This window comes from Scyliorhinus canicula, chromosome 9, assembly GCF_902713615.1.
Source record: "Scyliorhinus canicula chromosome 9, sScyCan1.1, whole genome shotgun sequence".
Classification (NCBI taxonomy): domain Eukaryota; kingdom Metazoa; phylum Chordata; class Chondrichthyes; order Carcharhiniformes; family Scyliorhinidae; genus Scyliorhinus; species Scyliorhinus canicula.
The window spans coordinates 47,835,747-48,116,596 of record NC_052154.1 but is presented as its reverse complement, the minus strand read 5'-3'; the positions used below and the strand labels follow the sequence as shown (position 1 = coordinate 48,116,596).

Sequence of the window (280,850 nt, the reverse complement as noted above, 5' to 3'; positions counted from 1 at the left end):
TGATGCACTATCAATTGCACGAAAGACTCAGATTGGTACAACTGTGGCTTTATTACAGTCAAATGCTGGCCTCCTGCTGCAGCTGGCAAAATGGCTGATCAGGAGGAGTCATGCCTATTTATACGGCTCCTTGTGGCCGGAGCTAGCCGGCAGAAGCTACCGGTGAACCTGTAGTGTAGGTCCTACTGTACATCCCCTAATACAGTGCACACAGTTAACACAGTGGATCACCACATTCACACTCTGTTAAAATGAGTCCGGCGGGGGTGGCGTGGAACTATATACAGAGTAATTTACAGAGGGGAGGGGGAAAAAAAAGTGTCCATCTTGTAGTCTGGTGCCCGTCAGAGGTTAAGCCTGTCCGGTGGTTTGACGGTTTGCTGGGAGCGACGTAGCGGTGGTGGCGAAGTTGGTGCTGGCGGTGTCGGCGTCGGCGCTGACAGTGTTGGTGTTGGCCAGTAGTTGGATGACTCCGGGAGCGTGCCAAAGTCTTCCTCGTCCTGTAGCGTGGGCAGGGGAAGGTGGGATGGACCTTATGGGGCTAATGCTGGGAGCTCCGGGGGAGGGGAGGGTTGCGCATGGGTGGGGAAGTGTGTGTGAGTGGAACCTGAGGGAGCCAGGTCCCTGAGTGAGACCGTATCCTGGCAGGCAGTCAGGGAACTCCACATAGGCATACTGGGGGTTGGCGTGGAGTAGGCGCACCATGTCCACCAAGGGGTCCGTCTTGTGGAGTCGGACATGCCTACGTAGAAGAACCGGTCCTGGAGCTGCGAGCCATGTCGGGAGCGACACCCCGGATGTGGACTTCCTAGGGAAGGTAAAGACACATTCATGGGGTGTGTTTGTGGCGGTGCACAGTAGAGACCGGATGGAGTGCAGTGCATCCGGGAGGCCCTGATGCCAGCGAGCGGCTAGGAGGTTTCTGGACCATAGGACCAGCTGGACGGCCCTCCAAACAGTCCCGTTCTCCCTCTCTACCTGTCCATTTCCCCGGGGGTTGTAGCTGGTCGTCCTGCTGGAGGCGATACCCCTGCTGAGCAGGAACTGACGCAGCTCATCGCTCATGAATGAGGATCCCCTGTCGCTGTGGATGTAGTCGGGGAAACCGAACAGAGCGAAGATGGAGTTGAGGGCCTTGATGACGGTGGCGGATGTCATATCGGGGCATGGGATGGCGAAGGGGAACCTGGAGAATTGAGGATATATGTGTTGCGGTCGGTGGAGGGGAGGGGCCCTTTGAAATCCATGCTGAGGCGTTCAAAGGGGCGGGACGCTTTCACCAGGCGCGCACGGTCTGGCCGGTAGAAGTGCGGCTTGCACTCCGCACAGACCTGGCAGTCTCTGGTGACTGTCCGTACAACCTCGACGGAGTAGGGCAGATTGCGGGCTTTGACGAGGTGGTATAATCGAGTGACCCCCGGGTGACAAAGGCTGTCGTGCAGGGCACGGAGTTGGTCCACATGTGCGCTGGCACATGCATCTCGGGAGAGGGCGTCTGGGGGCCCGTTGAGCTTGCCGGGGCCATACAAAATCTCGTAATTGTAGGTGGAGAGCTCGATTCTCCACCGCAAGATTTTATCATTTTTGATCTTGCCCCGCTGCGTGTTGCTGAACATGAAAACTGATGTGACCATCAATTCACAAGACACGTGATTGGAAGTGAACAGCGGTTTTAATAATCTTACAACAGAGCCTGCCTGCGACGAGATGAACTGGCAGCAGGCTCACGACTGCAGAGTTTTATACTTCCGGTTAGTGGGAGGAGCCATGGGTGGAGCCAAGGGTGGAGCCCAGTACAAACTCCTCATCTCCCCCTATGGGCAGAGCCACGCAACGGCTCGTATACAGAGCCCTTAAGGACACAATACATATAGTGGAACACGGTGTGACTCTGTTTGTAATTCACCACATTCACCCCCTGTAAAAAAATCAAGTCCGGCGGGGGTGAAGGGTCTACAAATTGAGCCGGTCCGGCGGCCGAGTCGTCCTTTGGGATTGGCGAAGCACCGGGGTTGCAGCCTCTTCTGGTGGCGGTCGGTGAGGGTACGATGGTGGACTCGGGGGGTGATTCGGTCCGAGCTTCGTGCCCGACTGGTTCGACTGGCATCGGGGAGCGCCGGAAACCCATAGGCGCGGGGGCGCGGAGCACGGGCAGTGAACCTGTAGGAGCGGGGGCGCAGGGCGCGGAGGGTTGTGCAGGGTGTAGTGTGAGGGGTACCTTGGCGGTGGTGGTGGTGGGATTGGATCCTGCAGGCGCCAGGTCCCGGAGGGAAACAATGTCCTGACGGCCGTCAGGGTATTCGATGAAAGCGTATTGAGGGTTGGAGTGGAGTAGGAGCACTCTTTCTACGAGTGGGTCAGTTTTGTGTGCCCGGACGTGCTTCCGGAGGAGAACCGGGCCTGGTGTCTTCAACCATGCTGGGAGCGAAACCCCTGTGGTAGTGCCCCTAAAAAAACAAATAGCCGTTCGTGAGGGGTCTGGTTGGTGACTGTACATAGGAGGGACCTAATAGCATGGAGCGCGTCGGGGAGGACCTCCTGCCAATGGGAGGTCGGGGGATTTCTGGACCGGAGGGTCAGTAGGACGGTCTTCCAGACCGTCACATTCTCCCTCTCCACCTGCCCGTTCCCCCTGGGGTTGTAGCTGGTAGTCCTGCTTGAGGCGATGCCCTTGTCGAACAGGTACTGACGCAGCTCGTCGCTCATAAAGGACGAACCCCTGTCGCTGTGTACGTAACTGGGGAACCCGAACAGGGTGAAGACACTGTGCAGAGCTCTGATGACTGTGTGTGAGGTCATATCGGGGCACGGGATAGCAAAGGGGAAGCGGGAGAACTCGTTGATGACGTTCAGAAAGTACACATTCCGATTGGTTGAGGGGAGTGGCCCTTTGAAATCGATGCTCAGGCGTTCAAAGGGCGGGGAGGCCTTTACCAGGTGGGCCTTGTCTGGTCTATAGAAGTGTGGTGTGCACTCCACGCAGATCAGGCAATCCCTGGTGATGGCTTTTACCTCCTCGGTGGAGAAAGGCAGATTTTGGGCTTTGACGTAGTGGGCAAGCCGGGTGACCCCCGGATGGCAGAGGTCATTGTGGATAGGTTTCAGGCGGTAGTCTTGCGCGCTGGCACACGTGCCGCGGACAGAGCATCTGGGGGCTCGTTGAGCTTCCCCGGTCGATACATAATATCGTACTTGTAGGTGGAGAGTTCGATCCTCCACCGTAGGATCTTATCATTTTTAATTTTGCCCCTTTGTGAGTTGTCAAACATGAAGGCAACCGATCTTTGGTCGGTGATGAGGGTGAACCTCCTACCTGCGAGGTTGTGCCTCCAATGTCGTATAGCTTCCACGATGGCTTGTGCTTCCTTTTCAACTGAGGAGTGTCGAAGATTCCGAAGCGGAGAAGGTTCGGGAGAAAAAGGCGACTGGTCTCCCTGCCTGATTTAGTGTGGCTGCGAGAGCGACCTCTGAGGCGTCGGTCTCCACCTGAAAGGGGACGGATTCATCCATCGCCCGCATGGCCGCTTTGGCGATGTCCTCCATGATGCAGGTGAAGGCCTGGCGAGCCTCATCCGACGGAGGAAAGAGTGTGGCCTTAAATAGTGGGCGGGCTTTGTCCGCATACTGAGGGACCCACTGGGCATAATAAGATTAAAAAATCCCAGGCACCTTTTCAGGGCCCTGGGACAATGAGGGAGAGGGAGTTGTAAGAGGGGCGCATACGGTCCGAGTCAGTTTTCCACGACATAGCCGAGGATGGCTAGCCTGGTCGTGCGGAAAATGCATTTCTCCGTGTTATACGTGAGGTTGAGTTTCTGGGCAGTCTGGAGAAATTGATGGAGGTTAGCGTCGTGGTCCTGCTGATCATGGCCGCAGATGGTGACGTTGACCAAGTACGGAAACGTGGCCCGCAGCCCGTACTGGTCCACCATTCGGTCCATTTCTCGTTGGAACACCGAGACCCCATTCGTGACGCCAAAGGGAACCCGGAGAAAATGGAAGAGATGGCCATCTGCCTCGAACGCCGTGTAGTGGCGGTCCTCCGGGCGGATTAGGAGATGGTGGTATGCAGACTTCAGATCCACCGTGGAGAAAATGCGATACTGGGCGATCTGATTCACCATGTCTGCAATCCTGGGGAGGGGGTGCGTATCGAGGAGCGTGAACGGATTAATGGTTTGGCTATAGTCCACTACCATTCGGAATTTTCCCCCGGTCTTGACGACCACCACCTGAGCTCTCCAGGGGTTATTACTGGCCTCTATGATCCCCTCACGTAGCAGCCTATGAACTTTGGTTCTGATAAACACCCTATCCTGCAGGCTGTACCGCCTGCTGCGAGTGGCTACGGGTTTGCAGTCCGGAGTGAGATTGGCAAAGAGTGGAGGGGGGTCGATTTTTAGTGTCGCTAGACTGTAGATAGTGAGTGGAGGTGGGGCCCGCCGAAGCTGAGTGTGAGGCTTTTGAGGTTGCACTGGAAGTCGAGTCCCAGTAAGAGTGGGGCGCAGAGTTTGGGGAGTACGTATAGCTGGAAGTTCGAGTAGCTGCCGCCCTGAATCGTTAGGGTCGCGACGGTGCGCCCTTGGAGGTGAACAGAGTATGAGCCCGAAGCGAGGGAGATAGTTTGCCGTGCATGAAAGATAGGGAGCGAGCAGCGTCTTACCAGATCTGGGTGTACGAAGCTCTCGGTGCTCCCGGAGTCGAAGAGGCACGGTGTACTGTACCCGTTGATTTTAACGGTCATCATCGAGTTGCGGAGGTGTTTCGGATGCGACTGGTCCTACGTGACCGCGCTGAGTTGCGGGTAGTCGGCGGCTCGATCAGCTGTGCTGGAGTGGCCCCGTGATGACTGTCCGCTGAGGTCGTAGTCTTCGAGGTGAGTTTCAGTGTTTGAAGAGGATGGATCACAAGATGGCCACCCCCGTGGATCGCACGTGGCGGGCGGCGAGGAAGATGGCGTCCAAGATGGCGGCCCCCATGAGTCGCACGTGGCCGGCCGCGTGGAGGAGGGTTGCCAAGATGGCGGCCCCCATGAGTCGCACGTGTCGGGTGGGGCGGAGTCGGCATACAGGCCACAGCATTTCGGGGCCTGCGGGCCTGCGAGTTTTGGAAGCGAATGCTCTGGGCTGCGGGAGAGTTTGGAGAGGGGGATTTCTTCGCTAGGCAGACCCGGGCATAGTGTCCTTTTCGACCGCAGCTGCTGCAGGTCACGTTGCGGGCCGGGCAGTACTGCCGTGGGCGCTGGGGCTGCGCAGTGGGTGGGTGGCCGCGCGGCGCAGGCCTGGGGCAGTCGCTGGTCGGGGGCCCAGGATGGGGTCGCTTGGTCCGCGGGGAACGAGGTGAGGCTGCGGAACGAGACCTCCATGGTTGTAGCTAACACTACAGTGTCCTCCAAGTTCTGGGCCCCTTTTTCAAGCAACCGCTGGCGCACATAGTTTGACCTGAGCCCTGCCACGTACACATCTTGCGCAGCAAACCCCATGTGCTGGGCGGCTGATACAGTTTGATAATTACAGTCCCGAGCTAAGGCTTTTAAATCGCGCAGGAATTCGTCCAGCGACTCCGCGGGGCACTGGCGGCGGGTCGTAAAAATGTGGCGCGCGTAGACCTCGTTGATGGACCTCACGTACATTCGATCGAGCATGGCCAGGGCCTCCGTATACGAGGAAGTACTGTTAAGTTGAGTAGAGATACGGTGGCTCACCCTTGCGTGCAGTAGGCTGAGTTTCTGCTCCTCCGTAGTTTCTGAAGTGCTTGATTCAGCCAGGTAGGGCTTGAAACATCTGAGCCAGTGTAGAAAGATTTATTTCGCCTCTGCAGCCTGTAGGTCGAGTTCTAGTCAGTCAGGTTTGAGGGCTGATTCCATAGTAGTTTTCTTCAAGTTTCCTAAGATTATGAAATTGATGTGACCATCAATTCACAAGACATGTGATTGGAAGTGAACAGTGGTTTTAATAATCTTACAACAGAGCCTGCCTGCGACGAGATGAACTGGCAGCAGGCTCACGACTGCAGAGCTTTATACTTCCGGTTAGTGGGAGGAACCATGGGCGGAGCCAAGGGTGGAGCCCAGTACAAACTCCTCATCTCCCCCTATGGGCAGAGCCACGCAACGGCTCGTATACAGAGCCCTCAAGGACACAATACATATAGTGGAACACAGTGTGAATTACTCTGTTTATAATTCACCACAAAAGCTACCGACCATTGGTCAGTGAGGAGAGTGAATCTCCTGCCGGCCAGGTAATGCCACCAATGCCGCACCGCTTCAACGATAGCCTGGGCCTCCTTTTCAACGGACGAAGGTCGAATTTCAGAGGCATGTAGGGTGCGGGAAAAGAATGCCACGGGTCTGCCCACCTGGTTTAGAGTGGCGGCAAGGGCGACATCTGAAGCGTCGCTCTCTACTTGAAAGGGCAGTGTCTCATCTACTGCGTGCATCCTGGCCTTGGCTATGTCTGCTCTAATACGGGCGAAGGCATGTTGTGCCTCGGCCATGAGGGGAAATTGAATGGACTGTATGAGTGGGCGGGCCTTGTCCGCATAGTTTGGGACCCACTGGGCGTAGTAGGAGAAGAACCCAAGGCAGCGTTTGAGGGCCTTGGGGCAGTGGGGTAGGGGGAGCTCCATGAGGGGGCGCATGCGCTCGGGATCGGGCCCCAGAAGTCCGTTTTGGACTATGTAGCCGAGGATGGCCAAGCGGTTGGTACTGAACACACACTTCTCCTTATTGTAGGTGAGGTTGAGGAGAGTGGCGGTGTGGAGAAATTTGGCAAGGTTGGCGTCGTGGTCCTGCTGGTCATGGCCGCAGATGGAGACGTTGTCCAGGTATGGAAACATGGCCCGCAGTCCGTACCGGTCAACCATTCAGTCCATTTCTCTTTGGAATACCGAGACCCCGTTAGTGACGCCAAAGGGAACCCTAAGAAATTGATAGAGGCGACCGTCCGCCTCGAAGGCAGTGTATGGACGGTCCGATTTACGGATGGGGAGCTGGTGGTAGGCGGATTTAAGGTCGATCGTTGAGACGACCCGGTACTGTGCAACCTGATTGACCATATCAGATATGCGAGGGAGGGGGTACGCGTCAAGCTGCATATACCGATTGATGGTCTGGCTGTAGTCCACAACCATCCTGTGTTTCTCCCCAGTTTTAACCACAACCACTTGGGCTCTCCAGGGGCTATTGCTGGCCTTGATTATACCCTCCTGAAGCAGCCACCGGACATCGGACCTGATGAAAGCCTTGTCCTGGGCGCTGTACCGTCTGCTCCTGGTGGCGACGGGCTTGCAATCTGCAGTTAGATTGCAAAGAGGGAGGGGGGGGGGTCAACCTTGAGGGTCGTGAGGCCGCAAACGGTGAGTGGGGGTAGGGGCCCGCCGAATTTGAGGATGAGACTCTGGAGATTACACTGAAAATCCAGACCCAGCAATAGTGCAGCACAGAGGATGGGGAGAACGTAGAGGCGGAAACTGCTGAATTCCACGCCATTAACAGTGAGATTGACCATACAGAACCCTCGGATCGGGACAGAGTGGGATCCGGAGGCCAGGGAGATCCGTTGGTTGGTGGGGTGGACCGCGAGGGAGCAGCGCCTTACCGTGTCTGGGTGGATGAAGCTATCGGTGCTCCTGGAGTCCAGTTGGCAAGAGGTTGTGCGACCGTTGATTTCCACTGTCGTCGAAGCGGTGGCCAGATTGTGAGGACGGAACTGGTCCAGTGTCATAGAGGCAAGCAGTGGGTGGTCGTCCGAGGATTCAGATGTGGAGCGTTGGCGACCCAGATCCAGCGTTCCAGTCCCGTGGGGAAGACCAAATAGTGGCGATGGCGGCGTCAGGAGGACCTGTGGAGGAGAAGGTGGTGGCGCCCATGCAGCACACGTTGTAGGGGCGGGGCAAGATGGCAGCGTCCACTGAACGCACGTTGCGGGCGCGGGACAAGATGGTGGCGCCCATGGAGCGCACATTGTGGGGGCGGGGCAAAATGGCGGCGCCCACAGGCCGCATGTGGACCTGGGGGGAGACGATGGCGGCGCCCACTGGTCGCACGTGGCCCAGGGAGCAGCGGAGAGCGGAGCCCATTGTGCAATTGGCTGGGGGAAGTGAGCGAATTCGGGCGCGATAGCGGCAACTGTGCGGGCCTGGCACACCGCCGCAAAGTGGCCCTGCTTACTGCAGGATTTGCAAGTGGCGGCGTGGGCTGGGCAACGCTAGCGGGGGTGCTTCTGCTGGCCACAGAAGTAACAGCGGGGACCCCCAGGGTGCGTGGTGTGGCGGACGGCGCAGGCATATTGAGCAGGAGTGGCCCCAGCCGGGGGGGGGTCGTTTGTGGGGTCCAAGAGGAGTAGGAGGGGTGGGCAGCGCAGCGAGCGGGGTAGGATTGGACGTTGCGAGATGTGACCGTCATGGAGAGCGCTAAAGCTTTCATCTCCGCTAGGTCGAGCGTGGCCCCTTCCAGCTGTCGTTGTCTGATGGGGACCGACGCAATTCCTGTCACGAATGCGTCTCGCATGAGGAGATTGTTCCGTGGCCGTGATGGCCTGAAAGTCACAGTCCCGTACGAGTGGAATAAGAGCCCGCCAGAAGTCTTCGATCGACTCACCAGGTAGTTATATGCGTGTGGCGAGAACGTGCCTAACAAAGAGTGTGTTCATCTTCTGAACGTAGTTCTCTTTAAGGAGAGCCATAGCCTCTGCGTAATTCGGGGCGTCCTGGATTAGCGGGAACACACTGGAGCTCAACCTGGAGTAAAGCACTTGGATCTTCTGAGCTTCCGTCGGCGCGGGGGTCGCAGTGTTGACATAGGCCTCAAAGCAAGCCAGCCAGTGATTAAAGTCCTTTCTGGCGTCTGGCGAGTGCGGATCCAGCTGCAGGCGATCAGGTTTGATCCTGGTGTCCATATTGTGGAAAATCTGACTGTAATAAATTGATGCACTATCAATTGCACGAAAGACTCAGATTGGTACAACTGTGGCTTTAATACAGTCAGATGCGTGGCCTCCTACTGCAGCTGGCGAAATGGCTGATCAGGAGGAGTCATGCCTATTTATACGGCTCCTTGTGGGTGGAGCCAGCTGGCAGGGGCTACCGGCGAACCTGTAGTGTAGGTCCTACTGTACATCCCCGAATACAGGTGCGCACAGTTAACACAGTGGATCACCACATGCCCCTAATTATCTACTCCCGAGAATTCATAACTAAAATCAATTAGCCCTCTCCTTGTAAACATAAGCATGATTTGAAATAACGATGATCTCACTTTTGTGATATCATAATTGCCCCTTTCTGAAGCCAAAGAGTCTGGTGTCTTTCAAACCAGGATTTAAAAAAAAATATTACTGCAGCAGATACATACACACCCTAACCCAGGCTTTAAAAACATTACTGCAGCAGGTACACACAATCCAAAATATGCACCAATTTCTTAAATTCATCACAATATGTAGCCTTGAAAATTAAGTCCCACACTCCTCACAGATTTTCAGTAGGTTGCCCTCCCCTATCACACCAGTACAAGTCACTGATTGTGCTTTAAACATGGTTTTACTCAGTACCATGAATTTCCTTTAACCAGCATCCAACATTAAGCTACCCTCCTGCGACTCCATGGTCCCTACACATCCACATGTCCCATTACTTTGAATACCAACCTACTCTCATTCATATCCTGCTTGAAAGCAAACATAAAACAGTCTTTCCTCTGATTTTCACAGCAGTAGTTGTCTCTGTCTCCCTCGCTAGATTTCTAGGTCTTGTGTGGCTAGAAAAGCAGATACCCTTCATTAGTATCAAGATGTGAAATCTGGCACTTGTATTTTACAGGTTTCATTCTGGGCTTCTTTCCCATAATAACTAAATCACATGGGCCTGACTCCAGGCAAGGCTCAGTATGACTTCACCAATTCCCCCAATTCTGCACAATCTATTTCTATTTAAATTAAAGGAAACATTTTAAAATGATAATCTTTATTATTGTCACAAGTAGGCTTACATTAACACTGCAATGAAGTTACTGTGAAAGTCCCCTTGTCGCCACACTCCAGCGCCTGTTTGTGTACACAGAGGGAGAATTCAGAGTGTCCAATTCACCTAACAAGCACGTCTTTCGGGACCTGTGGGAGGAAACTGGAGCACTCGGAGGAAACCCACGCAGACATGGGGAGAACATGAAGACTCGGCACAGACAGCCACCCAAGGTGGGAATCGAACCTGGGACCCTAGCATAGTGAAGCAACAGTGCTAAACACTCTGCTACCATGCTGCCCTCAACATGTCTGTCTTATAAAGTCTTGCATTTGTAACAAGTTTTATTGTGATTATATAGGGGCTTGAGGTCACATGTGAGGTGTTGTATGCAAGTTTGGTCTCCTTACCTAGGGAAGGATTTATACTTGCCTCAGCATGTGAGGAATGAAGTTTCACTAGATTGATTTCTTGGTTGATAAGAGATAATGAGAAGACTACGCTAATATGGTAGCAATGAATCAAACCTGGAAAGCTGTGAGTATGCTTCGACCCAAAGGATCTAAATAATGTGCTGAAGGGATCTCACTACCCCATGCCAACCATTGAAAACATTGAAACTATTTTACTGCAACTTGCCAACGCAAAGATTTTTACTATCCTTGATGGATGGGTGGCTACTGGTAAGTGATGCTGGATGAAAACAGTAGCTTTCTAACCACATTCTGGACACTGTTTGTGAGATACAGATGGTCATGCACAACATCTGGCATTTCCATGGCTCCAGAAAAGTATCAATGGAGACAGCATGAGATAATCAATGATCTTCTCGAATTGGAAGCATAGTTGATGATTTCCGACTTTGAAAGTGAACCCTCGGAAGGTGACGGGCCCGGACGGGATCCCTGGTCACGCACTCAGAGCCTGCGCGGACCAGCTGGCAGAGGTGTTCGCGGACATCTTTAACTCCGAGGTCCCCACCTGCTTCAAGAAGACCACCATCATAGAGGTGCCAAAGAAGAACCAGGCAACGTGCCTCAATGACTACCGTCCGGTGCCCCTTACTTCATTCGTAATGAAGTGCTTCGAGAGGTTGATCATGAAGCGCATCACCTCCATACTCCCAGAACGCCCTGATCCACTGCAATTCGCATACCGTCGCAACTGGTCCTTAGCAGACGCCATTTCCCTGGCCGTACACTCATCCCTAGAGCATCTCAACAATAAGGACTCTGACATCAGACTCCTATTTATTGACTACAGCTCCGCCTTCAACACCATAATCCCAGCCAATTTCATATCAAAGCTCCAAAACGTTGGACTTGGTTCATCACTCTGCAACTGGATCCTCGATTTTCTGACCAACAGACCACAATCAGTAAGAATGAACAACAACACATCTTGCGCAATAGTCCTCAATACCAGGGCCCCGCAAGGCTGCGTACGTAGCCCCCTACTCTACTCCCTGTACACACATGACTGTGTGGCAAAATTTGGTTCCAACTCCATCTACAAGTTTGCTGACGTTACGACCATGGTGGGCCGGATCTCGAATAACGACGAGTCAGAATACAGGAGGGAGATAGAGAACCTAGTGGAGTGATACAGCGACAACAATCTCTCCCTCAATGCCAGTAAAACTAAAGAGCTGGTCATTGACTTCAGGAAGCAAAGTACTGTACACACCCCTGTCAGCATCTACGTGGTCGAGGTGGAGATGGTTAGCAGTTTCAAATTCCTAGGGGTGCACATCTCCAAAAATCTGTCCTGGTCCACCCATGTCAACGCTACGACCAAGAAAGCACAACAACGCCTACACTTCCCCAGGAAACTAAGGAAATTTGGCATGTCCACATTAATCCTTACCAACTTTTACAGATGCACCATAGAAAGTATCCTTTCTGGCTGCATCACAGCCTGGTATGGCAACTGCTCGGCCGAGGACCACAAGACAGTTCAGAGTCGTGAACACCACCCAGTCCATCACATGAACCTGCCTCTCATCCATTGAGTCCATCTACACCTCCCGCTGCCTGGGGAAAGCAGGAAGCATAATCAAAGACCCCTCCCACCCAGCTTACTCACTCTTCAAACTTCTTCCATCAGGCAGGAGATACAAAAGTCTGAGAACACTCACGAACAGACTCAAAAACAGCTTCTCCCCCGCTGTTACCACACTCCTAAATGACCCACTTATGTACTGACCTCATTAACACTACACTCTGTATGCTTCATCCGATGCTGGTGCTTATGCAGTTACATTGTATATCTTGTGTTGCCCTATTATGTATTTTCTTTTATTCCCTTTTCTTCCCATGCACTTAATGCTCTGTTGAGCTGCTTGCAGAAAAATACTTTTCACTGTACCTCGGTACACGTGACAATAAACAAATCCAATCCAATCCAATCCATTTACTGACAGCAAGAGGTCTCCACCTGGATCCTGATAAGGTGAGAGTTGTAGCAGTAATGCAGTGACCAACAGACATGAAACCACTGTAAAGATTTGTTTTTGCCCAATTTGTCTTCAAAGTATGAACCATTAGCCAAGCTCACTACCAAAGAGTTGCTGTGGATAATGGGGCACAGAACAAGAAGCAGCATTCACTGAAATCAAACAACTAATGGCGACAATGCCAGTGCTGAACTACAATGGCATCAATGATGAGGTCACCTTGCAGTGTGACAATTCTTAGAGCAACCCTAATGTAGCAAGCCAACCAGTCACATTTGTATCCAAGGCATCAATGCAAACTGAACAAAGTTGTGCTCAGATTGAGAAAGAGTGCATGGCTGTTGTTTTTGCTTGTGAGCATTTTCGTCAATACCTGCTTGGGAGAGACAAAGTAACAGTAGAGTCTGATGACAAGCGATTCAAAACATTTTTCTTGAACCACTTCTTGCTGCTCCAAAGGATCTGCAAATAATGTTTACAGAAATATCATCTGGATGTGACATACAATCAAGGGAAACACATGTACATCCCTGACATGTTGCCAAAAGTCGAAATCCATAGAAACAAATTGAGGTGCTACAACAGAATGTGAAATCTTCCAGATTCAATATGAAGCAGCAGCTCGATGTGATATGGAAGTCATCAACCCAGTGCAGACATTGAATCTGGCAGGCAACTTGCTCAAATCCAGTGATTTGCCCAACGTGATGAAACTCTTCAAGAAGTAGTTATGAAAGGATGGTCTGAGAGCACCAAGGACAAACCTGTGGTCACAAGAGAATATTGGGCATACTGTCATGCGAGAGAACCTTTAAGAAATGGATGGTTAAGCAATGTACCTTTAAGAAATGGAGCAGCTCATATTACTGAAGTGATGTCAGAGGGTGGGGGTAGCTGAGTTGAGCTCACTTCTGCTTTCAGTTTCAGTTTGAGATCTGAAAAGTGCCTGGCTGGTTTTCTGAGAGAGCTGCAAGAAGAAAAAGAGCTTGGGGTGCGTCTGTGTTTGCAGTGAGCTGGATCTGCGGTGATCTCTGCCAGGAAAGACTATCTATGAATCATTTGGGTGATTTAAACACATGATAGTAATGTCTTTAACCTGATGTGCTTCTGTTTAAAGGTGTTAAGTCTTTTGGAGGTTTGAAGGAACATTTTGAGGGATTATTTAGTGTTGTATTATTTTCGGGGTTATCTTTGAAGTAAGGGGTGTTAAGGGACCCAATGTTTATTTAAAAAGGTTAAGTTGAATTCATGGAATAAACATGGGTTTTTAAACACAAAACAATGTGTCCATAATTGTAATACCACACCTGGAGACCAAGCCATGTGCTTCAAAAGCAACAATACATTAAAGGGAGAGGTTGGTTGAACTCCATGATACATTTTGGGGTTCTGGAAACGCCGCTCCCATCACAATACCAGTATGAATTAACAGCCCAAGATGGCAACTTGTACCAAGGAAATAGAGTCATCATTCCTAAGATGAGAGGAGAGATGTCAAAGTACATCCATACAAGCTATCAAGGAATTTAATCAAGCCTGATAAAGGCAAGAAAAATTCTCAACTGGCTAAACATGAGCAATGAAATTAAAGACCATGGGCTGGATTCTCCGCTGCCCAATGCCAGCAGTGAGAATTGCGATCGGGTGGAGACTATCAGATGCAGAAAAATCAGGATTTGCGCCCAGTGCTGATTCTGATGTGATGCTGCGGCCTGGTTCAGACCACCATTGCTGCAGTTTGTTATTTAAACCCACCACTTTGGTGCAACTTACAGGCCCCTGGTTGTTCGTACTGCTGACTGCCCACTGCATCTTCTAAGTGCTTTGAGAGCCTCTGGTCATGTAGGAAACTACCCAGGTCGCTCCTCCAGAAACCCTCAAACCACACCAGTATCATCAACGTGATGGGGTGGCAAAGCACAATCACCAGCCTACCAGGTGTTGGCACTCAGTGCATTCCTCATAAGTGCTGCCCCACTGCAGGGGAATCAGGGAATTATCAGAGCTCACCGCGCACAAACGACACATGCACCATGGCCTTTGGCACCATCCCTGGCACACTGCCCGTCTCAGAGTAGAGACCTCACCAGTGATCCTATCAGCTAGCCCACCCCTCAGGACCACAAGCTGTTTACAAGCCCTGCCTGTCCACTGTGCTCCTCCTCCCATTCATCCTGCCCCAGCCAGGAAACCTGGCCAGCTCTCTGTCACAACTGATGCGGCCATCAATTCACTCAGAGACACGAGTAGAAGTAAACTGTGGCTTTAATCGACTTACAACTGAGCCTGCCTGCGACTAGCTGAACTGAAGGCAGGCTCGCAACACCGCAGCACTTTATACTTCCGGTTGTGGGCGGAGCCAAGGGCGGAGCCCTGTACATGCTCCTCATCTCCCCCTGTAGGCAGAGCCGTGCAACGGCTCACAGATGGAGCCCACAGGGACACAGTGATATACAGTGTGAATTTATATTATACATTCACCACATTCACCCCCTGTTAAAAAAATCAAGTCCCGCGGGGTGACGGGTCTATAAGTTTAGTCGGTCCGGTGCTTGAATCGTTTGCTGGGACCGGCGGAGCACCGGAGTTGCAGCCGCTTCAGATGGCTGTGCGCAGATGTTCCGTGTGAATCCGAGGGTGGACTCCGGGGGTGGTTCTTCCAGAGTTTCGTTCCTGACCGGTGTGATGGGTGAAAGGGGGCGCAGGAATACTGTAGGTGCAGGGGCGCAGGGCGTGGGGGGTCGGGTGGGGTGTGGTGTGAGGGGTACTTCGGCGGTAGTGGTAGTAGTAGTGGTAGATCCTGCAGGTGCCAGGTCCCGGAGGGAGACGGTGTCTTGTCGGCTGTCGAGTTGCTCAATAAATGCGTAGTGGGGGTTTGAATGCAGGAGTAGGACTCTCTCTACCTGCAGGTCTGTTTAATGTGTCCGGACGTGCTTCCGAAGGAGGACAGGGCCCGGTGTCCTCAACCAGGATGGAAGCGAGGCCCCCGTGGTAGTGCCCCTAGGGAAAACAAATAATCGCTCGTGAGGAGTCTGATTAGTGGCCGTATACAGGGGGACCTAATTGCATGGAGCGCGTCGGGGAGGACCTCCTGCCAGTGGGAAGTCGGGAGATTCCTGGACCGTAGGGTCAGTAGGACGGTCTTCCAGACCGTCACGTTCTCCCTCTCCACCTGCCCGTTCCCCCTGGGGTTATAGCTGATAGTCCTGCTCGAGGCGATGCCCTTGTCGAGCAGGTACTGACGCAGCTCGTCGCTCATGGAGGACAAACCCCTGTCACTGTGGACATAGCTGGGGAAACCGAACAGGATGAAGACACTGTGCAGGGCTCTGATGACTGTATGGGAGGTCATATCGGGGCATGGGATGGCAAACGGGAAGTGGGAGAATTCATCAATGATATTAAGGAAATAGATATTACAGTTGGTCAAGAGGAGGGGCGTCGCTCTCCACCTGAAATGAGACGGATTCATCCACCGCCCGCACGGCGGCTTTGGCGATGTCCTCCTTAATGCAGTTGAAGGCCTGGCGGGCCTCGGCTGACAGTGGGAAGAGTGTAGTCTTAAATAGTGGCCGGGCTTTGTCCGCATACTGGGGGACCCACTGGGTGAAGTAGGAGAAATATCTGAGGCACCTCTTGAGGGCCCTGGAACAGTGGGGGAGAGGGAGTTGTAAGAGGAGGCGCATACGGTCAGGGTCGGGTCCTAGGACCCCGTTTTCCACGACGTAGCCGAGGATGGCTAGTCTGGTTGTGCGGAAAACTCATTTCTCCTTATTGTATGTGAGGTTGCGTTTTTGGGCGGTTTGGAGAAATCGGTGGAGGTTGGCGTCGTGGTCCTGCTGGTCATGGCCGCAGATGGTGACGTTATCCAAGTACGGAAACGTGGCCCACAGCCCGTACTGGTCCACCATTCGGTCTATTGCTCATTGGAACACCGAGACCCCATTCGTGATGCCAAAGGGAACCCGGAGGAAATGGAAGAGGCGGCCATCTGCCTCGAACGCCGTGTAGTGGCGGTCCTCCGGGCGGATTGGGAGCTGGTGGTATGCAGACTTCAGATCCACCGTGGAGAAGATGCGGTACTGGGCGATCTGATTTACCATGTCTGCAATCCGGGGGAGGGGGTGCGCATCAAGGAGCATGAACCGTTTAATGGTCTGGCTGTAATCAACCACCATTCGGAACTTTTCCCCGGACTTGACGACCACCACCTGAGCTCTGCAGGGGCTATTACTGGCCTCTATGACTCCCTCACGTAAGAGCCGCTGGACTTCAGCTCTAATAAATACCCTGTCCTGCAGGCTATACCTCCTGCTGCGAGTGGCCACTGATTTGCAGTTAGCGGTGAGATTAGCGAAGAGTGGAGGGGGGTCGATTTTTAGTGTTGCTAAACTGCATATAGTGAGAGGGGGCAGGGTCTGCCAAAGCTGAGTGTGAGGCTCTTGAGATTACACTGAAAATCGAGTCCGAGTAGGAGAGGGGCGCAGAGGTCTGGGAGTACATACAATTGGAAGTTGGAGTAGTTGGCGCCCTGTATCCTTAGTGTTGCAATAATGCGCCCTTATATCTGGACAGAGTGCGACCCCGAGGTGAGGGAGATAGTTTACTGTGTTGGAAATATCTGGAGTGAGCAGCGTCTTACCAGGTCTGGGTGAACGAAGCTCTCGGTGCTCCCGGAGTGACAGAGGCATGATGTTTTGTATCCGTTGATTAGAATGGACATCATGGAACTTCTGAGGTGCTTTGGCCGCGACTGGTCCAAATTGACTGCACTGAGCTGCGGGTAGTCCGTGGCATGGTCAGCGGTGCTGGAGCGGCCCCGTGATGACTGCCCGCGGAGGTCGTAGTCGTCGAGTGGCATCTCGGGTGATGGCCAAGATGGCGGCCCCCGTTGATCGCACGTGGCGGGCGGCGAGGAATATGGCGTCCAAGATGGCCACCCCCGTTGATCGCACGAGGCGGGCGGTGAGGTAGATGGCGCCCAAGATGGCGGCCCCCATGAATCGCACATGGCCGGCCGCATGTGGGAGGATTGCCAAGATGGCAGCCCCCAGGAGTCGCACATGTCGTGCGGAGGCAGAGTCGGCAGACACGCTGCCACATTGCGGGGTATGCGGGCCTGTGAGTTGGAAGGGCGAGTGTTCTGGTTAGCGTTCGAGTTGGAGTATTTAGTTTTAGCCAGGCATACCTTCGCAAAGTGTCCTTTCCGCCTGCAGCTGCTGCAGGTCGCGTTGCGGGCCGGGCAGTGCTGCCAGGGGTGTTGGGGCTGGCCGCAAAAGTGGCACGATAGCCCTCCGTGGTGGGCAGGTGGCCGCGTGGCGCAGGCCTGAGGTAGTCTCTAGTCGGGGGTCCACGATGGGGTCGCGTGGTCGGCTGGGAACAAGTTTAAGCTTTGAAAAGCGACCTCATTAGAGGTCGCTAAGGTTACCGTGCCTTCCAGGTTCTAGGCCCCTTTTTCGAGGAGGCGCTGGCACACATAATTGGACCGGACCCCTGCAACATACACATCTCGGACGGCGAGTACCATGTGCTGGGTGGCTGTCACAGTCTGGAAGTTACATTCTCGTGCTAGAGCTTTCAGGTCACGCAGGTAGTCTTCTAGCGACCCTACAGGGCGCTGGCGGCGGGTTGTAAAAATATGTTGCGCGTAAACTTCATTTACGGGCCACACGTACTGGTGGTCGAGTATCGCGAGGGCCTTGGTGTATGAGTCGGCACTATCAAGTTGAGTTGAAATACGATGGCTCACCCGTGCGTGTAGAAGACTGAGTTTCTGTTCTTCAGTAACAGCGGAGGTAGTCGACGCAGCCAGGTAGGCCTCGAGGCACCGAAGCCAATGCAGAAATATTTCCTTTGCTTCTGGGGTCTGTGGATCGGGTTCCAGTCAATCAGGTTTGAGGGCTGATTCCACGGTAGTTTTTGAAGTCGATTAAATTGATGCGACCATCAATTCACTCAGAGACACGAGCAGAAGTAAACTGTGGCTTTAATTGACCTACAACTGAGCCTGCCTGCGATTAGCTGAACTGAAGGCAGGCTCACAAAACCGCAGCACTTTATACTTCCGGTTGTGGGCGGAGCCATGGGCTGAGCCAAGGGCAGAGCCCTGTACATGTTCCTCATCTCCCCATGTGGGCAGAGCCGCGCAACGGCTCACAGATGGAGCCTACAGGGACACAGTGATATACAGTGTGAATTTATATTATACATTCACCACAACAACCTGTGCTCCATCCAGCCCCGACATCACACTGCAGCTGAGGTCCCAGCAAACACACACTTTCCTACCTTACCTCCATCCGTAGTACCTGCCCGTACACAAGCTTCTTAGCATGGAGGCGACTGTCAGCACTGTGGGTTCGCTGACTAGCCCAGAATTGTTGCCCATCCCAAATTGCCCTTGTGAAGATGGCGGTGAACTGCTCTCTTGAACTGCTGCAGGATGGTGAGTGACTTGGAGGGGAATCAAAAGTGGTAGTTTCCCATGTATTTGCTGCCCTTGTCCTTATAGATGATGATGGTCGTGGGTTCAGAATATGCTGCCTGAGGAGCCTCGTTGAGTTCCTGCTGTGTTATGTTATTTTTATGTTTCAGTTGTTTCTCTTGATTCCTTGCTCGGGAACTGACTCCTATAACATCAGGATGTTGGTAGTTTTAGCAAATTTTCTTTTAAAAATTCCTCTTTTAGCCACATAATCCAATCTCTCTCAAAGCGTTGTACCCTCCTATGTTCTCAAGCTGTAGTCAATAAATAATTTACATTGAAGATGTTCAAAGTCCAGCAATATGATGGTTGCCTGTTGCATCAATGATACTTTTTGAAATTCAGTTTCTTTTTCTCAATTTCCTCATTTTCCTCCTTTATTCAGGAAAATATGGTGATCCCCATTTGGGGAAACAACTCCAGGAAGTGACATTAATGCACTGCAGAGAACTGATTCTGATCAGCCGTGTTGTGATCAGCGTGGCTGACCCACCATTGTCCATCCCAAGATCTATCTCTCTTGGCCTTTTGGTGATAAATGAATGATCCAGCTCTGGGTAATTTGGAAAACACTCTAACAATACAAGTGGCAGGAAATCGATCTATTTGCATGTCTGAGGGGATGGGATTCTCCAATAATGGGGCTATGTCTCACTCCCCCATGAAAACGCAGGCAAATCACTCTGGACTTTCCTGAAGAAAGTCCAGAGTGATTCTCCTACCTGGAGGGGGTTAGCAGGGTCCCGGAGTAGTCCTCGCAGCTCCGGCTGGCGTTACGAAGCCCTGCACTTCCGGTCTGGGGTATGCGCTTGCGCACGGCGGCAGTCTGCACGGCTGTCCCGCGCAACATTGCGGACCCACACCGCGGACCGGCACCAAAAAGATAGAGGCCACCGAGATCCCGCGCGCACGCGGATTGGTGGCCTCCGATCGATAGCCTGGTCGCCTGTGACACCCCCCCAGTGAACAATCACCCCACCTGCCCCCCACAGGGCGTCCGTGGCCGCCATGCCGAGTTCCCTATGGGTGGGACCACGAGAGAACCACGCCATCGGGAACTCGGGCAGTTACACTTGGAGAATCGTTACGGGGGCCTCCATAAATACCCGCACCGCGTAGACCACAAGCGCAGGATTCGCGGAGATTCTCCGGGGGCCGGAGAATCGCGGGAGCAGCGTTGCGCTGGATTTCGGTGTTGAAGCCCATTCTCCGCTCCGGCACGGAAGTTTGGAGAATTCCGCCCCAGCTTTCATGTTCTTGCTCCAAATGAATATGGTCACATGAATATGGACCATAAATTCAATTATTCATTTCCTTACTTTCTCTTGATCCATATAAACAAAGAAGAACAAAGAAAAATTACAGCACAGGAACAGGCCCTTCAGCCCTCCAAGCCTGCGCCGATCCAGATCCTCTATCTAAAACTGTTGCCTATTTTCTAAGGATCTGTACCCCTCTGCTCCCTGCCCATTCATGTATCTGTCTCGATACATATTAAATGACGCTATCGTGCCTTCCTCTATCATCTCCTCCGGCAATGTGTTCCAGGCACCCACTACCCTCTGCGTAAAAAACTTTCCACGCCTATCTCCCATAAACTTTTCCCCTCTCACCTTGAACTCGTGAGCCCTAGTAATTGAGTCCCCCACTCTGGGAAAAATGTTCTTGCTATCCACCCTGTCTATACCTCTCATGATTTTGTAGACCTCAATGAGGTCCCCCCTCACCCTCCATCTTTCGAATTAAAATAATCCTAATCTACTCAACCTCTCTTCATCGCTAGCGCCCTCCATACCAGGCAACATCCTGGTGAACCTCCTCTGCACCTTCTCCAAAGCATCCATATCTTTTTGGTAATGTGGCGACCAGAACTGCACGCAGTATTCCAAATGTGACCGAACCAAAGTCTTATACAACTGTAACATGGCCTGCCAACTCTTGTACTCAATACCCCTTCCGATGAAGGAAAGCATGCCGTATGCCTTCTTGACCACTCTATCGACCTGCGCAGCCACCTTCAGTAACCTGGGATAGATCCCATCCGGACCTGGGGACTTGTCCACCTTAATGCCTTTTAGAATACCCAACACATCCTCCCTCCTTATGCCGTCTTGACCTAGAGTAATCAAACATCTATCGCTAACCTCAACATCCGTAATGTCCCTCTCCTCGGTGAATACAGATGCAAAGTACTCGTTAAGAATATCCCCCATTTTCTCTGACTCCACGCATAACTTTACTCCTTTGTCCTTGAGTTGGCCAACCCTTTCTCTAGTTACCCTCTTGCTCCTTATATATGAATAAAAGGCTTTGGGATTTTCCTTAACCCTGTTTGCTGAAGATATTTCATGACCCCTTTTAGCCCTCTTGAATCCTCGTTTCAGATTGGTGCTACAATCCCGATATTCTTCCAAAGCTTCGTCTGTCTTCAAGTGCCTAGACCTTATGTATGCTTCCTTTTTACTCTTAGCTAGTCTCACAATTTCACCTGTCATCCATGGTTCCCTAATCTTGCCATTTCTATCCCTCATTTTCACAGGGACATGTCTGTCCTGCACTCTAATCAACCTTTCCTTCAAAGCCTCCCACATATCAAATGTGGATTTACCTTCAAACAGCTGCTCCCAATCCACATTCCCCAGCTCCTGCTGAATTTTGGTATAGTTGGCGTTCCCCCAATTTAGCACTCTTCCTTTCGGACCACTCTCGTCTTTGTCCATGAGTATTCTAAAACTTACAGAATTGTGATCACTATTCCCAAAGTGATCCCCGACTGAAACTTCAACCACCTGGCTTGGCTCATTCCCCAACACCAGGACCAGTATGGCCCCTTCCCAAGTTGGGCTATTTACATACTTGTCTAGAAAACCCTTATGGATGCTCCTTACAAATTCTGCTCCATCTAGATCTCTGACACTAAGTGTATCCCAATCAATGTTGGGAAAATTAAAATCTTCTATCACCACCACCCTGTTGCTCCTACATCTTTCTATAATCTTCCATAATTTCCATAACAGGGGCTGTTTAGCACAGGGCTAAATCGCTGGCTTTGAAAGCAGACCAAACAGCCCAGCAGCACGGTTTGATTCCCGTAACAGCCTCCCCGAACAGGCGCTGGAATGTGGCGACTAGGGGCTTTTCACAGTAACTTCATTTGAAGCCTACTCGTGACAATAAGCGATTTTCATTTCATTTCATTTTCTGTTTACATATTTGTACCTCTATCTCACGCTCGCTGTTGGGAGGTCTGAAGTACAGCCCCAACATTGTTACCGTACCCTTCCTATTTCTGAGCTCTGCCCATATCGCCTCACTGCTCGAGTCCTCCATAGTGCCCTCCTTCAGCACAGCTGTGATATCCTCTCTGACCAGTAATGCAACTCCTCCACCCCTTTTACCTACCTCTCTATCACGCCTGAAGCATCTATACCCTGGGATATTCAGTTGCCAGTCCTGCCCTTACCTCAACCAAGTCTCAGTAATAGAAATAACATCATACTCCCAGGTACTAATCCAAGCCCTAAGTTCATTTGCCTTACCTACTACACTTCTTGCATTAAAACAAATGCACCTCAGACCACCAGTCCCTTTGCGTTCATCATCTGCTCCTTGCCTACTCTTCCCCTTAGTCACGCTGACTTCATGATCTAGCTCCTTCCAGGCTTTAGTTACTAACTCCTTAATGTCCACTAACCTCCTCATTTGGTTCCCATCCCCTTGCCACATTAGTTTAAACCCTCCCCAACAGCGTTAGCAAAAGCATCCCAAGGACATTGGTTCCAGTCCGGCCCAGGTGTAGACCGTCCAATTTGTAGTAGTCCCACCTCCCCCAGAACAGATCCCAATGTCCCAAAAATCTGAACCCCTCCGTCCTGCACCATCTCTCAAGCCACGCATTCATCCTGCCTATTCTTTCATTTCTACTCTGACTACCACGTGGCACTGGTAGCAATCCTGAGATTACTACCTCTGAGGTCTGACTGGCTCCTAGCTCCCTAAATTCTGCTTGTCGGACCTCATCCCGTTTTCTACCTATATCATTGGTGCCTATATGCACCACGACAACTGGCTGTTCACCCTCCCCCATCAGAATGTTCTGCAGCCGATCTGAGACATGTTATTGCATAAAGCACACATGAGCCAGGTCAAATTCATTCAGGCCACTGCTAGCCCGGTCAGACAAAATGCTTCTTGATATTGGTGATTCTGTGCTCACCTGTCTCACAATGGACCTACTTTTTCTAGGGCATCGCAGAGTTTGCTTTCAGAGCTGGATTATTTTCAGATGTTGGCATAGTTATTGAACAACATTAACTTCTAGACCAAGGTTTTTCTGTATCAATGGTTGAAATTCACTTCAGATCTTGGAAACTTTCAGCTAATTAAACTTATGTCAAGGTGATGAATGTTTGCAGGATGATGTTGAAGTCTATTATCATTACAATGCTGTCTGTTTATTATATATCTGCAGTGCTTGCCCAAACTGGGTCAAAAGGCCAGTTCAATTGCAATGACTGCCAACACAGCCTTTTGCAAACAATTATCCACTCCCACTTCCCTTAAAACAAGTCATTAGTGACGGATCAGGTGGAAGATACTCATATAGTATCAACAGCTGCGATGGTGGATGAAGGCTGAACCTGTTGCCCATGAACTCAGGTACTTAAGCATTGATGTCATTGCCTTGCAAGAGAACCGAAGAGCAGGCATAGAGCAGCTGAGCGAAGATGGCGGTGACTTTCCTGGAGAGGAAATTTTGAGGATCGGCCCAAGACACTTGGAATTTGATTCACCATCAAGAGCAAACTCATTAGCTGACTCTTGGAGTTCCCTATTGGCACCAACGAGCGCTTCATGACCCTCCATCTACAACTTGTCAAGAACCAGCAGGCAACAATCGTGAGTGCCTAATTCCCAACCATTGATGCCAATGACAAGTCCAAAGAAAGTTTCTACTCAAACCTTGACAGCATACTCTTCAACATTCCAAACGAAGATAAGATCATCCTCCTTGGGGACTTCAATGCCAGGGTTGGAAAGGATGCCCAAATGTGGAAAGGAACCATCGGAAAGGAAGGAGTTGGGATTTGCAATTCCAATGGTGTGCTCTTGCTCAACAAATGCGCGGAGCACCAGATTGTCATCACTCACACACTGTTGCACCAAAAAGAGAAGTTGAAGACTTCCTGGATCCATGATCAAAGCACTGGTACATGTTTGACTTAGCCATCACCTGATCCTGTGATCAAAAGTATGCCTTCATCACCATAGCATGACCAGTGCACATGGTTGTTGAACAGACCACTGGCTCCTTCACTCCTCAATGTCCATCAAACTCCACTAGAAAAAGTGGAAGATGAAGAAACAGCTCAGAAAAAAACCCAACATTCAGCAAGAGCCAAGTATGTTAGTGAACATCCAACTATGTCTTCTCCAAAATCTCCCAAGTGTCCATTCTAATAGAACGGAGGAAAACTAGAAAGAGCTGAAGATGGCCATCATCTCAAGCTGCAAAGAAACCATCGGCTACAAGACCAGGAAACACCAAGGCTGGTTCGACAAGAACAACCACACCATTCAAGCCTACATCAACAAGAAGAGGAAGGCTCTCTGCGCCTGGCAAAATTACATAATCAGCAAGGCAAAGAGGTGAGCACATCAATCAGCCAAAATGGATGTATAAAGAAGGACTAAGGAAATCAAGAACAAATGGTGGACTGAGAAAGCTAAGGAGCTGCAACTCCTCGCTGACAGCACAACACCCAGGACCTCTTCAGTGCCACCAAGGCAATATATGGACCCAACACCCAAGGCTTCAAATGAGGGAACCCTCTTGGCAGACTGACAAAACATCAGCCTCTGATGGAGAGAATACTTCAAAGAACTCCTAAACTGTGATACAATCATAGGATGCCATCATCTTTGAAAAAAGGAGATAAAATGGACTGTGGGAACTACTGAGGAATCTCCGTATTCCCAATTGCTGGGAAGATCATTGCCCGAATCCTCACTAGCCACCTTCTCCCAGTCTCTGATGAAATCCTTTCGGAAAGCCAGTGTGGCTTCTGACCAAGCCACAGAAATGATTTTCACTTCAAGGCAACTTCAAGAGAAATACCAGGAGCAACATCAATTACTCTACATGGCCTTCATCGATCTGACCAAGGCTTTTGACTCAGTCAATTGAGAAGTGCTATGGAAGGCCTTGTCAAAGGCCGGCTGTCCAGAGAAATTAATCAACATCCTCCGATTCCTCCATGACAAGATGTCGATGATAGACCTCACCGACAGAAGTAAGACTGACACCTCTGTGGTCAAAACTGGAGTCAATAAGGAATGTGTCATTGCCGCCACCCATTTCTCCATCTTCATCACTTCCACCCTTCACCTTGTCAAGAACAAGCTTCCCACTGGAGTGGACATCATCTATAGGATGGGAAGAAAACTTTTTAACATCAACCAATTGAAATCCAAGAAGAAAATGACACTGACATTGCTCATGGAACTTCAGTATGTGGATGATATCGCCATTTCCACTTTCTCAGAAGAGAATCTCCAAGCCATGCTTGACACCTTTGCGGAAGCATACCGAAGAATCAGTCTCAGCCTCAACCTCAAGAAGATTCAAGTCCTTTACCAACCCACCCAGGGCAAGATCCAGTTTCTGTCTCCATCAAGATCAATGGAGAAACACTACAAAATGTGTAATATTTCCCCAACTTTGCCATCTCTCACTAAAGACTGACATTGATGTGGAGATCCAACATCGTATCCAATCTGCGAATGCCTCCTTCAAATCCTAAGGCCAAGAGTCTTTGAAGACCGCAATATCTGTGCTGACACCAAGATCTTTTTGTACAAGGCAGTCGTCCTAGCAACTTTTCTATACGGCTCTGAAATGTTGACTACGTACATACAATGCTGTCTGAGTCGGAGGACAGGCGTACTAACATCACCATCCTTGAAGGAGCCAAAAGTACCAGCATTGAGGCCATGGTCATCTGAAACCAACTACACTGGACTGGCCATGTGCTTAGGATGTCCGAGTCACAACAGTCAAAAGAAATCTTCTTCACCAAACTCGAGGAAGGCTCCCGAACAAGACGAGGACAAAGGAAGTGTATCAAAGACACCCTGAAGGCTTACTTCAAGAAATGCAACTTAGACATCAACGCCTGATAGACCGTTACTCAGAATAGACCTACTCTTGATTGAAGGGATACCAGCCTTTGAGAACATACAACGGCAAGAGGAAGCCCGGAAAAGGAGCCTGAGAAAGGAATACCAATTATCTAGAGTCCAAGGACTGACCCCACCTCCCTGAAACACCCGCCAAGTGTGCGATCAAAGATGTGACTCTAAGATCGGGCTCATCAGCCATGAAAGGACCCACATAGCCTATGACCAGTAACACAGTTTTTTAGGGGAACAGACTCGTTATTGAGTGATCACCGAAGAAGAGAAGACATCCCTCCGAACTTGATACAGCTTGCTCTCTCTCCTAACTTATATCAGGGATGTCAAGAAAATGAGAGCAAGATTGGCAGTTATGTAGGTCACTGTTTAAAATGGCAAATTATCTTGCACATCATAATCTTTCCAACGGGCCTTGCTATGCGGTTACCTGTTTTAGGTTATAAAGCTTTTCACAAAGTTATTTTTCAGTAGGGTAGGTTAAAAAGGACTGGCCTATTGTGCAGTCAATAGCCTTTTATTTAATGAGTGAATAGGGTTGTACATGGAGGATGGCCCTAATGAGATCATGAGTGAAAAAAAAGAAACAAATGTCTGCAGCGTGTGAAGGCTACTATCATCTGAAGAATATCAACAGCCATATGAGGTAGTTGATCTTAATTATCATGTTCTTTGTTCAGAATCAAATGTACCTGGCTGCCTTTAAGTATGGCTGCATTACGTTAAATAATGTTGCTGTATTGTCTAGTTGTTACACAACGTTCCACAAAACATTGGGCGGATTCTCCGCTGGCAGGATTCTTCGTTTTGCCGGTGCCCTGGTTTTTTCCGACAGCGTGGGGCTGCCCCACAATGGGAAACCCCTTTGACCGGCCGGCGTAACGGAGAATCCCGCCGGTGGGTCGAGGCAGAAATGTGGTGCGGCAGAGAATCCAGCCCATTGTCTTTGTTTACTTTAAATTGTCACATTTCCTGATCGAAATTACCTATAAAATCACATAGCTGATGCGAAAATATGGAATCATTGTTGGACTAAAGTTTCTGGGATTCAACTCATTGAGCGCGTTTCACCACCACAAACCAAAGATGTGCAGGCTAGGTGAATTGGCCATGCTAAATTGCCCCTTAATTGGAAAAAAATAATTGGGTATGCTAAATTTATTTAAAAAAGCAAGCGGCCGGAATGTTGGGGTCATGCTTGTGGACGGAGCCATGATTTTCCACAAAGCGGTCACCCAGTCTGTGTTTAGTCTCCGCACTGTAGTCACTGTGATTTCAGGGGAAGGAGCCATGGGTGGGGATGTAGGGTTTGTGGTAATGGAGGAGTGTACCAGGGTGTCATGGTACTCCCTGTAGAATGCTGGCAAGGGAGAGCAGGGGAAGATGTGTTTAGTGGTGGCATCATGCTGGAGTTGACGGAAATGGAATGCGGAGGCTGATGGTGTGAAAAGTGAAGACAAGAGGGATCCTGTCATGGCTGTGAGGAAGAGAAGGTGTAAGTGGAAAGTAGCGGGAGATGTGTTGGACATGGTTGAGTGCCCTGTTAACCACAGTGTGGGGGGAATCCTTGGTTGAGGAAAAAGGCAGGCATGTCAGAAGTGCTATTCTTGAAGGTGGCATTAATGGAACAGATATGGTGGAGGCAGAGAAACTGGGAGAATGGGTTAGAGTCCTTACAGGGAGTGGAGTGTGAGGAGATGCAGTTGAGATATCTGTGGGGGTCAGTGGGTTTGTAATGAATATTAGTGATCAGTCTATCATCAAAGTAGAGGCAGAGAGTTCAAGGAAGGTTTAGATCTGAAACGTTAACTCTGTTTCTCTCCGCAGACGCTGCCAGACCTGCTGAGTTTATCCAACATTTTCTGTTTTTATTTCAGATTTCCAGCATCCTCAGTATTTTGCTTTTGCTAAAATTAACTCCCTTCTGCATGTTTAGATGGGTGTAAAATATCCTGTAATGTAACTGGAAGAAGTTCCCCCAGTGTCCTCATCCGCATTTATCTCTCAACCAACCCTGCCAAAAACACATTAGCTGGTCATTCAACTTGCTCCCCTTTTCTGGAACTTGTTGTGTACAAATGGGTTTCTCTTCTTACTATATATCTGACTACACATGAAATTTATTTCAATGGTTGTGGAAACAGAGAGTCTTTAACTGTCAATCATTGTTAAAGTCAGTGTCAGTACTTCTGGATGTCTGGAGGAATATGAAACAGCTCTATAAATGAAAATCTCTTTCTTTCCAGGTTACAAAGAAATTTATCTCAGTTAGTTGTGCTTATGTAACAGAAACATGCTTGCTTATTTTCTCTATGTCACATATTTAAGTAGTACATCACTGCTGGTGGAACGTCACGTGATCTGTAGTGACCTGTAGTGATGTCAGCAGTGTTTGCACAGGCTTTGGTTCTCCTCTTAGACTTGTCTGAGCAATATCTCCTGAATAAACCTTGCTTCGTCTTTTGAAGAAATCCAAGTGTGTGGCACCTCCATACTTCTTTCTCTTTGTGGTGATTTAAGAACATGATAGGATTAGTACAAGGATCCAGCAAAGAGCAGCCAGAGAGACTGGAAAGGTGACAGGATTTGATTATGAGGAGTGATTATATAAATTGTACAGGTTCTCAATGGAAGCAAAAAAAATTGAGAGGCTCCTAAAGCTCTTCAACACTGACATTTTCATTACATTATGCCTAGGTCTGTCATAGAGATTGATTTGCTTCGATCAGGCATCTTTATTGTTGTGTTCTGTAACCACAAGGCTCGAAGAAGATGAACCAGACGGATTGTGACATTTTTTCACCTGATAATTCCAATGGTTCTTATAAAAACAAAGTAAATCTTTATAAATTCAGAGACATATCTGATGTTATAACATTCATTGATTGGGCTTAATGAACCTAATGGAAATAATTAAATAGGTAAGTATAAAGGGTGTTTTGCAAATAATTTACTTTTTTATTTATTTACATTTAGGTTCCAAAGTTTGAATTCATGCTCAGTACTCATCACATTCAGTTTTTATCTTGCTTATTTTCAGGCCCTGGTTTTATTTCGGTGTGAAGGAAAGAGTGAAATTATTTTATTCATTTATTTTTTTAAACGTATTTTATTACAAACTTGTATCAAAGCAGGTTACAACAAGTAAACACACTGGGAAACATACTTCCCAACAATCAACTGTACAACTGTACAGATTTTTCTCCTTTTTCAGCCTCTCCTCTCCCCATCACCACTGCCCCCCCCCCCCCCCCCCCCCCAACACCGAGACAAATAGCTCCTCAAACAAGGTCACAAACATCCCCCACCTTTTCTCAAACTCCCCTGCTGAGCCCCTTAACTCATACTTTATCTTCTCCAACTACAGAAAGTCATACAGGTCACTCAACCAAGCCGCTACCCCCGGTGGCGATGCCAACTGCCACTCCAGCAAAATTCGTCATCGTGCAGTCAGAGAGGTGAAGGCCAAGACATTGGTCTTCCTCCTCTCCATGAGCTCCAGCTTCTCTGAAACCCCAAATATCGCCATCAAAGGGTCCGGGTCCACCTCCTCCTCCACTATCCTGGCTAAGACAGCAAACACTCCCGCCCAGAATCTTCCCAATTTTTTGGAACCCCAAAACATGTGGCCGTGATTCGCTGGCCCCCGGCCACACCTCTCACATTCATCTGCTATCCCCTGAAAGAACCCACTCATTCTCGCCCAAGTCATAAGCACCCTGTGCACCACCTTAAACTGTATCAGCCTCATCCTTGCACAAGAGGAGGTCCCGTTTACCCTTCGCAGTGCCTCATTCCATACTTCCTGATATAATTGACTTTTCCAGTCAGAGATAAAAGGTTTAATGAAGAAATCCTGGTTGGAAAAATCCTTAAATCCTTAAGAGTAAGTAACTAAATCAATATATTAACCATGAGAGTGAGAAAAGCTGAATGGCTGGGAATTGATCAGGTAACAATTTTCAGACTTTGTAAGTTGAGCAAACTGCTAGAGTCTACAAGGGCAAATAGCAGAAAGACCCTTTGTGTTAAAGAGCTGGGCTGAGATTCCAGTTCCATTTCCATGGTAATGACAAGTCAGCCCATAGAGATAAGTCCTGGTGGGAAATGTGTTTCACTCAAACATTGTTATGGAAAATTACGCCAAATCCTTTATCTCTTAAATTGACAGACAGACAGTTCGGCCAAATTGAATGAATTATAAATTAGTTAAAACCAATCACAATCACACAGTGGATGAAACTTTAAGATAGTAATCTCCTTAAAAGATTCGTTGTCAGGATGGGAAATCCATTCCGGAATCACTTTTACCTATTTTCTGAAACCTATTCTGCTTGATTTGCAAAATTGCCATTTTCTTTTCTTTGAAATCTTTTATACTATGCATCTTGATTCAAAGAAATTACCAAGAAATATAACTGTACTTTGAATTCAACTACTGTATTTGCTAAAGACAATCGATCTGACTAGCTTGCTGCAGGGCCAGTTGGAACTTTCTAAAATGATGTATTGAAATTGAATCACCAGTAGACCCTACAAAAGCTGACAAATAAAGTTTCAAATGACTTTGCCAAAAAGTTCAGTCTGGAATCTCTATTATTTGGGAACTAAGAGGGGATAACGTGTATCCAGGGTTCCGAATAGACACAGAGATCCATCACCCCCAATTGATCTCCATTCCCAACTCCGCTTCCCATTTTTCCTCATCTTCACCTCTCGCTCACCTCCCTGCTCACCAGCCACTTTTATATATCCTCAACTTTTCTCTCCCCTTCCACATCCAGAAGCAGCAGTCACTCCAGCAAGTGTATCCCGGCAACCCAGGGAAACTCTTCCAGATCTTTCGTGCAAAGTCACTAACCTGCAGATACCTGCACCGACATCCTTCCACCCTAAAATGCCTCCTCAGCTGATTCCATATCTTCACCATGGACTGCACCTCTGAGCTCCCTGAATACCTACTCAGAGACATTGGCAACCTTGCCGTCACCATAGCCCACAAACTAGACCCCTTGCAAGATGTCTCCTCCATCCTAACCCACTCTACCCCTTCTCACCATCGCCGCACCTTGTCCACATACGCTGCCCAATAATAATGAAGCGAGTTCGGCAACCCCAATCCCCCTGCTCTCTCTGCCTCTGTAGCAGGGTCCTTCCCACCCTCGGTACCTTCCCCGCCCGTACAAAGTCCGAGATGATCGCGTCCACTTTCCGAAAAAAGGCCTTTGGTATAAAGATTGGGAGAGCCTGAAAGATAAACAAGAACCTCGGCAGAATATTCATTTTCACCACTTGGACCCTCCCCACCAACGTTAAGTGCAGTGTATCCGACCTCCTAAGATCCTCTCTGGCCTCATTACCAGCTTTGTTAAGTTCCACTTATGGAGCCCCGACCATTCCCTCGCTATAGGAATCCCCAAATATCTAAACCTATCCCTCACTAGGGGCTGGTTTAGCTCACTGAGCTAAATCGCTGGCTTTTAAAGCAGACCAAGCAGGCCAGCAGCATGGTTTGATTCCCGTACCAGCCTCCCCGGACAGGCGCCGGAATGTGGTGACCAGGGGCTTTTCACAGTAACGTCATTGAAGCCTACTCGTGACAATAAGCGATTTTCATTTTCATTTTCACTACCGTAAATGGTATCCCCCCTAAATTAGCCCGCTGTGCCAGCTCATTCATCGAGAATATCTCGCTTTTCCCTACATTCAGCTTGTATCCCGAGAACCCTCCAAACCTCCCCAACAGGCTCATAATCCTTCCCATATTCTCCAACGGATCCGAAACAAACAGCAAGAGGTCATCGGCATAGAGTGGCACCCGATGTTCCCTCAGTCCCCTCATTATCCCCTGCCACTCTGCCGACTCCCTGAGAGCCATCGCCAATGGCTCTATGGCCAGCGCAAACAGCAGCGGCGACATCGGGCACTCCTGCCTCGTACCCCTGTGTAAGTCAAAGCTTCGTGAGCTCATATCATTCTTCCTCACCCTCACTCTTGGTGCCGCATACAGAAACTGCACCCTTTTTTGGGATTAGTGTGATTACTGCCTGCATCATCATCTCCGGCAACTCCCCCTTCTCCAGTGCTTCATTAAACGCCCCAACAGATGTGGTGCCAGGTCCGCTGCAAATTCCTTATAAAATTCTGCCGGGTACTCATCCGGCCCAGGGGCCTTCCCCGACTTCATACCCCTGATACTATCCAGCACCTCCCTCAGCCCCAGAGGTTCCTCCAACACCTGCCTCTTTGCTTCCTCACTCCCAGAATACAATTCTATTTGTTAGAATACTGCCTGGAAAATCATGTGTGCAGAAAAGGCCAATGTATGAGATATGGGCCTGCATTCTCCGATTCTGAGGCTATGTCTCCACACCAGCGTGGGAACGGTGACGTTTTACGCGGAAAAAATGGCATAGAACGGCCACCGATTCCCCGTTTTGCTGGGGGTTAGCAGGAAGGCAGCACAGAACACCCAGCTTGAGCTGCAGGAGAATTGGCATGTCCGTGGCCGCATATGCGCATGGAGGCGGCCTGCAGTGGCCATTCTGTGCAACATGGCGGCGGCCGCTCCCGAACCCGGCCCTCAAAATAGACCCCCTTTCAGCCGGCTTGCATGACCCGGACCATCCCCCTACAGTACCCACAGCCCTTGAGGACCCCCCTTGCCCGTGGATCGGCCCTCCCTTGACTGTGGCGGCACTGGACTGAGTCCACAGCCGCCACACCAAGTTACCAACGGATGAGATCACACGTGTTCCACGCCGTCAGGAATTCGGCCGGTCGGGGGCTGAGCATCATGGGGCGGGCATCAGGCAACATCCTGAGGCTGTTGATAAGTGGTGCGGTGGCTTTGGAGGGGGTGGAGCATCACGAAAGCAGCACCGCCCCCGATTTGGTCGGGAACTTTGATTCTCCAGCTGATCGGCGAACGCGATTTTGGTGTTCGGCGACCAAAGAATCCAGCCTATGGAGTTCATGAGGTCAGAGATTTTAGCCCGGAAGAGGGATGTTAAAAAAAAAAGGTGAGGAGGTCTGTTTTGATTATGGATTGTTCTACAGAAGGATGATATATGCTTGAAAGTTAAAAGACGGTACAAAAGCTCAGGAGCCCCAAGAAAATAAATCCAAAATATGTTTAATTTGAAAACAAAAGTAAAGGCCGCAACACAGCTTCTGGCTCCAAGATCCCAAATGGGACTACTGTTATCACCGCTCCCAGTCTGGGCTGGTTTTTATCAGATGATTTCTACAAGCCCCAGTTTTCAGTAGCAGGGGATCTCATATTCCACAAGTCCAATGGGGAGATCAATATGGGGGTCTCCGTGGGGGCCATGAAGATTGTTTAGACGGAATCTCTTTGGTTAGATTTAAGAAACGGAGAAAGAGGTATTACAATTTTGTTTACTGTAATTCCCAAACAGTTGGGGGGGGGGGGGGGGGGGGGGGGGCGCGATTGAGGAGCAAACCTGCAGGCAAATGTCAGAGAACTGTAAAACTAACAGACCAGTAACAATAGATGTTTTCAATTTCCATTTTACAGACTGGGGATAAAAAGAAGAGTAAAGAACAAGGAGGTTAAAGAATTGTTAAAATATGTACAGGACAATTTTCATAAACAAGGTCAAATCAAACGTGAAAACTCTCAACTGTAAGAGAATAGATTTCAGGCCTGGGAAGGGATCTAGCACATGTGAAACATGAACGGACAAGGACTGGCCAGGAAAACAGTAAATGAGCATTGGCAAGTATTCAAGTGGAGAATATTTGGGGACAGAGCACAATTATTCACAGGAGGAAGACAGACGCTATGTTAAAAAAGAGAAATAAGGTTTATGATAGATGTCTACCGCAGAATACAGGAAATGTCAGGCAGAATACAGGACGTGTGATGAGAAATTGAAAAAGAATATAAAAATGCAAAGTGAAAATATAAAAGATTATCAGATAAAATAAAAGGGAACTTAATGTTTTTTTACAGATATATAAAAAATCAATAATAGTTAAATCGATGATGAAGCCAATTTGTGACAAATGTTGTGGAGGCAGAGGACATGACTGAGATCATAAATGATTACTTTGTACCTATCTTGTAAGGTCCCTTCCTTGATTCCCTTATTTCCTATTTATTTTACTTTGTCGTTATCGTTTTTGGTTCATGGATCTTCAATGAAGACTTACCTTTAAGTCAAGCAGGGGAAGGGAGTAACTCAAAGGTTTCAGAATAGTCGACTATGCTATGAAATTTTAGCTTTTAAATAGAACAAAGAAAAATACAGCACAGGAACGGTAGAACAGTGGTTAGCACACTTGCTTCACAGCTCCATGGTCCCAGGTTCGATTCCCGGCTTGGGTCACTGTCTGTGCGGGGTCTGCACATTCCCCTTGTGTCTGCATGGGTTTCCTCCGGGTATTCCGTTTTTTTCCCATAGTCCAAAGATGTGCATGTGAGGTGGATTGGCTGTGCTAAATTTCCCTTAGTGTCCAAAAAGGTTAGGTTGGGTTACTGGGCTACGGGGATAGGGTGGAGGTTTGGGCTTGGGTGGGGTGCTCTTTTCAAGGGCCGATGCAGACGCAATGGGCCGAATGGCCTCCTTCTGCACTGTAAATTCTCTGATTCTATGATTAGCAGGTCCTTCGGCCCTCTAAGCCTACACCGATCATGTGTCCTATCTAGACCACCCACCTGTATTCTTCTATACTCCGTCTGTTCATGTGCCTACCCAGATAAGTCTTAAAGGTGGCCAACGTATCTGCCTCAACCATCTCACTTGGCAGTGCATTCCAGGCCACCACCACCCTCTGTGTAAAAAGACTTCCCCCACACATCTCCACTGAACCTTTCCCCCCTCACCTTGAACTTGTGCCGCCTTGTAATTGTCATTTCCACCCTGGGTCAAAGCCTCCAACTGTTCATCCTATCTATACCCCTTATAATTTTATAAACATCTATAAGGTCGCCCCTCAGCCTCCGTCTCTCTAGGGAGAACAATCCCAGTTTATTCAATCTCTCCTCATAGCTAATACCCTCCATATCAGGCAACATCCTGGTAAACCTTTTCTGTACTCTCTCCAAAGCCTCAACATCCTTCTTGTAGTGTGGTGACCAGAATTGGACATAGAATTCCAAATGTAGCCCAACCAATGTCAGAGTAACTGACACTTTCTGGAACCCAAGCGATCAGAGGGATTTGGTTTGACTGGTTGGCTGATGGCCAATGGATTGGCCAGGGACAATATTCTGCCAGATTGGGGTTTTGAGAGGACTCAGCAGAGAAAGCTCCTCGACGTTGAGAGCAGTGGCTGTGTGTTGCTTTCTCTCTCTCACTCTCTTTTTATCAAATGTTTCCTGTCTGCTGTTTCTGAGTCTGCAGAGAAATCTCCCTGATGAATCTACAGCGAAAACCATGACAGACTAAAAGCAAAGACATCCAGCTAGAGGTCTAAACTGAAGAAAGATCTAACAGCAAGATGTCCATCTGAAACAGAGACTCTTGTCCTTTTACTTTTTTTTTTACACCTCTCTTTCCCTTCTGCGTTTGTCTGTCTTGTGTGTGTGTAGCAGGTGGCACAAGTTAAAGGAGATGGGGTTGGAAATTAGGTAGTAATTAACCAGTTGTATTTGTTGTCTATTTAATTAAAGGGTATGATTTAACGGCCTCATCGTGCCCAACATGGTATCATGACGTGGCCACTGAATCTCGCGCTAGAGACATCTGCCAAGATTCAACCGAACCTCGCGAGACATCACGATCAGGGTCTCACCCAAAATAACCGTGGAAAACACCCCGATAAACTCACCCAAAATGACACTTAGAAATGTTTCAGTTAAATCGGGGCCATAGTAATTTTCATGAATGAAAGTTAAGTTTACAAACCTAATGACAGTAATTATTGGGCAGCCAATAACTACCATTTTTTAAATTAAAATTTTATTTCAATTGCATTGCAACTCCGGGTCAAGTGAAGCTGGAAATGACCACACACAGCCCAGGGTGTCATAACAATAAAAATGGATCAAGTTAATATCACAGTAGGGATATTGGATAGAAAGGAGTTGCTCAATAGTTTTGTATCGCATAAAGGTAACAAGTTACCCAATCCAGATATGGTGAATTGTAGTTTGCTGGAGGAAGCAAAGGCAGAGACACCACAAATTTCAGATAACAATCTTTCAATCTTCCTTGGATTACCAAAGTCAGATGACCTTAGGAAGGGGATCCCAATTCCTGACTGGACCCACTCTCATGCATTATATGCAAGCTCACCTGGTGGGAGGAAAAAACTGAGAGAAAGTTGCATGCAAAAGTGAAATACTTGGGATGCTGGAAATCGGAAATGAAAAGTAAATGGAAATATTCAGCAAGTCAGGTAGCATCTGTGGAGAGAAACAGAGTCAATTTCACAAGTCAAAGACATTTAATCAGAACTGGGAAAAGCTAAGGGAGTTTAAAAAAAGGTTAAAGCAGAAAAAAAGAACAAGAACAAGAGAGTGAAAACCACCCCCAGCAAAGCTGGTTCAAGGTGAGGGGGGAAAGGTTCAGTGGAGATGGCGGGGGAAGTTTTTTTTACACAGAGGATGGTGGTGGCCTGGAAAGCACTGCCAAGTGAGATGGTTGAGACAGATATGTTAACAACCTTTAAGACTTATCTAGATAGACACATGAACAGACGGGGTGGCATAAAAGGTTACAGGCGGTTGGTCTAGATAGGACACGTGAGCAGCACAAGCTTGGAGGGCCAAAGGGCCTGTTCCTGTGCTGTATTGTTCTTTGAAACAAAAGGGGAGGTTGAGTTTACTGTCTGAAATGAACTCAACAATGAGTTTGGAAGGCAGTGAAGCGCCCAGTCAAAAGCAGAGATGCTATTCCTTGAGATTGCATTGAACGTCATTGGAATAGTGCTTTATGTTACATGGGTTGCTTAGTTTGAGATAATTATTTTCAGGAATTAGAATTTTGATTTCAGCAGGAAACAAAGCTGTAATTTTCATCAATTGGTCTCTGTGAAATGGTTGGCCTGGATGTTTGTACTGGGGTCGGAAGCATTTCCTGGCTCTGAAAACCCGAGGGGGGAGAACTTGGTCCAGAAGGTCATTTTCTTTCCCGGTGTGGTGTCAGGCTAGGCAACCCCGGAATGACCATACATGACATTGGGTGTGAAGGCCTGCCTTGGTGCATTGGCACTGTATCAGCCCTCCGGCCGTCATTCCCCCCCCCCCCTCACACTCCCCATGCCCCACCCATGCCACTCATGCTCGCACCCAACCCTATGGCCTCTCAAAGGTTCCATGACAACATATTCTCCTCTGCCTTTGCCCATTTCACCTCATACCTTCCAATGACTCCACCTACCCCTTATGGTCCTTTATAGCCCCATGCCAACTTAGTGCCAACTCATGTCAACCCATGCCTCCACCCCTCAATGTTTGTCCTTAAAGCTACCCTGTCAAATATATCAGTATCCATAATGACCTCAGGATCCATGCTGAGATTTTAAAAAATGTTTTGATTGTCTGTTGCATTATTTATTTACTTTTTAAATATTATTTATAAAAACCCATTTCTATATTCATATTCAATCGTAGAATTTACAGTGCAGAAGGAGGCCATTTGGCCCATTGAGTCTGCACCGGCTCTTGGAAAGAACAACGTCCACACCTCCACCCTAACCCCATAACCCAGTAACCCACCCCAACACTGAGGGCAATTTTGGACACGAAGGACAATTTAGCATGGCCAATGCAACTAACCTGCACATCTTTGGACTGTGGGAGGAAACCGGAGCACCCGGAGGAAACCCACGCACACACGGGGAGAACGAGTTATAGTCCTATAACTACACTATCCCTTATGAGAACAAATTTCATTCAACTGCATAATGCCTTGCAAAAACTAGCATTGGAATTTATAGTACCATTTCGAAGAGTCCAAGACCACTTAGAGCTGTCAATCTAACTGCGTAATGCTAAGCATCCAACTGAGAGAATGGACAGTTCTGAAATCAGTCATGCAGTTTTGAAGATAGAATGGTGATTTTATGGACAACAGCATCAGTTACTTTTTGCAGGTATTTCTGGAGCAAGTTTGACTTACAGTTTTACTGAACTACTATTTTTCACTGATTGCGGCTGGTGAATATTTAGAATATTTAAACATTTAAACCTCTGTTTAATCCACATATTCCATAGAATTACATATTCCATAGAATTACATATAAAGTACAGCACAGAAATGGCCTATTTGGCCTAACTGGTCTTTGCCAATGTTTATGTTCCATTTAAACTTCCTCAACCCTGTTCATTTAACACTATCACTAAATATCTCCTTATATTTCAATTTCTCTCATGTCTTTGTCTAGCATCTCCTTAAATTTTGGTTGCCTTAAGATCTCCATCTGATAGTGCATTCCACATTCTAACTGTATGGGCCAGGTTTTAAAAAATTCCAAAATATATTATGGAGTTCACCTGACCTACAACTGGTTATTGATTTTGGTTACAATGAGCACAAGAGCAGAACAGGTGTTATGCAACAGAGTTCTTAGATGCTTTTAATCAGAAATAAGCTTTATTCTATGAATTTAGTTAACATTTGTATAAATATCCACAGTAAGAAGTATTATCAACTACAAACATAAAGGCTCTACACTGTTACAGTAATCTATGTATAACCCTTAATGCATTCCTCCTTTAACTGTTCTAATTCAGTAACAAAATCCAAGTAAAACCAGAAACCCCTTTTCAAAGGTGTGGCCCAGCACACGGCACTCTTACTGGAATAAGACTCGTGAGTGATACACCCTGTTCCCCTTCTCAAATAGAAGGTTTAAATTCCTTCCAGTAAGCAGTTATCTCTTTTAAGTTATCAAATAGTCTGGAAACAGCTTTTAAAATGAAGATAGAGAAGCACTTCTTTCACCTGTGCAGATCAAAACCAGTCCAAACTCAAAGCGAAAGTAAAACCCACAGAGCCACAAACCAGCTCCACCCACACAATGACATCACTGAAGCCATGTGATAAGACAAAAACATTTCTTAAAGGGACACTATCCAATCTCTGAGAAAATAAACATCCCCTGAGCACCCCATTGGACTTATTAATCACTATCCTATGTCTCCTAATTCTGATAATCCTTCCAAGTGGTCAGGTATTGGCTAAAAGGATGATGATGCTCTGTGATATTATTTTCACTTAACATTGCAAGTTAAGATAGTTAAGATAGTGTACCATCGGATCTATTTTAATCACAAAACATTGTTAGGAATGTAATCTCTGAATAAGGAGCACTACTCTTAGAGACTAAGAGGTCTTGCAGCACAGTAGATAACATCCCTGCCTCTGAGCCAGAAACTCTGGATTTGAATCCTACCCCAGGACCAGATGGCCAAGGAAAGTGCATTCATAATGCAGCCAGACAAGTTAAGTATCAACCTACAAAATCCTTTCAATGCACCAATGACAGGCGACAAGAGTGGGAGAGGCTCCTGGTCATCCAGAATTGATGTAGAACGTCGCACCTCAGGCCTCTGGTGACGGGCTAGTGCCCTGTCGCAGGAAAATATGGCCCAGTGCACCATTAGTTGTGGGCAGTGCAATAATAACACTTGGAGATTAACTAAATTGTGCAACCCGATCTATTTGACAATATGCAGTTTGAACCGCAAGGGTAGGCATGTTTCACTAACACATAATGAAAATACAGTACTGCGGATGCTGGAAACCTGAAATTAAAAGAGAAAATGTTCCCTGACCTACTGAGTGTTTCCAGCAGTTTCTGATTTTACTTCAGACATGTTTCACTGTTCAGCTCAGAAGACTAGTGAACTGAAAATGTCGACAATGCCAGCCTTCAACATTTAATCAAAGCAGAGCCAAGCATCTCAACGTTTGATTTGATTTGATTTATTGTCACATGTACCGAAGTACAGTGAAAAGTATTTTTCTGCGGCCGAGGGAATGTACACAGTACCTACATAGTAGACAAAAAAGAATAATCAACAGAGAACATTGACAAATGGTACATCGACAAACAGTGATTGGTTATAGTGCGGAACAAGAGGCAAAACAAAGCAAATACATGGTGAAGGGCAGCATAGGGCATTGTGAATAGTGTTCTTAGAGGGAACAGATCAGTCCGAGGGAGAGTCGTTGAGGAGTCTAGTACCTGTGGGGAAGAAGCTGTTCCTATGTCTGGCTGTGCAGGTTTTCAGACTTTTGAACCTTCTGCCTGATGGAAGGGTCTGGAAGAAGTGGGAGGGGTCTCTGATAATGCTGTCTGCCTTCCAGAGGCAGTGGAAGGTGTATACAGCATCAATGTGAGGGTGGAAAGCTTCAGTGATGCATTGGGCTGAGTTCACCACACTTTGTAGTTTCTTGCGCCCTTGGGCCGAGCAGTTGCCATACCAAGCTGTGGTGCAGTTGGATAGGGTGCTCTCTATGGCACATCTTACCATAGAAAGCATCTTATCTGGCTGCATCCTATCTGGTTGCATCACTTGGTCCAAGACCACAAGAAACGTCAGAGTCGTGAACACAGCCCAGTCCATCACACGAACCTGCCTCCCATCCACTGACTCCATCTACACCTCCCGCCACCTGGGGAAAGCAGGCAGCATAATTAAAGACCCCTCCCACCCGGCTTACTCACTCTTCCAACATCTTCCATTGGGCAGGAGATACAAAACTCTGAGAACACACACGCTGTTACCACAGTCCTAAATGAACCTCTTATAGACTGACCTCATTAACACTACACCCCTGTATGCTTCACCCGATGCCGGTGTTATGTAGTTACATTGTGTACCTTTTGTTGCCGTTTAAGTATTTACTTTTATTTCCTTTTTCTTTTCATGTACTTAATGATCTGTTGAGCTGCTCGCAGAAAAATACTTTTCACTGTACCTTGGTACACGTGACAATAAACAAAATCCACAGAATCCATCTGTAGAAGTTTGTGAGAGTCAATGCAGACATGCCGAATTTCTTTAGTTTCTGAAGGAAGTATAGAAGTTGTTGGGCTTTCTTGACTGTTGTATCAACGTGAGTGGGCCAGGACAGACTGTTGGCGATGGTGACGGTGACCCCCAGGAACTTAAAGCTATCGACCATCTCCACTTCGGAGCCATTGATGCAGACTGGAGTGTGTGTTGTGCTGCACTTCCTGAAGTCGATGATCAGTTCCTTGGTCTTTCCGACATTTAGAAAGAGGTTGTTTTTGGTACACCATGCAACCAAGTGATCTAACTCCATCTGTAGTCTGATTTATCGTTGTTTGAGATACGACCCACCACAGTCGTGTCATTCGCAAACTTACAGATTGAGTTGGAGTTAAATCTTGCTACACAATGGTGTGTGTACAGGGAGTACAGTAGAGGACTGAGCACACATTCTTGCAGGGCCCCGGTGTTAAGGACTATTGTGGAGGAGGTGCTGGGCCGGGATTCTCCCCTACCCGTTGGGGCGGGGGGTCCCGGCGGGATGGAGTGGCGAGAACCAGTCCGGCCTCGGGCCGCCCCAAAGGTGCGAATTTCTCTCTCTGCACCTTTAGGGGCCAAGCCCTCATCTTGAGGGGCCAGGCCCACGCTGGAGTGGTTTGCGGCCCACTGGCTGGCGTGGAAGGCCGGCCGGTGGAATTCCGCGCATGTGTGGGAGCGTCAGCGGCTGCTGACGTCATCCGTGGGGGGGGGGGGGTCGTCACTTCCGCGTCGGCCATCGCGGAGGCATGGCCGACGCGGAACAAAAAGAGTGCCCCCACGGCACAGGCCCGCCTGTGGATCGGTGGGCCCCGGGCCAGGCCACCGTGGGGGCTCTCCCCGGGGCCAGATCGCCCCCCCCCCGGGGCCAGATCCCCCCCCCCCCCCCCAGGCCACCGTGGGGGCTTCCCCCGGGGCCAGATCGCCCCCCCCCCCGGGGCCAGATCACCCCCCCCCCAGGCCACCGTGGGGGCTTCCCCTGGGGCCAGATCGCCCCCCCCCCCAGCACCTCTGAGCCCACCCCCGCCGCCGGTAAGGGAGGTAGTTTGATTCACGCCAACGGGACAGGCATTACAGCAGCGGGACTTCGACCCTTCGCGGGCCAGAAAATCGCCGGGGGGGGGGGGGGGTCCGCTGACTGGCGCGGCGCAATTCCCGCCCCCGCCGAATCTCCGGTGCCGGAGAATTCGGTGGCCGGCGGGGGCGGGATTCACGCTGCCCCCCGGCGATTCTCCGACCCGGCGGGGGGTCGGAGAATCCCGCCTCTGTTGCCTATCCTGACAGATTACAGTCTGTTGGTGTGGAAGTCAAGGTTCCGGCTGCACAGGGAGGGGTCAAGGCCAAGATTGCAGAACATAGAACAGTACAGCACAGAACAGGCCCTTCGGCCCTCGATGTTGTGCCGAGCCATGATCACCCGACTCAAACCCACGTATCCACCCTATACCCATAACCCAACAACCCCCCCCATTAACCTTACTTTTTTTTAGGACACTACGGGCAATTTAGCATAGCCAATCCACCTAACCCGCACATCTTTGGACTGTGGGAGGAAACCGGAGCACCCGGAGGAAACCCACGCACACACGGGGAGGACGTGCAGACTCCGCACAGACAGTGACCCAGCCGGGAATCGAACCTGGGACCCTGGAGCTGTGAAGCATTTATGCTAACCACCATGCTACTGCAGAGTTTGGTTGTAAGTCTTGTCGGGATAATGGTGTTGAAGGTAGAGCTGTAGTCTATGAACATCAGTCTCACATAGTGTCCTTGTTGTCAAGGTGTTCGAGTGTTGATTGTGGAGCCAGGGAGATAGCATCTGCTGTGGACCGGTTGTGGTGACAGGCAAACTGCAGTGGATCAAATCCGTTTGGGATGCTGCCGTTGTCTCATGACTAGCTGCTCAAAGCACTTCATGATAATAGATGTCAGGGCCACCGGTCGGTAGTTGTTGAGGCAGGCTACCTTCTTCTTTGGTACTGATATTATAGTAGACTTCTTGCAGGAGATGGGAAACTCGGAGAGGAGGAGTGACATGGTGAAGATGTTTGCAAACACACTCACCAGCTGGAGGATGAATACATCCTGTCACCTAATGTTTGTGTAAGTTCAGTTTGGGGTTTATATCTTGATTATGCTATGTAAAGCAAAGTGAAAGAACAGCGTTGATACCAAATGATGATGACGTTTTTGTTTTTTTTCCTGATTTACAGTTCTAACTGTCAAACAAATGTATTAAATGAGCGACAGTAATCCAGAGATCCAGGGTAATCCTCTTTGGACCCCGATTCAAATGCCACCATGGCAGAAGGTGGAATTTAAGCTCAATAAAACATCTGGAATTAAAAGTCTAAAGATGACCATTAAACCATTGTCGATTGTCGTAAAAGCCCATGACCACTACCATCTAGAGACAAGAGCAACAGACTTGGAAATATATCGTTGCTTCTTCACTGCTGCTGGGTCAAAATCCTGGAATTACCTCCCTAACAGCAATGTGGGTGTACTTACACCCCAGGGACTGCAGCGATTCAAGAAGGCAGCTCACCACCCTCTTCTGAAGGGCACCCAGAAATGGGCAATAAATACTGGCCTAGCCAGCGATGCCCACATCCTGTAAAATCTTTTTTAAATGTCTCACAGAAGCTTGAAGTCTACGATGTTCAGCCTATGCTAGTTATATTCTGAAGAAATTCTAAGCTAATTCCACTTCCCCAGCTTTTCTCTATACCCAATATCTTCTTCCTCTTCAAAACTTTTCTAACGTTCCCTTAAAGTGTCCAATGGTCTCTGTCTCAACTATCACTGAGCTCCACAATATTCCAGAAACAATACTGCCTGTAACCTGCCTCCTTACTCTTTTGGTGATCATTTTTAGATTAATGATTCCTTGTTACTGACTCCCCAACCAGAACTTCGGCAAAACAAGCAATGACTAATCATTTTTGCAGAAGAGGTGCCAAGTGCAGAACCTGACAGGAGAACATAAAGTTCAGTTTTGGGGACTAATTTGCAGAACTTTGATATTGAAAAGAATCTTGCTCTGTCCACCCATACAACCTCCAATCATTTTTTCATTTGGGCTCCCACACTCAAAACAACCTTCGTGAGACTTCACGTAAGAAAGTCTCATTAAACTCGGGCTTATGTATGATGATTACTAAGTATTCCATTCTGTGATATCCAGATTTCAAATTGAATATCCAATGTTGGGATTTAATTGGGATTTGAAAAACTTGCAAATTAGTTCACTTTTATATCGCTTTAATCGAAGAATAAAACAGAGAATGACAAAACAGTTTTAACTTTGACCTTTTGCTTGTAAATTTACAATGTGAGTGCAATTCAGATAAATAATTTTCCAACTAAACTCCATGAACCATGTTTTCAAATCACAGTTATAACCCTTGGCCTAATTGAAAATAAGTTCTGTAACTGGTAAACCTACTGAGATGCTTATTGTATTGTGCACATCTTATTCTGTGAGCAGAATGATTTGGAAGGCCGATAAACATCAATCTTGCTGTGCTTGTTAAGAGTTGTCAAAGTTCATTCAACGTTGTTCAACTTTGTACATATTTCAAAGTAAATAATTCACTTGATTTTGATTGAAGTAATATTACCAGTAGATGCTGGCAACAGGGAACCTCACCTGGTACCAATGTATCCCAGAAAATTGTGGATATGCAATGCATAATTGTTTTGTCCATTGATTTGGACAGAATATGGTAATCCGTCCATGATTTTCCAATATGGTGGTAGGCAAGAGTCTTTACTGCCAATACGTTACATTGACAATAGATCAGAATAAACCTTCCATTCTTGTAGAGTCACAAAATAAACTTTGTTGTGCTCGTTGAGTTAATAAGTAACTTTGTTACTGAATGAAGCGGGGTCGCTTCTAATGACCCAAGTCTGGAATTTCCTTCTGTTGCAACATGATTTTCAATCATTAATCCAACAGGCAAAGTGGAAAATAGAGCAGAGGTCTGTTATATAACGGGCAGCTTGGTTATGAACCCTTTATGAGCTGCATGTGTGGGTATCAGGGTGGGATAAAGGGAGAAGGCACCCATGTATACTTTTCTTGGAGGCAACATCATGTCAGTGCATCTCTGTCATATCAGTAATGTTGAGCACTGGCTCTGTGCAGCTGCTGATCAGTGACGTCAGTGAAGCTCTGAGAGACATTAGCCGGGATCCTCCGAGGAGCAGCAATCATCTTCAGATTGTCACTCCACTCAGAAATTTCTCTTACTCAACACTGCTCTTCTTCGGAATCTTCCACACCCAGCTTTTCCAAAAATCTGGAGTGCGGTGTCCATCGGAGAACTCAAAGTGGAATAGAGCTGGGAGAAGACAGGGTACTCCTCCTTTTAATGGCACGAGCTTCTATGCAGCTTTAAATGTCCAGCCTTTCAGTGTTAATGAACGGATGAGTGAATTGGTGAGTTCACCTGAACAGTGCCAGGTAGGTAACAATAGTTTGTACCAGAACATTTGCGTAACGGCAGCAAGTTGTGTCAAATGGTTGTTTTTATGACTTAAATTTGTTCAAGAGTTGTTTCTTTTATTCTGCTCTAGGATATGGGCATCACTGGCAAGGCCAACATTTGTTGCCCATTCCTAATTATCCTTCAGAAGGTGGTGATGAGCCGCCTTCTCAAACTGTTGCAGTCAATCTGGTGTAGATACAGGCGGCACAGTGGCGGAGTGGTTATCACTGCTGCCTCATGGCATGGTGAATCCGGGTTCGATCCCGATCCCGAGTCACTGTCCGTGTGGAGTTTGTGCACTCTCCCCATGTCTGCGTGGGTCTCATCCCCATAATTAAAAGATTTGCAGGGTAGGTGGATTGGCCACACTAAATTGCCCCTTAATTGGAAAAAAAGAATTGGGTACTCTGGTGCAGAAACACCCACAGTTCTGCTAGCTTGGAGTTCCAGTGAAGGAACAGCAATGTAGGTCCAAGTCAGGACAGTGTGTGACTGGGAGGGGAACTTGCACATGGCGGTGTTCCTATGCGCCTGCTGCCCTTGTCCTTCTAGGTGGAAGAGGTAAGAGGTTTGGAAGGCACTTTCGAAGGAACCTCATTGAGTTGCTGCAGTGCATCTTGTATATGATACACACTGCTCCCATTGTGTGATGGTGGTGAAAGGAGCAAATGTTTACGTTTGTATCTGGGGTGCCGATAAAACGAGCTGCTTTGTCCCGGTGTTTCCCAAGGGTCAGTGCTAGGACTACTGCATATATATTACTTGGATATTGCTATACTAAGTAAAATTATAAAATTTGCCCATGATTCAAAACTAAGAGGTGTGACTAGCAGTGAGAATGATATCAATCTACTGCATAAGGGCGTACATCAGTTAGTAGAATGGGCAAGCAAGTGGCAGATACAATTTAACACGGAGAAGTGTCTTTCAGAAGGAACAGAAAGCAGAAATGTAAACTTAATGGTACAGTTCGAATAAATGTTCAGAGACAGACGGACCTGGAGGTTCATGTCTTTAAAGATGGCAGAACATATTCAGAGCGTAGTTTGCAAAGTTTATGGTATCTTGGGCTTCATAAATCAAGATAGTGAGTACAATAATAGGTACATTATGCTGAACCCGTATAAAGCTTTAGTTAGGCCACAATAAGAATATTGCCTCCAGTTCCAGACATCACTCTTTAAAAAGGATGTGAGGGCCCTTGAGAAAATTAAAGAGATTTACTAGAATGGCCAGGGATGAGGGATTTTAGCGACAAGGTAAGGTTGGGGTTGCTGAAGTTGTTCTTCGTAGAGCAAAGGATACTGAGGGTAGCAAAGTGATGGAAGAGGTTGTCAACAATGTAGTGATCTCTATATATGTTAATACATGATTAGTTAATGTGCAGTCAGTACAGACAGATGATCACTAGATGGCAACACTAACAGGACCTATATAAGGAGTTTCCTGCTCTTTCTGTAGGTTAGTGTGTGTGTGTAGTGCAGCTAGAGTAAAGACGTGACAGATCAGAGTGTAGCGTATCATAATTGTTAGTTTAATCTAATCTTAGTTAATTATATTACTAGTCAAAGTATTAAAGTGAAAGAACTCTCAAGTATATTATTTTGTCACTCAATAAATAATTTGTCATCAATTGTTTATCATCAAGTTGAATACAAGTCGGCAAGACAAATGAGTAATATTTATATTACATTTCGGTAATATAACAAACAATATTATCAAATTACACTTACCGAGCAATAACCTGCTCACTGACACATAGTTTGTGTCCTGCCAGGGCCACACAACACCTGACCTAATTAGAGCCTCCGTCCAAATATGGACAAAGAACACAACTCAACGGGTAAGATAGAGTCACTGCCCTTGACGTTAGGCAGCATGTGACCAAGTGTGGCATCAAGGAGCACTATCAAAACTGGAGTCAATGGGAATTGGGGGGGGGGGGAATGCTCTTCGTGGGTTGGAGTCAAACATAGTACAAAGGAATATCATTGTGAGTGTTGGAGGTTAATTCATAGAATTCAAAGAATCCCTACAGTGCAGAAGGAGGCTATTCGGCCCATCGAGTTTGCACCGATCCACTCCGCCCTGTACCCTCAACCCCACAGCCTAACCTGCACATTCCTGGGCACGAAGGCGGCAATTTTATCATGGCCAATCCACCTAACCTGCATTTCTTTGGACTGTGGGAGGAAACTGGAGTACCCAGACGTAACGCACACAGACACAGGGAGATTGTATAAACTCCACACAGTCACCGACGGCCAGAATTGAATCTGGGTCCCTGACACTGTGAGGCAGCAGTGCTAACCACTGTGCCGCCCAGGCTCATAATCATCTCAGTCCCAAGGCATCGCTCCAGGAGTTCCTCAGGGTAATGTTCTCGGCCCAAGCATCTTCAGCTGCTTTATCAATCACAATATTCATTCCCTCCATCACAATATCTGAAGTCGGAATATTTGCTAATGATTGCACAATATTATGAACTATTCGCCACTTCTCAGATACTGACGCAGTCCATGTCCATATGCAGCAAGAGGTGGACAACATTCAGGCTTGTGCTGATAAGAGGCAATTAAAATTTGGACCTCATAAGTGCAGACAATGACCATCTCCAACAAGGAAGAATCCAACCATCTCCCATGATATGCAATAGCATTAACATCGCTGAATCCCCCAGAATCAATGTCCCGCGAGTTAGTATTGAAAAAGAAACTGAACTGGACTAGTCATATAAGTGCGGTGGAAACAAGAGAGCAGGTCAGAGGGTGTGAGAAACTTGCATCCTGACTCTGCCAAAGCCTTTCCACAAGCTACACGACTTCAGTCAGGAACATAATAGAATTCTCTTCATTTGCCAGGACCAGTGCAGCTCCATTAACACTTATGAAATTTGACACCATCCAAGTCATAGCGGTCCACTGCATTAACGCCCACCACCTAAAACATTCACTCCCTCCACTGCCATCACACAGTGGCAGCAGTGCATACCATATACAAGATGCACTGCAGCAACTCAGCAAGGCTCCATCAACAGCACCTTCCAAACCTGCGACCTCTACCAACTAAAGGATAAGGACAGCAGCTGCATCAGAAAATCACCACACACAAGTTCCTCTCCAAGCCATTTGGCATCTCGACTTGAAAATCTATTGCCATCCCGTCACGATCTCGAACTCTCTCCCTGAAAACACTATGGGTGTACTGAAACCAAATGGCCTGCAGTGATTCAAGAAAGTGGCTTTCCATGACCGTCTCAAGGGTAATTAGGGATGGGCAATAAATACTGTCCTAGCTAGTGACATCCACACCACACAAAAGAATGAATTTTCAACACTGATAGAGATGTATAAGATTATGACAGGTTTAGATAAGGTAGAGAAAGAAAGTTTGTTCCCATTTACTGATGATACAAGTGACACAGATTTAAAGTTTTGAGCAAGAAATATAATGAGGGAGGTTCTGAGGAAAAACTTTTCAATGCAACTAATAGCAAAATTCTGGAACTCGCTGCCTACAGGAACAGTGGAATGAAAGATAGTGAACGATTTGACATTAGATTTGATGTTCTCTTCATCAAAATAAGATTACCGGTCTATGGAGCTGGGAAATGGGACTGTTTGGATTGTGCTCGACAAAGTGCCGATTTGGACTCAATGGGCCAAATGGCCTCCTTCTGTGTTGCAATGATTATCATTTATGACTCAGTAAGATCGCTATTGACACACCAAAGAAACAACACAGAAAAATATCACAATCAGCATTTTTAAAAGTATTAATGTCTGAATCCGGGAACTTCCTCCGAGCAGTGGGTGTACCCACATTATAGTGGATCGAGAAGGCGGCTCACCACCACCTTCTCAAAGGCAACTATGGATGGGGAATAAATGCTGACCCAGCCAGTGACGCCCACACCCTCTGAAATGATTTTTAAAGAAGAAAATCATAGTAAAGGCTAATGCGTCCACAAAATAAATGTTTACTTCAAAAGACATGACACAATGATATAAATCACATTTTTTATGAAGACAAGGACCGGGATTCTCCAATCCTGCACCGGGTTGGAGAATCGATGGGGGGGGGGGACGCGAAAATCACGGCACACCGCTCCGACGCCGGGCCCGCGGGGTTGCCGCTACGTGGTCTGTTGAAGCCCCCCCCCCCCCCCCCCCGGCGGTTCTCCGCACATCAATGGGCCAAGTGCCCGCCGAGTTCAGCCGAGACCCGCCGGCATCGTTCGCATGTGGTTCTACCCGGCGGGACATCAGAGTTCTGGCTGTGGGGGCTGTCCTGGTGAGGGGGGCAGGGGGATTTGACTCCGGGAGGGGGCCTCCACGGTGGCCAGGCCCACGGTTGGGGCCTACCGATCAGCGGGCGGGCTAATTCTGGCCGGTGGGGCTACTGTCAGGGCTGGGGGGACTGGTGGGTGGGGTGGCAAAGAGGTGGGCTGTTGGGTCGGGGTGAGTGGGTAGGCTGTCCAGCAAAGCAGGCACCATCTTTTCCTGCACGACCGTGCGTGTGTAGAGGGAATAGGCGGACGCGCAGCCGCAGCTTGTCAGCCCTGCGCATGTGCAGCATAGGACCTTGTCGATTCTCCAACCGTTTTTCACACATTCTGCTGGTGTTTCATGTGGTGCCAGTGCTAGCGCACACCGGTAGCGAAATTGGTGAGGGTTTCACACCGATTTTCCCTTTGTGAAAGGCCACGGATCGTCCATGGGCGTCGGCACTTAGCCTCACGAACGGAAAATCCAGCCCATTATTTGAATCTTTAGTTGGATTTTGGTGCGTAAACTTGTATTTACTTGTCGTAACTCCTGCAAATGAGCTTGCTGCCTTAGAGAATTGCAAATGTGTACAGTTCCAGGGGAAAATGTGATGTTGCCATATTATGTTTAGAATAAGAGAGATATGAAGAGGAGCCTTATCTTTTCAGTGCTGATAAAGGCATCAAACATTTTCAGGCACTGCAACCAGGTTCTGCAAGTGATGCGGGAGGCGCTAATCCACTCCCCCCCTCTCTCCTTACATGCCAGCTTCTTTGTTGTGGCAGCCTTCAGGAAAGAAAGTTTCATTTCCAACCCTGACTTCTCACTCACACCTCCAGCAATGTATCAGAAAACAAGGATGCTCTGGCCATTGGCACTGGTTCTGCTGCTCCACAAATGTGCTGTCAATAGACCAACAATCAAACCTATCCCTAATCTTCAAGTCTGGCTTTAAGCAGCAGCACGTCTACTGGATTTTCCTACTCAGGCAGTGGGCTCCCTTTAAGCAGCATGATTAGCACTGGCACATTGCCATTCATGTTTAAATGATGTTTGATTACAAAAATGAATTGGGCCACCTGCCCATGTCAGTAAACAGCAGGGATTCCTCATGGGCAGAACAGTCTGCTGTACAATTAATTAATAAACTATGTGAATAAAATGCCATTCTCCTGGCACAGTATGGGTATCCACCCCCGTTACACCAGCTGGCTTGGTACGCTTCAGCTGCTTCATTCTGTGAGCTCTGGATGCACGGCCATATGTTCTCATACCTGGGGCAAAATTCTCCGACCCCCAGCAGGGTCAGAGAATCGCCTGGCGCCGCCGAAAATCCCGCCCCTGCCATGGCAGAGATTCTCCGCCACCCGGGAAGTGGCGGCGGCAGGAATCTCGCCACTCCGATCGGAGAGGCCCCTGCAGTGATTCTCCGGCCCGAATGGGCCGAAGTCCCGCCGCTGGGTGGCCTCTCCCGCCGCCGAGGTGCCGGCGAGCTGCCGCTGACGTCACTGCCAGCGCATGCGCCGACCGGCGAAAGCCTTTCGGCCAGCCCTGCTGCCGGGGACGCCGGTTTTTTGCGCCAGTCTTCTGGTGCCAACTGCTCCAGCGCGAGGCTGGCCCCCAAAGGTGGGGAGAATTCCCCACATTTGGGGAGGCCCGACCCCTGAGTGGTTGGCGCTACTCCCCTACGCCGGCACCCTCCTTCACGCCGGGTAGGGGAGAATCCCGCCCCTGATTCTCAAGTAATGTCTGCCTTTTCATGGCCGACTTCGCGATTTTCCGCGGGTGCGGAGAATCGCGCCCATAGTTTCCATTTTTGGACCAAAATGAAGTCCTCGCTGTGCACATAAAGTTCAGGTGTGGGCTGTGGTAGTTGCAATTTTGGGTAGGTGAGTGGTGTGGACATTAAGTGGGACCTGCACCAGGCAGATTGTGACATGTGCCAACATGCAATGCCGATTTGTCTCTCGAGGTTCCATTTACGACTTCAGTCCTCTTGGTAGTGCTGTCCCTTAACCTTGCACATCTGAAAATGCATTCAGCATCAGGAAAGATCACATGGATTAAGCTGTTGCTGCTGGTGCACAGCTCATTGTGTCTCCTTCGCCGCCCCCCCCCCTCCCCCCCCCCCCCCCCCCCGCCCCTTTTGTTGCACAATGATGAGGCTCAAAGGCCAGTTCTAAACTAGGTGGTAGTATAGTCCTGGAAACTTGTGTTCCGTGTGCTCAGACACCCTGAGCATGGTGGTGCTGTTGTAGTCTTTCCCAGACTGGTGTCCTCAGTGTGGACAACCTGAAGTGTTCCGTCAATTGGGGAGGCAGAGGCATAGTGGAATTGCCACTGGTCTAGTTAAACAGAGACCCAGAGTAATGTCCCGGGGACCCAGGTTCAAATCCTGCCACTGCAGATGGTGGAATTTGAATTCAGTACAAATCTGGAATTAAAAGTCGATTGATGACCATGAAACTATTGTTGATTGTCGTAAGAATCCATCTGGTTTAATAATGTCAATTAGGGAAGGAAATCTTCTGTCCTTACCTGGTCTGGCTTACATGTGATTCCAGACCCACAACAATGTGGTTGACTCTTAACTGCCCCCCTCAAGGGCAATTAGAGATGAACAATAAACGCTGGCACAGCCTGCGACACCCACGTCCCATGAACACATTTTTTGAAATGTAATCGGTGGGTTCAGGGCTCACTGTGTTGGCTTCTGGAGGAGTCTGAATGTCCACTGATGTAGGGGGCCTGTGTCGTAGGGCATGTGTGGCAAAGAGTTTCTTGATCTTGGTGAGTGTTCTAGTATCCGTTGGTACTGGTTCTGATACCTATAGGAGGTTGCGTATGTAGTGGCACCATCTGAAGCTACCAGCTAACTGTTCAGTTATGGGGCATGACAGTGTGCCATCGCCAAATTGTCATGGCCACTTGTGGTCTGAATCCTGACTGTTTGACCAGCTGTGAGAAGGCCGAATCTGTGAGCATCCTGATCATTATGCGTTTTGCTTCTCAATCAGCATTGCATGAGTGCATCATTCACATTGGTTTGGGCTGCCGCAGGGGGTTAGCAGTGGGAATCCTGGTTCTGGGACACCTGGAAAAGGGTCGTTGTGCTGATCAGGGCAGGCCCTGTCAAAGAACAAAGAAAAGTACAGCACAGGAACAGGCCTTTCGGCTCTCCAAGCCTGTGCCGACTGAGGGAACCATCAATTCAGCGAACACGTGTAGTTGGATCTGAACAGAGACTTTAATACACTTACAACAGAGCCAGCCTATTAATCGTTGAACTCCAGATGAACTGCAGGCTGGCTCTAAGGCACTGATGTTTATACATCGGTCCCAGGGGGAGGAGTCCTGGGCGGAGCCAAGGGAGGAGCCCAGTACAAACTCTCGGGTACTCCCAGAGCGACTCCCCCTGGTGGTCGGATAGTGCAACTGCACTTACAATGGTGGATAGTGAACATATATACATGGAGTTATATTGGCAACTATATACAGCATTGATCTTAAAACGGGTAGATAACGAACATATATATATATGGAGTGATATTGGCAACTATATATAGTATGAATCACATTCACCACACCGACCATGCTAAAGTCTTCTACACTTCCTGGGTCCGTATCCCTCTATTCCCATCGTATTCATGTATTTGTCAAGGTGCCCCTTAAATGTCACTATCGTCCCTGCTTCCACCACCTCCTCCAGCAGCAAGTTCCAGGCATCCACTACTCTGTGTAAAAACAATTGCCTCGTACATCTCCTCTGAACTCTGCCCCTCACACCTTAAACCTATGCCCCCTAGTAATTGACCCCTCTACCCTGTGAAAAAGCCTCTGACTATCCACTCTGTCTATGCCCCTCATAATTTTGTAGACCTCTATCAGGTCGCCCCTCAACCTCCGTCATTCCAGTGAGAACAAACCGAGTTTATTCAACCGCTCCTCATAGCTAATGCCCTCCATACCAGGCAACATCCTGGTAAATCTCTTCTGCACCCTCTCTAAAGCCTCCACATCCTTCTGGTAGTGTGGCGACCAGAATTGAACACTATACTCCAAGTGTGGCCTAACTAAGGTTCAATACAGCTGCAACATGACTTACCAATTCTTATATTCAATGCCCCGGCCAATGAAGGCTAGCATGCCGTATGCCTTCTTGACTACCTTCTCCACCTGTGGTGCCCCTTTCAGTGACCTGTGGATCTGTACACCTAGATCTCTCTCACTGTCAATCCTCTTGAGGGTCCTACCATTAACTGTATATTTCCTACCTGCATTAGACCTTCCAAAATGCATTACCTCACATTTGTCAGGATTAAACTCCATCTGCCATTTCTCCACCCAAGTCTCCAAACGATCTAAATCCTGCTGTATCCTCTGACAGTCCTTATCGCTATCCGCAATTCCACCAACCTTTGTGTCGTCTGCAAACTTACTAATCAGACCAGTTACATTTTCCTCCAAATCATTTATATATACTACGAACAGCAAAGGTCCCAGCACTGATCCCTGCGGAACACCACTAGTCACAGCCCTCCAATCAGAAAAGCACCCTTCCATTGCTACTCTCTGCCTTCTATGATCTAGCCAGTTCTGTATCCATCTTGCCAGCTCACCCCTGATCCTGTGTGACTTCACCTTTTGTACCAGTCTGCCATGAGGGACCTTGTCAAAGGCCTTACTGAAGTCCACATAGACAACATCCACTGCCCTACCTGCATCAATCATCTTTGTGACTTCTTCGAAAAACTCTATCAAGTTAGTGAGACACAACCTCCCATTCAGAAAACCGTGCTGCCTCTCGCTAATACGTCAATTTGCTTCCAAATGGGAGTAGATCCTGTCTCGAAGAATTCACTCCAGTAATTTCCCTACCACTGACGTAAGGCTCACTGGCCTGTAGTTCCCTGGATTATCCTTGCTACCCTTCTTAAACAAAGGAACAACATTGGCTATTCTCCAGTCCTCTGGGACATCACCTGAAGACAGTGAGGATCCAAAGATTTCTATCAAGGCCTCAGCAATTTCCTCTCCAGCCTCCTTCAGTATTCTGGAGAAGATCCTATCAGGCCCTGGAGACTTATCTACCATAATGTTTTTCAAGACGCCCAACACAGACTTTTTGGATCTCAATGTGATCCAGGCTATCTACACAAACCTTCTCCAGACTCAACATCCACCAATTCCTTCTCTTTGGTGAATACTGATGCAAAGTATTCATTTAGTACCTCGCCCATTTCCTCTGGCTCCACACATAGATTCCCTTGCCTGTCCTTCACTAGGCCAACCCTTTCCCTGGCTACCCTCTTGCTTTTTATGTACGTGTAAAAAGCCTTGCGATTTTCCTTAACCCTATTTGCCAATGACTTTTCATGACTCCTTTTAGCCCTCCTGACTCCTTGCTTAGGTTCCTTCCTACTTGCCTTATATTCCACACAGACTTTGTCTGTTCCCAGCCTTCTAGCACTGACAATGCCTCCTTTTTCTTTTTGATGAGGCCCACAATATCTCTCGTTATCCAAGGTTGCTGAAATTTGCTGTATTTATCCTTGTTCCGCACAGGAACATGCCGGTCCGGAATTCCTTTCAACTGACATTTGAAAGCCTCCCACATGTCAGATGTTGATTTATCCTCAAACATCCACCCCCAATCTAGGTTCTTCAGTTCCCACCTAATATTGTTATAATCAGCCTTCCCCCAATTTAGCACATTCACCCTAGGACCACTCTTATCCTTGTTCACCAGCACTTCAAAACTTACTGAATTGTGGTCACTGTTCCCGAAATGCTCCCCTACTGAAACTTCAACCACCTGGCCAGGCTCATTCCACAATACCAGGTCCAATACAGCCCCTTCCCTAGTTGGACTGTCTACATATTGTTTTAAGAAGCCCTCCTGGATGCTCCTGAGAAACTCTGCCCTGTCCAAGCCCCTAGCACTAAGTGAGTCCCAGTCAATATTAGGGAAGTTGAAATCTCCCATCATAACAACCCTGTTTGCTTTTATTCCCTTCCAAAATCGGTCTACCTATCTGCTCCTCCATCTCCCACTGGCTGTTGGGAGGCCTGTAGTAAACCCCCAACATTATGACTGCACCCTTCTTATTCCAGATCTCTACCCATATAGCCACGCTGCCCTCTGCCATATAGCCTCGCTGCCCTCTGAGGTGTCCTCCTGTAGTACAGCTGTGATATTCTCCCTAACCAGTAGTGCAACTCTGCCACTCCTTTTACATCCCCCTCTATCCTGCCTGAAACATCTAAATACAGGAACATTTAGCTGCCAATCCTGTCCTTCCCTCAACCAGGTCTCTGTAATGGCAACAACATCATAGTTCCAAGTACTAATCCAAGCTCCAAGTTCATCTGCCTTACCCGTTATACTTCTTGCATTAAAACATATGCACTTCAGGCCACCAGACCCACTGTGTTCAACAACATCTCCCTGTCTGCTCTTCCTCAGAGACATACTGGCCTATTCCGTAGTTCTCCCTCAATGTTTTCACTTTCTGACCTATTGCTCCGGTACCCACCCCCCTGCCATACTACTTTAAACTCTCCCGTGTGACACTAGCAAACCTTGCGGCCAGGATATTTATGCCTCTCCAGTTCAGATACAACCCGTCCTTCTTATACAGGTCACACCTGCCTCGGAAGAGTTACCAGTGGTCCAGATAATGGAAACCCTCCCTCCTCACCAGCTGTTTAGCCACGTGTTTAGCTGCTCTGTCTTCCTATTTCTAGCCTCACTGGCCGGTGGCACAGGGAGTAATCCTCAGATTATGACCCTAGAGGTCCTGTCTTTTAACTTTCTGCCAAGCTCCCTGAAATCCTGCTGCAGGACCTCATGCCCCTTCCTGCCTATGTTGTTAGTACCAATATGTACAACAACCTCTGCCTGTTTGCCCTCCCCCTTCAGGATGCCCGCTACCCATTCGGAGACATCCTGGACCCTGGCACCAGGGAGGCAACACACCATCCTGGAGTCTCTTTCATGTCCAAAGAAGTGCCTATCTGTGCCCCCGTCTATAGAGTCCCCTATGACTATTGCTCTTCTGTGGTTTGACCCTCCCTGCTGAACATCAGAGCCAGCCGTGGTGCCACTGCTCTGGCTGCTGCTGATTTCCCCTGATAGGCTATTTCCCCCAACAGTATCCAAAGCGGCCTACCTGTTCGAGAGGGGGACAACCACAGGGAATTCATGCACTGACTGTCTGCCCCTTCGGATGGTCACCCATCTCTCTGCCTGCACCTTGGGTATGACCAAGTCTCTATAACTCCTATCTATGACGCTTTCTGCCACCTGCATGCTCCTAAGTTCATCCAATTGCTGCTTCAACTGAACCACGCGGTCTGTGAGGAGCTGCCATTGGTTACACTTACTGCAGATGTAGTCGATCGGAACGGTGGAAGCATCACAGATCTTCCACATCTTACAGTTGCAGCACTGCACCCCGCTGAGTGACATTTAAGCACTAGTTACTTAATTTAAAATAAACACTTGAATTATTGTTAGATTGAGTTACAATTAACTATATGGCCCTGACGCTAGATGATTTTGACTGTAAAATTAAATGCTAAATACCGATCACTGCCCTCAGGTTTAGTTACTCCACTATCTAGTTAATCAATTAGATTTGTTTTGCAATTTTTTCTTCTTCAAATTTAACAGATTCCCAACCACCCAATCAGGTCATAGCTTTACTGTGATGTCACTTCAGTTTCCCACCCACACAATTTGAAAAGGCAATAAAAATTAAAATAACTTACTTTCCCAGGATGCTCTCTGGTTCTCTCCCTGCAGATTAACAGTTACAGATCAGAAGAAAGAGGACAAAACAGTAGGCAAAAATCACCTTCTCCCACTCTGCACTGAATTACCTCACTGCACCAAATTACCAAGTTCCAATTCCAAATCTGGATGTGTCTCACTCACTCAGGATGTGTCTCCTTCACCTGCGCAAAGCTTACTGAGTGTGCTTTCTGTCTGCCTTTTATACAGACCTCAGCTAACCAGTATGACTCAGACTAATTAAGCTTCAAACAGAAGAATACAATATACACCCTTGTGCCACAAAACAGGGCTCAGATGACTGACAGTTATCTTCCTCTCAGCAATTCGGGTGGGGGCAGCTTCAGCCAATCAGACACTAAGCTACACATTGCGCTTTTAACTGAAGAACAGCAAAATTAGACTTACCACTTACCTTTCCTGATTACCTCATTGCACCAAATGACCAAGTTCCAATTCTCACTCTGGATGTGTCTCACTCACTCAGGATGTGTCTCCTTCACCTGCTCAAAGCTTACTGAGTGCGCTTTCTGCCTGTCTTTTATAAAGACCTGTCATAGTGGATTTCACAGGCTGAGCTGTGCAGCATAGGAGTCTGCGCAGTCCCGAGCACATTTTTCTAGAAGGTGCTTAGCTGAGTAAACCGCCTTATCCACCAAACATTTGACTGGATATAGGGGGCTGCAGTGATGTGCTCAAAGTTCCACGTGTGTGCAAAGTTTTGACATTCAGTGGAGGTGAATTGGCAAACATTGTCTGTCATTAGTCTCTTTGGGATGCCATGGTGAAGTGTCTTTTAAGCTTGATGATTACCGTGGTACCTATCCTTTTTGGCAGGTAATCAAGTTCAAACCATCCAGAATATGCATGAACTGAGATTAGGTGGTATTTAACATTCCATTCAAAGATATCTGCTACTGTAAATGACCGGGGGGGGGGCTCATTTAAATGCAAAAGGTTGTTGTGGCTTGAATGCATTGCATTGTGAACATCTGGAGACTTCCCATTCCATGTCAGTGTACATGGAGGGCCAACATAGTGATTCCTTAGTCTTATATCTGGTTGCTTCCAACCCAGGGTGCCCCGAGTGAAGTTGTTGGATGTGGTATCTCTTTTTTAACAAAAAAAAAACACGTTTCCAGTTATTAATCGCTGGCTTTTAAAGCAGACCAAGCAGGCCAGCAGCACGGTTCGATTCCCGTACCAGCCTCCCCGGACAGGCGCCGGAATGTGGCGACTAGGGGCTTTTCACAGTAACTTCATTGAAGCCTACTCGTGACAATAAGCAATTTTCATTTTCACTTGTATCGAAGTAGGTTACAGCAAATTAACCACCCCGGGAAATATTCTTCCCATCAATCAACTATACAGTTTGTACAGATTTTTCTCCTTTTTCATCCCCCCATCACCCACCCCCCCCCCCCCTGCGACGAACAGCTCCTCAAACACGGTCACAAACATCCCCCACCCTTTCTCAAACTCCCCGCTGAGCCCCTTAATTCATACTTTATCTTCTCTAACCGCAGGAAGTCGTCCAGGTCACCCAACCATGCTGCTACCCCCGGTGGTGATGCCGACCGCCACTCCAGCAAAATTCATTGCCGTGCAATGAGAGGGGCGAAGGCCAAGACATCGGCCTTCCACCTCTCCATGAGCTCCGGCGTCTCTGAAACCCCAAATATCGCCCTAAAGGGTCCGGGTCCACTCCCTCCTCCACTATCCTGGCTAAGACCGCGAACACTCCCGCCCAGAATCTTCCCAATTTTTCACAACCCCAAAACACGTGCGCATGATTGACTGGCTCCCGCTCACACCTCTCACACTCATCTGCTACCCCGAGAGAACCCACTCATTCTCACCCGAGTCATATGCACCCTCAGTACCGACATCCCTTCCACCCTAAAATGCCTCCTCAGCTGATTCCATATCTTCACCGTGGACTGCACCACTGGGCTCCCTGAATACCAACTTGGAGCCATTAGCAATGCTGTCATTAGCATAGCCCTCAAACTAGACCCCTGACAAGATTCCTCCTCCATCCTAACCCACTCTACCCCCTTTCCTTCCCACCATCATCGCATCTTGTCCACATTCGCCACCCAATAATAATGAAGCGAGTTTGGCAACGCCAACCCCCCCCCACTGCCCCTGTAGCAGGGTCCTCCCCACCCTCGGCACCTTCCCTGCCCATACAAAGTAGGAGATGATTGTGTCCACTTTCCGAAAAAAGGCCTTTGGTATAAAGATCGGGAGAGCCTGAAAGATAAACAAGAACCTCGGCTGACTATTCATTTTCACCACTTGGACCTTCCCCGCCAACGTTAAGTGCAGTGTATCCCACCTCTTAAGATCCTCCCTGGCCTGGATGTGGTATCTCTGAAGAGAAGTAGGAATATCAACTTGCTGGCCATGCAGTATCACTTCTATATGGTTAGTTAATCTCTGATGGTGCAGAATGTGCAGAGCTCTTGGGGGAAACTCCATTGAGGATACTGACCAGCACTCGTGATGAGGTTGTACAATTGTCTGATGTCCGTCTTTCAGGCATCTTTGAGTTCTTGGAATCTACAAGCGGAGAGCATCTCTATCGTCATGATGTCTATGTCTTCCTCACAATCTGCCTGGTCTGTAGTGGGTAAGAAGGCTCTGGAGATGGATCAGCCAAGTACAGCTCCTTACCACATTTGTAGACAACATTAAAATTGTACTGTTGCAGCTTTAGCATTATCCGTTGCAGGTGCAGTGTGAAGATGCTTTTTTCAGATGATTATGAGTGGCTCATAATCAATTAACAGCTCTACGATGACCATATATGAAGTCATGAAATTCCTGACAGGAAAAGGCTAAAATAGTTCCGTTTCAATTTATGCATAAGAAGTCTCATTGTCAGTGGAAGCGCTTGAAGCAAAAGTCTGCCAATTTGGATGCAGATTGCACCATCTCAGTGCTGGGAGGTGTCTGCTGATGTAAATGTGGGTGCTTCAATGTCAAAGTATTGTAGCATTGGTGGGGTTGTGACTGTCTGTTTAAGTCTGTTAAAGACCATTGAGTGATGCACCATTCATCGTCTTGGTGGAGAAGGTGACGAAGAGGTCCAGTGACCTCACTATAACATGGATGAACTTTGAAGATAATTTGCCATACCAAGGAAGCACTGTATCATGCACTTGCCCACAGGGATGGGTATCTGACATATAGCCATTGTTTCGTCTGAATCTGGCTTTACACCATCAGCTCTGAGTAAATGACCCATATAGGGAACCTGATTGAACCTGTATCCACATTTTGCTGAGATAAGGCTCAGCTGTATGGTCCTGATTCTGTCAAAGATAAGACAAAGACGTGTATCATATTCTTGCATAGTACCAACTCCAAACCAGGATCATCAATGATTTTACAGGGTTGACCTGCAAAGAATTGCTCCATGCACTACTGGAAGACCTCGCTGCCAGTGGAGATTCCATAAGGCATACAAAGAAAACAAGGTCTGCCTACCAGGTTCTGGAATGTAGTTATTTTTGAAGATTCTTCATCCAACAGGATCTGGCAGAACCCACATTTTGCATCGAGGATACTGAACACCTTAGCATTTGGCATGTCTGCTAAAATCTGTTTCACTATCTTCATAGGATGATGAGGTCTGAGCAGCACTTGTTCAAGTGCATTGGATCAATGCATATCCTGATTGTGCCATCTTTCTTTACTGTGGCCACCATTGCTGAAACCCATTCTGTGACCTAATTTATAGACGTATTGACACCTGGTGTAGCCATCCAATGCAGCTCATTGACTACTTTCTATTTCATGCCAATGGTACTTTCCTCAGAGCACAAACTGTTGGTGGTACCAAATCATCTAGTCTCACATGATATACAACTGGCAGCTTACCAATGACATAACAGTTAAAGAGGTCTTTGTATGCAATCATTTCTGGGTCTGATGTTGTAGAGGATGCAGTTCTGGATCACGTTGAATGAGCCCCAATGAAATGTCCCAAAGACCGAATAGTGGCCTTACATCCTGGTCAATTATATGACACCTGAAACTGCCCTGTGTGCAGTGGACTGTGACTACACCTTTGGTGTGGCTGGATTACCCGCCATAGGCCACGAGGTCCACTTGCATACTGGGGTCTGGTGCTGCATATGGGTCGGTTTTCCATAACATTCAACAGGACAATGCATTATGCTTTGCTCCAGTGTCAATCTTGACCTTCAGCTTTGCGTTGCTGCAACTCATCTTGAGAATGGTGAAGATATCATCCTTTTCTGTGATAGCGTCAATACTCTCACAATATTGTTGTTGGAGACTCTGTAGTTTTGCTGCTTTGGATGAGCATTCACCTTGCTGAAACTCCTACCCAGAGAGGACTGACTGGATGCCGTGTTGCTGATAGTAGAGGAAGGCTGCTGTGGTTAGTGAAATGAGTCCACTTTCCATATTTGTTGCATCATTTACTGAATGCAAAACAAGCTGTTTTGTTCTGAGGGTGATGGCCACTGCCATTGGAGCAGGTTGCACCTTGTACTGTAAATACTTCTGTTTCCCACCTAAAATCTATTTTCCTAATTGTCTGTTTAACATGGAGCTACTAATGGCTGTTTGTAATGTTAAATCTTTCTCTCGCAGCAGCTGTTTGCAGACTAGATTTCTGTGGACAACATAGACAATTCATTCTCTATACTGGCTCAACAGTGAAGGACCAAATGTACATTTCTTTACTAAGATTTTCAAAGTGGCACAGTGGTTAGTGCTGCTGCCTCATAACGCTAACGACCTGGGTTCAATTCCAGCCTTGGATGACAGTCTGTGTGGAATTTGCATGTTCTCCCTGTGTCTGCAAGGGTTTCCTCCGGGTGCTCCAGTTTCCGCCATGCTAAAATTGCCCCTTAGTGTCCAAGGTTGTGCAGGTTAGTTGGGGTTAGAAACATACAAAATAAGAGCAAGAGGAGGGCATTTGGCCCTTCAAGCCTCAACCACCATTCATCATGATCATGGATGATCATCCGACTCAATAGACTGATCCTGCCTTCCCCCATATCCTTTGATCCCCTTTGGGCCAAGTGCTATATTTAACTGCTTTTGAAAACATATGGGCGTGAACCATTCCGGCGTCGGGCCGCCCGGAAGGTGCGGAAACTTTCGCTGGACTGGTTGGCGCTGCGCTGGTGGTGCACAGGGCCTCCGTTTGCCGGCACGAATTGACGAATGCGCAGGAGCGTCAGCATGTTCTGGCACATGCGCAGAACCGCTGGCGTGATCCCTGCGCACGTGCAGGGGGTTTCTTCTCCGCGCCGACCATCACGGAGCTTTACACAGGCCAGCGCGGAGGGAAGGAGTGCCCCCACGGCACATGCCCACCTGCAGATCGGTGAGCCCCGATCGCGGGCCAGGCCACCGTGGGCCCTCCCCCCACCCCGGGGCCGGATCCTCCGGCATTCCCCCCCCCCCCCCCCCCCCGGAGGACTCCGCAGGCCGCCCTCAGAGCCAGGTCCGCCGGTATGGACCTTGTCCATTTCACGCCGGCGGGACCAGCCGAAAACGGGCGGCCGTTCAGCCCATCGGGGCCTGGGGAATCGGCGGGGGAGGGCCACTGCCAACGGCTCCTGACCGGCGCAGCGCGATCCCCGCCCCCACCAAAAACCAGCTACGGAGAATTCAGCAGCGGCGGAACGGTGGGGCGGGATTCACGCCGCCCCCGGTGATTCTCCAACCCGGCGGGGGGTTCGGAGAATCCCGCCTATAAAGTTTTGGCTTCACCAACTTCCTGAGGTAATGAATTTCACAGGCTTACCTCTCTCTGAGTGAAGAAATATTTCCTCAACTCTATCCTGAATGGTCTACCCCGTAGCCTCAGACTGTGACCCCTGGTTCAGGACACCCCCATCATCAGGAACATCCTTCTTGCATGTACCCTGTCTAGTCCTGTTCAAATTTAATAGATTTCTATGAAATCCCCCCTCATTCTTCTGAACTCCAGCAAATACATTCCTAACCGACTCAATCTCTCCTCATATGCCCATCCTGCCATCCCATCAGCCTGGTAAACATTTGCTGCACTCCCTCTGTAGTAAGAACATCTTTTCCTCAGATGAGGAGCCCAAAACTGCACACAGTATTCCAGGTGTGTCCTCATCAAGGCCCTGAATAATTGCAGCACGATATCCCTGCTCCTGTATTCGAACCTTCTCGCTATGAAGGTCGACATACCATTTGTTTCATTTACCGCCTGCATGCTTACCTTCAGCAACTGGTGTGTAAGGATGTCCAGGTCGTATTGCACATTCCTCTCTCCTAATTTAGAGCCATACAGATAATAGTTTGCCTTGCCAATTTTGCTACCAAAGTGGATAAACCTCCAATTTATCCAAGTTATAATGCATGTTTCATTCATTTGCCCACTCAATCAACTTATCCAAATCACACTGAACGATATCTGCTATCTCCTAACAGCTCACCGTCCCACCCAACTCTGTGTTGCGGTGATAGGGTGAGGCTTGGTGGGTGCTCCTTTGGAGGGTTGCTGCAGACCCAATGGGCCGAATTGCCTCCTTCTGCACTGTAGGGTCTCTGTGAATTCAATGGATCGGCTTTTTGGTTTGTTGAATTATACTTCTTACCGGAAGACAAATATTCACAAACTATTTTAGAATTATTTCAGAATCCTCTTTTTCCTCCTCCATCTGGAAAGCAAATGAGATGATGCTCTCTGGGCCCACAAAGTTAAATAAGGTATAAGCTTGGATCTTTTTTGACTAGTCAGATAATGCAGCACCACAGTAAATACATCACTCCTTCTCAAACTTTTCCCAATTGTCTGCAATATTTTCATCAAAGGTGAGCGGGTCGATGCAACAAAATACTTAGAACATAAGAACATAAGAACTAGGAGCAGGAGTAGGCCATCTGGCTCCTCGAGACTGCTCCGCCATTCAATGAGATCATGGTTGATCTTTTTTCAGCCCCACTTTCCGGCCCGAACACCATAACCCTTAATCCCTTTATTCTTCAAAAAACTCTCTATCTTGACCTTAAAAACGTTTAATGAAGGAGCCTCAACTGCTTCACTGGGCAAATAATTCCATAGATTCACAACCCTTTGGATGAAGAAGTTCCTCGTAAGGTCAGTCCTAAATCTACTTCCCCTTATTTTGAGGCTATGTCCCCTAGTTCTGCTTTCACCCACCAGTGGAAACAACCTGTCCACATCTATCCTATCTATTCCCTTCATAATTTTCCATGTTTCTATAAGATCCCCCCCCTCATCCTTCTAAATTCCAACGAGTACAGTCCCAGTCTACTCAACCTTTCCTCATAATCCAACCTCTTGAGCTCTGGGATTAACCTCGTGAATCTCCTCTGCACACCCTCCAGCGCCAGTACGTCATTTCTCAGGTAAGGAGACCAAAACTGAACACAATACTCCAGGTGTGGCCGCACTAACACCTTATACAATTGCAGCATAACCTCCCTAGTCTTAAACTCCATCCCTCTAGCAATGAAGGACAACATTACATTTGCCTTCTTAATCACCTGTAAACCAACTTTTTGCAACTCATGCACTAGCACACCCAGGTCTCTCTGCACAGCAGCATGTTTTAATATTTTGCCATTTCAATAATAATCCCTTTTGCTGTTATTCCTACCAAAATAGATAACCTCACATTTGTCAACATTGTATTCCATCAGCCAGACCCTAGCCCATTCACTTAACCTATCCAAATTCCTCTGCAGACCTCCAGTATCCTCTGCACGTTTTGCTTTCCCATTCATTTTAGTGTCGTCTGCAAACTGGGACACATTGCCCTTGGTCCCCAACTCCAAATCATCTATGTAAATTGTGAACAATTGTGGGCCCAACACTGATCCCTGAGGGACACCATTAGCTACTGATTTGCCAACCAGAGAAACACCCATTAATCCCCACTCTTTATTAATTAACCAATCCTCTATCCATGCTACTACTTTACCCTTAATGCCATGCATCTTTATCTTATGCAGCAACCTTTTGTGTGGCACCTTGTCAAAGGCTTTTTGGAAATCCAGATATACCACATCCATTGGCTCCCCGTTATCTACCGCACTGGTAGTGTCCTCAAAAGATTTGACTAAATTAGTTAGGCACGACCTGCCCTTTATGAACCCATGCTGCGTCTGCCCAATGGGACATTTTCCATCCAGATGCCTTGCTATTTCTTCCTTGATGGTAAATTCCAGCATCTTCCCTGCTACCGAAGTTAAGCTCACTGGCCTATAATTACCCGCTTTCTGCCTACCTCCTTTTTTAAACAGTGGTGTCATGTCTGCTGATTTCCAATCCACTGGGACCACCCCAGATTCTAGTGAATTTTGCTAAATTATCACTAGTGCATTTGCAATTTCCCTAGCCATCTCTTTCAGCACTCTGGGATGCATTCCATCAGTGCCAGGAGACTTGTCTACCTTTAGCCCCATTAGCTTGCCCATCACAACCTCCTTAGTGATAACAATCATCTCAAGGTCCTCACCTTTCATAGCCTCATTTCTATCAGTCGCTGGTATGTTATTTATGTCTTCCACTGTGAAGACCGACTCAAAAAACCTGTTCAGTTCCTCAGCCATTTCCTCATCTCCCATTATTAAGTCTCCCTTCTCATCCACTAAAGGACCAATATTTACCTTAGCCACTCTTTTTGTTTTATATATTTGTAGAAACTTTTACTATCTGTTTTTATATTCTGAGCAAGTTTACTCTCATAATCTATCTTACTCTTCTTTATAGCTTTTTTAGTAGCTTTCTGTTGCCCCCTAAAGATTTCCCAGTCCTCTAGTCTCCCACTAATGTTTGCCACTTTGAATGCTTTTTCCTTCAATTTGATACTCTCCCTTATTTCCTTAGATATCCACGGTCGATTATCCCTCTTTCTACCGTCCTTCCTTTTTGTTGGTAGAAACCTTTGCTGAGCACTGTGAAAAATCGCTTGGAAGGTTCTCCATGTTCCTCAACTGTTTCACCATAAAGTCCTTGCTCCCAGTCTACCTTAGCTAGTTCTTCTCTCATCCCATTGTAATCTCCTTTGTTTAAGCACAAAACACTAGTGTCTGATTTTACCTTCTCACCCTCCATCTGTATTTTAAATTTCACCATATTGTGATCGCTCCTTCCGAGAGGATCCCTAACTATGAGATTATTAATCAATCCTGTCTCATTACACAGGACCAGATCTAGGACCGCTTGTACCCTTGTAACTTCCATTACATACTGTTTTAGGAATCTATCACGGATACATTCTATAAACGCCTCCTCAAGGCAGCCTTGACCAACCTGGTTAAACAAATCAACATGTAGATTAAAATCCCCCATGATAACTGCTGTACCATTTCTGCATGCAGCAGTTATTTCTTTGTTTATTTCCTGCCCCACCATAAAGTTACTATTTGGTGGCCTATAGACTACTCCTATCAGTGACTTTTTCGCCTTACTATTCCTGATTTCCACCCAAATGGATTCAACCTTATCCTCCATCGCACCGATGTCATCCCTTACTATTGCCCGGATGTCATCCTTAAATAACAGAGCTACACCACCTCCCTTACCATCCACTCTGTCCTTCCAAATAGTTTGATACCCTCGGATATTTAACTCCCAGTCGTGACCATCCTTTAACCATGTTTCAGTAATGGCCACTAAATGATAGTCATTCACGATGATTTGCGCCATCAACTCATTTACCTTATTCCGAATACTACGAGCATTCAGGTAAAGTACACTTATGTTTGCTTTTATACCTCTGTTTTGAATCTTAACACCTCGATCAGTAACCTTTCCTAAGTTATATTTCCTCTTAACTTTTCTCCTAATTTTCCTTGTCGTTGAACCCATATCTTCGTGTAACAACCTGCTGCATCGCTTACAATTTATGTTTTTACTTCCCGTTTTATTCCTTTTAGTATTACTGGGCCTATTCACTGAGCTCCCCTCAGTCACTGTACCTTGTACTGTTGCCCTTTTTGACTTTGGCTTCTCTGCCTTACACTTTCCCCCTTACTTCCTTTTGCTTCTGTCCCTGTTTTACTACCTTCCATCTTCCTGCATCGGTTCCCATCCCCCTGCCACATTAGTTCAAACCCTCCTCAACAACTCTAGAAAACACCCCCCCTAGGACATCGGTTCCAGTCCTGTCCAGGTGTAGACCGTCCGGTTTGTACTGGTCCCACCTCCCTCAGAACAGGTTCCAATGCACCAGGAATTTGAATCCCTCCCTCTTGCACCATCTCTCGAGCCACGCATTCATCCTATCTATCCTGACATTCCTACTCTGACTAGCTTGTGGCACTGGTAGCAATCCTGAGATTACTACCTTTGAGGTCCTACTTTTTAGTTCAACTCCTAACTCCCTGAATTCAGCTTGTAGGACCTTGTCCCGTTTTTTTACCTATATCGTTGGTGCCTATGTGGACCATGATAGCTGGCTGTTCACTCCCCCTGCCCCCCCCCCCCCCCAGAATGTCCTGCAGCCGCTCCGAGACCCCTTGACCCTTGCTCCAGGGAGGCACCATACCAGCCTGGAGTCTCGATTGTGTCCGCAGAACCGCCTGTCTATTCCCCTTACAATTGAGTCTCCTATAACTATAGCCCTGCCATTCTTCTTCCTGCTCTGCTGTGCAGCAGAGCCAGCCATGGTGCCATGAACCTGGCTGCTGCTGCCTTCCCCTGGTGAGCCATCTCCCTCAACAGTATCCAAAGCGGTATATCTGTTTTGGAGGGAGATGACCACAGGGGACACTTGCACTGTCTTCCTATTCTTGCTCTGTCTTTTGGTCACCCATTTTCTATCTACCTCCGTAACGTTCACCTGCGGTGTGACCAACTTGCTAAACGTGCTATCCACAATGTCCTCAGCACCGTGGATGCTCCAAAGTGAGTCCATCCGCAGCTCCAGAGCCATCAAGCGGTCTAACAGGAACTGCAACTGGACACACTTCTTGCACGTGAAGGAGCCAGGGACAGTGGATGTGTCCCTGAGCTCCCACATCGCACACGAGGAGCATGACACGGGTCTGGGATCTCCTGCCATGTCTTAAACCTTAGGTTAACTTATACAACTACAATTCCGAAAAAGGAAAGAAAAAATAAATAAATAAATTAGACAATGAAAAGAAAAACTACTTATCAGTCACTTACCAGGGTTAAAAAGCACCTCCTCCCCACCCAGCTTCGAATTCCCAAACTCACTCTTTGCTGTGTCTCACTCTGGCTGTGTCTTCTCTGGCTCACTGGGAGAACTCATTGGGAGTGAGTTACAAGTTGCTCTTTTAAATTGGTCTGAGTTGACTCCCCCATCTGCTTTTAGAATCAAAGTAAATTAAGGCAACCAGTTATGTGAGTGGGTGTGGCAGCCCGTGTTAACCTTCAGTGCACAATTTTAGATTAATTTAAAGTCCTGAAATTTAAAACAGTCTAAATTTAAAAAATTTAACAGTCTTACCAATTGAATTTAATTCAATTCCCACCTTGCTTCAAATTCCCAAACTCACTCTTTGCTGTGTCTCACTCTGGCTGTGTCTTCTCTGGCTCACTGGGGGAACTTGTGCCGTACTGCCAACTCAATCAGTCTTCAGCTGCATTATTCACAAAGGGAGTGAGACAGAAAATGGGAAAATACAGGCCAGTGAGCCTAAAATCTGTCGTACGGAAAATGATGGAAACTATTATTAAAGAAGTTACAGCAAGGCATTGAATAAGCTCAAGGTGATCAGGCAGAATCAATGTGGTTTGTGAAAGGGAAATCAAATTTAACCAACTTATTGCAGTTTTTTGAGGAAGTAACATGTGCTGTTAATAAAGGGGTATTAGTGGATGTACTGAACCTATTTTTCCAGAAGGCTTATGGTAAAGTGCCACATCAACGGATATTGTGGAAAATAAAAGTTCATGCTGGAGGGGACAACATGGATAGAAGATTGGCTGGCTAACAGGAAGCAAAGAGTAAGCATAAATGAGTCCTTTTCAGGAAAAATGTAACGAGTGGTGTGCCACAAGGACCAGTGCAGAGACCTCAAACGTTTACAATTTATACAAATGACTTGGATGAAGGGAGTAAAGGGTTGTTTGCCAAATCTGCTGATGACACAAAGATCGGTAGGAAAGTAAGTTATGAAGAGGGTATGAGGAGGCTACAAAAATATATAGATAGTTAAGTGAATGGGCCAAGATCTGGAAAATGGAGTATACTGTGGAAAAATATGAAATTGTTCATTTTGGCAGGAAGGTTAAAAAATAATATTTTTAAAATTATTACAACACTCTGGGCTAGTCGTGGTCAATTCCAGCCCCATTTGACCTGGAATTGCAACACAAATGGAATGAACAATTCATTTTTTAGAAATACATCCACTAATACCTGAAGTCTCTGGTCTTTGGCTGCCCAATAACTACAAAAGCAAGATTTGTAAATTTAAATACAATTAAATTTTATTAATAACAATAACTATGAGTAAATAGGCAGAAAATACAACTGGTTAACTGTCAGCTACTTCCTACCTCTCCCCCACCCCCACCCCTCACACCCTCTACACACACACAAGGCAGACAAACACAGAGGGAAAAGAGAGGTGAAAAGAAAATAATACGAAAGTGAAAAGGATAAAAAGTCTATGTTTCAGATGGACATCTTCCAATACACCTTTCTTCAGTCTAGACCATCAGTTGGAGGTTTCTGCTTTCAGGCGGTAAAGGTTTTCACAATATATTCATAAAAGTCTCAAAGCTTCTCTGTCGGTTCAGAAATCAACAGATAGGCAGTATTTCTGGAGAATGAGAGAGACAGTCACTCACAGCTGACCCATCCAGGACCCAACTATCCTTTCCTGGGTTCTTTGAAAACCACCCCACACGGGTAAGACTCAATCGCCGCCTGTCACCCCGCAGAATGTAGCCTTTGGCCAATTCATTGGCCACCAGCCAACCAATTGAACTGTATCCCTCTGATTTCTTGGGTGCCAGAAAGTCTGAGTTCTACTGTCCAAAAGCTAAATCATCAATAGCGTAGCGTACTGCTGGGTTCCTCGTTTCCTCTGCTCCACTTCAAGGTATAAGTCCATTCAATGTCCAGGGATCAAAATGATGACAACAAAGTAAAAGAAATGAGAAATAAGAAAATCAAGAGTAAGGACCCTTACAAAATAATGAGAGATTACTGAGCTCTAAGGCGCAGAAGAATCTGGGTGTATGAATCACAACAGGCCAGTATGCAGGTACGGCAAGTAATTTGAAAAGCTGATAGAATGTTATCATTTATTGCAAGGGGAATTGACTACAAAAGTTGGGAGGTTCTATTTCAGTTGCACAGGGCATTAATGAGACCACTTTTGGTGTACACTGTACTCTTATTTAAGAAAAATTGTAAACGTGTGGGAAGCTGTTCAGACAAGGTTTACCAGACTAAAACCTGGAATGGATGGGTTGTTCTGTGAGGAAAGGTTAGACAGGCTATGCTTGTATCCATTGGAGTTCAGAATGAAATGTATAAGGTCCTGAGGGGTCTCGACAGGGTGGATGTGGAGAGGATAATTTCTTTAGTGTGAGTTTCTAGAACTAGGGATCACTTTAAAATAAGGGGTTGTTTATTGGAAAGAAATGCAGAAAAATCTTTACACTCAGAGAATCAGAGTCTTTGGAACTCTCTTCCTGAAAAGGTTGTGGAAGGAGAGTTTTGTATATTTTTAAGACGATAGATTCTTGGTAAGCAAGGGGTGGAGTGCAATAGTTTATTTAGGGTTTGCAAAATGCAGATTTGAGGTTATGATCAGGTCAGCCATGACCTTAGTAAATGGCGGAGCAGGCTCGAGGGGGTAAATGGCCTACTCCTGCTCCTTGTTCGTATGTTCATCCCTAAAGCATTCTTCATTGAAATTCAGGTCGGACAATTGCTCCCTAAAGCTGCAATAAACTGGTCCCCTTGATCTAGTTTATCTTTATCAGTGTGTAATAATGCAAAGTGAATAGTGAATAGGACACAGATGAATAATATTGATGAAATCCATGATATGGAAATTAAGATTGCTATTCATTAAAACTGTATTATAAATGATCACAGTGTTCCTGGGTAATCCTCCTCTTAAACAGAAGGCAGCTGCCTGTAAAGTACATTGGCAATTCCGCAGAATTCTGCTTCCATGGCCACTTTCACGACCGCATGTTTGGTATTGCTTTCTGACAAAATAAATTGTTTTGAAAGTAGGTGATTGTGTGATGAATATTAATTTGAAACTGAAGAGATCAGGAGGAGAATGAGTAGAACGTGCATTTGGTAAAAAGGATTATGTATGGAATGTTGCTGGGAGGCAGAAAACTATTATAAAATTGATTTTGGTTAAGTAGAATAATTTCAAGACCATAGTTATTACCATAGTTTTTACCCTGAACCATAAAACTCCTTAGTTCTTCATGTGAATCTCTCATTTAGGGGTTCAGATTACTTTCTTTCCATCCACTGTTTCCCAGGAGGAGAGGGCATTTCTATTGGTTTACCTGCTGCCACCATACAGCTGAACAACTTTCCTGAATCCAAGATTCCTGTGGCTTGGTGTTCATTAATATTGATACTGTAATATCCAATATACTAGCAATTAAATATACAGCAGCATTATTTCATTTAATTAACTGAAAAGCCAGATCAAGATCTCTGCTGTAACACTCAATCTGCTGTAAATTTTAAAATTTAAATAATCTTCATTGTCACAAGAAGGCTTACATTAACACTGCAATGAAGTTGCTGTGAAAAGCCCCATGTCGCCACATTCCTGCACCTGTTTGCGTACACAGAGGGAGAATTCAGAATGTCCAAATTATAACAGCACGTCTTTCGCGACTTGTAGAAGGAAACCAGAGCATCCGGAGGAAACCCACACGGACACGGGGAGAACGTGCAGAATATACACAGACATTGACCCAAGCCAGGAACCAAAATTGGGACCCTGGAGCTGTGAAGCAACAGTGCTACCCACAGTGCCACCATGCTGCCCCAAGGGTGTAAAAACTATGATATAAGATACTTCTTCTATTTATATCAACAATTAATCTGTGACTCTTTAACCTCAACAGCAATCCTCCCAATATTATAATACATTCCCAGAAATGGAATTTCCAGATTCCCATGGTGAAGATCTACAGAATAAATACCACAAGTACTCCCAGAGTTTGAAAACAATAATTCCTTTTCGTCCACAGCCAAAGTAAGTGGGAAAAGAATATATTCTACAATGCAAAGTCTTCATGATTTTCAGAATTAACCATCTTTTATCATGTGCATTTTGCAGGAATCCATCTCCATCCCCAGTGGATGATGCTGGCTTATTTTCATTCATCTTTTTCTCATGGCTGACACCAGTAATGATAAAAGGGTTGAAGAATGAACTGAATCAGGACAACGTGCCTCCCCTGTCCCAGTTCAATTGTTCAGACGTGAATGCCAGAAGGTGTGTCAATTTGGAAAGATATTTTGGGTGATCAGAATGTATATAATTATGCATAAAAACAAAATAAAAATTATTTTGTCATTTTGCTGAAAATATTTACAGATTCTTGCGTCTTTGGGAGAATGAATTGAAAAGAATGGGCAGTGAGAAAGCTTCCTTGGAGAAAGTGGCTCTGCAGTTTCAGCGGACAAGGCTTATTATAACTGCAATTTGCTCAGTTATGAGTATGATTTGTAGCTTTTTGGGGCCGGTAAGCAGTCACATATATCTATTAGTTTAAATTAACTGATTGTTTATTAGCTGAATGCTTTATTTGCTAATTTCAATAAACTTGAAATAACATGGCGTTTAGATAAAGAACTGACGCATGATTAATAAACTACCATTTTTTCAAGCAAACCCTCCTTATGAAAAGAACACAATCTCGATCATATCTGCATATTATTTATCTCTCCCATTTTCTGAAAGGATTTGAAACATTTTCTCTGTAATATGACCTTTACAATAAGGCCTAGTTTTAAAGGTCAAACATAAAATGAAGGTCAAAACAGTTCCATGAAGTCACACAACCATCGGGTAAAACTGCCATTGTTTGGCACTAATCTGACAATGTCACTCACAAACAAAATCAATGTGAAAAAGGTAAATATCACATTAGTGAAACAGACATTAATGTTCAGAATTATGACTGTAAAATACATTGTTGAGACAGAGTACTGAGATTGGTTCTGCACAACTATGGTATACCAAACATGGATTGGCATGGTAGCACAATGGTTAGCACTGTTGCTTCACAACGCCAGGAACTTGGGTTCAATTCCCGACTTGGGTGACTGTATGGAGTCTGCACGTTCTCCCCGTGTCTGCGTGGGTTTCCTCTGGGTGCTCCGGTTTCCTCCCACTAAGTCCCGAAAAGAAGGGCTTGTTTAGTGAATTCTCTCTCAGTGTACCCGAGCAGGCACTGGAGTGTTGGCAACTGGGGGATTTTCACAGTAACTTCATTGCACTGTTAATGTTAGCGTACTCATGACAATCATAAAGATTATTATGATTATAAATCCTGTTCAAACATCAATGCTGATCTTGACTGCATTGGATCCCCATTCCCTTTGCCTTATACCTAAAATCCTTGCCACCTTTGTCACTAAATGGCCCGAATCCAGCGTATTTCTCTGAATGTCCTCCAGCTTGATGTTCCTTCTTCCATGAACATTCCATTCCACTGACACCGGCCTTTTGTGATGCTCTGCTGTCTGCTCCAACAGTAATGGTCCAGTGGTGTTTAAAGGTTTGGAACTCTCTTCCTAACTTTCTACCTCTGCTCCCCTGCCCTTTAAAAGCCCTGGAAACTAACTCAACCCAAGTTTTTGCTCATCCCTTTCAATGTCCTCTTTTGTGCCTGTTATCCATTTCCTTCACACTCACTGTCACTTGCCTTTGGAGTGTTTTTTCACATTCAAGGAATTACATAGATGCAGGTTACAACTGTTATTCTTGTAGAAACCTAAAATGGACATGTCCCATTCAGCATCATATTGAGCACAAAATGTCATGGTATTATTACTGCTTAACTGTTACTTTTATTTCTTATTTTGCAGGCAGTGCTAGTTCATGCCATACTCCAGTATGTTGAGAAAAAGTCAGAAAATCTTGTTTACGGTGTTGGTCTGTGCTTTGCCTTATTTACTACAGAGATGGGGAAAAGTATTTTCTTCTCTGCCTCCTGGGCTATCAACTATCAGACTGCCATCCGACTAAAAGGTGCCATTTCTACATTGGCATTTGTTAAGATGGTTCATCTTAAAAGTTCAAACAGCATTTCCATTGGTGAGGTAGGCATTTATCTATAATGTAAGATTATTGTAGTTATCCTTTGTTGTTTTTCCTCATTGCTCATTCCATATTAAACTAGCTGGAGCAGATATGCCTTGACCCAACTTTATTCTGGCAGGCCTGTGGCTGTGTTTAAAGTTAACAAATACAATGTGATTTTATGTCAGGGAGGATTTTGATAGGCACCTCCCACATATCACAGTGACTACACTTCGCAGGTATTTCATTGGTGATGAAGCATTTTGGGATACTTTGGTGTCATGAAAGATGCTATATAAATGAAAGACTGGTTTTATTTTTTAATGAGAGGCAGGAGACAGATTCTGAGCAAATTCTGTTTGGCCTACCTCCCCAACCTAAGTACTTTTGGATCCCAGGACTTTTCTCACTGCTTCCAGAATCAGGGAGCCTCAGGTAAAACCTTCTAGGGACATGCACAGAAACCAGTGCAACCAAGCTCCAAAAGCCTGTCTTGTGCACAGATTCAGCAGTAAACTGACACCGATGCTCAGTTTGGGTTCTACCAGAGCCAGTCAGCTTCTGACCTCCTTACAGCCTTGATTCAAACATGGAAGAAATAGATGAATTCAAGAGATTACAATAATTGCCATTGACATCATGGCAGCATTTGACTGAGTAAGGCATCAAGGAGCTAAAATAAACCTCAAGTCAATGGGTATCAAGGGGAAGCGTGTCCACGGGTTGGAGGCACACCTCATACAAAGGAAGACGGTTGTGGTTGCTGGAGGTCAATCATCTCAGGCCCAGGATTTCGCTGCAGGAGTTCCTCAGCGTCCTCGGCCCAACCATCTTCAGCTGCTTCATCAATGACCTTCCTTCCTTCAGAATGTCAGACGAGGGGATGTTCGCTGATGATTGCACAATGTTCAGCAACATTCGCAACTCCTTAGATACCAAAACAGCCTGTGCCTGTATGCAGCAATCAACCTTGGACTGAACATTGCCAAGTAATATTTATGCCACATATGTGTCAGGTAATGAGCATCTCCGGGTGGCACAGTGGTTAGCACTGCTGCCTCATGGCGCCGAGGATCCAGGTTCGTTGCCAGGCCCCGGGTCAAGGTCCATGTGGAGTTTGCAAATTCTCTCCATGTCTGCGGGAGTCCCACCCCCGCAACCCAAAAAAAAAAGATGTGCAGGGTAGATGGCTTGGCCATGCTAAATTGTCCCTTAATTGGAAAAAATTATTGGGTGCTCTAAATTTAAAAAAAAGATAATGAGCATCTCTAACAAGAGAGAATCTATCAATCTCCCCTTGACATTCAATAACATTACCATCGCTGAATCCCCCACCATCAACATCCTGGGGGTTACCATTGGCCAGAAACTGAACTGGACTAACCATATTAATACTGTGACTACAAGAGCAGGTCAGAGGCTGGAAATTTTATAGAGCAGAGTTTTCCATATTTTTTGCTGGGGCCCATTTTTACCAACTGCCAACCTTTGTGACCCATGCTGACCGAACTTCGTGACTGACTATTTCGCTTATGCGACAGGTGAGCATGCTTTGTCATAAATCAAGTGGTTCATCCTCGAACTCACCATGCTTATTCTTGAGCTGCTTTTGAAGTTTTGAATGTCTAATCTTTCATTTACCAGTACTTCCCTGCACACAATGCACGTGGGCATTGCAACCTGATTTGCATTGGCACAATTAATAAAGCTATATCTCAAGAAATTATCTTTATAGTGCTTTGTTTCTGATTTCAGCTTCTTCTTAATGGGTTGTTTATCAGAGGACCTGGAGCTCACACCAGCACTGCTTTGTCCTGCCATAGAGTCTCCTGAGAAGCTCTATCCAGTAGATTCAGTTGTGAGGTCCTGGCCTGTTTGTGTCTCTCATCCTGTCTTCCTTAATTCAAACTGATTCATTTTCAGTTAGTTTCATACTCTTGTTGCTTGCTTGCTGGCAGCTACAAAATGGAGGAATCTCTTGTTTAGGATTTTGCGGCCAAAGCACAGATTGCATGACATCAGTGTATATGCCGGGCGCGTGACCTGCTCGCTAACCACTTCTGGTGTTAAGATTCTGCCATTTCTAATAGGGAATTTGGTCCTGGCTCAGCACGCTGACGTCAGGAGGCAGTACAAGGCCAGTGGGCTGATATTCGGGTGAGATGGTACGGGGATAGCGCGCTGACATCAGGAGGCAGAATGAGGCCAGTGCGCTGATATTCGGGTGAGATGGTACGGGGATAGCGCGCTGACATCAGGAGGCAGTACGAGGCCAGTGCGCTGATATTCGGGTGAGATGATACGGGGATAGCGCGCTGACGTCAGGAGGCAGTACGAGGCCAGTGCGCTGATATTCGGGTGAGATGGTACGGGGATAGCGCGCTGACGTCAGGAGGCAATATGCAAGTGCGCTGATATTCGGGTGAGATGGTTCGGGGATAGCGCACTGACATCAGGAGGCAATACGAGGCCAGTGTGCTGATATTCGGATGAGATGGTACGGGGATAGCGCGCTGATGTCAGGAGGCAATACAAGGCCAGTGCGCTGATATTTGGATGAGATGGTACGGGGATAGCACGCTGACGTCAGGAGGCAGAATGAGGCCAGTGCGCTGATATTTGGATGAGATGGTACGGGGATAGCGCGCTGACGTCAGGAGGCAGAATGAGGCCAGTGCGCTGATATTCGGGTGAGATGGTACGGGGATAGCGCGCTGACATCAGGAGGCAATACGAGGCCAGTGCGCTGATATTCGGGTGAGATGGTACGGGGATAGCGCGCTGACATCAGGAGGCAGAATGAGGCCAGTGTGCTGATATTCGGGTGAGATGGTACGGGGATAGCACGCTGACGTCAGGAGGCAATACGAGGCCAGTACGCTGATATTCGGGTGAGATGGTACGGGGATAGTGCGCTGACGTCAGGAGGCAGAATGAGGCCAATGCGCTGATATTCGGGTGAGATGGTACGGGGATAGCGCGCTGATGTCAGGAGGCAATACGAGGCCAGTGCGCTGATATTTGGATGAGATGGTACAGGGATAGCGCGCTGACATCAGGAGGCAGAATGAGGCCAGTGCGCTGATATTCGGGTGAGATGGTACGGGGATAGCGCGCTGACATCAGGAGGCAGAATGAGGCCAGTGTGCTGATATTCGGGTGAGATGGTACGGGGATAGCGCGCTGACATCAGGAGGCAATACGAGGCCAGTGCGCTGATATTCGGGTGAGATGGTACGGGGATAGCGCGCTGACGTCAGGAGGCAGTACGAGGCCAGTGCGCTGATATTCGGGTGAGATGGTACGGGGATAGCGCGCTGACGTCAGGAGGCAGAATGAGGCCAGTGCGCTGATATTTGGGTGAGATGGTACGGGGATAGCGCGCTGACATCAGGAGGCAGTACCAGGCCAGTGCGCTGATATTCGGGTGAGATGGTACGGGGATAGCGCGCTGACATCAGGAGGCAATACGAGGCCAGTGCGCTGATATTCGGATGAGATGGTACGGGGATAGCGCGCTGACGTCAGGAGGCAGAATAAGGCCAGTGCGCTGATATTCGGGTGAGATGGTACGGGGATAGCGCGCTGACGTCAGGAGGCAGAATGAGGCCAGTGCGCTGATATTCGGGTGAGATGGTACGGGGATAGCGCGCTGACGTCAGGAGGCAGAATGAGGCCAGTGCGCTGATATTCGGGTGAGATGGTACGGGGATAGCGCGCTGACATCAGGAGAAAATACGAGGCCAGTGCGCTGATATTCGGGTGAGATGGTACGGGGATAGCGCGCTGACATCAGGAGGCAATACAAGGCCAGTGCGCTGATATTCGGGTGAGATGGTACGGGGATAGCGCGCTGACATCAGGAGGCAGAATGAGGCCAGTGCGCTGATATTCGGGTGAGATGGTACGGGGATAGCGCGCTGACGTCAGGAGGCAATACAAGGCCAGTGCGCTGATATTCGGGTGAGATGGTACGGGGATAGCGCGCTGACGTCAGGAGGCAGAATGAGGCCAGTGCGCTGATATTCGGGTGAGATGGTACGGGGATAGCGCGCTGACATCAGGAGGCAATACGAGGCCAGTGCGCTGATATTCGGATGAGATGGTACGGGGATAGCGCGCTGACATCAGGAGGCAATACGAGGCCAGTGCGCTGATATTCCGGTGAGATGGTACGGGGATAGCGCGCTGACATCAGGAGGCAATACGAGGCCAGAGCGCTGATATTCGGGTGAGATGGTACGGGGATAGCTCGCTGACATCAGGAGGCAGAATGAGGCCAGTGCGCTTATATTCGGATAAGATGGTACGGGGATAGCGCGCTGACATCAGGGGGCAGAATGAGGCCAGTGCGCTGATATTCGGGTGAGATGGTACGGGGATAGCACGCTGACATCAGGAGGCAATACGAGGCCAGAGCGCTGATATTCGGGTGAGATGGTACGGGGATAGCTCGCTGACATCAGGAGGCAGAATGAGGCCAGTGCGCTGATATTCGGATGAGATGGTACGGGGATAGCGCGCTGACGTCAGGAGGCAGAATGAGGCAGGTGCGCTGATATTCGGATGAGATGGTACGGGGATAGCGCGCTGACGTCAGGAGGCAGAATGAGGCAGGTGCGCTGATATTCGGGTGAGATGGTACGGGGATAGCGCGCTGACGTCAGGAGGCAGAATGAGGCCAGTGCGCTGATATTCGGATGAGATGGTACGGGGATAGCGCGCTGACATCAGGAGGCAGTACAAGGCCAGTGCGCTGATATTCGGATGAGATGGTACGGGGATAGCGCGCTGACGTCAGGAGGCAGAATGAGGCCAGTGCGCTGATATTCGGGTGAGATGGTACGGGGATAGCGCGCTGACGTCAGGAGGCAATACGAGGCCAGTGCGCTGATATTCGGGTGAGATGGTACGGGGATAGCGCGCTGACGTCAGGAGGCAATACGAGGCCAGTGCGCTGATATTCGGGTGAGATGGTACGGGGATAGCGCGCTGACATCAGGAGGCAGAATGAGGCCAGTGCGCTGATATTCGGATGAGATGGTACGGGGATAGCACGCTGACATCAGGAGGCAATACGAGGCCAGTGCGCTGATATTCGGATGAGATGGTACGAGGATAGCGCGCTGACGTCAGGAGGCAGAATGAGGCCAGTGCGCTGATATTCGGGTGAGATGGTACGGGGATAGCGCGCTGACATCAGGAGGCAATACGAGGGCAGTGCGCTGATATTCGGGTGAGATGGTACGGGGATAGCGCGCTGACATCAGGAGGCAGAATGAGGCCAGTGCGCTGATATTCGGGAGTGATGGTACGGGGATAGCGCGCTGACATCAGGAGGCAATACGAGGCCAGTGCGCTGATATTTGGGTGAGATGGTACGGGGATAGCGCGCTGACATCAGGAGGCAATACGAGGCCAGTGCGCTGATATTCGGGTGAGATGGTACGGGGATAGCGCGCTGACATCAGGAGGCAATACGAGGCCAGTGCGCTGATATTCGGATGAGATGGTACGGGGATAGCGCGCTGACGTCAGGAGGCAATACGAGGGCAGTGCGCTGATATTTGGGTGAGATGGTACGGGGATAGCGCGCTGACATCAGGAGGCAATACGAAGCCAGTGCGCTGATATTCGGATGAGATGGTACGGGGATAGCGCGCTGACGTCAGGAGGCAATACGAGGCCAGTGCGCTGATATTCGGATGAGATGGTACGGGGATAGCGCGCTGACGTCAGGAGGCAGAATGAGGCCAGTGCGCTGATATTCGGGTGAGATGGTACGGGGATAGCGCGCTGACATCAGGAGGCAATACGAAGCCAGTGCGCTGATATTCGGATGAGATGGTACGGGGATAGCGCGCTGACGTCAGGAGGCAGAATGAGGCCAGTGCGCTGATATTCAGGTGAGATGGTACGGGGATAGCACGCTGACGTCAGGAGGCAGAATGAGGCCAGTGCGCTGATATTCAGATGAGATGGTACGGGGATAGCGCGCTGACGTCAGGAGGCAGTACGAGGCCAGTGCGCTGATATTCAGGTGAGATGGTACGGGGATAGCGCGCTGACGTCAGGAGGCAGAATGAGGCCAGTGCGCTGATATTCGGATGAGATGGTACGGGGATAGCACGCTTACGTCAGGAGGCAGAATGAACCAGTGCGCTGATATTCGGGTGAAATGGTACGGGGATAGGGCGCTGACATCAGGAGGCAATACGAGGCCAGAGCGCTGATATTCGGGTGAGATGGTACGGGGATAGCGCGCTGACGTCAGGAGGCAGAATGAGGCCAGTGCGCTGATATTCGGATGAGATGGTACGGGGATAGCGCGCTGACATCAGGAGGCAGAATGAGGCCAGTGCGCTGATATTCGGATGAGATGGTACGGGGATAGCGCGCTGACGTCAGGAGGCAGAATGAGGCCAGTGCGCTGATATTCGGGTGAGATGGTACGGGGATAGCGCGCTGACGTCAGGAGGCAATACGAGGCCAGTGCGCTGATATTCGGGTGAGATGGTACGGGGATAGCGCGCTGACATAAGGAGGCAGAATGAGGCCAGTGCGCTGATATTCGGATGAGATGGTACGGGGATAGCACGCTGACATCAGGAGGCAATACGAGGCCAGTGCGCTGATATTCGGATGAGATGGTACGGGGATAGCGCGCTGACGTCAGGAGGCAGAATGAGGCCAGTGCGCTGATATTCGGGTGAGATGGTACGGGGATAGCGCGCTGACATCAGGAGGCAATACGAGGGCAGTGCGCTGATATTCGGGTGAGATGGTACGGGGATAGCGCGCTGACATCAGGAGGCAGAATGAGGCCAGTGCGCTGATATTCGGGAGTGATGGTACGGGGATAGCGCGCTGACATCAGGAGGCAATACGAGGCCAGTGCGCTGATATTCGGGTGAGATGGTACGGGGATAGCGCGCTGACATCAGGAGGCAATACGAGGCCAGTGCGCTGATATTCGGGTGAGATGGTACGGGGATAGCGCGCTGACATCAGGAGGCAATACCAGGCCAGTGCGCTGATATTCGGATGAGATGGTACGGGATAGCGCGCTGACGTCAGGAGGCAATACGAGGGCAGTGCGCTGATATTTGGGTGAGATGGTACGGGGATAGCGCGCTGACATCAGGAGGCAATACGAAGCCAGTGCGCTGATATTCGGATGAGATGGTACGGGGATAGCGCGCTGACATCAGGAGGCAGAATGAAGCCAGTGCGCTGATATTCGGATGAGATGGTACGGGGATAGCGCGCTGACGTCAGGAGGCAATACGAGGCCAGTGCGCTGATATTCGGATGAGATGGTACGGGGATAGCGCGCTGACGTCAGGAGGCAGAATGAGGCCAGTGCGCTGATATTCGGGTGAGATGGTACGGGGATAGCGCGCTGACATCAGGAGGCAATACGAAGCCAGTGCGCTGATATTCGGATGAGATGGTACGGGGATAGCGCGCTGACGTCAGGAGGCAGTACGAGGCCAGTGCGCTGATATTCAGGTGAGATGGTACGGGGATAGCGCGCTGATGTCAGGAGGCAGAATGAGGCCAGTGCGCTGATATTCGGGTGAGATGGTACGGGGATAGCGCGCTGACATCAGGAGGCAATACGAAGCCAGTGCGCTGATATTCGGATGAGATGGTACGGGGATAGCGCGCTGACATCAGGAGGCAGAAGGAGGCCAGTGCGCTGATATTCGGATGAGACGGTACGGGGATAGCGCGCTGACGTCAGGAGGCAATACGAGGCCAGTGCGCTGATATTCGGGTGAGATGGTACGGGGATAGCACGCTGACATCAGGAGGCAGAATGAGGCCAGTGCGCTGATATTCGGATGAGACGGTACGGGGATAGCGCGCTGACGTCAGGAGGCAATACGAGGCCAGAGCGCTGATATTCGGGTGAGATGGTACGGGGATAGCGCGCTGACGTCAGGAGGCAATACGAGGGCAGTGCGCTGATATTCGGATGAGATGGTACGGGGATAGCGTGCTGACATCAGGAGGCAATACGAGGCCAGTGCGCTGATATTCGGATGAGATGGTACGGGGATAGCGCGCTGACGTCAGGAGGCAGTACGAGGCCAGTGCGCTGATATTCAGGTGATATGGTACGGGGATAGCGCGCTGATGTCAGGAGGCAGAATGAGGCCAGTGCGCTGATATTCGGGTGAGATGGTACGGGGATAGCGCGCTGACATCAGGAGGCAATACGAAGCCAGTGCGCTGATATTCGGATGAGATGGTACGGGGATAGCGCGCTGACATCAGGAGGCAGAAGGAGGCCAGTGCGCTGATATTCGGATGAGACGGTACGGGGATAGCGCGCTGACGTCAGGAGGCAATACGAGGCCAGTGCGCTGATATTCGGGTGAGATGGTACGGGGATAGCACGCTGACATCAGGAGGCAGAATGAGGCCAGTGCGCTGATATTCGGATGAGACGGTACGGGGATAGCGCGCTGACGTCAGGAGGCAATACGAGGCCAGAGCGCTGATATTCGTGTGAGATGGTACGGGGATAGCGCGCTGACGTCAGGAGGCAATACGAGGGCAGTGCGCTGATATTCGGATGAGATGGTACGGGGATAGCGCGCTGACATCAGGAGGCAATACGAGGCCAGTGCGCTGATATTCGGATGAGATGGTACGGGGATAGCACGCTGACGTCAGGAGGCAGAATGAGGCCAGTGCGCTGATATTCGGATGAGATGGTACGGGGATAGCGCGCTGACGTCAGGAGGCAATACGAGGCCAGTGCGCTGATATTCGGGTGAGATGGTACGGGGATAGCGCGCTGACGTCAGGAGGCAGAATGAGGCCAGTGCGCTGATATTCGGATGAGATGGTACGGGGATAGCGCGCTGACGTCAGGAGGCAGAATGAGGCCAGTGCGCTGATATTTGGATGAGATGGTACGGGGATAGCGCGCTGACGTCAGGAGGCAATACGAGGGCAGTGCGCTGATATTCGGATGAGATGGTACGGGGATAGCGCGCTGACATCAGGAGGCAGAATGAAGCCAGTGCGCTGATATTCGGATGAGATGGTACGGGGATAGCGCGCTGACGTCAGGAGGCAATACGAGGCCAGTGCGCTGATATTCGGATGAGATGGTACGGGGATAGCGCGCTGACGTCAGGAGGCAGAATGAGGCCAGTGCGCTGATATTCGGGTGAGATGGTACGGGGATAGCGCGCTGACATCAGGAGGCAATACGAAGCCAGTGCGCTGATATTCGGATGAGATGGTACGGGGATAGCGCGCTGACGTCAGGAGGCAGAATGAGGCCAGTGCGCTGATATTCAGGTGAGATGGTACGGGGATAGCACGCTGACGTCAGGAGGCAGAATGAGGCCAGTGCGCTGATATTCAGATGAGATGGTACGGGGATAGCGCGCTGACGTCAGGAGGCAGTACGAGGCCAGTGCGCTGATATTCAGGTGAGATGGTACGGGGATAGCGCGCTGATGTCAGGAGGCAGAATGAGGCCAGTGCGCTGATATTCGGGTGAGATGGTACGGGGATAGCGCGCTGACATCAGGAGGCAATACGAAGCCAGTGCGCTGATATTCGGATGAGATGGTACGGGGATAGCGCGCTGACATCAGGAGGCAGAAGGAGGCCAGTGCGCTGATATTCGGGTGAGATGGTACGGGGATAGCACGCTGACATCAGGAGGCAGAATGAGGCCAGTGCGCTGATATTCGGATGAGACGGTACGGGGATAGCGCGCTGACGTCAGGAGGCAATACGAGGCCAGAGCGCTGATATTCGGGTGAGATGGTACGGGGATAGCGCGCTGACGTCAGGAGGCAATACGAGGGCAGTGCGCTGATATTCGGATGAGATGGTACGGGGATAGCGCGCTGACATCAGGAGGCAATACGAGGCCAGTGCGCTGATATTCGGATGAGATGGTACGGGGATAGCACGCTAACGTCAGGAGGCAGAATGAGGCCAGTGCGCTGATATTCGGATGAGATGGTACGGGGATAGCGCGCTGACGTCAGGAGGCAATACGAGGCCAGTGCGCTGATATTCGGGTGAGATGGTACGGGGATAGCGCGCTGACGTCAGGAGGCAGAATGAGGCCAGTGCGCTGATATTCGGATGAGATGGTACGGGGATAGCGCGCTGACGTCAGGAGGCAGAATGAGGCCAGTGCGCTGATATTTGGATGAGATGGTACGGGGATAGCGCGCTGACGTCAGGAGGCAGAATGAGGCCAGTGCGCTGATATTCGGGTGAGATGGTACGGGGATAGCGCGCTGACGTCAGGAGGCAGAATGAGGCCAGTGCGCTGATATTCGGGTGAGATGGTACGGGGATAGCGCGCTGACGTTAGGAGGCAATACGAGGGCAGTGCGCTGATATTCGGATGAGATGGTACGGGGATAGCGCGCTGACATCAGGAGGCAATACGAGGCCAGTGCGCTGATATTCGGGTGAGATGGTACGGGGATAGCGCGCTGACATCAGGAGGCAGAATGAGGCCAGTGCGCTGATATTCGGGTGAGATTGTTCGGGGATAGCGCGCTGACATCAGGAGGCAATACGAGGCCAGTGCGCTGATATTCGGGTGAGATGGTACGGGGATAGCGCGCTGACATCAGGAGGCAGAATGAGGCCAGTGCGCTGATATTCGGGTGAGATGGTACGGGGATAGCGCGCTGACATCAGGAGGCAATACGAGGCCAGTGCGCTGATATTCGGGTGAGATGGTACGGGGATAGCGCGCTGACGTCAGGAGGCAGAATGAGGCCAGTGTGTTGATATTCGGGTGAGATGGTACGGGGATAGCGCGCTGACATCAGGAGGCAGAATGAGGTCAGTGCGCTGATATTCGGGTGAGATGGTACGGGGATAGCGCGCTGACGTCAGGAGGCAGAATGAGGCCAGTGCGCTGATATTCGGATGAGATGGTACGGGGATAGCGCGCTGACATCAGGAGGCAGAATGAGGCCAGTGCGCTGATATTCGGGTGAGATGGTACGGGGATAGCGCGCTGACGTCAGGAGGCAGAATGAGGCCAGTGCGCTGATATTCGGGTGAGATGGTACGGGGATAGCGCGCTGACGTCAGGAGGCAGAATGAGGCCAGTGTGTTGATATTCGGGTGAGATGGTACGGGGATAGCGCGCTGACGTCAGGAGGCAGAATGAGGCCAGTGCGCTGATATTCGGGTGAGATGGTACGGGGATAGCGCGCTGACATCAGGAGGCAGAATGAGGCCAGTGCGCTGATATTCGGGTGAGATGGTACGGGGATAGCGCGCTGACATCAGGAGGCAATACGAGGCCAATGTGCTGATATTCGGATGAGATGGTACGGGGATAGCACGCTGACGTCAGGAGACAATACGAGGCCAGTGCGCTGATATTCGGATGAAATGGTACGGGGATAGCGCGCTGACGTCAGGAGGCAATACGAGGCCAGAGCGCTGATATTCGGGTGAGATGGTACGGGGATAGCGCGCTGACGTCAGGAGACAATACGAGGCCAGTGCGCTGATATTCGGTTGAGATGGTACGGGGATAGCACGCTGACGTCAGGAGGCAATACGAGGCCAGTGCGCTGATATTCGGATGAGATGGTACGGGGATAGCGCGCTGACATGAGGAGGCAGAATGAGGCCAGTGCGCTGATATTCGGGTGAGATGGTACGGGGATAGCGCGCTGACGTCAGGAGGCAGAATGAGGCCAGTGCGCTGATATTCGGATGAGATGGTACGGGGATAGCGCGCTGACATCAGGAGGCATTACGAGGCCAGTGCGCTGATATTCGGGTGAGATGGTACGGGGATAGCACGCTGACGTCAGGAGGCATTACGAGGCCAGTGCGCTGATATTCGGGTGAGATGGTACGGGGATAGCGCGCTGACGTCAGGAGGCAGAATTAGGCCAGTGCGCTGATATTCGGATGAGATGGTACGGGGATAGCACGCTGACGTCAGGAGGCAGAATGAGGCCAGTGCGTTGATATTCGGGTGAGATGGTACGGGGATAGCGCGCTGACATCAGGAGGCAGAATGATGCCAGTGCGCTGATATTCGGGTGAGATGGTACGGGGATAGCGCGCTGACGTCAGGAGGCAGAATGAGGCCAGTGCGCTGATATTCGGATGAGATGGTACGGGGATAGCGCGCTGACATCCGGAGGCAGAATAAGGCCAGTGCGCTGATATTCAGGTGAGATGGTACGGGGATAGCACGCTGACGTCAGGAGGCAGAATGAGGCCAGTGCGCTGATATTCAGATGAGATGGTACGGGGATAGCGCGCTGACATCCGGAGGCAGAATGAGGCCAGTGCGCTGATATTCGGATGAGATGGTACGGGGATAGCGCGCTGACATCAGGAGGCAATACGAGGCCAGTGCGCTGATATTTGGGTGAGTTGGTACGGGGATAGCGCGCTGACATCAGGAGGCAATACGAGGCCAGTGCGCTGATATTCGGATGAGATGGTACGGGGATAGCGCGCTGACATCAGGAGGCAATACGAGGCCAGTGCGCTGATATTCGGATGAGATGGTACAGGGATAGCGCGCTGACATCAGGAGGCAATACGAGGCCAGTGCGCTGATATTCGGATGAGATGGTACGGGGATAGCGCGCTGACATCAGGAGGCAATACGAGGCCAGTGCGCTGATATTCGGATGAGATGGTACGGGGATAGCATGCTGACATCAGGAGGCAATACGAGGCCAGTGCGCTGATATTCGGATGAGATGGTACAGGGATAGCGCGCTGACATCAGGAGGCAATACGAGGCCAGTGCGCTGATATTCGGATGAGATGGTACGGGGATAGCGCGCTGACATCAGGAGGCAATACGAGGCCAGTGCGCTGATATTCGGATGAGATGGTACGGGGATAGCATGCTGACATCAGGAGGCAATACGAGGCCAGTGCGCTGATATTCGGGTGAGATGGTACGGGGATAGCACGCTGACGTCAGGAGGCAGAATGAGGCCAGTGCGCTGATATTCGGATGAGATGGTACGGGGATAGCGCGCTGACATCAGGAGGCAATACGAGGCCAGTGCGCTGATATTCGGGTGAGATGGTACGGGGATAGCGCGCTGACATCAGGAGGCAATACGAGGTCAGTGCGCTGATATTCGGATGAGATGGTACGGGGATAGCGCGCTGACATCAGGAGGCAATACGAGGTCAGTGCGCTGATATTCGGATGAGATGGTACGGGGATAGCACGCTGACGTCAGGAGGCAGAATGAGGCCAGTGTGCTGATATTCGGGTGAGATGGTACGGGGATAGCGCGCTGACGTCAGGAGGCAGAATGAGGCCAGTGTGCTGATATTCGGGTGAGATGGTACGGGGATAGCACGCTGACATCAGGAGGCAGAATGAGGCCAGTGTGCTGATATTCGGGAGTGATGGTACGGGGATAGCACGCTGACATCAGGAGGCAATACAAGGCCAGTGCGCTGATATTCGGGTGAGATGGTACGGGGATAGCACGCTGACATCAGGAGGCAATACGAGGCCAGTGCGCTGATATTCGGATGAGATGGTACGGGGATAGCGCGCTGACGTCAGGAGGCAATACGAGGCCAGTGCGCTGATATTCGGATGAGATGGTACGGGGATAGCGCGCTGACATCAGGAGGCAGAATGAGGCCAGTGCGCTGATATTCGGGTGAGATGGTACGGGGATAGCGCGCTGACGTCAGGAGGCAATACGAGGCCAGTGCGCTGATATTCGGATGAGATGGTACGGGGATAGCGCGCTGACATCAGGAGGCAATACGAGGCCAGTGTGCTGATATTCGGATGAGATGGTACGGGGATAGCGCGCTGACATCAGGAGGCAATACGAGGCCAGTGCGCTGATATTCGGGTGAGATGGTACGGGGATAGCGCGCTGACATCAGGAGGCAATACGAGGCCAGTGCGCTGATATTCGGGTGAGATGGTACGGGGATAGCGCGCTGACATCAGGAGGCAATACGAGGCCAGTGTGCTGATATTCGGATGAGATGGTACGGGGATAGCGCGCTGACGTCAGGAGGCAGAATGAGGCCAGTGCGCTGATATTCGGATGAGATGGTACGGGGATAGCGCGCTGACGTCAGGAGGCAGAATGAGGCCAGTGCGCTGATATTCGGATGAGATGGTACGGGGATAGCGCGCTGACATCAGGAGGCAGAATGAGGCCAGTGCGCTGATATTCGGGTGAGATGGTACGGGGATAGCTCGCTGACGTCAGGAGGCAGAATGAGGCCAGTGCGCCGATATTCGGGTGAGATGGTACGGGGATAGCGCGCTGACATCAGGAGGCAGAATGAGGCCAGTGCGCTGATATTCGGATGAGATGGTACGGGGATAGCGCGCTGACATCAGGAGGCAGAATGAGGCCAGTGTGCTGATATTCGGGTGAGATGGTACGGGGATAGCACGCTGACGTCAGGAGGCAGAATGAGGCCAGTGCGCTGATATTCGGATGAGATGGTACGGGGATAGCACGCTGACATCAGGAGGCAGAATGAGGCCAGTGCGCTGATATTCGGATGAGATGGTACGGGGATAGCGCGCTGACATCAGGAGGCAATACGAGGCCAGTGCGCTGATATTCGGATGAGATGGTACGGGGATAGCGCGCTGACGTCAGGAGGCAGAATGAGGCCAGTGCGCTGATATTCGGATGAGATGGTACGGGGATAGCGCGCTGACATCAGGAGGCAGAATGAGGCCAGTGCGCTGATATTCGGATGAGATGGTACGGGGATAGCACGCTGACGTCAGGAGGCAGAATGAGGCCAGTGCGCTGATATTCGGATGAGATGGTACGGGGATAGCACGCTGACATCAGGAGGCAGAATGAGGCCAGTGCGCTGATATTCGGATGAGATGGTACGGGGATAGCGCGCTGACATCAGGAGGCAATACGAGGCCAGTGCGCTGATATTCGGATGAGATGGTACGGGGATAGCGCGCTGACGTCAGGAGGCAATACGAGGCCAGTGCGCTGATATTCGGGTGAGATGGTACGGGGATAGCACGCTGACGTCAGGAGGCAATACGAGGCCAGTGCGCTGATATTCGGATGAGGTGGTACGGGGATAGCGCGCTGACGTCAGGAAGTAGCATTCTTCCCCACTGGGCACCTGGCCTGTGCACTGCCAGATCTGCCTGAGGGGGCATGCAGATGGACGGCATTCTTTTTTCTTTTAAACAGCACATGGTGTCCCATGAGTTTTATTTGTGAAGACTGATACCTTATAATACACCATTATAGCGACACGATTGCCGAGGTTTCAAATACTCACACAGATTTCACATGCTGAAATTCCACTTGCCCTGCTCCGGAGGAGAAACGCACATAATTTATTTTCTGTGATTGCTGTTGGTGCCTTCTTCTTAGATCTCAGTTGGAAGATCGAACAAATTGCTGCAATCCCTGTTTATGTCGCTATCATATAATTCCTCTTCCCTGTGATGGTGTAGGCATTGAAATACTTGTGGAAGCCAGTGAACTGGTGCTGACTGATAGCATTCACATCCCTCACACAAACCTCACTCGGCCTCTATCCTTGTCCTTCACAGGCCCCAAGTTCCATCAGTCTCATCACCAGAAGCACCACCCCCGCCTCCTCCTTGTCATAATATACACACCAGCATATCATGGTGCAGACACACACTGATTGACACACAGCAAGACCAATCAACACACACAACACCGCAGCCAATCACCAGTTAGAGCACACTCACTCTTAAGACAGAGGGCATCAGATTTTCCACTCATTTGGGATGCAGCCTCTCAGAAGGACAGACCTGCGTGCTACATGAACACACCGCTAGTCGGTATTCCCACGTCCAAGCGGCTGAAACGGCACGGGAAGGGCCCCACGAGGCAGAACGGGTACAAGCAATCAAGCAACTCCAGGGCCTCAGCCTGGATGAGGGCGGCCATTTTGGGTGCTTTCCGCGGTCTCCAGCGCATGAATGAGGGGACGGCGACATCGACGATCACACTGCGCAGGCATGCATCATGTACGACCGCAGCACGCATGCGCAGTGGCGCAGCGAGTACTGGCGCTACAACGTGCGGCAACTGTGGCTCCGCCCACTTAAAGCAGCAATGTCCTGCCAAATCCCGACGCTGCCTACAATGTGGAAAACGTGGCCACTATGCTGCTTTATGCAGGTAGGTTCAGCCTACCAACTCTCGTCGCTCCAGCCAGCCTCGCAGGGATGTCCGTGCCATTCAACCCACGGTCACCGAACCCGATTCTCGCCTGCTGACACCGAGGACCCGACAGCGCCTTTTTGAGTCAGTATCATTACCAAAAACAGGGTGCCCCTGAAGCAAAAAGCCCAGCCTCTACCGGTGTACAGCATCGATCCGGACGATGAGTGGTGTGCCACCCTTATGGTCGACCAGTCCCAAATCCGATTTGGCCTGGACACTGGTGCCTCCGCCAATCACATTGTGCAGATTGAAAAGGGGTGCCTGGGCCTTCTGACCAGTGTCGTTAAATTCCACGATTATGTCTACGGACTCCCTCAGTTGACCGTTGAGACAGATCATCGCCCGTTGGTCAAAATCATACAGAAAGACCTGAACGACATGACACCTCGCCTCCAGCATATTCTTCCCAAGCTCCGGTGATACGACTTCCAGCTGGTATACACCCCAGGTAAGGAACTCATCGTTGCTGACGCTCTCTCCAGGTCAGCCAACACTCCATGTGACCCAGCGGGATTTGTCTGCCAGGTTGACGCCCATGTGGCATTTGCGGCCTCCAATCTACCTGCCTCGGATGAACGCCTCGTCCAGATTCGTCGTGAGACGGTTGCCGACCCCTTACTACAGCGTGTCATGTGCCACCTAATGGATGGGTGGCTCAAGGGCCAATGCCCTCAATTCTATAATGTCAGAGATGATCTGGCGGTAGTAGACGGGGTTCTTCTAAAACTGAACCGCATTGTCATCCCGCATAGCATGCGCCAGCTTGTCCTGGAACAGCTACACCAGGGCCACCTTGGAGTGGAGAAGTACCGCCGATGGGCCTGAGAGGCAGTATACTGGCCCGGCATTAATGAGGACATAGCCAACACAGTGCACAACTGCCCCACTTGTCAATGATTCCAGCCGGCCCAATCATGTGAAACCCTGCAGCCCCATGAGTTGGTCACGTCACCCTGGACCAAAGTGGGCATCAACCTGTTCCACGCGCTGGGTAGAGACTATGTCCTAATCATGGACTACTTTTCGAATTACCCGGAGTGATACGGTTACACAACCTCACCTTGTCTGCAGTCATTCGTGCATGTAAAGAAACCTTTGCTCAACACGGCATCCTGCTCATGGTTATGTCTGACAACGGCCCCTGCTTCACCAGCCAAGAATGGTCCAACTTTGCCAGGCAGTACAATTTTGCCCATGTAACGTCCAGTCCCCTGTACCCCCAATCCAACGGCAAAGCAGAGAAGGGAGTACATATCGTCAAAAGGCTCCTATGCAAGGCTGCCGATGCTGGTTCTGATTTTTACCTTGCCTTACTGGCCTACTACTCCACTCCCCTGTCCACTGGCCTGTCACCAGCCCAACTACTCATGAATCGTACCCTGAGGACGACGGTGCCATCCATCCATGTCCCAGACCTTGACCACATTCCGGTCCTTTGCCGGATGCAGCTGTCTCGTGCCCAGCACAAGGCGGCTTATGACTCCCGTGCAGCTGATCTCCCTGCTCTGGCTCCCATTGACAACGTCCGCATCCATCTTCTGGGTGGTGGCTGGTCTGCAACCGATGTTGTCCTCCAGCAGGTGGCCCCCCTCTCGCTTCTGGTTCGTCTACCGGATGGCGCCCTTATGCGCTGCAATCGACGTGCCCTTAGTCTCGTTCCACGCTCGCCATGTGATCTTCAGGTCTCGCCTCGCTGTCATGACAACCCTGCTATGGACTATGCAGAGCTCCCTGTCGCTCTGCCTCCTCCTGAATCTGACGCAGTCCAGCCCACTCCTGAATTGGCGGCTCTCGACCCACCCTTGAGGCGGTCAACCAGAATTCTTCACCCACCTCAGAGACTAAATTTATGAACTTTTCAAATTTATGGACTCTCTGAACTGTTTCGTTGCTTTGTTTGATCAAGTTAAAGTCCAACAGGTTTGTTTCAAACACGAGCTTTCGGAGCACGGCTCCTTCTTCAGGTGAAGGAGCCGTGCTCCGAAAGCTCGTGTTTGAAACAAACCTGTTGGACTTTAACCTGGTGTTGTAAGACTTCTTACTGTGCTCACCCCAGTCCAACGCCGGCATCTCCACATCATTGTTTGATCAATACCCTGGTTTGTGTATAATGTTGCTCTGGTTACTCTTTTGCTGCATACTGTTTATCTGCACCGGACACCTTCCCATGTAAATAGCTTACTTCTTATGTACATAGTCTTGCAAATATGTCTCTGCACTCCACACGTAGTTAGGAACATTTTCACCACACATTATTTATTGCCACAAACATACATTTTTTTATAAAAAGGGGGATGTCATAATATACACATCAGTACATCATGGTGCACACTGATTTACACACAGCAAGACCAATCAACACACACAACACCACAGCCAATCACCAGTTAGAGCACACTCACTATAAAGACAGAGGGCATCAGTTTTCCCGTTCATTTGGGATGCAGCCTCGCAGACGGACAGAGCTCACAGCTTGCAGCACAGATCTTCACCATGTGCTGAGTGCATAGACTGGTTACGATAGGCATAGGTCTTTAGTTTAATCTAACATAGTGTCGACCCACAGTGAAAGTATGTTCAACAGTTTCTAGCTTAATAAAATAGTGTTGTACTATTTCAAGTGTTGGTAGCCTGTATGTGTTACTGCTGAGTTAAACGCAGTCTCCACGGATCCAGAGTACCCAACACATCACTCCTATTGGTCAGCAGAACAAGTAGACATTGGATGTGACGTTAGGAAAGCTAATCACCCATTGGATAATCTGGGTGCCAATCGGATGGAGCAAGGCAAAATTCTGCGGCTGCTGGCAGATGGGGCTGGCATTCTCAATCGAAAAGCCGGTCGCAGCTGTTGGGCACTCCTCCCATGATCATAAGTGTTACGACCGATCGCTCTGCGACTCTGCGACACCCGCCCGCAACCCATCTGGGAGTCACAACCATGTGTTTGAAAACCCTGATGTAGAATAACTAACCTCCTGACTCGCCAAAGCCTGTCACAGAATCATAGAATTTACCGTGCAGTCCATCCTCTACAAGGCACAAGTCAGAAGTGTGATGGAGTACTCTCCACTTGCCTGGATAAGTGCAGGTCCATCAAAACTCAAGAAGCTTGACACATGCAGGTTTGTTTGGCACCCATTCCAGAAATATTCACTCCCTTCACCACTAATGCAGAGTGGCAGCAGTGTATGCCTGATTCAAGACGAACTGCAGCAACTCACCAAGGCTTCCTCAGCAGTATCTTCCAAACGCACAACCTCTACCACGAAGGACAACATCAGCAGATGCATGGGAACACCACCACTCCTGTGTTCCACAGCACATACCATCCTGCCTTAGAAATATATTCCTACATTGTCACTGGGTTAAAGTCCTGGAACTCCCTTAACAGCACTGTGGGTGTACCTACCTGGACTGCAGCAGTTCAAGTAAGTGGCTCACCACCAGTTTAACAAGGGAAATTAGGAATAGGCAATAAATGCTGACCTAACCAGTGATGTGAAACTTTACAAGTCATAATGAATAAATGGATCTGACAACACATTGAGCATTCTTATATTGTGAAAGATTGGGCGAGTGAGAGATTGGGTGAGCTTTTATTGAAAGGAGCTCACAAAACACATTTGCATAAAAATGTGTTTAGCAGGCATACAGAGTGAGCTTGAACAAGTAAGGCTATGAAGGTAAGTGTGTGCATACTGACTTATTTGGACAGGACAAGTGGACTGTGCAAGTGAAGTTCAGCTGAAGGAGAAGGCAGCTAAGTGATTGCAGAGAATTTGGCATCAACTAGCGCTCAGTTTCAAAGTGCTGGACATAACTGACCACCACAGTCCTCAACTATCACCTTGGTTAAAAATGCTGGGGGGAGCTCACCAACGATCGTGCTAACTTAGTAGTCCTGTAGTTCTGGCAGTGCCAGTCGGGTGCAGTGATCACTGCTGGGACTAATGGCAGTCCCATCATGCTGCGAAGCTCAGGTCTATCAGGGGTCAGGGTTCTCAGCAAGGCTGGTCATGGGATTGGGGGCCTGGGTACAGTAGATCACAGGGGAGGTAGAAGGGGGAGATGACCTCGTCAATGCCTCCGAAGGGCCAAGACAACCAGCAGAGGAGGCTCCCATCCTCCACTTGCCCAACACCAGCCAATGCAGTTGAAGTAGCCAAGCTTCTTAGATGGTGTGGGGGGCCCCCCACCATGGTAAAATGCCTCTGGCAGCAGGTTAAGGCCCTTAATTGGCCATTAATTGATCAATTGAGGGTTTCAATAGGCCCAAGGGTGGGCAATGCTCTCACATAAAATTTCAGACAGATCGGGGCGGCAGGTAAGTGGCAGAAAGGCCACCACTTGGACTTTAAATGCCCTGACTTCAAACTCATCAAAATCCATCCCAAAGTTTTGTTGGCTTGAAAACTACTTTCCAAATATTATAATTATTTGTGCTTCTGAGTCCTTCAAGGCTCGTTAATATGACAGGAGTTTGCAGGAAATGGGAGTTTCTGGAAACAGTCACAAATTTAATTGTGCCCAATAGCTGAAAAACATTTCACTCAACAACAGGGTGGAGAGTTCCTGGACCACCTACTTTTCTGAGGTATTCAGAGCACAGGTACAAAGAAATGGTGAGGCTGAGGAAAGGTAGTAGATGATCAACTACTCGAGGAAAAGGGAAAAAGACTCAGGTAAGAGAGGCAAACGAAACTTTCGGGAAAGACCATGAAGGCATACTGCAGTGCTGTTAAGGAGAGAATTCCAGGAATTTGACTCAGCAATGATGAAGGAATGGTGAAATATTTCCATGTTAGGATAGTGTTTTACTTGGGAGAAAAATGTGCTGCTGATGGTGTTCCTATGTGTCTGCCGCTCTTGTCTTTCTAATTACTGGCCAAGTTTGGAAGGTGCTGTTGAAGGCGCCCTGATGAGTTGCTGCAGTGCACATTGTTTGATTGTACACTCTGCTGCCACCATGCGCCAATGGTAAGGGAATTGATGTTTAAAGCGATTGAATGGATGCCAATCAAATGTGCTGCTTTGTTCTAGAGCTTCTTTTAGTGTTGTTGGAGTGCACACATCCAGATAACAGGCAGTCCTCTCTCATACTCCTAGCTAGTGCCTTGCAGATGGTGGACATATTTTAGGGAGTCAGGTACTGGGTCACTTTGCCATAGAATACACAGCCTCTGTCTGACCTGTTCTTGTAGTCATGATCCTAATGTGACCGGTCCAGTTAAATTCTTGGTGGCCTCAATGGATGTTGGCAATGGGTAATTCAAATATGACAATGTGAATGGGTGATGGTTAGATTCTCTATTGTTGGAAATGGTCATTGCTTGACAATTGTGTGGCATGAAAGTTATTTGCCATTTATCATCCCAAGCTTGAATGTTGTCCAGGCCTTGCTGCTTACAGGCACACACTGCTTCATTATCTGAATAGTTGTGAATGGAGCTGACCACCATGCCATCCTCAGTGGCAGCATCGTGACACAGTGGTTAGCACTGCTGCCTCACAGCGCCAGGGACCCTGGTTTGATTCCAACACCAAAAATAAAATGCTGGAAAACCTCAGCAGGTTTGGCAGCTGGAGAAAAAACCTAACGTTTCGAGTCCAGATGACCCTTTGTCAAAGCTAAAAGACAAAGCAAATGGGAAATATTTGATTCCGAACTTGGGTGAATGTGTGGAGTTTGCATTTTCTCTGTGTCTGTGTGGGTTTCCCCTGAGTGCTCTGGTTACCCCACAGTCCAAAGATGTGCAGGTTAGGTGGATTGGCCATGCTAAATTAACCCTTCGTGTCCAAAAGATGTGGAGGTTGGGTGGAGTTACGGAGATAGGGTGGGGTACTGGGCCGAGGTGGGGTACTTTTTCGGAAGGTTGGTGCAGACGTGCTGGACTGAAATACCTCCTTGTGCTCGGGAATCTAGGGATTCTTTGATTCTATCACTGCTTCCATTTTAACTTCATTTGTATTATGGCATGGACCTAAGTTTTACTAAACCTCCTTGATACTGCAATCAAATACTGCATTGATGCTAAAGACAGACATTCTCATCTTACCTCTGGAATTCAGTTATTTTGTCCATATTTGTCATATAAGACTGCAAGGAGGTCAGGATCCAAGTTGTACAGGAAGGCCCCAACCTGAGCATTGATATACAGGTTGCTTTATTGTGCTGTCAGTGACATCTTCCATGACTTTGCTAATACATGGACGGCAGATTATGGGATAGAGATTGGTCAGATTGAATTTGTCCTGCTCCTTGAGGAAAAAACATGTAAGTACAATGTTCCACTTTCTCAGGTAGTTGCTAGTTTCGTAGATGGGTTGGTAGTCCAGTACCTTCACCACTATATTATCATTTTATTTTGTTCCTTATTGGTTATATTTATGATGTATTGTGTTTGGCTGGGGTCTATATATAAGTGAGTTAATACAAGTATTGTTAGGATACTTACTACTTAAAAGCAAAAGGAATTAAAATCAGTATAGAAGTTTTGTTTAGGAGACTGTGATATTTTGTATTGGCACATGGCTGAGGGAACAACTTATATATGGGTTTTGTGGCAGAGCCAACAAGCTGAAAATACTGAAGCAGAGATTTATTCATCAAATTTACAGAACGTCAAATTTAAATGATGTGATGCTGAAAATGATTCTTTAATCCATTATAAATTTGCTTTTGTATTGCATTTTGATTATTTGTTAATTATTTTTTGACTCATTATTTTAGGTGCATAAATGTATTTATTGTTTAAATCAGATTTTATGACCATCAATTGGCCAGGCTTCTTTAGACTCTCCATCTTATGATTCTTCTTCTGTGAGGATTTTCTGATTGTTGTCGCGGTGTAATAGTTTTCTTCGATCTTCTAAAAGCTAATCTAGCTGCTCATAGTTTGTAGAAAAACAGCTGGTACCATGTGGTGTTGCTAATTTTAGGATGGTTGGCGTAGTGTTCACAAAGACCACAAAATATATTTAAGTTGAACAAAGTGATAAATTTATTTACACAACTTAATTGGATTCAACACTTACTCCTAGATCAAACAGAGTTGATAATAAACGTGTCAAAGATGACCTCACTGGGTAGCATGTGACGCAGTGGTTAGCACTGGGACTGCGGCACTGAGGACCCGGGTTCGAATCCCGGCCCTGGGTCACTGTTTATGTGGAGTTTGCATATTCTCCCCATGTTTGCGTGGGTTTCACCCCCACAACCCAAAGATGTGCAGGTTCAGTGGATTGGCCACGCTAAATTGCCCTTTAATTGGAAAAAAGAAATTGATACTCTAAATTTAAAAAAAAGATGACCTCACCATAATTAATGGATTCCTACTCAAAGGAGACAGGATAGGTATTCCTTCATGCCTCCAACAGGGTATCTTGGAACAGATACACGAGGGTCACCAAGGTATTAGAAAATGTCGTAGGTGAGCAAGCCAATCTGTGTGCTGACCTGGAATCAACAAGGATGTGGACAATCATGTGCAGGAATGAAGCATATGTCAGATCCATAAATCTGTGCAATGCAAAGAAAGTTTGAAAGAAAATGAACTCATCATCAATCCATGGATCAAAGTTGGTATGATTTGTTCTACTTTGAAGGTCATGACTACCTAGTCATAATCGACTATTATTCCAACTATCCCAAGGTGATTACATTGAATGATTCAACGACGAGATCTGTAAGCGAGCAGCAAAATCTGTTATTGCTCGCCATGGAATTCCATTACACACTGTCTCTGACAATGGTCCTTGCTTCACCAGCTGGGAGTAGACAAAATTTGCAGAATGATATAATTTTAATGACATCACATCAACCCCATTGTATCCTCAATCAAATGGCAAAGCAGAGAAAGGCGTAGGAATAGTCAAAAAACTATTCAATAAAGAAATTGATGACAACAAAGACTTATCTTTGGCACTGTTGACATACAGAGCTACCCTACTGTTTTTTTGCCAGCTTAGATGTTGATGGGAAGAAACATTCGCACCACGTTACCAGAGATCATGGTTCACAATATGGATCATCAAGAAATACACAACGGGCGACGGTTCTGAAAACAAAAACAGAAAGAGTACTACGAAAAGCACACAAAATATTTATCAAAATTAAAAACGTTCGTATACAAAATCCTGCTGGTGGATGGCAACACATAGCTAAAATTTTAAGACAAGTTTCACCCAGATCGTACCTGGTTCAGACTGAACAAGCATCAATGTTTAGAAGAAATAGAAGAGCATTAGTGCAAGTAAAAACAAACATGTTCCATCTCAAACTCAGAACATTATTGCTCAGGATGATATCTTCAAAGTCATTGGCTTTCCTAATCCATCATTTTTTCTTTTTTTTTTTCTTTTTTTAAAAAATTTAGATTAGCCAATTATTTTTTCCAATTAAGGGGCAATTTAGCATGGCCAATCCACCTACTCTGCACATTTTTTTTGGGTTGTGGGGGCGAAACCCACGCAGACACGGGGAGAATGTGCAAACTCCACACGGACAGTGACCCAGAGCCGGGATCGAACCTGGGACCTCAGCGCCGTGAGGCGGTTGTGCTAACCACTAGGCCACCGTGCTGCCCTCCTAATCCATCATTATCACCAATGAGTCAGAACAATTTGGAAGATAACTTGCATACTTTGACGAAACCACTGAGAAGATCAACTAGAATGAGGAGACCACCAAACAGATTAAATTGTAATGACTGTAATAACTATTAATCTGTCATCACCAATGTGACTTAACAGTTATTTTTGCAACTGAATGTAAAAACAAGTTAATGATTCTTGCTTGCCACTGCAATGTTCAAATGAAAGAAGTTACAAAGTCTATAACCCGTTTTTCCAAAGAAAGGTGGATGTGACATTATCAAAAATGTAAAGAACTGCAAGGGTTAGTGTAATGTCAAAATTAACCACGAGAGGGAGCTAGATGCACAACTATATAAGACATTGATGCTAAGCCTGTCGGGGAGAAGTTGAGGAGAAAGCAAGAGAACAGACTGAGGAAAGATAGTGTGAGTGCGAGCAGGTCATAGTTAATGTAAGAGTATAGAGATTAGTAGCAGGTGAGTGCAGATTATATGCTTATTATCAACTGTGTTTTTTCAAGGAGTAAGTGTTAAATCCAATTAAGTAGTGTTTTTTTTTTAATATTTTTATTCTCCTCTTTTTTCACAATTTTTCTCCTGAATTTACACCCAACAACAATCAATAACCAACAACAAATATCTCGAACCCCATAACAGTAACAACGATCCTATCCTCCCACCATGCCGACATCAGCCCGCATGTTAACATAAACAAATGACAAAGAAAAAAGAAATCAGGGATTACCCATAGCCATCTTTAACATACATAGCCCCCCTCCCCCCCCCCACCCCCCCCCCCCCCAACTAATGTTCAATGCTATCCAGTTCTTGAAAGTGCATAATAAATAGTGCCCATGACTTGTAGAACCCCTCCGAGCTTCCCCTCAGTTCGAACTTAACCTTCTCAAGGGTCAAGTATTGCAACAGGTTCCCTCGCCACGCCAGGGCACAGGGTGGAGAGGCCGCTCTCCATCCCAGCAGGATCTGCCTTCGGGCGATCAACGAGGCGAAGGCTATGATATCTGCCTCTGCACCCGTTTCCAACTGGGGCTGGTCTGATACCCCGAATATGGCCTCCCGGGGACCCGGTTCCAGCTTCACATGCACCACCGTGGAAATTACCCTAAACACCTCCTTCCAGTACTCCCCAAGCTTTGGACAGGACCAAAACATATGAACATGATTAGCGGGGGCCCCCCCCTGCAACGTTCACACACATCTTCTACCCCTTTGAAGAATCGGCTCATCCTCGCCCTCGTGAGGTGTGCCCTGTACACCACCTTCAGCTGTATCAGCCCTAACCTCGCACACGAGGTGGAGGCATTCACTCTCCGGAGCACCTCACACCAGACCCGCTCCTCTATAACCTCTCCCAACTCTTCCTCCCATTTCGCTTTGATTCCCTCCAGTGGTGCCTTATCCTTTTCCAACATAGCTCCGTATACCGCTGACATTGTCCCCTTCTCCAGTCCACTTGCCGCCAGCACCTCCTCCAACAACGTGGAGGCCGGTTCCTCCGGGAAGCTCTGTATCTCCTTCCTGGTAAAGCCCCGAACCTGCATATATCTAAACACTTCTCCCTGCTCCAGCCCATACTTCGCTTCGAGCTCCCTCAATCCTGCAAATCGACCCCGAAGAAACAAATCTTTTAGAATCTTAATCCCCTTCTCTTCCCATTTCCGAAAGCTTCCATCCCACCTCCCTGGCTCAAATCTGTGGTTCTCCCGGATCGGCATTTCCCTCGACCCTGCCCCCAACCCGAAGTGTTGGCGAAACTGCCTCCAGATTTTCAATAAAGCTATTACTACCGGACTCCCTGAGTATTTCCCCGGAACTATCGGGAGCGGCGCTGTTGCTAGTGCCTTTAGCTCCGACCCCCTGCACAAGCTCTCCTCCATCCTGACCCACTGGGAATCAACCCCTCTGACCTCTGACCCAGCTCCGCACCTTCTCCACATTCGCCGCCCAGTAGTAGTACATCAGGTTCGGGAGACCCAAACCCCCTGCCTGCCTTCCCCTCTGTAGCAGCACCTTCCTCACTCTGGCCACCTTTCCTCCCCATATAAATGAGGTAATCCTTCCCTCAATCACCCTGAAAAATGACTTCGGCAGGAAAATTGGTAGTCATTGAAAAATAAACAGAAATCGCGGCAACACGTACATTTTAACCGCCTGCACCCGACCCGCCAGTGACAGAGGGAGACCATCCCACCTCGCCAGGTCAGCTTTCACTCTCCCCACCAAACTAGTGATGTTGTATCTGCGAAGCCTTCCCCGCTCCCGGGCAACCTGCTCCCCCAAATACCTAAAGTGAGTCCCTGCCCTACGGAATGGCAGCCCCCCCACCCCTGCCCCCACCCCCGGCTGAGACACCACAAAATACTCACTCTTGTCCAAGTTCAGCTTGTACCCAGAGAAAGACCCAAATACCTGCAGCAACTCCAATATTCCTCCTATCGACGCACTCGGATCCGACACATACAGCAGCAAATCGTCGGTATACAAGGACACCCTATGCTCTATTCCCCCCCCCCCCCCCTCACTATTCCTTTCCATGCTCCCGAACTTCTTAATGCGATGGGCAACGGCTCAATCGCAAGTGCAAACAGCAGGGGGGGCATAGGACATCCCTGCCTCGTCCCACGGTGGAGAGAAAAGTATCTCGAACTGATATTGTTCGTGCCGACACTCGCCTTCGGCTCCTTATATAATAACTTTACCCAGTTCACAAATCTTGGCCCAATCCCAAACCGCTCCAGCACTACCATCAGGTACCCCCATTCTACCCGGTCAAACGCCTTCTCGGCATTCAGTGCAACCACCACCTCTGTTTCCTTCCCTTCCGTCGGTGCCATAACGACGATCAAAACCCTCCTAATATTCGAAAACAGCTGCCTCCCTTTCACGAACCCTGTCTGATCCTCACCTATCACATTCGGGAGGCACCCCTCCAGCCTACCCGCCAGTACCTTCACCAGTACCTTCGCCAATACCTTTGCGTCCACATTCAGAAGTGATATGGGCCTATACGACCCACACTCCGTCGGATCCTTATCCTTTTTAAGCAACAGTGAAATTGATGCCTGCCCCAAGGTTTGCGGCAGCACTCCCTTCCCTATCGCCTCTTCAAACATCCCTACCATCAGGGGTGCCAACTTATCCTTAAATTTTGTTATAATATTCCACCGGAAACCCATCCAGCCCTGCCACCTTCCCCGACTGCATCCTTCCAATCACGTCTTTTATCTCCAGCTCCAGTATTGCTTCTTCTAATGTAGTCCTGTCTCCCTCCCCTAGCCTCGGGTACTCCAACCTATCTAGAAATTCCAGCATTTCACGGTCTCCTCTCGTAGAATTCCTCAAAAACCTTGTTAATCAGCTCCGGAGCCACCACCAACTTCCCGGCCCTATCCCTTACCTGAAGAATTTCCCTTGCTGCTCCCTCCTTCCGGAGCTGACTTGCTAACATATGCCCCGCCTTGTCTCCATGTTCATAAACTGCACCCCTCGCTCGTCTCAGTTGGCGCACTGCCTTATAGAATTTACAGTGCAGAAGGAGGCCATTTGGCCCATCGAGTCTGCACCGGCTCTTGGAAAGAGCATCCTATCCAAGGTCAACACCTCCATCCTATCCCCATAACCTAGTAACCCACAAAACACTAAGGGCAATTTTGGACACTAAGGGCAATTTATCATGGCCAATCCACCTAACCTGCACATCTTTGGACTGTGGGAGGAAACCGGAGCACCCGGAGGAAACCCACGCACACACGGGGAGGAGATGCAGACTCCACACAGACAGTGACCCAAGCCGGAATCGAACCTGGGACCCTGGAGCTGTGAAGCAATTGTGCTATCCACAATGCTACCGCACTGCCCTTCCTGGTGGATAGTCAGTCGAAGCTCACCTGTAGTTCCTTCCTCTTTCCCAGCATCGCTGGGTCCCCATCTCTGCATAACTCCTATCTGCCTCCAACATCTCATCTATTAGCCTCTGCCACTCCAACCTCTCCTCTTTGTCCACCCTGGCCTTAAATGAAATTACCTCACCCCGCACTACCGCCTTTAGAGACTCCCAGATGGCTGCCATTGATACCTCATCCGTACAGTTGAATCTTACATATTCCTTAATTACCTTTTCAATTTTTTCACAGAATACTTGGTTCCCCAAAAGCCCCACATCCAGTTTCCACCCCGGCCTCTGTACTACCCCCTTCTCCAGCACCATATCCACCTGATGTGGCGCGTGATCTGACACAGCAATTGCAGAGTATTCCGACCCCTTGACTCCAGCCAGCAAAGCCTTTCTGACCACAAAAAGTTAATCCGTGAGTATTCCCTATGGATTGTTGAGAAAAACAATACTCCCGTTCCCCTGGGTGCAAGAACCTCCAAGGATCCACCCCTCCCATTTCCACCATTAGCCCAGCCAGCGCCTTTGCCCCCCCGATGGGACCAACGAGCTCGGCCGTGATCTGTCCAACCTTGGCTCCTGCACCAGGTTCCAGTCCCCCCCCCACAATCAGCTCGTGTGTGTCCAAGTCAGGAATGGCTCCAAACACCTTCCTCACAAATCCCGCATCGTCCCAGTTGGGACCGTATATACTTACCAGTGCCACTAACCTCCCATCCAGCGCCCCTGCCAAAATCACATATCTACCCCCCGATCTGCCACTACCTTCTCCATCTGGAAGCGTACCCTTTTGCTGACCAACACTGCTACCCCTCGAGCCCTTCCATCAAATCCAGAGTGAAACACTTGGCCAACCCAATCCTTTTTATGTCTCACCTGGTCCTTCACCCTCAAGTGAGTCTCCTGCAGCATTGCCACATCGGTTTCCAGACATCTAAGATGCGAAAGCACCCTTGACCTCTTGACCGGACCTCCTAGCCCTCTCACGTTCCACGTAACTATCCTTACTGGGGGTCTCTCACCCCCTCCATCTTTCTTATCCACCATCAACATACCGCCGGGCCCTGCCCATAAGCCTGACCCGCCCCTGTCCATTGTTAACATCGAACCCCTTCCCCCCTCCCGAAAACCCCCCCACCTTTCCCCCTATAACAACATCCCCCAGCATCCAACCCTTCCCTCCCTCTTGCTCACCTCGTAGGCCCATTGATGCCTGCTATCCAGGCTCCAAGCCCTCCTCTCCTCTCACCTCCGTTCACTAGCTGACTTTAGTTAGCTAGTGCGGGTGGCTCCCCCCCCCCCCCCCCCCCCGCAAGCCATATCATCCCCTTCCACCCAGTCCCAGAGAAAAAAAAACCAAACCCAACAATCCAACCCGTACAATTCACTAACATAACATTTCACCCATCAACCCACCATTAACTTAAACTCTATAACAATACAAAGAGAAGTAGATTACAATACAAATCCGTAAAAAGAAAGTTATAACATTTATACATTTTCCGGTTGTTCAAACACAGTCCACAGTCTCTCTTCCAGTTCCGCTCTTCATGTCTGCCCAAGCCTTCTGCTTTCACGAACGCCTCAGCCGCATCCGCTGTCTCAAAATAAAAGTCTTTGCTGTTAAACGTTACCCTCAACCTCGCTGGGTACACCATACCAAATCGAACCCCCTTCTTGTACAATGTCGCCTTCACTCGCCCAAACGCCGCTCGTCTTTTTGCCAATTCCACTGTCAGGTCCTGGTAGATCCGTAGTACCATCCCATAGTACCTCCTGCTTCTGCTTCGCCCAGTTTAACACCTTCTCCTTCATGCAAAACTTATGGAAGCAGATAATTACTGCCCTTGGTGGCTAGTTCACTTTGGGCTTCGGCCTTAATGACGATGGGCTCGGTCTAGTTCGTACTGGGAGGGGCTCTCACCCTCCCCCATCAGCTCCGCAACTTCTTAGCAAAGTATTGTGTTGGCCTTGGGCCCTCTGTCCCTTCGGGCAAGCCCACAATTCTCAAATTATGCTGCCTTGAGCAGTTTTCCAAGTCTTCCAGCTTTGCTCGGAGACCTCTATTAATCTCCACAGCCCTCCGCAACTCATCTCCCAACGAGGTGACCTGGTTGCTGTGTCGTGACATGGCTTCCTCCACTTCCTTCATCTTCTCGCCCTGCTCTCTCACCTCAGCCAATGCCTTTGCCACCGCCACCTTCATCGGGGCAATTATCGGGGCGATTGCCTCCTCCACCAGTAACTTCAATGCGGCCGCTGTCTCCTTATTCCAGGCCTCCATGTGCCTCGCAAACTGTTTTTCCAGCTCCATCACCTCGGTCATCTTCTCCACCGTAAATAGTGCGGCCCCGCTTTGCAGTTCGGTTTCCGCCATTCTATCACCACTTTTATTTATCTTCTCCTTTCTTCAATGCTGCTTTTCGCATCCTTTAGCGGCTTATTGTTTTTTACTTTCTTTCTCTTCTCCTCTCTCTCCCTCCACCCTTCTGACCTTCATCAATCTGAATTATTCTTTATTTTAAAGAAAAAGGGGAGGGAAAAAAAACTTCACCAAACTTCTTTACATTTCTTTAAATCTTCCAGCTCTCTTTCTTTTCCCTCTGTACTCATCCAGAACTCCGCTGGGACCAGGTTTCAGCCTTCTTTCTTCCCTCCTAGGTGGGAGCCATCCGGTGTGGGACACCCCACTACATGGTGCCCTGGATTCGGGCCTGCCTCCTCGGCCTCATCGTAGCTCTGGCCCCGCTGCTCTGGCCCCGACGCCTCGCTGGACCCAGGACCTCAGCCCCCGCCGCCCCAACACCCGTGCGGGGTTCTTCACTGGTTTTTAAACCGGCCCCGCTGGCTGCTCCCGACGGCCCCAAAGGCTGACTGTAGTCGGGGGGTGCGTTAAAGTTGGAGATGGGACGTTTCGGCGTGGCCAGTTCGGCGTGGCCGATTCAGCGGGGCCAGTTCGGCGTAGCCGATTGGAATGGGACGTTTCGGCGTGGCCGATTCGGCGGAGGAGTTTTTCGGCGGAGGGACATCAAATTAGTTATACAGTAGCGCTTCCCATTGAGAGTCTACTGGGGGCGGGGGGAGAGGTCAGACCCCCGTAGACTCACAATGGGAAGCGCTAGCATAGATTTTTAAATAAATTTAAAACCCCCATCGTGGATCTAATTAAAACAGTGTCAATTTCAGCGGCCGGAGAGGGAAGCTGCTCTCTCACTGAAGCAATCAGCGGCCGCTGAAATTGACACTGCCGGCTGCTCTCTCTCTCCAATCCAACTTTTAAGTTTTAATGTTTCTGATTGGAGGGAGAGAGCAGCGGGGAGTGTCAATTTCAGCGGCCGCTGATTGCTTCAGTGAGAGAGCAGCTTCCCTCTCCGGATCAAAGTGAGCCGGCCGCTGAAATTGACACAACTGACAGTTGTTACTGAAGATATTGTGGTGCCGGTGTTACTGAAGATATTGTGACTTTACACAATGTGTTAAGTCAGACAGCAGTGTAGATCACTGGGCAGCTGCTTCAATACTTTCAGTAACACCGGCTTTCTTTAAGAGTTTAATGTTGGTGCCTTTCTTTAAGAGACCCGGTTTGGTGCACAAACACGATATCTGAGGCGGCTGGAAGGAAAAGATACAAGAAATGGGCTGCACAAACATTTTGCGACTATAACTAATTTGACGCCGAAACGTCCCTCCGCCGAAAAATTCCTCCGTCGAATCGGCTACGCCGAACTGGCCACGCCGAATCGGCCACGCCGAACTGGCCACGCCGAAACGTACCAAACCCGTTAAAGTTCGGGGAAATCCCCGTAAACGCCGCGACTCGTGGCCACCGGCGGGAGCTCTTTGCACTGCGGCTACCCTGCGCGCCCACGCCACCGGACATCCCCAATTAAGTAGTGTTAATAAATTTATAGTTATTTTGTGGTCTTTCTGAACACTTTGCCAACCATCCTAAAATTAGCAACACAAAGAACACCAAATCTTCTAAAAACCTTAATATCATAAGACCTATTAGTTTGGTTAAGAAATTAAACATGCAGCCACCATCGCTGCTAAATATGTGACTTATTATAATTAAAGGTGTACGTGTCTTCTGAGCTTTGTTTCTAATTGTACCTTGTATGTCCTGAAGCTACTCTATACATGGCAAGAGTGTAAACCTCTCTGAAACACCTTAATTGTTTTTTCAATTTAGAGTACCCAATTCATTTTTTCCAATTAAGGGGCAATTTAGTGTGGCTAATCCACCTACCCTGCACATGCTTGGGTTGTGGGGGCGAAACCCACGCAAATACGGGGAAAATGTGCAAACTCCACATGGACAGTGACCCAGAGCTGGAATCGAACCTGGGACCTCGGCACCATGAGACAGCAGGGCTAACCCACTGCGCCACCCTGCTGACCCTGAAACACCTTAATGATAAAAATTATATTTGCTCCTTTGAAACCTAGGGGCTAAAAACCTCTCCCCAAAAATGATCATTTTTCTCTTTTTAAATGGAAATGGCACATCGGATTTAAGGTTTGTATTGCAAAAAAGGGAAAATTTGTGGTGGAAACAACACTGTGTAAAGCATGAAAGCAAAGGTAGGTTTGCAATATTTCAGTGTTAGATATAGATCGATTTGAAATCAGACTCAGAGAGCGAAAAAAATGACTTGGAAATTAATTTATTCTTATTTTTTTTTGCAGGCTGTGAACCTGCTATCAACTGATGGTCAACAAGTCTTTGACGCTGCTGTGTTTTGTCCTTTAATATTTGGTAGTCCCATATTGCTGATCAGTTGCACAATATATTCCTACATTATCCTTGGACCAACAGCCTTGGTGGGAGTTATTGTTTTTATTTTATTGATGCCTGTTCAGGTATGACATTGCAATGAAATGCCCAACAAAAAATATGAGCACAAATTTTAACACATCAAACAAGTCATATGTGTCAGTTAATTTGGAGAACCCTCACTTTTGAGTTCGATGATTAGGAGTTCCAGCTTCAAATTATGAGTTTGAACTTTTAACCAACATTAAAATTGCATTTATTTAGCATCTTATCATACTTAGGACATTACAAACAATGGATTATTTTTAATGTGCAATCACTGCTATTTTACAGGTAAATTTGCCAAACTCCCACAAAATCAATTCAATAATTAAATATCTCTGCACTATTTAAATAGTGACATTCAATCTTTTACATCCGCTTGAGCATGTAGATCAGGGCCCGGATTTAGATGGGACATTTCCTGACTTCACCAAACCTGAACCGGTGAAAAGAGGCCACAGATCGGGTTTTCATTCCAGGTGGTGGGGAGGACAGTGGTGAGCTGGAGCAGATGCCACCCCTGGAATTATTGCACAGGCTGCTGGGTGCAGAGTTGGGCAGAAGGCCTGACTCTGTGCTCCAGCATTTTGTTGAGTATATTTTAAAAATGCTAACCCATGCTCTGTCACCCGTCTCCATCTCCATGGCCCCTTCACTCTATTTTACCCCATGTCACTCTACACACTCCCAAAGGCCCCTCATGTCCCTATGCCACGTCATGTCCCCACTCACCACCTAAGGCCCCTCATGCCACATTGCTAACCATACCCCTCTATCTACTCTCCACGGTCCCTCATACCCCATGCCCCACACTCCTCCTTTATCACCTCAATGCCAATTTTGTGCCAACTCATGCCAACCCTTATTCCCCTCCCACCACCTTTTTGCCTTACCCCCTCCATGCCAACTCATCTAGCATCCATCATTAGCGAAATTCAAGAGCCATGCTGACATAAAATAAATTGATATGTCTTTGATGACAGTACTATGTAAAAAGCACTCCCATTGTCAAAACAATAATACCTTGCGAAAACAAACATTTATTTCCATAAATACTTGGAGCTATCAATGACACTGCTCACTTATTAGGCACAATCACTGTGATAATGTTGTGTTGTATAATCAGTCATGTAGCACAAATCTTATAATCATAACCCTTAGCCTGATGTCAACAGAGTGAAATATCAGGCATTGATTTTTCTTCAATGCCACTCTTACTTTTCCATTTAAAGTCCAGCAGATTTAAATTCCTTGACAGCTTTGACAGTTACCATGAATTTTGGCAGTTGTTAAAAATATCTAATTTGCTTTCATATTTGTTTATCTCTGGGAAGATTATTGTTATGAAGGTAAGATAATGTTGGGCTTTAGAGATTGCTGGAACACCAAAAACAACATGGCAATTCAGAAGGTTATGGGTGGGATTCTCTGGTTCCCCCAGCCACGTGTTTCTCGGCGGCACGCCATTCGCTGGCAGTGGGATTCTGTATTCCCACTATTTGCCAATGGGACTTCCCATTGAGGCCACCTGACGCTGCCGGGAAACTGGTGGGCAAGAAACAAGAATCCCAATGGCTGGAAAATTCCAGCCTATGTGAAAATGAAAATTGCTTATTTTCACAAGTAGGCTTCAAATGAAGTTACTGTGAAAAGCCCCTAGTCGCCACATTCCGGTGCCTGTTCGGGGAGGCTGATACGGGATATGTGTTTGTTTAATAGAGTCAGAATGGAAAATGTGGAACCATAAAACTTACTTAACTGGTCAACTAAAGACACGGGGCTCAATTTACCGGCTGTTCACACCGGCTGGATATTCTGGATATCCCCCGTGGCGGCAGCAGCGGAAAGGCTATTTTCTCAGGAAGTCTCGCACCTGCAAATACCTGCTGGCAATTTATATTTATCCTCTAAAGCTTTCAAGCTGGGAAAGCTCCCATCTATAAATAGATCCCCCATCCTTCTAATTCCTGCCCTCTGCCAACTCCGGAACCCACCATCTAGCCTACCCAGTACAAACCTGTGGCTATTATAAATCGGGGTCCAAACCGATGCTCCATCCACTCTCTTATATCTCCTCCATTGCCACCAGATCCTCAGAGCTGCCACTAACACCAGACTTGTGGAGTATCGGGCCGGTGAGAATGGCAGAGGTGCCGTTACCAGTGCCCCCAAACTTGTGTCTTTAAATGACACCGCCTCCTTCCGCTCCCAAGTCGACCCCCCGCCCCCCACTACCACTTCCTAATCATGGCTATATTAGCCGCCCAGGAGTAGCTGCAGAAGTTTGGCAGCGCCAACCCACCCTCCCCCCGACTGCACTCCAGCAACACTTTCTTCACTCGCGGGGTTTTACTCGCCCACACAAAGCCCGAGATAATCTTATTTACCCGCTTGAAAAAGGCCTTTGGGATGAAGATGGGGAGGCACTGAAAGACAAACAGAAATTTGGGGAGGACCGTTATTTTCACAGTCAGTACCCTCCCCGCCAGTGATAGCGGGAGCATGTCCCATCTCTCAAAGTCCTCTTTCATTTGTTCTACGAGCCGGTTTAGGTTCAATTTGTGCAGTGCCTCCCATTCCCGGGCCACCTGGATTCCCAAGTATCGAAAGCTCCTTCCTTTTTTTCAAATATTTTTTATTCTCCTCCTTTTTTCAAATTTTCTCCCAAATTTACACCCACCAACAATAAACAATAATCAGTAACAAATACTTCAATCCCCATATCAATAACAACGATCCCATCCTCCCACCAAATCCCACACATTAGCCCGCATGTTCACATAAACAAATGACAAAAAGGAATCAGGAATCATCCATAGCCACCATCATCACACACCGCCCCCTCCCAACCTTCTCACCCACACGCCCCAACTAATGTTCGATGTTATCCAGTTCTTAAAAGTGCACAATGAATAATGCCCATGAATTGTAGAACCCCTTCATCCTTCCTTTCAGTTCAAACTTAACCTTCTCAAGAGTCAAGAATTCCAGCAGGTCCCCCACCATGCGAGGGCACAGGGTGGAGAGGTTGCTCTCCAACCCAGCAGGATCCTCCTTCGGGCGATCAACGTGGCGAAAGCTACAACATTTGCCTCCGCACCCGTTTCCAACCCTGGCTGGTCTGACACCCCGAATATGGCCTCCAGGGGCCCGGATCCAATTTCACGTGCATCATTTTAGAAATTACCCTAAAAACCTCCTTCCAGTAATTCTCTAGCTTTGGACAGGTCCAAAACATATGAATGTTCACACACATCTTCTACTCCTTCAAAGAATCAGCTCATCCTCGCCCTCGTGAGGTGTGCTGTGTGTACCACCTTCAGCTGTATCAGCCCCAACCTCGGGTACTAGATGGAGGCATTCACTCTCCGGAGCACCTCACACCAGAAGCCCTCCTCCATATCTTCTCCCAACTCTTCCTCCCACTTTGCTTTGATCCCTTCCAGTGATGCCTTCTCCTCTTCCAAAATAGCCCCGTAACCTGCTGACACTACCCCCTTCTCCAGCCCCCCTGTCGTCAGCACCTCCTCCAGCAATGTGGCGGCCTGCTCCACCCGGAAGCCCAGTATCTCCTTTCTGGCAAAATCTCCAACCTGCACGTATCTAAACATTTCCCCCTGCTCCAGCCCATACTTCACTTCCAGCTCCTTCAATCCTGCAAACTGACCCCTAAGAAACAAATCTTTTAGTGTCTTAATCCCCTTCTCCTCCCATTTCCGAAAATTTCCATCCGACCTCCCTGGCTCAAATCTGTGGTTACCTCGCATCGGCATTTCCCTTGACCCTGCCCCCAACCCGAAGTGTTGGCGAAACTGCCTCCAAATTCTCTATAAAGCTATTATTACCAGACTCCCTGACTATTTCCCCGGAGCTATCAGGAGCGGCGCTGTTGCTAGCGCTTTCAATCCCGATCCCCTGCACAAACTCTCCTCCATTCTGACCCACTGGGAGTCAACCCCTCTGACCCAGCCCCGCACCTTCGCCACATTCGCCACCCAGTAGTCATACATCAGGTTCGGAAGACCCAAACCTCCTGCCTGCCTTCCCCTCTGTAGCAGCACCTTTCTAACTCTGGCCACCTTCCCTCCCCATATGTACAAAGTAATCTTCCCTCATTCTCTCTGAAAAAAGCCTTTGGCAGGAAAATCGGCTGGCATTGAAAAATAAACAGAAATCGTGGCAACACGTTCATTTTAACCGCCTGTACCCAACCCGCCAGTGACAGAGGGAGACCATCCCACCTTGCCAGATCAGCTTTCACTCTCCTCACCAAACTAGAAATGTTGTAATGCGATGGCCAACGGCTCAATCGTGAGTGCAAACAGCAGGGGGGACATAGGACATCCCTGCCTAGTCCCACGGTGGAGAGAAAAGTATCTCGAGCTGATGTTGTTTGTGCGGACACTCGCCCTCGGCTCCTTATTCTGTAGCTTTACCCAGTTCACAAATCTTGGTCTAATCCCAAACTGCTCCAGAACTGCCATCAAGTACCCCCATTCTACCCGGTCAAACGCCTTCTCAGCGTCCAGTGCCACAACCACCTCTGTTTCCTTCCCCTCTGCCAGTGTTATAACGACATTCAATACCCTTCTAACGTTTGTAAAGAGCTGCCTCACTCTCACGGACCCCATCTGATCTTCACCTATCACCTTCGGGAGGCATTCCTCCAGCCTACCCACCAGTACCTTCGCAAATACTTTTGCGTCCACATTCAGAAGACACATGGGCCTATACGACCCACACTCTGTCGGATCTTTATCTTTTTTTAGCAACAGGGAAATCGATGCCTTCCCAAAGTTTGTGGCAACACCCCCTTCCCTATCGCCTCTTTAAACATCCCCATCATCAGGGTGCCAGTTTATCCTTGAAAGTTTTATAATATACCACCAGAAACCCATCTGACCCTGCTACCTTCCCCGACTGCATCCTCCCAAACGCATCCTTTATCTCCTGCTCCACTATCAGTCTTCTAATGTAGCCCTGTCCCCCTCCCCTAACCTCGGATACTCCAATCCATCTAGAAATTCCTGCATCTCACGGTCTCCCCCAGGTGGCTCTGACCTGTACAACCTCTCAGAAAATTCCTCAAAAACCTTGTTAATCAGATCCGGAGCCACCACCAACTTCCCGGCCCTGTCCCTCACCTGCACAATTTCCCTTGTCGCTGCTTTCCCCCGGAGCTGACCTGCTCACATACACCTTATCTCCATGTTTGTAATCTTCACACCTTGCTCGTCTCAGTTGGTGAACCACCTTCCTGGTGGATAGTCGGTCAAAGTCGCCTGTAGTTCCATCCACTTTTCCTGCTTTACTGGGCCCCCATTTTCTGCAGAACTCCTATCTACGTCCAACATCTCATCTATTACCCTCTGCTGCTCCAACCTCTCCTCTTTGTCCATCCTGACCTTAAACAAAATCACTTCCCCACTCGCCAGCGCCTTTCGAACCTCCCACACAACTGTCTTCGACACCTCACCCGTACAGTTGAAACCTATATATTCCTTAATTACCTTTTCAATTTTGTCACAGACCCCTTAACCCCAGCCAGCAAAGCCTTCCCCACCACAAAAAAGTCGATCCGCGAGTATACCTTATGGACTGCTGAGAGAAACGAGTACTCCCATTCCCTCGGGTGCAGAAACCTCCAAGGATCCACCCCTCCCATTTCCAGCATTAGCCCAGTCAATGCTTTGCACCCCCCCCCTCCCCCCGATGGGACCAGCGAGCTCAGCCGTGACCTGTTATCCATTATTAACACAGAACCCCTCCCAAACATCCCCTCTACATTTCCTCTCGTAGAAATATTTCCCAGCATCAATCCCTTCCCTCCCCCTCGCTCACCTTGCAGGCCCATCGAAATCTGCTAACCATATCCACCATTAGCCCAGCCAACGCCTTCGCCCTGCCCTGATGAGACCAGCGAGCGTGGCCATAACCTGTACAACCTTGGCTCGTGCACCATGTTCCAGTCCCCTTCCACTATCAGTTTGTGTGTGTCCAAGTCGGGGATGGCCCCAACACCTTCTTTGCGAATCCCACATCGTCCCAATTGGGGCTGTATACACTTAACAACGCCACTAACCTCCCCTCCAGCACCCCTGTCACAATCACATATCTACTACCGCTATCCCTTGAGCCCTTCCTTCAAATCCAGAGTGAAACACCTGACTAATCATTCCTTTTTGGGTCTCACCTGGTCCTTCACCCTTAAGTGAGTCTCCTGCAGCTTTGCTACATCGGCTTCTGAACTGACCTATTGACCAGACCTCTTAACCCCCTCACATTCTACATGACTATCCTAACTGGGGGTCTCTTCCCACCCCCCCACCCCCCCCCCCCCACCCTTCTTATCCACCGTCATCATACCACCGGGCCCTGCCCCATGAGCCTGACCCACCCCTATCCATTATTAACATTGAACCCCTTCCCCCCTCCTAAAACTGCCTCCCCCTACATTTCCTCTCGAAAATACATCTACCAGCACCAATACCCCCCCCCCCCCCCCCCCCCGCTTCGCTTGCCTCTTGGACCCATCGAAACCTGCTATCCAGTCTCCAACGTCCGCAGCCCTCCTCTCACCTCACCTCCGTTCACTAGCCGACTTTAGTTAGCTAGTGCAGGTGGCTCCCCCCGTCAAGATATATCGTCCCCTCCCACCCAGTGCCAGAGAAAAACACAAAAATAACAATCCAATCCATACAATTCACTAAACTAAGATATAACCATCGCAACACAGAATGCCAATCAACCCAACCAATAACTTGAACTCTGTAACAATGTGAAGTGAAGTAAATTACAATAAACGTCAGTAAAAAGAAAGTTATCGCATTTATACATTTTCCAGCTCCCCAATCACAGTCTACAGTCTCTCTTCCAGCTCTGCTCCACACGTCTGTCCCAAGCTTTCTGTCCTCACGAACGCCTCAGCCGCCTCCACTGTCTTGAAATAAAAGTCTTTGGCATCATAGCTTTGCCGGGTATACCATACCAAATATTGAAAGCTCCTTCCTACCATTCTAAACGGCAGCTCTCCCAGTCTCTTCTCTTGCCCTCTTGCCTGGATTGCGAACATTTAGCTGTACCCCATGTTCAATTTATTCCGTGAAAAATGATCAAATTCCATGCATAACTTCCCCCAACCCCTCCAACTGGTCTGAAATATACAAGAGCAGGTCATCTGCGTAAAGTGAGACTCTGTGCTCCAGCCGCCCCCTGCACCCCCCCCCCCCCCCCTGCACCCCCCTCCCCCCCCCCCCAACCGAACCAGCCCTTTCCAGTTCCTAGAGGCTCTTAACGCCATGGCCAATGACTCTATGGCCAGAGCAAACAGTAGTGGGGAGAGGGGACACCCTTGCCTCATCCCTCGGTGTAGTTTAAAACACCCTGACCTCAGCCGGTTCGTACGCACACTCGCTACTGATGCCTGATAGAGCAACCACACCCAGTCAATAAAGCCCTCACCAAACCCAAACCTCCCAGTGTCTCCCACAGGTAATCCCACCCCACCCGATCAAAAGCCTTCTCCACATCCATCGCTATCGCCGCCCTTCACTATGATATCCTTCTGAGAGTATCATAATAACATTTAAAAGCCTTCGAACATTGACCATGAATTACCTGCCCCTTCCAAATCCCGTCTGGTCTTCCCCTATCACCCCCAGGATACAATCCTTTATCCTTTTGGCCAGTATCTTAGCCAGCAGTTTGGCGTCCACATTCAGTAGAGAAATTGGCCTGTATGACCTCCATTGCCCCGGATCCTTCTCCAGTTTCAGGATCAATGAAATCGAGGCCTGCAACATTGTTGGGGGGAGGACAGATGGACTGGGTACAACATCCCGAACTGCACCCCTTTCTGAAAGAGGGCCGCTTTGCCTGATTAAACCCAGCTCGCCTCTTGACCAAATCCGCGCCCAGGTCTTGATAAATGCGCAGCTCACAATTCTCCCACCTACTGCTCCATTCTTTCTTGGCCCACCGCAGAACATGTTCCTTGTCCAGGAATCGGTGCAAACGTACCACCATCGCCCTCGGCATTTCGTTCGCTCGGGGCTTCTTCGCGAGGGCTCTGTGTGCTCTATCCACTTCCAGGGGCCGGGGGAACACCTCAGCCCCCATCAGCTTTTCCAGCATGTTCGTCACGGAGGCCCTCACATCCGATCCCTCACTGCCTTCAGGGAGGCCGACGACTCTCAGCTTCTGCCTCCTAGACCTGTTCTTCAGCTTCTCCTGCATTCTTTTCTGGCATTCATCCATCATCTCCACCTTGGTCTCCAGCACGGTTAGGTATTCCTCGTGCTCGGACACCTTTTTCTCCACCTGGATCGGATGTCCCTGGTTTTCTTGATTCTGCCTTATGAATCAAAGCCTTGATCGGGTCCACTCTTTGGTGAGTACTGAGGCAAAGTATTAATTTAATATCTCGCCCATTTTCTCTGGTTCCATACATAGATTCCCTCCAGTATCCTTGAATGGACCAACCCTTTCTCTGGCTACCCTCTTGCTCTTTACATATGTATAAAACGCCTTAGGATTTTCCTTAATCCTGTTTGCCAACGACATTTCATGACCCCCTTTGGTCTTCCTAACTCCCACCTTAAGCTCTTTCCTATTTTCGTTATGTTCTCCAAGGACTTCATCTGTCCAAAGCCTTTTAGACCTCACAAATGCTTCCTTTTTATTTTTGACAAGGTTCATAATATACCTCATTATCCAGGGTTCCCTATACTTGCCACCCTTATCTTTCATCCCCATCGGTACATGCCGATCCTGAATTCTAATCAACTGACATTTGAAAGCTTCCCACATGCCGGATTTTGATTTTCCCTTAAACAGCCTCGCCCAGTTAACACTCTCCAGATCCTGCTTAATTCTGTTGTAATTAGCCTTCCCCCAGTCTAACACCTTCACCTGAGGTCCACCATTGTCCTTATCCATAAGCAGCTTAGAACTTACAGAATTATGATCACTGTTCCCAAAATGATCTCCTACTGAAACATCAATCACCTGGCCTGGCTCATTCACCAGCACCAAGTCTAATATTGCCCTTTCCCGGGTTGGGCTATTTACATATTGTTTCAAGAAACCCTCCCTCCAAATTCTGCTCCATCCATGCCTCTAGCAGTAAGTGGGCCCCAGTCAATATAGGGAACGTTAAAGTCACCCACCACAACAACCCTATTGTTTATGCATCTTTCCAAAATCTGTCTCCATATCTGCTCCACTATCTCCAGCTGGCTGTTAGGAGGCCTGTAGTAAACCCCCAACATTGTGATAGAACCCTGAGCTCAACCTATATTGCCTCGCTGCATCTACCACATCGAATATGCACACTTTGGATTTCAGGCACCAACCTCACCAAAATCATACATAAGTGGAGGCAGCCGTGACTTATATGGACAGCGGATTCTGAGAACCACAGATGTGTGATTTATAATCCATCCCCCATCCCCACCACCCACTCCCCTCGCACCATCCATCACCCCCTGCTCACAGACTCTTCACCAACACAAAGATTCAGGTCTGAGTGTCTGTCAATTTGTCTAGCTGTAAAAGACTTGCAGTTTTGTTTTGGTGTACTGGCCAACTCTTCTCACTCAATTAACACCAGAAAAAATATTCTCATTATTGCTCATACTGATGTCATACTTTACCTCAATGTTGCCATATTTCACTACCCAATAATTCTTTAAGCTAATTCAATATTAAGTGTTTTGAGATATTTAGCAGTACACCTGCTTGGTCTGGCTTCAGCTCCAACACTGAAAACAAAACTAAAACACACCCTGCAGGAAACAGCCTAAAACGAAAGTAAAAAAGCTGACAGACAGCCCAGCTCCACCCAAACTCTGACTTCACTGATAAACACAACCATTTCTTAAAGGTGCATTTCTTAAGCACTGATTTCTCATAGGTACTCTTACATGACAATTCTTATTACTCAATTCACAAAAGTCAAAATGGCAAGTACAGAGGTGGGGGGCCATTCAGACCATCTAGTTCATTCTTCTGTAGGAATATAAATTTGTCCTATTAGAGAACCCACCCGTCCCTTGTGACCATTCGACCTTGTCCAATTGTCGGCCAAGGAAAGTGACTCAGGCTTTTCCAAATTAACTTTTGTCTGGGTTTATCACCAAACCCGCCTCCTGAAGTCGATTGAATAACCCCATCAGATGTTTTAAATGGTCTTTCCAAACCTCGCTCACCCTGTGTGCTTTTGTCATGTGTGTGGGTTTGTAGAGGGTGGGGGCAAGTTAAAGTGGGGAGGAATTAGATAATAGTTTACCAATTGTATTTGCTGCATATTTCATTATAGTTCTTGTTGTAAATGAACAGTACTTGTGTTTAAATTATAAACTTACTGACTGGAATAATTGGGCAGCCATAGGTCAAAGACATTGGGTATTTTTCTAAGAATTATTGATTAATTCAATTGTGTTGCAACTCAGGTTCAAGGGGGCCTGGAATGACTGCACCCTAGCCCACGGTGTCGGAACATTAGAAATTAATTAACAGATAATAAAAACTGGCAGGGCAGGTGTTGTATTGCGACTGCCGAATGTTTGGTGGCAGGATATCAGGGTGATCCAGGACAAATATGTCTGCATTAAGTTTATATGCTTTGAGGGTTTGGGATCAGTGAGCTGGAGGTTGATCTGCAGACATTGCATTGCAGCAGGGAGGGATAACTGGACTTTTTGTACCTGAATGCATTTATATCCCTTAGGAGAAGGCCCTCTGACTTGGTCAGTGGTCAGGAACAGGGAGACGCAAGCAGAGCTGGTAACAAGGGACAGCATGGCGAGGCAGCAGGGCTGTGGGGAGAAGGCACAGTGGTCGACGGATCAGCTGGTGAGGTTTTCCAAGGATTGCCTCGCCAAGCTGAAGAAGGTCATGCTGGACCCGATTAAGGCTTCGATTGATCATGTGGCTCAGAATCAGGAAACCCACGGGAGAGCGATCCAGGAGGTGGAACAAAAGTTGTCCGAGCACGAGGAGTACATAACCGTGCTGGAAAACAAGGTGAGGAAGATGAACGACCGCCAGAAAAGAATACAGGAGAAGCTGTAGGATCTGGAGAATAAGTCCAGGAGGCAGAATCTCAGAATTGTCTGCCTCCCTGAAGGCAGTGAGGGATCGGATGCGAGGGCTTATGTGACGGACATGTTGGAGAAGTTGATGGGGGCTGGGGCGTTCCCTCGGCCCCTGGAATTGGACAGAGCGCACAGAGCCCTCGCGAGGAAGTCCGGAGCGAACGAGGCACTGAGGGCCATGGTGGTACGTTTTCACAGTTTCATGGACAAGGAACACATTTTGCGGTGGGCCAAGAAAGAACGGAGCAGCAAGTGGGAGAATTGTGAGTTGCGCATCTATCAGGACCTGGGCGCGGATTTGGCCAAGAGGCGAGCTGGGTTCAATCAGGCAAAAACGACCCTCTTTCAGAAGGGGGTGAAGTTTGGGATGCTGTACCCAGCCCGTCTGTGGGTCACACATGAGGAACGGGACTTCTGACACCAGACGAAGTATGGACCTTTATTAAAGAAATGAAGCTGGAGGCAAATTAAAATACACTGAAGACTTGGAGAAGTACTGTGGCGGTGATTTGTTGTGCTGGATTGTATAAATTGTAATAGCGCTATGTGAAATAATGGGCTGTATGGATGGTTAAAGGTTGCTTTGTCTTGCAGGGAGCTGGTTAGAGGGGGGGATGGGCTTTGAATTTGGTTCTGCTTTTTGGGTGACTATTTTTCTAAAGTGACGGTTTCTTCAGTTTTTTCTGATGTTTGTTTACTGGGGAATGTGATGTTTTAAAATATTTATTCATGTGGGGTGAGAGGGGAGAGAAAAATAGGAAGACAGGCTGCTTAGTGCCAGGGGCAGGAGCTATCGAGCCAGCATGGGTCAGTTGACTCTTGGAAGCGCAGTGGGGGGTGGGCAGGAGTTAAACTGGAGCTTGACTTGAGGGAATTGAGTTTCTAGTGTCGTTGCTAGGGGGGGGGGAGGGGGGGGGAGGGGGGGGGAGGGAGGGAGCTGCTTTGCTGACAGGGGAGGAATTGTTACTACGGGGCAAATGGGAGGTCGGGAACTGCGACTGCCCGAGGGGGGGCTCGAGGAAGCAGAGGGCATGAGATCGAGGGTAGCCTAAAAGGGGTGATGGCTAGTCGGCAGGGGGTGGGGGTGGGGGGGGGGGGGGGGGGGTTGGAAGCCCCCTGTCCAGGCTGATGACATGAAACGTTAGAGGACTGAATGGGCCGGTCAAGAGGGCTCACATGTTTGCGCATTTGAGGGGGCTGAAAGCAGACGTGGCAATGCTACAAGAGTCACACCTAAAGGTTACAGACCAGACGAGATTGAGGAAGGGGTGGGTCAGCCAAGTGTTCCACTCAGGGCTGGACTCAAAGACCAGAGAGGTAGCGATCATGATCAGCAAACGAGTGGCATTCAAGGCCGGGAGAATCGTGTCAGATAAGGGGGGTAGGTACATAATGGTGAGTGAGAAGTTGGAGGGGGTGCGGGTGGTACTTGTGAACATATATGCTCTGAATTGGGACAACGTGGAATTTATGGGGTGTTAGGTAAGACACCAGACTTACAGTGACATAACTTGATCATGGGAAGGGACTTCAATACAGTCATTGATCCGGAATTGGACCGCTCAAAATCCAGGGCAGGGAGGAAGCCAGCTGCGGCAAAGGAATTGAAGGGTTTTGTGGAACAGATGGGGGCAGTAACCCATGGAGGTTTGCAGGGCCGAGGACGAAGGAGTTTTCTGTTTTTTCGCATGTCCACAAGGTATACTCTCGCATCAACTTTTTTGTTCTGAGCAGGGCGCTAATACCGAAGGTGGTGGATACTGAGTAATCGGCAATTGCAGTGTCGGATCATGCTTCGCACTGGGTGGATCTACGGATTAGGGTGGAGAGAGGGCAACGCCCGCTGTGGAGACTGGATGTGGGGTTGCTAGCGGACGAAGCCATCTGTGGGCGGGTTAACACGTCCGTCCACAACGACCTGGAAACGAATGATACGGGGGTGGTCTCTGCAGTGACGGTCTGGGAAGCTTTGAAGGCAGTAGTCAGAGGGGAATTAATCTTGATACGGGCCCACAGAGAAAAGGTGGAATGGGCTGAGAGGGACAGGTTAGTTGAGGAGATACTCCAGGTGGACAGGAGATATTCAGAGGACCCAGATGCGGGGCTACTGAGGGAACGCCGGAGACTACAGGTGGAATTTGAGCTGTTGACCACAGGGAAAGCAATGGAACAGTTGAGGAAGGCAAGAGGGGCGATCTATGAGTACGGGGAAAAGGCAAGCAGAATGTTGGCTCACCAGCTCGGGAAAAGAGAGGCTGCTAGGGAGATAAGTAAAGTAAAGAGTAGAGACGGTAATACTAATGTGGACCCAGTGCGGGTAAACGAGGTATTTAAGGACTTCTATAGTAAATTATATGAGTCGGAGCCCCCGGCTGGGTGAACGGTATGAGGCAGAATTTGGATCAGCTGAGGTTCCCGAGGGTGGAGGAGGACCTGGTGGAAGGGCTGGGAGCCCCAATTGAGATTGAGGAAATAATCAAGGGCTGGAGGGCATGCAGTCGGGCAAGGCCCCGGGGCCTGATGGCTACTCGGTGGAATTCTATGAGACGCTTTCAGAGATATTGAGCCCACTGCTGGTGAGGACATTTAACGAAGCAAGAGAGAAGGAAGTCCTCCCCACAACAATGTCGTAGGCCTTGATTTCATTGATCCTGAAACTGGAGAAGGATGCGGGTCATACAGGCTGATTTCTCTACTGAATGTGGATGCCAAAGTGCTGGCTAAGATACTGGCCACAAGGATAGAGGACTGTGTCCCGGGGGTGATAGGGGAAGACCAGACAGGATTTGTAAAGGGCAGGCAACTCAAGGCCAATGTTCGAAGGCTTCTCAATGTTATTATGATGCCCTCAGAAAGAGAGGAGGTGGAGGTGGTGGTGGCAATGGATGCGGAGAAGGCTTTGGATCGGGTTAAGTGGAATTACCTGTGGGAGACACTGGGAGGTTTGGGTTTGGTGAGGGCTTTATTGACTGGGTACGGTTGCTCTATCAGGCACCAGTAGCAAGTGTGCGTACGAACCGGCTGAGATTGGGGTATTTTAAACTACTCCGAGGGATGAGGCAAGGGTGTCCCCTCTCCCCACTACTGTTTGCTCTGGCCATAGAGTCATTGGCCATGGCGTTAAGAGCCTCTAGGAACTGGAAAATGCTGGTTCGGGGGGGCTGGAGCACCGGGTCTCGCTTTACGCAGATGACCTGCTCTTGTACGTTTCGGACCCGCTGGAGGGGATGGGGGAAGTAATGCGAATATTGGGGGAATTTGGCAATTGTTCGGGGTATAAATTGAACATGGGGAAAAGCGAGATGTCTGCAATCCAGGCAAGAGGACAGGAGAAGAGACTGGGAGAGCTGCCGCTTAGAATGGTAGGAAAAAGCTTTCGATATCTGGAAATCCAGATGGCCCGAGAATGGGAGGCATTGCACAAGTTAAACCTAACCCGGTTGGTAGAACAAATGGAAGGGGACTTAAGAGATGGGACATGCTCTCGCTATCACTGGCGGGGAGGGTACAGACTGTGAAAATGACAGTCCTCCCCAGATTTCTGTTTGTCTTTCAGTGCCTCCCCATCTTCATCCCAAAGGCCTTTTTCAAGCGGGTAAATAAGGTTATTTTGGTCTTTGTGTGGGCGAGTAAAACCCCGCGAGTGAAGAAAGTGTTGCTGGAGTGCAGTCGGGGGGAGGGTGGGTTGGCGCTGCCAAACTTCTGCAGCTACTCCTGGGCGGCTAATATAGCCATGATTAGGAAGTGGTAGTGGGGGGCGGGGGGTCAGCTTGGGAGCGGAAGGAGGCGGTGTCATTTAAAGACACAAGTTTGGGGGCACTGGTAACGGCACCTCTGCCATTCTCACCGGCCCGATACTCCACAAATCCGGTGGTAGTGGCGGCTCTGAGGATCTGGTGGCAATGGAGGAGATATAAGAGAGTGGAGGGAGCATCAATTTGGACCCCGATTTATAATAACCACAAGATTATACCGGGTAGGCTAAATGGTGGGTTCCGGAGTTGGCAGAGGGCAGGAATTAGAAGGATGGGGGATCTATTTATAGATGGGAGCTTTCCCAGCTTGAAAGCTTTAGAGGATAAATATAAATTGCCAGCAGGTATTTGCAGGTGCGAGACTTCCTGAGAAAATAGCCTTTCCGCTGCTGCCGCCACGGGGGATACAGGATAAAGTAGTCTCCAGTACCTGAGTGGGAGAGGGGAAGGTATTGGATATTTACCAGGAGCTTTCGGAGGTGGAGGAAACCCCAGTGGAGGAGCTTAAGGGCAAGTGGGAGGACGAGCTTGGATGAGAGATAGAGGCGGGTCTATGGGTGGATGCCCTAGACAGGGCTAGTACCTCCTCATCAGGTGCCAGGCTTAGCCTGATACAATATAAAGTAGTCCACCGGGCATATGTGACAGCCGCTAGGATGAGCACGTTTTTCGGAGTAGAGGATAGGTGTGTGAGGTGCGCGGGAAGCCCAGCAGATCATGTCCACATGTTTTGGGCATGCCCGAAGCTTAGAGGATTTTGGCAGGGTTTTGCTAAGGCAATGTCCACGGTGCTAAAAACACGGGTGGCGCCGAGTCCGGTGGTAGCGATCTTTGGAGTGTCGGAAGGGCTGGGAGTTCAGGGAGCAAAAGAGGTCGACGTCTTGGTTTTGCCTCCCTGTTAGCCCGGAAACGGATCTTGTTAATGTGGAGGGAGTCTGAGATACCCTCAATCACGACACAGGAGAGAAGATAGATGATTCAAAGGCTTTAATCATCTGAGAACTGTACAGTAGCCGAGAAGTGTGCTCATCACATGTTGCCTGAGTGAGCCTTATCTTATGTACCGTTTCCTGGGGCGGAGCCAGAGGGGAAGTCCCCCAGGGTTCCAAGCCCCGTCTTAAAGGGCCAATGCATTAAAGATAAGGTACCATTATATCAGCTACTGATAATATTCATCACATTCACCCCCTGTTTAAAATAACACATAGTCCGTCGGGGGTGAAGTGGAGTTACAACTTCAGTCTTGCGGATGGTTTGACCGTCCGTGCTGACTTTCTCTGCTCCGGTGGTGGTGACGTGGATACGGTTGGTATTGATGGTGGTCTATCCGGGAGCACGGTTGACTGAGCCTTTGCCCGCCTTGGAGCGGGGGGGGTATCCGGGATGACTAGGGTGATCGGTGCCGGCGATGGCTGGGGGGCAGGGGGCGCTATGGGGGGGGCGCTGTCGGGGTCGCCAGTCGGTGCGGGGAGGGGAGCGTCGGTGGGGGGGGGGGGGGGTGGTCGGTGGGGATAGCGTCGGGGTCGGTGGGCGAGCCAGCGGGTGCCAGGTCTCACAGGGAGATGGTGTCCTGCCTGCCGTCGGGGTGCTCGACGCAGGCGTATTGAGGGTTTGCGTGTAGCAGTTGGACCCTCTCGACTACGGAATCGGATTTATGGCTCCTCACGTGCCTCCAGAGTAGAACTGGTCCTGTAGTCATCAGCCAATGTGGAAGCGAGACCCCAGAGGTGGACTTTCTGGGGAAGACAAACAAACGATTGTGAGGGACCTCGTTCGTGGCCGTACAGAGGAGCGACCTAATGGAATGTAGGGCATCGGGTTGGACCTCCTGCCAGCGGGCAATTGGGAGACTCGTTGACCGTAGGGCTAGGAGGACAGCCTTCCAAACTGTTGCGTTCTCCCTCTCCACCTGCCCGTTTCCCCGCGGGTTATAGCTCGTTGTTCTGCTCGAGGCGATGCCCTTGCTGAGCAGATATCGACGCAGCTCAGCGCTCATGAAAGATGGACCCCGGTCGCTGTGGATAAAAGCGGAGAAACCCAACAGTGTGAAGATGCTGCGCAGTGCCTTGATCACGGAGGCCGAGGTCATATCGGGGCAGGGGACCGTAAAAGGGAAGCGGGAGAACTCATCGATAATGGTGAGGAAATAGATGTTGCGGTTTGTGGACGGGAGTGGCCCTTTGAAGTCCACACTTAGTTGCTCAAAGGGCCCAGAGGCCTTTATCAGGCGGGCCTTGTCTGGTCGATAGAATTGCGGTTTGCATTCCGCACAGATCTGGCATGCCTTAGTCATGGCCTTGACCTCCTCTGTGGAGTAGGAAAGGTTGCGGGACTTGATGAAGTGGGCAAGCCGGGTGACCCCCGGGTGGCAGAGGTCATCGTGGATGGCTCTCAGGTGGTCTTTGTGCGCGTTGTCGCACGTGCCGCTGGACAGGGCATCTGAGGGGTCGTTGAGCTTCCCCGGGCGATATTTAATATCGTACGTATAGGTGGAGAGCTCTATTCTCCACCTCAGAATCTTGTCGTTCTTTATTTTGCCCCGTTGTGCGTTATCGAACATAAAGGCGACGACCGTTGGTCGGTGACGAGGGTGAACCTCCTGCCGGCTAGGTAGTGCCTCCAGTGCCGCACGGCCTCCACTATGGCTTGTGACTCCTTCTCGACTGCAGAGTGCTGAATTTCCGAGGCGGTGAGGGTTCGGGAGAAGAACGCAACTGGTCTGCCCGCCTGGTTGAGGGTAGCAGCCAGGGCGACGTCTGATGCGTCGCTTTCTACTTGGAAGGGAATGGCTTCGTCCACCGCGTGCATGGCGGCCTTGATGATGCCGGCCTTGATACGGTTGAAAGCCGACTGGGCCTCATCCGTCAGAGGAAAAACCGTGGTCTTAATGAGTGACCGGGCTTTGTCCGCATATCTGGGGACCCACTGGGCGTAATAGGAGAAAAGCCCCAAGCACCGTTTGAGTGCCTTGAGACTACGGGGGAGGGGGAGTTCCTTAAGGGGACGCATGCGGTCGGGGTCTGGGCCTAGGACCCCGTTTTCCACGATGTAGCCGAGGATGGCTAGCCGGGTTGTGTGGAACACGCATTTCTCTTTGTTGTACGTGAGGTTGAGGGCCCGGGCAGTCTGGAGGAACTTCCTCAGGTTTGCGTCGTGGTCCTGCTGGTCATGGCCGCAGATGGTGACGTTGGCCAAGTACGGGAAGGTAGCCCGTAAGCCGTACTGGTCCACCATTTGATCCATCGCCCTCTTGAAAACGGAGACTCCATTTGTAACACCAAAAGGGACCCTGAGGAAGTGAAACAGCCGACCGGCTGCTTCAAACGCCGTGTCGGGGCGGTCCTCTGGGCGGATAGGGAGTTGATGATAGGCCGATTTTAGGTCAACCGTGGAGAATACCAGATACTGGGCGATGTGAGTCACCATTTTTGCTATGCGGGGAAGTGGGTAAGCATCGAGTTGCGTAAAGCGGTTTCTGGTCTGGCGATAATCCACTACCATTCGTTGCTTTTCCCCAGAGCGGACTACCAATACTTGAGCCCTCCAAGGGCTGTTGCTGGCCTCTATGACCCCCTCTTTTAGTAGCCGCTGAACCTCTGACTTGATAAAAGTCATGTCTTGGGTACTGTACCGGCGACTCCTGGTGGCGACAGGCTTACAGTCGGGAGTGAGGTTCGCGAAGAGGGAGGGTGGCGTAACTTTGAGTGTCGCCAGCCTGCATACCATGAGTTGGGGCAGGGGTCCGCCAAACTTCAGTGTCAGGCTCTGGTGGCTGCACTGAAAGTCCAGACCGAGCAGCAGGGAGGCGCAGAGTTGAGGAAACATGTAAAGTTTAAAACGGGTGTATTCAGCGCCTTGAATTGCGAGGTCAGCGACACAATACTCCATGATTTGGACCGAATGGACCCCAGAGGTGAGGGCGATAGTTTGGGAGGCGGGGTGGGTGTGCAGGGAGCGACGTCTTACCGTGGATAAAGCTTTCCGTGCTCCCGGAGTCGAATTGGCAGGGAGTGTCGTGGCCGTTGATTCGCACCCGCATCATCGAGTTACGCAGGTGTATCGGCCGTGATTGATCGAGCGTGATCGCTCCTAGTTGCGGGTAGTCAGAGTCCTCGGTTAAGTCGGACTCACAAAACGGCCGCCTGGAGTCACAAAATGGCCGTCGCCGTCGGTCTCACGTGTCGGGGTTCGAAGATGGTCACCGCCAAGATGGCCGCTCCCATGACTCGCACGAGGTCGATGACGCGTCGGAAGTGGGCGTGTCCGGCCACCATGCGGCCGCGTTGCGGGGCCTGTGAGACCGGGAGCTTTATTTCTGGGCCTGGTGAGGATTTTGTTTGTAGCCTTTGGGGCCAGCCAGGCAGACTTTAGTGAAGTGCCCTTTCTTCCCGCAGTCGTTGCAGATCGCGGCGCGAGCCGGGCAATGTTGCCATGGGTGCTGACCTCGCCCACAGAAATAGCATGGGGAACCCCCGCAGTGAGCAGATCACCGCGCAGTGCAGGCCTGTGGCCTAGTCTGGAGGAGATCGAGAGGGGTTTGCAAGGTCCGTGGAGTATGTACGGAGGTTACGGTGGGCCGTTTCTAGGGAAGAGGTGAGCGTTACCGTGCCTTGCAGATCCTTTGCCCCGTCTTCTGGGAGCTGCTGCCTGATGTACGAGAACCTGATACCGGACACAAAGGCATCGCAAATATGCAAGTTCATGTGGGTTTCTGCCGTCACTGCTTTATGGTTGCAGGTCCTTGCGAGCGCAGTGAGTCTCTCCACGTACTCATCCAGAGTTTCCCCGGAATGCTGGCTGCAGGTTGAGAGCAAATGTCTGGCGTGTACCTCATTAATCGGCTTCACAAAGGGTTTTGTCAGTATCTCGACCGTAGCTTCGTAATTTGCAGCGTTCTCGATAGCGGAGGAGAGTCGGTGGCCCACCCGGGCATGTAGTAAACGCAGCTTGCGAGCGCCGTCGGCATCAGTCGCTGAGGAGTAAATTTAGTCCTCAAAACACCGCAGCCAATATTAAAAAATTTCCAGGGCTTCCGGAGACCGAGCGTCCAGGTTGAGTTTCTCCGGCTTTAGAGCGCTGTCCATCTTGATGTATCAGATGATTAAATTGAGATACCCTCAATCACGACACAGGAGAGAAGATAGATGATTCAAAGGCTTTAATCATCTGAGAACTGTACAGCGGCCGAGAAGTGTGCTCATCACATGTTGCCTGAGTGAGCTTTATCTTATATACCGTTTCCTGGGGGCGGAGCCAGAGGCGGAGTTCCCCGCTGTTCCAAGCCCGGTCTTAAAGAACCAATGCATTAAAGGTAAGGTACCATTATATCAGCTATTGATAACATTCATCACAGACTCGAAGCCCCCGAGTATAGAGACCTGGGTTAGTGACATAGCTGGGTTTCTTAGTCTCGAGAAAATAAAGTTTGCCTTAAGAGGCTCAATGTTAGGGTTCACCTGCAGGTGGCAGCCATTAGTCAACTTTCTCAGGGAAAATTAAAATGTCAGCAGATGCAGTATTCCGGGGGGGGGGGGGGTCGGATTGTTGTTTTATGGTTGAGGTGCGTGAAGATTGAGCTGGGGGGGGGGAAATGTTTATTTTACCATGTTAATGTTATTGTTTATGTTACTGTTATAAAAATTTTCAAATACCTCAATAAAATATTATTTAAAAAATATGGCACCCCAATCTCTTTGGAGCCAGTTGCCGGCTCTATGTGGCCCGCCACGCCTACTGATTTGTTTTGGTAAAGAGGCTCAAGAATCCATGAGAAAACTGGCCTGTGCAACTGTAGAGTTAACACACCAGTTTTCTGTCTGAGCCAGACACTTTGCCAAATTCTGGTAAGGTTCCACTCTGAGTGAAAACTAGCTCGAAATATAAAATAGACAGTAAATATTTCTATGGGAATTTAAAAAGGAGAAGACTAGATTAAGTGAATGTTGATCCTCTAGAGAGTGAGATTTGGAAAATAATAATGGAAAATAAGGAAATGGCAGGTGAATTGAAAATACTTTACATTTGACCTCATTGTGGAGGATCTGTAACATTACAAAATAATTGTGGATAAGGAGGTAAAAGGCAATGAGGAACTTAATTACAATCACCAGGGAAAGGGGATTGAGAAAGTTAGTGGAGCTAAAAGCTGATCAGTCTTCAAATCCTGATGGACTTTATGCTCAGGGCCTTGTCCTGCCAAGGAGTGCTAAGGGTATGTCTGAGAGAAATAAGGTGAAAACTATTCAGTCCTTTTCCCTAACATTTGATATGTCTGCTCGATGGGAATGAATATGTTTGTCCTGATGAACCTTTCCTGTAAGGAGCATAGTTTGCGCCTGAATGGCTGTCTAGTGGTGCTTCGCGGAATCTTTCTGCCACATTTCCTGAGTGAACAGCAGTATCGATGGAGGGAATAGATGATCATTTGCTGCTGTGTCAAATCTGACTGGGCCACATCTCTCCCAAATGCTACGGCAATGGAGGATGTAAATCTAGCAGTCTTCCAATGAATGCATGTTAGTTAATAATCACAGGATGGTCCTGTTGAACCACTCTCTGTGAGGGCAATGTTAACATAACTCAGAGCTTTGGGTGCATACTACCATGTAACAGATCTAAATGTTGATCTCTCAATTAATCATAAATGAGAGCTGGTGTTTGGATAGATGTTGCTGACTGGATATCGCTCTGTCTCGAGATGGTCCAGCGCTAACCACTGACAAATATTTTTTGTCTTAGAGCCATCTTGTTAAGCTGCTGTTATACTGGCATGAGTGCATCCATTTGTGCAATAGCATCACAGCTTCTTGAAGGATGCAATGGCCACTGACTTGTTGCAAACATTTTTATAAGGACTGCACTATGTGTAGTTGCTTCAGGCTGTGCACTCACATAGTGCTTAGCACATTCCACAGCAGCCACTTTGCCCCTTGGTTACAGCGCTTTCCAATGATGACCCCCATCATTAGATTTAAACATAGAACAAAACAAAACAAAAAATTCAGGGCAGCACTCACCATAGCAGTACTGCACTATAACTTGGGCAGGGATGAGCAAGTCTACAATGGAGAAAGGTTGGAGGCTAGTGGATAGATGGCGACACTTTATCAGATGGCAAGCCTTTCCTGTCAGGGCTGATGAAACAATGTTAGAAGAAGAGTATCCACAAATAGAAGAGCCATTCGGCCTATCGAGTCTGCACTGACCCACTTAAGCCCTCACTTCCACCCTATCCCTGTCACCCAATAACCCCTCCAAACCATTTTGGATACTAAGGGGCAATTTAGCATGGCCAATCCACCTAACCTGCTCATCTTTGGACTGTGGAAAGAAACCGGACCACCCGGAGGAAACCCATGCAGGCACGGGGAGAACAGGCAGACTCCACACAGACAGTGACCCAGTGGGGATTCGAACCTGGGACCCTGGCACTGTGAGGCCACAGTGCTAGCCACTTGTGCTACCGTGCTATCCTTTATTATTTATAAATAATAAAGGTGATATATGCTTCCTCCATGATCATTGTGAGATTGACAATCTTTTATCTGTTGAAGATGACAATAAAGGTGTTATCATGTCCCCCTGTATTAAAAGAATGAAGAGAACTGCGCTCATAACAACTGGTCGTCACCGTATTCCTCCTGGAATCTTCATGTGGCTTGTCTGAATCCTCGCCTTCCTTAGATTTACCCCCTTCAATGTTCTCCTCGTCTGATGAGGTGTTTAGTTCCTCCATGTCTTCTCATGACAACACATTCTCCCCCTTTGCAGTTCTAGGTTGTGCAGAGCGCAGCAAATAACAATGATGTAGGGCACTCTCCACGGCGAATATTGGAGAGTCCCACTTAAGCAGTCAAAACATCTGAAACACATCTTTAAGAGACCATTAGTCTGGCCTATTAAGGATCTTGTGTGTGAATGAGCAGTATTGTACCTCGCATCAGATGCAGTCCGTGGATGACGAATAGGCATAATTTCCCATGTCTTCATGTAAGGGGTCCTATGTATCCCTTATCACCCAGGAGCCAACCCTCTATGCATTGAACTTTCTCAATTATATTTGGTACGTGTGCAATGGTAACCTTCAGAGCAACTGACATTGGCTGCCCTCCATGTCCCTGCTATGTGAGTTCAGCATGGACAATGTGGGCGGCACAATAGCACAGTGGTTAGCACTGTTGCTTCACAGCTCCAGGGTCCCAGGTTTAATTCCCTGCTAGCTCACTGTCTGTGTGGAGTCTGCACGTTCTCCCTGTGTCTGCGTGGGTTTCCTCCGGGTGCTCCGGTTTTCTCCCACAACTCCCGAAAGACGTGCTGTTAGGTGAATTGGACATTCTGAATTCTCCCTCTGTGTACCCGAACAGGCGGCAGAGTGTGGCGATCAGGAGCTTTTCGCAGTAACTTCATTGCAGTGTTAATGTAAATCTACTTGTAACAAAAAAGAGTATTAAATATGAGCTACCACATCGCCAGACAAGTGAAGGAACGTAGAGAACAGTCTTTCACTGAACATAGTCTTACCAAAAGCCTTTGTGGATTTGGCCCCTCTTTGTCAGTATCCCAGTCTCTTGCTCCTCAGGACAATTATCTTACTTGAGCTGTGCCAATTGATGATGGGCCCTTCTTCTCCTCATTCAAATCAAAGCTATAAAGAAAGCAGTATTGTCTGCAGCCTGCATTCTTCGCTCCCCCTTGTATCTGGGAATGGATACAATTAAGAAATCCATAGCAGTTCCCATTGAATTGTCTTCCATCATATACAAGGCAGGAATGCAGCCTCCCAGCCTTGACCTCCCTCAGTCTGCGCATCACATACCAAGGTCACCACTTGATATCAGTCTGAAAGGTGAGAGGTGGCTGAGCTCTCCCCTCAGATTTTACTGTGTAATGACAATGAAGGTCTTAATTAGAAACTACAATCAACTTTGTGTTGACTGTCTTCCAGTGACCTTGACAATAAATATCGATACCCATGCCTTACACTTATGGTGGTACCTTGAATGCCATGAGCACTGAGAATGTGGAGGCCTGCCTCTGTGCAGCAGACATTGATTTTCTTGACCCAACATTCACCCTCATATGTCCCTATAAGGATCTGGATCCAACTAAAACGATGTGCACCGCAGCACCTCAATTTAATGGATTCTCACCTGAATGCACAGTATTAGTAAATGGGCCAAGCTCATTGTTCATTAAACCCCCAGGTCCAGCACTCAGCTGAACCATGCTGAACATGGTTTGAGCAGAATGGTTATGGGGTGCCTCTTCAACCAAACAAGAGTTTTTATGCTGCGTTCCTCCCACATGTTCAGAGCCCATCCACGATCAATTTTTTCTAACTTGTTTTCCGAACTGCATCATTGTAAGGTCAGTTCAAAAATGGTATTGTTGACCTTCGTTTGGGAGACCAGCTTCCAACCTCCTCCTATCACCCATCATGTCCCTCCCATCATAATATACAAGCATGTATATGATGGAGTGCAGACAGGCAGTGATTGACACACAGGATGACCAGTGAGCACACAGAACACAGCAGCCAATCACCAGACAGGACACAACCACTATAAAGCCAGAGGGCACCAGTTTTCTCACTCTCTCGGGGTCCAGCCTCTGAGACAGTCAGAGCTCGTGAGCAGCAGCCAGTGCAAACACCATGTGGTAGTCAGTTAGTCTGGTCAGGCTAGCCTCAGGTCACCAGTCACGTCAGCATAGTGTCAACCCACAGTTAAGCATGTAATATAGTTAGATGTTAAATAAAATCGTGTTGGAAGCCTGTCTCTCTCTACACTGCATCAAATGCAGTCCACATAGACCCAGCTTACCCAACACATCACTCACTACCTCCTAATTCCCCTTTCTCCAATGATTATCCAACCTCCCTCTCCACTCATTATCCATGTGGCTATTCCTGTTCTCGCCCTGATCTCTTCAATGTTGATGACCTTTGTCAACCTAACCCCTTCCTTCTCAAGGCCAAATGCATGCTGAATTTACAGGAAAACCGCCACCATCCAATAGCCCTCCCCATGACATGTCGGCCATATGCAGGATACAAATGCCTGCCCTGGCTGTGATTGTGTTCTTTGCCTCACACACGGCTCTAATCCCCAGGACCAAATTACTTAGGCGACTGATCACACCATATCGTCACAGCCCAAAGAGAGACCTTGCCCTACCTAAGACTTACATGCCATGCAGAGCCCTCTAACATGGTCCACGCAGCCCTGGAAAAGTATCTTCAATATGCCCCTACGGCATGGCTTCCGACCAGAACAACCTTTCACTCCTCCGCCCACTTCTGTGAGCACTCTGTAGTCCTGTTTCTGTCTACTCCCCACCCCTTCCCTGATCCCACTCCAGGCCTGTGTCTGACTCCTTTCTTCCCTCACATAGTCCTGCCACCATCTGCCCCCTCCCCACATATTTTACCACCTGTGCCCAGTCTTAGTGCACCTTGTGATACAGGCAGACATGCTCTTAAAGGTGGGCACAAACTGCATCTACTGAGCTCAAAATCATCTATAAACTGAAGCTCATCAGGTGCATACCACTTGTATAGAGTTGGGAAACAAATCTTTTTAATTATCCATTGGTCCAGCACTTAACTTGGAGAGGGAACATAATGCCAGAGAGTTGGCCTTTTCATGAGAGACAAATGTGATCAATATGGTTCCAAACATGGATCAGCAGGAAACTCGACTCGCCTTGAACCCGCCATTATGTTTAGGAGAACAAAACACCAACCTAATTTCTTGGCGGCAGGAAACCAGATTTTCTACGATCATGCTGAACATTATGCACATGCCATTGGCAAAAATGGAAAATTCCACCCAAGGGACCACATTTTCGGCAAAGACCGATGGCAAGTGGGGAAAGTGGTGTTGAAACTGCCAATGTCAATGGCAGCATCTCCGCTGTCTAGTGCAGCACTTAGAAAAAAAAGTGAAGTCACGGGTTCCACAACATGCCGCTGGCCCCTGCTTCCCTGTCCCACCAGCAACTTAGACAGCCGAGGATTGGGGCACCATTTTTAAAGGTTGCCCCAACACAGAGAGAGTAAACGAGTTCACCTTGGAACCAATCCGGTGCCCTCCCAGCACTGCCTGGGCACTACCCCAACACTGCCCCTGGCATTAATCAGACACTGCCCCCTGCCACTATCTGAGCACTGCCCCCTGGCATTGTCCAGACATTGCCCCTGGCACTATCTGAGCACTGCCCCCTGGCACTATCTGAGCATTGCCCCTGGCATTAACCAGACACTGCCCCCTGGCAATATCTGAGCACTGCCCCCTGGCATTGTCCAGACATTTCCCCTGGCACTATCTGAGCATTGCCCCTGGCATTAACCAGACACTGCCCCCTGGCACTATCTGAGCACTGCCCCCTGGCACTATCTGAGCATTGCCCCTGGCACTATCTGAGCACTGGCCCCTGGCATTGTCCAGACATTGCCCCTGGCACTATCTGAGCACTGCCCCCTGGCACTATCTGAGCACTGCCCCCGGCACTATCTGAGCATTGCCCCTGGCATTAACCAGACACCGCCCCCTGGCATTGTCCAGACATTGCCCCTGGCACTATCTGAGCACTGCCCCCTGCCACTATCTGAGCATTGCCCCCTGGCATTAACCAGACACTGCCCCCTGGCACTATCTGAGCACTGGCCCCGGCACCATCTGAGCAGTGCCCCCTGGCATTACGCAGACAGCGCCCCCTGGCACTATCTGAGCACTGGCCCCTGGCACCATCTGAGCAGTGCCCCCTGGCATTACGCAGACAGCGCCCCCTGCCACTATCTGAGCACTGTCCCTGGAATTACCCAGACACCACCTCGCCATTTTCTTCACTTTTTTGGATGTTCCCATATTCTTTCCAGTGTTTTCCCACTTATTCTCTCTAAAGGTTCAGCAAAGTATGTCTTTCTTGCTATTTCAATTCATGTTGCCTCATTCATCTACTTAGTGCCATCTTTGCTTAACCTGCATTTCCCTGTCAATAATATATATTTATCCTTATTCTTGGAAGTATCTCCTGACAGGTGTTCTATTTGCCGAGCTGATATTATCTTGTGTGCCCTCCCCGATCAAACAATTTGCTGGTTTATGAAACTGTCACAGTAACATTGGAATGGATTATTTCTGTGTGTTTTTTATTGGTTTCAGATGCTCATGGCACAACTTACCACAGCATTCCGACACAAAGCCATTAGGCAGACAGACACTCGGGTGCGATTAATGAGTGAGGTGTTGACACATATAAAACTGATAAAAATGTATGCATGGGAAAAATCATTTGCACGTTCTATTTGCGGTAAGATAACACAGTTTTCAGTTAATTGAAATTCATTAGAACTATGATCTTGACATTAATTTTACATACAACATAAAAACGTATTTTAACTACAAACGTGTTTCATTTATAAAGTTATTTCAAAGAGGCCACAATTTTTTGATGCGACTGTAAAAGTTATGTCCAACAAGCACCTTTGTATATAATTGTATTTAAAGCAAATAAGATTTGAAGCAAACAGCAGCGTTTTATTTTCTTTAAAATAAAATAAAATAAAATGGAATTCTCTGACCCCGGGCTGGGTCGGAGAACTGCCGGGGGAAGGGGGGGCGATTCACGCGGCGCCAGTTTGGCGATTCTCCACTGACCGGAGAATCACTGCATTTGGCGCCCGCGCAGTTGGGCCGAGATAGGCCGAGTCCCGCCATCGCCATTCACATGTGGTCCTACCCGGCGGGACTCATAGAATTTACAGTGCAGAAGGAGGCCATTCAGCCCATCGAGTCTGCACCAGCTCTTGGAAAGAGCACCCTACCCAAAGTCAACACCGCCACCCTATCCCCATAACCCAGTAACCCCACCCAACACTAAGGGCAATTTTGGACACTAAGGGCAATTTATCCAGGGCCAATCCACCTAACCTGCACATCTTTGGACTGTGGGAGGAAACCGGAGCACCCGGAGGAAACCCACGCACACACGGGGAAGATCTGCAGACTACACACAGACAGTGACCCAAGCCGGAATCGAACCTGGGACCCTGGAGCTGTGAAGAGATTGAGCTATCCACAATGCTACCGTGCTGCCCTCGGCGTTCATCCTGCGGAGGGCGGCCTGGTGGGGGGTAGGGGGGATCCAACCCCGGGGGGGCCTCCACTGTGGCCTGGCCCACGATCGGGGCCTACCGATAGCGGACCGGCTTCTCCTGGTGGGGGCCTATTTTACTCCGTGTCGGGCCCCTGTAGCTCTTTGCCATGTTGCTCCTGGGCCGGCGCGGAGAAGACAACTAGTGTGCATGCGCGAGTTTGTGCCGGTCGTAACGCGCATGCGCAGACCCACGGCACCCGTTTGACACCGGTATCGGCAGCTGGAGCTGCGTGAGTCGCTCCAGTGCTGTGCTGGCCCCCTGTGAGGTGCAGGATCGCTGGTCCTGGGGACCTGTTGACGCCATCGTAAAACGCGACAGCGTTTACGACGGCATCAACACTTAGCCTGAGGATCAGAGAATCCCGCTCCTAATTTCCCAGGAAGAAAACTTTCAAGTATTACACATTTTATGGACGTTACAGGACTCAAAACCCCTGCTTTGATGTGGACAATTTGTCTTTATCATTTTCTAAAACAGATGTGCGAAAAGATGAACGAAAAATATTAGAAAAAGCAGGATATGTTCAGAGTGTGAATAATTCAATCTCCCCTATTGTACCGACATTGGCCACAGTCCTCACATTAATAGTACACACACTGCTGCGATATGATTTGACTGCATCCACGGTAAGATGAAATGGAGAGAACATTGATTGTGCACTGAGTGAAAGGTAATCCTGACATGTTCAAATCCATTCCTTTAAACTTTACAATTCATTTCTCTCATCACTCTAGGCATTTACTGTGATTGCCATTTTCAACGCAATGAAATTCGCATTGGGCAGTCTGCCAATTTCAGTTAAAGCATTCGCAGAGGCTAAAGTTTCCTTACAAAGACTAAGGGTAAATCAGTACCTTTGCTAATAATTTTACATTTGCCGCTTTAAATATATACGCACAAGTTGCTTTTAGAAACGTAATTAAACAATTATCAATATTCTCATTCAGATTTGTAAATTAATTTTCCATTCTTAGAAAATCCTGGTCATGAAAGATCCTGTTGTATATGTGAAAAATTTGCAAGACTCTCCGTATGCAGTCCTGATGGAAAATGCTTCACTTTCATGGGACAACACAAATGGCAATGGGGAATCAAATCCTGCCGACAAGGTTTCACACGGAAAAAATGTTTTTAGTGCAAATGAAACAAATGAGTCCAGTATTTCTGGTCAATTGCCAGAAATGACACCGAAAGCATCAATAACTCTTCAAAATGTTAACTTCTGTTTGGACAAGGTACATGTTCCAGATATTACCCGTTAATTTTGAACATTGTGGGCGGGATTCTCCGTTTCTGAGACTTAAGTGTTGACGCCAACGCAGAATTCGTGGACTTTCATGACAGCAAATCTGGTGCCACATCAGGTCTGAGTTCATTACTGTTTAGGGGCTGGCACCGGCGCTGGGTGGAACTCAATCGATTCCAATGAAAAACGGTATGGAATTCTCCGGGTTTGTGTTTGACACTCTGGAGGCTGACAAGATGAGGCCGCACATACACATTACAATTCCCACCCCAGCCAACAAGATGGCACTGGTTGTTCTGGGGCGTATCCATACAGCTGATGGGTAGGCTGGGGCCAGAGGGTACCTAGGGGGATGCCCTGGGGGACACCTTTACGACCCGTGGCACTAAGTTTACAGTTGGCTGTTAGCAGCATGAGCAGCTGCATGGCTGCCTTGCTGGCTGTGGCAATGGTGTCCGTGCCCGTCCACCCTGACTCCACAGCCCACCTCCTGGCCATCCCCTGCTACTCTCCCCGTCCTGGCAGAAGCCCTCCTGCAAGCAGTACAACTGTCAGAACACTATGGCGATGTTGGACACTTTCTGTACACCCTTTCCCTCCTCCACGAAGCCGGTTTCACGATTTTTAGAAGCACACGTGAACCGTGCAGTCAGGAAGTCAGCCCGTTGGAGGAGGCGAATTTGGATGCCCCGGAGAATAGCAAGTCAGGCTTGATATGCAAACTAATGATATGTAAACAGTGTTTCATGAACGTGTGTTCCGGTACGCCGCTGTCGAGGTGATGGAAAATTGCGATTTGGCATCAAATCGGCGTCCACCGCGATTTTGACTTCGGAACCGGTGCCCAATCGCGATTTCGGCGTCGGCCAATGGAGAACCCCACCCCTTGTGTTAGATGAGATGTCCAAGAAGCCTAATAAATAACATGATTTTTTTTCCAGGGATCGCTTTTAGGAGTTTGTGGAAATGTAGGGAGTGGGAAAAGCTCTTTAATATCTGCTCTATTGGGACAGGTAGGCACATTCTGGATTATTTAGTAACAAAAATGAAGATTATTCACACCAGTTTAAAACATTAAAGCATATGTACTTAGGTCAAAATAGTTTGGCTAAAATGCATATTCTCCAAAATTCTTTTTTTGTTTAGAATATAAATTCATTAAATATCAAAATTTACCTATGATAAAGTTATAGTGAAGCAGTAACCATGCTAGAACTTTGCAGAGACAGTAGGAAATAAGGAAGAATATTTCCAAAAAGGTCAGAGTGCCAAAAGCAGCCAGCATTGTGTGTCAGCAACATGCTTGGTTTGCTACAAGGGCTTCCTCCTTGACTTTACAGGCAGAAGCCCATGAATAAGTAGCTACTGGAGTTGCTGTGCTATGCAGGATGGTCACCCACCCTGAGAACTGACCACCCCTGACCACACTGTCCACCACCGCCCACACTGGCGCTCTCAATTCACATTTCCAGCAATATGCTGGGTCATTCTAATTGGAGTTGAAAGGTTGGGGGGGGGGGGGAATGCCCAGCTGTAGGGCACAATTCTCCCCAAAAATAGCTAAGTTCATTTGTGGTGGGTTTTTCAGGAAGTTTCCCGCCGGCTCTGCCAGCGAGTTCCTCACCGCTATTCAATGACACTTAGTCAACAGTTTAGGCCACATTTAGAGGGTTGGATTCTCCGCTGTTGGGATTCTCGCTGCGCCGGCAGCCCGGGGATTTCCCGACGGCGTGGGGCTGCCCACAATGGGAAACCCGGTTGGCCGGCTGGTGAGACGAAGAATCCTGGGGATGCGCCACACCAGACATGTGGGACTGGATTCTCTGCTATTGGGACTATGTCCCCCACGCCGCCGTAAAAACTGTGGACTATCATACTAGAAAAACTGGCGTGAAAGGGCCGCATGTTCCTAGCCCTGCAGGGGGCGAACAGTGAACCAGTGTAAAATTAGCAGCTTTTGCTGCAGATACGGGACCCTGCACTTCCGGGTCGGAGGCCACGCAAGCGCACGGAGGCAACATCCAGTGGGCGCTCCGTGCTCCATGGCGGACTCAGACCGCAGAGCTGGACCCTGAACATAGTGCCCTCGATCGGACTCACGCCCGACCTCCCGCCTAAAAATTGCCCGGCCATATAAGGACCCCCTCGACCTCCCATCAGCCCGCCCCGACCAGGGTGGCCACAGACTGAGTCCGCAGCTGCCCGCTAGCATCTCAACCGGCAGGACCATGTTAGATCCACGCCGTCGTGACTTCGGCCGGTCGGGGGCGGAGAATGGCAGGGCAGGACTCCAGGAATGGCCGCAGGTAGGTGATATGCAGCGCGGGGCCCAGAGAAGCGGGGAACCGGCGCCGGACCTGAGTCCATGCGGGGAAATGGATTCTCCATCCCAGCGTCGGCCGCGATTTCGGCGTCGGGGTGTGGAGAATCCAGCCCCTGGTGAGGCGAGACAGAGAATCCCACCCAGAATTCTTTTGAGCTGGGGAGTTTAACTCAGAGATCAGGCTGCCATTTTAAAAGAGTGCCCTGATCGCTAAGTGAGCTTGTGGGTCCTCCCCAGCCATGGGCAATATCACCCCCCACACACATTGACACTACTCCACACCCCCCAAATGAGGACAACCCATTATGGGGTCCCTGGGGGTCACCCTTCTTCAGGCCCAGCCAAGCTCCCTTAAAAAACCTCCTCCATTCCATGACCCCCCCCCCCCCCCCCCCCCCCCACTCCCCCAGCCTCCCGGAGTCCCCACTTACCTGCCCTGCACTCCTACCCCTTCAAACTCCCCTTCAAACTCATTTTTAGGCAAAGCCCCCCTTCCCCTGGCCCTTGGCAGTGTTCCTTGGCACTCAGGCACCCTGGCACCAAGGCAGTGCTCCTGCTGTCTTGGCAGTGCCAAGGTGCCCACATTCCAGGGGAGGGCCAGGGAGCATCCTGCACTCACCCTGACCACCCAGGTGTCTCCGATGGCCTTGGCCACCCCCAGGTGCCATTCCGCCTGGTCCATGTTTGTGTGGACCAGCACTGATTGGTGCCCGGCTGCAGCCACCCTGGGAGACCAAAGAATCAAGGAGGGTGTTGGATCCCAGGTAGGTTGTAAGTAGGTTTAAGACCTAATTCCGTGAGCATCATTTGGCCCTGCCCATTTGGCGCGGGCTTCCAACTTCGACATCTCGCGGGACTCTGGGGAATCGCGGGGGTCACTATGGATGGCTTTCCTGATATTCTTCGGCTGCATGGCACTCAAACGAGAGCCCAACAGGGCCACCGAGTCGTGCCATAGGATTTCACCTCAAGGTGCCAAAAACTCTGAGCAAATGAATTCAAGCAACATTTTAAATTATATTTGATCCACTATTTTGAAAAATAGAAAGTATTACCAGAGCTTTGGATGATCAATTATAACTTGAATATTTTTTTTCCTCATGCAGATGAATTTACAGAAAGGAGTGGTAGCCGTCAATGGATCATTTGCTTTTGTATCTCAGCAAGCTTGGATATTTCACGGGACTGTCAGAGAAAACGTACTATTTGGAAAGATGTATGATGAGGAAAGGTATGTATGCTGATGAAAGGTACATTTGCTAAACTGATGGGGCACGGTGGCACAGTGGTTAGCACTGCTGCCTCACAGTGTCAGGGACCCGGGTTCAATTCCGAACTTGGGTGACTGTGTGGAGTTTGCCCATTTTCCCCGCCTCTGTGTGGATTTCCTCCGGTGCTTTGGCCTCCTCCCACAGTCCAAAGATGTGCAGTTTAGGTGGACTGACCATGCTAAATTGCCTCTTTGTGTCTAAAGATGTGCAGTTTAGGTGGACTGGCCATGATCAGTGCGCTGAGTTACAGGGTAAGGATGGGGGAGTGAATCTAGGTAGAGTGCTCTTTTGGAGGGTGATGCCGACTTGATGGGTTGAATGGCCTCCTGAACTGCAAGGATTCTATGATGTAATCTGCTGCATTGTTTTGAGATACTGAGAAAGCAAACTTTAGTTTGGGGGAAATCACTCTTCAGAAGGTAATCACCAATATTTTAAATGCACCTCTATGTTAGCATGTCCCTATTATATTGATCTATTTTAGCTTATATCATATTTAGGATAAGCCACCCCATGCTCTTTGAGCATTATGACTGATTTGAAATTGAAAATATCACAGTAATTGACTAAAGCCTTTCACTATAATACTTTGAGGAGCCTAATTATATTTCTGCATCCAAACCAAAACTATAGAACTAAATTGTAATTGATTATAATCATATAGATGGAAAGGTTTTCTGGTTCTGTGTTTCTGTAACTCAGTGCGATGATATTCTGCCTTATTAGTAAGTTATAAGTACTTTATTCAGCTAGTTAAAAAGATCTAAACATAAACAATTTAAACAATTGCGAGGAGTAGACAGAGACAGCGGAACTTAGTATTTTTTACAGATTACTTTACAGATCTATAGAAGGATCTGTATGTCCATTTTTAAAAATATAATTAAACCGGCAAATGCTGGGTATACTCAGCTAGCCAGGCAGCATGTAAGGAGAGAGCAGAGCATTTTTAAAAATTCAGACCCTTTTCAAAACTGAAAACTAAATTGTGAAAAAAACATTAATAGATTAAAAAAAGAAAGAATATCTTGAAAATAAAACACCCTTCAAGAAAGCAATGGTAAATGGAATAATCTCAGTCAAATAATAGACAGAAACACCAACTATTAAAGAAATATATAATATGAGAATTGAAAAGCAAGGAAAGTGCTGTAAGAGCAGAAACATGCACATATTCGAGCATGGACATGTACAAATTCACATTACACAAACACTAAGAAAACAGGATATGGTTAAGTTGCAGAGAAGATATTAGCGTCAGACAATAAGAAATGTAAGGAGAAAAATTAAAGAAATAAAATAACTGGCAGGATAAAATGTATGACTAGCTGAGATGGTGCAGGTAGAAAGGAAGCTGGTAAAACACACTTTAGTGTGTAGGCTCCAGTGGGTGAAGAACCAGGGAACAAAAAAGTCAGATTGAGAACAAGGGTGCCTATCACTCAGCCAGTATGGCATTTGATAATATTTGGAAATTGCAACAAAGTTCATAACTTGTGTCAATTTTTTTCAGCTGTTTCTAGAATCAGAAAGTCAATTTTTTAATTTTATCAGCATGAAAAAGAGCAAATTTCTCTCATTCAACTGGTTTAACTGAGCCTGATTTGCTGCTCTAGTTTGCAAGTTAATATTACAATTTCTTTAGGTTATCAGTTTCAATATCAAACAAGTATACATTTCCCAGCATCGTAGCCAACGACAAAGCTACATTATCCAATAATGTAAAATTGCATTTGTTCCCAATTGCTTATAAATGTGTGAAAATAAAATACATATCTCAACCTGAATTTAATTGCTGCTATAAATATTGGATGTAATGGTAAGGTATACTCATATTGTATATTGGTTCCTTTGGGACTCTGTGCCAATGGTTTTCTGTACCTTCTAATGATTGGCTGAGATATCCTGGGGTGGGTGAGATTCCCCAATGCCAGTGCATGCTTGTAAATTACCCCATGAGGTACCAACTCACAACAATGCTTGAATTGCATCATTTTAGAAATCAAACAATTTTCTCCCAGCACATCTGCAAATCATTGCATGATACTTTATCATGTTGCATCTCCGTCTGTGTGCATTTGTTTTTTTAAATGTATTACTTCATATCCTTTCTCCTCAGTTATTGCAAGTCAGTTATATTGATTCATCAAGGTGTCTTCAAGAAAAAGATAGATAATTTTTTGAAGAATAAAGGAATAAAGGGTTATGGTGTTCGGCTGGGAAAGTGGAGCTGAGTCCACAAAAGATCAGTCATGATCTCATTGAATGGCGGAACAGGCTCGAAGAGCCAGATGGCCTACTCCTGCTCCTAGTTCGTATGTTCCTACATTATTACTGTTTGATGCACTATCAATCACGACGAGACGAGAGTAGAATGTAATCGAGGCTTTATTACACAGAGATATGTGGCCTCCTACAGCAGCCGACGAATTCCCCTTCGCTGTGGACGTAGGCAGGGAAACCGAACAGAGCGAAGAAGGTGTTGAGGGCTTTGATGATGGTGGCAGACGTCATATCGGGGCATGGGACAGCGAAGGGGAATTGGGAATACTCGTCGACCACACAAAGGAAGTACGTATTGCGGTCGGTAGAGGGGAGGGGCCCTTTGAAGTCCACGCTGAGGCGTTCAAAAGGGCGGGAGGCCTTCACCAGGTGCGCATGGTCAGGCAGTTGAAGTGCAGTTTACACTCCGCGCAGACCTGGCAGTCTCTGGTGATAGCCCTGACTTCCACGATGGAGTAGGGCAGGTTGCGGGCCTTCATGAAGTGGTAAAAGTGGGTGACAGAGATTGTCGTGCAGGGTCCAGAGTCGGTCCACTTGTGCGCTGGCACATGTACCTCGGGGCAGGGCATCGGGGGGCTCGTTGAGCTTACCGGGGCGATACAAAATCTTGTAATTGTAGGTGGAGAGCTCGATAAAATGATTTTATCATTTTGTGGTCGTCACCCCTCTGTTCAGATGATTTTGTTTGGAACACAGCTGTCTGACCCCACTGCAGAACTAAAAGGGTTCCAATGTTACCCTTGTCATGGCTGACCTTACACATCATGCTGTCATAGAAAAAGATCACATTGAGCAGCTTCTGTGGGAAGCCAATTTTCGCCAGCAGCTTAGGCCTCTGCTCACAGGGTCGAATGCTTTGGTCAGATAAACAAAGGCTATATAATGGTCTCCTTTGTTTACTGCATTTCTCTTTCAGCGCCCGGATTGAAATAATCATGACTATTGTGGATTTTTCGGTTCTGAAGCTACACTGGGTGGCACAGTGGTTAGCACTGCTGCCACACAATGCCAGGGACCGGGGTTTGATTCCAGCATTGGGTGACTATCTGTGTGGAGTTTGCACTTTCTGCTGCGTGGGTTTCCTCAGGGTGCTCCGGTTTCCTCCCCCAGTCCAAAGATGCGAAAGTTAGGTGAGGTTCTGGGGATAGGGCTGGGGAGTGGCCCTAGATGGGTGCTCTTTCGGAGGGTCAGTACAGACTCAATGGGGTGAATGGCCTCCTTGTGCACTGTAGGAATTCTATATTTGGGAGATTTGCGTTTAACTAGGCTCTGCAGTCTGACAACGGAAACATGGCCAAATATTTTCCCTGTAATGCTCAGCAGGGAATGCCTCGATATTTGTTGGTGATAGCCATGATATGGAGATGCCGGCGTTGGACTGGGGTGAGCACAGTAAGAAGTCTTACAACACCAGGTTAAAGTCCAACAGGTTTGTTTCAAACACTAGCTTTCGGAGCACTGCTCCTTCCTTGGGTGAATGGAGCAGTGGCCATTTATCACCCTCTGTGTAAAACAGTTGCCTAGCACATCTGTTCTAAACTTTTCCCCACCCACTTTAAACCTATGTCCCCCAGTATTTGACTCTCCTACCCTAGAAAAGAGCATCTGACTATCCACCCTATCCATGCCACTCATAATCTTGTAGACCTCTATCAGGTCACCTCTCAACCTCCATCATTCCAGTAAGAACAGATCGGGTTTATCTAACCTCTTCTCATAGCTAATGCCCTCCATACCAGGCAACATCCTAATAAACTGCTTCTGTACCCCTCCAAAGCACCCACATCCTTCTGGTAATGTGGCGACCAGAATTGTACATAATATTCCAAATGAGGCCTAACTAAGGTCCTGTACAGATGCAACATTACTTGCCAAGTTTTATATTCAATGCCCTGACCGATGAAGGCCAGCATGCTGTATGTCTTCTTGACCACCCTATCCACATGCATTGCCACTTTCAGTGATCGGTGGACATGCACGCCCAGATCTGTCTGCCTGAAATATTCAAAGGAGTTCTCCCATTATTGTGCAATTCCTACATGCATTGGACCTTCCAAAGTGCATTACCTCACACTTTTCCTTATTAAAGTCTATTTGCCATTTGTCCGCCCAAGACTCCAACCAGTTTATATCCTGTTACATCGTCTGACAATCCTCTTCACTATCCGCAACTCTTCCAATTTTTGTGTCATCTGCAAGCTTATTAATTAGACCAACTACATTTTCTTCCAAATCATTTATACACACCATGAACAACAAAGGCCCCAGAACTGATCTCTGTGGAACGCCGCTAGTCACAGGCGTATATTCAGAAAAACACCCTTCCACTGCTACCCTCTGTTTTCTGTGCCCAAACCAGTTCTGTATCCACATCCTGAGGCATTGCGCCCTTCCTCCAGCAGAGACAGAGACATTCATGCAGATGTTACAGGAGTGCTGATTTCTATGTTTGATAAGTTCAGGCAGTATAGAATCAACACTTGGAGCTTTGCTGAAGGCAAGCAAGTCAATCACTTCGCTAATCTCCATTGTGCATTTGATATTCAGCACTGTTGTAAAAGGCAGGCCCTGTGTTATATCTACAGCGTCCTCCATGACCACATTCGCCCTAGAATACACCTCAAGTGAGTGTTCCAGCCATTTTTCCAACTGCTGTCGCCATTGACCTCCTTGCATTTGTTTTCAATGGATCAGTTTTCTTTGCTGATGGATCAGTTGTCGTTTTGATCCCATCAAACATGCCCCTGAGAATTCCTCAAAGGACATCTGGATGGCAAAGTTGTCACCAGTTGTCAATGACGTGGTGTTGCACTATGTGACTGGGGAATGTGTGGTACTATGTTATTGTGCTAACTCTGCAATTGTTTATATTGGAAAAATCAAGAATGATTCCGCTATAGAATATTTTCTAATCATGTTTAACTCCTTTATAAACCTGCAGGTATAAGAAAGTGTTAGAAGCCTGCTGTCTACAACAGGACCTGGCCATATTCCCCTTTGGGGATTTAACTGAAGTAAGAAACTTTTGTCAAGAATGGGAAGATTGATCTCAGAGACATTTAATCAGATATTCCGAGGTAAATGAAAATGTTAATGGATTTTTTAAATTAAATCAAAGATAGGAGAAAGAGGGCTCAACCTGTCAGGTGGGCAGAAGCAACGGATTAGCATTGCTCGAGCTGTGTATTCAGACCAAGATATTTACCTGTTGGATGATCCCTTATCAGCTGTGGATGCTCATGTTGGGAAACACATCTTTGAGCAGTGTGTGAAAAAAACACTCCGTGGGAAAACAGTGATACTAGTCACTCACCAGCTGCAGGTAATGTACTGAAAACTGGACATTGTCATGGGGTTAGAGAGAAAGACATTTTGAGATGAGGATTTAACATGAAGTGCTCCGTTAAACATGTAAAAGTTGGGATAACTCGGGTCACATTTCCCGAGCCAACACCAGAAATGTGGCATCATCACCAAAGATAAAGCAAAAAACAAAATCAGAAAGCACTTAAAACACAGATCAGGCCGGGAACCCCTGAGTATGGGCATGAGGTAGAACTGGCAGATATTACACTTGAGCACAATTTCAGAGTAAATGGAACAAGGGGCAGTAAAAAATGGAAAACACAGAAATAAATGGAATAATCTGTGTTTGGGGAGAACAGGAGAGGTTTAAAAGACAGGAGTAATTTGAAAATGAGACAATGGGAGGCATCATGCGAAAACCAAAGAAACTGGGATTCTCCGGTCCCCTAGCTTCCTGACAGCGTGCCGTTTGCTGGAGGCTGGAAAGGAGAATCCAGCCACTTGTCAATGGGATATCCCCATTGAAGCCACCCCATGCCATTGGGAAACCCAGTGCGTGGGTGTGCTGCCAGCAGGAAAAGAGAATCTCAGTAGATGGAGAATTGCAGTCCAGGTATTTGCAAGATGCAGACAGAGTATAAATAGATGAAGAGGTAGGGGCTAAGTAGGTAAAAAGGGAAAAAGTGGGCCAACAGCCTGGTCGAGAAAAAAAGCAGGTCTACACCAAAGGTACAGAACACCTCCCTGGTAATGTGTTCTGATGGAGATTAATTACTTATTAGTAGTGAGTGTGAACTATATTTTTAAGCTTTTATGCACTCTTTCATTGAATTTAGTTTGGTGACTTTTTTTGGATTTATTATGTACCTGTTTCATTTGCTGCCTATCATTGAAGGGAATCTGATACAGCTCAAATATCCAATAGGATGGATATCCCTGTGGGAATTCTCCTTGCTTCAGCCAGCTAATGGACAAGATGGATACAAACTGAACCAACTTTACCCAAGAAGGTGGTTCCACAGACATAGCAGAGTTACATGAGTATGTCCCAGAAAAACAATCATTTTTTAAAATATAAATTTAGAATATCCAATTCATTCTTTCCAATTAAGGGGCAATTTAGCGTGGCCAATCTACCTACCCTGCACATCTTTTGGGTTGTGGGGGGCAAAACCCACACAGACACGGGGAGAATGTGCAAACTCCACACGGACAGTGACCCAGGGCCGGGATCGAACCTGGGACCTCGGCGCCGTGAGGCAACCGTGCAAAAAAACAATCATGCTACAAATCCTTCATCAGAGAATTTAGTTTCTGAACTTCACCATCAATTTGACCTAAAATATTCATGCACCTGAATGTGATTTCTGCGTGTTCCTTTGAAAGTTACCATGAACGTCTATGCACGTCAGCTCGCGTGTCGTGCATCTGTGTATCTAATCTTTGTGCACTGGCAGTGGTGGGTTCCCTCTTGATGCCAGGAGGCACCCCTGCATAACCAGCCTGTTTCAGGAAACTGGGTTGAGGTCATGCAGTGTCAGGACTGCCCAGCCGCCAAATGGAGAATCCACTTTGACGTATTTAACAACTTTTATAGCAGCAGGTGTGATCCCAGTTGGTACGGTACAAAAAGAGAGTGGGTAAGTTAAATCCACCATTGAATTTTAAACATTGAATTCTGGATGAATATGCCTGCATTCAAATCTCCCAATTTTCTCAGCAGAAAGGTGTGTTTATCCAAGGATGTAAAATTCAGTAAGGTAAAATTTTATTGAAACAAACTATTTAAGTATATGTGCTATACTTTGATATTCATTGCACTAACATTGAATTTTATTTTAGCATTGATTTCTGAAAGGTTCATGCTGCCTGTCAGAATACATGAAGCAGTTTCTCTGGTGACTTACCCCAGTGACGTAATATTAGAGTAGCTTTCATAGAAGGGGTGCAGACTTTTCTAATTAGAAGCACATAATGCTATGAAAAAGTATCGGGATTGACAGGTTTGTACAGATATACCCCATGTTCATTTATTTTTAAATTTATCTCCAGTACTTAGAACATTGTGATGAAATACTTTTATTGGAGGACGGCAAAGTTAAAGAAAAAGGAAAACATGCGTTACTAATGAATGAAAATGGACGCTATGCCAACTTGATCAACAATTACCAAATGAACCAACCAAATGTAAGAACATCACAGATTGTTTATGTTGAAATGTGTTACTTGTTTCTGACCAGTCTGTTGCCTTCTACCAGTGAAATCCCCAAGCTACATCCGGGTCAGCTGGTGTCAGCCATGGCTCAGTTGGTAGTGCTGTTACCTCAAAGATACAAGGTTCCAGCTGCGAGTGCCATTCCAGGGCTTGAGCACAATAATCAAGGTTGACAATGGAGGGAAATAGTATCTTTTGGATGAGACGTTAAACTGAAGAACCATTTGCCCATTTGGGTGAATGTAAAAGATGCCGTGGCACTATTTCCATTCTGAGCAAGGGAATGTTGCCAACCGGCACCGGAGTAATGCCGTCAATTAATAATGATGCTCTTTTTAACTGGATACTGATAGTTATTAATGATAATATTGCTTTTCAGAGTCACCAGGTATCAAATGATACCACCACAAAGCTTTACCGGATATCGATCAAAGACCAAACAACCAGTTAGTTGTTCAAGTTCAATGATAGTTTATTTACACACAAGAATTACTTCGACATTCTACATAAAACACTACAAGCCAAATTACACCTGACACTACAACAACCTGTACTTAACTTCAGGCACACGGCTTTATGCAGAGGAACAAGGCCTTTGTTCGGAGCTTGCATGGCTGGGTCTGGAGAAGTGACTTTGTTTCTGCTGGGCTCATCCGTCTGGTAGCGATCGTTGGTCTTGAACTTGCTTCAGGTCGTGGTGCTGCAATTGGTATCAGGCATAGGCCGGGCCAAGAGAGTGACAGTGCGCTCGGCCCAAAAGAGACTGAACACATGGCAGTGTCACTTTTTATCCTTTGGGGGTTTTGCTCTCTTTTGGATGGTCCTTAGCTTTGAACCCAATAATTCGGCAGGCTTCGATTATTGCCTTCGATTTTGGCCAATAAAGGGGCAGGTGCCTTGGTGGTTTGGTGTGTCCTGAACGGTCATTGACGTGGGCTGTTTAGGCTTCCTGGGTGAAGGGAGTTACGCTGATGAGTCTGTATCTGTATCTGATACTGGACTTTTGTTTTGGCGAAATGGGCCATTAGAATGCAAATCGGCTGGGGGTTTCGATAGTGTCTGGTTATCTAGTGGCCAATACACTTAAGCTCTGAGTTCGTCTGGATCCTGCATTTGCCATATTTCCCATGATTCTCTGCAAGTGGCCATACTTCCTTTTCTAAGTGGCCATGTTTCCCTTTGTAAGTGACCATCCCAGATAGCTACAGGTGTGAATTGCGCTTTCACGTATCTGATCGTCAGTCCAGAAGTAAAACACTCGAACACGTCAGTAACGAATATTCGTTTATTTACGGCCGGGACAAATCTCTAAGCAGTCGGGTAACCACCTTCGAGAAGTGCCAAAGTCCAAAATATGGACTGTCTCTTTATACAATCACAGCTTAGAGGTGGTCCCTTTAAATTCCTAGATACACCTATGATTTTGCAAAGATCCAGAACATGTACATATATGGAATTATTCTTCGAGGTCGGGAGGTTATTTTTGACATAATCATTAGCACAAGTCACTATCAATATTAATACAAAGGTTTTTGTATCCCATGGCCATATGGCTCAACTCACTCCAAAGACAGTCCCCCTTACATTTCAATGTTTAATTGTTCCAACTGGTCAAACGAGCTTAATTATGTTTATCTCTGCAATAAAGTAACGGTTCCCATTCATTCCATTCTTTGCCTTTTTGACCTCTCTGCTTTTACAGATACGGGTCAGAACATTAATTAGTACCAATGCCACACTCCCTATATTCCATCCCATAACCTTCTGACATCTTTGCTTTTACAGATACGGTCAGACACACTCCCTTTATTTCATCCCTTGACCTGTTGACATCTCTTTCACAGAGCTTTTCAGAACTGTTATATTAACCCTATCAGCGAAGTTCCAAATGAAATCCACTTCTACACAGGAGTGTTCCCTGGTGCCCTGGACAGTATTTATCTGTCAATCAACACCACTAAATCAGATTATCTGGCCATTGTCACATTGCTGCTTGTGGGAATTTGTGGTGCTCAAATTGGCTGCTGTGTTTCCCACGTTACAATAGTGACTAGTCTTCAAAAAAGTACTTCCTTGGCTGTAAAATGCTTTGAGATGACAGGTGTTTATGAAAGCTCAATATAATGGCAAATGATTTTTTTCTTTCATGCATATATCATTCCTAAGGCAATGCAGCATTCCATTCAAGCAGATAATACAGGCTAATGCATATATGTACATTAGAGGTATTCATTAAGAGAAAATATTTTGTAGCATTTATTCAAACTAACTAAAACACAGGCAAGGGGCGAAATTCTCCGACCCCCAGCAGGGTCGGAGAATCACCTGGGGCCGCCGAAAATCCCGCCCCGCCTTGGCAGAGATTCTCCGTCACCTGGGAAGTGGCAGTGGCGGGAATCTCGCCACTCCGATCGGAGAGGCTCCTGCGGTGATTCTCCGGCCCGGATGGGCCGAAGTCCCGCCGCTGGGAGGCCTCTCCCGCCGCCAAGGTTTGAACCACCTCTGTAACGGCGGGATCAGCGGCGGGGTCCTGGGGGGGGGGGCGGGGGGCGATCGAACCCCGGGGGGTGCCCCCACGGTGGCCTGGCCTGCGATCGGGGCCCCCCGCTCAGACTCCGGGCCAGTGCCTCCGCCATGGCGGAAGCGGAAGAGAACCCCACATCGCGCATGCGTCCGCTGCCGCTGACGTCACTGCCGGCGCATGCGCCGACCGGCGAAAGCCTTTCGGCCAGCCCCGCTGCCGGGGGCGCCGGTTTTTTGCGCCAGTCTTCTGGTGCCAACCGCTCCAGCGCGGGGCTGGCCCCCAAAGGTGGGGAGAATTCCCCACCTTTGGGGAGGCCCGATCCCTGAGTGGTTGGCGCCACTCCCCTACGCCGGGACCCTCCGTCATGCCGGGTAGGGGAGAATCCCGCCCAAGATCAGCAATTTAGAAGTCAGGGAGGGAAAACATCAGCTGTTCTGTGAATTTTATGTTGTTCCATTAATATTTAGATCACTGGAGAAATTCTCGAGCTAGCAGTGCTTTAATTAGTCAGCGAGCTGCAAGTGGGATAATTAGGCCTTTGCTGTTGAAGAGTTATGTTACAGTCATGTCTTAATAATCTGCAACCTAATTTTAAGTAGAATTTTGTCTTGATAAGGCATTCAAATCTTGTGCTGAAGTAATTGAGCAAACAAGGTTATCATTCCAACATTAATCTGACATTTTTAAGAATGTGCATATCTTAAAACGGGCTAAAGGTCCGGTTAAGAATGATTGAACATTATAGAACTAACCAAGGACAAAGATGATCAAATATTCCATGAAACATCAGTGTTGGGATCCTGATAATATCATCTATAAATTGTATCTGATTTGATTTATTAGAGGAAATGTAAGCATTGAAAGATACTGTGAAGTTTTCAGAAGTACCTTCAAGAACAAAAGGAGGAATTTTGTCCTCATTTTTCTCAGTTAATGAAATGGATACAGCAGAATTGATAAAAAGGCTAGAGTAGGCTTGTGGGCCAGTTGTTCCTTTCCAATACCAGGGCCAGGATTTTACTGCGCCTCCCACCCAGCAGGATATTGTGGTCATTAGCAATTTAAATAATCCCCCCAACCCCCGGTGGGTGGGGGGAAACACGTTATCCTGGTCTATAATTTATTTCAAAAGCGAAAATGCTATAGATGTAGCAAATCCGAAATAAAAGCAGAAAATGTTGGAATTACTCAGAAGATCAGTCAGTGTTTTCATCAGCATTGAAATGTCACAGACCGGCTCTGTTTTTCTTTCTCCAGAGGTACATGCATTCTTTATTTTCTTGTTAAATCCATCATCAGTACCATTCAAATTTTCTGAATTGTTTGCTCCCAGTGTGGAATGATGTTGGCAGAGAGCCGGTCAAGAAATCTGGTCCCTCAGACATTGATTTCTATCCAATCAAATGAATAAGCAGAAAACCAGGGGCTTCACCTTATGATTTCTTACTCAGCTCCCAAGAGTGCTGCTCTGCACTGCGAGTACCAGATCAAGAAATCAGCCCTTTTTCTCTTGTCGACTTTTTTTGCTGAATGCAATTATTATTTGCAAATCTTCAATGTTGATTATTTTGCTTCTTCGTTGAACTTACTCACTGTTTGCTGTTGTACTTTCTGTCACAATGTCCTGCAGTGTTAATAATATTTTCTGTGTATTACAGAATGTAATCACTTCTCAAATGAAATTACACTTCTGGGTTACATAGTTGAGAAAGATTTCCTTTGTTTGATATGACTGTATTCATAAAGACTGGACATAGAATTTCACCAGATGTTAAAATCTTCATTCAATACCCCACCATGCTCATTATTTCAAATTTAAAATGTGACCTTCATTGCCAGCAGAAAGTCTATGGGTGGGATTCTCTGCTTGCCGACACCATCATTCTACACCACACTTTGGCCACCTAGCCAACTGAGCTAACCCCACAGAGAGACTTGAACAATTATACTACAAATGCTATGTTGATTTACAGTTCAATATTTATTCCATTCTGCATTTAGTGTTCAGGAGAGCAAAACAAGATACCACTTAACTCTGATATAGGAAAGCTGGATGGAACCTCTCCTTCAAGCACATGGTTAAAAGGCTCAGACAATGCTGGTAAGTGTGCCATCTTTAAGAAGGACATTTTGCATAAAATCGTATTACTCAGGAACAGAGGTAGGCCATTGAAATCTTCAAGCGTGTGCTGCCATTCAATTAGATCATATTCATGCACCTCTGCTCCATATCATTTGTAGCCTTGTCGAAAGAAACATACTGATCTCAGTCTTCAGAATTAGCTGAAGCGAGTTTACCACTACCATTTATGATTATAAAAAATGCTTCTTGTATTCATTCTTAATTAGTCTTTCTTTAATTTTGTTCTGGATTTACTCACCACGCAGAGGAAACTCTTTCTCTGTACCTCCCCTTTTTGAATCTGCCTTTCATTTAAAAAGGATAAAGTAAATCACCCCTCAACCTTCTAAACGTGGGGGGATACAAACTAAGTTTATGTATCCTGCCCTCGTAATCTAAACCTTTAAATCTCAATATCACTGATGTCCTATAGGGAAGGAAATCTACCATCCTTGACTGGTTTGGTCTAGACGTGACTCCAGATCCACAGCAATGTGGTTGACTTTTACAGGTCCTCTGAAACGGTCTAGCAAACCTGTCAATTGTACAAAACTACAAGAGAAAAATTAACAAAGGAATGAAACCGGATGGACGACCTGGCATTGACCTCGGCACCTATATAGTCAGGAGGGAGTTATCCTGGGAGTCTGCAAAATTCGATCCCATGAAGTCTCATGACACCAGGTAAACGTGGGCAAGAAAATTTCCTGGTGAATACTACCCACTTCTCCTCCTCAGCAGATTAATCAGTGCTCCGCCATGTCGAACTCCAACTGGAAAATGCACTGAGGGTGGCAAGGGCACACATTGTACTCTTGTGTGGAGGACTTCTGACCGAGTTGGCAAAATCCTGAAGGGCATAGCTGCTAGACTGGGCCTGTGGCAGGTGGTGAGGAAACCAACAAAAGGGAAAACGTACGTGACATTGTCCTTGTCATGTGAGAGTACCTTTAAGAAATGGGTTTTTAAGAAATGTACCTTTAAGAAACGGGTACTATCAGTGATGTCAGAGTGTGGGTGGAGCTGGGCTGTCTGTCAGCTTTTTACTGTCGTTTTAGGCTGTTTGCTGCAGGGTGTGTTTTAGTTTCGTTTTCAGTGTTGGAGCTGAAGCCAGACCAAACAGGTGTACTGCTATTCTCACTGCCATCAAACGATTATCTATTGATCATTTGGTGAATTCAGAATTATAAATGTTCTCAGTCGTGAATGTAAACCTAATGTGCTTCTGTTAAAAGGTGTTTCTTAAGTCTTCTGGATGTTTAAAAGGACAGCTTACGGATTACTTAGTATTGTATTCTTTGGGGGTTGTATTTGAATTAATGGTTGCTAAGCTGGGCACTGTTTGTTTTAAAAAGGTTAACTTGAATTCATAGAATAAACATGGTTTTGTTTTTAAAAATACTGTTCCATTTCTGCTGTACCACACCTGTAGAGTGGGCCATGTGCTCTCCATACCACAATCTATTAAAAGTTGTGGGTCAGGTGAACTCCATGATACACTTTGGGGTTCTCCACTTTGGGGTTCTCTAAACCCTGGTCCATAACAGTCCTCATCAATCTACCTGCCCCAAAGGTTTATGTCCATGACACTATTGGTGGGAGAGACAACAGGACAGTCCTTGTGGAGATAAAGTCCCATCTTCACGTTGCAAATACTCTCCATCAGGTTATGTGGCACTATACTCTGCAAAATGGGAAATGTTTAGGACAGATATAGCAATTCAAAACTGGGAATCCATGAGGCTGTGGGCTATCAGCAGCAGCAGAACTGAACTCAACTACAATCTGTAACCCGACAGCCCAGCATATCCTTCACTCTTTCATTACCATCAAGCTGTGGATCAACCCTGAGTCAATAAAGAGCGGAGAAGGATATGCCAGGAGTGCCATCAGGCACACCTAGAATTTAGGCATGTCAAATAATGGAAGCAGCATGTGACCGACAGAACTAAGACATTCCACAAATAGAGATATCAGACCTAAGCTCTGCAGTCCTGTCACATCCATTTGTGAATGACAGTGGACCTGGGTCACCGTCCGTGTGGAGTTTGAACATTCTCCCTGCGTTTTTTTGGGTCTCACCCCCACAACCCAAAAGATGTGCAAGGTAGGTGGATTGGCCATACTAAATTGCCCCTCAATTGGAAAAAAAAGAATTGGGTGCTCTAAAAAAATTTTTAAGTGAATGGCGGTGGACAATTAAAGAAATGGACAAAAAAGTTCCATAAATATTAAATATCCCCCTTCTCAGTAATGGGTGGGGGTTGGGGGGGGGGGGGGGGGAGGCACAGCACATCAAGAGACAAGGCCGAAGAATTTGCAACTGTCTTCAGCCAGACGTGCTGGGTGGATGATCCAACTCGGCCTCCTCCTGAGGCCCCCAGCATCACAAATATTAGACAATAACCTATTCAATTCATCCCATATGATATCAAGATAACACTGTACTAAGGCTACTATCACCCCTGACAACATTTTGTTGTACCAAAGGATTGTACTCCAGCATTTGCGTCCCCCCCCCCCACCCTCCCAACGCAGCCAAGTAATTCAAGTACAGCTACAGTACAGGCAGCTACCTGACAATGTGGAAAATTGCCCAGGTATGTCCAGTCCACAAAAACAGGACAAATTCAACCCGGCCAATTACCGGCCCATCAATCTACTCTGAATCATCAGCAGGGTGATGGAAGATGTCATCGGCAGTGCTATCAAGCAGTACTTAAACAGCAATAACCTGCTCACTGATGCACAGTTTGGGTTCCGACAGAGCCACTTAGCTTCTGACCTGATTACAGCCTTGCTCCAAACATGGACAATAGAGGTAAATGTAAGAGGTGTGATGAGACAGACTGCCCCTGACATCATAAGACCATAAGATACGGGAGCAGAATTAGGCCACTTGGTCCATCGAGTCTGCTCCGCCATTCAATCAAGGCTGATATTTCTCTTATCCCCACTCTCCTGCCTTCTCCCATAACCTCTGACCGCCTTACAATCAAGAACCTATCTATCTCTGTCTTGAAGAGACTCAGTAATTTGGCTTCCACAGCATTCTTCGACAAAGAGTTCCATAGATTCACCAACCTCTGGCTGAAGAAATTCCTTCTCATCTATGTTTTAAAAAGTGCCCTTTTAGTTTGAGATTATGTCCTCTGCTTCTAATTTTTCCTACAAGTGGAAACATCCTCGCCCACTCTATCCAGGTCACAGTATCCTGTAAGTTTCAATAAGTTCCCCCATCGTCCATCTAAACTCCAACGAGTACAGATCCAGATTCCTCATACGACAAGTTCTTTATTCCAGGTATCATTCTTGTGAACCTCCTCTGGATCCTTTCCAAGGTCAGAACATCCTTCCTTCGATACGGGTCTCAAAACTGCTCACAATACTCCAAATGCCATCTGACCAGAGCCTTATACAGCCTTTGAAGTACATCCCTGGTCTTATATTCTAGCCCACTCAACTTGAATGCTAACATTGCATTTGCCTTCCTAACTGCTGACTGAACCTGCACTTTAATCTTGAGAATCGTGAACAAGGACTCCCAAGTCTCTCTGTACTTCTGATTTCCGAAGTATTTCCCCATTTAGAAAATAGTCTATGCCTCCATTCCTCCTTCCAAAGTGCATAACCTCACACTTTTCCACATTGTATTCCATCTGCCACTTCTTTGCCCACTCTCAGAACCTGTCCAAGTCCTTCTGCAGCCCTCTTGCTTCCTCAATACTACCTGCCCCTCTACAGATCTTTGTATCATCTGCAAACTTAGCAATAGTGCCTTCAGTTCCCTCTTCCCGATCATTAATGTATATTGTGAAAAGTTGTGCTCCCAGCACCGACCCCTGAGGCACACCACAAGTCACCGGCTGCCATCTTGAAAAGACCCCTTTATCCCCACTCTCTGCCTTCTGCCAGATTTGTCAGACATGACCTCCCTTTGACAAAGCCGTGCTGACTCAGTCCAGTTTTATCATGCACTTCCAAGTACTCCGCGATCTGATCTTTAACAAAGGACTCTAAAATCTTACCAATGGCCGAAGTCAGGCTAACTGGCCTATAATTTCCCGTCTTCTGCCTCCCTCCCTTCTTAAACAGCGGTGTTACATTAGCCACTTTCGAGTTCTCTGGGACCCTTCCTGCCTCTAGTGAAATGAAAAGAAAATCGCTTATTGTCACAAGTAGACGTCAAGTGAAGTTACTGTGAAAAGCCCCTAGTCGCCACATTCCGGTGCCTGTTCGGGGAGGCTGATACGGGAATTGAACGGTGCTGCTGGCCTGTCTTGGTCTGCTTTCATGAATTCTGAAAGATCACCACCAATGCCTCCACAATCTCCTCAGCTATCTCTTTTAGAACCCTGGGGTGTAGCCCAGGTGATTTACCCACCTTCAGACTTTTCAGTTTCCCCAGAACCTTCTCCTTAGTGTTGGCCATTGCACTCACCTCTGCCCCGATTCTCCTGGAGCTCTAGCTTCCCATAGTGTCTTCCACTGTGAAGACTGATGCAAAGTAACTATTCAGTTCCTCTGTTTCCTATTATTTCCTATTGTTTCCTATTATTACTTCTCTCGCCACATTTTCCAGTGGTCCAATGGCTATATTTGCCTGTCTCTTACATTATATGTTGAATAAAAACTCTTCCTATCTTCTTTTATATTACTAGCTAGCTTGCACTCATATTTCATCTTCTCCCCCCTTATTGCTTTTTTAGTTGTCCTCTGCTCGATTTTAAAGGCTTCCCAACCCTCTGGCTTTCCACTAATCCTCACCACTTTGTATGTTTTTTCTTTGACTTTTATGCTGGCCTTGATGCTTTGTCCTCCCCTTAGCATGTTTCCTCCTCCTTGGGATGAATTTCTGTTGTGCCTCCCGAATAACCCCAAAACCTCCTGCCATTGCCGTTCCACTGTCTTCTCTACTGGGCTCCTTTTCCAATCAACTCTGGCCAGCTCCTCCCTCATGTCTTTGTAGTTACCTTTATTCAATTGTAATACCGCTCCACTGATTCCAGCTTCTCCCTCTCAAACTGCAGGGTAAATTCTAACATATTGTGGTCACTGCTCCCTAAGGGTTCCTTCACCTTAAGTTCCTGAATCAAATCTGCCTCATTACACATCACCAAATCCAGAATTTCCTGTTCCCCAGTTGGCTCTATCACAAGCTGCTCCAAAAAAACATCTCTTAGACATTCCACAAATTCATTTTCTTTGGATCCACTGCCAACCTGATTTTCCCAGTCCACCTGCATATTGAAGGTCCCAAGATTATTGTGATATTGCCTTTTTTACATGCTGTTTCTATCTCCTGCTTTATTTTCTGCCCCACATGCGGACTACTGCTCTGCCCGGGGGCCTGTACATAACTTCCATTGGGATCTTTTTACTTTTTCGATTCCTCAACTCTACCCACAAGATTCTATGCCTTCTGAAACTATATCGCTCCATGCTATCGATTTAACTCCATTCCTGACTTACAATGCAGCCCACCCCCTTTGCCCATCTGCTAGTTCTTTCAATAGGACACATATCCTTGTATATTTAGATCCCAGCCATGATCCCCTCACAACCATGTCTCTGTGGTGCCCATATCATCGTACCGGCCAATTTCAATGTGTGCAACAAGCTCATTTACCTTGTTCCGTATACTGCGCACATTTAGGTACAACACCCTCAGTCCTGCATGGACCACTTTCCTTCTCACACTTGTCACCTTTTTTGCTCTGCCTGAGAGTGATGTTGTTCTCTTATTTTTGTTCTCTATTTCCTCTTAACTTATTACACCTTCTAAGATAACTCTCTAGTTCCCACCTCCTGCCAATCTAGTTTAAATCCTCCCGAGTGAATCTAGCAAATCTCCCAGCCAGGATATTGGTGCCCCTCCAGTTTAGATGCAACCCATCCTTCTTGTACAGGTCCGAGCTGCCCCGGAAGAGATCCCAATGATCCAGAAATCTGAACCCTATCTCCTACACCACCGGTTTAGCCACATGTTCAGCTACACTATCCTCCTATTTCTAGCCTCACTGGCAAGTGGCACAGGTGGTGATCCTGCAATTACATTTGACTGAGTTTGGCTTCAAGGAGCCATTGCCAAACTGGAGTCAATGGGAATCAGGGGGAAAATTCTCTACTGATTGGAGTTATGCACAGCACAAAGGAAGGTTGTTGTGGTTGTTGAAGGTCAATTATCTAAATCCCAAGGCATCACTGCAACAGTTCATCAGATTAGTGTCCTCAGCCCAATCATTTTCAGCTGACATCCTTTATAAAGTTAAAGTCCAAAAGGTTTGATTCAAACACAAGCTTTCGGAGCGCAGCTCCTTCCTCAGATTCACCTGAGGAAGGAGCAGTGCTCCGAAAGCTCGTGTTTGAATCAAACCTGTTGGACTTTAACCTGGTGTTGTAAGACTTCTTACTGTGCTCACCCCAGTCCAAAGCCGGCATCTCCACATCATCCTTTATAAAGTCAGAAGTGTAAATGTTCACAGAATCCCAGAATAATACAGTGGAGAAGAGGCCCTTTAGCCCATTGAGTCTGCAGCGATGCATAAAAAACACCTGACCTGTCTACCTACTGCCACTTGCCAACATTTGGCCCATAGCCTTGAATGTTATGACGTTCCAAGCATGCATCCAGGTACTTTTTAAAGGATGTGAGGCAACCCTCCCAGGCAATGCATTCCAGATATCACCACTCTCTGGGCAAAATAGTTTTTCCTCAAATCCCCCGGTTAGAACAGACAGTGCAGAAGGTGACCATTCAGCCATCGAATCTGCACCCATCCACTTAAGCCTTCACTTCCCCCCTATCCCCATAACCCAATAACCCCTCCTAACCTTTTTGGTCATTAAGGGCAATTTATCATGGCCAATCCACCTAACCTGCTCGTCTTTCAATTGTAGGAGGACACCGGAGCACCCGGAGGAAACCCACACAGACATGGGGAGAATGTGCAGACTCCACACAGACAGTGACCCAGCAGGGAATCAAACCTGGAACCCTGGCGCTGTGAAGCCACAGTGCTATCCACTTGTGCTACCATGCTGCCCTGGGTTAGCACTGTTGCGTGCTGTTAGGTGAATTGGACATTCTGAATTCTTCCTCAGTGTACCCAAACAAGTGCCGGAGTGTGGCGACGAAGGGATTTTTAAAGTAACTTCATTGCACTGTTAATGTAAGCCTACTTGTGACAATAAAGATTATTATTATTCCCTATTTCTTTGGCAAGTTCAGAAATGTAGTTGGTCCTTCTAAATCTCCTGTCCCTCATCGTGGACTTGTGTCGCCTCATAACTGACCCTTCAACTAAGGGGAACAGCTGTCCCCTATCTACCCTGCCCATGCCCCTCATAATCTTCTACACCTTGATCAGGTCACCCCTCAGTCCTCGCTGCTCCAGCGAAAACAACCCAAGCCTATCCAACCTCTCTTCTTAACTTAAATGTTCCACCCCAAGCAACATCCTGGTGAAATGCCTCTGCATCCCCTCCTATAATGTGGCAACCAGAATTGCACACAGTACTCCAGCTGTGGCCCCACCAAAGCTCTATACAACTCAAACATGACCTCCCTGCTCTTCATTAATGATTTCACAATGTTCAGTACCATTATGCAGATACAGATGTCTGTGTTCAGATGCAGCAAGACCTGCAAAAAATTCTAGCTCAGGCTGTTAAGTAAAATTCATGCCACACAAGTGCCAGGCCATGGCCATCTCCAACAAGAGAAAATCTAACCATCTCCCCAGGACATTCAATGGCATTACCATCACTGAATCCCCTACAATCGATATCCTGTTGATTGATACGATTAACCATAACCTTAACTGGATCAGCCATAACATTTCTGTGGCTACAAGAGCAGATGAGAGGTTGGACTTTCTGAGGCGAGTAACTCATCTCACTACCCAAAGCATGTCCGCTATCTTCAGGCACAAGTCAGGAGTGTGATGGAATACTCTCCACTTGTCTGGATGAGTGCAGCTCCAACAACTCAAGAAGCTCAGTACTATCTAGAACAAAGCAGCTTGCTCGATTGGCACCCCATCCACCACCTTATGCATTCACACCCTCCATCACTGCCGGATAGTATCAGCAGTGTGTACCATCTATCAGATGCACTGCAACAACTAATCCAGCCTCCTTTGAAATTACCTTCCACACCTCCACCAATTAGAAGGACAAATGCAACAAATACCTGGGAACACCACCACCTGCAAGTTCCCCTCCAAGTCATTTCAAAACCCTGGGACTCCCCTCCTCATAGAACTATACCTACATCATATGGGCTGCAGCAGTTCATGAAGGTGGCTCCCAACTACCTTTTCAAGGGCAAATAGGGATGGGCACTAAATGCTGGCCTGACGAGCAATGCCAACATCTCAGGAAAAAATAAAAGATTAATCTGCGCTGTACCATCAATAACACCAATGTCCCTTTCCTGAGATCCCAGGAGGGATTCTCTCAGCCCAGGCCAGGTCGGAGAATCACTGGGACGGGAGCAAAGCCGCCCCGACGGCAGTCTGCCGATTCTCCGGAGAGTGGAGAATCGGCTCCATTGGTGCTGGTTGGGGGCCTATCTACAGGGCTCCACTGGCGATTTTCGGACTGGGATGGGCCGAGTGGCCATACAAAAAAACCCGACTCCTGCTGGCGCCGTTCACAGCTGGTCCTACCTGGCGGGACTTCGGCGTTAATGGATGGGGGGGGGGGGGGGCGGTCTGGTGGAGGGGTCCAACCCTGCGGGGGAACCTCTGCTGTGGCCTGGCCCATGAACGGGGCCTACCGATCGGCAGGCCACACTCTCGGGCTGGGGGCCTGTTTTGGGGGTGCTGGCCCCTGTAGCCCTACGCCATGTTGCGTCGGCAACGGCGCGGAGAAGGGAGCCGCCGTGCATGCGTGTCAATCGCGACGGTCCCACAGTGCATACGCGTGTTGGCGCAGCCCCCACTGCACATGTGCAGACTCACGGCATCCATCTGATGCCGGGATCAGCAGCTGGAGCGCCGTGGGTCACTCCAGTGCCGTGCTGGCCCCCTGTAGGGGTCAGAATCGCTGCTTCTGAAGCCATGTTCAGGTCATGGTGAAACACGACGGCATTTATGACGGCGTCAACACTTAGCCTCAGGATCAGAGAATCCCGCCCGTAATGTCCAAAAGTGAAAATAATGCAAGGGTGGGGTCTAACCCACGCTCCGCAAACTGAAGCATCATTTTGGCATACAACGCCAAAATCATTTCACTTCTCATCAGCTCCTTGTATTTCATTATTCTGAAATTATTTACTCAATGCAGTTTCAAACGCAAAGTTTGACAAAACTGTTTTGTAATTTTTAGCATTCGATATGACGGATGAGACAAATGATTCAACGGAAGGAAACACAAAGAATGCAAAAGCAAATCAGCTGAATGGAAATCAGAAAAAAGGTAAAACTAGATGAAAGTTTTTCCATTGCCTTTGTGCTGTATTGAAATTTGCTGTGATCGGGATGTCAATTCTAACATTTAGCTGTCACACCACAAGGTGGTGTCGTATTATCTTTTAACATCCAAATTGCTCAAAATGCATACTGCAACCAATTATTTTTGTTGTGGGAAGGATTAACGTAAGTAGACACTATAAAACATCAGCAATGTAAGATCACATGACAACAGAGTATGCTGAGAGATAGTTCTAATAAAAGTTAAAGTTTACCAACTGCCTTGCCTCCAGCAGTGTCTCTCAATCCTAACGAAGGACAACCTCAGCTAAGATCAACAATGATGATAACAGATGCTGTTGGTAAAGGTAATGGATTAAGCACCAAGTAACTGGTCCGGTGACTGAAAAAGCAGCAAGCAAAATTACTGCAAGGAAAGGATATAGTGGGAACAAATGCCAACAGGCCTCAAATGGCAAAACTCTTAGGAATATATAAAGTCAAAGAGATCTGGGTGTGCAGGTCCGCAGATCTTTGAAGGTGGCAACACAAGTGGACAAGGTAGTCAAGAAAGCAAACGGAATGCTTGCCTTCATTGGGCGGGGCATTGAGTATAAAAACTGGCAAGTCATGCTACAGTTGTATAGAACCTTGGTAAGGCCGCAATTGGAATATTGTGTACAATTCTAGTCGCCACACCACCAGAAAGATGTGGAGGCTTTGGAGAGGGTGCAGAGAAGGTTTAGCAGGATGTTGCCTGGTCTGGAGGGTGTTAGCTATGTGGGGAGGCTGAATAGACTCGGACTATTTTCATTACAAAGACAGAGGTTGAGGGGTGACCTGATAGAGGTCTACAAGATTATGAGGGGCATGGATAGAGTGGATGGGCTTGCACTCTTTCCCAGGGTGGAGGGGTCAGTCACCAGGGGGCATAGGTTTGAGGTCCAAGGGGCAAAGTTTAGTGGAGATTTGTGAGGCAGGTTTTTTACACAGAGTGGTGAGTGCCTGGAAGGCACTGCCAGGGGAGGTTGTGGAAGCAGATACATTAATGGCATTCAAAAGGCATCTTGACAAACACATGGATAGGATAGTTATAGAGGGATATGGCACAAGGAAGTGCTGAGGATTTTAGCAAAGGTTGGTATCATGACCGGTGCAGACCTGGAGGGCTGTTGGGCCTGTTCCTGTGCTGTATTGTTCTTTGTTTGTTCTTTGGAAGGCAAAAGTGAAAGAAAGCCTTGGAGAAAACCCTACCCTTGCCAGAGTGCCTCAACCATGTGGCAGCTCCGGATCAAGTAGCAGAACTGCAGCAGTACAGAACTGCTTCAGAACTAGCAGAGAAGCCTCGAAAGGAACAGATCGGTACCCTTATCTTATCGGGTGGAGGCCGATTTTGCTCATTTGGCTGGGCAGCTGGTTCATGATGCAGAGCGAGGCCAGCAGTCCGAGTTCAATTCCCGTATCAGCTGAGGATATTCATGAAGGCCACACCTTCTCAACCTTGCCACTAGCCTGAGGTGTTGTGATCATCAGGTTAAATCACCAACAGTCAGCTTCCCCCTCAAAGTGGAAAGCAGCCTATGGTCATCTTCCCGTGTCCCCACCTGAATTTTAGGGCAGCACGGTAGCATTGTGGATAGCACAATTGCTTCACAGCTCCAGGGTCCCAGGTTCGATTCCGGCTTGGGTCACTGTCTGTGCAGAGTCTGCACATCCTCCCCGTTTGTGTGCGTGGGTTTCCTCCGCGTGCTCCGGTTTCCTCCCACGGTCCAAAGATGTGCAGGTTAGGTGGATTGGCCATGATAAATTGCCCTTAGCGTCCAAAATTGCCCTTAGTGTTGGGTGGGGTTACTGGGTTATGGGGATAGGGTGGAGGTGTTGACCTTGGGTAGGGTGCTCTTTCCAGGAGCCGGTGCAGACTCGATGGGCCGAATGGCCTCCTTCTGCACTGTAAATTCTATGATTCTATCTAGGACTAAGGGGACTTTACTTTAACTTTATCCATATCTATGCCATTAGCAATAGTGCAGATGAAGCACTGGTCAGACAAGACATAAATAAACAAACAACAACATACAAAGATGCCATAAAAGCTTTTGATGTATATATCAGTCTCAGAAGCAACGCACACAGACAGGGATTGAACCCGGGTCCTCAGCGCCGTGAAGCAGCAGTGTTAACCACTGCGCCATCATGCCACTCTCGTTGCTCTCAATCCTAACCAAAGACAATCTCAGCTAAGATCCACAATGATGATAACAGATGGTGATTGTAGTAAAGGTAATGGATTAAGCACCAAGTAACTGGTACGGTGACTGAAACAGCAGCATGTAAAATGACTGCAAGGAAAGGATATTGTGGGAACAAATGCCAACAGAACTCAAAGGAAGGCTAAAGTGAATGAAAGCCTTGGAGAAAATCCTACCCTTGCCAGAATGTCTCAACCATGTGGTAGACCTGGATCAAGTAGCAGAACTGGTGTCAGGAGAACTAGGTACAGAACTGCTTCAGAACTAGCAGAGCAGCCCAGTAAGGGACAGGTCAGTCTTATCTTACTACCTGGCGGCTGGTTTAGCTCATTTGGCTCGACAGCTAGCTTGTGATGCAGAGTAAGGTCAATATGTGGTTCAAATCACGTACGAGCTGAGGCTATTCATGAACGCTCCACCTTCTCAACCTTGCCCCTTGCCTGAGGTGTGGTGACCCTCAGGTTAAATCACCACCAGTCAGCTTTGCCCTCAAAATGGAAAGCAGTCTATGGTCACCTGGGGCTATGGGGACTTTACTTTAACTTTATCCTTATCTATGCCAGAGGCAATAGTGCAGATGAAGCACAAGTCAGACAAGACATAAATAAACAAACAACAACATGCAAAAATGCTATAAAAGCTTTTGATGTATATATCAGTCTTAGAAGGAACACAATTATTTAAAAGGTGAAGTTCGAAAGACTAAGAGAGAAATAGATTCCTTCATTAACAATTGACATCAACTAATGGAGAATTATAAATATGGAGACCTGAAAGACAACTTAATTTGGGATTGCATTGTTGTAAAAGACTTTGAGGAAAGCTTATCAGATTTTCTACAGTCAAGGGAGGATTTAATGCCATCAAAGACGATGGACGGGATTTTGCGTTTGCCAACGCCGAAATCGGGAACGTGATTGGGCGGAGACAAAGTTCCGACACCAAAATTGTGGCGGGTTATTTTTCTGTCACTTCGACAGCGGCGGCAATGCATACCGGAATGCACATACAGTAAATACCGTTTGCACATCATTAGCGGGCCCAACCCAGTATTCTCCGGGGTCTCCGCGATTCTCCTCCCCCGATCGGCGCGGTTGACTTGTGCTTTCAAAAATCGTGATGCTGACGTGGTGGTTGATGAAGGAGAGAGAGAAGATGTGATGCAGAGTGGAGCGACTGTGGGCTGCTGGGCCGGACATTGGCTGGGCTGGCTGGGGTGGGGGGTGGGCACTGCCAGGGCCGGGGGAGGGGGGATGGGTGGAACAGGCCAAGTGGCCAGGCCAAGTGGCCAGGCCAAGTGGCCAGGTTGAACCCCCTCCATGGAAACTGGGGTGGTGCCCAGACACAGACCGCCATTACTGCAGCCATCTTGCCGTGCACCCATCGACGACCCACCTTGGCCCTCGGTTCTGCAGAGTGACACCGGCCGTATGGGTGCCCCAACCCCGCACCTCATCCTCCACCACCCACCCACCCCCCCATCAGCCGGTCACCACCAACAGGCAGCCAACCCAGGGCAGCACCAACAGTAGTCGTGTACAGACCCCAGGCGAGGGCAGTGCCAGCCGATGGTACCCCTGGCATCAGGGATGGGCGCCAGAGGCAGGGGACCCCAAGATGTTGGTCACCAAGGGGGGGGGGGGGAGAAGGACAATGGGGGGCAGAGTCCGTGGTGCCAACTGGGGCCACCATGTATCCTGGTGCACCTGGTTGGACACGGGGAGTTTGCACCATGCCAACATATCGGCCTTTCACCCGCTGCAGACAATGGATATTGGGATTCAACCAGCAATGGAGGCCTTCTTCCAAGTCGCTGCAGCTCTCGGGGTTGCCCTGTGCTTATGAGCAGGCGCTGCTCGAGGAGGAGGAGGAAGCTGCTGCAGTGGAGTGTGGAGCAGCGGAGCATACAGCAGCAAAGCGTGCAGTAGAGGGACAGGTGGCAGCCGCCCAGGAAGGAGAGGGAGCAGTCCAACAGGCAGAGGAAGAGGATGTGCCAACGAGGCGCTGCATGAGGCCTTGTGTGTACCAGCACCGCCTGTCATTTGAGGACCTGCTGGACCGTCGAAGACTCCGGATGAGCAGGTAGACAATACAACATATCTGCCAGATGATGGCACACCTGGCACCGTGGGGGTGTGGGGGAGGTCACCGGCTCCTGGTGGCCACAAAATGATGGTCGCTCGTACCTTTACGCCACGGGGTCCTTGCATGCGCCAAGTGGGAACCTCTCCGGATCTCACAGACCTCTGTGCACAGGTACAGCCGTGCTGTCACGAAGGCTCTATGTTCCCAGGCGGCTCACTTCAATGTGGACTGAGCACACCAGGATGACCGGGCAGCAGGGTTCGTCACGATCGCCAGGATGCCCCGTGTCCAGGGGGTGATCGATGGGATGCATGTCCCCCTACGGCGACATGCAGATGACAGGACACTCTACACAAACCGAAAGGGTTCCACTCGATGAACGTGCAGCTGATACGTGACCATCAGCTGTGCATTATGTACATCTGTGCCCGATACCTGGGCAGTGAACACAACCCCATCATTCTGGCACACTCAACGATTCCTGACATGTTTGAGCCGAATCCTCTGGCTGTGGGCTTGGCTCCTGGGTGACAGGGGTTATCCGCTGCAGTCGTGGCTGATGCCGCTTTTCCGGAGGGCACAGACTGAAGCGTAGACTCACTACAATGACGCCCATACAGCGACCAGGTCCGGCCGAGCAGTGCTTCCGATTCCTGAAGATGCTGTTCAGGTGTCTAGACCTCTCTGGATGTCGATCGCGAAACCGGCAAATCCGGTACCTTTTTTCATTGGAATCCATTGTGTTCCACATGGCACCGGTGCTAGCCCCTTAACAGTAGCAGAATCAGTCCAGGTGAGGCGCCAGTTTTGTTATCATGCAAGTCCACAAATTCTGCGTTGCCGTCAATACTTACTCTCAGAAAGGGAGAATCCCGCCGCATGTAGTTGATAAGACAGGTGGAAATGAGAAAGCAAAATTGTGTATTTATTTGAGGTGACAGAGAGATTTTATGGTGAAAACTGACTAGCGTAGTGCAGTTTGTAGGACAGAGAGGTGCAGCATACTATGGAACTGTAAACAGCCTGAAAAGATACACATAGGCAAAAACATATACAAAAACTGTCTCATGAGGCCCTGGCTGAAATTGATACTGGCCATTTGGAAGAGCACTCAAATCAATGCATAAACATGTTATCGCTATATGGACTTTGGAAATTACCCACTCCAAAGAACAAGACCGTGCTATTAATATGAACAAACTTCCAGACACAGGTGATCAACTTTGCAGCAGGACAAGGACTAGGCAAAAGGTTTCAGATTCCAACTACTGCAGTAATTTGCTTTTATTTTAGACAACAGAAGCATCAGACTCAATAATGAGCTGATGGCTGGTCAGATGAGGGTGTTTCAGAGGACAATGGATCTTGATTGAATCACCATGGATAAATAGGAGCATCGAGGGCTGTATTCTCCGATTTTGCAGCTATGTGCAGAGGAAGCGTTTGGTCTTACGACCAAAAAGTCGGCGGCACCCCCGCACCAATGCTCCGTCCGGTGGAGGGCTAGCAGCCTCGCCACGTAAAGCCCCTGGCTTTACCTGCGGATACGGATGCAGAATGGCCTGTGGCGGCTGCGCAGTACAACATGGCACTGGCAGTGTGCGGACCCGGCCTGCCAGATAGTGCCCCCCTGTAACCCCCCTCGTCATCCCCCACCAGTCCCCCCGGCCCTCGCTGAAGCAGATCGGCTCCCTCGACTGTGGCGGCGCTGGACACATTCCGCAGCCGCCATGCCAGGTTCACGAAAGTTGAGAGGACACGCGACCGACGACGTTGGGCAGTCGGCCCATCGGGGCTGAGCCTCGGGGGAGGGCCTCAGGTGATGTCCTGAGGCTGTCCCAATAGCTTGCAGCATACTCCTCAAGTACACCGTTTCTGAGGGGGCAAAGCATCTGAAAACGGAGCCACCCCGATTCCGGAGTAAAAATGGATTCTCCGGCCAATCACCAAAAGCGATTTCGGTGTCCCCTGTCTTTCCCATTAACAGGTGAGGATCTGGATGGGACAACGGCCAGTTGGGAGCGTATAACTGTGACTCAATGCTAGCAGACCAGTATAAAGAAAAGAAAGGAAAATCAGAACAGATCTTCAGCGATAAGCTGCAATTCCCCCAGGCACAACCATCGCAAGAAGACAGGACCCTGGGTTTCGAAGCCCAGAGAAGACAACCAGATTGCATGACCGTAGCCTGGCCTGCCTCCTTCACTAAGTCCGCGTAAAACCTGAAGCTCAGCTGTGAATCTGAGTAATACTTTGTTGAGTGAGAGAATTGTGAATAAAATTGCATTCAATCATGTACCTGTTTTGTCCTTTGTGATGTGACCATCAATTCACTCGAGACACGATAGGAAGTAAACTGTGGCTTTAATAGACTTACAACTGAGCCTGCCTGCGACCAGAAGAACTGAGGGCAGACTCACAAGGCTGCAGCACTTTATACTTCCGGTAGTGGGAGGGGCCATGGGCGGAGCCATGGGCGGAGCCAAGGGTGGAGCCCTGTACAAGCTCCTCATCTCCCCTTGTGGGCAGAGCTGTGCAACGGCTCAGACAGAACCCACAAGGACACAATGCTATACAGTGTGAATTACATGATGTACATTCACCACACTTTGTTAATCTCGCAAATAAGGGCTCCTGTGTAAAACGTTTGAATAAATAAACTGGTCGAAGGTATCTGAAGTTTTACATGTACAACAGCGCCGACTCAGCGAAAACAGGGAAAGAGCAAAAAGGGCTAACCTCAGCATTGTTACTGTGGTGGGAACAACTGCAGTGGAGCAAAGAATATCTCACCAAAAATATGTGGCATTCTTGTAAGAGTGAAAGTCACTTTATAGTTCCATGCTGCAGCAAAAAGCTCCTAACTCATAAATATAAGGAGGAACTAATTGAAACATGCAGCATTCAATAAATTGAAGATACTGTCATCAAGACGTCACATAATAGAAATATATATTCAAGTGAAATATTGTACAGTCATTTTTTTCTGTGCTGTTAAAAATGGAGAATTGCTGAAATGACAAATGGTCCAGCCAGTCACCTGCAGCAGTTTCAAGGTAAAAGTGGCCATGACGAAGGATCCAGGGGCGGAATTCTCCGACCCTCCGCAGGGTTGGAGAATCGCCCGGGGCCAGCGTAAATCCCGCCCCCGCTGTGGCCGGAATTCTCCGCCACCCGGGAATCGGCGGGAGCGGGAATCACACCCCGCCGGTCGGCGTGCCCCCCGCGGCGATTCTCTGGCCCGTGATGGCCCGAAGTCCCGCCACTGACAGTCCAATCCCGCCGGCATGGTTTAAACCACCTCTGTGCCGGTAGGATTGGCGGTGCGAGCGGGCCCCCAGAGTCCTGGGGGGGGGGGGGGGGGTGCGGGGCGATCAGACCCCGGGGGGTGCCCCCACGGTGGTCTGGTCCGCGATCGGAGCCCACCGATCAGCGGGCGGGCCAGTGCCGTGGGGCACGCTTTTTCTTCCGCCGCCGCCGCAACGGCCTCCACCATGGCGGAGGCAGAAGAGACCCCTCAACCGCGCATGCGCCGGCGGTGACATCAGCGGCCGCTGACACTGTGGCGCATGCGCGGACTCACGCCGGCCGGTGAAGGCCTTTTGGCCAGCCCTGACGCCGGCTGGCGTAGCGCCAAAGGCCGTTGGCGCCAGTCGGCGGAGCGGGAGCCACTCCGGCGCGGGCCTAGCCCCTAAAGGTGCGGAGAATTCCGCACCTTTGGGGAGGCCCGACGCCGGAGTGGTTGGCGCTATTCCTCTACGCCAGGACCCCCGCCCCGCCGGGTAGGGGAGAATTTCACCCCAGATAACTCCGGTCAAAGGAAAATCTTTGCAAATTGTCATCTCCCATAATGGTGCTAATGGCCAAAACGCTAGCAGTGCTCACACCATAGGCATGTTTAGAAGTCTTCCAACACCAGGTTAAAGTCCAACAGGTTTATTTGGAATCACTAGCTTTCAGAGAGCAGCTCCTTCATCACTCAACTGACAAAGGAGCTGCGCTCCGAAAGCTAGTGATTCCAAGTAAACCTGTTGGACTTTAACCTGGTGTTGTAAGACTTCTTACTGTGCCCACCTGTTGCTCGTTATGCTTTCCCTTAATTTGCTCTGTTTTAATTTCCTTTGCTCAAGAGTCGCCAGGTATCTTTCTGATACCACCACAAGGTTAAAACCGAATACTGATCAATGACTCGATTAACCAGTTAGTAAGTTTGAAATCAATGCACATTTATTTACACACACAGAGTCAATTATTACTCATGCATAAACTCTACTCGCTAAACTACAACTACTACTAAAGCAAATACTTAGCTTCGAGTGGCCCACTCAGTCAGAGGAACAATGGCCATTGTCCGGTTCTGATACTGCTGGCTTCGAACTGGTATAGAATAGTAGCTAGGAGCGCCTATCTCGTAGCGTGTGTTGACCTTAGACTTACTTGGCTGGTGCTTGGCGGGCCTCTCGTCGCTGAGAGCCAAAGGCCAAGGTGAAGATGGAGAAAGTAAGAGTTCTCAAGAGAGCGAACTGACCTTGGGGACTGTGCTTTATAGCCCCCAGGGTTTTGCGCCCTTCTGGGCGGACCCTGGACTTGGTCCCAATTAATTGGACCATGTCCCAATCATTTGTATTGATTCTCTCCAATAACGGGGTCGTTCCCTGATCGTTGGGCGGGCTCTAGGTAACCGTTGGCCTGCCTTTGTTTTAGCTTCCACTGGCGCCGGGAAGTCTGTCCTGGTACCGATTGTTTCAATGTTTATTTTTGTCCCTGGAGAAAGCTCATTACTATGCTAATGGCTTGTAGTTTCAGTTCTGTCTGAGTTCTGCAAGTTCCAATCCACAGGAAACCTTGCACCTGCTTGTTTTTCTAGTGCTGTCCATTTTTCCCTGCACTCTTTGCGAGTATCCATTTTGGAATCGGGACGTGGCCACCCCAGGTGGCTACACACCCCAGTCCAATGCCGGCATATCCACATCATGGCTAACACCATGGGTTCAACAAAGAGAGTGACAGTTTGTTAACCTGACACCAGCGTCTCCAAAAACAAAAGGAATCCCAACACCAATTGAACACGTAGATTCCAGACTATGCATCCTGTGTCCAACTTTGAGGAGGTATGTCACATGGCCTCACCCAAGCTGAACTGTGATAACATTTGTTGGAACTCCAGCAGTTCCTGTTTGACTTCCAAAGTGAGCAGAACTCCAGGCAAGAGTTTGCACTGTCTCCCATCAAGCCAGTGGCAGCAGAAAGACCTCGGAAAGACCCTCATGAAACCTGCCATCTGCTGCAACCTCGGAACTCGCGCCTCCAGACTGACTCATTCTATGTGCCTTATCCTGTCGTGCAAGTCTCACTCCTGAAAGACGAGGCATTCTACAATCAGTTAATTTACCGCAGAAGGAAATTACAGTTGACTTCGGATTCTGGATACCTGTAAAACCGATATTCATATTATATTGTGGCCGCGCCCTGAAACCACATCCTTTTTACCTTATCCTAAATTTACTGTGTGAGCGTAAAAATGGGTGAACTTTGTAAAACCCCTCTCATATGCACGTTTGTGCATGTGTGTGCACAAAACTAAACCAGGCGGGATTCTCCATTTCAAAAGCTATTGATGCTGTGACAGAATCGGTGAACTTCTATTTTGGTGCCAATCCCAGAGCAATTCCAGAACCATTAATGGGCTAGCACCAGTGCCACGTGGAACACCAGCGATTCCAATGACAAACGGTGTCCGATTCGCTGGGGCCGGGATTGACACTCAAGAGGCTGACAAGCTGCAGCCACATATTCCCACTCTCCTTCCCACACACACTCAACTCAGCCAACAAGATGCCACCCCGGTTTGCGGACACCGAGCTGGAGGCCCTAGAGGAGAGCTGGGCTACCCTGTACTCTGGGGTGGGAAGGAGGTTGCCAGATGCCGCCATACACAGGACCTGGACGCAGGTGGCAGAGGCCATGAGTACCGTGGGCCTCACTGCCAGGACCTGGACAGCAGTGTCGCAAAAAACTGCAGCCAGGGTGATTAGGCAGCACTGTGCCCCTAGCACCAAACCCCATCCCACACACCCGTAACTTTCACCCCACCTGGAGGGCGACCGAACCCCACCCGCCGGCGGTGCGCACTCGCCACCTTGCATGACATGACGGCTCCCATATCGGCCACCATGGCCGGGTGCCCTGGCCACAGAAACCATCAGCTGCCCATTATCATGCTGCCTGCATCTGACTGCCTCGTACTTTTCTCCTTTCTGTTTCCTCCCCACCAGGGGATGAGGTGCACAACCGCCATGAGAGAGAGAGAAGACTAGAGGGGAACTGCCAGACCTGCGGCACCCCACCGCAGCGGAATGGCGGGCACTTGACATGGTTGGTGGGGCCAGAGAGAGGGCTGTCGCAGAGATGGAGGTGGACACGGGCGATCAAGTGAGCCCCTGCTGAGTGGTCCCCCATGGCACGTGTCACCACCACCTCATCACCCTAACACCACCCCCTCACACTCCAACTCCACCACCTCATCACCCCCACATCATCCTCTCACCGTCCCCTCACTATCCTCTTACCATCCTCTCACCACCCTCTCACTACTCTCTTACCACCCCCACATCACCCCTACACCACCGCCCACCACCCCAACGCGTGCACGAATCAGGTGTCATGTCTTGTGTCTTGCAGGATCACCTGGTGCCAAGGCGGGCAATGGCCCTTTTGGTGCCCCTGCGTCCACAACCTCAAGTGGATATCAGTCATGAGGAGGACACGGACACAGAAGGGAGCTCTCAAACCGCAGCCCGAGCCACCTCGGAGCACCCGTCCGGGGAAGACATTGACTACCTGTCACAGCTGTCTCCAACACCCTCCACCATCCCAGAGACACCCACCTACGAGGCTCCTGGGGCACTATCTGGTGCACCACACATATGCTGTGGTACATCAGGTGGAGATGGAAACCCCCGAAGGGGTGGACGGTCGGAGCTCGGCCCACCCCTCAGTGACTAGCTGCCATTTGGATGGGTTTTGGCCTTCTGGAAAGGGCGGTCCCATCGATATGGAGATGCAGTCACAGAGCCAGGAACTACGTGAGGGGTTGGCAGCAACCATCCAGCGGCTGCAGGTGTAGTTGGAGGTGCCTAACCATCTGCAGGGTCAGGAGGCTGTGCCAACCATATGTGTCACCCACCAACACCACATGGGTGTTGTCCGTGGTGGAGGCCTTGAGGACAAGGGTATCAGCCATGGGTCAAGATGTCCAAGGCATGGGGCACTATGTGTGGGCGGTGGGCAAAACACAGGACAGGGCTGCACGGTAGCATGGTGGTTAGCATAAATGCTTCACAGCTCCAGGGTCCCAGGTTCGGTTCCCAGCTGGGTCACTGTCTGTGCGGAGTCTGCACGTCCTCCCCGTGTGTGCGTGGGTTTCCTCCGGGTGCTCCGGTTTCCTCCCACAGTCCAAAGATGTGCGGTTAGGTGGATTGGCCATGCTAAATTCACCGTAGTGTCCTAAAAAGTAAGGTTAAAGGGGGGGGGGGGGGGGGGGTTGTTGGGTTACGGGTATAGGGTGGATACATGGGTTTGAGTAGGGTGATCATTGCTCGGCACAACATCGAGGGCCGAAGGGCCTGTTCTGTGCTGTACTGTTCTATTACAGGTAGCCATGTACCAGGGCCACCTGGACATTGCAGTGGCACTCCAGAGCTTGGCACAGTCACAGCAGGTCATGGTTGAGGGCATTAACAACATTGCTCGGATATGGTCAACCTGAGCCAGTCACAGAGGGAGGTGGCAGTCACTGACTGATGTGGCACAGTCCCAGAGGGAAGTGGCCCACTCCCTATGCTCCATGACTGTGAGCATCAAGACCCTGATCGAGACCAGAGTGGGCCTCCAGGACTGGCAGTGCCAGGTGGCGGGGGAGCCTTAGGGATTCGCTTTGGTCACACTCCCATCCCAATGTGTAGCCCAGGGGCCATCAGACACCCCGAGAGAGGATGAGATGTTGGGGTCAGTGCTGGTGACTCCCGCAGGTGAGGTGCTGGAACACCACAGCACCTCGTACCCCCTCCCATGAGGCTTGTACCATGACGACGTGCGTTGAGAGTTTTCACCTTTGTCCACTACCCCGACCTTGCCCGCTGCACAGCCGCAGTTCTGCTCCTCACCTGCCAGCTCAAGGGTTCTCAGCTCATAGGGCATGAAGCATCTCAGGATCGGTCGTGACTCTGGAAGGCTGTGCCTGCTCACACCGTTTTTGCTCCAGTTTTTCCTGCAATGAGACAGATGGGGAGAGTGTAGGTGGGGGTCTTGCCAGCTCAGATGGTGATGAAGTCTAGCATGTGTGGGAGGTGAGTGACAGTGAACATATGAGAAACAGATGATCTACAGAGGGGACCATGAGAAGTGGGGCGGGGGGGGGGGGGGGGGTGAGGCGGCATGACAAGTGTTGGGGATTCATCACGTGGCTGGGTGAGAGATCACTGTGGAGGTGTGATGGGTGTGTTAAGGGGTGCTGCTGAACACATTAGGGGACAGACTTTACCTGGATGCACAAAGAAGGTCATTCATCTTCTTCTGGCACTGTTGCCCCATTCTCTAATGGAGCAAGCTGGCATTTACTATCACGGCCATTGCCTCCCAGGTGGGGGTGGTGACCTTGCTTCATGGGTGCGAATACAGGTAGAGAATGTCACAAGTTAGAATTCCTACAATGCAAAAGTGGGCTATTCGACCCATCGAGCCTGCATCAACCCTCTGACAGAACACCCTAGCTCGGATCAGGCCCCCACCATATCCCCATAACCCAGTAACCCCACCTAACCTTTTGGAAACTAAGGGGCAATTTAGCATGGCTAATTCACCTAACCTGCACATCTTTGGACTCACGTCTCTGCTCCACGCCATCCAGGAGTTTGGTGACGACTCCCCTTCGTGAAACACGGTGCTGTCTTCCTGGCAGCCATCCCCTTGTCTGGGCTTGGAACAACTGATGAGGAGACGTTTAAATGGAGTGTCCCATTGATTACAGTGATTAAGGACGGGATTCTCTATTGCCTGATGCCGGTATCATAATCGGCAATCGGGCGGAGAATCCCTTCTGATGCCCAAACCAGGGGCGCCGCTGGTTTGAAGCTGGTTTTCATCTCTCCACCCCCTCTGAAATGGCATTATCGCGCCGTGTGCCACACGCCGTTGAAACAGCATTGGCACATCATCGAAAGGCCTTTCGCCGTGCTTCACCCCTGATGGGCCGAGATCCTGACTGCGCTGTTGACGTGTGGTCAGAGCTTCCAGGACCCAGCTTGGCGGCTGCAGACTGTGTCCAGTGCCGGGATCCATGCCGCTGGCCGGGGGGGGGGGGGGGCTTCCGCGTGGGCTAGGGGACTGGTGGGGGCTGGCCAGGGGTGGTCCGTGGGGCCACATTTGGCGGGTCGGGTCCACGCAGAGCTGGCACCATGTTGTGCGGCGCGACTGCTTCAGGTCGTCGGTGTGAGCACGCGTGGCCAAGGCCCTGGGCATTCTCCGGCTGTTTTTGGCGTGGGAGCCGGGAATTTTACCCAACGCCACTGCTAGCCCCTCACCGGTCCCGGAATCGGTGAGGGTTTGGCGCCGATTTTAGCATTGTAAAATGCCCGGGCATTCTCTGTTTCAGCCGGTACTTAGTTGCTGAAACGGAGAATCCAGCCCCATGTCTTCCCAGGACGAGCGTGTCAGAGGCAAACCACCATGAGCATGACATGAATCACGTGTTAATGAGGCTCAATATTTGGTGAGTTTTCCCACCGTTGGCACCGGTGGGATTATTCCCAGTTTTTCTCACCAGAACTGACCCTTTGAAAAAACATGGTAAGATTCCATCCTTAGAGTCCCATACTTCATTGACCACAACATTTCCACCAGCAACAACACAGAAGCTAAATGAATTTCAAAAACAAGTGAAGAATGTGCTCAAATTCAGGAATGCTGCATCAAAGAATGGCCAGAATATATGTCAATGATCTCATCCTGATGCAATACATCAAGCAATAAAGAAATCTCAGAATCACGGATGACCTGTTTATTTATGATAAGGGATTGTTCATACCTGGTGTCCTCAGACTTGGTCCTTTAGAGAATGCGCTTGAGAATCTGGGCATTACTAAGTGCCATGCTAGATTGCAATATTCCGTTTGGTGGCCAAGGATCTCCAAATCATTAAGAGGAATGATTTCAGACAGACTGCATCATCAGTGCGATGAATCACCAGGAGCAAAGAGAATGACTGAATGTATTGTTCTTTCAATCGGAACAAGAGAATGTCTTAGAATGGATCTTCTTGAGCTCAACAGAGATTCCTCACTGACTATTACTCCAGATGGATTGAGATTAAACGTCTACATGCTTGGAAACTGCCATTATGCTACTAAAATAAGTTTTTACCACATATCATGGGTGGGATTCTCCATCCCGCCGCACCCATTTTCTGGTGCACGGCGCTCCCGCTGCCAGTGCGATTCTCTTGCCTGGCAGGCGGTCAATGGGGTTTCCCATTGTGGGCACCTCAACGCCGTTGGAAATCCACAAGAGTGAGTGCGCTGCCGGTGAAACGGAGAATCCAGCCCCATATTCCAAACCGAGTTATTTCAGACAATGGCCCACAGCTTACCAACAATATTTTCAATAGTTCACAGAAGGCATGGTAGCCTGGCAGCGACAAGGCAGAGGCTCTTCGGGATATTTCATTCGGGATTTGACAGTAGGGCGTGGGGGGTTGCAGTTTTGATGGGTGAGGTTCCAGATGGAGAAGACTATTAAAGGAGCTATGGCCACGATAAATGTGGAGGAACACCACTACCCTGGTATTTCCGCACCTGCCCTGTGCCGTATGTACTTCGCACCGAGGCGGACCAGGAATTGGAACAGGACCGTTTGGAGCAGCTGGGGATTATTCACCATGTCCACTATGCTGAATGGGCCCCGATCGTGGTCCCCGTGTTGAAGCTGGATGTGCCAGTGCGGCTCTGTGGGAACTGAAAATGACCGTGAACCGGGTATCCCGCCTTCACCGTTACCTGGTCACTCGGATCGAGGATCTCTATGCCCGGCTCAGCGGTGGAAAAACTTTGACTCAGCTGGAGATGAGTTATGTGCACTGGCAGCTGGTGCACGAGCCAAGTTCCCAGAAGTATGTGACGATCAATACCCAGCGGGGATTGTACAAATATATACGGTTGTCATTCGGAGTCGCCTTGGCTTGTGTGATATTCCAGAGGGTTATGGAAAACATCTTATGAGGGTTGCTGTCTACTTGGCCGATGCTCTCATCACCGGGACCTCGCATCAGGAACTTGCGAAGAACCCAATTGCAGTCATTGAGCGGTTTGCTCGGGCCGGGGTCCGTCTCGGGAGGGAGAAGTGTGTTTTCCACAAGGCAGGGGTCACGTATCTCGGCTACCAGGTGGATAGCAGAGGCCTCCATCCAGTGGAGGAAAAGGTGCAGGCAATTCGCTAGGCCCCCATCCCTCGCGACCAAACAGATCTCCATTCATTCCTCAACCTGGTGAAATATTATGGGAAGTTCATACCTAGGATGCCCACACTGCCCAGTCTGCTCCACCAACTACTGAAGAAGGGACAGAAGTGGAACTAGGGCCCCTGCACCAGAAGGCGTTTCATGAGGTGAAGCAGTGGCTTTCGTCAATGGCGCACCACATGCCTGATGGCTCGGAGTGACCTATAGCTTTTACATCCCGCACACTGGCGGACGCCGAGCGGAACTGCGCCCAGATAGACAAATAAGGCTTGCAGTGGTGTTTGCGGTGCGTAAATTGCACCAGTATGATTATGGGCGGCCATTCAAGCTTTATACTGACCACAATCCCCTGCTCGGGTTATTTAAAGGTGATTCTGCCAATAGCATCTGCCCAGGTTCAACGGTGGGCCAACGAGTACACAATGGAGCATCGGTGGGGCACAATAATTCTGCACGCAGACAGGTTGAGCTGCCTGTCTCTACACACGAAGCCGCCTGCTCCAGCCCCAGCCACGGAGGTGATAGCCACTCTCCACTTCATGACACTTTGCCAGTAACGGCAGCTCATATCAGAGGGTGGACACAGACCGACCCCGAGTTGTTGAGGGTTCGACATATGGTCCAATATGGGGTCAGACATAGGGCGGTACCAGACGGGCTGAGGGCCGCCATGCTACCTGAGATGAGCGTTGAATACATTGTCCTCCTGTGAGGAACGCAGGTGGCCATACCTGGACATGGATGTGTGGCCCTGTAGGATGACTTCCATGACGGGCACCCCGGGGTGGCCAAGACGAAAACGTTGGCGTGTAGCTACATTTGCTGGCCCGGACTGGATACCGAGATCGAGCGGGTGGTCCAAAATTGCACCCCATGAAGGCCCTACCAGTGGCCTCGATGCTCCCCTTGGAATGGCCCGGGAAGCCTTGGTCTCATGTACACATCGACTTTGCAAGCCCGTTTCAGGAGGCCACATTCCTTATAGTAGTGGGGACGTCTACTCCAAGTGGTTGGAAATACACCGGGTCCGTACGCCGACCCGGTGTACTCACGCAACAAAGGTCAGACTAAAGGCTATTTTTAGTAGGCACGGACTGCCCGAGGTGCTGGTATCCGACAATAGGGTGCCGTTCGTGATCCAGGTGTTCACTCCGTTCATGGCCTCGAAATGGCATCAGGCACGTACAGACTGCCCCGTATCACCCAGCTTCCAATGGGCTAGCTGAACGGGCGGTTCAAACGTTCAAGAGAGCCATGAGAAAGATGACCTGGGGGTCATGGGAAACGCGCTTGGCGAGGTTTCTTTTCAGTTATCGTCCAACGCCTCACTTCACAACCGGCATCGCACCAGCAGAGTTACTCATATGGCGCGCCGACGCCAGACTCATCTCAGCCCGATGTCAGGGCACAATCTGGCAGCAGCAGGACCGCTCAGAGACGGACTCTTACTGCCGCCCACAGGGGCGTCCCTTCACAACGGGTGACATGGTTTGTGTGAGTAACTTCGGGAACACAGCTACATGGATCCCTGGGACAGTCCTCCACGCAACGGGGCCAGTCTCCTACGCCGTCCAGGTGCAGGGGGCAGAGACACACCGCCATCTGGACAACTTTCAACGATGCGACCAGGAACCACTGGCACGTGGCCCAGAGGCCCCACGCAGGACCCGGACACCCTCCCCCATAGACAAGAAGGAGCTCCGAGACCTGTGGGAAACCTGGACCCCACCCGCCCGCTCTGCCTCCTTTTGACAGTCGAGACGCCGGGGGACTGTGGACCCGGTCAGCGGCGGCATAGACAGCATGTTGAATTCCGATATGGACATTGAACCGCCAGGCAATGACATGCCAGCACCAATTCTACCAGCAGCCTTACGGGCTGGGTCATGCCAGCTGCGACGTTCTTTGCGGAAGCAGCAGTCCCCGGCACGCTACACACCTCCAGGACCGGCTGTACCACCTCTGGAACTCCACCCACAACCCAAGCAGCCATGGGAACTTCCGCCTGAGAAGATGGACATTTCTCCGGACGTTGGGGGTCGGAGGGTTGCTACGACACCCTGCAGGGACAAAGGTGCATAACATCTACTTCCCCTCCCACAGATATTTTAAGTTTATTGACAACTCAAGAATACAAAAGAATCTGCAAAGTGCTAAAATCAGTCACGAAAATCAGTAATAGGCAAAAAGCATTTACAAGACACCAAAAAAAAGTCAGCAGCTCTCAAGCCAGCACATACCCACAACCCCCCCCCCCCCCCTCCCCACGTCTCCTCCAGGTCCCAAGGGTAGCCGAACAGCAGTGGAAAGGCGTCAAAATGAGCAGTACAGACTACCGGCAAAGAACACTGGTCGCAGCTGGCATAGCCCAGCTAGTAAGGCTGCTGGTACACGTGGTGCCGCTAAGAGAGAGAAAACACACCCTCTCCACCCAAGAGGAGGCACAGTTCAAGCCAAAACAGTTCCTGTAAACAATCCACAAGCTGCAAAGCCAGCATACAGCCACTTTTAACCCCCTCACCTCCCGAACGGTCGCCTACATCAGTGGAAAGGCGCCCAAACGGACTTCCTGGGGTGGCTATGGAATGAGTGGTCACATATTTGACAGCTCCCGCTCATGGTGGTCTTTTTGTGGCCTTTACGTCGTTTGTCGCAGGAATTTTGCAGAAAAAAGATGCGGAGGTGAGAGCAGCGGAGAGTGACCCCTAGTTTACGGAACTGCGGTCCAGAAGTGCCCGGAAAAAAGCGAACCAGTTGGTTGAGGCGAGTCAGGAATGGACAACGCACGCAGAGATGGCGGACGGGCAGGGTCTGGCCCTGCCGGCTCAGTGGTCAATGGACCAGCTTATGAGCTTCCTGATGAGAAGTTCAGCCAACAGAGGAAGGAAAATTCGGAGGACCTGGCCCAGGCGGTGGACTCGATCAAGGTGTTGGTTAACCGCTTGGAGACGAGACTGGCAGCCCAGGGACAGGCGATCCAGAGGTTGGAATGTAGTGATCTGCACATCTGTATATACACAAGGAATTCATGTAAATACACTACAACTAAGTAATCACTAGAGGGAGCACTGGAGATGTATAAATAAGCAGACAAAAGCCAGGATCTCACTCTTCACAGGAACAGCACCTAGTGACCGGACACAGACAGTCAGCTCATTTGTAAAATCTAGTATAAGATCTGGAGAGTACAAACTTACTCAATAAAGCATTTACTTCAACTGGAAGACTACAAGCTTTATTCAGACATAAGAAATAACATAGGAGGAGCCTGCGGGGGATCATTAGAAACAGTCCACCTCGATAGCAGCAGAGATTGGGCTGATGCGTGACCAGCAGAAGTGACTGCTGGAGAAAGTGGAGGACCTGGAGAAATGTTCTCAGAGGCAGAACATCCGGATCATGGGTCTGCCGGAGTGAATCGAAGGATCGGATGCGGGCGCGTATGTTGGGAAGATGATGAAGATCCTGCCTGGGGAAGGTGCGTTTGATCGGCCATTGGAGGTGGTGCGCAAACCCCAGGGGGGTAGCCGCCAAGGGCGATGGTGATTTGATTGCATCGCTTCCTGGACAAGGAACGCATCATGAGGTGGGCCAGGCAAATGAGGTGATGCACTTGGGAAGGCGTCGAGATTCGGGTGTACCAAGATCTGGGAGTAGAGCTCGTGAAGAGGAGGGCGAGCTTTAATAAGGTCAAGTTGGCCGTGTACAAGAAGGGTGATAAGTTTGGTTTACTGTACCTGGCTCGTCTATGGGTGACCTATGGGGGCCGGGAGTTGTACTTTGGCTCGGCGGAGGGGGCAGTGGGCTTCATGAAGGAGAATGGACTGGCAGGGGAAGGAGGACCTTGAACTTTGATTGAATGGAACTGAACTATGCTGTGAAAAACTTTGGGTTTTTGTTGTTTAGGTGTTTCTTTCGTTTTTCCCGTTTTTTCTGTTCTGGTTGGGGTTAGGCCGGTTTACAGTGCTTTGTTAAGGGATGAGGGGTGGGTCTCTGTGTTCAGACCTTGGGAGGGAATGTTTGTTTGTTTTTACTTCTTGCCTTTGTTTTGACTGTTTGCACTAAGCACAGAGTGGGGGGGGGGGGGGAATCAGTGGGGGGTAGGATGCTAGGCGCCATGAGTGGGGGCTGCCAGGCTAGCTGGACGGGCTAGTTCACGGAAGCAAAGTGGGGGGTGAGCTGAAGATCGATGTGGGGGTGAGGGGGTGGGAGAGGGAGTGGGAGTGGGGGGGGGGGTTGGGCGGGGGGGGGTTATACTACTGACGGGGAGGGGACTTTCAAAGTGGATGAGGTGGAGGGTTGATGACGGTAGCTGTACGAGGGTGGGCCAGGGGAGGTACGGAGCATGGGCCGCAGACTGGCCTAGCAGAGGTTATGGTTGATTGGCAGGGGATGGGAGCGGGATGTCCCTCGATCAGGCAGGTCATGTGGAATGTTCGGGGACTGAATGGGTCAGTCAAAAGGGGCCGTGTGTTCGCGCACTTGAGGCAACTAAAGGCGGACGTGGCTATGTTGCTGAAGACACACCTGAAGGTGGGGGAGTCAGATTAGGTTAAGGAAGTGACGGGTTGGAGAGATGTTTCATTCGGGGTTAGACTTTAAAACGAGGGGGGTGGCTATCTTGGTTAATAAGCGGGTGGCATTCGAGGTGGGGAATATAGAAGCGGACCCGAGTGCTAGATATGTTATGGTGAGCGGGAAGTTGGAGGGAATGGCCATGGTGTTGGTAAATATATATGCCCCGAACTGGGATGATGTTGAGTTTGTTAGACGGATACTGGGGAAGATCCCGGACCTAAATTCACATCGACTGATTATGGGGGGAGATTTCAATACGGTTCAGGACCCAAGGCTGGACCGGTTGAATTCTAAGTCTGGGAAAGTATCAGCTATAGCAAAGGAGCTCCAGGGCTGCATGGAGCGCATGAGTGGGGTGGGGGGGGGGGGGGGGGGGGGGGGCGGGGGCAATTCCATGGAGGTTTGGGACACCGAGGAGAAAGGAGTTTTCCTTCTACTCCCATGTGCATAAGGTGTATTCCCAGAGAAAGGGTGGGATTCTCCGAAATTGAGGCAGAGTGTTCGCGCCGTCGTGAACGCTGTCGGATTTCACGACGGCGTGAAACGGGCGCGGGCACTACCGATTCTGGCCCCCATAGGGGGCGAGCACGGCGCTGGAACAATTCACGCCGCTCCAGCCTACCTTCTCAGCACCAAATGGGCGCTGCGCCAACCCGCACATGTGCAGTGGCGCCGTGCCAACCCGCGAATGCGTGGGGGACTTCCTCAACATGCCGCCCCCGGCGCAACATGGCGTGGGGGTTCAGGGGCCGGCTGCGTAACAAAATAGGGCCGAGGCTGGGGAGGCCGGTCCGCCGATTGGTGGGCCACGATCGTGGGCCAGACCCCATCGGAGGCCCTCCCCCCGGTGAAGGAACACTTTTACCCGCCCCACAGGCCGCCACCCGAAACTATGCGCAGAGTTCCCACCGGCTGCAGGTGCGGCCGCTTGGCCCATCAAGGCCGGAGAATCAGATGCCCGGCGCGTACAGCATCCCGCGACCGGCGCAAATGGCACCGATTCTCCACTCCTCGGAGAATCTCCTGCCGGAGTCGGAAGGTGCTGTGGGAAAAAATGGCGCGAACGGAGATTCTCCCATACGACGCGGCATGGGAAAATCCCACCCATACTCTTTTGTAATGGAATTATGCTCTGGCTGAGGTGGTGGATGCTGAATATTCAGCAATAGTGGTGTCAGATCATGCCCATCATTGGGTGGACTTGCAAATCAGCAAAGGGGAGGCTCAGCCCCCACAATGGAGGTTGAATGTGGGGGTGTTAGCGGAGGAAGAGATGTGTGAACGGGTGAGGGAGGCCATTTGAGGATATATAAGGATCTATGGCACGGGTGAGTTTTCGATGGGGGTGGATTGGGAGGCATTGAAGGCGGTTATTCAGGGGGACTTCATCTCCATTCATAAGGAGAAGGCTGAGTGGACTGAGTTGGACTGATGGGTAGAGAAAATTGTACAGGTGGACAGGAGGTACACAGAATCTCCGAATGACAGGCTTTTGAAGGAGCGTCAGACTGCATCTGGAATTTGGGCTCCTGTCCACAGGGAAGGCGGAGGGACAGCTCCGGAGGGTAAAGGAGGTGGTGTATGAGTATGGGGGAAAAGCCAGCAGGATGTTGGTGCACCAGCTGAGGAAGCAGGAGGCGACGAGAGAGATTGGGAAAGTGAGGGATACAGGGGGTAGGTGATTCTGGATCCGGCAGGGGTGAATGATGTGCTTCGGGAATTTTTATGGTAAATTATATAAATCGGAACCCCCAGCCGGGGAGGAGGGTATGAAGCGATTTCTAAGGGGGCTGGAGTTCCCGAGGAATTGGGAGCCGCAATTGGGCTTGGGGAGGTTATAGACGGGTTGGGGGCTATGCAATTGGGTAAAGCCTCGGGACCAGACGGATACCCAGTTGCGTTTTATAAAAAGATTTCCGGGCTGTTGGGGCTGCTCCTAGTAAAGGCTATTAATGAGTCAAAGGAGCTGGGAATGCTCCCTCCAACATTGTTGCAGGCATCGATTTCCCTTATTTTGAAGTGGGGTAAGGATCCAGAGAGCTGTGGGTCGAATAGGTCAATCTCCTTGCTAAATGTGGATGCGGAATTGCTGGCAAAGATCTTGGCCACACGTCACAGAGTCAGAGATATTTATAGCATGGAAACAGGCCCTTCGGCCCAGCTTGCCCATGCCGCCCAGTTTCTATCACTAAGCTAGTCCCACCTGCCCGCATTTGGCCCATATCCCTCTATACCCAACCTGCCCATGTAACTGACTGTTTTTTAAAGGAAAAAATTGTACCTGCCTCGACCACTGCCTCTGTCAGCTCATTCCAGATGCTCACCACCCTCTGTGTGAAGAAATTTCCCCTCTGGTCTGTTTTGTATTTCTCCCCTCTCACCTTAAACCTATGCCCTAGGAGTTCTAGACTCCTCAACCTTTGGGAAAAGATGTTGGTTATCTACCTTATCTATGCCCCTCATTATTTTATAAATATCTATAAGGTCACCCATAAGCCTCCTACGCTCCAGGGAAAAAAGTCCCAGCCTATCCAGCCTCTCCTTATAGCTCAGACCATTAAGTCCTGGTGGCACCCTCGTAAATGTCTTCTGCATTCTTTCTAGTTTAACAATATCCTTCTAGTTTAACAATATCTTTCAAACCGGTTCGATCAGAATATTTTAGTCTGTGTTGGGGGAACGAGGCAGGGATGTCCACTGCCCCCTCTACTGTTTGCCCTGGCCACAGAGCCTCTGGCAATGGCGCTGAGAGCATTGAACATTTGGCAGGGGATAGTGAGAGGGGGAGTGGAACATAGGGTCTCGCTCTACATGGACGATTTGCTCCTTTACATAACAGACCTGTTGGGGGGAATTGCAGGAATTATGGGGATACTGGAGGAATTTGGTCGATCCTCAGGTTATAAACTGAATATGAGCAAGAGTGAGGTTTTTGCGAACCAGGCAAGGGGGCAGGAAAGGAGACTGAGGGAGATGCTGTTCAAAGTGGTGGGAGGGAGTTTTAGGTACCTGGGGATTCAAGTGGCAAGGGACTGGGGTCAGATTCAAACTAAAATTGGGCAGGTTGATTGAGCAAATGAAAGGGGACTTCCGTAGGGGACGTTCTCCCTCTGTCATTGGCGGGGAGGGTACAGACGTGAAAATGACAGTCCTCCTGAGATTGCTGTTCGTGTTTCAGTGTCTTCCAATCTTCATCCCCAAGGCATTTTTTAGGAAGATGAATGCGGTGATCTCTGGTTTTATATGGGCCGGGAAAGTTCCAAGGGTGAAGAAGGTCCTTCTTGAGCGGGGGGGGGAGGGGGCTAGGCCCTTCTAAACTTTATTAATTACTACTGACGGCTAATATTGATGGTTCGGAAATCGGTAGTAGTCGGGGGGGGGGGGGGGGGGGGGGGGTCGGTGTGGGAGTGAGTGGAGGTGGCATCTTGCAAGGGCACGAGTCTGAATGCTTTGTTCACGGCACCTCTGCCGTTCTTGCCGGTTTGGTACTCCATAAACCCAGTGGTAGTGGCAGCCCTGAGAGTGTGAGGATAATGGAGGCAGCATATGAGAATGGAGGGGGCGTCGGTGTGGTCACCAATTTGTGATAATCACCGGTTCGCTCTGGAGACGCTGGACGGGGGCTTCAGGAGGTGGCAGCGGGCAGGGATTGAGAGATTTGGGGATCTCTTCATTGAGGAGGATTTCCTGAGCTTGCAGGCGCCCACGGAGGAGTATGAGTTGCCAGGTGGGAACGGGTTCCTGTACCTGCAGGTACGGGATTTTGTTCGGAGGCAAGTCCCTCGCCTCCCACTAAGGGGGCTACTGGATAAGATGATGTCGAAAACACGGATTGGGGAGGGGAGGCTCTCGGAAATATATAAGGAACTGATGGAGTGGGGAAGGGTTCCAATTGGGGAGGTGCAGAGGAAGTGGGAGGAAGAGTTGAGTGGGGAGTTGGAAGTCGGGTTATGGGAGAAGGCCCTAAGGAGAGTCAATGCATCCTCATCGTGTACCAGGCTTAGCCTGATCCAGTTCAAGGTGGTCCACAGGGCTCATATAACTGTGGCCCAGTAGAGTATGTTTTTAGAGGAGGTAGAGGACAGGCATGGGGGAAGTCCTGTGAACCATGTACATATGTTATGGGCATGTACGAGGCTGAGGGGATTTGGGCAGGAATTTTCAGATGTCATGTCAGAGGTATTAGAAGGGAGATCCGGAGACGGATTTTGTTGGGATGGAGGGGCTCGGAGCCTCCAAAGTCGGGGATTTGGGTCAGTAACATGGCAGGATTCCTTATGATGTGGAAATGTTGGCGTTGGACTGGGCAGAGCACAGTAAAAAGTCTTACACCAGGTTAAAGTCCAACAGGTTTGTTTTGAATCACTAGCTTTCGGTGCACTGCTCCTTCCTCAGATGAATGAAAAGGTAGGTTCCAGAAACATATATATAGACAGAGTCAAAGATGCAAGACAATTCTTTGAATGCGAGTAGCCTTTTCGGGATCTTGTCTGCTTTCTTGCACCTTTGTAGAAACTTAATGTCAGTGTCTATATGCGCGATCTTCCAGCAGATTCTCTCCACTTTGAGCCAGCAGTTTGCCGGGTCGATGGTAGCCATGATGTGGCGATGCCAGCGTTGGACAGGGGAGAGCACAGTAAGAAGTCTTACACACCAGTTTAAAGGCCAACAGGTTTTTTTCGAATCACTAGCTTTCGGAGCACTGCTCCTTCCACAGGTGATTGAAGAGGTAGGTTCCAGAAACATATATATAGACAGAGTCAAAGATGCAAGACGATACTTTAAATGCAAGTCGCCCTTTCAGGATCTTGACTGGTATCTTGCATCTTTATAGAAACTTAATGTCAGTGTCTATATGCGCGATTTTCTTGGAGATCCTCTCCACTTTGAGCCGACAGTTTGTGGTGTCGATGGTAGTCATGATGTGGAGGTGCCGGTGTTGGACTGGGGTGAGACTCTGTCTATATAAATGTTTCTGGAATGTACTTCTTCATGCACCTGAGGAAGGAGCAGTGCTCCGAAAGCTAGTGATTTGAAACAAACCTGTTGGACTTTAACCTAGTGTTGTAAGACTTCTTACAGGGTTTCATAGGTTAGAAAAAACTAAGTTTGCTTTAAGGGGTTCATTACAGGGATTTGCTCGGAGGTAGCAGCCGTCCATCGACTTCCTCAAGGAGAATTGACCATCATTGGGGATGGGGGGGCATGGAAGTGACGAATAAGGGCAGGGAATCTAATATATGGGTAGTTAGGGATTAGGGCTGGGGGGAGTTGAGTATGTTATTGTGGGGATGTTGGATCTCTCTGTTGTTTAAAATGTTAAAATATTAAAATTATAAATGCCTCAATAAAACATTTTCTAAAAAAAGGAAAGGCGCACAAACGAGCAGCACAGAACACTGGAAAAGGACACACCGATACGGGGCAAGACGGAAGAGAGAGCAAGAGAGAGAGAACTCTATTTCCAAAAAAAAAAAGAAGACAAAATACAGGATAATCACGAGAAACTCAACAAACAATTAAGGATATCGCAAAGCTGCCTGCACTCATGCCAACACACGCTCCCCTCCCCGGGTCCAGCAACAGCCCCACGGCAACTCAGTCCACTGGAAAAGGACAGGCGGCACGCATTGAGGAGAAAGAGAGAGAACATCCCTCCCCCTCACTAGCACCGGGAAGGACCCCTCAACCCCCAGTGCACGGAAGCAGACGGGTTGCAACTGGTGAGACCAGCCACAAGGCCCGAAATAACAATGCACAACAAAAATACAATAATAGCCAGACAATCCCCAACAATAAAACCAAATCACCATCAATGTTAGCAGTACACATAGTCAATTGGGCCACCGCCATGCTGCTCTCACAGTTCCGCTATCCAGTCTCCAGACACCAACCAGACCAAAACTGTAAAGGCAAGTCCGTTCTCCTCCACTTTCAGCCTGACACCAGGGCAACCAAAATCCAACCCATACTCCACTCCCAGCTGGTAAGTTGAAATGCAGCAAGTAACAAGTACGAGTCCTGGGCGTGGCACCTGCTGGCAAGCACTCTCCTCTCTCTCCTCTGGAAGCAACTGGCAGCAGCAACAGGCACCTCTTGCCCTCCATTCAACCGATTCTAGCACTGTTCTCCCATGCCGTAGTCCAGGTTTCAAAGTCTGAAAAACGCAGCCAGCATACAGAATAACAGACCATATCTGAAATCAGGGTTACAGCCAGAATCTGCAGGAGCTCAGAGAAAAACAGACTGCATGTGACAAGCCTAAGGATATTTTAAATTTATTGACAATTCAAGAATACAAAAGAATCAGCAATATGGAAATATGCAGTTCCGAAAACCAGTAATATGTTATAAGCACTTACAAAACACAAAAATCACCAGCTCTCCAGCCAGCACACAGCCACCATCCCCTGTCCCCAACTGTAGCCCCACATCGGCGGAAAGGTGCCCAACGAGCAGCACAGAGCACCGGAAAAGGTCATGCTGGTGTAGGGCATGGTTTGAGAGAGAGAGAACACCCCTTCCCAACTAGGGGCACAGTTCAACCCAAAACAGTTCCTTTAAACAAGCCACCAGCTACAAAGCCAGCATAAGGCCACCTCTCATCCCTCCCCGCCCAACCCCCCCCCCCCCCCCCCCCCCCCCATGGTACCCCAGCATTGGTGGAAAAGCGCCCAAATGAGCAGCTCAGTCCACCAGAAAAGGACACACGGATACCCTGTGTGGTGAATGTATTACGTCAACCATTTACCACTGTATTACATTATATTACATTGTATCATGTTGGTGCCCTTGTGGGCTCCGCCCCTGGCTCGCCTCCTTGGGGGGTGATATATAGATCTGCTGCTTGCAGGCAGCTCTCAGTACAGAGCAGTCGCAGGCAGGCACAGTTCCAGGTGATTAAAACCACTGTTCACCTCAACTCTCCGTCTCGTGTGAATTGATGGTCGCATCAATGTAATCGCGATGGAAGCAGTCCTCAAACCTGATCGACTGGAACTCGACCCAGAGGCCGTTGAAGCCAAAGGGATTTTTTGCACTGGCTCCGCTGTTTTGAGGCCTACCTCGCCGCCTCCTCCTCGTCCACCGTCACCGAGGAGCAGAAACTGAGTCTCCTCCATGCCCGGGTGAGCCACAGAATCTTTGTGCAGATCGAGGCAGCGACCACGATCCTGAAAAGGCAATACATGAGGCCGGTGAACGCAGTGTTCGCATGGCATCTCCTCACCACACACCGCTAACACCCCGGGGAAATTGCTGGAGGAATACCTACGCGACCTGAAAGTACTCGCGCGAAACTGCAACTTCAAGGACGTCACAGCCTCACAGCACATGGAACTCGCCATCCGGGACGCCTATGTGGCTGGAGTCTGGTCCAACTACGTCAGACAGCGCCTGCTCAAAAAGGGCGCCCTCGACCTAGAAGAGACGGTAAAACTATCCACCTCCTTAGAGGTAGCTTTTCAGAGCCTCAACGCTTTCCCCTCCTACCACGCGACCCACTCGTGGACACCTGACCCGAGGGTGCCCCAGGCCTGTGCTGTGCGGCTTCCCGCCCAACCTGGGGAGCTGCCCTGCTATTTCTGTGGCCAGCAACATCACCCCAGGCAGCGTTGTCCGGCTCGGAACGCGACCTTTAGCGACTGCGGCAGGAAAGGACACTTTGCCAAAGTTTGCCTGGCCAGATCCAAAACTTCTAAATCACAGGCCCGACTTTCAGACTCACAGGCCCACAGACCCCGCAGCGTGGCTGCATGCCTGCTGGCACCGCCCCCTTTGGACGCGTCATCAGCCTCGTGCTGCCGTGGGGGCAGCCATCTTTGACTCTACCCAACACGTGCGACCGACGGGGGCAGCCATCCTGGGACCACTCCACCACCTCCGACCACCCCGGCTACCCGCAACTCGGCGCAGTCACCCTCGACCAGTCACACCCCAAGCACCTCAGGAACTCGATGATGACTGTCCGGGTTAATGGGCACGAAACGCCCTGCCTGTTTTACTCCGGGAGCACGGAGAGCTTCGTACACCCAGACATGGTAAGGCGCTGTTCTCTCCAAATTTCCCCCACATCCCAAACAATCTTCCTCGCTTATGGATCGCATTCAGTGCAGATCCGGGGGTACTGTGTCGCGAACCTCGCGATACAGGGCGCCGAGTACGCCAATTTTAAACTATATGTCCTCCCCGATCTCTGCGCTCCTCTCCTGTTGGGACTGGATTTCCAGTGCAACCTCAGGAGCCTGACCCTGAAGTTCAGGGGGCCCCTATCCCCTCTCACCATATGCAGCCTTGTGACCCTAAAGGTCGACCCTCCCCCGCTCTTTGCGAACCTCACCGCCGACTGTGAACCCGTCGCCACCAGGAGCAGGTGGTACAGAATCCAGGACAGAACTTTTATCAAGTCCGAGGTCCAGCGGCTCTTGAGGGAGGGGATCATCGAGGCCAGTAATAGCCCCTGGAGGACCCAGGTGGTGGTCATCAGAACTGGTGAGAAAAACCGGATGGTTGTGGAGCACAGCCAAACCATAAACCGGTACACGCGTACCCCCTTCCCCGGATAGCGGACACGGTGAATCAGATTGCACACTAACGGGTGTTCCCCACGGTAGATCTGAAGTCCGCATACCACCAGCTCCCAATCCGCCCGGAGGACCGCCACTACACGGCTTTTGAGGCTGACGGTCGCCTCTTCCAATTCCGCCGGGTCCCCTTCAGCATCACCAATGGGGTCTCGGTCTTCCAAAGGACGATGGACAGAATGGCGGACTAGTACGGGCTGCGGGCCACATTTCCGTACTTGGACAACGTCACGATCTGCGGCCACGATCAGCAGGAACACGACGCCAACCTTCAGAGGTTTCTCTAAACCGCCCAAGCCCTCAACCTCACTTACAACAAGGAGAAATGCGTTTTCCGCTCATCCCGACTGACCATCCTCGGTTATGTCGTGGAAAACGGAGTCCTCGGGCCCGACCCCGATCGCATGCGCCCCCTCCTGCAACACCCCTTCCCCACTGCCCCAAGGCCCTGTAAAGATGCCTCGGATTCTTTTCATATTATGCCCAGTGGGTCCCCAACTATGCGGACAAAGCCCGCCCACTGATCAAAGCCACCATCTTCCCACTGACGGCTGAAGCCCGCTAGACCTTCAGCCGCATCAAGGAAGATATTGCCAAAGCAGCAATGCGCGCGGTGGACGAGACTATCCCCTTCCAGGTGGAGAGTGACGTGTCAGAGGTCGCCCTCACCGCTACCCTTAATCAGGCAGGCAGGCCCGTAGCCTTTTTCTCCCGTACTCTGATGCACTATCAATTATGACGAGATGAGAGTAGAGTGTAATCGAGGCTTTATTAAGCAGAGATGTGTAGCCTCCTGCAGCTGCTGCTGAAATGCTGCAGCTCGGTGAGCACACACATTTATACTCCGCCTACTGGGCGGAGCCAATAGACAGGGATCTACCCCTGTACCTGTAGTACAGGAGCCTTACCGTATTACATCTCGTATGTGCAATATACAACAGTGGTGACTACCACATTCACCCCCTGTTAAAAAGAGTCCAGCGGGGGTGGTGGAAAACTATTTACATGCATTTTAAGGTAAACATTTTGGGGAAAGTTCACAAATTCAGCTGATCGGGTGCCTTGGTCCTCCGTTGTGAGCGCCGCAGTCCCGGTGGTGATGCAGGCGTCGGCTCGGTCGCCGGTGACTCCGGGAACGTGCAGTCCTCATCTTCATCCCCGGGTGGGAGCAAGGGGAGGACGGATCGTCCTGGAGTGGGGGCTGCGGTGGGGTGCGCTGGGGGACGAAGGGTGGCGCCGGGGCAGGGGGGGTGGTGACCCAGCTGGTGCCAGGTCCCTGAGGGAGACTGTGTCTTGGCAACCCAGGTAGGCATACTGCGGGTTTGCAACGAGTAGTTGTACCCTCTCAACCAACGGGTCAGCCTTGTGGAGCCGCACATACTTTCGGAGGAGAACCGGTCCTGGAGCTGCCAGCTGTGTTGGGAGCGAAAACCCGGAGGTGGACTTCCTTGGGGAAGGCAAGGAGACGTTCATGGGGGTTGCATTAGCTGCAGTGCAAAGTGGCGATCGGATGGAGTTAAGGGCGTCGGGGAGGACCCCCTGCCAGCGGGAGACCAGGAGATTTTTGGACCGTAGGGCCAGCTGGATGGCCTTCCAGACCGTCCCATTTTTCCGCTCCACCTGCCCGTTTCCCCAGGGTATGTAGCTGGTCGTCCTGCTCGAGGCAATGCCCTTGCCGAGCAGGTACTGACGCACCTCATCACTCATAAATGAGGATCCCTGGTCGCTGTGGATGTAGGCGGGGAAACCGAACAGGGCAAAGATGGTGTTGAGTGCTTTGATGACAGTGGCAGACGTCATATCGGGGCATGGGACGACGAAGGGGGGAATCTGTAGTATTCGTCGACCACATTAAGGAAGTACGTGTTTCAGTTGGTGGAGGGGAGGGGCCCTTTGAAATCCACGCTGAGGCGTTCAAAGGGGCGGGAAGCCTTCACTAGATGCGCGCGGTCTGGCCAGCAGAAGTGTGGTTTGCATTCCGCGTAGACCTGGCAGTCTCTGGTGATAGCCCTGACCTCCGCAATGGAATAGGGCAGGTTGCAGGCCTTTATGAAGTGAAAGAACCGGTGACGCCTAGGTGACAGAGAGCGTCATGTAGGGTCCGGAGTCGGTCCACTTGTGCGCTGGCACATGTACCTCGGGATAGGGCATCGGGGGGCTCGTTGAGCTTACTAGGATGATACAAAATCTCGTAATTGTAGGTGGAGAGCTCGATCTTTCACCTCCAGATTTTATAATTTTTGATCTTGCCCCGCTGTGTGTTATTGAACATGAAGGCAACCGACTGTTGGTCAGTGAGGAGAGTGAATCTCCTGCTGGACAGGTAATGCCTCCAATGCCGCACAGCTTCTACGATGGCTTGGGCTTCCTTCTCGACGGAGGAGTGCCGAATTTCGGAGGCATGGAGGGTGCGTGAAAAGAATGCCATGGACCTGCCTGCCTGGTTGAGGTTGGCGGCCAGATCCACAGTGACCGGGGCTCCTCGTTTATGAGCGACGAACTGCATCAGTACCTGCTCGGTGACGGCATCGCCTCGAGCAGGACTACTAGTTACAACTCCAGGGAAAACGGACAGGTGGAGAGGGAGAATGCGACGGTATGGAAGGCCGTCCTTCTGGCCCTACGGTCTAGGAGTCTCCCGGTTTCCCGCTTGCAGGAGGTCCTCCCCGACGTGCTCCACTCCATTAGGTCACTCCTTTGCACAGTCAGGAACGAGACCCCTCATGACCGCCTGTTTGTTTTCCCTCGGAAATCCACCTGCAGGGTCTCGCTTCCAGCCTGGGTGACGACACCGGGGCCTGTACTCCTCCGAAAACACATGAGTAGCCATAAGTCCGACCCCCAGGTCGAGAGGGTCCAGCTCCTTCACGCCAACCCCCAGTATGCCTACGTAGCACATCACAACGGCCGACAAGATACAGTCTCCCTCTGGGACCTGGCACCCAAAGGTTCCCCCACGACCATCATCTACCCCCCCCACCCTACACCGAACATCGCCCCCACCCCCCTGCATGGCCTACACCTCCCCTCCTAAACCCATTCCCCCCACCGCCAACCTACAGGGGTGAAGCTTCAGAAGACATGTTCCCAGAGTCAACACCCGTACCCACAGCGATGAGCTCAACACCCGTGCCCGCAGCGAAACCGGAGCTCAGGCGATCACAGCGAGCGATCAAGGCGCCGGACACTTAACCTGTGAGCCACTTCACCCCCGCTGGACTTCAATTTTTAACAGGGGGTGAATGTGATGAATGTATTACGGCAACCATTCACCACTGTATTACATTACATTACATTGTACTATGTTGATGCCCTTGTGGGCTCCACCTATGGACCATTGTATTACATTACATTGTATCATGTTGGTGCTCTTGTGGGCTCAGCCCCTGGCTCCGCCCCCTCGGGGGAGGTATATAGATCTGCTACCTGCAGACGGGTCTCAGTTCAGAGCAGTCGCAGACAGGCACAGTTCTAGCTGATTAAAACTACTGTTCACTTCAACTCTCCGTCTCGTGTGAATTGATGGTCGCATCACCCTGCCCTAATGGTATCTCCACATCAATGGAAAGGCACCCAAATGAGCAGCACAGACCACTGGAAAAGGACACACCAATGCAGGGCATGGTGACAGAAAGAGAATTCCCTTTACAAAAAAGAAAGACAAATACAGAGCAACCACAAGAAATAGTACAAGGCAAAGCTTCAGGCACTCAAGCCAGCACACGCACCACTCACCCACCCTCCCCCAGCTCCAGCAACAGTGATTTGATAGTCTCTACCCAGTTCAAAGGAAAACATGGAGAGCCTGAATCCTATACATCGTCCAAGAGAGCTGGGAATAAGGTCAGGGAGATTGATGAAACCACCACAGCACCATCTCTGTGAACTGGGGATAAAGGCAGAGACTTTGGGGGGTGTTGCACGTTTTACTATGGGCGTAAAACGCGTTTATTGGAGTGTATTAACACGCCTCCGAGTTCGACGTGTGCTTAACACTGCTAGGCTCTGTTCTATGTAATTATTTAGCTCTGGAGTCGCCAGTTGCCGTATAGGCAACGTCACAAGTATTCCAAGGTCAAGTTCAAAGTAATAAAGACGATACACCGATTAGTCAAGTTCAAACGATCAATATTTATTATACAGTTAATAATAAATACTCATGCACACACTAAGAGACTAAGCTATAACTAAACATAAGCAAACAGAATACTTATCTAACAGGAACAGGCAAGGTCAGAGAACGAGGCCTTCGTCCTGGTTTTGTCTGCAGCCTTCAGCAAGCGTTCTGGCACTTGGGAGTCTAGTGGGCTTGGATCGCGTAGCGAGCGTTGAACTTACGGTTTCGGCGGCTGGTGCTCAACGGCTGGAGTCAGGATACCAGGTGTCAGTCGGAGCCGGAGCACGGGTTTAACAGACCGGACAACACGAGGTCCCTATCTTTTATAGGGGTTCCGTTGTCCTTCCCTCTTCTCGGGCGGGCTCTACCTATTGGATCAATTTCTTATCGATACTGGATTAATTCCCCAATGCGAGGGGGTCTCCGTGATGGAGGGGGCGTTTCTTATGTCCTTTTGTTTGGAGGTTTCTGGTGCCTCGATGTCTGGGTCTTGATTAGAATGTGTCCATTCAGAACCAAATGTATCTATTGTGTGGGTGTTCAAGTCTGATGGCCTCATTAGCATGCAAAGCGTTTTGCCATTTGCACCTAGCTAAGGTCTTTTCACCTGAGCCCAAACTGGTTTCTGCTGCTGCAGAATGCAAACTGCTCTTTGCAGACTGCTGTTCTGGCTAAACTGTCTGTTTCCCAGCAGCCTTCCATTTTAGTTTGGCTCAGTGTCCATTTTGCGTGGCCAGCATGGCTACATTCCCTCCTTGTGATCCTCACAATCATACTATTGTGAAGGATCACCTATGTACTTTGCCTCCTTGTGTTCTGACCTCTTGCCAGTTCCTGTTCTACTCTGTTCTAAACTATGGGAAGAAGAGAAAAAAAAATTTAACTAACATCTCTACTTGGCCCTATGTCAAAAGGGACATGCATTACTACAATTGGGAACCTCTACCTATCACTATTAACCTTAACCTTAACTTAAACATTTAATCACTCTAAACCTTAACCATTCACACCACAACATCACACTTCCCAACTCGGCAGTCGAGTATGGAACAATATAATACATGGCTGAATTTTATTTACAGAGTGTTGTAATCAGTGAGGGGTTGAGGGGTTTGGTGGAATCCGAAGATGGGGGATTGCACTCTATAGATGGGGGAGGTGCTGGAACGAGAGGCTCTCCTCTTCCATTTCCTCAACCTGAGGGTCTGCACTAGGATGATGAGGATCGCGATCACCAACAGTGATTCGATTATGTAGGACATGGAGTACCACGTCATGAATTTAGTACACCAGGTCTGAACCTCGCTGATCAGAGCTGAGCACTGGGGGTTTGTTGTACTAACATTTACGGTGGGGGTTGTGGGGGAAACGTGTCTTGTTTCCACACATATACATATGACATTAAACAGTAATAAGTGGGCTTCCATCATTTTGCTGTTCTTCTTCTTTCTCTTCCTTCTTCCTCTGGTATTGACAATCCTGGCTTCGACCTCTGTCTCGTCCTTTGAAACCTTTGGGATCAAGCACAGTATCTGTCAATACACAGTTTAAGACCTTTACTTGTTAGTGCATCTGTCTTTCAAATCCCAATTGACCCTTTAAAATGACTGGCTAAGTCACACCCTGTGACTCCCCTCATTTTTTTTTTTCAAAAAGCGAATTTAAAGACCAGCATACACCTAACAATCCTTCCTTCTGCGAGCCGTCTCGCAGGCTTTGCTGATTTACCATCCGAATGTTCCCGGATGTAAATAGCATGTGGGATGGCGGCCGAAGGGCTACCTAACGTAAAATGAAAACAAACTTGGAAACAAACATCCGAATGAGTTGCGTATGGGCCGCTACGGGTACGAGTTGGATGGAATCCCCGGGTAGGGCGTGCTGTGCCATACCCGAGCTTGGCTGACCAAGGGTTGGTTCTCAGACAGGGCGGGTCCTCAGTGCCGTTTGTCCACTGCCTGAGTAACCTGGAAAAAACGGGTACGAATGTGTCTACCATGACTTGCAGCCTCTATTTCGCCGAATAGAGGGGCACCTAAAAACAATGGAGCCAAGATGCTCCGTTCTGAAAACAGGGAACAAGTCGTGAACCGTGTCGGTTCACCAGAGGATACAACTGAAGTTCTCAGAAGTATCTGCGGACAAGCTAACGTGTATGTGAGGTGGTCACAATCTTTTCAGCTGAAAAGAAGATGTCCATCCTCCAGCTGAACAATGTACATTCCTGAAAACAAACAAACATAAAACGAAGACAAACATACGTGCAGGTTCCATCAGAAAGGACATCGTTTCCCTCAAACGATTCCTATCTTACATCATCTGGACACCTCACTTTGATTCTGCCTCTGTGAACAGGGTCACAAAGGGGTTGCCGTGTCGGGAGTCAGACACCGTGTCGTCCTGCTCTCCCGGATCCCACACCCTTGTGTGGATCAGGCATGCTATTTTGGAGTTGTGTGACCGGGGGTCACTCTCGTCATTGCGGACAAGTCTGTAGGAATTGTCCCTGTGCCATTGTGTAGTGTCGAGTGTGTTGTCGGGGTAGTCGGGGTCGGGTGGTGGTTCTGGATATTTGAGGTAGGTGACTTCCATGGGGTCACTGGAGTCGGGGTCGTAGTTGGTGCAATGTGGGCTGTATGGCTGTGTGGTGTCGCTGTCTTCAGAGGCAGTGTCTGTCCTGCTGTCTCTGCTGTGGCAGCTTGTGGGCGTGTCGGGGCGTGGTCTGTAGTGGTCTGTGGGCGGAGACGTGGGCGAGTCCGTGGATGAACTGGTCTGTGAGGGGGATGGTGGAGAGGTGTCTCTGGTGGGCGGGGTGAAGTGTTCTGCCGCGTCTAGCAGGACATGGTGAGCATGGTTGGCCTGTGTTCCATAAGCCTTTAACTGGTTTATATGGAACCACGCGGTCTTTCCATTAGGATACTTATCCTGTAAACGGAGGGGCTAATTTTGTCCGAAATTGAGTAGGGACCGGAATATTTTGGAGCCAAAAAACTGCTGGGGTTATAAACAGATAACATTACCTGTTGCCCAACCTGGAATTCTGTGGTGTGGACGGTCTTATTGAAACAGGCAGTCCGTTGCTGTCGGCGTTTCCCTAGCTGGACTGCGGCTGCGAGCTGTGCAGACCTCACAGTCTCAACTAGATCTTTAACTGCCTTTTCATGTGTGAGGGCCGTCACTTCGGGGCTTGTCATGTCCAGTCCTAAAAGGAATTCTGTACCTTTCATAGGGCGTCCGGTCATGAGTGTGTGTGGTGTGTATCCTGTAGATGTGGAGACAGTGTTCCTTATGAACATAAGTGCAAAGGGGAGCACTGAATCCCATGTGGAATTGTTCTGTTGAACCATTTTCCTAAGGGTAGTTTTTAGGGTCCGATTCATGCGCTCCACAATCCCGCTGGACTGTGGATGATACGCAATGTGGAAGTTCTGTTTGATTCCGAATATTGTCAGGACGTTCCTCATGACCCGTCCTGTAAAGTGAGATCCCTGGTCCGAATCGATACTTCGGGGTAAACCCCATCTCGTGAAGATGTGGTGGGTCAGGATCTTTGCAGCTGTCTTTGCTGTATTTGTTCGTGAGGGAAATGCCTCTACCCACTTGGTAAAGGTATCTATCACCACCAGAACGTATTTATAGCCATTCCTACAAGGGGGCAATGGACCTATAAAATCGATCTGGAGGTTTGTCCAAGGGCCGTTAACTGGGCGAGTATGCCGAAGTTGTGCTTTCTTAGAATACCGCTCCGGGTTATTCTGAGCACAAATCAGGCAATTCTCTATGTAGTGCGTTACATCAGTCCTGAGATTAGGCCACCAACAGAGTTGCCTGAGGTGCCTCGTTGTTGCATCAATTCCCTGATGCCCGTGTCCGTCATGGAACAAGGCAATCATCTGATTCCTGTCCTGCTGTGGGACCACATAAAGTTGGTCCTTAATGATCACACCCTCATGTGTGGTCAGTGCGTGTTTAAAGTGCTCGTAAGCAGGCACAAAGTTTCCCTTGAAAACCTCCCTGAGGTCTCCGTCCTGTTTTTGTGCTGCCACGAGATCTTTAATATCAGTCTGTGAGACTTGGACTGCGCTCACAGGGGCGCTAGCTGGTGCGCTAGCTGGGGGGGTCCATAAGTGTCCTCTCCTGGAACCTGCCTTAGCCAACGCGTCGGCTTTTACATTCCCAGGGGGTGATGACCTATGGTGGCTTCGAACTTTTATAATGCCGAAGGTCCTGTCCTTCGCTTTCTCTAGGATATGCTGGAGTAAGGGGGCTGATGGAAGGGGTTTTCCGTCTGCGGAGACAAAACCTCGTGTCCTCCACAGGGGCAGAAAATCGGTTAAACTGTTACAGACATATAAGCTGTCTGAATATATGTCTGCTGGGCTGGGGAAAGAATCGGGGTGGTCCACTATGTACGCTATGGCTGCTAGCTCTGCTGCCTGCGCGCCTAAGTGACCTGGTAACTTAAGAGCTATCTCTTCGAGAGCGCGCCCCTGCGCGTCCTCTACATAGATGCCGCATCCTGTGATACGCTCACCATTTAAAACTGTGGAGGAACCGTCTACATAAATCCTCAAGGGTCCACACGTGTCTGTGGGCTGGGGGCTTTGTTTCGGGTTCCCTATCTTCCTGGGGGGTGTTTTGGCTAAAAAGGGTCCTGTGTTATGCAGGGGAGCTACAATTTCACAGTCATGGGGCTGTCCGGGGTATTGGAGGTTGTCGGCTAAATATGTGTGTGTGCGTGTCCGTTTCACTGTAATGTCCCGTCCTTGTAAAAGTAGGGTCCACCTAGCTGCCCTAATCTGGCTAACTGAACCGTCCTTCAGTCGACCGTCTAGTAGTAGCTGTGTGGGTGTATGTTCGGTTAGAATGGTGATGGGGTTGAGTCCGGTGATGTATGAGAAATACTGCACTGCCCAGAAGACAGCAAGGAGGTGCCTCTCACAGGCCGAAAATCCTTGTTCTGCTGGGTCTAACAGTCGGGAGGCATAAGCCACTGGTCTTAGCTGCTCGTGCCGTTCCTGAAGCAACACGGCCGAGAGGGTCAGATCGGTGCTCGCTACCTCTATTGCGTACGGTGAAAGTTGGTCGGGGACTAGCAGCGCGGGTGCTGCACTAAGGGCTCGTTTCAACTCTTCCACAGCGCCTGTATGCTGCGGAAGCCATTCCCATTTCTTAAGGAGGTCTGAAAGTGGGGCGGCTTTTGTCGCGAATCCGTCGATGTGGTTCCGACAATAGCCAACCAGTCCTAAAAACGACCGGAGGGCTGAAACATTTTGGGGAAGGGGCAATTTGACGATCGAATCTATTCTTTTGAATTCGATCTCGCGTTTGCCGTGCGTGATGACTGATCCCAAATACATCACTTTACTTTCCAATATTTGGGCCTTTTTCGGGTTAACTTTACAGCCAATTTCAGTTAAGAGTTCCAGGAGTTCGGCCAGAAGCGAAATGTGCTCTGCCTTTGTGTCTGTCTGCAGTAGTAGGTCGTCTACATACTGTACCAGACATTCGGGTCGGGAAAATTTTTCTAATCCACTTGCCAGCTGTCGGTGGAAAATGGAGGGGGAATTGTGGAATCCTTGTGGGAGGCATGTCCACGTGTACTGCTGTGTTTTAAAAGTGAATGCGAATTTGTATTGGCACGCTTTTGCCAATGGTATTGACCAGAATCCATTACTGATGTCCAATACCGTGAAGTACTTGGCGTTGAGACCCTGCTTGAGCATGGTCTCGGGACTAGTAGCTACCGTTGGGGCTACTGCGGGGGTTACTTTGTTGAGTTCCCGATAATCGATGGTCAGACGCCATGATCCATCGGGCTTCCTCACTGGCCAAATAGGGGCATTGTTGGTGGAGGCTACCGTTCTCAGTACACCTTGGTCCAACAAGCTGCCTATAACTTTTTCTATTTCCACCTCTGCCTCGAGGGGAAATCTATACTGCTTTTGCGGTCGGGGGTCCTGTCCGGTAACATGAACTTGTCCAGTCATTCTGCCACAGTCATGACGGTGACTTGCAAATGCTGTCCTGTGTTTGTTTAGTAGGGCCTTAATTTGTCGGTCGGTGTGGAGTGTAGTCAGGTCGAATGAGTACTCTCCCACTGCGCTAATCCGATTAGCGTAGTCTCCTACTGTGAGGGTGGCTGGGGCTCTGTCTGATCTCGCCATTCGCCAGACACACTGGTTCACTGGGTCGAACGACAAGCTATGAGCGTTCATAAAATCTATCCCCAGGATGTGCTCTGCTGTCCGGGGAAGATTTACTAAAACTACGGGGTGTCTTGTGGAAATGTTCCCTAGCTGGATCGCTACGGGTGCTGTGATATGTCCCTGCTGCGAGTGTCCGGTGAACCCGCTAAGTGTGATGGTGGAGGTGGTCGGCCACGTGTCTGCGTGTGCCGTGGTTGTGGAGTTAATGGTGGTGCGGGATCCTCCTGTGTCCCACAGTAACTCTATGGGCTTCCCTTTGACTTTTGCCGTGACTACGGGCCTCCCTGATGAGTCCCATAGTGTGTCACAGACCCAAGTGGGGGAGCCCGAACACCGTCAGTTCGTCTCGTCCACATTGGTGGGTCCTGACTGTACTGCTACATTGTGGATGGGTTTTGCCTTGTTGCGGTTCAGAGTGCCTGTCTGCTGGCCTCTCTGAGATCGCTGGGGTGCATTACACTCTTTTGCCCAATGCCCTAACTGTCCACAGTTATAGCATTCCTGTCCTTTCTGTTGAGGGCTGCTCTTGCCTTCATTTACCCATGCGGGCTTCTGGTGCTCTCTGACTGCTTGGATATCTGCAGCAGCCTGAGCCTCTTCTGGGGATCTAACCTTTCCTTTTGCCTGAAGCGATTGCTCCCAAGCGCGGGACAATCTTTTCAGGACCCATTTTTCGTTATGGGCCTCTTCTGAGGGGTCGTAATTATTGCAAGCGCTCTGTCCTGCTTCTGTTGCGTGTGAGATAATTGTGCGCGTCCACTTAACCATGTTTTCGCGGGTTAAATGCGCTCTATCTAGCTGTCCGAAAACTGCGCTGAAATGAATCCACAGCCTTCCTGCGAATGCTGTGGGGTGTTCGGATCTCTTCTGCCTGCACTTATTCAATCCTTCTACGGGGTCACCTCTATTGTACCCGATGGCATCTAAAATGGCAGTGTGCATCTCCTCTAGGCTGCCTCCTGCCACGTTCTGTGGGTCGGGGAGGGCTGCCACTACACTCTGGTCTAAGCTCAGCACGGTGAGCTTAACCTGCTCTCTCTCATCCAGGCCGTACATGGTAGCCTGCTGTTTTACTTTAGCGAAAAACTGGTGGGGGTCTGCGGTGGGGAGGAACGGAGTGATCTTTTCACAAGCGTCCCTTAGCTGGGTTACTGTTAAAGGGGTGGTGTAAGTTATGTCTGGGGCGCCTTCTGATTCGGCTTTCCTCTGTGTGGTTACGGGATTCATGGGTGCGGTTATGATCTGAGCTGTGGGGGGTTGGGGTGCCTGTCGTTTCTGCTGAGCTGCGGGCGCACATGTTCCCTGAACATAACGCTGCGCTGTCTCGCTTAATTCCTGCCAATCTGGGGCATTTTCCCCATCTAACTGAGCTCCAAAGGTGCTTTGGAAGCCATTCTGCACCGAAAGCAGAGATTGCAATTCCGCAATCTGTTTCCTGCATTTCGCGTGGTCAACTGTGCTTTGTCTTTGTTCGGTCGTTGCAGCATGGAGCGCTCTCAAAGCTGCTTTGAGATCGGAACATTGCCTCTGCAATGCCTCCACCTGCTTTTCCGATTCCTGTCTTATCAGAACGGCATGTTGCACGTCCTGATAGGCTTTCTCATACTGGGTCTGGGAACTGCTCAGATGAGCTAGACAAGACTGGTGAGCCCTCTTGGCATCATCCACCTCTCTATCCTTCTCTGCCAACTTCCCTTTTAATTCCAGGTTTTCTTTCTCGATGTCCCTGACATCGACCTTACTCATTCGGTTCCTTTCCTCTAAATCTGCCCGGAGCGTCCTGATGACCTCCTCTGCGCCTCGCAACTGTGCCAAGCAGGACACAATCGCCATCGGCTTGCGTGCTTTACCTAAACTCTTTTTGTGTATTTGAGAGAGGTTCTCCCACCAAGTATGACCTATACTTCCGGGACCTGTCTCCTCATTTGCACAAAACTCTTTCCAAAGGGGCCATCCCTTTCCTTGTAAATATTTGCGGAGTTCCAGCTCCCACGTGGGACACTGGCCTACTCTGCTACTGCTGCTGGTCGCTGCGACCACAAACTTTGCTGGATCCATCAGACGTTCCATTGCCTGCATGGCCATTTCCTCTGACTCTCTTTTTATAATTTGGAACAGGGGGTTGCTGGGGTGGTGTTTCGTGAAAAGGGTACGGCTTACGCTATTTTCCGATTACAAAACTACCGAAAGTTTGTCGCAACAAAAAGCTTTCAGTTTTACCTTACAGCCCTGTTAGTACGCATGCACTAAAACACACTTCCGAATTTCGCTTATTATTTTGAACACCTTGAATACTTGTGATCTCTTTCTTTCTCTGCAATTTGGAGTTCTAATTCAAATTTCAGGGTCCTGGACACTGTGGTGTTTCCACTTACAACAGGGTCCCGGCGGATGTCGCCACTAAATGTTGCACGTTTTACTATGGGTGTAAAACGCATTTATTGGAGTGTATTAACACGCCTCCGAGTTCGACGTGTGCTTAACACTGCTAGGCTCTGTTCTATGTAATTATTTAGCTCTGGAGTCGCCAGTTGCCGTATAGGCAACGTCACAAGTATTCCAAGGTCAAGTTCAAAGTAATAAAGACGATACACCGATTAGTCAAGTTCAAACGATCAATATTTATTATACAGTTAATAATAAATACTCATGCACACACTAAGAGACTAAGCTATAACTAAACATAAGCAAACAGAATACTTATCTAACAGGAACAGGCAAGGTCAGAGAACGAGGCCTTCGTCCTGGTTTTGTCTGCAGCCTTCAGCAAGCGTTCTGGCACTTGGGAGTCTAGTGGGCTTGGATCGCGTAGCGAGCGTTGAACTTACGGTTTCGGCGGCTGGTGCTCAACGGCTGGAGTCAGGATACCAGGTGTCAGTCGGAGCCGGAGCACGGGTTTAACAGACCGGACAACACGAGGTCCCTATCTTTTATAGGGGTTCCGTTGTCCTTCCCTCTTCTCGGGCGGGCTCTACCTATTGGATCAATTTCTTATCGATACTGGATTAATTCCCCAATGCGAGGGGGTCTCCGTGATGGAGGGGGCGTTTCTTATGTCCTTTTGTTTGGAGGTTTCTGGTGCCTCGATGTCTGGGTCTTGATTAGAATGTGTCCATTCAGAACCAAATGTATCTATTGTGTGGGTGTTCAAGTCTGATGGCCTCATTAGCATGCAAAGCGTTTTGCCATTTGCACCTAGCTAAGGTCTTTTCACCTGAGCCCAAACTGGTTTCTGCTGCTGCAGAATGCAAACTGCTCTTTGCAGACTGCTGTTCTGGCTAAACTGTCTGTTTCCCAGCAGCCTTCCATTTTAGTTTGGCTCAGTGTCCATTTTGCGTGGCCAGCATGGCTACAGGGGGAAGATGTAGGATAACAAACCAGGCATATAAAATTTGTGATGGTACTGCAAGCTCAATCTGTGATGAGCCCTTTCTACAATGCTTGAATGATTTTGCCACTTCACACACCAGCCCCTTTCCTTTCTGGCCTCTATTTGTGATTGTGAAGGTTTTATAGCAAAATCTGGGTGGTGTTATGCTGAATGTAAATGACTGCTACGAACTGGTTGACATTGCTGAAGGTCATTTCATGTTTAACCCTTTTTGCCAGGAGAATGATGGGGTTCATCCCATCAATCTGCATTAGAATCAAACCAAATCCACACAGTGGAAATTTTACACTTACCCACAGTGTTACCCAGTCTCTAAAAATGTCTGATTTGAAAGGGACTTCTGAAAATATTTAATATTGCCCATTGCAGATTACCAATTCGGAACTAACATTTGGCTATTATTTGGAAAAGTTGACTGAGGTACCATTAAAAGTAAATCTCTTTATTGTTTTATATAACAGTCATATTGAGCTTCAAAGTCATAATGTATTTCATAATGTTGCTGCATTTTGGACATCTTTTGTAATCTATAATGAGAAACAGAAATGAGTGTAACAATTGAGAATATATAATAATTGCCCCTTAATGAGCAAAATAAACATTAAAAAAAAACAGGGCATGCTGCTACAGAATATAATATTATGAATTCCATGCATATTTCGAGATTAAATCCACTCCAGTAAATATTTAGTACACCCAGACACGCTGCATTATTCTGAGATGTTTAGACATTGCAATAAAAGCAGTTTTATTCATTTAGAAATAGAATACCTCTCTGAACATCTTAAATCAAAGCAAAAAGACTGCAACCAAAAGGAAACAAAAATGTAAAACCAAAACGTCTCATCACTTCAAAGAAGTTACAATTCTTTTTTTCTTGTGACAGCAAGTGGCAGCAAAGTGTACACAAAGCTTTTGCCTCAAGGAAGAAAAGTAGAAAAGCAAAGCAGATCAAAGATGCCCGAACCACACAATTATCTGCAAGTTAGAAGTAGTTATTACCATTTTTTGAAGTTTGGATTTTGTTTGTGAATTGAAATGTATCACAATGTGACGTTTGTGGAATGAAACTAAATGGTGAATGGTCTATAATTTTTTTCTGACTTGTAATTTTATTCAATATCAATGATGATATTGTAAAAGAGTCTCACCGCCATCAGGCTTTCTAAAATCAAAATAACATTGTTATGTTTATTTGTGACTTTCTGAGTATTTTGAATAATATAAGAATAATAATCTTTATTAGTGTCACAGGTGGGCTTACATTAACACTGTAGTGAAGTTACTATGAAAATCCCCTAGTCGCCACACTCAGGCGCCTGTTTGGGTACACTGAGGGAGAATTCAGAATGTCCAATTCAACTTAACAGCACATCTTTCCGGACTTGAGGGAGTAAACCAGAGCACCCGGAGGAAACGCACGAGGACAGGGGGAGAACGTGCAGATTCTGTACAGGCAGTGAACCAAGCCAGGAATCGAACCTGTCATAATATACACACAAGTATATGATGGTGCATAGACAGACACTGACTGACACACTGAATGACCAATCAACACACAGAACACAGCAGCCAATCACCTGACAGGACACGGCCACTATAAAGCCAGAGGGCACTATTTTTCCCGTTCTCTTGGGATGCAGCCTCTGAGACAGCCAGAGCCCGTGATCAGCAACACGAACATCTACCATGTGCGAGCAGGATAGTCTGGTCAGGTTAGCCTCAGGTCTCCAGTCAACTCAACATAGTGTCAACCCACAGAGCAAGTATGTTTAACAGCTCATAGTTAAATAAAATAGAGTTGTACTTCTATAAGTGTTGGTAGCCTCTCTCTCTCTCTGCTCTGGTAAACGCAGTCCTCGCAGACCCAGCATACCAAACACATCAGAACCCGGGTCCCTAGCACTGAGAAGCAACAGTGCTAACCACTGTGCTACCGTCACTCTGAACAATGAATCTAGCAACCTAACTGAGGTAATACTTCAGAAAGAGTTATTCAGCTTCAAATTTTTTATAGAATTTACAGTGCAGAAGGAGGCCATTCAGCCCATCGAGTCTGACCGGCTCTGTTCATGCTGTATCTTCTGTTTTTTTTCAGATTTCCAGCATCTGCAACATTTGATTTTTAAAAAATTATCTGGCAGTTTGTGTTTGTGCATTTCTACAAATGTTCCTTATGAATTCTGCACAATTTTACTCTTTGAATTCTTGAAAGCAGTAGTAATTTGTTCTTACCACTCACTTTAGACCTTTATTGTCACATTCTGAGCATTCTACCATGTCAACTCAGCATGACACATCCATGTGTGATTCACTTCATACCTTTCATATTAATTTAGTTTCAGTACGCTTTTTGATGTGTTCTTTCTTTTTTAATATAAATTTAGAGTATCCAATTCATTTTTTCCAATTAAGGGGCAGTTTAGCGTGACCAATCCACCTAGCCTGCACATCTTTGGGTTGTGAGGGCGAAACCCACGCAAACACGGGAGAATGTGCAAACTCCACACGGACGGTGACCCAGAGCCGGGATCGAACCTGGGACCATGGCGCCACGAGGCAGCAGGGCTAACCCACTGCTCCACCGTGCTTCCCTTTGATGTGTACTTTCGAAAATGATATTCACCGCAGATCATTTATTGAATTGTTTATTCTGATTTATTTTCTAGGATATACGCTCTTTTTATTTGTTCTCTTTCTGTTCATCCTTATGATCGGCTGTATAAGCTTTAGTGGATGGTGGCTAAGCTACTGGATACATCAAGGAGCTGGGGTAAGTTCTCCTGATACAACTAATGCAAGAAGTCATCTGTAAATGTCTGAAATGTTTAATCCTTTAAATTATTTTCATATTTTATTCAATTTTTAAAAATAAATTACCCTAAACATTGCAAAGAATTGTCTCTCCAAATATTGAAAGAAAATTCTGATAATTCCATCAATTGAAGGATTACAAATGATTAATTACTGTATTATGCATTCATTACATGAAACATATAACAGTTTCCAGAGTTAAATATTAGAAAGTATAATGAGAAAAACTTAACAAGCAAAAGAGTATTTCTTAATTCACGATATTTGAATAAATGGACAAATTACTTCATTATCTTCAGTACAAGACACTTCTGTGAAAACGTGGTTTGTGATAATAAGTTCTTTGAAGTCCGAAGTGCTGTTGGAGCACCAATACAAAATTGAGCAAAATTACGGGGCCTCACGGTAGCATGGTGGTTAGCATCAATGCTTCACAGCTCCAGGGTCCCAGGTTCAATTCCCAGCTGGGTCACTGTCTGTGTGGAGTCTGCACGTCCTCCCTGTGTGTGCGTGGGTTTCCTCCGGGTGCTCCGGTTTCCTCCCACAGTCCAAAGATGTGCGGGTTAGGTGGATTGGCCATGCTAAATTGCCCGTAGTGTAAGGTTAATGGGGGGATTGTTGGGTTACGGGTATACGGGTTACGTGGGTTTAAGTAGGGTGATCATTGCTCGGCACAACATCGAGGGCCGAAGGGCCTGTTCTGTGCTGTACTGTTCTAATTCTAATTCTAATACTTGGTCTATCACAATTAAAGGCATATTCTTTGCTTCAATTCATTGTCCAATCTTAATTGTCACAAAAATTGTTCTCGCAAATATTCTACGAAATCCTTTTTATTTTGAAAACTGGATTACCGAAGGGCTAAACCATTTATGTGACATATGCAAAGAACATTCTTTATGCCATTAGAATTTTGAAAGTAATCATTTTATTAATGAATTACTGAATGTAACACTGAAATCCTTTCCTCTTAAATGAAATTCACACATGATATATGGGTAAACGGTTTCCTCCTGCATTTAAACAGCATGGGTTAGATTTTTGTTTTGGGTTAGCACAATACCAGGGTTCCAAGGTTAAATTATGAGGAGTGATTTCAAAAATCAATGCAATCTCTGTAATTTTGAATGTTTAAAAAAAATAAATTTAGAGTACCCAATTATTTGTTTCCAGTTAAGGGGCAATTTACCGTGGTCAATCCACCTAACCTGCAGATCTTTGGGTTGTGGGAGTGTAATCCACGCAGACACGGGGAGAATGTGCAAACTCCACATGGACAGTGACCTAGAGCCGGGATCATGGTCCTCAGCGCCATAGACAGCAGTGCGAAACACTGTACCACCATGCCTTCAATTTTGAAGGTTAAAGGCTGATTTGATTGAAGTTTACAAGATATTTTGGGGAACAGATAGGGTAGATAAAGAGAAACCATTTCAGCTGTTTGAGAAGAACATGTTGTGAAGGCTGTTAAAAGGGTAGCCAGGATCCATGGCGTTATTAATAACGAAATAGAGTACAAAGCAATGAACTTTGCAAAACCTGTATAAAACATTGGATAAGACTCAACTAGAATATTTGTGTTCAATTCTGGGCACCACACTTTGGGAAGCAAACAGCATAGATAGGATGTAAAAGAGATTTACCAGAAAGGTCCCAGGATTGAGACTTTTCAATTATACAGAGACTAGAGACACGGTTGTTCTCCTTAGAGCAGAGACAGTTAGATAGAGATGTTCAAAATCATAAATTTTTTTTGAGAGTGAATAAGGAGAAACAGTTTCCAGTGGCAGAAAGGCCAGTAACCAGGAAAGACAGATTCAATGCAATGGGTAAAATAACTTGAGGCGGTATGAGGTAAAGAAACTTGCATTGCAAGTCCATCTGTTCTAGAATACAGGGTGGTGAAAGGAAATTAAATGCTAACTTTCAAAGAGAAATTGGATAAATACGTGAAGGGATAGAAATTGCAGGAATATTGGGGAAAGACTATGGGATGTAGAACTAAATTGATATATTTACCAATGACCTGGCACATGGGTGCTGGGTCACATGACTGTATCATTGTGCTGTATCAGTCAATGCTTCTGAGAATAACTACTCAGATAAGTTACAAACAACAAAACCTATTTCTTTGACAGCAAAATAGCATTTCCAGATGTTAATATCAGAAATAATTTCTCCAATTGCACCTAATATGTACAACAGTAGCCAGTAATGCAAATGGTACGATACAAATTATGCAGTAAACACCAGCATGCAACCAGAAGCAACTGTAATAATGATTGATGCCTCCCTAAGCTCACAGAGTTCAGAAAAAAGTCAGAAGAATTTATGCCAAGGTGATTGCCCAGAGGCTTCCCATGGCTAAATATATGGAAGAAAAAGTTTGGTTCAACGGCAGATTATCAATATTCTGTGAATTTCTCAATTCAAAATCCAAAGTTCGATATAATTAAACTGAGAGAAAATCTTACAGGAATGGTAAAATTGTGTGCAAAAATTCCTTGATCTGTTCTGTGTTGATTTTCTGGATTGAAACAGAGCGATAAGATGCATCTGCAACAGCAATTGTTTTTAATGGGACAAGATAAAAGCCGAACTTAAATTTTAACAAAATTAAAAATCCTCAACATTACTGATGCCCAATTCACAAAGACATTAGTTAGAAATTATGCTCTTTAGCAGGGTAGAATTCTGCCGCATTGGGAGTTGAGGGGTAGGAATTTGGGGAAAACTCCATTTCCAGCCCTTTCTGGCTACAAAGGCAAATTATGATGATAAAGTGCTTCTTCCATCCATGAATATCAGCATCCCGTTCCAATCCCAGCCTTACTCTTTGGGAAGGACTGGTAGGATGCATGGTGAATACCCCACCAGTTCCACCTCCTGCATGGTCAGCACTAAGTATGCTGACATTACATGAGTACATCAAGTTAGTATTCAAACAGCAATTAGTCCAAGAAAAACCGAATGAGCATTTGGATATGAAAAGACCAGCAACAGGGCAGCACTGAAAGGAAATTCACAAACGTTTATGCTTAGACATTCCAGCAAACTTCTCACAGCTCAGCTTCAAGAATGCAATTACTAGTCTATTGTATGTTTGATGTCGCAGGAACAAAACTTCTGACATTGACTAATTTATGTTTAATTCTACAAAGGCTGACTGTCTTGCACAAAGGAACAACACCACAACAGTGGATTGCAGCAGCATCACTGACAACCCCCAGCTAGGAGTCTACCAACTAATCTTTGGAATGTCCATTGTTGCAATAATTGTTCTGAGTGTCTTTAAGGGATATGTTTTCACTAAGTTTACCATGAAAGCTTCTTCTACATTACATGACAACGTATTTCACAAGGTAAGATGCATGTTTGATACAGAATTTTATAGATTTCAGTTATAAAGGCTATTTTCAATAGTAGATAACAAACAACTTTAAACTAATATATTGAAATAAAAGGCCAAACTTTTGTCCCTTCCCCTGTGGCGACTTTGGTGAAGGGTGGGGGGAGGGCATTTAATTCGATGGAAGGGTAGCAGGTTGGGACCTTGCCACCTTCCCGCCTCTATCCTAGGTCCATGGCGGAAAGGCCCACGGATGGTTTTCCCACCCCACGACCCATGTTGAGTTCCAAGGAAGTAAGGTGAGGCCTCTACATTAATGCTAGGAGCATTATAGGTAAGTTAAGGGCATGGATTAGCACGTGGATTTGTGATATTGCTGCCATCACATAGACATGGTTGAGGGAGCAGCAGGACTGGCAACTCATCCAGGTGAGATAGGGGAGGGTGTAAAAGAGCAGGTGGTGCAGCATTATTAATTAAGGAGTCAGTTACTGCAGTAAGGAGGGATGATACCTTGAAAGGGTCTTCAAATAAAGCTTTGTGGGTAGAGTTTAGGAATAACAAGAGGCCCCCAGTCAGCAGGCAATAAAGAAGCAGATATGTAGTCAATTCACTGAGGTGTGTAAAAATAATAATAATAGAATAATTATAACTAGGGGATTTTAACTTCTCCAACATTAATTGGGAGAGGACAGCATAGTGCCTCACGGCACTGAGGACGTGGGTTCGATCCCGGCCCCGGGTCACTGACCGTGTGGAATTTGCACATTCTCCCTGAGTCTGCGTGGGTCTCACCTCCACAACCAAAAAATATGTGCAGGGTAGGTGGATTGGCCATGCTAAATTGCCCCATAATTGGAAAAAAAGAATTGGATATCCTAAAATTCTGAAAAAAAACATGGGCCGGGATTGGGGCGGTTGCGCCCCGCCACCGGCTTCCCCATTTTACGGCTCCGATTCTCGGGCGCCCGCTGGATTCCTGCCACGCCAGTCGGGGGCTGTTGAAGGCACCCCCCCTGTGCCCCCCCCCCCCCCCCCCCCCACCCCCGGCGATTCTCCGGGCCCCGATGAGTTTGGCCGAGTCCCGTCAGCGTGGGTTACTCAGGTCCCACACGGTGGGACCTGGAAAGTGGCGGGGCGGGAGGATCCGACTACAGGGGGGTGGGGGGGGGGGGGGGGCACGGTGGCCTGGCCCACAATTGGGGCCTACCGATCAGCGGATGGGCAGGTTCCGTGGGGGCCTACTTTACTCCTCACCAGGCCCCTGTAGGGCTCCGCCATATTGCCTGGGGGCCGGCGCACAAAAGGAAACCCCTGCGCATGTGCGGATATACGCCGTCCGATCCGCGCATGCGCGGAACCACTCCGGCCGTTCCGCGCATGCGGGGAATCACGCCGGCCGTTCTGCGCTGGCTGTAGCTGCGGGGAACACTCCGGCACCAACCTAGCCCCCTAGGAAGTGAAGCATTCCCCATTATCGGGGACCGCTGATGCCATATTGCTTGTGATGTATATGAATGATATAGATGTGAATGTGGGTGGATGTAAGTAAGTTTGCGGATGATACGAAGATTGGCAGGGTGGTTAATAGTGAGGAAGAAGGTCATAGGGTGCAAGAAGATATAGATGGGATGGTCAGACCAGTGGCGGATGAAATTTTACCCTGAAAAGTGAGGTGATGAACTTTGGAGGGAGTAACACGACAAGGGAGTACGCAATGAATGGCACGACACCAGGCAGCTCAGAGAAACAGAGGGATCTTGGGATGCTTGTCCACAGACCCCCGAAGACAGCAGGATAAGTTAATAGTGTACGGTAGTTAAGAAGGCATATGGGACATTTGCCTTAGCAGTCATAGCACAGATTATAAGAACAGGGCCATTATGTTGGAGCTTTACAAAACTTTGATTAGAGCACAGCTGGAGTATTGTGTGCAGTTCTGGTCACCTTATTCTAATAAGGATGAGATTGTACTGGAGAGGGTGCAGAGGAGATACACCAGGATATTGCCTGGGATGGAGCATTTGAGCTATGAAGCGAGGCTGGATAGGCTTGCGCTTTTGTTTTAGAGCAGAGAAGGCTCAGGGGGGACCTGATTGAGGTATATAAGATTATGAAGGTTATGGACAGGGTGGATAGGAATCAATTGTTCCCCTTAGATGAAAGATCAATAATGAGGGGGCATCTTTTTAACTTGAGGGGCAGGAGTTTAAGTGGGGATTTGAGGAAAATTCTTTTCACCCAGAGGGCAGTGGGAGTCTGGAATGTACTGCCCGGGAGGGTAGTAGAGGCAGGAAACCTCACAACATTTGAAAAGTACATGGATAAGCATTGGAAATATAACAACATTCAAGGCTATGGGCCAAGTGCTGGAAAGTGGAATTAGTGTAGATTTAGTGTGGGATTCTCCAGCCGCGGCCGTCCGGCAACCTGAAATTCCCGCCCGAGGTCAATGGATCTTTACCTAGTCTGCGGCCTGCCCATCTTGCAGCCGGAGGGCAGAAGAATCCAGCCCTGAGTGTGGTTTTGAACGTGCAGACTTGATGAGCCAAAGGGCCTCTTTTGTTCTGTTTAACTCTATGACTATGAAAACAATTGAGGCCCTCAAGTGGTCAGATTAATGGCCACTTAAAGGCCTCATCCTGCTACCATTGGTATTAATGTAGAAATGGGGGGTGGGGATCTCCATGCGGGGAGCATGATAAACAATCCTGCTTTACTTACAGGCTGCAGGAGGAGGCTGGGTGGTGGTGGTGGACCAAGGAGCTCCTTTTTGGGCATTGGCATCGGGCTGGGTGGGACAGTTGAAAGACAGTCCCCTGTCCTTGTTGCCGCCCCACTCCTCCGTGATCAAAATGTCACTCCTTTCTCACCATCACTCACCTGTGCCTGGTCCATCCTTGATTTGATGGTCGGGTGAGTGTAGTACCGGTAGCAGCCACCAGTTCCCCAGTGGCACTGCAAGTACAAAAGAGACGCTGGCCTCTGATTGGCTGCTTTTGGTGGGCAGGGTTTCTACCTGTGGGGCACATCTAGGGCGAAATTCTCCCCTACTCAGTGGGACGGGGTGTCCCGGCATAGTGGAGTGGCGCCAACCACTCCGGCGTCAGGCCTCCCCAATGGTGTGGAATTCTCCGTACCTTGAGGGGCTAGGCCCACGCCGGAGTGGCTCCCGCTCCGCCGACTAGCGCCAACGGCCTTTGGCGCTACGCCGCCCGGCGTCGGGGCTGGCCGAAAGGCCTTCGCCGGTCCGCACATGCACCGGAGCGTCAGCGGCCGTTGACGTCACCATCGGCGCATGCGCGGTGGAGGGGGTCTCTTCCGCCTCCGCCATGGTGGAGGCCGTGGCGGCGGCAGAAGAAAAAAAGTGCCCCCACGGCACTGGCCGGCCGGCCGATCGGTGGGCCCCGTTCGCGGGCCAGGCCACCGCGGGGGCACCCCCCAGGGGTCTGATCACCTCGCGCCCCCCCCCCCCCCAGGACCCTGGGGGCCCGCTTGCGCCGCCAATCCTGCCGGCACAGAGGTGGTTTAAACCATGTCGGCGGGATTGGCCTGTCAGCGGCGGGACTTCGGCCCATCGCGGGCCGGAGAATCGCCGCGGGGGGGGCACGCCGATCGGCGGGGTGTGATTCCCGCTCCCGCCGATTCTTGGGTGGCGGAGAATTCATGCCACGGTGGGGGCGGGATTTACGCCGGCCCCGGGCGATTCCCCGACCCTGCGGGGGGTCAGAGAATTCCGCCCCTACTGAGGGAAGGCTTCCCGCAGGCGTGTCAAGTGATTGAGTGGCATAAGATGCGGCGGGCTTTCTCAAAAAGATGTGATGCAGGGCAGCCTGTCGCTTCCACAAGATTAAGCACATAATCTTTTATCACCAAAAATATAAAAAGGGCAATAATTTTGATTATGTTAAAGGCACAAGTGTCAAGATGAAGTCAAGCTTTAAGAGATGCGACATACTTCAACACCTTGAATTGATTTACTTTTCTGCAGTTCATAACATTGACAAAACAAACTTAGAATTTTTTGGTAGTTCTCTTCAATCCTTTGGGTGGTGGAGTGAGATGGCGAGGTGATGAGATCAACAGAAACCCTAGTTACATTACTGAAAAGGGGTTTCCATTGATCTTCTGCCAAGGTTACTGCAACTGGTCAGCAGACCCCTGAGCAAATTTCTAGTGAGACTGTCTTTAATATACTAGTATTTTAATTACAGATACATTCTGTTTTAATAAACCCATTCCTGTTAACTAATTGCATAAACTTGCATGTCAATTAAGTCTGCCAGGTTGCTCAATTGTTTGCCAATCTGTTCATTAGCATTGTAAGATGTTCATTTATCAAGACCTCACAATGCTGGTGAACCTTGTATGCATCACTGTCTCCCTCTCAAGTGACCAAAAACAGATGTTTTAAAAGAAAAGTGGTTGAACGCCACCTCGCTCCACCTACCCCGGCTTGTGTAACTCTTAAGAACTGACAAATGGCAGGTTTCCTCACAAGTTTTAATAAAAGGATAAATATTCACTGCTCGGCAGGCAAAAGATCTTTACAGCAGCACACACACACACACACAAAATGTTAATTCCAATAGAGGTAGCATACTTAAGTCTTATTTAGTCCAACAAAGAAATAGAGGATGCGATCTACCGGCCTCATCGCGCCAGGTGAGAGAACGAGCGGGCCAGTTAGATAGCGGGAGTGGCTGAAATCGGAGTCCACGTGCCAATCGGTTTCCAATCTATCCTGCCCACTCCTGTTGGCGAGATCAGGATCCTGCCATGGTGTGGCGCGAAACCAATTAAGACCAATCTCCATCCCATTAAAGGGAAGAACCCCCTATTGAACGGCGTCCCGTGATCAAACCGCCGCCCCAGCGGGAGGTCACACAGGAATTCTTTAGTACACCTATTTAAAAATGTGAAGCTAGCGAAGTAGCTGCTTTGGGATCCAAGGAGGTGAGTAGCCATCTTGGAATACGAAGTCAGCCGGGGGGCATGCTGCCCCCATGTGTGGTGGGGGATGGGGGGTGGACCGGGGAGGGGGTGGACCGGGGAGGGGGGGTGGAGGGACCTCCGGGAAGTGGGAGTTGGCGGGAACCTTGGTGCAGAGCGGGTTGGTTGGAGGGTGGCGGACACCTGGGGGATTTGAGGTTCCCAGGGTGAAAGCCATAGCTGTTTGTCAGTCTCTCACCCACTCAAATCCCTTATAGATATCACGTTATGGATAATACCATGCACCCCGCGGAAGCTACCATCGCAGTGCTGGTGGTAGACCAGGTGCCAGAAGCTGGATAAGGCATCGGCAGCAACGTCGACAGAGGCTTGAGGCAGCAGCCCATGTGCAGGGGTCCAACCCACACTCTGAGGACCTGACCGCCCATCAGGCCGGGGAGGAACCCAGATGGGGAGTCCGGCGATGGCCCAGGGTGTACATGCGTCTCTGGTCTTTTGAGCAGATGGCGGACAGCATGTGCCGCAAGAGAATCTGCCTTAACAAGGAGACAGTGCAGTACCTCTGCCATATCCTTGCGGACCTGACACCACATGGAGGAGGAGGATACCAATTTCCGGTGGCAGTTATGGTTACCACAGCCCTGAACTTCAACACCTCAGGATCATTGCATGGCTCGAGCGGGGACTTGTGTGGCATCTCCAAACCTAAAGCCCACAAGTACATCCGTGAGGTGACGGATGGCCTGTTTGCCTGGGCAAGCGACGACATAAACTTTGACCTGGACTAAGCACAACAGGATGCCCAGACAGAAGGATTCTCCGCCATTGCTGGAAAGCCCCAGACCCAGGGGGTAATGGATGGCACACATGTCGCCTTGTGCGTATCAAGAACTCCCTTCAGTAACAGCAAGGGTTTCCACTCCCTGAACATCCAGTTTGTGTGGAAGCACCAAATGAAGATCAAGACACTCCCAGGGAGTGTGCACGAAAGCTACATCCTGGGGCAGTCAGATTCCCCGGCATCTTCGAGGAACATCCCAGGGTGACTGGAGATGAGGGGTATCTGTTTAGGACTTGGCTGATGATGCCAGTACGGAGGCCAGTGACTGATGCGGAGCCCGATATAACAAGGCCCATGAGGCCACTCAGGTTGTGATTGAGTGGTGCATCAGTCTGCTCAAAATATGGTTCCAATTCCTCAACCTCTCTGGTGGTGCAGACCCACTGGACGGTTGCCTGCTTTATTGTGGTCTGTTGTGTCCTCCACAACCTGGAACAGCAGCGGGGCAACAGGATGGAGGTGGAGAAGGAACATGTAGCCATCTCCGGGAAGGAGGATGAGGAAGAGTTGGACCAGGAAGGGCTGGAGGACGAGCTGGTGGTTTCCTGCGCCCAGGGAGGACAAGCGGGATCACCCGGAGGATAGAGGACAGGCAGCGGCAAGGTTCCAGCATGCCCAGTAGACCAGGGAGGCATTCAACCTTATCCGCTTTACATAGGATATGGCTTCGCCCATCATCTCTCCCCCTCTTCCCTTCCCACCCACCATCCTCCCACCCTGTGGCCCCCCCTGGTCCAATCACCCTGTCCCCCCCCTCCCCACTGGCAATTCCCCCACCCAGCCACCCATCACTTGCCCCCTTCGCCCTGCCCCTCCATTGCCCTGTTCCACCCTCCCAGGGTGTCTGTTACATCATTCCAGGGTGATGGGCCTCTGTTGACACTGTCAGCAGGTCAATATACAAGGCATGAGGGTGATGATAACCCACTATGAGTTGAGCTCTGGTGCTCCTCGATTTCTGCCATAGTCTGACTCCTGTCTGCCAGCTGAGTGCACGCTCATACCCATCACCTACATATAATATGGGGGATGGGGGGGTGCAGGTCCTGATGCAGAGAGCCTGCGGGAAGGAAATGTCGGGAGGGGGGGGGGGGGGGGGGGGGGGGGACGCGCTGATCGGCCCGCAGTGTGGAATAACATGACAGAGGTTTCACATGTCTCGGGTGCAATGTATGTTTAATGGTGCACAATACTTACCTCAACTGATGGTGCCGTCCCGTCCCCTGCTCCCTCAGTGCCCTCTCAGTGATCTACAATCTTCCAAGGCTTCCAAGCTCTACCACTACATCTAGGTGTGTCCCGAGGATGCACATCAGAGGTGGAGCCAGCCTGCTGCCTATCGCGTCCTGTGGCCTTTGACGCCTCTGGCGGACATCCTCTGGATGGCCTGAAGCTACAGGGTCCATGCCGACTTGCTGGTGCCACGTGCGTTGCTGTGCCACCACCCATGCTGTAGTTGCCACCCTAGCAGAGTTAGCATCGGTGCCACACATTGCCGGTGTTATCTTTGGGACTCCTCCAATCTGCTATGGACCCTTTGGATTGACGCTGACATCCCCCTCTGAATCGCTCAGCCACAACCTATCGACTGCATCAGCTCTGGGCTCTAGTGGATGGCTCAGTGGCACATTGGTTAGCACTGCTGCCTCACAGTGCCAGGGACCCGGGTGCAATTCCAACCTTCGAGTTTGTAAGTTCTCCCCGTGTATGTGTGGGCTTTGCTCCACAGTCCATAGATGGCTATGATAAATTGTCCCTTAGTGTCCAGGGATGTGCAGGTTAGGTTATGGGGATAGGACGGGTGGACAGGGGAGTGGACATGTGCTCATTCGAAGGCTCGGTGCAGACTTGAAAGGTGAATGGCCTCCTTCGGCACTGTAGGGATTCTATGAGTCTATGATAGCCTGATCCAGAGGCTCAACATCTGACTGGGACTCAGTTGGGTCCTGGGATCCAACTGTTACTGCTAAGGTAAAGCCACGCGTACAAGACAACCGTTGAAAATCATGGGGACCACCACGACCCAATACAATATAGACAGCAGTTGGCCCAACTCCCATTCATAATTGTGCGAGGGATAGGGTCAAGTCTCAAGGGCAGTGATTGGCTCCAGAAGATCCGACTGGACTGACTAGAAATTTTTAAATTGGGGACTAGTGGATTATATGAGGTTAATAATAAATACCCCAAAGTCTTCCAAGAGGGCCTTTGTAAAATAAAAGGAGCCAGAGCAAAAATCTATGTTGACCCCAACACCTTGCCAAAATACTTCAGGCACAGCCAGCCCCATACACATTGCTTGAGAAGGTGGAAACTGAGTTTGAGCGGTTGGAAAACCTCAGGATAATACAGCAGTGCAGTTTGCAGAATGGGCCACATCTGTAGTTTCCATAATCAAACCCAACAAGTCAGTCCATCTTTGCAGGAATTATAAACTTACAGTCAACAAGGTCTCACAACTGCACCAGTGCCCCTTGTCATGCATAGAGGAATAGTGTGTCAAATTGGCAGGTGGCCGAACCTTTACAAAAACATGGCATAAGCCACACCACCCTACAGCTGAAACTAGATAAACCATTCAGAAAGTACATCACGATTAAGATCCATAAGGACCTGTACAAACATACATGCCTGACTGTTATAACCTGCCTGCTTACCATTGGCTGGGGACTAATGACAATCCCACAATCCTGTGGGAGTATGAGCTTCCCCAATGAGGGGGGCGGAGAAATTATTAGCAGACTCTCTGCATAAATAGAGCTGGCCAGTTGCTGCTGCGGCTGCTGCGGCTGCTGCTGCTGCGGCTGCGGCGTATATATGTTAATTTGTAAACAAATGTTATTTCTTTGTATCCTGAAAACTCGTGCTGGATTCTTCGTGGCCCTCACAAAACTGACCTTTGGAATCTCGTCGGCATGTGCCATCTTTCAGCATGTCATGGAAAATATTCTTCAAGGGTTACCCAATGTGGCAGTACATCTCGATGACATATTACTGCTGGGTCTACTGAACAAGAGCATCAAGCAAACTAGGAGGAGGACTTGAGATGATTTTCCAACAGAGGCGCTACATTTCAAGAGGGAGAAATACATATTCCAGGCAGGCGAGGTGACCTACCTAGGATACCAAGTGGATAAGAAAGGATTACAACTCATTGATGTTAAGGCCAAAGCCATTAAGGAGGCATCGACCCTAGAAAATACAACTAAATTGAAAATCCTTTATGGGGTCGATTATTCTGGGAAATCCATCCCAAATCTGGCCGCTTTGCTGTCACCACTGCATCTGTTACCAAAGAAGCACCAGAAGTGGTCATGGCAGGCACGACAGGATGAAGAGTTAGGGAAAGTAAAATAGCAACTTCTATCGTCGAACATACTGACCCACTACAAATCCAGAAAGGAACTAATATTGACATGGAATGCCTCTCCCTATGGATTCTTCTTGCATCATTAGGAAGGTGACACGGAAAGGCCCATTGGCTGCGCGCCTCGGTCCCTTACAGACACAGAGCAGCACAACTCATAAATTAAGAAGAAAAGGTTGGCTGTTATTTTTGGTGTAAAGAACTCCTCCAGTATATCTATGGCCAGCATTTCATAATAATAATGGATTTCAAGCCTTTGTTGGGCTTTTTCAAAGAGGTTAAAGCAATCTCTCCATTGCTTCGGCCTGGATCCAACATTAGGCCTTGTTACGAGCGGCCTAGGAATACTCCCTCGAGCATTGCCCTGGAGTGCAAACAGGCAACGTGGAAGCCTTGAGCCACCTCCCTCTGCCCACGAGCTTAGCCCCTTTTCTGGCATTGTAAGAGGTCACTGTGACTTTAATTTGTTCAGATACCTTGCCGGTATCTGCAAAACAAATGAAGCCTTGAACACAGAAGGACCCCACATCGTCCAAATTACGACACATGATCCTTAATGGTGGAATGCGAGAACACCCCACTGACGACATGAAGCTCTACCTCGCAAAAAGAGAACTGAGTGTCAAGGATGATATTATCCTGTGGGGATTCCTCAATTTCCACCCCCCCTCCCCCCGCCCAGGCTGGCGTCCAATCCTAATGGAGCTACACAACAGTCACCCTGGGGTTTCAAAAATGAAGATGCTCACGATAAGCCCAGGTTCGATTCGGATAATGCAGACTTGGTGAAGCAATGCTCCTAATGCCAGGAGAACAGAGGCTCCCAGCTTCGGCCTCCTTACATCTGCGAGAGTGGCCAAGAAGACCGTGGGTATGGGTACATGTAGACTTTGCTGGTTCATTTTTTGCGTTGATGTTCCTCATCATACTATGTTGCCCACATTAAACGGATGGAAGCGTACCATGTGCCCTCAGGCCATAATAGAGAAACTCCCGCAAAGCTTTTGTACTTACGGCATTCCAGAGTTCCTAGTCTCCGACAATAGTACAGCCTTTTCCAGCAGGGGATTCCAAGCGTTCATGAAATCGAAAAGTATCAAGCATATCTGAACAGCACCATATCACCCATCATCCAATGGTCTGGAAGAGCGGACAGACGGACAGGCTTTCAAAAAATGAGGAAACAACCGACTGGTTCCATGAACACAATGTTGGCTTGATTCCTGTTTGACTACCGAGCCACACTACACACACCAGGAGTCGCCCTGGTGGATATATTGATGGGGACGACGACTTCACACCAGGCTGAGCCTGCGATTTCCCAATTTGGTAGTGAGGTGGAGTCCAAACAGGGTAGCCAAAGAAAACCACGTCTCAACTCCAGTTGAGACAGTCTCTGGCACAGTGCTTCAGCCTGTGGGGGACCCCAGGGTCGTCTCCCCAACAGTGAAGACTCAAAATATGATATGGAGGCTGAGGGCACTGGTCTACCTTGCGAGACCAGTACCGAGGACGAACCAACATCAGTGACCCTCAGGCGCTCCTTGAGGAAGCAAAGGTCACCCGTCTGCTTCACCCCCCCCCCCCCCCCCCCCCTCCCCCCCGATCTGACTCACCTGCAGCGGACCAGAGGCTGAGCATTAAAAGACAAAAGAGGACTTGTCATTGTGGGAGCAATGAAACAGACATAAGGAGGTGGGATGTTATACCCGCTACGAAGACCACGGGGGATTGCTAACTGATCTCCCTGTGGGCTTTTGTGGAGTATGAGATCTTGTATTGAGCAGGCCGAGGGGTCCCCGACGGAGATTTGATTGCTGGGCTTTAAATACTGATCCCGACCTGGACCAGAGAGTTCCCGATGGCCCTGGGGTGGGACGCTTGCTCTGTAAACTGTAGCTGTCAGGGAGTAAACCTTCTTTCCTTCTGGCCTGGGTTCACCTGTGATTATTAATGACCTTTGAACCATGTTCCATTTTTAAAGGGTCTGTCAAAGATCTTTCAACAACTGCAATGTAAAGCTTCAAGATGTATTCTTCATCTCTTGCCTCAATCAAAGATAGACTATCACTACTTCCACCATGAAATCAGTATACTTGCCAAACATGAATTGTAATATTTGTCACACAAAGACATTTATTGTCTTGATTCTTGCTAATTAATTAAAATTAGTGAGCTTATTAGAATCTCTTCCCCAATAAGTTTGAATTACACTGAAAGAGCAGTTGGTAACTATTAACTCTTCTTGTGTTTCTTCTGCCATTGCCAGAGTACATTATCTTGCTCTCTGGTTTGAGATACACTTAGTGTCAGGGGCATGTGCTCCCTGATATTATATCCGGTTCTTAATAAAATGTGCTTCCAATTGGTTTCTCCAATCGCGGAGGGCCAGATATTAAAATAGAAACAGAATCGAAGGCAGATGGGTCTGCAATTTTCCATCACTGGCCAACAAGCTGGTCTCCCACCACAGTCCAACCTGTGGGTCTTGTTAGTGTTGGCAGGATTGGGGGGGGGGGGGGGGGGGTGCTGACAGGGAGAGGGTTGGCGGGAGGGGACTGTGATAGCAGTGGATAGCTTATTTGGCCAATTAAAGAACAGACACACCCTCTACTGAGGCAGCAGCTGTTGAGTGGAGGGAGCCAATGTTCCATTCAGATGGGAACCCAACCCCTTCACCCTCACCCCCCCCCTTTCATCACATCCACCATAGCTGTTAGTTCACAGCTATATCATCCAGTGGAAGTGTAGTGCCTTCACAATAACGATCTGGCAATGTCTGCACTTTTAATGGTTAAAAAGCATTTAAATATTACTTCTATCTTGGGGCACTGTCTCCCTCTCTTTCTCTCTCCCAACTGCATAAGTAGCACCCACCACTGATGGTGGGACTACCAATGTCAGTGCTGAAAGGCTTCCTACTGGCACTCCAAACATGGGAGCCTACCAGCCATCCTGAATTGGAAAACAAGCGCACACCCTGGCCATAATTGACCTGGTTGTCAAAAGTTGCAACGAACGTCAATTGCCTACTGCTGGGTTGGGACCTTGAAGTTCATGAGCCACCATGTGAAACAACAATTCAATTCATGGTTGCATTTTCATCTACACAGATGCCTAGTTTCATCTACACAGCAAGGATATATCAGACGTGAATGGTTCCTACATTGATCATTTACATGAGTATTCCTGATGAATGGACAGTGAAAACCTATTTATAACAGACAAACAATCACCTTGCAAGAGTTATTGAAAAGTACTAACATAAGCCTCACTTTATATTCACTTGGTGAATAACCACTTAATTTGGAAATGACATTTTATTTGTTTTCTTCTTTTTAAAAAAAGATTTTGCACTGTCCAATGGAGTTCTTTGACGTCACCCCAAGTGGAAGGCTAATTAACCGTTTTTCGAAGGACATGGATGAAATAGATGTGAGGCTACCTTTTTATGCTGAGAATTTTCTGCAAATGGCATTGATAGCACTGTTCACAATGGCAACCATTGCAGCAGTGTTTCCATATCTTCTCATCGCGTTGGCTGTTATACTTTTCCTTTTTGCTATCTTGTTCAGGTTAGTTTTATGTTTGTTATTTTTTTAAAAATACATTTAACAATGAAATGTGGAAGCAAAAAAAGGGTATGGCTGTTAATTTACAGCTTTACATGAATTCAATCCTATTTCTGGTCCAAAGGATTTAGAGATTTTTACTGGTGTAGTGGAGATTAAATTCAGTTTCATGTTAGAATTCACCACATCAGTCTTGGGATGTGAAGCTCTGTGGTAAAATCAAAAAAAATCATAAAATATACCCCACTGGGATCAACATTTTAAAAATTCCAGGTGGCAAATTGAAAATTCAAGATCACTTGGCAGCACGGTAGCATCGTGGTTAGCACAATTGCTTCACAGCTCCAGATTCGATTCCCGGCTTGGGTCACTGTGCGGAGTCTACACGTTCCCCGTGTGTGCGTGGGTTTCCTCTGGGTGCTCCGGTTTCCTCCCACAGTCCAAAGATGTGCAGGTTAGATGGATTGGCCATGCTAAATTGCCCTCAGTGTCCAAAATTGCCCGTAGTGTTTGATGGGGTTACTGGGTTATGGGGATAGGGCGCAGGTGTGGGCTTGGGTAGAGTGCTCTTTCCAAGGGACAGTGCAGACTCGATGGGCCGAATGGTCTCCTTCTGCACTGTAAATTCTATGAAATTGGAGACATCTAAAACTTTTGGAAGATTTAAGTGACACACTGAGGCTACCTATGATTAACGTGTAACAAAACATCAGAGGTTAATCTAAAAGATGCAAATGCTGGAAATACACAGTTGGTCCATCAACATTTAAAAAGAAAGGTCAACATCTTGAGTCCTTGCTTGGAAAATCTGTTATTTTCAATATTTTATTGAAGATCCTACACTTGAAATATTAACCCATTTTTTCTCCTTTCAGGAACTGGCAGCCTTGTCTGCTGATTTCCACGATTTTCTGTTTTTATGTCACAATAGACACTTCACTATTAGTTACCTTCTGCTGAAAGTGTTTGAGTACCTCTATCAAGTTCTTAATTATAATAATAATTATCTTTCTTGTTGCAAGTGGGCTTACATTAACACTGCAATGAAGTTACTTCAATGGAAGTACAAGAGAAACTACATTTAATTGCATGCAATTTTTTAGAACTTGTGATTTTTGTTATGCCAGTTCATTATGCTGATTATATAACCAGGGATTAGCCGTGGCTCGGTAGTCACATGTACACATCTGAGTCAAACAGACACCACAGTCTTGAGTATGTCATCTAGGCTGGCATTTTTAACGTAGCATTGTGGGAAGGCTGCATGGTCATCAATGGGCTTCTTCGGATGACCAACCTGCCCTCCCAGGGGGACATGAAAGATCCATCACACTATTCAATGGGAAATATAGGAATTGATTTGATGTTTTGGTCAGCATTACAAAAAACAAATGACCTGGTCATTATATCATTGCTCTGCCCTGGGGTACATCGACCCATGACCTTCAATGCACAATAGTCCGTTTTGCCCAGGTTCAGTATGCTGGAATTAGAATTGACAGAGCCATAATAGAGCAATCAAGTGACATCATTGCTGCTCGGCAGTCTTCTCCCACACAAGTCATTTGATGAGCTGAGGGAGGATCCAGTAGAAAGGGAATGGATTGTAGTTGCAGAAATGATGAAGCTGTCTCTCAGGGCAATGCTGCATTCATCCCACCCAATTATGCAACACGAGTCATTTAGGACGCGCTATACAACCTAAAGAACCAGGCAGCGATCAAAGCACTGTCACCTGACTCAGCACACGTATTCCTGGAAAAGACTACCGCTACAAAAACGTAAAAGAAATCTCAATCTGAATCAAAAGTTCATATAATGAAAATTAAGATAATAAATTGATTCACTCAAATAATAGCAAACAATTGCGGTCACTGGAAATCTGAAATAAAAACAAAAATGCTGGATAAACTCAGCAAGGCTGGTAATATCAGGAGAGAGAAACAATTAATGTTTGAAAACCATATGACTTTTCTTTAGAACTGAATCTGATCTATTCCTGAACTATTCTGCTCCACCTCCTCCACCCTCCTCTCCAACTACATAATCCATCACATCTCTGCCCTCATCAGTTTTGAAGAAGAGTCATATGGACTCGAAACATTAACTCTATTTCTCTCTCTACATATGCTGCTGAGTTTATCCAACTTTTTCCAACTTTATTTTATATTATATATAATAAATTGATTATTTATGAAAACCACCTTGCGTACATGTAATTAGTACTGATTGTAAACATGGTGGGACTTCTCCAGAACACGTTTTAAAATAAAACCTCAGTAACACAGGCACATTGTCAACTAAATACCCAGCAAGTGATCCTTCCCATGTATTTAAATATGCTTTGACACCTTAATGACAACAAGCACAAAATGATTCTGCACATGAAGCACAGCCTAAGGCAAATCAGATGAGAAACAGGCCAAATGTCTGCTAAAATGATTAATCAAAAACCTACTCACCAGTGCAGTGTAGGATTTCAAGGAAATATCTGCTCTATTTTTTGAGATATGCCTTCTAATTAAATCTAAAATTAAGGCAACTTCATTCAAAAGGAAGAATTTCAACCAGCGAAACCTCGATAAATATGATCTTATTACATTCCGAATTAACAGACAGATATAAAAATAAAAACACAAGTTCCAACAGAATCAACAATGGGCAGGAGGGCTTCGGGTGGTGACAAATAAGTGGAGGTCGCACATTGGGTGGCCCCCAATAGAGCTTTCATTTTTTGGCCCTTTTCACCCAGTTTTGGGGGGGATTTTATATGATCGGTCTCCAGTAAAGTTGTGGTTATCAGAGGATGTTGAAAACTCAACAGAAGAACACGGGACGAAAAGGAATGAGCTCTAGTCCACCTGAGAGATCGCGTTCAGTGAGGAGTGCTGTGGGTGGAAAGATGGTGGGGCCAAGCTCGCTGGGTGGGGTTGCACCATTACTGTGGACACGCAGGCCGAGGTGATGGCGGTGGAGTTTGAGCGGCAGTTTACCAAGCATTTTGAGCAGCATGGAAAAGAGATGATGGGAATGCTCAAACAGTTGGTGGATGACACGTTGGCCCCAGTAACGGTGCGCTTGAAAAGACATCGACGGTGGTGCGGGAGCAGGGAGAGGTATTGCAGAGCGTGGACAAGGCATTGTTGCAGCATATCAACCAGCTTGCCTCAGTGGGAGAGGAACTGTGGAAGGTGGAGGAGAGTAATAAAGGACTGAGAGCCAAAATGGAGGACTTGGGAAACAGGACACGGTGCAGAATCTTCGGATCGTGAGGGGTTGGAAGGCCGGAGCCGCCTGGGTACTTTTGGAGATGTTTACCAAGTTCTTGGGAGAGGAGGAGAAGATGTCCCTCTTTGAACTGGATAGAGCTAATCGGTCGCTCTGGCCGAAGCCAAAGGCGAGTGATTCACCAAGAGCTGAGATAGTCTGTTTCCACAGCAATCAGATGAAGGAAAAGGTCTCGAGATGGGCCAAGCTGAATCAGGAGGTGAGGTGGGAAAGCAGTGGTGTTCATATAGACCAGGATGTCACAGAGGAGCTGGCAAAATGACGGGTGGCCTTTAACAGGGCGAAGGCAACACTTTTATTCAAGTAATGTGCAGTTCGAGGTGGTCTACCTGGCGAAATAAAGAGTCACTCGTAACTCCAGAAACTATTACTATGATGGCAGAGGAGGCAGAGGCTTGTGAAGACTGAATGATTGGAACTGATTTGAGATTGGACTTTGTTTTCTTATGTTGTGGTTGAGAGAGTTTGGTTTGGGGACAGTGGGATAATGTGTGTGGAGGGGGGGCTCTTTCCTCTTTTGTTTAGGGGATTTATCATGTTTGATTGGTTTAGAAGGGCTGGGCATGTGGGGGTTTTCTGTTGGTTTTTGTACGAGGTATGTGGGGGGGAGGGGGCTCTGGTGGGTACGATCTCGCTTGCAAACTTAAATTGGCGGGTCCACGGGTGCGAGATGGGGGAAAGGCAACGGCCGAGCCTGTGTGGACAGGTTTCGATGGGCCTGGGAAGTGTGAATACTGGGGGGATGGGGAGGATACAGGGAGGAGTGGTTTGGAGGAGAAGTGGTTGGATGGTTTCTGGGAAGGGGGGAGGGGTAGCTGGCTGGACTAGGATACGGCTTGGTCGCAATGTGTGGCAGGGCCTGTGGCTGGTGGTTATGGCTGATAGGAGGGGCAGAAGGGGTGATGGACCCCAGTCCAAATGGAAACGTGAAAGGTGCGGGGGTTGGGTGGACGGGTGAAGCGGACAAGGGTCTTCATGCATTTGAAGAGCCTGAGAGCTGATGAGGTGCTGCTGCAGGAGACCCATTTGAGGGTGAAGGACCAGAATAGGCTTCAGAAGGATTGGGTGAGTCAGGTGTTCCACTCTGGTTTTGATAGCAGGGTCTGAGGGTTAGTGGCACTGGTGGGTAAGAGAGTTAGGTGTCAGATGGAGACAGTGGTGGCAGATCCGGGGGGCAGATACGTTATATTAATGGGTGCTTTGGAGGGGAGGTTGGTTTCGTTGCTTAGCGTGAATGCCCTGAATTGGGATCATTTAGGGTTTATCAAGAGGATGTTGATGACTTTACCAAGTCTGGACTGGCACCAGTTAATATTAGGTGGGGATTTAAATACAGTGTTGCATCCGAAAATGGATCAATGTAAGCCGTGCTCGTTGACCCCTTCAAAAGGGAACGAGGGTGTGGGCAGCTTTTATCAAGGAGATGGACGGAGTGGACCCATGGTGGTTCTTACATCCAGGGGGCAGAGAGCATTCCTTTTTTTCTAGCAGTGCATAATTAATAATCGAGGATGGACTTATTTATTTTGGGGAGGTCGTTATTGTCGGGGGTGAGGAAAGCGGAATACTCAAAGAACAAAGAAAGAAAAAAGAAAATTACAGCACAGGAACAGGCCCTTCGGCCCTCCCAGCCTGCACCAATCCAGATCCTTTATCTAAACCTGTCTCCTATTTTCCAAGGTCTACTTCCCTCTGTTCCCGCCCGTTCATATACCTGTCTAGATGCCTCTTAAATGATGCTATCGTGCCCGCCTCTACCACCTCCGCTGGTAAAGCGTTCCAGGCACCCACCACCCTCTGCGCAAAAAACTTTCCACGCACATCTCCCTTAAACTTTCCCCCTCTCACCTTGAAATCGTGACCCCTTGTAATTGACACCCCCACTCTTGGGAAAAGCTTGTTGCTATCCACCCTGTCCATACCTCTCATAATTTTGTAGACCTCAATCAGGTCCCCCCTCAACCTCCGTCTTTCCAACGAAAACAATCCTAATCTACTCAACCTTTCTTCATAGCTAGCACCCTCCATACCAGGCAACATCCTGGTGAACCTCCTCTGCACCCTCTCTAAAGCATCCACATCCTTCTGGTAATGTGGCGACCAGAACTGCATGCAGTATTCCAAATGTGGCCGAACCAAAGTCCTATACAACTGTAACATGACCTGCCGACTCTTGTACTCAATACCCCATCCGATGAAGGCAAGCATGCTGTATGCCTTCTTGACCACTCTATCAACCTGCGTTGCCACCTTCAGGGTACAATGGACCTGAACTCCCAGATCTCTCTGTACATCAATTTTCCCGAAGACCCTTCCATTGACCATATAGTCCGCTCTTGAACTTGATCTTCCAAAATGCATCACCTCGCTTTTGCCTGGATTGAACTCCATCTGCCATTTCTCTGCCCAACTCTCCAATCTATCTATATTTTGTTGTATTCTCTGACAGTCCTCCTTGCTATCTGCAACTCCACCAATCTTAGTATCATCTGCAAACTTGCTAATCAGACCACCTATACCTTCCTCCAGGTCATTTATGTAGATCACAAACAGCAGTGGTCCGAGCACGGATCCCTGTGGAACACCACTAGTCACCGTTCTCCATTTTGAGACACTCCCTTCCACCACTACTCTCTGTCTCCTGTTGCCCAGCCAGTTCTTTATCCATCTAGCTAGTACACCCTGAACCCCATACGACTTCACTTTTTCCATCAACCTGCCATTGGAAACCTTATCAAACGCCTTACTAAAGTCCATGAATATGACATCTACAGCCCTTCCCTCATCAATTAACTTTGTCACTTCCTCAAAGAATTCTATTAGGTTTGAAAGACATGACCTTCCCTGCACAAAACCATGCTGCCTATCACTGATAAGTCTATTTTCCTCCAGATGTGAATAGATCCTATCCCTCAGTATCTTCTCCAACAGTTTGCCGACCACTGACATCAAGCTCACAGGTCTATAATTCCCTGGATTATCCCTGCTACCCTTCTTAAACAAAGGGACAACATTAGCAATTCTCCAGTCCTCCGGGACCTCACCCGTGCTCAAGGATGCTGCAAGGCCCCAGCTATTCAACCCTCGCTTCCCTCAGTAACCTGGGATAGATCCCATCTGGTCCTAGGGACTTGTCCACCTTAATGTCTTTTAGAATACCCAAAACTTCCCCCTTCCGTATGACAACTTGACCTAGAGTATTTAAACATCCATCCCGAGCCTCAACCTCCGTCTTGTCCCTCTCCTTTGTGAATACCGATGCAAAGTAGTCATTAAGAATCTCACCCATTTCCTCTGAGTCTACGCATAAATTCCCTCTTTTGTCTTTGAGTGGGCCAATCCTGTCTCTAGTTACCCTCTTGCTCCTTACATACAAATAAAAGGCTTTGGGATTTTCCTTAACCCTGTTAGTCAAAGATATTTCATGACCCCTTTTAGCCCTCTTTATTGCGCGTTTGAGATTCGTCCTACTTTTCCGATATTCCTCCAAAGCTTCATCAGTTTTGAGTTGCCTCGATCCTATGTATGCTTCCTTTTTCATCTTAGCTAGTCTCACAATTTCACCCGTCATCCATGGTTCCCTAATCTTGCCATTTCTATCCCTCATTTTCACAGGGACATGTCTGTCCTGCACTCCAAACAACCTTTCCTTAAAAGACTCCCACATTTCAATTGTGGATTTACCCTTAAACAGCTGCTCTCAATCCACATTCCCTAGCTCCTGCCGAATTTTGTTATACTCTGCCTTTCCCCAATTTAGCACTCTTCCTTTAGGACCACTCTTGTCCTTGTCCATGAGTATTCTAAAACTTACAGAATTGTGATCGCTATTTCCAAAGTAATCACCAACTGAAACATCAACCACCTGGCCGGGATCATTCCCCAATACCAGGTCCAGTATGGCCCCTTCCCGAGTTGGACTGTTTACATACTGCTCTAAAAAACTCTCCTGGATGCTCCTTACAAACTCTGCTCCATCTACGCCTCCAACACTACACGAATCCCATTCAATGTTGGGGAAGTTAAAATCTCCCATCACAACCACCCTATTGCTCCTACAGTTTTCTATAATCTGTCTGCATATTTGTACCTCTACTTCATGCTCGCTTTTGGGAGGTCTGTAGTAAAGTTCCAACAATGTTACTGCACCCTTCCTATTTCTCAGCTCCACCCATATTGCCTCAGTGCTCGAATCCTCCATCGTGCCCTTCTTAATCACAGCTGTGATATCATCTTTGATGAGTAATGCAACACCTCCACCCCTTCTATCCCTCCTGAAGCATCTATACCCTGGGATATTCAGTTGCCAGTCCTGCCCTTCCCTCAACCAAGTCTCAGTAATACCAATAACATCATATTCCCAGGTACTAATTCAAGCCCTAAGTTCATCTGCCTTACCTGCTACACTTCTCGCATTAAAACAAATGAACCTCAGACCACCTGTCCCTTTGCGTTCATCATCTCTTCCCTGTCTACTGTTCCCCTTAGTCACATTGAGTTTATTGTCTCGTACCTTACTGGCTTTAGTTGCGGCTTCTTTACTGACCTCTAACTTCCTAATCTGGTTCCCACCCCCCTGCCACATTAGTTTAAAACCTCCCCAACAGTGTTAGCAAAAGCACCCCCTAGGACATTGCTTCCAGTCCTGCCCAGGTGTAGACCATCCGGTTTGTAATGGTCCCACCGCCCCCAGAACCGGTTCCAATGTCCCAAAAATCTGAACCCCTCCCTCTGGCACCATCTCTCAAGTCACGTATTCATTCTGAGTATTCTTGAATTTCTACTCTGACTGTACCGTGGCACTGGTAACAATCCTGAGATTACTACCTTTGAGGTCCTACTTTTTAAACTTACCTCCCAACTCCCTAAATTATAATTATAGGACCTCATCCCTTTTTTTTACCTATATCGTTGGTGCCTATATGCACAACGACAACTGGCTGTTCACCTCCCCCTTTAGTATATCCTGCAGCCCATCGGAGACATCCCTGACCCGAGCACCCGGGAGGCAACATACCATTTGGGAGTCTCGTTTTCGACCACAGAAACGCCTGTCTACTCCCCTTACAATTGAATCCCCTATGACTATAGTCCTGCCAGTCTTTTTCCCGCCCTTCTGTGCAGCAGAGCCAGCCACGGTGCCATGAGCCTGGCTACTACTGCCTTCCCCTGGCGAGTCATCTCCCCCAACAGTATCCAAAACGGTATACCTGTTTTGGAGGGAGATGACCGCAGGGGACACCTGCACTGCCTTCCTGCTCTTTCTCTGCCTTTTGGTAACCCATTCCCTGTCTCCATCACAAATTCTAATCTGCGGTGTGACCAAGTCACTAAACGTGCTATTCACGACCTCCTCAGCATCGCGGATGCTCCAACGTGAGTCCATCCGCAGCTCCAGAGCCGTCATGCGGTCTAACAGGAGCTGCAGCTGGACATACTTTCCGCACATGAAGGAGTCAGGGGCATCGGCCGCGTCCCTAAACTCCCACATTGCGTACGAGGAGCATAACACGGGTCTGGGATCTCCTGCCATTTTTACCCTTTACCTTAACTGATTACAAATATAGTATCAAATAATTAATAAGTGAAAGGAATAAAGATTTTATTTACCAATCACAATACTCACCAACACACGAAGAGTTAAATTTTTCCCAGCAACTGCTAACTGGAGCACTTTCCTTGCCAGCCAATCAGGTCACTGCTTTGCTGTGATGTCACCCTTCAAGGTAAGTTTTTAAAGAGATAAACTTACCTTCCCGACAACCACGGTTGATTTTTTCTGGTTAGAGGAGTGGGTAGGGAGGGAAACACTGAGGAAGTGTTTTGGGTTGAACTATCACTTGACAACAGCCCCTTCACAAACCACCTTCAAATTACGCTGACCGCACTGCACGTATGCAAATCTCCCCGGAACAGCCAATCAGTAGCTCCGCTCTGCCGCCCTCTACTCGGTGATTGTCATTTCAGATCATGCTCCGCATTTGGTGGATCTGGTCCTTGAGAAGGAGCCTGAAGAGGCTGGTGTGAAGCTTGGATATGGGTCTGCTTGCGGATCTGAATTTTTGTGTGAGGATGGGGAAGGTGATTGCCGATTATGTGGGGTTTTATAAGAAAGGGGAGGTCTTACCTTCGGTGGTTTGGGAAGTGCTGAAATCGGTGATAAGGGGCGGGATCAGGTGGATAGGGAGGCAAGAGAGGAGCGGCAGCGGCAGGTGGATGAAATCTTGGAAGTTGATGGGAAGAATGCATGAGAAAAAAACGGGGAGATGTCGGCGACCACTTTTGGGAAGCGCTAAAAGCAGTGGTCCGAGGCAAGATTATCTTGTTCAAGGCATATGCGGATAAGGAAAGGAGGGAGGAATATGAACGGCAAATGAGCAAGATTGTAGAGATAGGTAGGGATTGACGAGGAAGAAAACATTACAGGGGCAATTTGATAGGCTGACAACGGGGAGGGGGTAGGACAGCTGCATTGGGCAAGAGGGCGCAGTACGAATATGGGGAGAAGGCTGACAAATATTAGCGCATCAGCTACAGAGGCAGGCTGCGTCCAGAGAAATATTGAAGATACGTATTGGGGCAGGGGATGTTGGTGCCGGGGCAGATAAACAAAGCGTTTAGGGATTATTATAAGGAGCTGTAAAAGGACGGACCCGGGTGGGGTGAAGCGGGGGACATGGGACAGTTATTAGACAAACTGGAGTTCCCACAGTTGGAGGAAGAGAAGAGGGAGGCACTGAGGATGCCCTGGGACTGAGGGAGATATTGGAATGTATAAGGGGTATGAAGTCGGGGAAGCCCTGGGGCCCGATGGCTACCCGGCGGAATTTTATGAGACGTTTACTGCGGACAAGGTACAACAGCTCTTGGGGGCTTTTAATGAGGCATTGGAGAACGAAGAGCTGCCAGAGACGATGACACAGGTAACGATCATATTAATGCCAAAAAAGAGGAAGGACCCGTTGAAATAATGGGTGGTAAAGGCCCATATCATTATTAAATACACACTTGGACGTGCTGGCTAAATTGGTGACGGGAAGGATGGACGGATGTGTCCCAGACTTGGTTGCAGAGGTCAAACAGGCTTCGTAAAGGACAGGTAGCTTTGCAACAATATAAGGAGGCTATTAAATGTGATCATGACCCTGTCGAGAGCTCAGATACCGGAGGTAGTGAAGTCCATGGATGGGCTGAATGCATTCGACTGGGTGAACTGGCAGTACCTGTTAGATGTCCTAGAAAGATTTGGGGTGGGATGAAATTTGTGGTGTGGGTGCAGCTGTTATATGTGGCACCGAAGGCGAGTGTGTGGACCAATGACATGGGTTCACAGAACTTTGAACTACACAGAGGAACAAGGAAGGGGTGCCCGCTGTTGCCGCTGCTATTTGCGCTAGCAATAGAGCTTCTGGCAATGATTCTTAGGGGGTTGGCAGAGTGGCGAGGGATTATGAAGGGAGCATCGGATGTTGCTATATGCGGACAAACTACTATTGTATGTTTCAGACACACTGAAGAGCATGAAGAGGATCATGGGCCTGTTGGGGAAGTTTAGGTCATTCTCAGGATATAGGTTAAATGTAGGGAAAAGCAAAGTGTTCCCGTAAATGAGTTGGATGGGCGAGTCAATTTAGGGGAGGATGCCATTTAACGTCGCCAGAGACAGGTTTAGATACCTGGGAATTCAGGTAGCGAGGGAATGGGCGATGCTACACAAATGGAATTAAACAAAATTAGTGGAGGAGGCTCGAAAGATCTCAAGAGGTGGGATACGTTGCACTGACTATGGCAGGGAGGGTCTAAGTGGTAAAGATGAACATTCTGCGAGGCTCCTGTCCATATTCCAGACACTCATTTTTTAAAAATAAATCTAGTGTACCCAATTCATTTTTTTTCCAATTAAGGGGCAATTTAGCGTGGCCAATGCACCTAGCCTGCACATCTTTGGGTTTTGGGGCAAAACCCACACAGACACGGGGTGCAAACGCCACATGGACAGTGACCCAGAGCCGGGATCGAACCTGGGACCTCGGCGCCATGAGGCAGCAGGGCTAACCCACTACGCCACCGTGCTGCCCTATTCCAGACACTCATGATCTTTATACCAAAGGCCTTCTTTCGAAAACTAGGCATGGGCAGGGAAGGTGCCAAGGGTTAAGAGGACCCTGTTCAGAGGCAAGGTAGCAGGGAGGGTTGGCTTTGCCGAACCTGCTACATTACTGTTCAGTGGCAACTGTGGAGAAGGTGAGGAAGGAGAAGGGGTAGAATGGGTTATGATGGAGGAGGAATCCTGTAAGGGGTCCAGCTAAAGGGCTATGGTGACAGCAGGGTTGCCAATGGCACCAAGCAGATACTCGGAGAACCCTGTGGTGCAGTCCATGGTGACGATCTAGGACCAGTTGAGAAGGCACTTAAGGATAGAGGGAATGTTGATGTTAACGCAGTTGTGTGAAAACCACGGTTTTGAGCCGGGGAGGATAGATGGCATGTATTGGAAGTGGAGAGAAGTGGGGCTGGTTTAGGTGAGGGATTTGTATTTGGAAGAAGGGTTTGCCAGTATAAATGAATTGAAGAAGAGGGTAGAGCTCCTGAGAGAAGGTGAGTTTAGGGGCTGGATTCTCCGATTCAGGGGCTATGTCCCTACACCGGCATGGGAACGGTGGTGTTTTACGCTAGACATAATGCTGCAAATCAGCTACCAATTCCCAGTTTTGTTGGGGGCTAGCATACCAGCAGCGTAGAACACCCGGCTCTAGCTGCCAATTCGCCCCGGAGCATTGCCGGGACCGTGGCCTCGCTAGTGCATGGCGGCGGCCTACAGCGGCCGCACCGTGCTACATGGCGCCGGCCGCACGCAGACCTGACCCTCGAAATAGTGCCCCCTCTTCGGCTGCCACGCTGAGTTCCTGACGGGTGATACCACACGTGACCCACACCGTAGGGAACTTGGCCGGTCGAGGGCGGAGCATCAGGGGAGCGGGCCTCAGACAGCGACCTGAGGCCGTTGATACATAGCTTGGCATACTCCTAGAGTACGCCACTTTGGAGGGGGCGGAGCATTGCAAAAGCAGCGCACCCCCGATTTGGTCGGAACTCAGATTCTCCAGCTGGTCACTGAACGTGATTTCGGCATCGGCAGCAGGAGAATCCAGCCTTAGGTACCGTGCACAAAGGTTTGGAAAGAGTTTCCCAGGTTGCCGAGGTAAAGCCTGCTGGAATAACTGTTGCTTCCAGATGTGGAAGGGAAGGGCAGAATCGGAGCCATATACAAGGGGTAAGGAGAACAGGGAGGTGAGCGGGTGGTGAAGATCAAGAAAAATGTTTTTGTGAGGGCCACGAAGAATCCAGCATGAGTTTGTAGAATCAAAAAGAAATAACTTCATTCACAATGACATATACAGCAGCAGTACTCCACCACTGCTCTCTCCTCTCCAGCTGGTTCCACACTGGTCAGCTCTATTTATGCAGGTGACTCTGCGAATGATTTCTCCATCCTCCTCATTGGGTGAGTGGTGTACAATCAATTGGACGCGAGGCACGATGATGGTCCAAACTTAGGCTTTAATCAGCTAGTTGTTAGCCCAGTGGTCGACTACAGAGAAAGGCCGACCACCGGGAACTCTGGGTACTTATACCCCGCCTCGGAGGCGGGATCTACTTGCCTCTCGACCAATTGGTGAGCAGTCACATGACTAGTCCCAGCCAATCAGACGAGAGGCACATGACCAGCCAGAGCCAATGGGAAACCAATGTTCTGCACCAATGGCAGTGCTCCCATTCATACCACCACAGTGAGCTCGTACTCACTAAGGATTGTGGGATTGCCATTAGTCTCCAGCCAATAATAATCTGGCAGGTTATAACAAATGGGACGGGGAACTGGGAGGGGAGATAAACTGGGGAACATGGAGTGAGGCACTACGAAGGGTAAAAGCGACCTCCTCATGCGCAAGGATGAGTCTGATACAATTCAAGGTGGGAAACAGGGTACATATGACATGGGCAAGAATGAGTGGGTTCTTTTAGGGGGTGGAAGACGGGTGTGAGATGTGTGGGTGGGGATCAGTGAATCACGCACATATGTTCTGGGCCTGCGAAAAGTTGCAGAGATTCTGGGTGGGAGTGTTCGCGGCACTAGCAAGGGTAGTGGGGAGGAGGTTGTGCCGGACCCTTTGGTGCTTAAAGAAAAAAGAAAGGTACAGCACAGGAACAGGTCCTTTGGCTCGCTAAGCCTGCACCAACCATGCTGCCTGTCCAACCTAAAATCTTCTACACTTCTGGGATTCCCATCCTATTCACATATTTCTCAAGGTGCCCCTTAAACGTCACTATCGTACCTCTCTATCTTTAACAAATGAATTTCAATCCATGGGGCGAGATCTTCCAGCTTTTCACCCCGTGTGGTGGATTCAATGGGAAATCCCATTGACAGCAGCAAGACCAGAAGATCCTGCTGCCGACCAATGACAGGCCGCCTCCCACCACCGGGAAACACGCCACAGAAACACGTCACCTTCACCTGAACCAGAGGGGTACCAATATCCTGGGGGGGAGATTTGCTAGTGCTCTTCGGGGGGGGTTTAAACTAATTCAGCAGGGGGATGAGAACCTAAATTGTAGTCCCAGTGTACAGGATGTTGAGAGTAGTGAGGTCAGGGATAGGGTTAAAAGTTTGAAAGAGGGCACAGGCAAGCAAGACGCTGGTTTGAAGTGTGTCTACTTCAACGCCAGGAGCATCCGGAATAAGGTGGGTGAGCTTGCAGCATGGGTTAGTACCTGGGATTTCGATGTTGTGGCGATTTCGGAGACATGGGTAGAGCAGGGACAGGAATGGTTGTTGCAGGTTCCAGGATTTAGATGTTTCTGTAAGAACAGAGAAGATGGTAAAAGAGGGGGGGTGTGGCATTGTTAATCAAGGAAAGTATTATGGCGGTAGAAAGGACGTTTGAGGACTCGTCTACTGAGGTAGTATGGGCCGAGGTTAGGAACAGGAGAGGAGAGGTCACCCTGTTGGGAGTTGTCTATAGACCTCCGAATAGTTCCAGAGATGTAGAGGAAAGGATTGCAAAGATGATTCTCGACAGGAGCGAGAGTAACAGGGTTGTTGTTATGAGGGACTGGAAATACTATAGTTCGAGTACTATAGATGGGTCAGTTTTTGTACAGTGTGTGCAGGAGGGTTTTCTGACACAGTATGTAGACAGGCCAACAAGGGGCGAGGCCACTTTGGATTTGGTACTGGGTAATGAACCCGGCCAGGTGTTAGATTTAGATGTAGGTGAGCACTTTGGTGATAGTGATCACAACTCGGTTATATTTACTTTAGCAATGGGCAGGGATAGGTATATACCGCAAGGCAAGAATTATAGCTGGGGGAAAGGCAATTATGATGCAATTTGGCAAGATTTAGGATGTATAGGATGGAGAAGGAAACTGTAGGGGATGGGTACAATCGAAATGTGGAGCTTTTTCAAGGAACAGCTACTGCGTGTCCTTGATAAGTATGTACCTGTCAGGCAGGGAGGAAGTTGTCGAGCAAGGGAACCGTGGTTTACTAAGGAAGTTGAAGCACTTGTCAAGAGGAAGAAGAAGGCTTATGTTAGGATGAGACATGAAGGCTCAGTTAGGGCACTTGAGAGTTACAAGTTAGCCAGGAAGGACCTAAAGGGAGAGTTAAGAAGAGTGAGGAGAGGACACGAAAAGTCATTGGCGGATAGGATCAAGGAAAACCCTAAGGCTTTCTATAGGTATATCAGGAACAAATGAATGACTAGAGTAAGATTAGGGCCAATCAAGGATAGTAGTGGAAAGTTGTGTGTGGAATCAGAGGAGATAGGGGAAGCGTTAAATGGATATTTTTCGTCAGTGTTTACACTGGAGAAAGACAATGTTGTCGAGGAGAACACTCAGGTTCAGTCGACCAGGCTAGATGGAATTGAGGTTCAAAAGGAGGAGGTGTTAGCAATTTTGGAAAATGTCAAAATAGATAAGTCCCCTGGGCCAGATGGGATTTATCCTAGGATTCTCTGGGAAGCCAGGAAGGAGATTGCAGAGCCTTTGTCCTTGATCTTTATGTCGTCTTTGTCGACAGGAATAGTGCCGGAAGACTGGAGGATAGCAAATGTTGTCCCCTTGTTCAAGAAGGGGAGTAGAGACAACCCTGGTAATTATAGACCTGTGAGCCTTACTTCGGTTGTGGGTAAAATGTTGGAAAAGGTTATAAGAGATAGGGTTTATAATCATCTTGAAAAGAACAAGTTGATTAGCGATAGTCAACACGGTTTTGTGAAGGGTAGGTCATGCCTCACAAACCTTATTGAGTTTTTTGAGAAGGTGACCAAACAGGTGGATCAGGGTAAAGCGGTTGATGTGGTGTATATGGATTTCAGTAAGGCGTTTGATAAGGTTCCCCACGGTAGGCTATTGCAGAAAATAAGGAAGTATGGGATTGAAGGTGATTTAGCGGTTTGGATCAGTAATTGGCTAGCTGAAAGAAGACAGAGGGTGGTGGTTGATGGCAAATGTTCATCCTGGAGTTCAGTTACTAGTGGTGTACCGCAAGGATCTGTTTTGGGGCCACTGCTGTTTGTCATTTTTATAAATGACCTGGAAGAGGGTGTAGAAGGATGGGTTAGTAAATTTGCAGATGACACGAAGGTCGGTGGAGTTGTGGATAGTGCTGAAGGATGTTATAGGATACAGAGGGACATAGATAAGCGGCAGAGCTGGTCTGAGAGGTGGCAGATGGAGTTTAATGCGGAAAAGTGTGAGGTGGTTCACTTTGGAAGGAGTAACAGGAATGCAGCGTACTGGGCTAATGGCAAGATTCTTGGTAGTGTAGATAAACAGAGAGATCTCGGCATCCAGGTACATAAATCCCTGAAAGTTGCCACCCAGGTTAATAGGGCTGTTAAGAAAGCATATGGTGTGCTAGCCTTTATCAGCAGGGGGATTGAGTTTCGGAGCCACAAGGTCATGCTGCAGCTGTACATAACTCTGGTGCGGCCGCACCTGGAGTACCGCGTGCAGTTCTGGTCACCACATTATAGGAAGGATGTGGAAGCTTTGGAAAGGGTTCAGAGGAGATTTACTAGGATGTTGCCTGGTATGGAGGGAAGGTCTTACGAGGAAAGGCTCAGGGACTTGAGGTTGTTTTCATTAGAGAGGAGAAGGCTGAGAGGTGACTTAATAGAGACATATAAGATAGTCAGAGGGTTAGATAGGATGGACAGTGAGAGTCTTTTTCCTCGGATGGTGATGACCAACATGAGGGGATATAGCTTTAAATTGAGGGGTGATAGATATAGGACAGATGTCAGAGGCAGTTTCTTTACTCAGAGAGTAGTAGGATGTGTGGAACACCCTGCCTGCAACAGTAGTAGACTCGCCAACTTTAAGGGCATTTAAGTGGTCACTGGATAGACATATGGATGAAAATGGAATAGTGTCGGTCAGATAGGCTTCAGATGGTTTCACAGGTCGGTGCAACATCGAGGGCCGAAGGGCCCGTACTGCGCTGTAGTGTTCTATGTTCTATGTTCTAAGAATGGCCATAGAATCTCACCCATGACCTCTAGTTATTGACCTACTCAACAGATGAAATAATTTTTCTCCATCTACTCCATCAAAACCTCTCATTGCCTTGAAAGCTCCGACTGTGTCACTCTCTAGCCTCTGTCACAAAGAGAATAGACCCAACCTATCCAACCTTACCGGGTAATCCTGGTAACATCCTTAATCTTCTCTGGAGACCTTTTTTGAGGCCTTTACATCTTTTCTGAATTGTGGTGCCCAGAATTGGTCACATACTGAGGGATAACCAGAAGTTTATACATTTCTAGCATGATCCCTTTGCGTTTACATTCACCTCCTTTCCTTATAACCAAGTAACCCATATGTTTTTATAATCACTTTAACAACTTGCCCTGCAATATTTAAGGCTGTTGTATATGGGCACCTCAAACAGGACCTCTGCTTCTTCAGAATTGTGTAACATATGATATACTTTTAAGTAACAACACACATGATTGGAGAGCCAAAGTGCTTCAGTACCTGTGCGAGTATTTTATTAAAAGAATATACTAAACTGTAACACAATTCTAAAGATGCAGAGACCTTGGTGCCCATATACACAACCAATAAGTAATGATGTGGAGATGGGCGTTGGACTGGGTGAGCACAGTAAGAAGTCTTACAACACCAGGTTAAAGTCCAACAGGTTTCTTTTGAACCACTAGCTTTCGGAGCACTACTCCTTCCTCAGGTGAATGAAGAGGTAGGTTCCAGAAACATATGTATAGACAAAGTCAAAAATGCAAGACAATACTTTCAATGCGAGTCTTTGCAGGTAATTAAGTCTTTACAGATATAGAGGGAGGGATAATCACAGATTAAAGAGGTGTGAATTGTCTCAAGCTAGTACAGGTGGTAGGATTTTGCAAGCCCAGGCCAGATGATGGGGGGGGTTAATGTAATGTGACATGAATCCGAGGTCCCAGTTGAGGCTGTACTCATTTGTGCGGAACTTGGCTATATGTCTCTGCTCGGCGATTCTGCATTGTCGTGCGTCCTGAAGGCCACTTAGGAGAATGTTAATCCGAAGATCAGAAGCTGAATGTTCTTGACTGCTGAAGTACCCCCCGACTAGAAGGGAACATTCCTGCCTGGCAATTGTTGCGCAATGTCCGCTTATCCGTTGTCACAGCGTCTGCATGGTCTCGCCAATGTACCATGCTTCAGGCCATCCTTTCTTGCAGCGTATGAGGTAGACAAAGCTGGCCGAGTCACATGAGTATGTACCGTGTACCTGGTGGGTTGTGTTCTCACGTGTAATGGTGGTACCCATGTCGATGACCTGCCACGTGTTGCAGAGATTTCCGTGGCAGGGTTGTGTGGTGTCGTGGTCGCTGTTCTGAATGCTGGGTAGTTTGCTGAAAACAATGGTTTGTTTGAGATTGCGCGTTTGTTTGAAGGCAAGTAGTGGGGGTGTGGGGATGACCTTGGCAAGATGTTCGTCTTCATCAATGACGTGTTGAAGGCTGCGAAGACGATGTCGTAGTTTCTCCGCTCCGGGGAAGTATTGGACAACAAAGGGTACTCTGTCGGTTTTGTAATAGGACACAAGTAATAGGAGGAAGGCTTTCTGATTTTTATTTATGGTTATTGGCTGATTCACCACACATGGCTTGAGGAGAGCAAGAATGTACTTAATACCTGGCAGCTTGTGTCTGAGCATGGTTCCAGTGTATGTTATGAGACACGGTAGCCATCAGGATGTGATCTTCAGATTTCTAAGCACCCACTGTTATAATCTTTCAAGCCATGCTCTGAAAGTGCACACATTTCCATTCCTGGAATTATTCTCATCAATATCTAGCAGCTGGTGCCATTGACAGAGCAGATCTATATGTCCACTTGGTTCTTATTGTTGGGAATAATGAAGCGAGGGAAAGTCATTTAAAGCCAGGGAGAGAATCTATACAAAATAAATCCTAAATGTTGTTTCCAATGCAGACTTTTTCAAAAAGGCATCAATGAACTGAAGAGAATAGAAAATATTAGCAGATCGCCATGGTTCTCTCACATTACCTCAAGTATTCAAGGCATGAGCACAATTCATGCCTATAATAAAACAGATGAGTTTATTGATCGGTAAGTGAAGCTTTTTATATCTCTGAGAGCCTGCTCAACACAGTGAAATGTGATCAATCTTCTACAGCCATGTTTTAATCTTAAATTGTCAAAAATGGTGTGCTTTATTCTTTTTACAGGTATAAAGACTTAAGTGATAAACATTCTAGCCATTTTTTACTGTTTAACTGTTCCATACGATGGCTCTCTGTGAGGATTGATTCGCTCACAGCTCTCCTGACTCTTACTGTGGCTCTCTTTGTTGTCTTGAGTTCTGATTCAGTTCCTGCATCAAGTAAGGGTCTTGCTTTGTCATATGTTATTCAGGTGAGGAAACTAATTCCATTTTTCTCTTTTTTATCTTATCTGATCTCTTGAGGTAGGGCACACTTGTGCTTGTGAGAGATGACAGTAATAAAACAATTCTTCCTCTGCCAGACTTTCAGAGAATATAGCAACCTCATTGCAGTTTCTCATTTGGTTACAAGAGGCTTCTGAGTGTCAGTTTGCAAAACCAATGTGAGTTTCATATCAAAGACAATTCTTACTGTTCCTAAGTGCCTTTACAAATGTGGACACTAGCAGAATGAATAGTTTGATCACGTAGATGCTAAATTTACTGAATCATACTGGTTGGTACAATCTGTACATGATTGTGTAAGGTATATTGCATTATCACCAGGATAAAGAGGTCTCATATATTAAATACTGTATGCTATGGCTAACATAGTGATAAAGGTGCATTCTTCAATTAGATTGCCCCTGTTCTGTCCCTTTTAACTATCAAAATGTGGTAGTATGACTAGGGAGATTACAGTACCCTAGAACCAAGCTGCCATTGGTGCAGAAGACTCGCTGCCCATTGGCCCAGGCAAGTCATGTGCCTCTCTGCCAATTGGCTGAGGCTAGTTATGTGACTCCCCGCCAATTGGCTGAGAGGTTGGTAGCTCCGCCTACGAGGCAGGGTATAAAAACCCGTACCGGCTGGCAGTTGGCCTTTCTATGTACGTCTACTGCCGGGCACACATCTAGTGTATTAAAGCCTGTTGTTTGGAACTACTTCACGACTCGAGTCCAATTGATGGTGCATCAATTTAATACACTAGAATTTTGAAATGGAGCTACGGATCAAGCCAGAATGCCTCCGCATCAGCCGGCATGCTGCAAACACGTCAGCAACGTTTAAACATTGGCTGGCGTGCTTCAACAGCTACCTCACCACAGCAGAAAACCGCCCGACAAGGGAACAGAAACTCCACATCCTCCACTCGTGCGTGGGCACCGCCGTCTACTCTGATAGATGATGAACTGGACTATGATGCCACCATGGACCTGCTGAAGGGACATTTCATCAGGCCACTGAATCAGGTCTACGCGCGGCACCTCCTGGCTACGAGGCAACAATTCCCCGGTGAGTCCCTCGACGAATTCTATCGGGCCCTCATTGTCCTGGGGAGAAATTGTGCCTGCCCGCAGTCACTGCAGCTGAACACACCGAACTCTTGATCAGGGACGCCTTCGTCGTGGGCATGCAATCATCCCAGATATGCCAGAGGCTTCTGGAAAAGGACACTTTAAGCCTCGCTGAGACACAGACCCTCGCATCCACCTTAGAGGTCACTGACCGCAATACCCGCGCGTATGCCCCCGGCTGCGTGGCGGCCCTTTGGGCAGCATGGCACGTGACCCCCCTCACCCCCGCCGACTCTGAAACCCCCCCAGACCTGCGCTGCAGGGTGCCCCGATAAGCCCACGGGGCCCCGCTGCTACTTTTGCGGTCAGGCCAAGCACCCCTGCCCCCGCTACCCGGCCTGCACTGCCACCTGTAAAAGCTGCGTCAAGAAGGGCAACTTTGCAGCTGTGTGCCAATCCAAATCGGTCGCTGCCGTCCTGAACACTGCGTTTGAAGCGGATGGGCGACTCTACCACTTTTTAAGGGTTCCATTCGGTGTCACAAATGGGGTCTCGGTCTTCCAAAGAGAGATGGACCGAATGGTTGACCAATACGGTTTACGGGCAACCTTCCCGTATCTCGACAATGTCACCATCTGCAGCCATGACCAGCAGGACCACGACATTAACCTCCGCAAATTCCTCCGTACCGCAAAACTCCTTAACCTCACTTACAATAAGAATAAGTGCGTGTCTAGCCATCCTCGGCTACGTAGTGCGTAACAGAGTGATAGGCCCCGACCCCGAACGCATGTGCCCCCTAATGGAACTCCTTCTCCCCAACTCCCCCAAAGCCCTCAAACGCTGTCCGGGCTTCTTTTCCTATTATGCCCAGTGGGTCCCTAACTACGCCGACAAAGCCCGCCCCCTCATCCAGTCCAACACGTTCCCCCTGTCGATGGAGGCCCGCCAGGCCTTTAGCCGCATCAAAGCGGATATCGCAAAGGCCACGATGCGCACTATCGACGAGTCCCTCCCATTCCAGGTCGAGAGCGACGCGTCTGATGTAGCTCTGGCGGCTACCCTGAACCAAGCGGGCAGACCTGTGGCCTTCTTCTCCCGGTCTCCCACTGGTAAGTGTCCTCCCAGACGCCCTCCACTCTATTCGGTCACTCCTCTGTACCGCCACGAATCAAACACCTCACGAACGTCTTCTTGTTTTCCCAGGAAGTCTTCCTCAGGGACCCCGCTCCCGACCTGGCTGGCCACCCCCGGGTCCATCCTGCTCCGGAAGCACATGCGGGTGCACATGTCCGACCCATTGGTTGAAAGAATCGAGTTACTCCACGCGAACCCGCAGTATGCGTACATGGAGTATCCCGATGGATGACAGGACATGGTCTCCCTTCAGGACCTGGCAGCCGCTGGAGTGCGGCCGCACCCCCCAGCACCAGCACCCCCCCTCCAGTCCCAACCGGCCCCAGCGCCCCCACAACCCAGCGCACAGGAACCCCCTCCCCCAGCCCGGCCACCGCTAGCACCGACCAGGGGTATGGACACAGGACCACGACCGCCGCTCCCAGAGTCACGGTCGACCACCGCTCCAACGTCACCGGCACCGCTGCGCAGGTCCAGCAGGACATCGAAGGCACCCATCCGGCTGATCGAGTCAATTTGATGTGCTAATGGACTTTATGGACTCCTGTGTTCTTGCACATGTTCCGTGCCTGTTTGTTTTCATTTTTCTTAGTAGTTGTTCTCTTGTACACTGTATGCAGTGATATCACTTTCTTACACGTTCGTTGCGGGCCAGTGGGCAGCCATAGATACCTCGGTACAGCTTGAAATATCTCTAGTCATATATCAACAGAACAATTATAACAATAATAAACACCCCCCGGCACCCGTAACAACGCATATAACAAATCCCCCCACACCCCCCAAACCCAATAAACAACAGAATAAATTAACAATAAACAAATTAACTTAAACACTATCCCCCTAAGCGACCCCCTCAGGGCGAATTTGACCCTCTCCAGCTTAATGAATCCCGCCATGTCATTAATTCAGGTCTCCACGCTCGGAGGTCTCGCATCTTTCCACTGCAGCAAGATCCTCTGCCGGGCTACTAGGGACGCAAAGGCCAAGACATCGGCCTCTTTTGCCTCCTGCACTCCCGGCTCCACCCCAACCCCAAATATCGCGAGTCCTCAGCCTGGCTTGACCCTGGATCCTACCACCCTCGACACCGTCCTCGCCACCCCCTTCCAGAACTCCTCCAGTGCCGGGCATGCCCAGAACATATGGGCATGGTTCGCTGGACTCCCCGAACACCTGACACACCTGTCTTCGCCCCCAAAGAACCTACTCATCCTAGACCCGGACATGTGGGCCCGGTGCAGCACCTTGAACTGGATGAGGCTAAGCCTCGCACATGAAGAGGAGGAGTTCACCCTCTCCAGGGCATCCGCCCATGTCCCCTCCTCAATCTGTTCCCCCAGCTCCACCTCCCACTTAGCCTTCAGCTCCTCTACCGACGCCTCCTCCACCTCCTGCATCACCTGGTAGATGTCAGACACCTTCCCATCCCCTACCCACACCCTCGAAAGAACCCTATCCCTTACCCCCCGCGGGGGCAGCAAAGGGAACCCCTCCACCTGCCGCCTAGCAAACGCCTTGACCTGAAGGTACCTGAACATATTCCCCGGGGGGAGCTCAAACTTCTCCAGTTCACCAAGGCTCGCAAACCTCCCGTCCATGAACAGGTCTTCCAACTTCCTAATGCCCGCCCTGTGCCACCCCAGGAACCCGCCATCAATGTTCCCTGGGACAAACCGGTGGTTCCCCCGCAGCGGGGCCTCCACCAAGCCCCCCACTTCCCCCCCCCTGTGTCGCCTCCACTGCCCCCAAATTTTGAGGGTAGCTGCCACCACCGGGCTCGTAGTGTACCTCGTTGGAGGGAGCGGCAGCAGCGCCGTTACCATTGCCTTCAGGCTCATGCCTCCACAGGACGCCATCTCCATCCGTTTCCATGCTGCCCCCTCCCCATCCATTACCCACTTACTTACCGTCGAGACGTTAGCCGCCCAATAGTACCTAGAGAGGTTGGGCAGCGCCAGCCCCCCTCTATCCCTGCCCTGCTCCAAAAAGACCCTCCTTATCCTCGGAGTCCCGTGCGCCCAAACAAATCCCAGAATGCTGCTGTTCACCCTCCTAAAAAAGGCCCTCGGAATGAAAATGGGGAGGCACTGAAACAAAAACCTCGGGAGCACCGTCATTTTAACGGACTGTACTCTACCCACCAACGACAACGGCAGCATGTCCCACCTTTTAAATTCCTCCTCCATCTGCTCCACCAACCTAGTAAAATTGAGCTTGTGCAGAGTCCCCCAGCTCCCCAGGTACCTAAAACTCCTCACTGCCCTCTTTAGCGGGAGCCTACCAATCCCCTCCTCCTGATCTCCCGGGTGTACAACAAACAGCTCACTCTTGCCCAGGTTCAATTTATAGCCCAAGAAACTCCCAAACTCAGCAAGAATCTCCATCCCCTCCGGCATTCTCCCCACCGGGTCTGCTACATACAGCAGCAAGTCGTCTGCATACAGCGACACTCGGTGCTCCTCCCCACCTCGCACCAAACTCCTCCACCTCCCTGACTCCCTGAGAGCCATGGCAAGAGGCTCAATTGCCAACGCAAAAAGCAAGGGGGACAGGGGGCACCCCTGCCTTGTCCCACGGTGGAGCCTGAAGTAGTCGGACCTCCTCCCATTTGTCGCTACACTCGCCATCGGGGCCTCGTACAGCAACCTCACCCATTTAATAAACCCCACCCCAAACCCGAACCTCTCCAACACCTCCCACAAGTACCCCCACTCAACCCTGTCAAAGGCCTTCTCCGCATCCAATGCCACCACAATCTCCGCCTCTCCTTCTGCTGCCGGCATCATTATCACATTTAGCAGCCTTCGCACGTTAGTGTTCAGTTGCCTCCCCTTCACAAAACCCGTCTGATCTTCCTGTACCACCCCCGGCAATCTAGTGGCCAAGATCTTCGCCAGCAACTTGGCGTCCACATTCAGCAGTGAAATTGGCCTGTATGATCCGCACTGCAAGGGGTCCTTATCACACTTCAGGATCAGGGAAATTAGCGCCCGAGACATCGTCGGGGCAAAACTCCCCCCTCCCATGCCTCGTTAAAGGTCCTAACCAACAGGGGGCCCAACAGCTCCACGTATTTCTTATAAAATTCAACCAGGAACCCATCTGGTCCCGGCGCCTTCCCCGACTGCATGTGGCCAATCCCTCTGACCAACTCCTCCAACTCGATTGGTGCCCCCAGTCCCTCCACCTGCTCCTCCTGCACCCTTGGAAATCGCAGCCTGTCCAAAAAGCTCTCCATTCCCCCTCCCACCACCGGCGGCTCCGACCGGTACAGTTCCCTGTAGAAGTCCCTAAAGACCTCATTGACCTCTGCCCCCTGCCGCACCACATTCCCACCCCTATCCTTCACTCCACCAATCTCCCTAGCCACGTCCCGCTTACGAAGCTGATGCACCAGCATCCTGCTCGCCTTCTCTCCATACTAGTAGACCGCTCCCTGCGCCTTCCTCCACTGTGTCTCCGCCTTTCTGGTGGTCAATAAATCAAATTTGGCCTGCAAGCTACGCCGCTCCCCCAGCAATCCCTCCTCCAGGGCCTCCGCGTACCTCCTATCTACACTCAATAGCTCCCCCACCAGTCTCTCCCTCTCCCTCCTCTCTCCCCTCTCCCTATGGGCTCAGATGGAGATCAGCTCCCCCCTAATCACTGCCTTCAGAGCCTCCCACACCATCCCCACCTGGACCTCCCCAGTATCATTGACCTCGAGGTACCTCTCGATATATCCCCGAACCCTCCTACACACCTCCTCATCAGCCAACAACCCCACGTCCAGAAGCCAAAGTGGGCGTTGATCCCGCACCTCCCCCATCTCCAGATCCAACCAATGCGGAGCATGGTCCGAAATCGCAATAGCCGAATACTCGGCCTCCTCCACCCTCGGGACCAGTCCCCTACTCAGAACAAAGAAATCAATGCGGGAATAAACCCTGTGCATATGGGAGAAAAAAAGAGTACTCCCGAGCCCTTGGCCTCCCAAACCTCCAGGGATCCACTCCTCCCATCTGGTCCATAAACCCCCTCAACACCTTGGCCGCCGCCGGCCTCCTGCCTGTCCTTGAACTAGAATGATCCAGTAGGGGATCCAGCACCGTATTGAAGTCCTCCCCAATGATCAAGCCCCCATCTCCAGGCCAGGAATGCGGCCCAACATATGCCTCATGAAACCAGCATCATCCCAATTTGGGGCGTACACATTTACCAACATCACCCTCTCCCCCTGCAGCTTACCGCTCACCATCACATATCTGCCGCCACTATCAGCCACCACCTCAGACACCTCAAACGCCACCCTCTTCCCCACCAGGATTGCTACCTCCCGGCTCTTCGAGTCGAGCCCTGAATGGAAAACCTGCCCAACCCACACCTTCCTCAGATGGACCTGGTCCGCCACCTTCAGGTGGGTCTCCTGGAGCAAGGCCACGTCCGCCTTCAGCCCCTTCAGATGCGAAAACACCCGGGCCCGCTTAACCGGCCCATTCAACCCCCTCACGTTCCACGTAATCAACCGGATCAGGGGGCACCCCGCCCCCCTCCCCCGTCGACTAGCCATAGCCCATCGACTGCTCGCCCCTGGCCAGCGCCCATTCGGCCCGTTTCCCACGGCGATAGAACCTCACCCCGACCCACACCAACTCCTCCCTGGCCGATCCAGCAGCAACCCGGTATCCCCCCCCAGGCTAGGAACCCTCCTAGCCGCGACGCTCCCTCCACAGTACTCCCGTGAGCCAGCCGACTTCTGCTGACCCCGGCAGCTCCCGCTCTAACTCCGACCCCTCCCGATATGAGGTCACCTCTCCTCCCCTGCATCAGCTCCTTGGCACCGCTTCAGCGCTGGAAAATGGATCTGATAGCCACGCCCCTTGCCACCAGCTCCACCCCCCTCGTCCCGCCATGCGGGAAACCAGAGAAAAGCCCGCGCTTTCACACTGCCCCACCCCACCCCCCCAACCCAGCTCCCAAACAGCAGTCCCAACCCATCCACCAACTCCGTACAAACAAAAACACAGATCAACCACAAACCCCAATACCCCCCTTAAAACACAGAACCATAACCCACATCATCCGAAAGCGAGAGAAAAAACAGAAACAAACAATAACCAGCAACAGCATAAATAGTGATACAGAAATAAAAAAAACTCCCACAGCCCCCAATCTCTAGCTCGAGCCTAACTTTTCAGCCTGCACAAAGGCCCACGCCTCCTCCGGGAACTCAAAATAGTGATGCCGGTCCTTGTAGGTGACCCACAGGCACGCAGGCGATAGCATGCCGAACTTCACCTGTTTTCCTCCGCTTAGCTACCTCCGCACTCCAGTTCTGGTAGATACGCACTACCGAATTCTCCCACTTGCTCACCTTCTTGGCCCATCACAGCACACACTCCCGGTCACTGAACCGATGGAACCACACCAGCACCGCTCGCGGGGGTTCATTCGCCTTAGGCCGCCTGGCCAGTACTCTGTGGGCCCCCTCCAGCTCCAGGGGCAGATGGAAGGATCCTGCCCCCACCAGTGAGTTCAGCATCACGACCACATAGGCCGGCAGGTCCGACCCCTCCAGCCCCTCCTCGAGGCCCAGGATCCGCAAGTTCTTCCTCCGTGACCGAAACTCCATCTCCTCGAACCGATCTTGCCACTTTTTATGAAGCGCCTCGTGTATCTCCACCTTCCCCACAAGGGCCGAAACCTCATCCTCGCGCTCAGAGGCCTGCTGCTGCAACTCGAGTATCGCTGCACCCTGGGTTGTCTGGGTCTCCAGAAGCTTACTCGTCATCACCTTCAGGGATTCCAACAACTCTCCTTTCAGCTCCGTAAAATAGCGCAGAAGGGCCGCCTGCTGCTCTTCCGCCCACTGCCTCCACTCCTCAGGGACTCCGTCGGCCGCCATTTTGTCCACCTTCCCCCGCTTTTCCAGGGGAGCTGCTGCCGTTTTTCTCCTTGCCCCACTCCGAGTCCGCACCATAAATCCCGGGGGGTTTTGCTCCAGACCCCTTTATCCACCGGGAATCGTCGAATCAGCGGCATTTGGGGCCCTTAAAAGAGCCCACAAGTCCTATTAAAGCGGGAGCTCCCGAACGTGCGGCTTAGCTCCGCATAGCCGCAACCGGAAGTCCATACTACCAGTCTTATGGGACACACCCCCCTCTCTCTTCCATCTCTCCTCCCCCCCCCCCCCCCACTTCTTTCTCAATAAGGGCTGAATGTGGTAGTATGACTAGGTAGATTATGGTACCCTAGAACCAAGCTGCCATTGGTGCAGAAGACTCACTGCCCATTGGCCCAGGCAAGTCATGTGCCTCTCTGCCAATTGGCTGAGGCTAGTCATGTGACTCCCCGCCAATTGGCTGAGAGGTTGGTAGCTCTGCCTACGAGGCGGGGTATAAGAACCCTTACCGGCTGGCAGTCGGCCTTTCTATGTACGTCTACTGCCGGACACACATCTAGTGTATTAAAGCCTGTTGTTTGGAACTACTTCACGACTCGAGTCCAATTGATGGTGCATCACAAAATAAAGAAGCTTGAAAACTTACAGTTCAGGACCTGTCTCCACTTGACTATAAGAAGGTGTGAAGCCTACTTGTTCTTGGAAAGGGCCAATCTGCCAAGTGTTTTTAATTATTTTCGGGGGTTCAGGCCATGACAGGATCCGCCATTTTTAAAATAAATTTAGAGTATACAATTCATTTTTTTCCAATTATGGGCCAATTTTGCGTGGCCAATCCATCTACCCTGCCACATCTTTTGGGTTGTGGGGGCGAAACCCATGCAAACATGGGGAGAATGTGCAAACTCCACACAGACAGTGACCCAAAGCCGGGATCAAACCTGGGACCTCGGCGCCGTGAGGCAGCAATGCTAACCACTGTGCTACCGTGCTGCCTACAGGTTCCACCATGGGGGATGCGCCAGGCCAACCTAAATTCCATGGACTTCGGCAGACCAGAAGATCCTTGTGGTGGATGGGGCTCCATATTGGGGCTACATCTGTCCTCTACCAACACATAAAATCGTGAATAATGGCAAAGTCATGACATAAGAACATAAAAATATAGAAGGATTAGACACACAGTCCCTCAAGCCTCTCCATCATTTAATATGATCATGGTTGATCAATTCCACTTTTATACCTAATCCCCATGCCCCTTGACATAGGGAGTTCCTTCCACTGGATCAGGCCATCTTGTCTTATGTCATGGGGGTGTCCATTTAGGAAATGTCTTTGTCTTAGCACATGACTTCAGTGATGCCATTGAGTGGGTGGAGTTGGGCTCTGGCCCTGGGTTTTTACTTTTGTTTTTGTGTTTGAACTGGTTTTTACAGCACATATTGAAAAATAAGTTTTTTTTTTCTCTATCTGCATTTTAAAAGCGGTTTCCAGACTGCTTGATAACTTGAAAATATATAATTGTTTTCTGGAAGAAATTTAAACCTGATGTTTTGGAAAGGACACAGAGCATCCAAACCAGGTCGTGAGTGCTGTGTGCTGGGCCACACCTTTGAAAAGGGGTTTCTGGTTTATGGGATCTTGTTATTAAATTGGAACAGCTAAAGGGTAAATTTATTAATGGTTAATCACAGAGTACTGTAGTTGTGAAGGATATTTATGTGGGTAGTTGATAAAAATGCTTACTGTGTGTGTCTATTAAAATGTTAACTAAATTCGTAGAATAAACCTTGCTTTTGATTTAAAGTGCTTAAGGCCTCTGTTGAATAACACCTGAAACGCAGGACCTTGTGCTCATTGTGTCCAAAATAAATAAACAGTTGTGGGTCAGGTGAACTCCATGATATACCTTGGAGTTTTCTAAACCCTGGCCCATAACACTTATAAGTTCATTCCTTACAAGGTAATCAAAAAGCTTCCAGATAGACTGAAAACCTAACATACCTGGGAGAGTCCCCAAGGAATTTCAAGGCTGGTATATATTTAAATTTTTCAAACTCAAAATATTGCAGATGCTGGAAATCTTTTTTAAAAACCCTACAGAAAATGCTGTCAATACGCAACAGGATAGGCAGCGTCCATGGATAGAAACAGAGTTAATGGTCTGGATCTTCAAAACATGGTCTGGAATCCCCTAACTCGTATAGTATTTTTTGTTAATAAACAATGTTAATGAGATATTTTTTGGCATTGTCAACAGTAGAATTACAGAACGAGGAAGCAAAAAGACTGTACAGTAAACAAAGTACATAGTGCAGTTACCATAGCCCTCTCCACCCAGATCTGCCTAATTGACCCCCTATACTACATTCCCCTAACCCTACCTCTCCCCCCTCCCTCCTGCTGACGATTAATTCTCCACAAAAAAGTCAATGAATGGTTGCCACCTCTGGGCAAACCCGAACAACGGCCCTCTCAAGGCAAACTTGATTTTCTCCAAGCCCAGGAAACTCGCCATGTCTGACAGCCAAGCTTCCGACTTCGGGGGCTTTGAGTCCCTCCAAGCTAGAAGTTTCCGTCTCTGGGCTACCAGGGAAGCAAAGGCCAAGACGTCGGCCTCTTTTTCCCCCTGGACTTCCAGGGCCACAGAAACCCCCAAAAATCGCCACCTCTGGACTCATTGCCACCCTTGTGTTCAATACTCTAGATATGACGTTCTCGAGCTCCTGCCAGTATCTCATAAGTTTTGGACAAGCCCAAAACATGTGGACATGGTCTGCCAGTCCTTTCGGACACTTTACACACCTATCCTCTACGCCGAAGAATCTGCTCATCCGGGACACTGTCATGTGGGCCCGGTGGACGACCTTAAACTGAATCAGGCTGAGCCTGGCACATATTACAGTCCCATTGACCCTGCTCAGCGTGTCTGCCCAAAGGCCTTTCTCAATCTCCCCTCCCAACTCCTCCCCCCATTTATGCCTCAGCTCCTCGGTCTGCGTCTCCTCCGCCCCCATGAGCTCCTTGTAAATATCCGAGACACTTCCCCCCCCCACCCATCCTCTAGACACTACCCTATCTTGGATCCCCCTTAGTGGCAAGAATGGAAAAGAAGGCATCTGCCTACGCGCAAAGTCCCACACCTGAATATACCGGAATTCATTCCCCCTCGTCAACCCAAACTTGGCCTCCAGTGCCCACAAGCTAGGGAAGCACCCTTCCAAAAACAAATCTCCCATCCACTCAATCCCCGGCCTCCGCCATACCCGAACCCCCCCCCCCCCCCCCCCCCGTCCAACCTCCCTGGGGCAAACTGATGGTTGTCACATATCGGGGACCAAACCGATGCTCCCGTTGCTCCAACGTGCCTCCTCCACTGTCCCCAGATCCGAAGGGCCACCACCACTAAAGGACTGGTGGAGAAGCGCGCTGGCGGGAATGGCAGAGGTGCCATCACCAACGCCCCCAGACTGGTACCCCGCCATGAGGCTGCTTCCACCCGCTCCCAAGTCGACCCCCCCCCACCACCACCCACTTCCATATCATGGCTACGTTAGCCGCCCAATAATATTTGCTGAAATTCGGCAGTGCAAGCCCCCCTTCCCCCTGGTTCCGCTCGAGCATCACCCTCTTCACTCGCAGGGACTTACCCGCCCATATAAAGCCCAAAATGATCTTGCTTACCCTCTTAAAAAAGGAACGTGGAATGAAAATGGGGAGACACTGGAACACGAATAAGAACCTTAGGAGGACCGTCATTTTAACTGTCTGTACTCTCCCAGCTAATGACAGCGGGAGCACATCCCACCTCCGGATCTCCCCTTGCATTTGATCTACCAGCCGGGACAGGTTCAGCTTGTGCAGTCGACCCCATTCCCGCGCCACTTGTATTCCCAGGTACCTGAAACTGTCCCCAACTAACGGAATGGCAGCTCCCTCAGCCGGTCCCCTTGGCCCCTCTCCTAAACTACAAACATTTCACTTTTTGTCATATTCAATTTGTACCCCAAAAACCGGCCGAATTCCCCCAGGGTCACCATGATTCTGTCCATCCCCACTATCAGGTCCGAAACGTACAAAAGAGGTCGTCTGCATACAATGAAACTATGTTCCACCCCTCCCCGAACCAGCCCCTTCCAACTCTCAGAAACCCTCAGAGCAATTGCCAGTGGCTCTATAGCTAGCGCAAACAGCAGTGGGGAGAGGGGGCATCCCTGTCTCGCCCCGGTGCAGTCAAAAATAGTCGTCCTATTTGTCCTCACACTCACCCCCGGGCCTGATATAACAGCCTGACCCAGTCGATGAAACCCACCCCAAATCCAAACCGTCCCAGCACCTCCCATAAGTACTCCCACTCTACCCGGTCAAACACCTTTTTCCCTTTGGGGGCATCATGATCACATTGAGCAATCTTCTTATATTCGCCACCAGTTGCCTACCTTTAACGAACCCTGTTTGATCCTCCCTAATAACACTCGGCACACAATCCTCAATCCTAGTGGCCAAAAGCTTTGCCAGCAGTTTAGCATCCACGTTAAGCAGGGAGATCGGCCTATAGGACCCACACAACTCCGGGTTCTTGTCCCGTTTTAAAATCAAGGAGATAGTAGGCTGCAACATCGTCTGGGGCAGCACACCTCTGTCCCTTGCCTCATTAAAACAATTGACCAGCAGCGGCCCCAATATCCCGGAGAACATTTTATAAAATTCTACCGGGTACCCATCCGGCCCCGGGGCTTTACCTGACTGCATAGCCTTTAAGCCCTCTAATATCTTCTCAACTCTGATCGGGGCGCCCATCCCTTCTACTAGCTCCCTACCCACTTTTGGGAATGTCAGGCTGTCTAAGAAATGTCTCACCCCTCCGGCCCCGTGGGGGGCTCCGAGCTATAGAGTCTGCTATAAAAGTCCTTGAAAACCCTGTTCACACCCGCCGCATCGCCGACCAAGCTACCGCCTCCATCCACCACTTGCCCTCTTCACCGGCCCATTTAGCCCTCTAACGTTCCACATGACCAGCCTAGTTGGGGGGCACCGTGCCCCCCCCCCCCATGCCGGTCAGCCATCCCCTTTCCTGGGTCTGCCCCAGCCCCTGCCCCACGCCTCTGTGGCCCTGCCTCCTGGCAGCGCCCATCCCCGACCTCTTCTCCACTTCTAAAATCAAATCCTTCCCTCATCAGCCGAACAACCCCCCCTCCCAGCAACAACACTCTGTAACCTAACCCCATCCCTAATCTGATTGTATACACCCCCCCCCCCCCCCCCCCCCACCCCCCCCACTGTGCTCCCACAGACTAGCTCACCCAGCTAGCCTGGTGGCCCACAGCTCCGGCACCAGCATGTCTCTCACCTATTGTTGCCTACCTGCCCTCCCCCCACCCATCGAAACCGTCGCCATCATCAACCCAAACTCGACAACCGCCCACTTTAAGAAACAGACACCAACCAAACTCAGTGTAAAGAAAAACAAAGCCAAACTCTCGCCATAATACAGATCAAAATAATACTAATCAAAATAATACAAAGTCAAAAATCCCCACCACCATCCCCCTCACAACACAGAAAACTCACCTCACATAATATAATTGCACTCATTGAGACAGAAGTGAAGTTGGCCGTCAATTAGTGTCACTTAGTGACACCAGGAGGCAGGAGATGTCTGCAGAATGAAAGCAGCAAAGGCAGCTGCCCTCGGAGGACCAACAGCTTACCGGCACGAAAGTGGCCAAATGGAAGGTAAAGCACATGTTCTGGAAGAAGATCCCCCAGCTTCCGAAATTATTCACCATGAAAAACCTTTACCTTCTGCTCATTTTAATCCCAACAGCTGTTTATTAATGTAGAACAGACTGTTTGGGTTTGACTATTTCTACTTTGTAAAATTCCTTTCTTGGCCTGTTAACAAGTTCCTCAAATAACTTAATGGACATTCATCGAACGTTAACAGGTTCCCCGTTCCCAACTCCCACTGTCAGAGACAATAATATGACATGCCACACTCCAGCAATGCAGTTTTTAAATCAAGTCCTACAAGCAATTGAAAATCCCGGCCAACATTTCAGGTCAATAGTGTTTAATTGAGAAAATGTGACAGGTTTAAACAAGTGAAATGGTGGGGGGTGGAAAAAGGGTGGAAAGAGAACAATAGAGGAGATCTGTAAAAAATTGGAAGACAGGATTGATGGATGATAAAAGGCTTGTTGGTACAAGACCAATAGCGCGCGATAAGTAAAAAAGATCTGTCTAGATGAGGCGGGAGTGGCAGAATAATGTAGAGCAAAAACAAAAGTAAAACAAGAATAAAACGGAAATCTGCAAAGGAAATGTAAAAATAAATAGTGGCAGAGAACATGGTCAGAAATTGTTAAGCATAATGCTGAGTCCAAAAGGCTGTAAAGTGTCTTTGTTCCTTGATTGTTCATCGTATATTAACACTATGTACAGTATTGAATTCAAAGTGTTCATTACTTACAGCTGACAGGATTATGCCAACTCTGCACAAGAGTGGGAGTTGAAACAAAAGCCAAATTCATATCTGTAGAACGAATATTGGAATATGTACTGGTAAGCACATCAAGACACACATACATTCTGAATCCTAATTGACTGAAATACTTTTCCTTCACAGTTATTTACAATTATATACTTCTATCAGACGTGTGTTTCAGAAGCCCCATTTCATGTTAAAAATGCAACTGTTTCGAAGGAATGGCCTAATCGTGGTGCAATAGCATTTAAGAATTATCAGATGAAATACAGAGAAAACACTCCAATAGTCCTAAAAGGATTGCATTTAAATATAGAAGCTCAGGAGAAAATCGGAATTGTTGGAAGAACTGGATCAGGTAAGACATTTGAAAACCTGCTTTTGATTATGACAATAGAATACATCAATAAATGAAATAGCAAAATAACTGCCTTGACTAGTCAGAGGTTATAACAAGAGATGCAGTTATGTGGGACACAGTAGTGAATAATTATACTGTAGTCACTGTTCCCATGTGTTCCCAAAAGCCTATGTTGTTTAGGTGGCCCATTTTACTTTCTGGAATTGTTTCAATCATTGTTTGTCTAAAAACACAATGATCTAGAATACATTTTTGGTCATGTTGTAGAAACTCCAAAATAGTTGGGGACTGTAACTTTCCCAACATTAACTGGAACAGCCACAGCACTAGGGGTTTGGATGGAGAGAAATTTGTCGAGTGTATTCAGGAAGAATTCCTCATTCAATATGTGGATGGCCTGACTAGAAAGAGGGCAAAACTTGACCTCCTCTTGGGGAATAAGGACGGGAGGGGACGGAAGAATTAGTGAGAGATCACTTTGGAACCAGTGACCATAAATCCATTAATTTTAAGATAGCTATGGAGAATGATAGTTCTGGCACAAAAGTTAAAATTCTAAATTGGAGCAAGGCCAATTTCGAGGGTATGAGGCGGGAACTTTCAAACGTTGATTGGGGGTGCCTGTTTGCAAACAAGGAGACAGCTAGTAAGTGGGAGACTTTCAAAAATGTGTTAACTAGAGTTCAGGTTGAGCACATTCTTCTAGAGTGAAGGGGAAGGCTGGTAGAAGGAGGGAACCCTGGATGACTCGGGATATTAAGGCCATGGTCAATAGGAAGGAGGCATATGATAAGCATAGGCAGCTGGGATCAAGTGGATCCCTTGAAGAGTATAGGGCTTGTTGGAGTAGAGTTAAGAGAGAAATCAGGAGGGCAAAAAGGGGACATGACAAGATTGTCTTGGCAGATAAGGCAAAGTAAAATCAAAAAAGCTTTTACATATACATAAAGGGTAAACAGGTGACTAGGGAGAGGGTAGGGCCTCTTAAGGATAAACAAGGTCATCTATGTGCAGATCCACAAGGTATGGGAGAATATTTTTCTAAAGGAATATTTCTCATCAGTATTTCCTGTTGAGAAAGGGAATTTGGGAAAATAAAAAGTGATGTCTTGCGGAGTGTACATATTACAGAGAAGGAGGTGCTGGAGGTATTAAAGCGCATCAAGATAGATAAATCTCCCGGACCTGATGAAATTTATCCCAGGCATTGTGGGAAGCTAGAGAGGAAATTGCCGGCCCCCTAGCTGAGATATTTGAATCATCGACAGCCAAAGGAGGGGCGCCAGAAGATTGGAGGGTAACAAATCATGGAATCATAAAATTTACAGTGCAGAAGGATGCCATTCGGCCCATCGAGTCTGCACCGGCCCTTGGAAAGAGCACCCCACTTAAGTCCACACCGCCACGCTATCTCCATGACCCAGTAACCCTACCTAACCTTTTTGGACACGAAGGGCAATTAATCATGGTCAATCCACCAATCTGGACATCTTTGAACACATGGGAAACAGTGATTATAATATAATTATTCCCACATAATTGCATCTCGTTACAACCTCTGACCAGTCAAGGCAGTTATTTTGCTATTTCATGTTGTGCCCTTGTTTAAGAAGGGCTGTAGGGATAAGCCTGGGAACTACAGACCGATCTGTAGTGGGTAAATTGAAGGTATTCTGAGGGACATCCTCAGGCATTTAGATAGGCAAGGGCTAATTAGGGAAAGTCAAGGCCTTTGACAAGGTGTCGCATGATGGATTGTTGCAAAAGGTTAAATCGCACGGAATCCATTGTGAGGTGGCCAATTGGATACAAAATTGGCATGGTGACCGAAGCCAATGGGTGGTTTTGGAGGGTTGTTTTTCAAACTGGAGGCCTGTGACCAGGGGTGTGCCTCAGGGATCGGTGCTGGGTCCACTGTTATTTGTTATATATATGCATGATTTGGATGAGAATGTAGGAGGCATGTTTAGTAAGTTTGCAGATGACACCAAGATTGGGGGCATAGTGGATAGTGAAGAAAGTAACATAAGATTGCAACAAGATCTTGACCAGTTGGGCCAGTGGGCTGACGAAGGGCAGATGGAGATTAATTAGGATAAATGTGAGGTGATGCATTTTCATAGATCAAATCAGGGCAGAACCTACTCAGTTAATGGTTGCTGATTGGGGAGAGTTACAGAACAAAGAGATGTAGGAGTACAGGTTCATAGCTCCTTGAAAGTGGAGTCGCAGGTGGAGAGGGTGGTGAAGAAGGCATTCAATATGCAAGGTTTTATTGGTCAGTATATTGATTACAGAAGTTGGGATGTCTTGTTGAAGTTGTACAAGACATTGGTAAGACCACACATGGAATACTGGGTGGAATTCTCCCATCGGGAGACAAACAGCTGACGCCGAAGTGAAACCCGGAGTGTTTCACTCCGGCGTCGGAGGCCGCTCCTCGCCCCCTATTCTCTCACCCGGGGGGGGGGGGGGGGGCTAGGAGCGGCAGTGCGTGAATTCCACACGCCGGGCCTTGCGCTTGCGTCAAAGCGGCGCGCTGGGAATGACGCGGCTGGCGGCGCCGAAGTGACGTCAGCCGCGCATGCGCAGGTTGGCCGGAGCGAACCCGCGCATGCGCGGTTGCCGTCTTCCCCTCCGCTGCCCCGCAAGACATGGCGGCTTGATCTTGCGGGACGGCGGAGGGAAAACAGTGCATCTTTTAGAGACACCGGCCCGACGATCGGTGGACATACCTTTCACTAAATCCATAGAATCACTGCAGTGCAGAAGGAGGCCATTCAGCTCATCGAGTCTGCACCAACCCTCTAAAAGAGCACTTTACCTGGGCCCACTCCACCGCTCTATCCTCATAACCCGGTGCATTGATTATGGTTGATCCATCTAACTTGCACATTTATGGGCTGTGGGAGTAAAGCGGAGCACCCTGAGGAAACCCATGGAGGCACAGGAGAAAGTGCAAACGCCACGCAGTCAATCAAGACCGGAATCGAATCCAGCTCCTTGGCATTGTGACACAGCTGTGCTAACTACAGTACCACTGTGCCCCTGGTGCGTTGGTCAATATTTAACTCTCACTTCTCGAAAAGGAAACAGGGGCCGGATTCTTCAGAAACCGGTGGGGCACAAAGGAGTGGTGTGAACCACTCCAGCGTCAGGCCACCCCAAATCCTCCGCACCTTCAGGGGCTAGGCCGATGCCGGAGTGGTTTGCACCGCGCCAGCCAGCGTGGAAGGGCATGGTGCCATGCCAACCAGCGCCGAAGGGCCTCTGCCAGCCGGCGTGAGTTGGCGCATGCGCGGGAGCACCAGCGTGTACTGGCGTCACCCCAGCGAATGCGCAGGGGGTTCATCTCCGCGCCAGCTGTTGCAGATTGGTACACCAGCCGGCGTGGAGGAACAGAGTGCCCCCATGGCACAGGCCCACCCGCGGATCGGTGAGCTCCGCTCGCGTGCCAGGCCACCATGGGGGCACCCCCCGGGGCCAGATCCCCCCGCGTCCGCCCCGAGGATCCCGGAGGCTCCCCGCGGAGCCAGGTCCCGCCGGCAAATATCTGTCATAACATATGCCGCCGAAAACAGGCGGTTACTCGGTCCATCGCGGGCCGGAGAATCGCCAAGGGGACCAGGATTCACGCCGCCCCTGGCGATTCTCCAACCCGGCGGTGGGGTCGGAGAATCCCGCCCCAGATAATCTGGTCACTATCACATTGCTATTTGTGGAACTTTATTGTGAACATACGGATTGCTACATTTCCAATATCATAACAGTGACGACACTTCAGCAGTACTTAATTGGCTGTAAAGCATTTGGGATGTTGTGAGGGACACTGTGCAAATCTGAGTTTGTTCTTTCTTTCAGTTATAATATTCCCCAAATCTTGGTTCACAATGCAGTAAAATAACCTCAGTCATTTCAAAGGAATGTTATCAAAGGAGAGATATTAGGGCCCATGACAAAACTGAGGTTTCAAGGAATGTCTTGAAGGAGGTGACATGGTGGCACAGTGGTTAGCACTGCTGCCTCACAACGTTGAAGACCCGGGTCACTCTTGGTGTGGAGTTTGCACATTCTTCCTGTGTCTGCATGGGTATCATCACCACAACTCAAAGATGTGCAGGGCAGGTGGATTGGCCACACTAAATTGTCCCTTTGGAAAAAAAAATTGGGTACTTGTCGTGGTATGACTAGGAGCGCTGCCATTGGTGCAGAGCACCAGTTTCCCATTGGCTCTGGCTGGTCATGTGCCTCTCGGCTGATTGGCTGAGACTAGTCATGTGACTGCTCACCAATTGATCGAGAGGTAAGTAGACCCCGCTTCCAAGGCAGGGTATAAGTACCCAGAGGTCCCGGCGGTCAGCCTTTCACTGTAGTCGACCACCGGGCTAACATTTAGCTGATTAAAGCCTAAGTTTGGACCTTTATCGTGTCTCACGTCCAATTGATGGTACATCAGTACTCTAAATTTATATTTAAACAAAAGGTGGAAAGATAGGAACTGAAACTGGGAGGTTTAGGGAGGGAAATCTGGAGCTTAGGGCCTAGGCAGCTGAGGGCACCTGTTAATGGTGGAGCAATTCAAATCAGAGGTGTTTTAAAGGCCAGAACGAGGTGAGCACAAATTTCTGAGGGTTGTCAGCTGAAGGATATTCCAGAGGTAGCGATGGATGAAGCCCTATGGTTATGAAAGCAAGGGATTTAAAATCGAAGCTTTGCTCCACCAGGAACGAATGTAGGTCGGCAATTATAGGGTGGTGGGTGATTTGAAATGAGTTATAACACAGGCAGCAAAGATTTGGATGACTGAAAGTTTACAGAGGGTAGAAGGCTGGAGGACAGAGAGCTGCCGGCTGGAAAAGTACAGAAGTAACGAAGGCATGGATGAAGGTACCTGTGGAATCTAATGTTGTGATTTTCAGATTATGTCACTAAGGGGCAGTATGTAGATGAAAAAAGAAGCCAACATTCATATCACTTTGATAACATACAAAGAACCTTCCAAAATATTAGCAATTTATGTTGCAGGCAAATCATCACTGAGTGTTGCCTTGTTCAGGCTAGTTGAACCACTCACAGGGACCATCCTGATTGACGACATCGATGTTTGCACTGTTGCTTTGGAAGATCTGCGAAGTAAACTTTCAGTCATTCCACAGGACCCAGTTCTGTTTGCTGGCACAGTGAGGTAGGAACTCTTCATATATTCCACAATTTTTAGCAGATGTTGACAGCATGTCCAGGGCTGGTTTAGCACAGTGGGCTAAAAAGCTGGCTTGTAATGCAGAACAAGACCAGTAGCGCGCGTTCAATTTCCGAACTGGCCTCCCCGAACAGGCGCCTGAATGTGACAACTAGAGGCTTTTCGCAGTAACTTCATTGAAGCCGACTCGTGACAATAAGTGATTATTATTATTATTATTAATACAATATTGTTTTATTTTCAACTTGCTCCATGTTTCCTCTTTTGGAACCTTTCCTGCATACTTCACTTCCCTTAAATGTGCAGACACTTGTTCCCAGGTTTCTATCCTGGAATAGATGGGTTTAGCATTTTGATAACCAAGAAACTGCCTTCTTTAAGATCTTACTTTATCTTGCTTCAATTCCATAGTCATTTATAGAACCAGACTATCGTCTACAAGTTTGCTGACAATACGACCATAGTGGGCCAGATCTCAAATAATGACGAGTCAGAATACAGGAGGGAGATAGAGAACCTAGTGGAATGGTGCTGTGACAACTCTCCCTCAATGCCAGCAAAACTAAAGAGAAGGTCATTGACTTCAGGAAGCAAAGAACTGTACACACCCCTGTCAGCATCAACGGAGCCGAGGTGGAGATGGTTAGCAGTTTCAAATTCCATGGGGTACACATCTCCAAAAATCTGTCCTGGTCCACTCACGTCGACGCTACCACCAAGAAAGCACAACAGCGCCTATACTTCCTCAGGAAACTAAGGAAATTCGGCATGTCCACATTAACTCTTACCAACTTTTACAGATGCAACATGGAAAGCATCCTATCTGGCTGCATCACAGCCTGGTAAGCGACTGCTCAGCCCAGGACCGCAAGAAACTTCAGAGTGTCGTGAACACAGCCCAGTCCATCACACAAACCTGCCTTCCATCCATTGACTCCATCTACACCTCCCGCTGCCTGGGGAAAGTGGGCAGCATAATCAAAGACCCCTCCTACCCGGCTTACTCACTCTTCAAACTTCTTCCATTGGGCAGGAGATACAGAAGTCTGAGAACATGCGCAAACAGACTCAAAACAGCTTCTTCTCCGCTGTTTTTTTTAAATTTTAGAGTACCCAATTATTTTTTTCCAATTAAGGGGCAATTTAGTGTGACCAATCCACCTACTCTGCACATTTTTGGGTTGTGGGGGCGAAACCCACGCAGACACGGGGAGAATGTGCAAACTCCACAAGGACAGTGACCCAGAGCCGGGATCGAACCTGGGACCTCAGTGCCGTGAGGCGGCTGTGCTAACCACTAGGCCACCGTGCTGCCCTCTTCCCCACTGTTAACAGACTTCTAAACGACCCTCTTATGGACTGACTCCTGTATGCTTCATCCAATGCCGATGCTTATGTAATTACATTGTGTACCTTGTGTTGCCCTGTTATGTATTTTCTTTTATTTCCTTTTCTTTTCATGTACTTAATGATCTGTTTTTTTTTTAAATTTACATTACCCAATTATTTTTCCAATTAAGGGGCAATTTAGCGTGGCCAATCAACCTACTCTGCACATTTTTGGGTTGTGGGGGTGAAACCCACGCAGACACGGGGAGAATGTGCAAACTCCACACGGACAGTGACCCAGAGCCGGGATCGAACCTGGGACCTCAGCGCCGTGAGGCGGTTGTGCTAACCACTAGGCCACCGTGCTGCCCCTTAATGATCTGTTGAGCTGCTCACAGAAAAATACTTTTCATTGTACCTTAGTACATGTGACAATAAACAAATCCAGTCCAATCCAAGCCACTCACAGCAGCACAACCAATTGGACCTTTGGTCGTATCTCATCCTATAGCAGAATTTATGACCTACATTTGACACCTTTACGTGAGCTGCAAACCCGCATTCCTGCTATTGTGGTGCACATGGTCCAAGTTAGGAACAAACAAGTAGGAAAATCAGGGACTGTCAAAAATTACCATTAGCCAAGAAAACAGTTGTCATGCAGACATAATTCAATCAACAAAAATGTTCATTAATAAAGCCAGGTACCCTTGCTACTTTTTTGGTAGACAATTCACATGAAATTCTATGTGATTTTGGAATCATTATCAGGCATCAGAATTTTATTTCCCAGAGGAATTCTTCGGAATTAAAAAGTGAGCACCACAAACCTTAATTGAAGCATTAAACAATTAGGTTCAGATCGCTGTGTCACCGCTTCCCTTCCCCTTTTGAAATGAAAGTAGAAATGTTGTAATATTCATATATTCTCATCAAGATTCAAATCCATGAACAGGAATTTATTACAATCAGAGAACATTGAATCAATTTGAAAACTTGCAGCTATTTCCAAAGTATTATCTGCCTGTGCTTGTGTTAAATCTGATAATGTCTCCTTACAGGGGCGAAATTCTCCGACCCCACGCAGGGTCGGAGAATCGGCCGGCAGCGGCGTTAATCCCGCTCCCGCAGGGTTTTTTATTCTCTGACCGGCCAAAAACCGGCGTTGTGCAAATCCCGCCGGCAGCCTCTGAAAACAGCTGGCGCCGGCAGGATGTCATAATATTTTTGTTTCAACAAATCTCCGGCCCGGATGGGCCGAAGTCCCGCCGACGTGGCCACGGGTCACGTCGGCGAAAAACAGAGTAGCTTTAAAACGGCGTCAACCATTGATGATGGTTGACGCCGTTCAGTGTCCGAGGGCAGTTGGGGGGGGGGGGGGGTTGCGGCATTGGGGGTGGGGGGGTTGCGGCATTGGGGGGGGGGTTGCGGCATTGGGGGGGGGTTGCGGCATTGGGGGGGGGTTGCGGCATTGGGGGGGGGGGTTGCGGCATGGGGGGGGGTTGCGGCATTGGGGGGGTTTGCGGCATTGGGGGGAGTTGCGGCATGGGGGGGGTTGCGGCATTGGGGGGGGTTGCGGCATTGGGGGGGGGTTGCGGCATTGGGGGGGTTGCGGCATTGGGGGGGTTGCGGCATTGGGGGGGTAGGGGTGGTGGGGAGGGGGTAGGGGTGGTGGGGAGGGGGTAGGGGTGGTGGGGAGGGGGGTAGGGGTGGTGGGGAGGGGGTAGGGGCGTTGGAGGGGGTAGGGGTGGTGGAGGGGGTAGGGGTGGTGGAGGGGGTAGGGGTGGTGGGGGGGGGTTTGGGGGCAGCGGCGTGCAGCGAGGGGGGGCGACGGATGCCCGGGGCCAACGCACCGTCGCCCCCCCCCTCTGTACGCCGCTGCCCCCTACCCCAACCACCCCCCCTCACCACCCCTACCTCCCTCCAACGCCCCTACCCCCCTCACCACCCCTACCCCCCTCCCCACCACCCCTACCCCCCTCCAACGCCGCCCCCCATCTCTCGCAACGCCGCAACCCCCCACCCTCATCGCCGCAACCCCCCCTCACGCCGCACCCCCCGTCTCAACGCCAGGTCCCCCCCCCCAACGCCGGGTCCCCCCCCCTCAACGCAACGGTACCCACACCCCCCTCCCCCTCCCTCTGAAGGCCGGTACCCACACACCCCCCCTCTCTCCTCCTCCCCCCCTTCCTTCCTCCTCCCCCCTTCCTTCCTCCGTTAGTGGGGGGGGGGGGGAGGGTGCGGCGTTAGTGGGGGGGGGGGTGCGGCGTTGAGAGAGGGGGGGGTACTGGCGTTGAGGGGGGGTTGCGGCGTTGAGAGAGGGGGCGGCGTTGGAGGGGGGTAGGGGTGGTGAGGGGAGGGGCTTGGGGTAGGGGCAGCTGCGTGCAGAGGGGGGGCGGTGCGTTGGCCCCGGGCATCCGTCGCCCCCCTCCTTTGCACGCCGCTGCCCCTACCCCAACCCCCCCTCACCACCCCTACCCCCTTCACCACCCCTACCCTCCTCCAACGACGCTCGCCCCTCAACTCAACGCCGCAAACCCCCCCCCCTCTCCTCTCAACTCAACGCCGCAAACCCCCCCCCCTCTCCTCTCAACTCAACGCCGCAAACCCCCCAACGCCGGGTCTGTCTCTCTCTCTCTCTCTCCCCCCCAAATGCCGGGTCGCTCTTCTCCCCCCCCCCCCCCCCCAATGCAGGGTCGCTCTTCTCCCCCCCCCCCCCCAATGCCGGGTCGCTCTTCTCCCCCCCCCAATGCCGGGTCGCTCTTCTCCCCACCCCCCCCCCCCCCAATGCCGGGTCGCTCTTCTCTCCCCCCCCCCCCCAAATGCTGGGTCGCTCTTCTTCTCCCCCCACCACTGGGTCTCTCTCTCTCCCCACCACACAAACGCCGGGACTCGCCACTTCCGCAGCTGGTGAAACTGACGCCTATCGCGTCAGTCCGCTGCTGGCCCTTCCGGGAACGGAGATTGCCAGCTTAAAAGAAGGCCCGGACGCCGGAGTCATGCGCACCGCTTTTTCCCGCCGGAAATGGGCGTCACGTCGGTCCGCAGAGAATTTCGCCCCAGGGCTGGAAAATGTACCTCATTGGCTGAGGTGGCAGGATGAGTAATTAATAACATGGCCAATATCCTGTCAAATTGGTTTGTTTGAATGTTTTACTGAACTTTAAATCTTGCATTATTTTGTTTCCATTTCTGTAGCATTTAGCATCTTGATAACCAAGAAACTGCCTCCTTTAAAATTTTTGTTATTTTTAAAATTAATTTAGAGTACCCAATTCATGGGCAGAATTCTGCCATAATCGGCAGGGCGGGCAAGTCCGGCGGGAAGGAGTGGCGTAAACCACTCTGGCGTTGGGTCGCCCCAAAGGTGCGCAATCCTCCGCACCTTCAGGGGCTAGGCCAGCCCCGAAGTATTTTGCGCCGCGCTGGACGGCGGGGAAGGGGCTTGGCGCCACACCAACCGGCGCCAAAGGGCCTCCGCGAGTTGGCACATGTGCGGGAGCACCAGCATGTGCTGGCGTCATCGCAGCGCATGCACAGAGGACATTGTCTCCGCACCGGCCATGGCGGACCGCTACAGCTGCCGGTGCGGAAGAATAGAGTGCCACCACGGCACAGGCCGGCCCACGGGTCGGTGGGTCCCGATCGCGGGCCAGGCCACCATGGGGGCATCTCCCGGGGCCACAACCCCCATGCCCCCCCACACCACCCCGAGAACCCCGGAGGCTGCCCGCGCCGCCAGGTCCCGCCGGTAAGGACCTACTCTAATTTACGCCAGTGGGACTGGGAAAAAGTTAGGCCGCCACTCAGCCCGGAGAATCATCGGGGGGGCTGCTGCCTGCGGCCGCCGACCGGCGCGGCACGATTTCCCGCCCCCACCAAATCTCCGGTGCCGGAGAATTCGGCAGCCGGTGGGAGCGTGATCTCCGACCTAGCGGGGGGGGGGGGGGGTTGCTGGAGAATCCCGCCCCATTTTTTCTAATTAAGGGGCAAGTTAGCATGTTCAATCCACCTATCTTGCACATATTACCTTGCACCTACCACCCACCCAAACACAGGGAGAATGTGCAAACTCCACACGGGCAGTGACCCAGAGTCAAGATCGAACCTGGGACCTCAGCGCCGTGAGACTGCAGGGCTAACCACTGCACCACCGTGCTGCCCAGCTGCCTCCTTTAAAATAATAGCACTTTACTTCAGTTCCATAGTCATTTATATCAATATTGACTTGAATTTATCTCCAATTAATTAAATTCTGTACTTTTCCAAAGGTACAACTTAGACCCTTATGGAAATTACAAAGAGGAAACTATTTGGGAAGCTCTCGAAAGGACCTATATGAAAGATATGGTATGCTTAAAACAATTCACACTATGCTCATAAATATTAATAAATCAGGTGATTATACTCCTGTGGTCTTTTATAGAGCATGGATAATTATTTACGTTGTACTTTTAGCAACTACTTTAGAACATTACATTGTTTTTGTAATGTCTAGTTGCACAAAAAACAGTTTTCCATAATCACAGCAGCTGTTGTTTTCTAGATTATTTCAGCAAGAATTCCAGATCATGGTGGGAATGTTCCAGCCGTTTGTTGGCAGTGAGATTCTCTGATGGGAACGCTTTTCCCTGGCTGCAGGTCACTCATGTTCAACAACTCACCATTTCACCTTGAAGCTGCCCTCTAAAGTCCACACTCTTTTAGCATCTGTAGCTGATAGCCTGAAGTGTGTGGTCAAGTGATGATATTTCATTATCTTCAGTCTATTTATCTTGCACTTCACTTGCCCATACCACTGAAAGGAGAAATGTAAAACAGTACGGTCGTGGGAAGGGGTGGGGGATAGCATGAGGTGCAAACTTAGAACTCCTGCAGCTTGGAAATCAGAAGTGATTGTGTGCAGGGAGGGAAATAGGATTTAAGAGGGAGGATTAGGTAAGTGCATACCATCATCTTTGATCCTTTTGACCCACCCCAGTGATGGCCAGCACCAACTCCTCCATTGAGATGAGGACATAGACCTATGCTACCCTAGCTGGTTAGCAGATATTGCCTTTGACTGTGCTGCAAGAGAGAGGGAAATGTATCAGTAAGTATTGTTCAACCTGTTCAGTTGATTTGGATGTCATGAATAGTTATGTGCAAGTGGGGAGATAGGAGATACAAGGCTTTTTTTTGTTAATTATTTTACAGAATGTGGGCATCACTGACTAGGCCAGAATTTATTGCCCATCCCTAATTACCCTTAGGAAGATGGTAATGAACCACCTGCTTGAACCGTTGCAGTCCATAGAACATAGAACATAGAACAGTACAGCACAGAACAGGCCCTTCGGCCCTCAATGTTGTGCCGAGCAATGATCACCCTACTCAAACCCACGTACCCACCCTATACCCATAACCCAACAACCCCCCCCTTAACCTTTTAAGGACACTACGGGCAATTTAGCATGGCCAATACACCTAACCCGCACATCTTTGGACTGTGGGAGGAAACCGGAGCACCCGGAGGAAACCCACGCACACACGGGGAGGACGTGCAGACTCCGCACAGACAGTGTCCCAGCCGGGAGTCGAACCTGGGACCCTGGAGCTGTGAAGCATTTATGCTAACCACCATGCTACCGTGCTGTACCATGTGGTGTAGGTACACCTACTGTACTGTTAGGAAGAGGTTTCCAGGATTTTGACCCAGTGACATTGAAGTTCCAAATATAGCAAAGACAGTATAACTCCAAGTCAGAATGATGAGTGGCTTGGAGTGGAACTTCCAGGTCATGGTATTCCCATGCCCTTGTCCTTCTAGGTGGCAGAGGTCTTGGGTTTAAAAGGTGGTGTTGAAGGAGCCTTGGTGAGTTGCTGCAGTGCATTGGTGGTGGATGGGGTATCAATCAAGTGGGATAAATGGTAAATGTGTGTGAAGAGGGGAAGCTGTGAATGCTCGCTACGAGTTGTGAATGAAGGAAATTGGTGAGTGAGAGATGAGGGTGAGGTGCTGTGAACAGTGGGTGAGGCAATGGCACAGCTGTTGGAATCCAGAAGATGCAATGACTGACCACGATATCTTGTGAGGTAATAAAACTTCTTTTGTCACAACATCTAAATCCTCAGGACTACCCTGCTGTCAGTGACCCGTATGGATGTCTGCTATCATGCCTTCTCAAGAGTTTGCCCGGAAAAACTCCTGGACCTTTGTGGACGGAGGGCCTCTCTTCTGTTGATCTCCTGCACCATGGCCTCCAGTACTGCATTGGAGGAGCTTGATGTCCACTGCGTTATGCTATTTTTGTGTCTTTTCAAGGTCAAAATCACTTACATAGAACATAGAACAGTACAGAACAGTACAGCACAGTACAGCCCCTTCGGCCCACGATGTTGTGCCGACCACTTATCCTAATCTAAGATCAACCTACCTGTGTGATGAATTCCATCAACTCCTTGAGCCAAAATGCACCTTCCCTTTAAAAGGTGCAGGCTTGCTTTAGCCAGCTCAGGTTAGCTTGAACTCATATGAGTCGCTCAGGATTTAGAATGGCCAAATCAGAAAACAGTAATTCAACGTTGCACTTAATGCCAGTTGCACCCTTCAATGAGCAAGCAGCATGAATTCTCAATCCCAAAGCTCACTTTTATGTCTTATTCAACATACATTCCTCCACTGACTTCAGTTCATAGTACGTCGGATGTTATTTTATAATCTAGTCACAATCCGAACAGTTTGCATAGGATTATGCATTAAATTTACTTTGTGATGGGATACTGACTTTGTTACACCTTAAATTTGTTTTCTTTGACTCAAAGCAAAGGCTTGTCCTGTAGCAAGAATGAGCCCTAAAATAATAACAATTATGAAATATGTAACACTCAGGACTGAATTACATTTTTAAAATAAATTTAGTGACCCAATTATTTTTTTCCAATTGAGGGGCAATTTAACGTGGCTAATCCACCTACTCTGCACATCTTTGGGTTGTGCGGGCGAAACCCAGGCAGACACGGGGAGAATGTGCAAACTCCACACGGACAGTCACCCGGCGCCGGGATCGAACCCAGGTCCTCAGCGGAGTAGGCAGCAATGCTAACCACAAGGACTGAATTTCATGATGAATTTTGAAGTCCTGCTGCCAAAGCCAGAAGTGGGATGCGAACCTGTTCCCGTGGCTGCAGGATCCAAGGGCAGTATTTGCCGATGGCAGTGAATTAAGAGGCCCCTCCAGGGTTGTGCACAGGGGCACTGTTGCCATTAGGGAGGGACCATTGTCATAAGGGAAGCCTATCATGGACTGTGGAATTCCCATGAAGGAGGGCCCTACCACCCCCCTCCTACCGCTCTCAGGAACCTCTTGGTAGGCCGCCAAGTTTACTTGATGGTGTCCCCTCCTGATGTGGAAAGATTAGTCATGTGAGAGAAGAAGTGATCCTTAATTGACCACTTAAGTGGTTTAATACCGAGGGCAGCTTGCTGCAAAATCCCTCCCACTGGCAATATGCCATGGAAGCGGGAAGACATGGGGCTCCCTTTCTGATACTTTCCTCTGTCACATTGCCAGCCCTCCTGCCTCCCAGTCCAACACCAAAGGGCTGTGAAATTGCAGCCCGAAGGTTCTGAAACATCTATTTAACTATTTAGATCACCACAATCGTGATAACCAACAAAGGCATTGGTTAAATTCTCGTGCACTGGTTAAAGATTCTGGTTAACGATTCTAGTTAAAGATTGTTTTCAATTTTTATGTGGGAGAATCAGAACAACTATTATCTGGTTCATTGTGAAAAAATGATTCTATTTTGAAGATTTCAAAACTTCCAAAGAAACTGGAGTCAGAGGTGATTGAAAACGGGGAAAACTTTTCTGTCGGAGAGCGTCAGTTGCTTTGCATGGCAAGAGCGCTTCTGAGAAACTCAAAGGTAAGAAAAAGAAGCTTGAAGGTAGGCTTTAATGAAAGGGTGAAATGCATTAAAAGACTAACCAGATGTTATCAGAAATATCTTAAAGTGGACAGTTGCTGAAAACAGATCAGTTACATTAATCTGGAATTATTATTTTTGACCTAGAACATTGAGTAAATCAAAGCACCGACACATGCAGTGTGGGTAGTTTTAACCCTGTAAAGGCAAAACAAAACTGAAAAGAAGGACATTCCACATATTGAAAAACTTATTACAAATCTTAAAACTGCTTCCTCAAGTACTTATTGAAATACAAACAGAAAATGCTGGATAAACCCAATGGGTTTTCTCATTGAATGCACCCCTCGCCACCATCCCACCAGCCAAAAAATCCCGGCCAATGTTTTGGATCGAAATGATCCTTCTACATTTTGTACTGAACTAAGGTCACTGTTATGTAGATAAACTAAGCTGTAAAAATTAAATTAAACAAACTTGAGTGTTTTCTGGTATAAAAACCAAGCTCTTCTAACTGGTAAAATAAATCAGTGGATTGATGGGGATCAGCGTGATCAGTTATCGTACTAATTTCCATTTTCTGTAAACATTGTGACCTTTCATCTTTCTTCCTCACCATGCCCAGCCTGGCTAGCTTACTGCACTGTTTGCCTCTATCACAACAGAATTTCTACATTAAAATAACTCATTCTTAAATATCAGGAAGCGGAGATAGTTTTCAGTGATCTATCTTTGTATTGTTGGATGTTATAAATAAGGGACAGGACTTTCTGACCACCCCTAGCCCAAGATTGGAATCCCACCTGAGATGGACCTTTAACTGGTCCATTAAATTTTCCGTCCAGCCTGGAAAATATACCCCAAAGTATAGATTTAAGTGGGTTTAATTTAGTGTTTTTGTATAAAAAAGGGCAAAACTCTAGTTAGATTCATGTTAAACAAAGGTGTTTGCATGTATGGGTATTGTATGGTTTCATTTTAAACTGTATCTCAATTGTGCTCAGAGAGTTTACAGTGTGAAAGTTAAAGAATAAGAAAAAATAAAATTTTGCTTAGCCACCAAAAGCCACTTCAGGAAGGAAAGATCTTGTCATTGTGTTGAACTGAAATCAAGCTGGATAGGGCCAGACCACGAAAGAGAAGGTAGCTCTCAAAGCTCTGCAAGAAGAAGGAAAGCCATTAAAGGAATAATGAATAAGAAACCAAAGTTAGTTCTAGAAATTAGTTACTGAAAAGAGAGGTTTCCATGAAGATTGAAGTCAAAAGGAAAAATGAAACTGGAATTTGAGCAGGATACAGTTCACTCAAGCTAAAGCCAGAGCTGAATGTGCAGACCTGGGTGAAATTGGCGAGTGAAAAAACAAACATCTGAAGCATTTGTAAAGTTGGTGCATTATTTCCTATATTTGAAACTTTGGTATTCTGTTGGGGACTGAGTACTTGAAAGGATGGATGGAAACTTGAATGCATGTGGCAATTCAAGACAAAAGAAAATCCTGGAGGTGGATCCTTGCTGAAAATAACTGAGCGAAAGCATTGTTTGTAAGAAGATTCTAAAGCCTGTCTTTTGAGACTGGCATTTGGAAACCTTCGTGTGACGATCAACTGAGGGCAAATTTAAGGAGAAATCCACAGAACTCAGATTGGTTTCAGAGTGGGGAGTTGTCTGACCACAGTTAGCCTGTTAGCTTATGGGGATTGTCTGTTTACTAAGAACATTATAGTATAAGATACATTTTGTAACCTTTGTCATCCTTAAGGTCTGTGTACATCTGTGAAGATAAGGGGGAGTGAAAAAGTATTGTAGTCAAACTTTCATGTTTAATGATTTTTTTGGGTTTTTAAAAGCTAATTGGCAATCCTGTGACTCTGTTAATCCACATTTTGTAAAACAAATCTCTACAAGTTACAGGGTTCCATTCTGGGACCTTCCTGTCTTCCTAAACAGTAGTAACATCAACTGGGAGCATAAGACCATAAGATCCCCTTATTAAGCAAGAACCTATCTATCTCTGTCTTAAAGACACTCAGCGATTTGGCCTCCACAGCCTTCTGCGGCAAAGAGTTCCACAGATTCACCACCCTCTAGCTGAAAATATTCCTCCTCATCTCTGGTTTAAAGGATCGTCCCTTTAGTCTGAGATGGTGTCCTCTGGTTCTAGTTTTTCCTACAAGTCGATTGAGTGAACATGGAGAGAAACATCCCCTCCACGTCCACTCTATCCAGGCCTCACAGTATCCTGTAAGTTTCAATAAGATCCCCCCCTCCTCCTTCTAAACTCCAACGAGTACAGACCCAGAGCTCTCAACCGTTCCTCATACCACAAGCTGTTCATTCCAGGGATCATTCTTGTGAACCTCCTCTGGACCCTTTACAAGGCCACCACATTCTTCCTTAGATACGGGGCCCAAAACTGCTCACAATACTCCAAATGGGGTCTGACCAGAGCCTTATGCAGCCTCAGAAGTACATCCCTGGTTTTGTATTTTAGCCCTCTTGACATGAATGCTAACATTGCATTTGTCTTCTTAACTGCTGACTGACCCTGCCCATTAACCTTAAGAGAATCGTGAACAAGGACTCCCAAGTCCCTTTGTACTTCTGATTTCCTAAGCATTTCCCCATTTAGAAAATAGTCAATGCCTAAATTCCTCCTTCCAAAGTGCATAACCTCACACTTTTCCACATTGTATTTCATTTGCCACTTTGTTGCCCACTCCCCTAGCTTGTCCAAATGCTTCTGAAGCCCCCTTGCTTCCTCAATACTACCTGTCCCTCTACAGATCTTTGTATCATTTGCAAACTTAGCAACAGTGCCTTTAGTTCCTTCTTCCAGATCATTAATGTATATTGTGAAAAGTTGTGGTCCCAGAACAGACACCTGAGGCACACCACTAGTCACCGGCTGTCATCCTGAAAAAGACCCCTTTATCCCCACTCTCTGCGTTCTGCCAGTCAGCCAATCCTCTATCCATGCCAGGATCTTACCCTTAACATCATGGGCTTTTAACGTCTTTAACAGTCCCCTATGCGGCACCTTGTCAAATGCCTTCTGGAAATCTAAATAAATCATGTCCACGGGTTCTACTTTGTCTAACTTCCTTGTTACCTCCTCAAAGAACTCTAACATATTTGTCAGACACAACTTCCCTTTGACAAAGTCCTATTTTACCATGCACTTCCAAGTACTTTGCAATCTCATCTTTAATAACAGACTCTAAAATCTTACCAATGACCGAAGTCAGGCAAACTGGACGATAATTTCCCGTCTTCTGCCTCCCTCCCTTCTTAAACAGTGGTGTTACATTAGCCACTTTCCAGTCCTCTGGTGCCCTTCCTGGCTCCAGTGATTCCTGAAAGGTCATCATCAATGCCTCCACAATTTCCTCAGCTATCTCTTTTAGGACCTTGGGGTGTAGTCCATCCAGATCAGGTGACTTATCCACCTTCAGACCTTTCAGTTTGCCCAGAACTTCTCCTTAGTAATGGTAACTGCACTCACCTCTGCCCCCTGGTTCTCCTGGAGCTCTGGCATCCCACTGGTGTCTTCCACTGTGAAGATTGATGCAAAGTAACTATTCAGTTTCTCTGCCATTACTTTGTTTCCTATTATTGCTTCTCCAGCCACATTTTCCAGTGGTCCAATGTCTATTTTTACCTCTCTCTTACCTTTTATATATTGAAAAATCCTCTTCCTATCTTCCTTTATATTACTATCTAGCTTGCACTCATACTTCATCTTCTCCCCCCTTATTGCTTTTTTAGTTGTCCTTTGCTCGATTTTAAAGGCTTCCCAATCCTCTGGCTTCCCACTAATCCTCGCCACTCTGTATGCGTTTTCTTTAGCTTTTATGCTGTCCTTGACATCCCTCGTCAGCCATGGATGCCTTCTCCTCCCCTTAGCATGTTTCCTCCTCCTTGGGATGAATTTCTGTTGTGTCTCCCGAATAACCCCCAAAAACACCTGCCATTGCTGTTCCACTGTCTTCCCTGCTAGGCTCCTTCTCCAATCAACTCTGGCCAGCACCTCTCTCATGTCTTTGTAGTTACCCTTATTTAATTGTAATACCGTTACATCTGATTGCAGCTTCTCCCTTTCAAACTGCATGGTAAATGTAGGGTAAATTCCCTAAGGGTTCCTTCACCTTAAGTTCCCTAATCAAGTCGGCCTCATTACACATCACCAAATCCAGAATTGCCTGTTCTCCAGTAGGCTCTGTCACAAACTGCTCCAAAAAAAATCTTTTAGACATTCCATAAATTCCTTTTCTTGGGATCCACTACCAACTTGATTTTCCCAGTCCACCTGCATATTGAAGTTGCCCCATCATTATTGTAATATTGCCTTTCTTACATGCATTTTCTATCTCCTGATTTAATTTCTTCCCCACATCCTGACTACTGCTGGGGACCCATCGGGGTCTTTTTACCTTTGCGATCCTCAACTCTACCCACAGAGATTCTATGCCTTCTGATCCTATATTGCTCCTTGCTATCGATTTAACTTAATTCCTTACTAACAATGCAACCCTGCCCCCTTTGCCCAACTGCCTGTCCTTTCGATAGGACATATTATATCCTTGGATATTTAGATCCCAGCCTTATCCCCTTGCAGCCACGTCTCTGTGATGCCCACAAAATGGTACCGGCCAATGTCATTGCGCGCAACAGGCTCATTTACCTTGTTCCGTATACTGGCCTCATTTAGGTACAAGACCCTGAATCCTGCATTGACCACCTCCCTTTCCACACTCTCCTCAGTCACTGTACCCTGTACTGTGGCCCTTTTTGATTTTTGACTGTGGCTTCTCTGCCTTACACTTTCCCCTTAATGTTTTTTGTTGCTGGCCCCGTTTTACTTCCCTCCGTCTTCCTGCATCCCCCCCCCCCAGAATGTCCTGCAGCCGCTCCATGACATCCTTGACCCTTGCACCTGGGAGGCAACATAGCATCCTGGAGTCTTGATTGCATTCGCAGAACTGCCTGTCTATTCCCCTTACGATTGAGTTCCCTATCAATATAGCCCTTCCATTCTTCATTCTGCCCTCCTACGCAGCAGATCCAGCCACGGTGCCATGAACCTGGTTACTGCTGCCTTCCCCTGGAGAACCATCTCCCCCAACAGTATCCAAATCAATAAATCTGTTTTGCATGGAGATGACCGCAGGGGCAGCTGCACTGTCTTCCTACTCTTGCTCTGTCCTTTGGTCACGCATTTTCTATCTCTCTCAGTAATTTTCACCTGCGGTGTGACCAACATGCTAAACGTGCTATCCACAATGTCCTCAGCATCACAGATGCTCCAAAGTGGGTCCATCTGCAGCTCCAGAGTCGTCAATCGGTCTAACAGGAACTGCAGCTGGCACACTTCTTACAGGTGAAGGAGTCAGGGTCAGTGAACGTGTCCCTGAACTCCCACATCGCACACAAAGATCATGACAAGGGTCTAGGATCTCCTGCCATGTATTAAATCTTAGGTTAACTTATACAACTACAATGCCAAAAAAACAAAAGAAAAACAACGACAAAAAAAAGACTAATGAAAAGAAAAACTACTTACCAGTCACAAGCGAGGACCAGCGGTAATCCTGATAATTATTACTTTAGGTAGCAGCACAATACAAATGGACCAGCGGGTCCTCGCTTGGCCAATCAAATCACAGGCCTCCTGTGACATCACTCTTCAGTCTCGCCCCTCTCTCCGTGTTCTTTATTGAAATCTCGCCCCTCTCTCCGCGCTCTTAGTATTCTCTTTCATTCTCAAGTAGTTGAAGAAGTGTTATGCAAATGAAAATTCTTTCTTCCTACTGAAGAAATTCTCTATGATTAATTTGCTGTATTGTTACTCCATTAGATTATAGTTTTAGATGAAGCCACAGCATCCATTGATTCAGAAACAGATTCATTGATTCAACAGACCATCAGAGAAGAGTTTAAACACTGCACGATGCTGACCATTGCACATCGAATAAACACAGTACTGGAATGTGACAGAATTCTAGTTATGGATAATGGAAAGGTAAGCAATGCCCTGTACAACATTGCACAAATTCCCTGTACGTTTTTGGACACGATTAGTATGTTTCTGCTGACATTACCAACAGACACTCAGCTTCTGGACAATTGAAACAGCTATATATTTAATCACTTGACCATTAGACAGAAACCATTGCAATTATTATTTTTATAGACAGTTATTGAATTAGAAAAAAAAATCCAAGAGTCAGATACTTGTAAGGTTTTAACTTGTTCATCCCATTGTCACAATGACTTACCAGCAGGTCCTCGCTTGGCCAATCAAATCACAGACCTCCTGTGACATCACTCTTCAATCTCGCCCCTCTCTCCGCGCTCTTTATGGAAGTCTCGCCCCTCTCTCTCCATAACAGTGTGTATAAATCCTGGTAATTATTACTTTAGGTAGCAGCACAGTACAAATGGAATCACTAGAACATACTGATGGAGTCACTAATCTGATGATTATAAAATATTAGTGGGTATAAGCTTAACCTCTAACTGTATGACTAGGAATAGCAATGTGATATGATGGTGATCGTGTATTCCCTCCCCCATTAGATAGGCAAAGCCCATCTTTACTACAATGCTAAAATTCACAACTCTGTTTGAAACAACATTATTCATTATTGCCAGCATGAATATACAACCTACTGTTTTTCATTAGTCTGCATTTGTTAGAATGCTGATAAGATAATTGCAATATTCACTTATTCTTTTTCAGGCTGTGGAATTTGACAAGCCAGCTGTGCTGCTACAAAATCAGAATTCAATTTTTACATCTATGCTGGCTGTTGCCAACAAAATGAAGCCATAAATATGCAAAGAAAGTCCAGATTTAGAATGGCTACAGAAAGATGCTTTGATTAGATCAGAGGACAATTGACTCAAATGTTCTTAAATACAAATGCGTTTATGAAGCTGAATGTGTTTTTTTGAATAAGCCACTGTAATGAGCAATTACTTATATAATCTCATGTTTCAGCCTTTGAGGGGCAAAAATAAATTGGCTCCAAGCTTTATTATTGTGATGATACTGAAGTTAATCATCATTGGGTTTTGTGGTAATTTATTTCAGAAAATTAAATATTAGGATCACTGTAAAAAAAGCATTGTGAACTGTATTATTTTATTGATTGAAATTCGTTATTACAACAGTTATGTAAACAGATTGGTTAACACACTGAAGTCAGATATTGCTAGCTCTCTTCTGCATACTGGAAGGAATTAACATTATAGCCTGGTCAATATTTCGGGGAAGAGCAGAGTCAAGCATAGGGTGCAAGTCCTTGGTATGAATGATCTGATTGATGCAAATTTTTCTTAGATTCGAACCCAGACAAGTTGCCAGAATAAAGACTGTTAGGAGAATGTTTGTTCATGAGCATATTTCCAATTGTATCA

The 280,850-nt window shown here is 48.7% G+C and overlaps 1 protein-coding gene across 1 annotated transcript; it reads left to right on the top strand.

The window, feature by feature from the left end:
- The first annotated feature begins 45,079 nt into the window (after positions 1 to 45,079).
- On the top strand, positions 45,080 to 280,495 carry LOC119970881 (multidrug resistance-associated protein 9-like). The gene is made up of 29 exons (XM_038805989.1): positions 45,080 to 45,538; positions 72,712 to 72,842; positions 72,927 to 73,085; positions 73,188 to 73,335; positions 74,684 to 74,917; positions 108,326 to 108,499; positions 135,471 to 135,618; positions 136,943 to 137,091; positions 137,200 to 137,307; positions 137,440 to 137,700; positions 138,653 to 138,724; positions 141,141 to 141,265; positions 146,530 to 146,602; positions 146,707 to 146,910; positions 148,947 to 149,081; positions 153,635 to 153,734; positions 163,089 to 163,178; positions 208,564 to 208,667; positions 211,870 to 212,070; positions 224,567 to 224,793; positions 243,592 to 243,729; positions 243,849 to 244,035; positions 258,617 to 258,706; positions 258,798 to 258,987; positions 264,016 to 264,175; positions 269,791 to 269,869; positions 273,317 to 273,430; positions 279,286 to 279,450; positions 280,171 to 280,495. Exons 1-29 carry the CDS (start codon positions 45,197 to 45,199, stop codon positions 280,261 to 280,263), a joined length of 4,401 nt encoding a protein of 1,466 aa, XP_038661917.1. The 5' UTR covers positions 45,080 to 45,196; the 3' UTR covers positions 280,264 to 280,495.
- Positions 280,496 to 280,850: the final 355 nt, after the last annotated feature.

Coding starts and splice junctions, on each gene's coding strand:
- LOC119970881 (XM_038805989.1), top strand. CDS start 45,197: ATGTTGAGCACTGGCTCTGTGCAGCTGCTGATCAGTGACGTCAGTGAA. Junction 208,668..211,869: donor GGATACATCAAGGAGCTGGG/GTAAGTTCTCCT, acceptor AATTCTACAAAG/GCTGACTGTCTTGCACAAAG. Junction 224,794..243,591: donor CTTTTTGCTATCTTGTTCAG/GTTAGTTTTATG, acceptor TTTCCAATGCAG/ACTTTTTCAAAAAGGCATCA.